Here is a 288,358-nt window from a genome sequence, read left to right as displayed (position 1 = left end):
GCTTTTTGGCCCCTTGAGTGTGGCTCTTCCTAAGCCTTAGGAGTACCCTAATCCTATCTAATAAAAGAGAAAAATGGTAATTGGCGTACGACGATACCCTTTTCATTAGCTAATCAGGGCTATATGCAAATTAACTGCCAACTAAGATTGGCAGTTAACTGCCAACTAAGATTGGCAGTTAACTGCCAACAAGATGGCGGTTAATTTGCATATGTAGGCACAATGCAGGGAGGCGAAAGGGAAAGCAGGAAGAAGCCCCCTGCCACTGACAGTGATCGGAAACCCAGGGGGGAGCTAAGAGCTGGGGGGCAGGTGCCTTTGCCGCCCTGGCCAGTGATAGCAGGAAGTAGGGGTGGAGCCAGCGATGGGAGCTGGGCACGGTCGAAGCTGGCAGTCCTGGGAGCTAGGGGTCCCTTGCCTGGGCCTAAAGCGAAGCCCACGATCGCGGGGCCGCTGCAGCTGCGGGTCCCCGCTGCCCAGGCCGGACGCCTAGGCCAGAGGCATTAGGCCTGGGCAGGGGCGGAGCCTGCAACCACGGGGAGCTGGGGGTCCCCTGCCCAGGCCTGACACCTCTGCCGGAGGCCTCAGGCCTGGTCAAGGGGCCGATCCGGTGATTGGTGATCAGAGGGTGATGAGGGTAAACTCCTCTGGCCGAGGGATCAGGCCTGGGTCAGAGGCGTCAGGCTTGGGTGGGGGGTGGAGCAAGCGATCAGAGGGAGATGGGGGTCCCCTGCCCAGGCATGATTCCTGAGCCAGAGGCCTCAGGCCTGGGCGGGAGCCAGAGCCAGTGATCAGGGGGAGATGGGGGTCCCCTATCCAAGCCTGACACCTCTGGTGGAGGCGTCAGGCCTGGGCAAGGGGCCGATCAGGCGATCGGAGGGTGATGGGGGTCTACGCCTCTGGCCGAGGCATCAGGCCTGGGCTGGGGGCAGAACCAGTGATGGGGGGAAATGAGGGTCCCCTGCCCAGGCCGATCCTGCGATTGGAGGGTGATGGGGGTCAATGCCTGAGGGCTCCCAGTATGTGAGAGGGGGCAGGCTGGGCTGAGGGACACTCCCCCCCCCCCCACATACACACCCAGTGCACGAATTTCGTGCACCGGGCCCCTAGTTAAGTTAATAACAATGAACCTACCTATATAGTTTAAGTTTAAAAAATTTGGCTCTCAAAAGAAATTTCAGCCGAAACCGGTTTGGCTCAGTGGATAGAGCGTCGGCCTATGGACTGAAAGGTCCCGGGTTCGATTCCGGTCAAGGGCATGTACCTTGGTTGCAGGCATATCCCCAGGAGGAGATGTGCAGGAGGCAGCTGATCGATGTTTCTGACTCTCTATCTCTCTCCCTTCCTCTCTGTAAAAAAATCAATAAAATATATAAAAAAAAAAAAAAAAAAAGAAATTTCAGTCGTTGTACTGTTGATATTTGGCTCTGTTGACTAATGAGTTTGCCGACCACTGACCTAACCTATTAAACCACCATAGCCAAAGTGTACTACTAAGACAAATACCAAAACATCAACCAATGTATTTTTCTGGTGGGAGGAATTATAAGTGACTTTCCCTTTCTTTCTTTTTTTTGTTAATTCTCACCAGAGATTTTTAGAAAGAGTGGAAGGGACAGGGAGAGACAAAGAGAAACATTGATTTGAGAGAGTCACATTGATTGGTTGCTTCCCGCACGTCAGACCAGGACTGGGGTCAGGGATCCAGCCTGGAACCAAGGTACGTGCCCTTAACAGGAATTGAACCCAGGACCCTTCAGTCCTCGGGCCCACGCTCTATATACTGAGCCAAACCAGCCAGTGCGACTTTCCCTTTCTTCTATTGAGAATGACCTGAATTATTTTACAAGTATGAGAGGGTTTTTGTTTTTTTTAAAAATCACTATATTTCTATTTAAAAAATTAACCAATATGAAAAAGTTCAACATATTCTCAAATATTTAATATATTCCATTTTATAATTTATCCAAATAGAAAAAGTAAATAAAGGCATAGCTCACAAATTCTTGAAAGCAAAAGACATTATTGAAACATAAAAATTTAACTTACAGTAGAGATTTTTGGCAAGAACGTTCTCTCTATTTAAAAAGAAAGTGTTTTTCAAGTAACCTTTTTATTAACCAAAACTAGATAAAGTCCACCAAACCATCCATCAGGAACTTTAAAAACTTACAGAGGAACTCTTTGTACTACTTTTGGTAAATTCTATGTTGAGTCTAAATTATTTCAAAATAAAAGTGTTTTTGTTTTTTTTTGTTTTTTGTTTTTTTTAATGTATTTTTTATTTTATTTTTTTTTTATATATTTTATTGATTTTTTACAGAGAGGAAGGGAGAGAGATAGAGAGTCAGAAACATCGATGAGAGAGAAACATCGACCAGCTGCCTCCTGCACATCCCCCACTGGGGAAGTGCCCGCAACCCAGGTACATGCCCTTAACCGGAATCGAACCCGGGACCTTTCAGTCCGCAGGCCGACGCTCTATCCACTGAGCCAAACCGGTTTCGGCAGTTTTGTTTTTTTTTTAAATAAAAGTTTTTAACAGAGTAATATTAGGTCCACCTCATGATACATGATTAAGAGAGAAGTTGATATTCTCCCACAACTGAAGAAAAAAGTGGATAAACTAAACTACAAATAAGTAGCAATTAACACTATTAGAAAAAGACGTACAGCGGTATTTTTCCTTCTTTAGCTCTTGTTGCTCAGCTGTCATTTTGGTTTTCTACACACATGTAGATTAATTGTATAATTAAAACAATACGCTGGGAGGAAGAAACTTCTTTTTTTCATCCTCACCTGAATACACTATTTTTTTTAGAAAGAGAGAGAGAAACATCAATGGAATTAATCAGTTGCCTCCTGTGCAAGCCCAACCAGGGACTGAACCCACAACCTAGGTAAGTGCCCTGACATGGAATTGAACCCGTAACCTTTCTGTGTACGGGACAATGCTCCAATCAACTGAACCATCCAGCCAGAGCAAGGAATAAATGTTTAACAAGTAAAAACTCAGGTTCTGCCCTGGCTGGTGTTGCTCAGTGGTTATAGTGTTGACGGAAGAACCAAAGGGTTGAGGGTTCAATTCCTGGTCAAGGGCACATACCTGGATTGCAAGTTCACTCCCCACCCCAGTTGGGGAACATGTGGGAGGCAACCGGTCGATGTGTATCTCTCACATGGATGTTTCTCTCTCTCTTCCTCTCTCTCCCACCCCTCCAACCTCCCTTCCACTCTCTCTGAAAAGCAATAGAAAAAATATCCTCAGGTGAGGATTAACAAAAACAAAAAACAACTAAGGTTCTTTAACAAATAAACGGCATAGAAACAAAGGGGGCAAGTAGAAGGCAGAAATAATACAGATAAAAAGAAACTTAACAGACGTATCAACATAATACAAACAATTTGTTTGGATACTGATTCTAACAAACCAACTGAATAAAAAGATATTTTTGATGAAAGACATTAGAGATAAATTGAGCAAAATGTGAGAAATTTCTGTGGCTCAATTGGTTGAAGTGTCATCCCATACACCAGAAGGTGGAAAGTTCGATTCCGGGTCAGGGCACATGCCCGGGCTGCAGGTTTGATCCCATCCCAGTCAAGGCATGTGCAGGAAGGAAGCAACTGACAGATATTTCTCTCTCACATCAATGTTTCTTTCTCTCTCTCTTCCTTCCTCTCAATAAAATAAATATTGCATTTATGTATATTTTTTAAATGTCAGCTTTTAGCCCTGGCCAGGTGGCTCAGCTGGCTGGAGCATCATCCTGTACACCAAAACGTTGCAGATTCAATTCCCAATTAGGGCACATATCCAGGTTACAGGTAACAGCTGATCGATGCTTCTCTCTCTCTTTCCCCCTCTCCCTTTCTAAAATCAATAAAAACATATCCTCAGGTGAGGATTAAAAAAAAGTCAGCTTTAATTTACTTGCAAAATAATATAATGTTTGGGAAAGCAGAATGGATACATGGAGGTTTATTATAATCATCTCCATGTATATTTGAAATTTTCCATAATAACTTTTTTAAAGGAGACTATCACATTTATTTTTAGTTTATTGGAAATGTCTAGATGTATTAAATTTAAATTTTTGTCACTGAATTACTTTTCTTACCATTAGAATTATTTTATTAGTGTTGAACAAGATTCACAGCATTCAGGCACATGGCCTTGAGTCCCAGCACTGCCACTTACTAGCTACATGAGTTGAGCAAGTCATTTAAGCCTGTGAGCCTGATTTTCTCATCTGTAAAACGCAGCTGATTGATACCATCTCTTCACAGGATTATTGGAAGGATTAAGTAAAATAAAAGTGTAAAAGTGCTCTGCAGACTCTAAAATCCTGCAGAAACTTCAGCTGTTATATTACTCACCCTGAAAGTTTCACTCAGGACAGCTCTCCTCAGACATCGAATACTACTGGCTACGCTTGTGCCAGAAATCAGCATGTCTGGGTACAGGATCAAATATCCAAAATCTTCATCTATTATCCAAGTGTCAGACGTGCAGTCTCCCTCCAGGTGAATGATGTCCCCTGGCTCCACGGGTACAGAGCACCTACAAATAAAGCTAAGTATCAACACCGTTTAGGTTCCGGCATTTAAGCTTATTAAGGAGGCTTCAAAATAAACAAATATGTTGTCTGAAGAAATAAGTATTTCTAAATGTATGGATATTTTAAAAAAATTCAATACCAGGATGCAGTCTTCTGAATCAACTCTTAGTCACACCTTTTCCACCCTTGAAACACACCTGAGAATATGCATGGGTTTTCCTTTAATCCCAGAAAGGAAAGCTGCGTTAGCATCAGCCAAAGCTATCAAATCTTTAATGGTGTAACACAGAGCTCCAAGTATGGATGATGTTGTTTTAATAATTAATTATCTCCTTCTTTTTTATTATTATTATCTCATTCTTGAGATTTACATCATTTCTACATCTTCTATGAGTCTTGAGGCACGGAGCCAAATCCAATGTAGCAAGAATAAAATCATATTTATCTAGTTCATACCATCCAACTTGCAGCCTCAACAGAAAATCTAGGCAAAATTAGACCTGACTTCTCTGCATCTCCCCGTCACCCCTCGCATACCACACTTTACTTGGGTAGAGAAATATAAGGTCAAAGAATGTTCTTCTGCTGTAATTCATCTTGCTCTTTGTGAGAATATGAGGGGTTTTTTTGTTTTTTCTTTAAATATATTTTATTGATATTTTACTGAGAGGAAGGGAGAGAGATAGAGAGTTAGAAACATCGATGAGAGAGAAACATCAATCAGCTGCCTCCTGCACATCTCCTACTGGGGATGTGCCCGCAACCCAGGTACATGCCCTTGACCGGAATCGAACCTGGGACCCTTCAGTCCGCAGGCCGATGCTCTATCCACTGAGCCAAACTGGTTTTGGTGAGAATATGAGTTTTAAGCTGTGATCTTAAAACAGAAAGTACTGGGGAAAAGGATGTAATCATTTAATAAGCCCCTTTGTCATTTCAAATGACAATAAAAATCAACTTTTGGAATAAGGGACTTGACATGCTGCTGGAGTAAGGGCACAAGTTTTATGTGGAATTAGTTCAGGTTGAAAACTACCCCCTCTATCAATAATTAAATTATAGTGACATCCACACAAGCCCATGTGATGGGTTTTAAGATGGAACCTTAAGGATCCGCCAGATCAGAGCTCAAAGTCACACAGAAATTACCAGTCATTCCTAAGTATGCACAATTCTTTACAGTCTAGCGACTGGGAAGCAGTGATGATTAGATGCTTTTCGTGGTTTCCGTCTTCATTCTGCACAACACTGACTGCTAATACCAGGTACCGGTTATCCACTCCTCGGATCAGGACTGTTTTAGAAGAGGAAGCTTCCGCCTTCTGAAATCTAACGAATACACACAGTGTAGCACAAGCATGAAATAAGAAGCCAGCGATCTCCTTTATCTACAGTCCAATCTTCTAGTTTTTAGGTTTGTCTCCTCTGGAAGGCTTAGCACAATGACCATTAGCTAAAATGGTTAAAAATTAAGAGAGCAAAGACATAGCAGAATTCCTATTATATGACTTCCCAGAAGCAGTGTCATTTAAAACAGACTTATGACATGGATATTTCCAAATATAAGATCCATGATTATAAGGATTAAAGTGGTTCATACTCATCAAAAGGTTGCCAGTTCCATTCCTGATAAGGGCACATACCAGGTTTCGGGTCCAAAACCCTGTGAAGGTGTGTATGGAAGGCAACTGATGTTTCTCTCTCACATCAATGTTTCTCTCTCTCCCTTTCTCGCTCTAAAAATCAATAAAAATGTTTTTTAATATATATATATATATATTATTGATTTCAGAGAGAGAGGGAGAGAGAAACATCAGTGAGAATCACTGATCAGCTGCCTCCTGCACGCCACCTACTGGGGATGGAGCCTGCAACCTGGGCATGTGCCCTTGGCCGGAATCAAACCTGGGACCCTTCAGTCCACAGGCGAAAGCTCTGTGCACTGAGCCAAACCGGCTAGGGCAATAAAAACTTTGTTTGTTATAGAACTGTGAGCCACATAATTATATTAATCTTTAAATTGGGACAAACATAGAAATCATCTAGTCCAATCTACTATTCAATGCAGTTAATCCTTCTGTGAAATCTCTTGGGGAATCAACCAGCCCCTGCATTGTACAGAAAGCAAACTTCATACAGTAGCGCATTCCTTCATAGAGTAACTCAGAAATTTCTTCTATAACGGGCAAGTCGATATCACAATACTTTTACCCACTGATCCCAGCCGCCTGAAAACTACCCAAAATAATCTCTCCTCTAGAAAATATTAAATTCCTCTAAGTCTTTCCTGTTTGATGGCAGTAAGACTTCAACAGAGTCCAAAGTCATCATCTCTCCAACTATAACACCAAATGCTTTCACATTTCCCTGAAATTCTCTTTGTCACCACCCTAGGTTCTGTTGTTTTGGCACCTCCCCATTCACCTCACCCACAATTTCCCAAGGCAGCTGGGACGCCTTAAGGATCTCCCCAACCCCAAACGCAAAGATCCGTTACCAATAATCAGCATCAGTGTTGCTGCTGTTAAAAATAACCACCCCTGACTGTGGGTCTCCCGCTCCCCCGACCCCCGACCATATAAACCGAGATGGGGGTGCAGAGCTCTCCAACTAAACATGGAGAAAAGCATCTCGCAATTTCCTTTCATGAAGACATTTAAGCGGCTGGGACTCTCCAACTTCGGGACAGACATGAAATCAGGGGAAATAATGAGCCGCTAGACAAGGAAAGTCTCCAGGCTCTGATCCGTGTGGCCCAAAGAGGACCCCGGGAAGCAGAGCCCCCACCCCCACCCCGCCCTGGAAACGAGTGCGGCGCGGGACGCCTCTCCCGCTCCTTCCGTTCAAATCTCCCGCTTGGCTCCCGGACCCTCCCCCGCTCCGCTCACAGCTCTGCCGGCGGCTCAGCCTCCTCCCCGAAAGTCTCCTCCATCAGCAGCTCCAGGTCACCCAGCTGCTCCATCCCGGGCACGGAGACCGCAAACGGTCGCCTGGTAAAATCGGGGGAACCCGCAGCCACTGAAAAGAGAAAGCAGAGCCGGCCCGCGAGGCGCCGCGCATGCGCCGACTCGCCCGGCCCAGCGCCTCCAGCGCGCCCCCAGCGCCTCCAGCGCGCGCCCAGCGCCTCCAGCGCGGGAGGTTCCACGAGGCGCACCTGGACCGCAGAGCCCTGGGGGAAGGCGGCTTTGCTCTTTTGCCTTCGGCTTTGGAAAACAGCTGCTTCATAAATCTGGCCCAAACTATATGCGCCCGCTTCTGTCTAGACAGGCCACCCTACCCCCAGTGCACTGGAAGGTCGTGGGTTCAATTCCAGTTAGGACACATGCCCAGGTTCAGGGTTTCATCCCCCGCGGGGTGAGTGGGGAGGCAGCCAATCAATGTCTCTCTCACATCAATGTTTTTCTCTGTCTCCCTTCCTCCCTCCCTAAGATCAATGGGGGGGGAAAAAAAGACACAGAATGCAAATTTTTATTTAAAAAATACCTGCAATCCTTTTTATTGATAACATAGCTGAGATACTTATTTTATATATTTAAATTATCTTGAGATTTGATAACAATATTTAGCTACAGTGTAATTCAAAAATGAAAATATAAAAAATGGTTTTAGGAACACATGTATTTATACCTGCATGTATACTTATAAATCATATAAAGATACATATTTATTTTAAAATAAACACTTTGAAAATGAAACCAGTTCATCTAAATTTTACCAAGGTATGACAAGAAATCTTTTATGCAAAAGTAAAAATTGAAGCAGAAATAACACTTTCAAGTTAGTATTCTAATGTCTTAAAAATCACATCAATTCTACAAATCGCTATTTCTGAGGACAACACTGTAACTGTTCCCCTCCCATTTCTATCATGCTTATAATAAAACATAAAAAGTACTCTAAACACAATGGAATTCTTACATTTTAAACCATTTTAACAAAGAATAGCAATTCAAATGATTTTTACATTTCTACTTAAGTTTATATTACACTAAAACTATTTTACATGGAAGAACTAGTTGATGTATCATGACAATATTTTAGAAACAGTCTTCAACATTCACATCTATATTAGTGGATATTTCATAGTGCACTGAAATAAATTTTCTAGTATACACTAAATCATCTAACAAAACAAATCTACTAGTATAATGCTAATCTGTTTTGAGAGCAGAAATACACTGAGTTTTTAAAATATTTAAATCAGTCATAGTATCTGGTAATAACATTTCAGCAATACCTGAAAAATTCTTCACTTGTTGAGTCTCTAAATACAATGTTTGCTTTCTGAAAAAGTGAAGAGAAAAAAATTTGTCCTTTTATCCAGTGGAGCAGAATTATAAGAAGAGAAATAATAAAAATAATATTTCCATGCCGGCTTCTAAGCTACAGCTTATTATAAAACTTAAAGGTTCAGTTTTCATTATTCTACTGCAAAGCCTGTTTGTTGTAATAATAATAAACAATGTTAGAGTCTTTGAAAATCATGATTACAATGAAAAGCTTGGAACAGCATGATAAAGCTAATGACAACCTCTTGAGTCCCATTTTAAGTTAGTTCTACTTACAAATAACACTTTTAAATAACCTAACTGATTAGCCAGCATCAGTTTAGGAAATTTTTTCAACGTTCTGTGCTGTAACTTTTGGCATCAAAAGGTATAGTAAGCACTTTTGATTTGTAATGAGTAAAAAAATCAAGTACTAAAATACCAGTGGTTCCTGTGAGAGGGTAAATGTCCCTCTTCAAGTAATGTTCTCCCCCAAATTAAACTAATATTTTATTTCTCCCTCTGAGAATTTACTAAGGAGAGGAAATCATGATTTTTTCTTTAGTTGAGGTGAAAAAACTGCTTCATGAGTTCATATGTTGTAAAAGCCACTGCTTGAGAGGGAATGCAGCGAATGTAGTTCAGAGATAAGCCACGATATAATCCTCTCCGAATTCCATGGTGTCCATAGACATATTTCATAGTCTCCCGCATGGTACTGAAAGACAATAGTTAAAAGATGACACCTGTAGGCCCACTCATGAAGGGACAATTTTAAGATCCATAATAGCATTTTAAAAAGAAGCCAAAATGACATCTTTAATAGGTTTTGGAACACAAGTGCTAAAACAAGCTAAAAATTCACAATAAAACTGCAATTAATTCCAAACTTGTACAAGCCCTATGGATAGAATTGCCAGGCTCATTAATAACATATATAATTTGTTTGTCTGTGTCTATGACATTTACTGGCAACACTATTCCATAATAATATTTGAAATACTGATGTAGTCTTTTTAGTTTCTTAAATATATTTTTATGTTTTTAAATATATTTTTATTGATGTCAGAGAGGAAGGGAGAGGGAGAGAAAGAGATAGAAACATCAATGATGAGAGAGAATCACTGATTGGCTGCTTCCTGCACACCCCTTACTGGGGATCGAGCCCACAACCCGGGCGTGCACCCTTGACTGAAATCAAACCCGGATCCCTTCAGTCCGCAGGCTGATGCTCTATCCACTGAGCCAAACTGTCTGGACAATAAAGACTTTCTTGTTCAAATGGTGTTTTTTTCCTTTCAAACAAATGTTTGGGGCTCTTTGCCTTTTCTTTTTTTAAAAGGAAAATCTTTTTCTTTTTTCATAATTTTCTCTATTTGCTTTCAGAAAGGAAGGGAGAGGGAGAGAGTTAGAAACATCAATGATGAGAGATAATCATTGATCGGCTGCCTCCTGCATGCCCCACACTAGGGATCGAACCCGAAACCCGGGCATATGCCCTGACCGGGAATCAAACAGTGACCAGCTCATAGGTCAATGTTCAACCACCCAGCCACGCCGGCTGGGCTGCCTTTACTTTTCAAATCTTCAAAAAATCTTTTGGGTCAACAAAGGCCATTGAACAAACATTCTGCTCTTCCTGAGGGATAACACATCACCAATCAAATAGAACGATTCTAAATATTTATAGAAAATTCTAGAGCTGAGCTGTGCAACAATGGTAGCCACCTGACTTTAAATGTGGCAAATCCAAATTGAGATGTACTATGAATATAAAATACACTCTGGCTTTAAAACGCTTAGAATAGCCCTAGCCGACTTGGCTCAGTGGATAGAGCGGATGGAGCGTCAGCCTACAGACTGAGGGGTCCCAGGTTCGATTCCGGCCAAAGGCACATGCCTGGGTTCAGGGCTCCATCCCCAGTAGGGGGCGTGCAGGAGGCAGCCGATCAATGATTCTCTCTCATCATTGATGTTTCCGTCTCTCCTTCTCCCTTCCTCTCTGAAATCAATAAAGAAATATATTTTAAAAAAATAAAACGCTTAGAATAAAAAAGGGATATATTACCCAGCCGGTGTGGCTCAGTGGTTGAGTGTCGACCCATGCGCCATGAGGTTACTGGTCCAATTCCCAGTCAGGGCGAATGCCTGGGTTGTGGGCTCAATCCCCACTAGAGGCAGCTGATCTATATCTCACTCCTATATAGATGTTTTTCTCTCTCCAGCCCCCTTTCTCTCTCTCTAAAATCAATAAAAACATATTTTTTAATAGGGATATAAAATATTGCAATATTGAAGTTATATTTTAGATTAAAAAGAAGTATTTTTTTAATATTTTTATTGATTTTTTACAGAGAGGAAGGGAGAGGGATAGAGAGTTAGAAACATCAATGAGAGAGAAACATCGACCAGCTGCCTCCTGCACACCTCCTACTGGGGATGTACCTGCAACCAAGGTACATGCCCTTGACCGGAATCGAACCTGGGACCCTTCAGTCTGCAGGCCGACGCTCTATCCACCAAGCCAAACCGGTTTTGGCGAAATATTTTTTAATTTCATGTTTATTTTTATACAAGTTTTAATGTGGCTACCAGAAAAATTTAAATTACATACACCAATGATCCTCTCTGGTGATTAATATTTCTGTCTCTCCCTCTCCCTTCCTCTCTGAAATCAATAAAAAATATATGTATTTTTAAATCTTACAAGGTAATCAGGTTAAACTATGGGAGATAAAATGGGAGTTCTAGACTACTGGTGAGACACAATCCTACCTCACTACTTACTTTAAACATTACATTTCCTAAAGAAAAGAAACAATGACAAATGGAGAACTTACAGGCACTTTTCAAATTCTGGAAGAACAGTTCCTAATTGCATTCGCCTACGAGTTACATCAAATGGGTAGCTGAAAGAAGAATAAAGCAAAAGTTAAAAATGATTTTTAGTTTTCTGCTCAACAATTATTGAATACAAAGCCCTATATATGCTAAGAAATAATGTGCTCCTATTCTCTTATTGTTTTGTCTAATATGGGAGTCTGGATACAGGCACATAAATAAATAAGTTAACAATACAGAGGTCTCCTAGGTTAGATGGTTCTTCTCTCCCATCACAATATCAAGCTTCATTCATTCCTCAAGGCCAAACTAAATGCCACTTCCTGAAGAAGCCAACAGGGTGCTTTTCACGGCTGTAACCTGAGCTGGGGTTTCTCATCATTGGCACTACTGACACTTTGGGTCGGACACCTCACAGGGCGGGCTGCCTGTGCATTATAGGATGTTCGGTGCATCCCTGGCTTCTACACACTAGATGCCAGCAGCACTCCCCCAGCTGTGACAACCAAAAATGTCTCCAGACATTAATAAATGTTCACCGGAGTCAAAATCACCCCAGTTGAGAACCTTATTCTAAGAATAGTCACCACATCCCCTGTATAAAATAGACCAACCAAAAAAATTTCTTTAAGGACTAAAATTAACAATATAGTTAATTATATTTAGAGGACAGAGAAAATTCTATGTAAAAATTGCTTGAAACAAAATATACAAAAGTAATCTCTTTTCAAAGTAGGATTCCAGGAGATTTTTAAAATTACTTTTATTTTGCTAATATTGACTACTTATATTAGGTTCTGCGCTAAACAATTTATGTACTTTATCTCATTCCATCTTTACAACACCTGCATGAAATACGTACTGTTATCTCAGCATTAAGGTAAGAAAATTTTAACAAACTGAGTCTTTCTAGTGTTACAAAGCTGCTTTCTACTTTCCTACTCAAATATATACATAATATATACATAAGTGATATATGACAAAAAATAATCATATACTTTTATATACATTTAAGTTTATTATGAGTTATTTAAAAAACAAAAAAAAAACATGCACCAACCAAGCAGCTCAAAAAATAACAGTACCAATAGGTGAACTCCCTATGTACGTCAACAGCATCTCCAGGAATTATTTTTTAATGGGGTTTGGGGAGAGGAAAAACTTCATGAGGATAAAGGGACCAAAGCCTCAACCTGAATGATTCAGTTTCCAAGCAGGAACAGATGTGGGTAGAATAAATGGATTAGTATAACGGAGAGAATGTAAGAGGACTAAGTACAAGGAACAGAACTAGGGAAATCACGTTGAGGAAGAAAGAAAATAGCACTGTAGGCAATGTTCTGAAGAAAAAATGATAAGACATAATGAGTACACAGATATGTAAAATGTGAAAAATGATTTCAAGGTATTACTAGGACTAGAAGATCAATGTTTATCAATACAAAGAGGAAAGAAAGGAATACCTGAATGACAGAGTTGGCACTGACTGTAGAAGTCCAAGTAGAAATATCCAAGAGCTCGCCAGAGAAGTAATAGTGAGTCAATAATGGAGACTTAAACAGAACTGGTTATCTGTAGAGAAGTGACCTTGAAGCCATAAAGACAGATAAGCTAATTCTAGATATTTAAGGGGAGAGCAAAGGTCTACACCAATAGGTAGGAAGAGGAGGGCATGATAAGCAAAGAACCGAAAAAGAGAGGGCACTGTTAAAAAAAAAAACCCAAAGAACTAGAACAATTGAAAGGAGAGTAAAAAACCTGAGAAGAAGACAGATTTTAAGGATCTAAGTTGGAAGTGAATAATAAAGAAAAAAGGCAGTAAAACCAAGAAGAGAATCAAAATAGCCAGAGGTGATCATATCTCTGCAAATGAACGAGATCCCACAGCAAGGTTTCCAAAGCAAACCACACACACCTATCTTCTTCTTTACCTGCAATCTAGTGTGATCTGTTCTCACATACAAGTACACCAACTTTGCTTTCACAAAAGTAACAATTGCAAAATCCAAGAAACACTTTCCTTTTCAGTACTTGTCTTACTTTGACTTTTCTTTTTCCATTGGATCCTCTGTTTTGAGTCTGTGACACTACTACTTCCTGTTTTACAGGATACTCCTCAGTCACAGACAGCTTTTCTTCCTCCTATTCCTGAAAAGTTCCTAATTCTAAATATTCCAGCCTCTTTTATCTCATCTACACAATCTCTCTTGGTCTAGAGAAATTCGTTGAAGCCACCTTTCCAAGTACTTTATAGTAGTATCTTCATGTTTCCACTAGCACTTAAATTAACATAGAACTCCACTGTATTGTGACTGTCTCAATAACAGTATAGGCAATAACTGTGTTTTTCCTTCAGTGAACCTCCCAATGCCTCACACACAGTCTGACAAAGCAGGCCTTGGAGATTTTAGTGCAAGAGAAGTTGTGCCTTACACACACAAACACAAACACAATGGCTCAAATTTCAGAAACTTCATTTAGGTGAAATCATGAGAAAATATGAATGAAGACTATACTCAGTGTTTTTTTCTACCTTTCTTTCTTATAAATGAATGACAAGAAATTGGGTGGGTTAAAACTAATTTGGTCAATTTGGCACTAAATTATTTATAATATGCTAAAAGTGCAGGCACGTCTGAAAAGAAACGTATTAAATTAAGACATATTTTGCAAGGAATCCTGTTTTTTAATAATCTATTAGAAAAAAATGATTAACCAATGCTGAAAATCAGGATTGGGTAACTGCAATTTGACTGAATTAAGTTGATGAAGAAACTTACGATATTGTCTGTGCTATTGCTCCAGCAACACCACCACAAAGTAAGTTTATGTGAGTTTTCAAAACTAAGACATTAGGATTGTCTGATGAAGGTCTGCCAAGAAGGGTAGGAGCATGGGAAAGCCCAACACTCTTTAAGGTACCAAAAGTAAAAAATGAAACACCTGAAAAACAAAATATAAATTCACCACGATGCTTAACAGAACATGAGCTGTGAAAAGATACCATTCTTACAAAATAACCAATTAACTCAAGAAACTAACTATGCATTTCCTGTTTCCTGATATTTGGCTTACTCTAAGATTAAAAAAAAAAAAGTCTATAAAAGTAATCTGAAGACAACAAAATTACCACCTATAAAAAATTATAGCATTGATTTTCACACACTAATATATACTTCAGTTCACTGAATAAGGGCAAAGGTGAGTATACTGCCACCTTATATAGGAATAGAATTAAACTATTTTCCAAGGTTTCACATGAATAAATATTAAATTCATGATTAATAATAACAAGTAAATATGACAACTTCTATTTGTAATAACAATAATGATAACATAAAATAGAGACAAAAAATTCAGAAGTAACAAAGCGTTTTTATTTTAACTTGGTATCTAATTTTGTCTTCAAGGAAGAGTTATGACCATGAGACAAATGTTCATATTGCCTCTAAAGTCATATGAAATCTGATAAATGTTGAATTAAGTTACTGGTAATATGAAGGTGGTATTGCTGAAAATTTACATGACTTTATAATAGACCTATTAAAGTTATACATTAATAAGATCAAGAATAGAATTCAAGCATTCCTATCACCTAAGTATTAATCAAGACATCCTGATATCTCCTAAATTTTAAAAACATATTTAAAAAGATACTTGATGCCGAAACCGGTTTGGCTCAGTGGATAGAGCGTCGGCCTGCGGACTGAAAGGTCCCAGGTTCGATTCCGGTCAAGGGCATGTACCTGGGTTGCGGGCATATCCCCAGTAGCAGATGTGCAGGAGGCAGCTGATCGATGTTTCTCTCTCATCGATGTTTCTAACTCTCTATCTCTCTCCCTTCCTCTCTGTAAAAAATCAATAAAATATATTTAAAAATAATAATAATAAAAAAATAAAAAGATACTTGATGCTTAAGAATAAGCATTTACAAAAATTCTGTCCAGGATAATACCTCAATATATACATTTATTCTTTATACAAAATTCTTATGATCTTATAGTATTTTGAAATGATGATATATAATTTTGGAGTATTCCTACACTTTTATATTTGGGAAATCTATTCTAAGAACTTAATCTAAATACAGAAAAAACTCACAACAAGAAAGTTCCCAGCAAAATAAACATATGAAAAAAAAATTAGAACTACTTAAATTATGTGGAATCATATTTAGTGAAAAATGACACAATTAATAAAAACTATGTTTGCCCTAGCTGGTCTGGCTCAGTGGACAGAGCATCGGCCTGTGGACTCAAGGGTCCCAAGTTCAATTCCAGTCAAGGACCAGATGTGGGACGTGGGCTTGATCCCCAGTAGGGAGCGTGCAGGAGGCAGCCAATCAATGATTCTCTCTCATCATTGATGTTTCTATCTCTCTCTCCCTCTCCCTTCCTCTCTGAAATCAATAAATATATATTTTTTAAAAATAATTAATCAATTAAATAAAAACTATGTTTGTGAAGAGTATTCAAAAATATAAAAAATATTTGCAAAATGGGGACGAATTAAGAAATTATATATACATATATATATATATATATATATATATATATATATATGCATTAACTATGTAAGTATATATTTTAAAAACTGGAAACTAAAACAAAAACAAGCCCTAGCTGGTTTGGTTCAATGGATAGAGCGTCCGTCTGTGGACTGAAGGGTCCCAGGTTCGATTCCAGCCAAGGGCACATGCCTGGGTTGCGGGCTCCATCCCCAGTAGGGGGCGTGCAGGAGGCAGCCAATTGATGATTCTCTCTCATCATTGATATTTCTCTCTCTCCCTCTCCCTTCCTCTCTAAAATCAATAAAATATATATATATATAAAAATAAAACAAAACAAAAACAAAAAAACATAAAGACAAGAAAATATAGCAAAAAATTAAAGAGCTCTGCCTCCAGAATAATGGCAATATATGTATTCTGAGGGACTTTGTCACTGCAGAACAACTATATCCATTGCTGGGGTTGCAAAAAGAATGAGGTCTCCAAGAAGCCCCAAAACCACCACCTTCCAAAAATAAAATCTGGCCATGAGAGTGGTATAACAAGTCCATACTGAGCCAATAGCAGCAGGGCCATGGAGATGGATCCTGCCATTGGTCCTATGGAGGAAGGAATCACTGAGTCTGAAACTCAGAGATTAAGATCAAGTAATAAGCTCACTATTAAAGACCACGAAATATAGGAGAAGGCAAATAAATCTGTGTATTTATAAAGAGTAGGGAGACTTTGGCTGGTGTGGCTCAGTTGGTTGGTTGGTTGGTCATTGTCCTGTGTCCTGGTCAGGGCACATGCTGGGTTTAGTGCTCAATCCCCAGCAGGGGACAGTGCAGGAGGCAGCTGATCTATATCTCGCTCCTACATAGATGTTTCTCTCTCTCCCTCTCTCTCTCTTTCTAAAAAATCTTTAAATAAATAAATTCAGGAAGGTTGAAAAAAAGAGTAAGGGTGTAAGTGTTTAGAAAAATAAGCAAACAAAAAAAAAGAAGAAAAATAAGCAAACAAGGTAAGAAAGGAATTTAAAAAAGAAAAAGAAAAGCAACACATAGAAATCAAATAACAAGGTATAGAAACAAGTCCAAATATATCAACAATCACAATAACAATTAAGTAGACTGACAATTAAAATATCTTACAGGCTAGATTAAATAAAATATCCAGCTACAAATGATTACAAAAGAAATACCTAAAACATAAAGACATGAAAAAGTAGAAAATAAAAAGGATGAAAAAAGATATACCAGGCGAACATTAACTTGGATATGGCCAAAAAAATAATTATGAGGTGGCCCTGACAGGTTTGGCTCAGTGGATAGAGCGTCGGCCTGTGGACTGAAGGGTCTCAGATTCGATTCCAGTCAAGGGCATGTACCTTGGATGTGGGCACATCCCCAGTAGGGGGTGTGCAGGAGGCAGATGATTGATGTTTCTCTCTCATTGATGTTTCTCTCTCATTGATGTTTCTAACTCTCTATCCCTCTCCCTTCCTCTCTGTAAAAAATCAACGAAATATATTTTTTAAAAAATAATAATTATGAGGTGGGTAGGAATTTGAACAATGACTAAATGCTACTCAGAATTTTTTTTAAAGTTTCAAATGGTATGAGGTCATGCTTTTATAAAAGCATAAAGAGCTCAATACAGCTATATTGTGGATGAAATAAAGTGGATTTCCTTTAAAACAATTTGAGATGAAGATGGAGGGAGTAATTAGGAGTTAAAGTAAGACTGGTCATGAGTTGATCACTATTGAAGCTAGGTGATAGGTACATGGTGGTTCATTACACTATTGTCTACTTTTGAGTATGTTTGAAAATGTCCAAATTTTAAGTAAAAACAACTAAAAGAAACTCACTGGATGCAGCTAAAGCAGCATTTAGAAGAAAAATGCTTACATTAGGAAAGAAAACAAACCTAAAAGTTGAAAGTTAATGAGGTAAGCATCCAACTGAAGAATAAACCAGAGAAAGAAGGTGATAATTAAGGCATGAACAAAAATCAATTAAATTGACTAGAGAAGAGAACATGTAAACAAAAATGGAAAGTGGGACATAACTATAGATAGACCAGATGTGAAAAATTATGAAAAAATAAGGAAAACCCTAGCCAGGTAGCTCAGTTGGTTAGAGAAACATTCAGATACACCAAGGTTTTGAGTTAGATCCCCAATCAGGGCACATACAAGAACCAACCAATGAATGCATAAACCAGTGGAACAACAAATTGATGTTTCTCTTTCTCTCTGTCTGTTTCTCTTTCCCTTCATCTCTCTTTCTCCCTAAAAATAAATAAAATAAAAATGAAAAAGAAATTTTTTTAATCTATTTTTATTGATTTCAGAGCAGAAGAAAGGGGGAGAGCGAGATAGAAACAAAGAGAGAATCACTGTTCAGCTGCCTCCTGCATGCCCCATACTGGGGATCGAGCACTCAACCCGGGCATGTGTCCTTGCCCTGACCAGAAATTGAACCATGACCTCCTGGTTCAGAGGTCGATGCTCAACCACTGAGCCACACCAGCAGGGCAAAAAAGGAAAACCTTTTAATAAAAAATTGAAAACTAGCCCTAACCAGTTTGGCTCATTGGATAGAGAGGACTGAAAGGTCCCAAGTTTGATTCCGGTCAAGGGCACATGCCTGGTTGCAGGCTCCCTCCCCAGTAGAGGGCGTTCAAGCGGCAGCCGATCAATGAGTCTCATCATTGATGTTCTATCTCTCTCTCACTTCCTCTCTGAAATCAATAAAAATATATTTTAAAAAAATAAAAAATTTTGAAAACTAGCACAAAACAGTAAAAGTAAGGTATGAATTACCAAAAATGGCACGAAAACTGTACAACCCTATAATCATTCAAGAAACTAAGCCAGTATTTAAAAACCATCCCACAATTAAAGCTTTCAAGAAACAAGGTAATTCCAATCATTTTATACAGATTCTTCCTGAGGATGGAAAATGAAGAAATACTCTTTAACTTATTGTATGAGATCTTGAGGATATTACAAAGTAATCTCACTTATAAATATAACTGTAAAACTTAAAAAGACAGCAAATTGAATCCAACAGGATATAAAAAGATCAATGCATCACAACCAATTTGGGTTGACATTAATGTCATGAACCATATTAACCCATTAAAGCAGAAAACTATATGATCACCTCAGTAAATGCGAAAAAGGGTATCTGACAATGTTCAACACCAATTCAGCTAAAGGTTCTTATTAAAACTTCCTAAACCTAATAAGTGGTACACACTACAGTAAACATTATGCTAAATGAGAAGTATTAGAAACATTCCCTTTAAAATCAGTAATGAGCCAAAATGCCCAGGATCATGATTTTTATTCACCGCTGCATTGTAGGTCCTTAGCTAGTATAGTAGGATAAGACAAACATAAATAAACAAATTTTTTAAAAATAAGAATTAGATGAAGTAAAAAAAATAATATTATTTGCACAGGATCTGACTGTCCACACAGAAAATCCAAAACATCTACAAGTAACATGGTGGGTGGCTATAATAATATCAACAAGTGGGATAACGGCAAGTTATAAGATCATGTCAAAATTAAATCAAGCAATAAACTTAAAATGTAATTTTCTAAAAGACAAAGCTTATAAGGTGTCAATAACTAGATCTAGCAAAAATGTCCAAAAACTGTATGAAATTTCATTCAAAATCCTAACAAGAGTGCTTTTGCAACATTAAAAACTGATTTCAAAGTCTGTGGAATAACAAAATATCTACATTCCTGGGAGGAAAAAAGCATAAAGTCCTGGGACTTGTCCTACCAAATATGAAACTGCACGCTATTATTGTTTTAAGAAGTAGCACTGAAAATCACTGGGGAAAGAGGGGACTAGTTAATAAATGGTGCTGCGTCAAATGGTTACCCTAAGGAGGAAAAAAATAATCCTGACAGATTAGTGGCTTAAATATAAAATGCTAAACTTAAAAAATCATTCTTAAAAGAAAATGAAAAACCAAGATTCTGCCAAATTTGAAACTTACCTGCATATGGAGCCATTCCTAATATAGTAGGCATCAGGCCTCTGTAAAATCCAAGGAAACCGCCTTCCTTTTGAATGAAGAAACAACAGAAGTAAGATTACATTTCTTTCATTATGATAAACATCAAAGAACAAAGGCATACATTATAGTCCTGGCCTGGTAGCTCAGTTGGTTAGAGCATCATCCTGATACTGCAAGGTTGTGGCTTTGATCACCAGTCAGGGCACATACAAGAAGCAACCAATGAATGCATAAATGAGAAACAACAAATCAATGTTTTTCTTTCTCTCTCACCTCCTCTCCCTCTTTCCGTCTCTCTAAAAAAAAAATCAATAAGTAAAAATGTTGCCCTAGCTGGCTTGGCTCAGCGGATAGAGCGTCGGCCTGCGGACCGAAGGGTCCCAGGTTCGATTCCGGTCAAGGGCATCTACCTGGGTTGCGGGCACATCCCCAGTAGGGGGCGTGCAAGAGGCAGCTGAATCGATGTTTCTCATCGATGTTTCTAACTTTCTATCCCTCTCCCTCTCCCTTCCTCTCTGTAAAAAATCAATAAAATATATTTTTAAAAAAATGTTTTAAAAAGCATATATCACCCTATCCAGTTCTGCTCAGTGGATGGAGTGTAGGCCCTCAGACTGAAGGGTCCCGGGTTTAATTCTGGTTACAGGCTCCATCCCTGGACCTTGTCGGGAGCGTGTGGAAAGCAACCAGTCGTTATGTCTCTCTCACATCGATGTTTCCCTCCCCGCTCCCCCCTCTCCTTTCCACTCTCTTTAAAAATCAATGGAAAGCCCTAGTCAGTTTGGCTCAATGGATAGAGCGTCGGCCTGCGGACTGAAGGGTCCCAGGTTCAATTCCAGTCAAGGGCACATGCCTGGGTTGTGGGCTCGATCCCCAGTGGGAGTTGTGGGAGGCGGCCGATCAGTGATTTTCTCTCATAATGGATGTTTCTATCTCTCTCTCCCTCTCCCTTCCTCTCTGAAATCAATAAAAATATATTAAAAAGAAAAAAATCAATGAAAAAAAATCCTCAGGTGAGGATTAGCAGGAAAAAAAGCATACATCATAACAAAAATATTCTGGGACCCACCTTGAAACACAGATGTGTTTTCATAAATATTATTATTATCAATTATTTATAAATAATAGAATAATTATTTAGATAATATTCAAAATATTTTTCTAAATATAAAAAGACGTTATAAATGAGAAAAGTAAATATGTACCTTTGCATAAATTGTTTTGAATGCATGAATAATTCCTGTGTAAGTGTGTTCCCCTTTCACCTGGAATGCTAGGCGAACTCTAACCATGTCAAGAGGGTAAGTACAGATAACTGCTGTCATACCTGAAAAAAGTAGAAACTTAAATGTACAATAAATTTTTTGACACATATATCTCTTTCCTATCATTATATCACATCATATATGTCATATCATTTGTTGTGTTCTCAAATTATAGCAATGATGAAAGCCTAATGAAATCAAAGGTGATATTGATACAATTTTATCATAATATCATAAGCTGAAAACAAACACCAACACCATCATGTCAATGTAAAATACTCAAATATTTCTATACCACCTGGCCACCTGGCAAATAGCTGTTGCTCTTAGAAAGGGAAAGGCATTGCCCTGGCTGGTTTGGCTCAGTGGATAAAGTGTCAGCCTTCGAACTGAAGGGTTTTGAGTTGTGGGAGGCGGCCGATCAGTGATTTTCTCTCATCATGGATATTTCTATCTCTCTCTCCCTCTCTCTTCCTCTCTGAAATCAATAAAAATATATTAAAAAGAATATATATATTCCATCAAGGACACATACCCAGGTTGTGGGATCGATCCCCAATAGGGGGCGTGCAGGAGGCAGCCGATCAATGATGATCGACTGCCACCTCCTGCATGCCCCCTACTGGGAATCAATCCCACAACGTGGGCATGTGCCCTTGACCGGAATTGAACCTGGGATCCTTCAGTCCGCAGGCCAAGGCTCTATCCACTGAGCCAAACCAGCTAGGGCAATAAAAATATTTTTTTAAAAAAGAAAGGGAAAGGCATTTATAAACACAACACATAATGTTAAAGCCACAGAGAAAAAGACTAACGCATTTGGCTATGTAAAACTTCTATATAAGGGGGTTAAAAACAACTTTTAGATGAACTTTTCTTAAAAATCACAAATAAGGTCAAAAGACAAATCTAAAACTGGGATATAAAATATTAGCAATATTTCACAGAAAAGAAAACAAATGTCCTAATTCCAAAACTCATAAAAATGAATATTTAAAGAATAGAAACAACTAAGAGAAATACAAATGGTCACTAAAATTTGAAATGCTAATCAATCTTATTCATAATTAATTTCCATGTATTAAAATTTTTATAAGATCCAGTGTTGGTATGTAGGGGAAAAGGCCATTGAAAGCATTATAGAAATCAGTTTGCCAATGTCTGTCAAAATTTAAATATACATATCCTCTGATAAAGCAATTTCCCTTCTGAAAATTTATTCTACAGATATAGTCACACAAGTACAATGTGTTATTTGTAAAACAGAAACTGAAAATATCCCAAATGTTAATCAATAGGGGACTGATTAAATAAACCATGGTACATTACCTTAGAATATAACACAGTTCTAAAAACAAAAAGAAAGAAATTTGACCTCTCAAAAAAAAGAATATAACACAATTCTTTAAAAAAAAAAATAAGATCTATGTACTGATATAGAAAGGGTCTTGAGATAACTAAAAGAAAAGTTCTTATCCCATAGGGTAGGATTAGAAAAAAGCATACATAAGAAGTTATTAATACTGATTGCTTCTAGGGAGTGAAACTATTTTCATTGTATAGGAGTAGGTATTACTATAGTTGTTATAATTTTAAAAAAAGTTTTAGAAAAACAAAACAAAAACATTTTCAGAAGGAGAACTGTCAAAGAGACTGTATGTTTTTTCCTTTGTTGTAAGTTTATTCCTTACCATCTCCTAATGTAAAATGCTCTTTTTGAGTAGAAATATCAATGATTTCTTATATAATTGAATATAGAAAGTTAACAAATATATGCTGCTTAATCAATGTCACACATATCAGCTAAACCAAATTAAATTTGTTAGAAATAAAATATACCCACTCCTCTTACCTGCCATAGATCCAGCCATTAATCTGTGCACATGACCAGAAATTCCCAGCTTTGTAGTAATGAACTAGAAACCAAAAACATCAAATATTTTTAAATAAGATATTTTATTTTGTTATTTTGGTTTTTTTGTGTGTGTGGGTTTTTTTTAATATATTTTATTGATTTTTTACAGAGAGGAAGGGAGAGAGACAGAGAGCTAGAAACATCAATGAGAGAGAAATATCTATCAGCTGCCTCCTGCACATCTCCCACTGGGGCTATGCCCGCAACCCAGGCACATGCCCCCGACCAGAATCGAACCTGGGACCCCTCAGTCCGCAGGCCGACGCTCCATCCACTGAGCCAAACCGGCTTTGGCTTAAATAAGATATTTTAAAAATGCTACCCATTTCACTATTTAATAATGAAGACTTATTTCAAAAGAGTTACAGAACTAGTAAAAAGAAAATCAGTATTAAATGGGAGTGAAATGAGCACACTTATATGAAGCTGGACAGCGTTACATCACATTATGAAGAGGTCAGATATTTCCTCATAGCCTCTAATTTTGTACTTTTACAGAGCAATCTACCTTAGAATTACTGAATATACTACACATTGATGACCACAGATAAAGTGTGAATGGGAGTAGTAGGAATAAAATGCTTCTTCAGACAATGCAGTCTTAATATACTGAGGGCATCCATTCTATCTGACAGGCTAGCTTAGAATGTTGTCACATCTCTAAAGTTTACTTTCATTTTAAGATACACTGTGAGCCCTGGCAGGTGTGGCTCAGTTGTTGGAGCATTGTCCCATACACTGAAAGGTGGCAGGTTTGATTCCAGTTCAGGGCACATACCCAGGTTGTGCATTCCATTCCTGGAAGGATGCTTATGGCAAGCAACCCATCGATGTTTCTCTCTCTCCCTCTCTATCTAAAAAATAAATAAATAAAATTTTAAAATGGAGTCATTAAAAAAAAAAAGATACACTGTGAAATTTAACATACTTAACCCCTTTCTGTGTTAAGATGTCTGAATATTTAAGAGGATAAACTTTCAGTCAGCTAGAAAAAAGAAACCTGATCAATGAGTAAGACAGAAAAGGCTGTTAACTTATTAGATCATTATTTATTAACAAACTTTTACAATATGATTTTGCCATTTTAGTAAGAAAATCAGCCCTAACCAGTTTGGCTCAGTGGATAGAGCGTCGGCCTGTGGACTGAAGGGTCCCAGGTTCGATTCCGGTCAAGGGCATGTACCTTGGTTGCAGGTACATCCCCAGTAGGGCGTGTGCAGGAGGCAGCGGATCGATGTTTCTTTCTCATCGATGTATCTAACTCTCTATCCCTCTCCCTTCCTCTCTGTAAAAAATCAATAATATATATTTTTTTTAAAAAAAGAAAATCAAAAGCCACAATGTTCCTCTCCTAAAATTGAGACACAAAAAGCACATTAAAGAGCTATTAATAGTTTAAGCATTTATTATTATCTACTTGAAGGATACTTTGGCTCTTCTTCATAAGTGTGAATATAAACAATTTTCTCAAAAATGACTAATAATTCTGAAATAGATAACTTCAAAGTTATATTTAAAATTTTAAACTATCATAAGTCTTATTCCTTCAAAAAGGCATTAATTTAGCCATCTTCCAAAGTAACTTTATAGGCCAAAGCAAATGCCTTCTCAACTAAGCATGATATTTAAGGAAACAAAAGAAAACAAAACTTCACCGTTTTGTAGTGCTCGAATGCCATAAACTGGATTGCCCCATAGGGAAAGATTCGAATCATCATTGCACCATTCCCTTTATACAATCCAAGGTATCCCTCCTTTTGGGGAACAGCACGCAATGTAGAAAATACTCCTATTTTTAGAAAGATTTTTAGAAAAAAAATATTGAAACAGAAAACTATCTAAATTCAAATTTTCATGACAATCACAGATAGATTACTAATGCCATCATTCATAATATAATTTTGTTTGATGAATTACATGAATAGTAATTTCTATATAAGCTAATACTACTTAAAATGCCTCACTTGCTCAAATTACATAAATATAAAACATATAATAGCAAAAACAGCTACAAATTATAGTAAATTATATTTGTAATTATCATAAATTATATTCAACTATAGCAATCTAAAAAATATTAACAACAGAAATATATTCAAGGTCTATATACAGCAGTGCAGATGATCAACTCTATCTGGAAGGATGAAAAAAGTTTCCCAGACTGCCCAGATACATGTGTGGTTTGTTTACATAAGAATACTGCTAGCCGAAAACGGTTTGGCTCAGCGGATAGAGTTGTAGGCCTGCGGACTGAAAGGTCCCAGGTTCGATTCCGGTCAAGGGCATGTACCTGGGTTGTGGGCATATCCCCAGTAGGAGATGTGCAGGAGGCAGCTGATCGATGTTTCTCTCTCATCGATGTTTCTAACTCTCTATCTCTCTCCCTTCCTCTCTGTAAAAATCAATAAAATATATTAAAAAAAATAAAATTAAATTAAAAAAAAAAAAAAAGAATACTGCTAAATAACCCTAGGTGGTTTGGCTCAGTGGATAGATATAGCATCAGCCTGTGGACTGAAGGGTCCCAGGTTCGATTCTGGTCAAGAGCACATGCCCAGGTTGTGGGCTCGATCCCCAGTAGGGGACATGTGGGAGACAGCCAATCAATGATTCTCTCTCATCACTGATGTCTCTATCTCTCTATCCTTCTTCCTTCCTCTCTGAAATCAATAAAAATATATATTTTTTTAAAAAAATACTGCTAAATAAAAGAAACAAATAAAAAACTATTAAAGCAATTTAAATTTGGGAGCAAATTTTCATTATTAGGGCACTTTAAGAATGCTGATAAAGGCCTAAGTCCTGATCCTAAACATTGATATTTTTATTCTATTAATTTTAGGGGGGATAAGGACACGTATGTAATACCTTAATCAATAAAGAAAAATAATAATAATTATACATGCAAAAAAAGTAAAAACTAATAAAAAAGAGAAAAAAATAAGATTAATCACTAATCCCATTTGTAGTACAGACTTCCAATAAACATATCACTGAATACTTCCATTATTAAAGTATTTAAATATTTTCATTGATTTTTAGAGAGAGAGGAAGGGAGAAGAATAGAGAGATAGAAACATCAATAAGAGAGAAACATCATTGACCAGCTGCCTACTGCATGACCCCTACTGAGGACGGAGCCTGAAACCTGGGCATGTGCCATCACCGGGGAAGGAATCAGTGACCTGTTGGTTCATGTGTCCACGCTCAACCATCGAACCACACCAGCCGAGCTACATTATTAAACTATTTAAATTCAAGCTCCTTTCCAAATTTTTGAAACAAAAATTTGATCAAATATGAAAGTAAATCACTAGGCTCATTTTGAATTTTATTTATTTATTTATAATATATTTTTATTGATTTCAAAGAGGAAGGGGAGGGAGAGATAGAAACATAAATGATGAGAGAGAATCACTGATTGGCCGCCTCCTGCACGTTATCACACTGGGGATCGAGCCCACAACCCAGGCATGTGCCCCAATCAGGAATGGAACCGTAACCTCCTGGTTCATAGGTCAAACAATATTTATTTATTTTATTTTTTCCAAAAATTGCACCATGGTAAAGCAGAATTCTCACTAATATGAAGTACTGTTTGGGCTAGGGGTGGGGAACCTTTTTGTGCCAAGGGCCATTGGATATTTATAACACAATTCATAGGCCATTACAAGATTACCAACTTAAAAATTAGCCTGCTACATTTGGTCACACATTTAATTAACTCACCCTCATGCCTTGGCAGAGCCAGACCAAATGATTTCGCCAGCCTTCTGTGGCCGGAGGACCTGACGTTCCCCACCCCTGGTTTAGGCACTGGTAGTACTGCCCTCACTACACACTCACTGGACAGTAGCAAAAACCCAAGAAATGAATGGCTAACACATTTTTTAAAAGAAGCTAAAGAAGTTTTATTCAATAGCACATCTTCTGCCCGGCTGGTGTTGCTCAGTGGTTGAGCATCGACCTATGAACAAGGAGGTCTTGGTTCAATTCCCGGTCGGGGCACATGCCCAGGTTGCAGGCTTGATCCCCAGAGTGGGGCATGGAGGAGGCAGCTGATCAATGATTCTTTCTCATCATTGATGTTTTTTATCTCTATTGCCCTCTCCCTTCCTCTCTGAAATAATAACATATATATATATTTAAATAGCACATCTTGCCGTAGCTGGTTTAGCTCAGTGGATAGAGCATTGGCCTGCAGACTGAAGGGTCCAGGGTTCAATTCAGGTCAAGGGCACATGCCTGAGTTGTGGGCTCGATCCCCGGTGGGGGGCATTCAGGAGGCAGCTGGTTAATGATTCTCATCACTGATGTTTCTCTCCCTCCCTCCCTCTCCTTTCCTCTCTGGAATCAATAAAATATATTTAATAATAATAAAAATAATAAAAGCCAACAACACCATTTTTGGCTTGTATATTTTAAAGATACCTCAATCTCCCCACAAATTCTATTTCAAATTTTGCATACTTTGTAGGGTATACTGTAACCCATGGGATTCAGTCCTGTAGAGCATGAAATCTAATGTGAATATGTAATCTAATGATTACAAATCAGTAAACAAGCTAACAAAGATCAGCATGGGGAGAAGATTAAAGGAATAAAACAATCCTGCTCAGACATTCCTATGTTGGGTCATTGTAAAGCACTCCAAGATACTGAGTAAAATAATTTATCTCCTTTTCACCTTCAATTTAGATAACAAAAGAAAATAATTTCCTTCCTTTTCAGTTTTACATAATCTCTCAATAAATTCAAAGGTCTCATTCTTTCTACACATGAGCAGCACACTGTGAAAATATAGAATTCTTTGCTGGACAGATATGGTAGCAATTTTTTTCTTTCAATTTTAAGTAAAAAATTTCTATTAAAAATATTGACAAGAAAATGAGCTACAATTAATATAAGATATAAAATATCCATTCAAAAATATTTTTTAGGGAATCCTTTCCCCCTCGCTATGTGGAAGTCCCTTCTGGGCGACTCTTTCCCTCTCCCTATGTGGGAGTCTGTACTTGTTCTTCAATAAATCTCCACCTTTGCTATACAAAAAAAAAAAAAAAAAATTTTTTTTAGAAAAATCACATTTAAAAAAAACCACTGAGAAAGAATTGACCCTTGCTGGGTAGCACAGCTGGTTAGAGACTTGTTCTGATAAGCCAAGGCTGTGGGTTCAATCACAAGTTGGGGCACATACAAAAATCAAATAGTGAATGAATAAATAAGTGGAACAACAAAGATGTTTCTTTCTTTCTCTCTCTCTAAAATCAATAATAGCCCTAACTAGTTTGGCTCAGTGGATGGAGCGTCAGCCTGCGGACTGAAGGGTCCCAGGTTCGATTCCGGTCAAGGGCATATACCTTGGTTGTGGGCACATCCCCAGTGGGAGGTGTGCAGGAGGCAGCTGATTGAGGTTTCTCTCTCTTTGATGTTTCTAATTCTCTATCCCTCTTCCTTCCACTCTGTAAAAAAATCAATAAAATATATTTTTTAAAAAATCAATAATAAAAAAAAAAGTATGTGGCATCTTCAAAAAATAATAATTGATTCTTATCCACTCTGTTAACCCCTAGAGTGTGCCAAGGAGCTCGATCGCGCTCCTCCTGTCTTTCGCCGAAAGTGCCGGGAGCGCTATCGGCAATTTTTTTTTCTACTAGTATTTTATAATACAATCAGCAAACAATATATGTCAAAGATGAAAACAAATGTAGTAAAGGTTTCCTGAAGTTTTTGAATATGTAACTGCATTTACTTGCGATTCATAATTTTTTTCCTAAACTGCTGTAAAATCAGCAAAAATGCCTTGGCAATTTTATTTTTTTATTTTTAATTTTTTTAAAGTCACCACTGTTGGCAGAAATTTTTTTTAAAATATATTTTATTGATTTTTTACAGAGAGGAATGGAGAGGGATAGAGAGTTAGAAACATCGATGAGAGAGAAACATCGATCAGCTGCCTCCTGCACACCCCCTACTGGGGATGTGCCCGCAACCAAGGTACATGCCCTTGACAGGAATCGAACCTGGGACCCTTCAGTCTGCAGGCCGACGCTCTATCTGCTAAGCCAAGCCAGTTAGGGCGAGGATGTATCTTTTTGATGCATTTACCAAAAATGTCCTCCAAAAAGACTCCAAAAAATTATTACTACCATCAATGATATATTATTTTTTTAATATATTTTTACTGACTTCAGAGAGAGGAAAAAAGGAGAGATAGAAACATTCATGATGACAGAGAATCATTGACAGGCGGCCTCCTGCACACCCTCTACTGGGGATGGAGCCCGCAACCCGGGTATATGCCCTGACCAGGAATCAAACCCGGGACCCTTCAGTCCGCAGGCCAACACTTTAGCCACTGAGCCAAACCGACCAGGGCAGTGATATATTATTAGTGTCCATGTTAATTAAATGGATTTTTATGTTTGTAAAAAACAACTAAGGGCTTGATATTCTTTTAATAATGTACATTTACCCATATATACTAACTGCACTGGATTCTGCTTGCACTAAGATTTCTTTTTTTAAAAAAATATATTTTATTGATTTTTTACAGAGAGGAAGGGAGAGAGATAGAGAGTTAGAAACATCGATGAGAGAGAGAAACATCGATCAGCTGCCTCCTGCACATCTCCTACTGGGAATGTGCCCGCAACAAAGGTACATGCCCTTGACCGGAATCGAACCTGGGACCCTTCAGTCCGCAGGCTGACGCTCTATCCACTGAGCCAAACCGGTTTTGGCTTGCACTAAGATTTCTTGAAGGCATATTTAACTAAGTGTTTAAGGGAATAACCATATCTCCATCACTGATTTTACTTTTTTAATCAGGCTATGCTGTTAACATGTCTGTCAAGGATGTGACACATTAATCCCAACAAACAATAATTCAAAGATTTTGGTTTAGAGGATATCAGCACCCTAAAATGATTATAACCACTACTGCAAATGAAAAGACTAAATTGGATAAGAGCTAGCCCTTGTAAAATATGCCCCCAAACTTTAATTCCCTTTTGGATCCTCTACTGTAATTCACAAATGGAAACCAAGCCTGCAGATGGATAATGTTTTCATTCATCTTTTTCTTTAGCATCTATTAACTCACCTAAATGTTTGTAATGATGATTGTGAGCTTGTAATAACACTTTTACTCGATCCAGAGGAGCAACTGTTGTTTTAGCACAGCATCCTGCAATACCTAAAAAAAATGTAAGAGGTTAGGGAGAAATTGCATCCATTTCTTTCCAGATGGAAATCATTATGTGTTCAGCCAACATACACCCTCTGATCTTTCACGTGTTCTTCCACTGCCCAGTAGAAGTGATGTGATGTGCGGATGATTAGCCCTCGCTCTCTGTAACTTACTAAATGAACATGTCATACTTAAAATTAAGTGTGGCCCTAGCCAGTTTGGCTCAGTGGATAGAGCGCTGGCCTGTGGACTGAAGGGTCCCAGGTTCAATTCCAGTCAAGAGCACATGCCCAGGTTGCGGGCTCAATCCCCAGTAAGGGGAGTGCAGGAGGCAGCTGATCAGTGATTCTCTCTCATCACTGATGTTTCTATCTCTCTCTCCCTCTCCCTTCCTCTCTGAAGTCAATAAAAATATATTTAAATAAATAAATAAAATTAAGTTTGAAGGTGTAAATCTGTCTCCTAATAACTGGTGAACACTAGGAATCTTGCTACATGTGGTTATAGAGACACTTGAAGGTATTTACTCAACTGTAAGGCTCTATCTGAAGCAACCTCCTCTTCTTTTGTATAACTTTTACATTGAAACAAACAACTTTTACCATAAAATTCAATCATCCTTTCATACATTCAGCAATTATGTATTTGGCCCCTACCATATGCCACCGTGCAGTCATGTGGATGATAGTAACATACATACAGGACAGCCCTACTAGCTTGGAATGCTCCTAAGGAGATAATGTATAGAGACTTTTTAAAATATATATATATATATATTATTGATTTCTTACAGAGAGGAAGGAAGAGGGATAGAGAGTTAGAAACATTGATCAGCTGCCTCCTGCACACCTCCTACTGGGGATGTGTCCCCAACCAAGGTACATGCCCTTGACTGGAATCGAACCTGGGACCCTTCAGTCTGCAGTCCAACGCTCTATCCACTGAGCTAAACCAGTTAGGGCTGTATAAAGACTTTTTTGCTATGTTGTTTGTGCTGCCTTCCCCACCGCAATTCATATGTTGAAAACTAATTCCCAATGTGAGGTCATTCAGAAGTGGGGTTTTAGGAGGTGAATGGGTCCTAAAACCTAGGGGTTCTGCATGTTTATGTTTATAAAACACTAGGGACCCGGTGCACGAAATTCGTGCACTGGGTGTGTGGGGCGGGGGGGAGTGTCCCTCAGCCCAGCCTGCCCCCTCTCCCATACTGGGAGCCCTCAGGCGTTGACCCCCATCACCCTCCAATCGCAGGATCGGCCCCTTGCCCAGGCCTGACGCCTCTGTCAGAGGCGTCAGGCCTGGGCAGGGGACCCTCATTTCCCCCCATCACTGGTTCTGCCCCCAGCCCAGGCCTGACGCCTCTGCCAGAGGTGTCAGGCTTGGACAGGGTACCCCCATCTCCCCCTGATCACTGGCTCTGGCCCCCGCCCAGGCCTGAGGCCTCTGGCCCAGGAATCATGCCTGGGCAGGGGACCCCCATCTCCCTCTGATCGCTTGCTCCACCCCCCGCCCAAGCCTGACGCCTCTGACCCAGGCTTCAGGCCTGGGCAAGGGGACCATCATATCCCCCCAATCCCCGGCTCCGCCCCCCACCCAGGCCTGATGCCTCGGCCAGAGGAGTTGACCCTCATCACCCTCCGATCACCAATCACCGGATCGGCCCCTTGACCAGGCCTGAGGCCTCCGGCAGAGGTGTCAGGCCTGGGCAGGGGACCCCCAGCTCCCCGTGGTTGCAGGTTCCGCCCCTGCCCAGGCCTAACACCTCTGGCTGAGGCGTCGGCCTGGGCAGCGGGGACCCGCAGCTGCAGCGGCCCCGCGATCGTGGGCTTCGCTTTAGGCCCAGGCAAAAAACCCCTAGCTCCCGGGACTGCCAGCTTCGACCGTGCCCAGCTCCCATCGCTGGTTCCACCCCTACTTCCTGCTATCAATGGCCAGGGCGGCAAAGGCACATCCTGCCCCCCAGCTCTTAGCTCCCCCCTGGGTTTCCGATCACTGTCAGTGGCAGGGGGCTTCTTCCTGCTTTCCCTTTCGCCTCCCTGCATTGTGCCTACATATGCAAATTAACCGCCATCTTGTTGGCAGTTAACTGCCAATCTTAGTTGACAGTTAACTGCCAATCTTAGTTGGCAGTTAATTTGCATATAGCCCTGATTAGCCAATGAAAAGGGTATCATCGTACACCAATTACCATTTTTCTCTTTTATTAGATAGGATAATATGATTCAACCATTATTAGGGCACCAACAATGGGATTACTGCCCTTATAAATAAGGCCCCAGACATCCCTGGCCCCTTCCACCTTCTGAAAACACAGCAAAGAAGGTGCTGTCCAGTCTTCACCAGAACGTCAAGTTCATGATCTTAGACTTCCCAGCCTCTAGAACTATGAAAAATAAATGTTGTTGTTTATAAGACACCCAGATTATGGTATTTCTGTTAGAGCAGTTCAAATGAAATAAGACACCTTACATGTACATATGATTCTTGATTTAAATGGGTTACATCCTGATATTGTAAATCGAAAATATCAAGAGTAGAAAATGCATCTAAATTAAGGGTGAATTTTACTGTGTATAAATTATACCTTAATAAAACTTATAAAAACAAACTAATCTCCTTGCTTGCATATTTACCTTCCTACAGTGATTTTCAACAGAGAAACCAAAGTGATCCTTTTGAAATATGTCATATCATTTTTTTCTCATTGGTTAGAGTGTCAGCCAGTGGACTGAAGGATCTTGGGTTTGATTCTGGTCAAGGGCATGTACCTTGGTTGTAAGTTCCATCCCCGGCCCTGGTTAAGGTATGCAGGAGGTACCAATCCATGTGTCTCTCTCACATCAATGCTTCTCTCTGTCTCTCCCCCACCCTCCCACGCTCTCTAAAAATCAATGGAAAAAATATCCTCAGGTGAGGTTTAATAAAAACAACAGATTCTTTTGTAGTTTCAGATACTTACTGCCTCCAATTCATTTCCTCTTTTTAATAGATTTTAATTGGTAACTAACTGTAAGATACATAGAAAAAAGTGCACAAATCTTTTTTTTTTTAATTAAATCTTTATTGTTCAGATTATTACATTTGTTCCTTTTTTTTCCCCCCCATAACTCCCCTCCTCCCAGTTCCCGCCCTACCCTCCGCCCTCACTCCCCACCCACTGTCCTCATCCATAGGTGCACGATTTTTGTCCAGTCTCTTCCCACATCTCCCACACCCCTTTCCCCCCCAAGAATAGTCAGTCCATTCCCTTTCTATGTCCCTGATTCTATTATAATCAACAGTTTATTCTGTTCATCAGATTATTTATTCACTTGATTCTTAGATTCACTTGTTGATAGATGCATATTTGTTGTTCATAATTTGTATCTTTACCTTTTTCTTCCTCTTCCTCTTCTTAAAGGATACCTTTCAGCATTTCATATAATCCTGGTTTGGTGGTGATGAACTCCTTTAGCTTTTCCTTATCTGTGAAGCTCTTTATCTGACCTTCAATTCTGAATGATAGCTTTGCTGGATAAAGTAATCTTGGTTGTAGGTTCTTGGTATTCATCACTTTGAATATTTCTTGCCACTCCCTTCTGGCCTGCAAAGTTTCTGTTGAGAAATCAGCTGACAGTCGTATGGGTATTCCCTTGTAGGTAACTGAGTTTCTTTCTCTTGCTGTTTTTAAGATTCTCTCTTTATCTTTTGCTCTTGGCATTTTAATTATGATGTGTCTTGGTGTGGTCCTCTTTGGATTCCTTTTGTTTGGGGTTCTCCGCGCTTCTTGGACCTGTAAGTCCATTTCTTTCACCAGGTGGGGGAAGTTTTCTGTCATTATTTCTTCAAATAGGTTTTCAATATCTTGCTCTCTCTCATCTTCTGGCACCCCTATAATTCTGATGTTGGTACGCTTGAAGCTGTCCCAGAGGCTCCTTACACTATCCTCGCATTTTTGGATTCTTTTTTCATTTTGCTTTTCCGGTTGGATGTTTTTTGCTTCCTCGCATTTCAAATCATTGACTTGATTCTTGCGCTCCTCTGGTCTGCTGTCGGGCGTCTGTATAATATTCGTTATTTCAGTCTGTGTGTGCTTAATTTCTAGTTGGTTCCCCAATATAAGATCGAGGGTCTTATTAGTTTTCGTGTAGATCTCATTAAGTTTATCGGCAGCTTCTAAACAGTTCTTGAGAGACCTTAAAAGTGTGGTTCTGAACTCTATTTCTTCCATTGACAATTTTGTCCTGTTTCTTTGTCTCCGCATTTTGTTATGCTTCCTTGGTGCACCCCCTAGTGGTCTTTGTTCGCAGTCTTATAGATAAATCTTTGTTGTAGCTAATTCCAGGGAGGGTTTGACCTCCAGGCCAAGTGGCTATGAGATTCAGCTGTGTCAGCGGTGAGAGAACTTCTGTCCTCTAGGGAGGTGCTAATCTAGCCTTTGCCTGAGGCTATCCGGCAAATGCCTCTGTGCAGGGCTTGGGAAGGGCGGGTCGAACAGGATCAACAGGGTGGGCCGGAGAGAGCAGTTATGGCGGCTCTCAGTCCTGTCCCAAGGGGCTCTGCCTCTCTGAGTCCCAGCACCCGCTGCAAAGCTCGGAGAGAAAGCTGCACTGGCTCTGACCGAAGCCAGACAGTCCCGCTTCTCCCGCCTGAGTCTGGGTCCCTAAAGACTCGCCCGGATCTGGAGCTCAGAGTCTGCGACTCCCTCCCGATTGAAAACAACAACTGCGCCCTCCGCCGCCAGCCCGCTCCGCGCACTCCGCACCTCAGAATTTGACTTCAGCACTGCGCCTCCTCTGAGTGTCCTTATGCGTTTCTCTTTCCTCCTAGTTGTAGGACTTCCACTCAGCCAGCGCCCCTGTGGTTCTGGGTGATGTCCCTTCCGTTTTTTGGTTTCACTTTTGAAGTAGTTGTTCAAAGCAGCAAACTCCGGCGTTAACCTATGCCGCCATCTTCGTGCACAAATCTTAATTATGCCACTTAACGAATGGTGAATTCAATCATGTAAGGACCACCCAAACCAAGTTTCAAATCATGAAACTTTACCAGACTCCCAGAATTCCTTTCTGCACACCCATAATCCCTATTTGTCCCTTCTTCTCAGAAATAACCAATCAGCTTTCTGGCTTCTAACAACATGGACTTAGTTTTGATTGTTTTTAAACTTTATACAAATAAAACCACACAGTATGGCTTGCTTTGTGTCTGGCTTCTTCTGTTCAATATTATGATTGTGAGATTCATCCACATTGTTGCATGTGAGAGGAATTTATTCATTTTCAGTGCTGCATAATATTCATCATATGATTATACCATATTTTGGTAATCCTATATAATAAAACCCTAATATACAAACAGGTCAAATGGCAGAACTACCGGTCGCTATTATGCACACTGACCACCAGGGGCAAAGGCTGAACGCAGTAGCTGCCCCCTGGTGGTCAGTGCGCTCCCACAGGGGGAGCGCCACTCAACCAGAAGCCAGGCCCATGGCTGGCAAGCGCAGCAATGGTGGCAGGAGCCTCTCCCACCTCCACTGCAGGCAGGCAGTAAGGAGCAAGGGGTCCCGGACTGCAAGAGCCCCGGACTGTGTGAGGCCTGCAGGCATCAGGCCTAAGCCAGCAGGAGGACACCCCCCAAGGGGTCCCAGACTGCAAGAGGGCACAGGCCGGGCTGAGGGACACACACATACTGCACAAATTCTGTGCACTGGGCCTCTAGTGTGTTATAACATTGAGGGACATTTGGATTGCTTCTAGGTTTGGGCTACCATGAATGTCATAGATATGAACAGAAATATATATGTTGAAATATACCTAGGAGTGGAACTGCTGGATCATATGACATACAAATGCTCAGCTTCATAGGTAACTGCCCAACTACTTCTCCAAACTGGTTGTACCAAGAGCATAGAAGAGTCCTGGCTACGCCCTAGCTGGTTTGGCTCAGTGGATACAGTGTCAGCCTGCGGACCCAAGGGTCCCGTGTTTGATTCCGATCAAGGGCACATGCCTGGGCTGCGGTAGGGGGCATGCAGGCAGCAGCCGATCAATGATTCCCTCTCATTTTTGATGTTTCTAGTTCTCTCTCCCTCTCCCTTCTTCTCTGAAATCAATAAAAATATATTTAACTGGCTAGTGTGGCTCAATTGGTTGAGCATTGTCCCATACACCAAAAATATATTTAAAAAACTATATGTGTGTGTGTGTGCGTGTGTGTGTGTGTGTATAATATATATATATATATATATATATATATATATATATATATATATATATATATATATATATGAAGGGTCCTGGTTGCTATCCTCACCTACACATACCATGATTCTATATCAAAGTCTAATCAAATCACAAAATGTAACATGTCCAAAACTGAATTACTCATCTCCCTGCTACAACTATCATGAAAATCGCTACAACCATCATGAAAGTTGCTCCAACCACAGTCTTCCATTTCAGCAAATGAGCACAACCTTTCAGCTGCTCAAACCAAATGAGGCACTCTTGACTTATCTTCCTTACCCCATTTCTAATCTGTTAGAAAATCCTATTTGTTCTATTTATATGCAGATTATCACAACTTTTCACCACCTCTCCTGTTACTGACCTGATCCAAGCCACTACCCATCATCTGAATTACTGCAATAACCTACAAACTAGTCTCCTTGCTTCCATATTTACCCTCCTACAGTGATTCTCAACAGAGAAGCCGAAGTGATCCTTTTGAAATGTGTCATGTCATGTCCCTTCGCTGCTCAAGATTTGCAATGCCAGCATGTTTCCAAAGTCTGGGTGTAGCCACGGGTTCTCCAACTGCATGTGAGAGCAACCTGGAGAGACTGACAGCTCAGGTTAGCATAATACCTGCAGCGGCCACTCGCCTTTCCTAGATATTATCTCCTAGATATTAAAACAACAACAACAACAAAAACGCCTACAATGCCCCCAACTTCATTCCAAGTGGAAGTCAGAATCTTTACAATGGAATGCAAGGCCCTTCCGTTTCTGCCTCCCTTTCCTGTCTCTAACCTCCTTCCCCCATCAGCACCACTGCTGATCTTTGAACAGAGGAGGCCCTTTCCCACTTTGACGCCCTTGCGCTCGCTTTTCTCTCCTCCTGACATGCTCCTCCTTAGCCATCAACTAGCTAAACTCTCTCCCTTCTTCAAGTCTGCTCGAGTGTCACCCCCCAAAGGAGACTGGCTTCGACCATCTTATTTAATGTGCACCCACTTAGCCTCTCCACGCCCTTGCCCCATTCTCCTTTTCACTTCCTCCCATTGCATTCAGCACCTTCTAACATACTATACAACTTATTTTTTCCATTCTGCTTATTGTCTTTCTCCTCAACCAATGCAAACTCCAGGATTCTGCTTTGCTCCCTGATGTACAATGAGCATGTAGCAGGCACACAGCAGGCACTCAAAAATGTTCCTTTTGTAAATAAATGAATGCCCCTTTCCAGCAGCAGAATAAATTCTTAAAATTACTGCAGCAGGCAGATAGCATCTTCCTATAAGTCCTCCTAATTTGAATTTTTTTTTAATTCTTAGCCTTAACAAGTAAGTGATGACAACCCACAGCGTCAGTTAAGAAAGGGTAAGGACTGGAACACCTCTCTGTGGGAAGGCAGAGGAAACTCCTCCGAGACAACAGGAACCTCCTGCCCCCGCAGTCACACCAACAGTGGGGCTGCACCAGCCACCTGCCAAGTAGCGGTGGCAGAGTTGACCAGAATCCCTGGCACCAGTTTTGCATAATTTCCCAAGTCATGTTTAAACGGCTCTTTGTTTTCTTTCAAGCAAACAGCAAAATTCAATCCTACACGCAGCCACCTGTGGTACTTACACGAGAAGGCAGTGCCCTGCATGTTTCACTGAGATCCTGGGGTCTCTGTGAGAGACTCCCCGCTTCTCCCTAAGAACGGGTGCCTGGCTCTGCCCTTCCGGACCCTTGCTGCCCGGGACCCTGCGGTCACTAGTCAGGTGATTATTAGAAAAAGGTGACAGCATCTGGCAGGGCATGGGAGCTGCCATTGTCCAAGGCTGTCGCCGCGGGCGCGGGCCCTCGGCCTGCCCCTGCCACCCCGAGAGGCCGGGTCCTCCCGCGGACACCCACCTCCGGCCAGGAAGGAGCGCAGCCAGTAGAAGTCTCGGCGGGCGGTGGGCGCTGCGGCTCCTGCCGCCTGCGGTATCGCGGCAGGCGGGTCGGCCGCAGCCAGGGCCGCCGCCTCCGCCGCCATCGGGCCCGGGGCCGCGTCGGGAGCTTTAGTCGCCAATTTACAATCCCAGGGCCAGAGCCACGGCCATCGCCGGCACTGACAGGGCTCCGACCGCCTCGAGGGCGGGGCGGAACAACACCCAGCGGCGCCGGGGGCGCGGGCTGATGACGTGCCCAGGGAGGGGGCGGGGCCTCTGCCGGAAGCGGAGTTGCCTTGACTTGCAGCTTCCTCCTCTGCTCAGACGGCAGACGAGGAGCGTGGCGGGGCCGGGCACCTCCGTCCAACCCAGAACTTTCTCCCCGTCCTTTGAACTGTGTTGACCATTGATCTGTACCCGCCCCGCGGGCTGTGCTCTGACTTCCCTAAGGTGAACCCTGTCCAGCGCCGGCCTTCGCTTCTTGCCTCTTTCTAGGAACCGCTGACGTTGCGCCATCTCCCGCCAAGTCGGCTCCGCCTCTCAGAGCTCATTAAACCTCAACTTCCACCCTGTCTAACCTCCTAAGCCAGGGGTGGGCAACCCCTGGCACCCGTGCCAAACATGGCAGGATGCCAGTAACGTTTGCTGGTACGCAAAACCCTCTCTTATAATCTTCCATTTACAATTTTTTTCTTAATATCGACTTTTTTATTTTTCAGATAAATTCAGTGTAGGTGCATCTTAGATAAATAAATAATTTTACATAACAAGTTATCTTAAAGACCATAGACATGGATTGACGAGAGAGGGGAAGAGCAATTTCTATGCCTTCCTAGATCCGACCAGTGTTTTGGTTTCATCCACATATGCTTGTGAATCTTTGTTCTCAGTGATGAATTTTGTTAAGTCTTGTAATAGGAGTAGCCTGACGGATGAAAATAGTAGCTCGTGCATATCTCTGAAGGTCACAAAATATAAACCTGATGTAAAATCTCTGTCATCGGTGATGCAGCAGCAAAAGTCCCACTGATAATATCACACGGAGTCATAAAGTTTTCTGTCGGACTATCAGTGTACATGTATACGTTTAAAAATAAATGTATTTTTCATCATCATATACTGTGTTTTTGTCGCTCGAATGAATTTTATTCTTTCTTCAAGGCTCTTCACATACGTACACCTTAAGAGATATCAAGTAGCTATAACATGTTCTCAAAAAATTAGAATACTGTAAGCAATAAAAAATAAATAAATTTAGGATTGGCACGCAGAAGAATTTTGAGTCAGAGATTTTGCTGGTTTTGTCACACACTCACAAAAGGGTTGCCCACCCCTGCCCTAAGCATTCACTCCACCCTACCACCTTTTCCGAAGAAATGTTGCTGAGGCAGAGTATTCTTTCTTCGGAGCCGTACAAATTACACCAATATTATCGCCTTTCTGAATCCGTGCCTTCTGCTTAGCTCTTAACTCCCACGGAGCTCTCCTCCCCACCAATCCCAAATCTCTGCCCTGAACTCTTAGAAAGTCCCAGTTTCTGCTCCATGGCCCACTGTGTTTTTTGTTGTTGTTGTTGTTTTTTAATATATTTTTATTGATTTCAGAGAGGAAGGAAGAGAGAGAGATAGAAACATCAATGATGAGAGAGAATCATCGATCCGCTGCCTCCCGCACGCCCCACACTGGGGATCGAGCCCGCAACCCGGGCATGTGCCCTGACCGGGAATCGAACTGCGAGCTCCCAGTTCCTAGGTCGACGCTCCACCACTAAGCCACACCAGCCGGGCTGTGTTTTTGTTTGTTTGTTTTAAATAGATTTTATTGATTTTTTTACAGAGAGGAAGGGAGAGACATAGAGAGTTAGAAACATTGATGAGAGAGAAACATCGATCAGCCGCCTCCTGCACACCCCCTACTGGGGATGTGCCGGCAACCAAGGCACATGCCCTTGACTGGAATTGAACCTGGGACCCTTCAGTCCGAAGGCCAATGCTCTAGCCACTGAGCCAAACCGGTTAGGACTCACTGTGGTTTTTTTGGGGGTTTTTTTTCAGTCATTTAAAGCTTGATTTTATAAAACACAAAAAGACATTAACAGTTCTGTATCAGCGGAATTGAAACAGGAGAAACAGCGACAGATTTGTAAGTGTAAATTATATACATTAAAGTCAAGTAATTGAGGGTTTTCAATATAGAAACTATACAAATGAAATAAATGGCAAAAGGACCTGCTAGGAAGACTGTGACTGTGGCTGATCAGTTACTTTAGAACTAAACAAAGATTCTGATATTCGGACTTCTTTTGCTGTTCCATAGTCACCTAGACTCGGAGTCAGGCAACTTGACTGAAAGTTCTGATTTAGGAAGGCATTTCACTGAATAGCAAAAGTTTCCCATCTCCAGTTTCCACCTTCAAAGGAGGTGACATTCCAGTGCTGACCAGATCTGCTGGTTCCCTTCCATGAACAGTGTCAACTCTATGGAAATCATGTCAACCCCATGGAAAGTCAAACAGGCACAAACAAATGGACAACATGCACAGTGCAGTGAAGTACAAGGCTGTTTCCCCACCTCAAAAGTATCAGTGAAACAAAACAAGAACTACAGTTGACTTGGCCTCGGGACACACGTGTGGGATTCCATTCCACCCCGGGTCCTTCAGTCGTTGGCGGGGATCTTGTAGGCCACCACGCTGTTCACCTTGTGGATGGTCGTCGTGAAGGAGCGCGGGCGGACCTGCTCAGAACTGGCAATGAACTGCGGTCCGGACTCTTGCCACTTCTCAGGCACAACCAAGTCTTTGTCTGTGTAGATCAGCAGGTCAAATGAACAGGAAGCCTCCAGCAGCGGCAGGAAGGTCACCGTGGCGGTGATCTATCTGATCACCGAGCGGATCTCGTCCTGGGTGGCTTTCTGAGACTTCTCCCTGGGTGCACTGTCATCTCTGGCCGTCTTGTCGCACTCGATGTCAAACTGCCACCTCTCCAGGACCTTCCCGTCTTCAATATTCGAGATGACCACCACCAGCTTCTGCACAGAGCACTTGCACAGCCGATCTTTCAGCTGCTCCACCACGATGCTCAGGTACTTCGTGAGCACGGGGTCCCTGGTGACCAGCAAGGCGAGCCCGTACTTCTGCACGCGAGTGAAGGTTTCGGACGGATGAATGCCGCGCTGACACAAAATGCTATTGATGCCAAATGAGAAAAACTCGGCCACGATGCCCGCGCTGCCGCGCAGGGTGATGCCCTGCTCCCGGGACAGCTGCCGCGCCATGGCCAGCGCCCCCCCCCCCCCCCCCGCCCCGCACCAGGCCCCGCGGAGCCCCAACAGCTCCCGCCACTCGGTTCAAATGTCTCACTGTGTTTTTTTAACCACCCCGTTGGGCACTGTTCTCTTACTGTAAGCATCTCATCGGTTCCACCCTGGTCAAAATTCATTTCTAGTCTTTGTGACCAAAGTTGTTCTGACCTTTTATCGTCTCATAAATTGCTATTTATTATTTTCCTCAATACTTATTGCTCCAGCCTTCCTAATTACTGGGCACTTGTCTCCTCTTCCTCTTTCGATGGATATGCCTCTGCAAGGCGTTTCTAGCCACATCTCATCGCTAATGATGAGTCCAGTCTTCAAGTTTATTTCCTCCCAGATTCCCAATTTTAAATTCCTACCCGGAAAATACAGACCCATATAATAATGTGATTATTTCTAGTTTACATGTCTAACGTAAAGAATCAAAAGCTCCCCAAAGCGGAGATGGTTGTACAATATTGTGAATGTAATTAATACTACTGAGCTGCATATTTAAAAATGACTAAATTGTAAATTTTATATGAAGTATATTTTATCACAATAAAAAAAATACAAAGAAAAAGCTCCCTAAGGTTTTTTATGTTACAACAAAAGAGAAGTGTCTAGATTTCTATATTACGTAACTGCCCCAGTTTCTAGTGCTAATGTGTCTTTTTCCCCTGTCTTATAGGCTGTACTGGTATACCTCCCCTCCTCCATTTCCATTCCCAGTGAGATACACCTTACAAATGTAATTAACCACTTAATGGCCCCAACTCCAAACTCAATCCAAGATCAAGAATGAAAAGTTGATACAGATAATAATTGACAGGTCCAGTAATTTATTTATTTATTTTTAAATATATCTTTATTGATTTCAGAGAGGAAGGGCGAGGGATAGAAATATAGAAACATCAATGATGAGAGAGAATCATTGTTCGGCTGCCTCCTGCTTGCCCCTACTGGGGATCAAGCCGGAAACCCAGGCATGTGCCAAACCGCTTAGGGCTCCTTCATTTTCTTGATCAAGTCCCTCGATCCTGTCTACCTTAATTTCAACCAAACCATCCATCATCATTTTTTGTCACCAGATTTAAATGCCATGCCCGATTTATGACGTTTCTGAAATTCCAAATCTTCCTTATCACCAACCTCATCTCGAGTGACAAAACCTTCCCTATTCCCTGGGAAACGATGCTTTTTAATCTTTTTCTCTGGCGCTGAAGCACCCAATGTGTTCTTTATTTGCGCTATGTCATTCTTTTTTTTTTTTTTTTTAAATATATTTTATTGATTTTTTACAGAGAGGAAGGGAGGGAGATAGAGAGTTAGAAACATCGATGAGAGAGAAACATCGATCAGCTGCCTCCTGCACATCTCCTACTGGGGATGTGCCTGCAACCCAGGTACATGCCCTTGACCGGAATCGGACCTGGGACCCTTCAGTCCGCAAGCCGACGCTCTATCCACTGAGCCAAACCGGTTTCGGCGCGCTATGTCATTCTTTATTTCTGTTTTCATAGTTATATCTTTTCTCAGGCTGTTGAGCATCTTTAACATCATTATTCTGAATTCTATTTCAGATAAATTTCTTATCTCCATTTCATTTATCTCTTCTCCTGGTGAATTCTCTTGTTCTTTCATTTGTGGGTTGTTTCTTTGTCTCCTCACTTTGCTGCCTGTTTGGGTTTGTGACTATGTATGAGTTGGATCTGCTATGCCTCTCAGTCTCCAGTGCAGGACAGTGTTAAGTGCTGTCTCTGCCTAGAGGCTAATTGTTGTTCTCAGTCTCCTAAATGGCAAGGTGTTTTCCACTAGAGTGAGTCAACTATCTTCCCCCCAGACAGTGTCCCATGTACAGCAAATGTCTGCAGGAGAAAGATGATCTCTGCAGCCTGAGGGAATGGCTCAGCACAGGAAACCCTCGTGTCTGCCTTCTGAGCTCCCACCCCAGAGGCCCTGATCCTGGCTTCTGCTCACACAGCTCCGGTCCACTCTGCCCTCCCTCTGCTGGAGCACAAGGTGGGTGGCTCCACAGGCAATTTTGTGCATTGGCCCTTTAAGAGGGTGCCTGAACTTCCAGCCTTCTCTCCTCGGCAGCCAGCAATCCCCTGCTTTTTACAACCAGATGCTGTGTGGGTGCCCTTCTCATTTCTGGTGCTCTCTGCTGGGGGGGGGGGGTGTCCCGCTTGGGGATTAGCCCCCAGGGTTCTCAGTGGCAGCCCCACAGCTGAGAAATCTCTCCGGCACTTCAGTGTCTGTCTGTGGGAGCCCAGCCAGCCCTTTCTCGCCTCCACCCCTCCTTCCAGTCTCCATGTGTTCTCCACTTTCGGTCCTCAGTTATCAGGGTTCTCTCCAGAGAGTCTCCCATTGACTATTCAGAACGTTTTTCTGTATTTCAGCTATAATTTCAGTTTGGTCCTGGGGGCATGTCCGTGTGGCCATTTTTTTTAAAATATATTTTATTGATTTTTTACAGAGAGGAAGGAAGAGAGAGAGTTAGAAACATCAATGAGAGAGAAACATCCATCAGCTGCCTCTTGCACATCTCCCACTGGGGATGTGCCCGCAACCCAGGTACATGCCCTTGACCAGAAAAGAACCTGGGACCCCTCAGTCCGAAGGCCGACGCTCTATCCACTGAGCCAAACCGGTTTCGGCAGTGTGGCCATTTTTAATCTCTCACTAATCTCATAGTTTTAAATACTATCTATATGTTGATGACTCCCAATTTCCAGCCCTTCCCACCCACTTCCCAACGGTATTTATTCATATTTTCTTTTTTTTTTTTTAAATATATTTTATTGATTTTTTACAGAGAGGAAGGGAGAGAGATAGAGAGTTAGAAACATCGATGAGAGAGAAACATCGATCAGCCGCCTCCTGCACACCCCCTACTGGGGATGTGCCCGCAAGCCAGGTACATGCCCTTGACCAGAATCGAACCTGGGATCTTTCAGTCCGCAGGCCGACGCTCTATCCACTGAGCCAAACCGGTTTCGGCTATTCGTATTTTCAATATCTCCATGTGTATATCTAAATGGCATCTTTTATATCCAAAACTCAATTTCTCATCTTCCTTTGCAAACATGCTACTCCAGCAGCCTTTTTTTAAATTTTATTTTGATTTCAGAGAGGAAGGCAGGGGGAGAAAGAGGTAGAAACATCAATGATGAGAGAGAATCATTGATCAGCGGCCTCCTGCATGCCCCCCACTGGGGATGGAGCCTGCAACCCAGTCATGTGCCCTTGACTGGAATCGAACCAGCGACCCTTCTATCCATAGACCAACACTCTATCCACTGAGCCAAATTGGCTAGGGCAATGATAGCATTTCTTTCTTTCTTTCTTTCTTTCTTTCTTTCTTTCTTTCTCTCTTTTTTCTTTTAAATAAAATTGAATTTATTTAAGGAAAAGGAGATGGAAGGTGGGGATATCCAATGGGAAGGGCTACACTGAGAAAAGGGGGCCTTGGAAACAGGTGCAGGGGGTGAGCCCAGGATGAGCAGCCGCTGTCCATGCTCCCCTGGTTTCAAGTCTCGTGGGGTCCCTTAGAGGTTAGGGGATATGCTCCTGTGGGGGACTGGCATAGGGGTGCTCCTTGGAGGGAGAGCATGCACTGGGTCTTTTGTCCTGAGTGTATTTATCTCCTTCTTGCAGGTGGGAATGAATCTTAGGGAAGGTCTCAGGGGAGGATCTTAATGGAATACTCATCAGCTTTCAGAGTTGTGATCTCCACTGATTGGCCTGTGCCAGGGCCGGGGGTCATTAGTCAATATAGCTGGTCCTGAGGTAGCCAAGGCGTCACTTGTCTGGTTTTGCTGCTTTTCTGGGCCTAGAGCTGAAATACCACTGAGGCCTAAATGTTATCTTTAGGGAGGGAAAGGTTAGGGGGTCTAAACCGCCTGACCAGCGATATGGGAGATCCAGGGTCCAAGCAGTATGACCAGTGATATGGCAGGGAGGACAGGTTGCCCTGGGGGCGAGGTTCTTGTTTTCCCAGTTTTGCCCCTTGGTAGGCACCTGGAGCTTTCTGCCCTGGTGAGTTTCTGTACCTGGCCCATCGTCCTTGCTCTGGGGTCTAACATTCCCACCTCAAGGACTTTTTGCCACTGAATTCTTTCAGAGAAAAGGGATCCAGGGTCTCTTCTGTAGCTGCTACCTGCTGAAAGGGGGTGACGTTTTCCTTCAGAGCCAAAAGATCCTTGCTCTCTGTCAGAGGGCGGATGAGGCCTGTGCACTGAAGGAGGTTGTGATGGGGTCCAGAGGTGGTATTTCCTACATACAAGTAGGACTTGAAATAGGGGATATTCAGACTGAGCTTCAGTTGATTTTTCTCTTTCTCTCTCCTCCTTCCTCTCCCTGGGACGTGTCTGCCAGTTGATGCCTTCACTGCCCTGTTGTCCACAGTAGGGGCATAAGCCGCCCACTGCTTAAGTTGTCGATGGGCGTCCTAAACAGTGACCACAGTTTTCCAAAAAGATGGCCGTCGTCCTCTCACAACAGCCTTTCTTCACTTCATTACATAGTAACACCATTCTCAGTTCATCAATTTTGATTAATTTCCTAGTCTTCCTGCTTTCTTTTGCCTCCTACTGTCTATTCTCAATACAGCAGCCAAAGCAATCCTTTAAAAACTAAAACAGATCTCGTCACACCTTATCCCAAAAACCCTCAATGGCTTTACATATCACTTACAGAAATTCTTACAGTGGTTTACTGGTTTCCTTATCATATCTCTGACCTCAAATCCTAGGACTCCCTTGAGTCACACTGACTTCTCTGTCCCTCATAAATACCAGGCATTCTCCCCTCCAGGTCTGTGCACATGCTGTTCTTTATGCCTGTATGGCTTTTCCCCTAGATAGTTCATGTAACTTCCTCATTCTCTCCTCTCCTTTAAGTATTTAAACAAATATTACCTTTTGGGGGAAGGCCTTTCCTGGCTATAATATTTAAAATTACCACCCACTTCAGCATCATTCCTGCCAAAACTCACTATCTTTATTTTCTGTTTTAGTTTTTTTTAAAATATGTTTTTATTGATTTCAGAGAGGAAGGGAGAGGGAGAGAGAGATAGAAACATTAATGATGAGAGAGAATCATTGATAAGCTGCCTCCTGCACACCCCTACTGGGGATTGAGCCTGCAATCCAAGCATGTGCCCTTGACCGGAATCAAACCCGCCACCCTTCAGTCCACAAACCAACACTCTATCCACTGAGCCAAGCCGGCTAGGGCTAGTTTTGTTTTGTTTTTTTAAACATATTTTTTATTGATTTCAGAGAGGAAGGGAGAGGGAGAGAGATAGAAACATCAATGATGAGAGAGAATCACTGATTGGCTGCCTTCTGCACAACCCCTATTGGGGATCAAGCCCACAACCCAGGCATATGCCCGCAGCCGGAATCAAACCCGGGACCCTTCAGTCCACAGGCCAACACTTTATCCAGTGAGCCAAATCGGCTAGAGCTGTTTTAGTTTTATTTTATTATTATTTTTATATTATATATAAAAAATTTTTTATTATGTACACACACACACACACACACACACACACACACTAGAATATAAGCTCCATGTATGTAGGGATTATTTGTTTTGTGCATTGAATGTCATTTGACACTAAATAGATAATAAATGATGGTGGATTTACTTAAAGACTAATCCTGTCTATTTCTGTCTTCATTTTTCAGATTTCTAGCAACTACTAAAGAGACTTAAAAAGTGGGGGGTGGGGGAGAAAATACCCTCTCTCAAAGAATGTACTATTTTATGGAACATATATGACTCTAATAATAAAATAAATATAATCTTTATATACAAAACCCTAATATGCAAATAGACTGAATGGGGGAATAACCGAACAACTGGTTGCTATGACATGTGCTGAACACCAGTGGGTGCATGTGGAACATGGCAGGCGTCAGCAGAAGGTGGCAGAGTGCGGAACATGGCAGGCATCAGCTGTGGTGAGATAGTGGAGCAGTTGAGTACGGGCGCCAGTCGCTGTCATCGGGGCGAGCCTCTGATGGTTACTGAAAATTCTTTGCTCCCACGCGTCCAGTCCCACCGGACACTTGCACCTGCTGCTGGCACCAGAACCACCACTTGCACCTGCTGCTGGCACCTGGCACTGGCCCCGATCGCTCAGCACCGTCAGCGGATGTGGGTGGCGGCTGCCAGTCCCTGATTGCCCCTCAGGGCTTCTCCACCTCCTCCTGCTCCTAAGGGGCAATCAGGGCCCTGCAGCCACTGCTCACACCCACTGCTGGCGCCTGGAGCCAGTCCTGATCACTCAGCGCTGTCAGCGGGTGTGAGCAGGGCCGGCACCATCAGAGCATGGGAGCAGCGGTGGCAGGAGCGGGGCTGCTGGCAGACAGGGGGCTGGGGGCCGTGGCAGGAGGGGCCAGGCAGGGACACAGAGGATGGGCTGAGACCTGCCCTTGTGCCCACCACAGCCTCGTGGCCCACAGTTCCTTTCAAGTTGCACAAATTCATGCACTGGACTCCTAGTACAAAATAAAACTAGGGATACAGAAGAAAGATCGACCATATTTATCAGTAATCAGGGAAAGAGGTAACTGAACTGTCCTATAACATAGCTAAACCTGAGTGAAGGCAAACACATGCACACACAGGGAAATTCAACATGTCCAAAGATCCCAAACATAGTCAAGTTTGCTTATCTTAAGATGCTTGAGCCCCTCCCCTCTTCATGACTCCCCAACACTTGTATGGCAGACCAGACCATTGACCAATAACATTAGAAAAGAAGGGCAAGGTTATATGAACAGTTTTCATCTTGGTTAATCTTGGGCTAAAGAGTTTAGACTTAATTCAGTGGATAATAAGAAGCTGGTGACAGCTATGCTTTAAAAAACTAATCTGGGAGAAATGAATAGGACGATTGGAAAGGCAAACACAGGCAGCTTTGACAGCAAGGGAGCCAATAATGAAGCTTTTGCAATAATCCAGGTAGGAGGGCTGATGGGAACATAAAAACATAGTGATAAAAAAGGAAATAGATTGCCTGGCCAGTATGGTTCAGTGGTTGAGCATCAACCTATGAACCAGGAGGTCATGGTTTAATTGCTGGGCAAGGCACATATCCGGGTTGCAGGCTCGATCCCCAGTAGAGGGCATGCAGGAGGCAGCTGAACAATGATTCTCTCTCATTGATGTTTCTATCTCTCCCTTTCCCTTACTCTCTGAAATCAAAAAAATATATATTTTTTAAAAAAAGCCCTAACTGGTTTGGGTCAGTGGATAGAGTGTCGGCCTGCAGACCGAAGGGTCCCAGGTTCGATTCCGATCAAGGGCATGTACCTTGGTTGCGGGCACATCCCCAGTAGGGGGTGCGCGGGAGGCAGCTGATCAATGTTTCTCTCTCATTAATGTTTCTAACTCTATCTCTCTCCCTTCCTCTGTGTAAAAAATCAATAAAATATATTAAATAAAAAAGAGAATGGGGAAACTTCACTTTTTATTGTATACTCTTTTTTATTTTTTGCTCATTCTTTTTTATGCTTTGATTTTTTTCCTATTTATTTATTTTTTTTTGGTATAGTAAAGGTGGAAATTTATTGAAGAACAAGTACAGACTCCCACATGGGGAGGGGGAAAGAGTCTCCTTTATTTATTTATTTATTTACTTACTTACCATTTTTTATGGTTTGATTTTTTAAAGCATATTTTGGTTACATATATTTTTAAGCTTCAAATATTTATAATCAGTATAAATTCCAACACAATACACCAACATGATTTTGTGCATTTGGAAGGGAAATATTTCCTGGTTAGGTGGAGAGTTGTGCAGATGGTTTCTAGAAGACCTTCATTCTAAGCAGCTTTATAGTGAAACATCTCATTTTGAAGTCTGGACTTCCTTTCTTCAGTTTGTTTTAATCTACATTCACTGAGTACAACTTGCATTGATCATTGGGACCCAGCTTTTTCCAGGGATCTGTCCCAACAGACATCTGGATTGGACAATGCCAGGCCCAAGACATACAGTGCTGTCCCAGCACCTCCACTCCAGTAAATACAAAGAGGGGCATCAAGTTGGGTGCTTGGCCTAGGATCTGGCAGAGCATGCTGTGGCAGAGGACCTGGAAGCAGAGAAAACAAAACCACATGGCCGGGCGCAGGTAGTCAGGGCACCGAGGATGAGCAGACTGGTTATATTTTTGACTGTAGGTAATTACGTCTTAAGAAATTGCATGCACTAGCCCAGTGGTCGGCAAACCGCGGCTCGCGAGCCACGTGCAGCTCTTTGGCCCCTTGAGTGTGGCTCTTCCACAAAATACAAGGTGCGGGCGCACACGGTACAGTGCGATTGAAACTTCGTGGCCCATGCACAGAAGTCGGTTTTCGGCCTGGGCGAGTCTATTTTGTAGAAGTGGCGTTAGGCCGAAACCGGTTTGGCTCAGTGGATAGAGCGTCAGCCTGCGGACTGAAAGGTACCAGGTTCGATTCCATGTACCTGGGTTGCGGGCACATCCCAGTAGGAGATGTGCAGGAGGCAGCTGATCGATGTTTCTCTCTCATCAATGTTTCTAACTCTCTATCTCTCTCCCTTCCTCTCTGTAAAAAATCAATAAAATATATTTAAAAAAAAAAAGAAGTGGCGTTAGAAGAAGTGTGGTGTTGGTCAGTCAGAGGAGGGGAGACCCAGCACAGTGGGGGTGGGGTGGGGGGAGGAACATTGTTTTTTTTTTTTTTAATTGTTTTATTGCTTAAAGTATTACAAAGAGTATTACATACGTCTCCTTTTTTTCCCCGCCCTTGACAATCCCCTGGCCTCCCCTATTCCCCAGTGTCTTATGTCCATTGGTTGTGCTTATATGCATGCATACAAGTCCTTCGGTTGATCTCTTACCCCCGCCCCGTCCTGCCCCCCAACCCTTCCCGGCCTTCCCGCTGTAGTTTGACAGTCTGTTTGAGGCAGCTCTGCCTCTGTATCTATTTTTGTTCATAAGTTTATAATGGTCTTTATTATCCATAAATGAGTGAGATCATGTGGTATTTTTCCTTCATTGACTGGCTTATTTCACTTAGCATAATGCTCTGCAGTTTCATCCATGCTTTTGCAAATGGTAAGAGTTCCTTCTTTTTTACAGCAGCATAGTATTCCATCGTGTAGAGAGGTACATTGTTTTGATGTAAGTTCGCTGAGTTCGACCCCTTCCAACTCTCCCATCCACGCTCCTCTATATGAAACAAGTATACAAGACGAGTGTGAATGGGAGAGTTGGAAGGGGTCGACCTCAGCGAAGGTACCTCAATCAGACTGAGGACGTTTTTAGCAAAGGCCAGCTTAGGAGTACCCTAATTAAGTTGATAACTATGTACCTACCTATATAGTTCAAGTTTTAAAAATTTGGCTCTCAAAAGAAATTTCAATCGTGTACTGTTGATATTTGGCTCTGTTGACTAATGAGTTTGCCGACCACTGCACTAGCCAGTTTGTCTCAGTGGATAGAGCGTCGGCCTGCGAACTGAAAGGTCCCAGGTTCAATTCCGGTCAAGTGCACATGCTGGGGTTGTGGGCTTCATCCCCAGTGTAGGACCTGCAGGAGGCAGCCGATCCATGATTCTCTCTCATAATGGATGTTTCGATCTCTCTCTCCCCCTTCCTTCCTCTCTGATAAGAAAAGAAATTGCATGAGCCCTGGCCGGGCAGCTCAATTGGTTAGAATGTCATCCCACTATGCCATGGTTTCAGCTTGGATGCTTGGTAAGAATCAATCAATGAATGTGCAAGTAAATGGAACAACAACAAAACGATGTTTCTCTTTCCCTATCTCTCTCCCTCTCTAAAAATTAATAAATTTTAAAATAAAGTGCATGATGTGATGTAATTCTTACTATTTTTGACTCTAGAAGTAATATTAGGTATTCTTACATTGTGACATCAGATTTCCATGACTAGTGTGCAATAGGCAGGTGGGAAGTGTATGAACATGAGGTAAAGGTTGATCAAGAAAGCAGGAATTTGCCCTTGCTGGTTTGGCTCAGTGGATAGAGCATTGGTCTGCTGTCCGAAGGGTCCCAGGTTTGATTCCAGTCAAGGGCACATGCCTGGGTTGTGGGCTCGGTCCAAAGTGCAGGAGGCAGACAATCAATGATTCCCTCTCATCATTGATGTTTCTATCTCTCTCTTCCTCTCCCTTCCTCTCTGAAATAAATTAAAAAATACTAAAAAAAAAAAAAAAAAAAAAAAAAAAAAAAAAAGAAAGCAGGGATTTTAGAAAATTGCTTCATGTTTCTCTTTTATTTTGGCTTTAGTCATCTGGTATTTTAAAAATGAAAACTGGCCCTGACCGGTTTGGCTCAGTGGATAGAGCGTCGGCCTGCGGACTGAAGGGTCCCAGGTTCGATTCCAGTCAAGGGCATGTACCTTGGTTGCGGGCACATCCCCAGTGGGGGGTGTGCAGGAGGCAGCTGATCGATGTTTCTCTCTCATCGATGTTCCTAACTCTCTATCCCTCTCTATAAAAAATCAATAAAATATATTTAAAAAAAAAAAATGAAAACTGGCCGAAACCGGTTTGCCTGAATGGATAGAGCACCGGCCTGTGGACTGAGAGGTCCAGGTTCGATTCCGGTCAAGGGCATGTACCTGGGTTGCGGGCACATCCCCAGTGGGAGATGTGCAGGAGGCAGCTGATCGATGTTTCTCTCTCATCGATGTTTCTAACTCTCTCTCTCCCTTCCTCTCTGTAAAAAAATCAATAAAATATAAAAAAAAATTAAAAAATGAAAACTGGCATTTTCTGGTCAAGTCTTTTTATAGCTCATCAAATTTGTACATTAAGTTTCTAACAACAGAGTCTAGTAAGAAAGAGAAGCATTGCCCAACTAGCGGGGCTCAGTGCTTGAGTGTCGAACTAAGAAGGTTAAGGTTGGATTCCTGGTCAGGGCACATGCCCAGGGCTGCGGGCTCGATCCCCAGTGTGGGACGTGCAGGAGACAGCTGATCAATGATTCTTTCTCTTCACTGATGTTTCTATTTCTCTCTTTCTCCCTCTCCCTTCCACTCTGAAACCAATAAAAATATGTTTTGTTTTTTTAAAAAATATGTTTTAAAAAAGAAGAAGAAGAAGAAATAAAGAAGTAGAGCCCTCGCCAGTTTGGGTCAGTGGATAGAGCATTGGCCTGTGGACTGGAGGGTCCCAGGTTCAATTCTGGTCAAGGGCACATGCCTTGGTTGTGGGCTTGATCCCCAGTGGGGGGCAGATGGAACCAAAAAAGACCCCTAATAGCACAGCAATCTTGAGAAAGAACAAAGTTGGAAGGATCACAGTACTGGATATCAAACTATACTACAAAGTCATTGTAATCAAAACAGCCGGGTACTGGCACAAGAACAGGAATATAGCTTAATGGAACAGAACAGAACAGAGACCCCAGAAATTGACCCAAGCCAATTAATATTTGACAAAAGAGACAAGATCAGACAATGGAGTTAAGGCAGTCTCTTTAATAAATGATGTTGTGGGGAAAAATGAAACTAGACCACCAACTTCTCCCATACACAAGGATAAACTCAAATGGATAAAAGACTTAAATATAAGTTGCAAAGCCATAAAAAAAATCCTAGAAGAAAACATAGGCAGTGGAATCTCAGACATATCATGTAGCAGAATTTTCGGTGGTACATTTCCTATGGCAAGAGAAACAAAAGAAAAAACAAACAAATGGGACTCCATCAAACTAAAAAGCTCTGCACAGCAAAAGAAACCTCAACAAAATGAAAATGGTACCCACTGTATGGGAGAACATATTCGCCAATGATTCATCTGATAAGGGGTTAATTTACAAAATATATAAAAAACTCATGCAACAAAACATCAAGAAGACAAACAATCCAATTAAAAAATGGGCAAAGGACCTGAATAGACAGTTCTCCAAAGAGGACATACAAATGGACAAGAGATATATGAAAAAATACTTAATGTCACTAATCATCGGAGAGATGCAAATTAAAACATCAATGAAGCATCACCTTACACCTGCCAGAATGGCTTCCATCAATAAAGCAACGAACAAGTACTGGTGAGAACATGAGGAAAAGGGAACCCTAGTACACTGCTGGTTGGGAATGCAGACTGGTGCAGTCACTGTAGAAAACAGTACTGAGTTTCCTAAAAAAATTAAATATATGCCCAGGTGGTATAGCTCAGTAGTTGAGTGTCAACCTATGAAACAGGAGGTTGAGATTCCATTCCCAGTCAGGGGCATGTTTGATCCCTGCCCCACTTGGGGCCTGTGTTGGAGGCAACTAGTTGATGTTCTCTCTCAAAAGGATATCTCTTACTCTTGTTCTCCCTCCCTTCCACTCTCTAAAAATCAATGGAAAAAATACCCTCTAGTGAGGATTAAGAAAGCAAAAAAGTTGTGGTACATGTACACAGTGGAATTTTACATGGTAATAAAAAAGAAGACTCTCTTACCCTTTGCAACAGCATGAATGGACCTACAGATTATTATTCTTTTTTAACAGTTTTATTTTGATTTCAGAGAGGAAGGGAGAGGGAGAGACAGAAATATCAATGAGAGAGAATCATTGATCAGCAGCCGCCAGCACGCCCCACACCAGGGATCAAACCAGCAACCCAGGCATATGCCTGGACCAGCAATCGAAGCCTGACCTCCTAGTTCACAGGTCTATGCTCAACCACTGAGCCACACTGCTGGCCAGGCTAGAACTGGAAATTATTATACTAAGCGAAATAAATAAGCCAGTCAGAAAAAGACAAATATCACATGATTTCACTTCATGTGGAATCTAATGAACAAAATAGGTCCAGAGCCCTTGCCAGTTTTGCTCAGTGGTTAGAGTGTCAGCACGCCCATGGACTGAAGGGTCGTGGGTTGGATTCTGGGTCAAGGGCATTTACCTCGGTTGTATGCTGGATCCCTGGCCAAGGTCAGGGTGCCTGAAGAGGTAACCAATGGATGTGTCTCCCTCACATAGATGCTTCTCTCTTTCTCACCCACCTCCCTCCCTTCCATTCTCTCTAAATATCAATGGAAAAATATCCTCAGGTGAGGATTAAAAACAAAAAAAAAAAGGCCCAGACGCATGGAAAGGACTAGCACAGCGGTTCTCAACCTGTGGGTCGCGACCCCTTTGGGGGGTTGAACTACCCTTTCACAGGGGTCGCCTAAGACCATCGGAAAACACATATATAATTACATATTGTTTTTGTGATTAATCACTATGCTTTAATTATGTTCAATTTGTAACAATGAAAATACATCCTGCATATCAGATATTTACATTACGATTCCTAACAGTAGCAACATTACAGTTATGAAGTAGCAACGAAAATAATGTTATGGTTGGGGGTCACCACCACATGAGGAACTGTATTAAAGGGTCGCGTCATTAGGAAGGTTGAGAACCACTGGACTAGCAGCTCTCAGAGGGGGTGGTTGGGGATGGAAGAGATTAACCAAAGAATTTATATGCATATATGCATAGCCCATGGACAGAGACAATAGTGTGGTGAAGGCTTGGAGTAGGGCGGGGGTCTGGGTGGAGGAAGAAAAATGGGGCACGTCTGTAATACTGTGAACAATAAAAAAAAACTTGCCATGTAGATGGAAAAAAATAAATTGTAACAAAACCTGTTTTCTTGGAAACAGTTTTTACAACTTTGCACCTAGGGATGACTTTGTTCCTTTATAAAAACAGCTTCCCAATAAAAAACCAATTAGCCCAAGCAAAAAAAAAAAAAAAAAGCTTCTACTGCTACAATTATCACAATTAAAAATAAGCATAAACAAACAAACAAATATATGAGCAGAAATCCAACTCAAACCAACTCAAACCACAAATCCTGATATTCTGAGGCTCTGGGACTAAAGTCAAAAGAAGTGGTTTCCAACAACATTGACAAGAATCAAGATGATTTGGGGAGTGGAGAAAAGCAGAACTGAAGGGAAGTGGGGAGGTGATGTATCTTGAAGTGAGGCCATCAGCCACTTTCTCCAGGAAAATCTCTGAGGCAGCATCCGTGGTATATGCTAACTTGTCTCCTCTTGTTCCCTCACTCAGACTCATCAATCTCTGTAGATATCATCCACTTACTTCAGAATTAACTAAGACTTCAGGAGATGAGCAGGTGCCGGAAGCTGGTCCATCCTTGCTGCTTGACACAGTCGCTGAAGGGAAGAAACATCTGCACAGCGTATGTTCCAAGAGACCTGGCGTATATGGCGTACTGTTCTTAATATGTTTGCTCCCCTTCTTGGCACTATGTGTTTCAACCAAAGTCACCTCTCAGAGAAAGGTTGTTTCCCCAACTAGGGATTTTTCCCTGAAGTTAGGGAGGGAATAAAACCCCTTAACTAAGTGCCAGGTGGATAGTTAATCACTTTAACTACGAACAATCACGCTTAAGCTATATAATCTTTACTCCCTGGAATGGAGATAAGAAACACCCTAACCTTTGGAATAGAAATTGATAGGATTAAAATCAACTGGTATAAATACAGATGTAATAAGACAATAAAACACAGAACCTGGCTGGAGATCCTGGCTAGAGAACCTGGCTAGGCTGCTGATCAATTGAACGCTGTCTCTGTGTCATTCCTTCTTCGCTGACTCCGTCCACACCTTTGGGAACCCCTGGACCTGCTGGGGTTGGACCCCAACAAGTGGGGTGTAAGTTCAGTATCCTAGCTTCAAGCAAATATCCCTAAATGTCAAACTTCTAAGTGTCAGAGCTGGGGTTTGAATGCAGGCACTATGGCTCTTCAGCCTGTTTTGCAGGTGGGTTTCAGAGGACCCTCCCAACCTTGCCTTGGGTCTGTGCAGAGAACTCTGTGAAGTTCTACTCAGAAGACAGGGTGGCTCCTGGAGTGAAGGCCCAGCCGGAACCTAGGTCTGTCTGGACAGGAGGAAGGCCGGGTAGGGGAACACAGTGTAGGCACCTGGGGAGCAGCCCTCCAATAGTTCTAATTTTAATTTTTGTTCTTCAGTTTCTAATCTGTAAATGAGCAATCCTTCCCCCAGATACGGTGTGAATATCAAATAAGACCATTTAGGCGTAGTACCTACCACTGTGCTCAGCACATAGTAGGTACTATATTTCTCTCACTGCCGTAGTAAGTGCACCCCTAGCCCTCCCCTTTAGGGAGCTTATACTATAGAGCAGGGGTGGGAAACATCTTGCCCAAGGGCCATTTAAGGCTTGATAAATCATTTGGTCTGGCCCAGTCAAGGCATTGGGAGTGAGTTAGTTAAACATTTGACCAAATATAGCAGGCTAATTTAAAAAAATATATTTTTTAATTTATTTCAGAGAGAAAGGGAGAGGAGAGATAGAAACATCAATGATGAGAGAGAATCATTTATTGGCTGCCTCCTGCACGTCCCCTACTGGGGATTGAGCCTATAACCTGGGCATGTGCCTTGGACCAGAATTCAACCTGGGACCCTTCAGTCTGCAGGTGACGCTCTATCCACCGAGAGAACCACCTAGGTTATTTTTTTAAGCTGATAATGTTGTATGGCCGTGAATGATGTTATAAATATCCAAATGGCCCTTGGCAGAAAAAAGGTTCCCCACCCCTGCAGAGGAAGAGACAGATTTTAAGTAAATAATCACAGAAAGTCATGTAAAATCGAAACTGGGATAAGTGCTTCTGAGAGGAGGCTTAGTGCATGAAGATATAAGACCATAAAACAGGCATTTGACCTAAGCTAGAAGGTTAGAGAAGGCTTCCTTAAGGGAGTGACGCTTGAACTCGGAGGTGAAGGAGGACTAGGGCATAACTGAGGAAAGGAGGAAGAAAAAGCATCCCAGGAAAAGGAAACAAAGTGAGGGAGTTGAGTGTCTTCAAGGTTTGATCACAACCTAGAATGCATGACCACACTCAGATTCAAGGTTCACAATTCAAAGGCCTTCCAGGGATCAGGCAGGTCACTTCCATTGACAAATGTATAAGACAACAGGGGGAGCTATAGACTGGAGATCTATAGAGGCTCTTGCTTGCCTAAAATGAATCTTGTCTGCAAATAAAGTGTACTGGTTTACAATGTAGAATTACTGGTTTGCAAGTAGAGAAGGAAGCCACTGTGGCTAGTGGGAAGAACTAGGTTTGTGATTAAGACAGAGAAATAGGTCAGGTCTTATAGCCAATGGTAGCTATAAGGAGTTTTGTCATTTGCCTAAAAGCTACATGAAGCCAACGTGTTAAGCTGTGGTTGTCATGGTCAGGTATACGTTTCAAAAAGGTCATTCTGGCCCTGACCGGTTTGGCTCAGTGGATAGAGCGTCAGCCTGTGGACTCAAGGGTCTCAGGTTCGATTCCAGTCAAGGGCATGTACCTTGGTTGCGGGCACATCCCCGGTGGGGAGTGTGCAGGAGGCAGCTGATCGATGTTTCTCTCTCATCAATGTTTCTCACTCTCTATCCCTCTCCCTTCCTCTCTGTAAGAAATCAATAAAAATATATGTTTAAAAAAAAAAAAAAAAAAAAAAAAGGTCATTCTGGACCAGCCGGTGTGGCTCAGTGGTTGAGTGTCAACCTATGAACCAAGAGGTCACAGTTCCATTCCTAGGGGTCAGAACACATACCTGGGTTGTGGACTCGATCTCCAGTGAGGGGTGGAGGGTGGGAGGCAGCCAATTGATGATTCTCTCTCATCACTGATATTTCTATCTCTTCCTCTTATATCCTCTCTGAAATCAATTTATAAAATATATTTTTAAAACATGATCATTCTGCCCTGGCCGGTCTGGCTCAGTGGATGGAGCGTCGGCCTGTGAACTGGGGGTTCCGGGTTCGATTCCAGCTGGGGGCACATGCCTTGGTTGCAGGCTTGATCCCCAATGGGGGGTGTGCGGGGGGCGGTCGATCGATGATTCTCTCTCATCATTGATGTTTCCATCTCTCTCTCCTTCTCCCTTCCTCTCTGAAATCAATAAAGAAATATATATTTTTTTTTAATAAAAGAAACATTCAAATCTGTGAAGAATTTTTGTGAGTTTATTTGAGCTAAACTGTTGACAAGGGCCGAGAAGCAGAATCTCAACAGACTGAGATAATGCTCCAGAGAATGGCGGTTTTGCACCTTATTCTGTGGTAGGCAGTTAGACAGACATGAGCAGATCAAGGGCCTTGGGCCAGGGACACAAGGTCATCAGGGTGGACAGCCCCAGGGGCCAAGTAATGGACAATCAATTGTAGGGTGGAACCTTGCCCCTGGGGTGACTTTTCCTCCCTACCTAAAGGCTGGTCACGAGGTTTAAATCCCCTGATCTTTCCTCCCCAGAGATAACATCTATGCCTCAATTGCATTTCTGCTCCAGGCCCCATGAGCAACAAAACCAGCCAGGGGTGACCTCAGGACCAGCTGCACTGAATAATGACCCCCTGCCCTGGTGCCGGCCAATCAAACAGTGCAGACCACAACCCTGAAAGGACACACCTGGAAGATTGCTGAATTTTCTCTTAAGGTCTCCCCCTGGGACCTCCCCTGAAATCTCCACCCTTAGGACAGAGGACCCTGACTCACCCTCCAGGAGCATGCCCACGCCTTTTCCTCCCCCTCCCTGCCACTTCTCTGCCCCAGGCACCTTACCATTAGCTTCCTCATTCCCAAACTCCAAGGGCCCTTCCTTTACCTCCAAAACTTGTTTCCTAAGCCCATTTTTTCTAGGAATTATTTTTTCTACCTCTGTGATTTTACCAAACAAATGTGCTCTGATAGTTTGGGTCTTGGCTGTGAATTCTTTCCTAGCCAGAACTCAAGCACTGAGGTTGCTGAACCCAGTTTTGGTCTGACCCCACCAATTAGACAACTGGTGCCATTCCCACCACCTACAACAGTTCTATATATTCCAATCAAAAGAGAAGATGTAGCCCTGGCTGGTTTTGCTCAGTGGGTAGAGCATGGCCTGCAGACTCAAGGGTCCTGGGTTCAATTCTGGTCAAGGACACATGCCCAGGTTGTGGGCTCCGTCCCCAGTATGGGTGTGCAGGATGCAAGCCATCAATGACTCTCTCTCATCATTGATGTTTCTATCTCTCTCTTCCTTTCCCTACCTCTCTGAAATCAATAAAAATATATTTAAAAAAAGAGAGAGAGAGAGAGAAGATATAGCCCTAGCTGGTTTCACTCTGTGGATAGAGCGCCGGCCTACAGACTGAAGGGTCCCAGGTTCGATTCAGGTCAAGGGCACATGCCAGGGTTGTGGGTTTGATCTCCAGTGGGGGGTGTGCAGGAGGCAGTGGATCAATGATTCTCATCATTGGTGTTTCTTTCTCTCTCCCTCTCCCTTCCTCTCTAAAATCAATAAAAATATTTTTTTTAAAAAAGAGGAGATGTACTAGTAAGTGGGCTACATGAAATTTACTGTTGATGGATTAGAGAGGCGTAGAAAGCAAAGTGGTGAAACCTCTGAGATTGTATAAAAAGTGAGATGATAGACACACATCTTTTACATAGGTGGGTACAGGATAGTTAAGAGTCAACAACTGGCCGAAGCCGGTTTGGCTCAGTGGATAGAGCGTCAGCCTGTGGACTGAAAGGTCCCAGGTTCGATTCCGGTCAAGGGCATGTACCTGGGTTGCGGGCACATCCCCAGTGGGAGATGTGCAGGAGGCAGCTGATCGATGTTTCTAGCTCTCTATCTCTCTCCCTTCCTCTCTGTAAAAAATCAATAAAATATATTTAAAAAAAAAAAAAAAAAAGAGTCAACAACTGACATGATAAAACAGTGAGAGAATTTATGGTCTCTTCTGGGTCCCGGTTATGCCCTGTGGGGTCTGGAAAAAGGGAAGTTACCCTGACATTCCAAAGGAATGTTATTGTAGATGCAAAAGACAATACGCAGGCTTAGTTAAGGTAAAGATTGACCTTTGTCAGGGAAGATACTGGCCTAGGACATGACTACCCACCATAATCTGCTTTCAGTTAAAGTTTTAATCTCAGACCATCCTTTGTGGTTACTTTAGGTCTCTTGAGTTTGCAAGGCCACCATGCAGGCCTTCCCTGAGCTAGTCAGGTTATTAGGTGCCCCCTTTTTGTCCACAAAGGGATAAAATGGATGGAATTTGGTAATGGATTCCACAAGAGGGCTGAGGCTCTGGCTTGTGTGGCTCAGTTGGTTGAGCATCCTCCCATGCACAGAAAGGTTGCAGGTTCCATTGGTTCAATTCCAGTTGGGGCACATGTCCAGGTTTCCGGCTCCATTCCCTCACCCCCCCTAGAGGGCATGCAGGAGGAAGTGGATGGTGCTATCTTTCTTTCTTCCCCTCTCCCTCCCTCTCTTTCTAAAAATCAATAAAAATTTTAAATAGCTTTAAATGAATTTTCAGTGGGGAGGAAGAAAATGTCCAGAAATAATTGTCAGTTGTTTTTAAAGTGCCTACTAGGTGGAGGTTACCATGTCTGACAGAAAAAGAAGCTTCGGAGTAGAGGAGGTCCCAGCATGTCTCAGGTGCAAACGAAAGGAACAAAGCCCACGGCTTGGGAGGTTAGAGATAACAGGCTGGAGTTTACGGAGCAAAACCTTCAGGGCTGGAGATTCAGCTTCGAATCCTTAGCTGGATCAGGAGGAGGCCTCAGGTGCTCGAGGTGCCAAGAGGGTTCTGAAGGAGGGGGTAACCAGAGAGAGAAGGTGGGGAAGGTATTTCAGTTGGACCTATAGGTGAGGAACTAGGGTGGCCTACAGGTGTCACAGAATTCCAGGGAAGAGGCATTTTAAGATGAAGTAGCCCTAGCCAGTTTTGCTCAGTGGATACTGCAGACTGAAGGATCCCGGGTTGGATTCTGGTGAAGGGCACATGCCCAGGTTTCAGTGATTTTCCCTCATCATTGATATTTCGATCTCTTCCTCTCCCTTCCTCTCTGGAATCAATAAAAATATATTGGGGTGGGGGGTGGGGAGATAAAGTGGAGGGGGAAGAAGAATGAAGCTGTGTTAGAAATGAAACCTCAAGTGAGTGGGTCAGTGAACTCAGGGTAACTAGATGTTATGGGAACGTGAAATAGCAAGAAATAGAATGTGTTATGGAGATAAATAGGGCTAAAGTTAGACGGGAGAGCAAAGTCAAGCAAAGGAGGTGACTTCTAAACAGCAGAGAAGGAGCTAATGAAATTGAGACTGAAGATGCTAGAACAGAAATCTCATGAATGAAGTAAAAACTGCTCAAATAAAAAAAAACCTGCTTAAATAAAATAGCAGGAAGACTATGGGCTCAAAGGCACACATTAATGGGCAGCCATATAGCAGGGAAGAAACTTAAGAAGGAAATAGTACTGCTGAAGAAGGGAGGGAAAAGTAACTAAGAAATCTATTGCTGGAGGGTTTCTCTTGATAGCCTGGGGCTATGGGCAGCTTTGGAGGTGAGCAACATAAAGACTTAGGACAGGTTCCAAGGTGGGAAGAAGCTAAAAAATTCCCAAAGTAAGGATTGCTGAGAAGTAATAAGGACCTCAGGCAATCAAAGCAAGCAAGCAAACAAACACCTCTGGTCTATTAAGGTCTTAAGATTTTTTTTTAAGACTTTTAAAAAATGGACTCCAGAGGGAAGAGAGAGAGAGAGAGAGAGAGAGAGAGAGAGAGAGAGAGAGAGAGAGAGAGAGACCTGCTGCCTCCCACAGGCACCCCAACTGAAACCTCTTGGTGCACTGGCAGATGTGATGTTCCCACCCATTGAGCCACACCGGCCAGCACTAGGTCTTAAGCTTTTGAAGCTGGCTAAGGCGCCAACAGAATCCTGCTGCTTGTGAGCAGTTGAGAAAATGGGTAATGCAGATGTGGAGGCCAAATGGGGGTGCTTCCAGGTTGAGTTTGGGAGAGGAGGGTTTGAATGGCTAGGTTGGAAAGGTTACCACTGAAATTGTTAGACAACCTTACAGTGCAACCTTTCAATGCAAGGGACAACGCCCAAGCAACTGAGCCACACCGGCCAGGGCAGAGAGATCATATTCTTTAGGAAAGAAATACTGTGTGTGTGTGTGTGTGTGTGTGTGTGTGTGTGTGCGTGTGTTTGAGGGGAATATATATACTTTTTTCCTAGGGCACTGCCCAATGTAATTAATAAGCAGGGCAGCTAAGATGAAATTAGAGTTATGTCCTCAGGAAATTAGAGAAGCTCAGTTCCAATACCCATGGTATGTGTATTTCACATCTCTTTTCTAGAGAGATGATTGGGAATAAGACAGAAATTTTTACTTTGTTATTAAGAAGAATGGGGTAAGGTAAGGATAGTGGGAAATTTCTTAAACATTTATTCTTTGATATTGAAGACTGGAACTAATTACACTTTCCCTGCTTCTCCTTGGGTAGACACCTCATTGTATTATTTAGTTTTCCATGACTTGTTCCAACTTTTTGTTTCTATTATAAATATCAGGCCCCTTTTCTAACAGGTTCAGATGGATCTGCTATTACTAGGCACTATGTTTAAGGCTCGGATATCAAGGTGGCATTCGATACCTTTTGATATCATCTACACACTGATGACTCCCAAATTTGTTTTCCCAAGCTATATTTCTATTCCAAATTGTTCTAAAATCGGGACAATTTAAGCAATCTATCTTTTTTTTTTTTTTTTAGTGGTCATTTAGACATTTTTTATTATTGTGAAATAGTTGTGTTGCCACAGCACAATCCCACCTTCAGGGCCTTTGCCCTGCTCTCTCTCTCTCTTTTTTTTTTTTTTTTTTTTTGAGGGAAAGCAGAGTTTTATTAGAGAAGGTAAGGTAACAAAGCTCTCTGCATCAGAGTGGGTTGCCCTGCCCTTGCTCTTTTCTATGCTTAAAAAACGCCCAGCTTCTTCCTTATCTCTTTCAGATCAACTCAATGAGCTGATTGCTCTATTTAAAATTGCAACCCTCCCTAGTGCTCCTAGCCGGCTTTCCAATTCCCCCTCCCTCTTACTGTGGTCATCTGACACACTGTACATATTCTGCATATTTGCCTTTATCCCCCCTTCTCCCCCGCCCCCCCCCCCCCCAACACACACACACTCCCGTTCCATGACCCAGTGCATGCTCCACAAGTGAAGAATTTCATTTTGCTCCCAGCTGTTCCCTCTGAGTTTAGAACAGTGCCTGGCCCATAGCACAGGCTCAACCCACACTTACAGAATGAAGGGAATGAGTGCTACAATGACAGCTTTCCAAGTCTTTGTGTGCTTTTCCCATTTCAATACTTTGAAAAATGAATCCTTTAAATGAACTGACAAAAGCCAGGATATTGCAACTCCATGACAGTCCTTTCCCTTTTGTTCTTTATGAAAATCAAGTTTTAACTCAAACTCTCCCAACATTCTTTTTATCTAGGTCCAAAGAGATTGTTTCTGACAAGTTGTTCACAATTAGGCTTTGGGAAACATGGGCTGTGAAGAGTCCATTTTGGCGGGTGAGATTAATTTCAAATGCTACATTTCTGAATTTTCCAACCCAGATCTGACGGTGGCATTGGAAACATAGTAGTGCAGTCACTTATTTGTTCTGCTTGCAAACCTGGAATGTGTGTTCTTCCTGGATAACAGGCGAATTTTACTTAGCACTGTCGGCCTAGTTCCTAGCTCAAGAATACATCTGAATGAACCCATCAGTGAGAAAGTTTGAACATGTAGGATCTTTCTCATTAGAACAGTCTGGTTATGCTTATTAGAGGAAGTATAACAAAGAATAAAAATTATGTGCAGGATGGGGGTAAAATGAAGTGGAAGACAATGATAGAATGACTTTCTCAAACATTTTAACCAGCTAGGGCAATAGTTGGATATTTTTTTTAAAAATTTTTTAATTGATTTCAGAGAGGAAAGGAGAGGGAGAGAGAGATGGAAACATCAATGATGAAAGAGAATCATTGATCAACTGCCTCCTGTATGCCCCCTACTGGAGATCAAGCCTGAAACCCTGCCCACAATTGAACCTGGGACCCTTCAGTCTACAGGCCAACTCTATCCACTGAGCCAAACCAGCTAGGCCTTCAGTTGAAGTTTGACTTCTTCTTAAGTCAATGACAAGAAGAATGATAGTTCCGGGAACATAATTTTCCTTAGCACTGTGACACCCATTAAAGGTCGGACTCCCTTGTCTGTGTAATGACTGACTGCTGGAAGCAGCAACAGCCACCAAACATTCTGGAAGAAATTCAGATGCCCCAATCTTAGTTTTGGCATACTGCCACTGGCCATCTCTCCTAATGCTGAAAACTTACTTCGTGCCCTGGCTGGTTTGGCTCAGTGGATAGAGCGTGGGTCTGTGGACTGAAGGGTCCTAGGTTTGATTCCAGTCAAGGGCATATGCCTGGGTTGCGGGCTTGATCCCCAGTGGGGGGCGTGCAGGAGGCAGCTGGTCAATGATTCTCTCTTATCATTGATGTTTCTCTCTCTCTCTCTCTCTCTCTCTCTCTCTCTCTCTCTCTCTCCCTCTCTCTTCCTCTCTGAAATCAATAAAAATATATATTTAAAAAAACACCTTACTTCTTTCTGGAGCTTACTTCCATCATCCATAAGTAAGACCACCGTCAAGGGACAGGGCTAAATAACTAACAAAAATCTTATGACGACCTTTGCAGACTTTAAGCAGAGTCAAGAGGACACAACCCTCTTCTGGCGTCTGTCTTTGGTGTTGAGGGCAGTTTTCCAATGCTGGCGACCCAGATATTGCTCCATAGTGTCATTTCTGACCTGGCACCCCCTTAGGTGTCTACACACATTCAATTTAGAGACCCTAAAACTTTTCTCTCAGCTCGAGAGCACCTCGAAAAAAAGATGACTAGACACCTTTCTCCCTCTCCAATACTCTGCTTTGACCTCAAAAAAAAAAAAAAAAGAGAGAGAGAGGAGGGTGAAGGGAGGGCGTAGGGGAGGGGGAGGGTCGAGGGGGTAGTCCAACTCCAGTTTGGGGAAATCCAGCTCGCGTTTTGTCTCTCGCTCAGCGGTGCAGGGTCCAGCGAAGGCAGAGCCCCAGCTCCACTCTCTGAGGTCTGTCCTGGGGAGACTGCAGCTCCGGGGGGCTGACCTGGCCGGGAGGGACCGCTCCGGTACCGCATGGTGCTTGCAGCCGCTGGCCTCTCTGCTCACGGGTCTGCCCCCCCGGACGCGCCCCTGCCTCGCCCCAGCCATGCATCGCTACCTGCCTCTCCACTGTGGACCGCTGGGAAGCAGCCGGCCGCCCCGGGCGCTGGAGCCCTGACCGTGCCCAGAGCCGGTAGGTGTCCGTCCCGGGCCCGCCCGCGCCCTGGCGCCCGCCGGGGACCCGGGCTCCAAAGTCGGGGCGAGCGCGAGCTGGAAAGTTTGCTTGGAGCTGGCGGGGCTCGCGCTGCCCGGGGAGCCTGAGCGGCCAGTGCGAGCTGGGACCCCTGCACAGGGCAGGGGCGCCGGGACCCGCACGCCCAGGCCGGAGGGGGGTGGAGGCGGCGCTCTCCTCCACTGGACGGGGGCCCGGGCGCCCGGGCGCCGAGTCCGCGGGTCTCGGGGGCCGCAGGGTGGGCAGGCTCCCAGCGGCGACCCCCCACCCCGGACCTCTCGGGGAGCTTTTGTTGGGGGTGGGGAACAATGCCCCCGCCGGCGGTCGCGGCCGTCAGCCCGGGGCCCGGCTGCGGGGCGCAATGGGGCTGGCGCGGGCAGCGGAGGCGCCTCGGGCTCCGACCCCTCACTCGGCTGGGACCCGGCAGGGGTGGGGAGCGCAGTGTGGCCTGGAGGGATCCCTGCGTTGCTGGGGATGGAGGCGCCTCTAGGGAGAGTCGGAGGTGGGGACGCCTCGGGGGAAGGGGAGGGAAGGGTCGGGAGGCTCTGGGGGGAGCCCGCGGTGCCTGGCGGCCGAGCGCGCCTCTAAGTTTGCTGCCTCCCCGGCTGATACCGGGGACAGACGCGCCGGGAAGCCGTGTGGGAGCTCGCCTCCCGAAGCTTTTCGGGAGGAAACTTTGGTCAGGGGTGACCCGGAGCTCCCCGGGTCCGGGAGGAAGGGGACGGGCAATTGAATGGGTGTTTGGTCAAAATGGCTTTTCACAAACTCTTGTGAGGGCCACCCGGTCGCCAAACGCACTGGCGCTGCCGTCACTGCAGCCCCGTTGGAGCGCTATCCCGGGACGGGCCCCGCGGGGTGGGACGCGCGCGGCACTGGGGCCGGGACCAGCCCCGCGACACGTGGGGGCCGGTGCGGGTGGCAGGGCCGCCACGCCTGGTGGGGTCCAGGCTGAGACCCGGCTAGTTCTCCCTCTGCCCTCTCCCTTTTCCCTCCCGTCCCTTTCCCCTCTCCCTCTCTCTCGCCCCTCTCCCTCTCCCCTTTCCCTCTCTCTCTCCTCTCTCCCCCCTCTCCCTCCCTTCCTCCTCTTCCCTCCTCCCCTCCCCTCCGTCTCTCACCCACCCTCCCAACCCATTTAGCTCCTAGAGAGGCGGTGTGCGGTCCATATATTCCTACCACGTGAGCGGGGAGCCCCAATTGGGCATTCCTGTCCCAGTAAAAATGAATGTATCACCGAGAGAACAGATAGCGCTTGATCCAGGAGTGCCCCCCCCCGCCCGCCCCAATTCAACTCGTCCCCCTCCCAAATTAACCATCTTGCATCCGCCACTCTTGTGCCTCTCCCCGGCCTCCCTGTCGGCGCAAAATGATCTGCATAACCCACTGGAGTAATGGTCCGTTTGTGAAGCCACGTTTGAAAAGTGCCTCCAGACCTTGAGTGGGGGCGAGAGGAGGTGCACTCGCCGGTGTCCGCGGGGTGCGCAGCGCAGCGGCCCGCGCGCGGATGGGTGGCCGGGCGGCGCTGTGGGGCGGCCACCGCGGGTCCGCCGGGAACCAAAATGTGCTCCCCCCCTCCCCCCACCCCCTCCCTACAATCTCAAGTGGAATAAAAACGTTGCCTCCCTTAGGCCTCAGGATGTTAAAAGGAATATGGAAATGGCTCTTGTTAACCAGTTTGGGTCAGAGTTATTGAGGGCATACTAGGAATTTATGGCTACAATTAAACAAGGGGGGGGGGTACTTGCAGATAGGTGTGTAAATTAGGAGATATTTGGAGCTTAGTCGGTATTACTTATACTTCGGTCACATCATTTTGGGTGCGTATCCTGATTGTATTGGCGCTGGCCACACAGGTGAAAAACCAAGTCCCTTCCCTCCCCAATTAAAGAGATTTTAATAAGGCGGTTTGTCAGCCTCTGACAGTGTCTAATGCCCTGTTCTGGTCTCAGTGAATCTTCAGAGCCAAGTTTTAGGGGTGAGTTCTCATACAGTGTCCCTTTTGCTCTGAGAAGGTCAGTGGCTCAGCCTTCCGGCCCTGGGTCCACCATTCACCATTTTAATAGGAGCTAAGCAGCGCCTCCAGCTCTGGTCCGCCCGAATGGATGGCTAGGAGGTTTGGATCATCGTGGTCTCTGCCCTTTGTCCCTTTTCTCTTCCTGCTCCAATCTTCTTTATCTGGTTTGTCTCTCCCCTCCCCCACCCCCTGCTTCGCTTCTTTATCTTTCTCTCTCTGTATGTTTAAATTTCTCTGTTCCTCCTGTTTTTCTGCCTTTAGTCTTTAATGTTTTGATCCCAAGTGGTCTGCTTAATATTCTAGTTTCATTCCTATACATTTCTTTCCCTTTCTCCGTCTTCTGGCCTTTTAAAGGAAGCGTTCCCTTTTTAGACATTTTCTTAGGCTTTTCCCTCTCCGTCCCAACGTGTTTGATGCCTTTCTTATTTTCAGAAGGGTCATTCCATCTCCATTTTCACTTCTCTCCCTTCCTTTTTCTGTGGCCCTTTTTGGCCCTTTTTCTTGCTCCCTGCAGGCCAGCAGGGTTGTTTTACATATGGAAGGAGCCTTTGACTGAATCTGCTGGTATTCTAGTGCGTTTCCTTGAAACAGCCTTTCCCGGTGCGAGGCTCTCACACTTCCTGTGGTAGAAACTATCTAGGAACGGCAAGCAGCCCGCCCACCTCCTCTTCCCTTATGTAGAACTTACTGGAGGAAACGAAGCCAGGTGATACCTTTTAAAAATAAATGTTTTGAGTCTGGTCTTTCTCAGTCAAGTGCAGTAGTAGCCTTTCGGTTCCCAGTTGCTGAATGGAGTGATGATGAAATCAGCATTACTTTTGCAACTTGCTATATATATGCAAATACTCGCCACTCATTGGGCCAGTGCTGCTGGTGAGAAGGAGTGCCGTATAATTTTACATTGACATGCGGGCTGGATGATTCCATCAGGTCAGCAGCCACTTCCTGCCCGGGGGAATTTGTTAGATCCAGAAGGAGGGAGGAATATAGGTGAGAGAGGACTTTTTGACATGGTGCTGTCATCTTGTCCTTTACAGACAACTGATTCAGTTTAGGAAGTCAGCCTTTCCTTTTTCTAGGCAAGGTGATTAGTTCAATAATGGTAAGAGAAAAAAAAGCCTCTGTTAAGAGTAAGACTGTGACTACTTAGTAAGCTCAAATGACATGGAGGCAAAAATCAGATCCTGTTGATCAATTGGGTTGTGAATACTAGAGGTCACCGGTTTGGTTCTGGGTCAGGGCATGTGCCTGGATTTGGGGCTCCATCCCCAGTAGGGGGCGTGTGGGAGGCAGCCTACCTACCGACATTTCTCTCGATTTTTCTATCCCTCTCCCTGGGGGGAAAAAATCAACAAAAACACATTTTTTAAAAATTAAAAATTTGTGTGAATAATGAGCAGATCCTTATACAGGCCAGTTTTTCATCTTCACCCTGGGGCCTGTTCTTGCCACTTCTCCAGCCTGCCCTTAACCTTACTTTCTCTATGCTAGCATGGTGTTTCTTCATGTTTCAAAGTGTGTTGGCCTCATCTCTTGGCCTATAATGTTTGGATCTCATACATTCCAGTCTCCTATTTCACAATGATATTTTAGGGAAAAGAATTTTTAATTGTGGGTTAGGGGTCTTGGTGCCCTCTGGTGAAAGATTGGTTAAAAAAGTAATCCCACAATTTTTTTTTGGGGGGGGGGGGGGCAGGTGTTGTCTCATTTTGTTTTCTCTTCCAGAAAAATAAGAACTCAGAGGATAGTGTCAATTAATTGCATATGGTTTCCCCTGATGGGATACTGTATATGTTTAATAACAGGGACACCATTCTCTTATTTTCTGCATCCATCATATTATCCTGTAGCACTCAGACTCTTGAATTCTCAGATAGATTAAAACTGATTTTGAGAAATAATTGAAATGTCAGTTTTCATTAGAAATGAAAAATGGAATTAGTATACAATTGTAAATGTATTTTTCTATTACTTAAATACTCTACAATGAATAAAAGCACCCCCCCCCCCAAAAGGGAACAATTAGTAATGTTTACAAATTATTAAAGAAAATACATTTAAGGGGATATGTAGGGGAAATTCCATATTTAAATATGGACCTATTTTATGAATGAACTACATTTTTCCCCCTCACAAATTTCAGAAAAAGCCCCCAAAAGCTTGCTGCCTTTTCTCCTAGAGTTCAGCTCTGGGAATAACTTGGCTTATTACTAAAGGAGGTTATGTTTCATTAGTGGAGCTGAGGGTGATAAAGGTGGAATCTTATTTTGTGTGTGATTGTCTGTTTCTTTGGCTGGGTGGTACCCAGTGATTTCCCCCCTGCAGTTGGATTTTTCAGGGGGTCTTTGGCCTCTTTCACCATCTCCTAAAAAGGCTCTTACCATTTAAAGAGGCCACATCTTCCCAATCCATTTGCTTATACCTTTTCCATTTCCTTGTCTGGCTTTTTCAGGAGATAAGGTTTGAATGGTAAACATTATCTTAATTACAAGTCTGAATTTCTAAAGCACTTCAATTTAAAAATAAAAGAATATGTAAGAGACGGATTGATTTATAAACGACTCTTAAAAGCAGATCCCAGGACACCCTCTGGCATATCCAGATTACTTGCTTTCATGTATGAATTTTAATTTTCATGGATGCTTACAATGCCTGGATTATATGTTCCTAATACATTTTTAGCAATATGTTCTTGATACAAGAGATAAAGCTAATATTGATATTGTTGAATTTCTAGAGAAGGGAATGGATTGCTTTTCATTATCTGAAAAAACAAAACAAAAGATTGCTGACTTTTTGGAGATTGATTGCAAGTGGAATGGCTTTTGTTTTCTAAAGCTGTTGGTACAAGAAAGATCACGCATTTCTCCGATAACATTTGGAGAAAATATCTGATAGTTTTTCACAGCCAAGAATTAGTGCAGGAAGGAAAAAAATTATTATTTTTAAACATTTTTATTGATTTTAGAGAGCAAAGGAGAGGGAGAGAGAGACAGAAACATCAATGATGAGAGAGAATCTTCAATGAGCTGCCTCCTGCACAGCCCGTACTAGGGATAGAGCCTGCAACCCCGGCATGTACCCTTGATTGGAATCGAATCTGGGACCCTTCAGTCCTCAGGCCGACACTCTATCCACTGAGCCAAACTGGCCAGGGCAAAATTTTTTTTTAAATTTTTTTAAAGAAAAAGGATAAAACACTAAGCTTAGTTGCCAAGAACTCAAATGAAGCATTCTCTGGCCTGGTGTTTGTATTTGGCACAGATTTACCAAAATGTTATTTTTCTTGTGGTTAATGTTATCATTACTGTCTATTTAAAAAGTCTTTTAACAGGCAAAATGCTTTGTCTCTGTTGTGCTCTGTGATTATACAGTGTGTGGTCTACAGTATTAGGTGGGAAACAGAAGAACTAGATTTTGCTTTGCAGGGTATGTCAGATTGGGTTAAACTGGTTCAATAATAATAATAATTACCATTAAGCCTATTTTTTCTTTAATTTTCATTTGCGTTATGAACACTTTTTTTTTTTCACTTCCCATGCATTAAATACCTATTATTTGCCAGCCCTGTGCTAAGCCTTTAGACATAACATCTTATTATATTCTCATAATTACCAATGAGGCTGGCACTATGATGCTTCCTATGTTATTACACATAAGGTACTGAGGTTGTAGAGAGACCAAGGAATTGGTTAGAATCACATGGCCAGTAATGTTTCTGAGCTGGAAGCTGAAGCCAGGTCTGCATCTTTCCAAAGGGCCTACCTTCCCCCGCTTCCCTCTTCCACCTCTTACCCTGCCTTCCCCTTCTATCTCAGATATCACAAGGATGAAACTAGCACCACCAGGCTTTCCCTGTAGGAGCCCATTGATACCTCAAAACAACTCCATTTCAGATGCAGAAACTTTGACTCAGTTAAGTGGTTTGCTGAAAAACATAGCTGGTGATTACAGGTTCAAATCTAGGGTTTTTGTGACAAGGTCTCTAGGCACTAAACCAACCAGTGCATCCCAGGATTACCTGGGTCAGCACAACAAAAACAAAAGCAAAATTTGAGAATGATAGAGGGCTGTCAGATAATAACATTAAAAAAAACCCCAACAACAAGTAATAACATTTTAAAATAAATGAGCCTATCTCAGACACTTTCATAAAAGGACTTTGGTTACGTTTTTTAGAAAGGACTTTTTTTTTTTTTTTTTTTTTTAGAAAGGACATTTCTTTGTTTTGTTTTTTTTTAATATATTTTATTGATTTTTTTACAGAGAGGAAGGGAGAGAGATAGAGAGCTAGAAACATCGATGAGAGAGAAACATCGACCAGCTGCCTCCTGCACATCTCCCACTGGGGATGTGCCCGCAACCAAGGTACATGCCCTTGACCGGAATCGAACCCGGGACCCTCCAGTCCGCAGGCCGACGCTCTATCCACTGAGCCAAACTGGTTTTGGCTAGAAAGGACATTTCAATGAGAAAACAGGAAGGCATAATTTCAGTTGGAAAGTTGATTAAAATGAATAAATTCAACTTTATGAAAAACTTTATATTGTCTCATTTTCTTTCTCTCATTTTGCCACAGACTGATCACTTGGTTGCAGACCAGTGTTTGGTAACCATTCTCCTACACCATGCTTTCTCACAAATCCAACAACCTAGCAACTGTTAGAGAAGTAGCGCCCAGTGTGTTGTCAGAGTGTTGATTCTGTGATCTTTGGAGAGTCTACTGATGTATTTTGTATGGTGAGCTTCATTCTCATTCATATCTTGGTCTTATTTTGGGTCAGGGCAGGCAACTTGAGGAGAGGAAAAGGCAATTGATGATGATGGCCCTTGGTCAGCCCCTTTCCTTTTCTCCTCTTTTCTTGCTTATCTAGCTGCCCTCTTATTCTTTGATATTTGAATTGTCTCATTTTCTCCTTATTTCCAATTTCCTTGCCTAAGCATTCATCAAGAGACATTTGGGACGCTGGCTAGAAGGAATTTTAGAACCAACAGTCTTTGGATTAAGTCGGGTGAAAGAGAAAAGAGGCTTGTCATTTCTGGGTGTGGGCAGTGCCTACCAGAGAGCCTTCCTTATACATCGTAGGTACTCAACAGTTACTTGTTGGACCAGTGAGTCTTATTTGTAACCTAATCTGTTAATATTAACTTCTAAGATTTTATATTACTTTGTGTGCATGTGAAAAGCTCAAAATTTGTTAGTTGAAATGTGGTATTAATATTTCTGTATCTCTAAGGAGTAGCGTATCTTGGATTATATAAACCTCTTCCTCTGGCTTTAGGCCAGCTTTGCTGTCAAACCGATGATACCTCAGCCTGTGTGGTGATGAGCTGAGGAAAGAGATTAAGAAATATTTTTGTTGTTGTTGTTAATCCTCACCTGAAGATATTTTTCCATTGATTTTTAGAGAGAGTGGAAAGGAGAGGTAGAGAGAGAAACCTCAGTGTGAGAGAGACACATTGATTGGTTGCCTGCCACACGCACCCCCATCAGGGCCGGAGTTGAGCCTGCAACTGAGGTACATGCTTTTGACCGGACTTGAAACCGTGAACCTTCAGTCCACAGGCTGACACTCTATCCACTGAGTGAAACCAGCTAGGGCAAGAAATACTTTTTTTATAGCAAAGGTGGAAATTTATTGAAGAATAAGTACATACTCTCCATAGGGAGTGGGGAAAAGGGTCCCACAGAACTGACTCCCATGTAGGGAGGGGGAAGAGTCCTCAGAAATACTTTTTTTAAATACCGTATCTAAATTTGTGAAGATTGGGATTTGAGCTTTCAACTCCATGTAACAACAATAGTGTGGTTTCTGATCTAAAGAAACCCCCATGCTTACCTCATTCAAAGAAATTCATCAACTTCATCAATTGTCACAGTAAATAAAGTAGCTTTATTGTGAATTTAGAATTTAAAGAATGTTTTAGTGATTTTTCTGTTTACTATATCTTTTGCAGTAAAAATTCCAGTTTCCTCATTTTAATTAATAATTGGTAGTAAATGTTGTGTTTCAAATGGGAGAATGCACTGGGAAAAGACTCACCTGCAATGTTTTTTTGTTATTTCAGACCACACTTGGTGCGAGTAAGCCCAACCATGGTGCAGCCAGATTCTTCTCAAAAGTGAGACCTTCCGAAGGACCAATGACTCTGTTCCCCGTGTCCTTTCATTTTCTCCTCCTACTCCATCACTATGTCTCGATCCCGCCACGCCAAGCCTTCCAGATTAGTCAGGAGGGAAGATCTAAACAAAAAGAAAAACAGCCAACTGAAGAAGACCCTCAGGCCAGTCAACAGAAATGTGGCATCAGGCAAGACCATGAGCCCCGGACAATTAAAGCAATTCATTCAAGAAAGGGAGGTTAAGAAAAAAACGGAACCCAAACCACCACCCATGCCAGTCAGAAGCCTGCTGACAAGAGCCAGCGCAGCACGAATGAAGTTGGAGAGGACTGAGGCTCTTTTTCGGAATCCGGAGTCCTTAACCTGCAATGGGTTTACAATGACTCTCCGAAGAACCTCCCTTAGCAGGCGACTCTCCCAACCCCCACTGGTCATAGCCAAACCCAAGAAAGTCTCACCTCCTAAGAATTTAGAAAAGCAACATAAGTGTGATCATAAGGTAACGCCCTCGGAGAATGATTCTGTACCCACACAAGACCCCCTAATCCCTCCTGATATAGAGAATCTAATGGACATACAAAATGCGTCTTTAGTTACAGATGAGAGCCAAGGGACAGCCCAGTCTTGGTGCCAAAGGGTGGAGGATTCCAAAATAAATTTTCCCACTCACAGTGGCCCTGCAGCAGGCATCCTTTCTGGGGCGCTGGAAGGGACACATGGTGGTGAAGGACTGTTCTCTAAAGAGACATTGGATGACATCAGTGATTCCCCAAGAATGTTTGCTCAGGACACTCTGTGTGCTCCTTTGCCCCTTCAAGCAGACCTTAATGTTACCTCGGAAGGAAACAGCAGCATTCAGGTAGAAGATTTGGGTTCACAAGTAGAATCTCTTAAGCTATCTGATTCTTACCCGAATCCCATCCAAAGTGAACATGATTGCTGCCCCACCTCCAGCTTTAATAAGGTTATACCTGAATTGGACCTTAGAAACTACTTGTCAATTGATGGGTCAGTGTATTCTACCTCATTTTTAAAACTCTTCTTGGCAGGTTCAGAACAAGGAGCCCTTGGTGCTGAACCAGATCCTCTGGAGGCCCTCAAGGCTACTCCAGATCAGCGGGCAGTTCCTGATAACACCCCTGTCTTAGGACAGGCCTTTAGTGCAGTCCCACATCAATGGGAAATTCCTGGTGCTAATCTGGTTCATGGAGGGGCTCTGGGTGAGACCCCAGACCCACCAGAGATCGCTGGTGCTATTTCAGTCCAAGGAGATGTCTTTGGTGCCATCCTCAATCAGGAAATCCTTGGTCCATACCAGATGGGAGCGAGTACTGCCTCAGACCCATCTGTCTTCCTTCCTGCTCCTCTGAACCCAGTTGCTACCTATAACGCTCTCCCAGAATGGCCTGATCCCCAGAGCACGGTTTCATACGGGCTTGAGATCCAAGGTACTATGCAGATTTTACCTTTGGGCTCAGGTCACACTCCTCAACCATCCTCCAACTCGGAGGTAAATTCCGAACCTCCAGTCATGGCCATACACAATGTGGAAAATGAGAAGCAAGTCCATCTATGCTTTCCACCAGCTGACACTCCGGGGTTTGCTTTAGCCCCTGAGGGAGGGCTCCACGGTGCTTCACAGACCCTTGCCCAAGACGCCCAGGCTGGTCCCAGCAAGTCGGAAGGAGGGAGCTCCCAGGTGGACACCACAGTGGTGTCTACGCCGGTGTCACTTGCCAGTACCTCCTCTTCTCCTTCCCACACAACTGTGCTGCCTACTTTGGAAAAGAAGAAACGGAAGCGATGCGGGGTCTGTGAGCCCTGCCAGCAGAAGGCCAACTGTGGTGAATGTACTTACTGCAAAAACAGAAAGAACAGCCACCAGATCTGTAAGAAGAGGAAATGTGAGGAACTGAAAAAAAAGCTGCCCGGCCTTGTGCCGAAGGTGAGGAAATACCCAAGGGCCTGGGAGACGCCTGGGAGACTTGATAGAGGGATCTGTGTGGGGATAGCTCAGTATCGGACCCTTTTCCTGGGCTGTGAAATGTTGCTTTAAGTTATCGATTAGAAACGACCTACCTGCAGTACGTCTTGTGCATTGACACATGAGCTTATTATTAGAATTTGTCTCAGAAAACCAGAACATACAGTTTTTTCATTGTAGAGTTGGATAGAGATACAGGGAAATGGTATGAAATGTGATTTTGCAAACATTTCCACTGTGCCTCATTTGGCTAAGTATGTGTCTTTTTTGGAAGTTACAGGTTTAAAAATTAAGAGTGGAACAAATACATGAACTTCTTTGTAGCCTGAGAAACCAGAGGAATTAAACTTTCTTTCTTTTTTTTTTATGATCCCCCTTTTAAAAAATTTATGATTTTTAGGCCTGGCTGGTTTGGCTCAGTGGATAGAGCGTTGGCCCGAGGACTGAAGGGTCCCGGGTTCCATGACCGGGTTGCAGGCTTGATCCCCGGTGGCGAGTGTGCAGGAGGCAGCCGATCAATGATTCTCTCTCTCATCATTGATGTTTCTATCTCTCTCCTTTCCCTTCAATAAAAATATGTTAGCCCTAACCAGTTTGGCTCAGTGGATGGAGCGTCGGCCTGCGGACTCAGGGGTCCCAGGTTCGATTCTGGTCAAGGGCATGTACCTTGGTTGCAGGCACATACCCAGCGGGAAGTGTGCAGGAGGCAGCTGATCGATGTTTCTCTCTCATCGATGTTTCTAACTCTCTATCCTTCTCCCTTCCTCTCTGTAAAGAATCAATAAAATATATTAAAAAAAAAAATATGTTAAAAATAAAAAAATAAAAAATATTTGATTTTACACAGAGAGGAGGGGCAGAGAGAGGTAGAGAAAGAAGGAGAGAGAGAGAGAGAGAGAGAGAGAGGGAGAGAGAGAAAGAGAGAGAACATGACTTTGTTGTTCTGCTCATTTATGCATTCATTGCCTCTTGTATGTGCCCTGACCAGGGAATCAAACCCGTAACCTTGGCATACTGGATGACTGAACTACCCAGCCAGGGCTTGAATTAAACTTCTTGTGAAACAATAAACTGTTTGCATTCTTTTTTTAAAATATATTTTATTGATTTTTTACAGAGAGGAAGGGAGAGGGATAGAGAGTTAGAAACATTGATGAGCAAGAAACATTGATCAGCTGCCTCCTGCATGTCCCCTACTGGGGATGTGCCTGCAGCCTAGGTACATGCCCTTGTCCAGAATCGAACCTGGGACCCTTGAGTCCCCAGGCCGACGCTCTATCCACTGATCCAAACCGGTTAAGGCTGTTTGCATTCTTGATCTTGAAACTTTGCCTCAGAGGTATAACACAATATAGCTTTCCTCTCAATTTTGACAGGTGATTTCTACCTACTCTACGTTTCTCACAGGGTTGTGGGATTAGATGGTACTTAGAAGTTGAGCCTGGCACAGATAGTGTGCTTGCAGTCCCAGCTTCTCTGGAAACTGAGGCAGGAGGCTCTCTGGAGCCCGGATGCTGGACTGTAGTGCCTGCACTAAGTGTGGCAGCAATGTGGTGACTTCTAGGAGTGGGGGACCGCCAGGTTACCTAAGGGGAGAGGTGACCTGCCCAGGGCAGAAACAAGCATGTTAAAGCTGGTGCTATTGGATGTGGAGAGAGCAGAGCGCCTGAGGAAGGGCTGCTTCGTGATTAACACATCCAACAGCGACTTGGGCTTACTCCTCACGGGTGGCAGCATACCATGACCGTCCTGTGACATTTCGCCCAACAATAACAAAAAGCAAACAACTGGTGCTGATCACCGGTGAACAGCCATGCTAGTCTGGGCAACATAGAGAGACCCTCTCTCTTTTGCCCCTCCCTGATTTAGGGAATCCTGTATCTCCTCATATTCCCTGTGATATATAGATATTGGTCCTCATGGCTACATTTCGTGAACCTAAGGTAGTAAAAGTATTGGTTGATTTAGACTTTACTTAGAGGATTATGTGGAGCTTGGTTAATACTCAAACTTGCTTTTCAGACCTTGAAAACACCCATCAATTACCGTGTTTTATGATTTTTAGCTCCCTCTTTGAAGTTAATATTTATTTTGTGTCCATTACGAATACAGTGTGGTAGACGAGATTAAAAGTTTTGAGAACTTAGGGTCTGGTTGACAAAAAGGTTGCATTTAAAAAGAAAGGATGAACACCATGACTTCCATGACAGCCCTCATTAATATTTGTGTGTAAGGAATGAGAGGGTAAGTACAGGTTAGCACTGAGCTTGCTGTTCCTTCCTCTGACAAACAGCAATACAGTGTGGACTAAGTCACCCTTTAAGGGCAGATTCCTGGGGTGGAGATAGAGTGGGCGTCCTTTTCAGAAAACTGGGGAGTCTGGCCAGGACTTGTAGAAAAGCTAGGTTGCATTTAGTGCAGGTGTGTATGTGTGATCTAATCCTATGAATGAAATTTCGGTGTCATAGGATATGTATAGTTTATTGATAGGTACTGTCAAACTGCCCCCCAAAACGGCCATATCAGGACACACTACCATCAGTGCAGTGGGTTATAAGAGCAGAAAGTCCTTCTTTTGGAGTGGCTATTAAAGGCTGGTGGCAAGCTTTATTTCATACTAGAGGCCCTGTGCACGGGTAGGGTCCCTAGGCCTTACCTGCGATCAAGTTTATTCTGTGGGGCAACCTGTGGGGCAGTTCGGGGTCCCCCGCTGATACCCACCTTGGCTGGCCTGGCGCCGCCCACTCGCTGGCCCTGGTCCCCTATCGCCCCGACACCTTCGTCACTGGTCACCTCCCTCTGCAGGGCGACTGGTGTGGCGATTGCCCCCCCGCCCCCCCCTTCCCCGGCACCCAACTTGGCTGGCTTGGGGTCTGCGGGCAGCTTCTGCATTGAGCGTCTGCCCCCTGGTGGTCAGTGCATGTCATAGCTACCGGTTCACCGTTTGTTTGGTTGATTTGTATATTAGGCTTTTATTATATAGGATTTTTACTAATTCTCTCCCTTTAGTGGAACAGAGTCTCAGTATGTTGTTACACTGTAGGCAGATTCTTTCCTTTTTAAAAATTTAATTTATTGGGGTGACATTGGTTAATAAAATTATAAATTTCAGGGGTACAATTCTAGAAGACCTCTGTGGGCAAATTCTTTTTAATTCTTTTTTTTTGAAAATTAAATCTTTATTGTTCAGATTATTACAGTTGTTCCTCTTTCCCCCCCCCCCCCCCATAGCTCCCCTCCACCGGGTTCCCACCCCACCCTCTGCCCTTACCCTCCTCCCCCCCACTGTCCTCATCCATAGGTGTATGATTTTCATAGTTCCTTGGCTTGGAGCAGCATAACTCCAGCCTTCACATGCAGTCTCCCTGGCACATACTTCTGTCCAAATGTGTCCTCTTTACTTGAGGATGACCTTAACCAATTACTCGTCAACATTGCAACTTGTCAACCTTTTCTGTTTCATTATTTTAAAAAATATATATATATATTTGAAGTTTATTTTATGTACAAAGAGATAGCATTCTGTCGTAAGGTAGTTCACTTAGTCCAGCCTAAGGAAGCCTGTGTCCTTCGGGTCCCGACGGAAACACCGGTGCCACATGTTGAGCCCGTATTTCCAGACCAGACCGAGCTGGTTTGAACAGACGCTGCAAGAACGAGAACCCTGGCCGGATTTTCTCGGGTGGCTCCAGTCGAGTTTCTGGTGACCCATCTTGCTCTCTCTGTAGCAACGAGGAAAATAGTCTATTTCATTCTTGACTTAAATTATTTATCCATAAACACTGACTTATTTGACTGAGCCATTTGGACATTTGACCAAACATATTTAAGGTGGACATTTAAGGTGTTTCTAAAGTATTTTATTTCAAATCTTACTGCAATGAATAATCTTCCTTTACTCAAGAATCTTCACAATATGAGAATCGTTCACAATGTTGCCAGTAACTTAAGGTTTTACAAACATACATCTAAAACACTTAGCAATTTCTCCAGCAGAGAGACCTCCCTTGAAAGCTCCTCTGTTGCCAGGAGACATCATTGCCAAAAATGTTCTATGTCTAATACATATAAACAAATGTGCTCTCTTTCCTAAACTTGCTACTCATCTTACATTACATGGTGCAATGGCTCACCTGTATGGTTACCCAAAATGGAAAATTCAGTCATCTTTGAGTCCCTCCACTCATTCTTCTTGATTCTCTTGTCCTACAAGATCTGAGCACTTCTACCTCTCCATTTTCTTGGTCACTACTACAGTTGAGGCCTTTATCTCTTACTGGAACAAGTTTAGTGTTGTCTTTATTATCAGCAAGTATTTATTGCACTTCTACTTTGGGGTTGTTCACTGAGTTGGGGGGGTGGGCAGCGGAGAGGGGAGATATAGTTGTGAGTGAAGCAGCTAGTAAGGAAGTCAGGATGTTGAACAGCAAGCTCTCATTAGTGCAGTTTAAGTTTTTTCTGAAATCCCGATTCTCCTACTAAAATACATGTAATACTCTTCTGTATGTGTGGGATATCTTACAAATCAAAAGAAAATAGAGCAAAACTTTTAGTGCCTTCAATTATAGATGAAGCTATTTGCAAATCATCAGGTTTATAAATTTAGATGTCAGTGTGAGGTTTACGTATATAAACTTGCTCTGGCAAGCAAGTGGACAGTATTGTAAAGTTTTGTTGGTGTGAGAAAGCACAATATTTGTTAATGGATGAATGACTTTGGCTATTGGTCATAATCTCCTAAGTGCCACACACTGCATCTGATTATATGGATACTGATTGATTTCAGAGATGAAGGTAAAGGGAGAGAGAGAGAAACATCAATGCGGGGGGAGAATCATTGATCGGCGGCCTCCTGCATGACTGCCATTGGGGATTGAGTCCACAACCCAGGCATATGCCCTGATCAGGAATAGAACCGTGACTACCTGGTTCATTGGTGAACACTCAACCATGGGGCTACATGGCTGGCCCACATATTTCATTAAAACAAACAAGAAAAACAACTTTCAGCCCTGCCAGTAGGGGGGTGCAGGAGGTAGCCGATTCATGCTTCTCTGTCATCATGGATGTTTCTATGTCTCTTTCCCTCTTCCTTCCTATCTCTGAAATCAAGAAAAACGTTTGAAAAAAAAATCTTTCAGCTCTAGCCTGTTTCACTCAGAGGGCAGAGCTTTAGCTTGTGGACTGAAGGGTCCTGGGTTCGATTCTGCCCAAGGTCAAAAGCCCGGGTTGTGGGCTTAATCCCCAGTGTGGGAGTGCAGGAGGCAGCCGATCAATGATTCTCTCTCATCATTGATGTTTCTCTCTCCCCCTCTCTCTTTCTCCCTGAAATCACTAAAAATACATTAAAAAAAATCTTTCATACTGACATAATTCAGAGTTACAGAAAAGTTACCAGAGAAATACAGAGAATTTGGTATGTCTTTCAGACCAATGATAACATGTTAACATACAACTTTGTCTCTCTCTCTCTTTTTTTTTTACTTTACCTCTTTTTATCTCCCCTGTCTCACTGTCTAAACCAGGGGTCCTCAAACTACGGCCCACGGGCCACATGCAAATAAAAACATTGTATTTGTTCCCATTTTGGTTTTTTACTTCAAAATAAGATATGTGCAGTGTGCATAGGAATTTGTTCATAGTTTTTTTTAAACTATAGTCTGGCCCTCCAACGGTCTGAGGGACAGTGAACTGGCCCCCTGTTTAAAAAGTTTGAGGACCCCTGCCCTAAAGGCATATGCCATTTAGCAAAATGTTAACTACTAATGTCAGGGAGAAGTAAAAATAGTATTTTGCTTATTTTTTGGGGTCATGAATTGCATTTTTGTCTCTCATAATAATTGAATTTCTTTTCATTGTACAACAAGGTAGTTAGATAGCCTTCCAAAAGATAGCCAAAAGATATCTAGCGATATCTTCTGGCCAAGCTTATTTCAGAAATGCAGATAATTAAAACCACTAACTTTATAACTCAGTCATCTAGGAATTTGCTCTTGGCTATGGATTCCTCGTGTGTATTTGTAACTTAGTATTTTGAGACATGTGCAATCCCCTATTTTTATTTTATTTATCTTAAAAATATTTTTATTGATTTCAGAGAGGGAGAGGGAGAAAGAGATAGAAATATCAATGATGAGAGAGAATCATTGATTGGCTGCCTCCTGCACGCCCCACACTGGGGATCAAGCCAGCAACCCAGGTATGTGCCCTTGGCTGGAATCAAACCTGGGACCCTTCAGTCCGTAGGCCGACACTGTATCCACTGAGCCAAACCGGCCAGGGCTCCCCTATTTTTAAATAGTGATAAAAGTAAAGCGGTGGGGGTGGGGGAGGTTTTTAAAGATCTAGACACTAGAGGCTTTGGCCAGCATACACTTTCACAAATAATTTTTAGTATGTAATAATGGAAGAAAACAAAACATAGTTTTTGTACTTTTGCTTTTGAGGGTGGGATATTGCATTCTGTATCTTTAGGTTGATGTTTTGGTATAATATAACACATTTAATGAACATTAATTGGATAAATGTTGGCAAAATGAAACAATCTCTCATGTTTACTCTAGTTGATTTTCCCCTAAAATATTAAAGGGTTATACTATGTATGGTTAAACAGCAGTGTAGTAAATAATACTGTAAAGTATGGTGTTTATTACCATGTTATCTTCTTAGCTAATGCAAATGACACCTGGAAAAATAGTAATACCTACTTATGGTTATGCTTGAAAAGCTGAAAGTATGATACAAACTGAACCCCTCACTGTCCACCACCTTATGGGTAATGTGATAACAGTCTAGGTCCAGATATGTTATTTCAGAGCTGGTTGACATATGTGTCTTATTTTGTCCATTTTAGTGAGAGAAGGGGTGGGGCCATCCTCTCTTGGCCACCGCTTTTCTTAGTGTTCTCAAGCAGCCGGGTCTCCTTTTGGCAGATGTTGTCTATGGCATATGGAACACATTTTTGCTACCAGCTCCTTCAATTGAGGGCAGATGTTCTATGTCCTTAAATATGCCTTTATGGAATCTCTTTGGATCACTGCTGAGACTTCAGTAGCAAACCTGACCACAGAACTGACCATAAAGGAAAAAAGAAAAAAGTCTTTGGGGTCTAGGATCCTTGCCTGTGTAAATCCCAAGATAGCCGTGCTGATCTTGACTGACGCTTACCCTGCATGTTAATGTCTGGAATCTTGTTACTAGGGTTCAAATCTTACCTTGCCATTTTGAGTATATCAGTTTATCTAGGAAATAAATGTGTGAAGCTGATGAACTAACACCTTTATTAGTGTCAGCATAATACAAGTTATATTAGTATGTAATAATGAGCACCATAGTGTGGTTCATGTTTATTTTGCTTTGGAGTTTATTTCCACGTCTCTTTTAGTTGATCTATCTCTTGGTTGTTCATTCCCAAGTAGTATTTCAAGAGTTGATGGCTTCAAAGCTTCAAAAGTCATTCTCCCCATAAAGTAGCCAGGCATTGTGGCTCTGTGATGGATATGTGGCACAATTGTTACCAGGAAGGAGAGAAAGCCAGGTCATGTCTTTTTGTGTTATTATCATCTACACTAATAAAAGAGAAACATGGTAATTGGCGTACGACCGCTACCCTTCCCATTGGCTAATCAGGGCAATATGCAAATTAACTGTCAGCCAAGATGGCGGCCGGCAGCCAGGCAGCTTGAAACTAACATGAGGCTTGCTTGCTTCAGTGACGGAGGACTCCAACGTTCCCCGCCTGCCGCTGCAGGCCTCTGAGCCTGCAGTTTCAAACATTGTAACAAATATAGACGCTAAACAAAACCCCAGAAACCAGCTTTCAGCCGGCTGGGATCTCAGAGCTGAAGTTGATACATAGTTTCGATTATAGAACCGAAACAAACCAGATACCTGCTTTCAGGAGCAGAGGCCTAAGAGCTGGAGCCTCAGAGCTAAAGCTGGCCCAGAATAAAAAAAAAAAAAAAAGAAAAGAAAAAAAGGAGCAGTTGGGAGCTTTAGTCCCAGCCTGAAAACAGCCCTCAGCCCCTCACCCAGACTGGCCAGGCACCCCAGTGGGGACCCCCACCCTGAAGGGTGTGTGACCAGCTACAAACAGCCATCATCCCCTCATCCAGGCTGGCCAGGCACCCCAGTGGGGACCCCCACCCTGATCCAGAACACCCTTCAGGGCAAACCAGCTGGCCCCCACCCGTGCACCAGGCCTCTATTCTATATAGTAAAAGGGTAATATGCCTCCCAGCACTGGGATCAGCAGAGCTGAGAGGCCTCCTGGCACCGGGATCAGCGTGACAGGGGGCAGCGCCCAAACCCCCTGATTGCCTTGCGGCTCTGTGTGTGACAGGGGACAGGGCCACAACCTCCCCATCGGCCCTGCCCTGAGTGTGACCATGGCAGTGCCCCAACCCTCTGATCAGCCCTGCTCTGTGGGTGATAGAGGGTGGCACCCCAACCCCCTGATCTGCCCTGCTCTGTGTGTGACAGGGGGCAGTGTGCCAACTCCCCTATCGGCCCTACTCTGTGAGTGACAGGGGGGAGCTCCTCAACCCCCTGATGGGCCCTGCTCTGTGCGTGACAGGGGAAGGCGCCCCAACCCCCTGATCAGCCCTGCTCTGTGCGTGACGGGGTGGGGGGGGGAGCTCCCCAACCCCCTGATCGCCCTGCGGCTCTGTGTGTGACAGGGTGCGGCGCCCCAACTCCCTGATCGGCCCTGCTCTGTGTGACAGGGTACGGAGCCCCAACCCCCCCACCCCCCACGGGCCCTGCTCTGTGTGTGACGGGATAGAGCCATAACCTCCCCATTGGCCCTGCCCTGAGTGTGACAGTGGCGGCGCCCCAACCCCCTGATTGGCCCTGCTCTGTGGGTGATAGAGGGCGGTGCCCCAACTCCCCTATTGGCCCTACTCTGTGAGTGACAGGGGGGAGCTCCCCAACCCCCTGATTAGCCCTGCTCTGTGCGTGACAGGGGGTGGCGCCCCAAATCCCCAATCGGCCCTGCTCTGAGCCCTACCAGGGGCTTCACCTAGGGATTGGGCCTGCCCTCTGCCACCCGGGAGCAGGCCTAAGCCAGCAGGGCGTTATCTCCCGAGGGGTCCCAGACTGCGAGAGGGCACAGGCAGGGCTGAGGGACCCCCCTCCCCCCCAGTGCACAAATTTTTGTGCACCGGGCCTCTAGTATATATATAAAAATCTGGGTTCCCAAGTTAGATCATTTCCTCAACACTGGAATTAGTCTTTTATTTCAAACTAAACATATCAGCATAAGCAAAATACTTAGTTAGCATTTCCCTAAGGATTTCTAAATCTTTATCACTTTTGGAAACCTAATGTTTGTGGTACAGGTATTTTTTTTAGAAAGCCAGGTCCATTTCCTGCTCCCAAAATCAGAAACTAGAGTTTAATTACATTCTTTTTGGTACACATATCTTAATGCTTTCTCAAAGATGGGGATTGAGCTGGCATAGCAGTATATTTTCTTACTAATGACTGGATACTGGCCACCTCAGATTAAGTACTTGTATTTTTAGCTACTATGGAAAAAAACAATTTAAAATTTTCTATTATTATATCACTGCTTTAGTATTGCTAAACTTTCCACATATTTTTGGTTACTTGACAAGAATTCCGAAGACAAATTTGATCCTATTTTTAATGATCCCAACACTTGTCTTTATTTTCTTTTTTTTCCTTTACAGTGATGTTCAGATTGAACAGATTGTTATTTTTTAAAAAATATGTTTTTATTGTGTGTGTGTTTTGTTTTGTTTTGTTTTAAGAGAGAGGGAGAGGAAGGGAGTGGGAGAGAGAGAAAAAGAAAAAAACAAAACCCCACATCAAAAATAGTCATCGTTTGCCGAACCGGTTTGGCTCAGTGGATAGAGTGTCAGCCTGCGGACTCAAGGGTCCCAGGTTCGATTCCGGTCAAGGGCATGTACCTTGGTTGCGGGCACGTCCCCAGTGGGGGGTGTGCAGGAGGCAGCTGATCGATCTCTCTCATCGATGTTTCTAACTCTCTGTCCCTCTCTCTTCCTCTCTGTAAGAAATCAATAAAATATATTAAAAAAAAAAAAAAAAAACCCCACATCAATGTGAGAGCGGAACATCAATTAGTTGTCTCCCGCACGTACCCTGACCAGGAATCAGACCCGAAACCTGGGCATGTGCCCTGACCAAGAATTGAATTGGCTGCATTTTGGTGCGTGGGGCAATGCTCAGCCAACTGAGCCACACTGCCCAGGGTCCAGCACTCATCTTTCCTATGATGCTTCAGCAATCCTAAAAATAGAATTACTATATCAGAGTTTTTTCATCTGGATGGGCTGCAGTGCTCCCTGATCCTATCTCCACAGAATTTATATGCAACACATTGTTTTTATTTATTTATTTATTTGTTTGTTTGTTTGTTTGTTTTTAATATATTTCTTTATTGATTTCAGAGAGGAAGGGAGAAGGAGAGAGAGATAGAAACATCAATGATGGGAGAGAATCATTGATCGGCTGCCTCCTGCACACCCGGCACTGGGGATCTAGCCCACAACCCAGACATGTGCCCTTGGTCGGAATCGAACCTGAGACCCTTCAGTCCTCAGGCTGACGCTCTATCCACTGAGCCAAGCCAGCTAGGGCAACACATTGTTTTTATATGCATTTTTTTAAAAAGATGGTTCATAGCTTATCATCTCCTGCAAATTACATGCAACATATTTTTATATGCATTTTTCTGGAGAGATGGTTTTATTGGCTTTTATTAGAATTTACAGAAATGTAAGGCACGGCTTCTACTCCCCAGTACAAAACCTAGTAAAAGAACCACACCACATTTTTTTAGACTTCGAAGGAATAAAATTGACAACTGTTCCTATAGTTAAATAACAAACTATTACTTAGAATTTGGATATTTCCTATGTGCTTATCAGTGTGAGAATAGGTCTATTGGCCACAGAGTGATAGACTGTGGTGTGCAGAAGGGATGTTCACACAGGGTCAGGCAGAGTGCCTGCCACATAGCAAGTTCTTAAACATAGTAGTTATTGTTGTATCGGTGAAGGGATTTGCATATTACTGTTACCCTTTTCCCTCCTGCCACTTGATTCATATTATTTAGAGGAAAGAAATTGAAGTCCTCAGAAGTGGCCATCAAAATGCAAAAGCATTTCTTCCTGCTGGAGAAGATGTGCTATTAATGAATTGGTTTCACTGTTCACATGTGCTAGAGAATTACAGTTGTGGTTTGCAGCCAGACGCCGATGCCACAGCTATTTCTTGTCCTTGCATAATGAGAGGGTTTTGGTGTTTCTGCTGTATTCTACACATTTACACTATGCAGCTCATTTTCATATCGTATTTCATATGCAACACCATTTTGTGGTGAGTTTTCTTTTAAAGAGCAAAAGTAGGAAGAATCAAGGCAGGAGGAAGTGGGAGGACCAGACGGGGAAGCCCAGAGTTCATCCCAGCCGTGGAATTTTGGATGGAGTTGATAGTTGAGATTTAGAGAGAAAAGCGTGTGTTATTTTCTTCTGTAGTTGCAGGAGCAAGAACTTATTTGAAAGTTAATGCAGAATTTCAGGGAGATTTATCTACTAGTCAACACAGAAATTAAATTACCTTCTTTATTCACCTGATTCCATTTTTCCAGGGACCCTCCCTGTGCACTATTAGATGTTAAACAAAAAATAAAAACAGGAACACAAAACAATAATGTTTAACTTTCCTCTTTTTATTTTTGTTTTTTGGTAATCTCCAACCAAGGATACTTTAAGAGAGAATAGAAGGGAGGGAGCAAAAGTGGGCAGGGAGTGGGTGGAGAAGAGAGGGGAGGGGAGAAGGCAAGAAACATCAATGTGAGAGTGACACATCGATTGGTTGTCTCCAGCACATGATCCACCATGGCTGGGAATCAAACCTGCAACCCAGGTACGTGCCTTTGACCTGTCCTTGACCGGGAATTGATCCCAAGACCCTTTGGTGCACAGCTTACACTGGCCAGGCCTCCTCCTCTGTCTTTTTTTAAAAAATATATTTTATTGATTTTTTACAGAGAGGAAGGGAGAGAGATAGAGAGTCAGAAACATCGATGAGAGAGAAGCATCGATCAGCTGCCTCCCGCACATCTCCTACTGGGGATGTGCCCGCAACCAAGGTACATGCCCTTGACCGGAATCGAACCTGGGGCCTTTCAGTCCACAGGCCGACACTCTACCCACTGAGCCAAACCGGTTTCGGCTTCTCTGTCTTTTTAAAATATTTTTTTAATATATGTTTTTTTTGCCCTAGCTGGTTTTGCTCAGTGGATAGTGCATCAGCCTGCGGACTGAAGGGTCCCAGGTTTGATTCCCATCAAGGGCACATACCCAGGAGGCAGCTAATCGATTATTCCCTCTCATCATTGATGTTTCTAACTCTCCCTCTCTTTTCCCCTCTGAAATAAATAAAAATAGTAAAAAATGAAAACAAGTCAATGTTTCTCTTCCTCTCTCCTTTCTTTAATATGTGTGTGTGTGTGTGTGTGTGTATGCATGTATGCTTTTATTGATTTCAGAGAGGAAGGGAGAGGGAGAGAGAGATAAATAATATCAATCATGAGAGAGAATCACTGATAGGCTGCCTCCTACACACCTCCCCACTGGGGATCGAGCCCACAATCTGGGCATGTGTCTTGACCGGGAATCAAACCAGTGACCTCCTGGTTCATAGGTCTAGGCCAGTGATGGTGAACCTATGACACGCGTGTCAGAGGTGACACGCAAACTCATTTTTTTGGTTGATTTTTCTTTGTTAAATGGCATTTAAATATATAAAATAAATATAAAAAAATATAAGTCTTTGTTTTACTATGGTTGCAAATATCAAAAAATTTCTATATGTGACACGGCACCAGAGTTAAGTTAGGGTTTTTCAAAATGCTGACACGCCGAGCTCAAAAGGTTCGCCATCACTGGTCTAGGCTCAACCACTGAGTGACACTGGCTGGACTAAAAAAAAGAATATTAATTATAAAATACACGGGGCAGACTAGCAATAGTAAGAAGCAAACTTTAATACATCATTCACAAAAGGGGAAACATTTCTAAGTAGCAGTAGCCTCTGTGATTTCATCATTTTTGACAAAAACCCATAGATGCTGTATTCTCTTTCTAAATTAATGGATCTAGATTGGCGGGAGTAGGCCTGTCAATTTCAAGTTAGTCCTAAGAATTGTTTGAAATTGGAGAGGCGGTTTATCGGTCCCATTAGTCTCAGGCATTATCTATGGTTCACCTCATTGTCAATGATTCTCACTTGGCAACAATTGAAGATCATCATTCAATTGTTCCTTAATTCTTGTTACTGAAGAGCAGTTACTTTCGCCAGCAGGATGCCAGACTGCTAGGGAGTAGGGTGCATAGTAGGTAGACCTGGCCCTTTAGAGGGAAAAAGAGCTGCTGACGATAAGCCTCAGGGAAGGAAATTGGGGAGAGGGAGGGAAGACTGTGAAAGGGGTCAACAGCCCTTACCCAGACTAGTATTACTTGATCCAATCTGTGAGGGATTTCTCTAGTGTTAGTCATCCAGGTTCCTATGTCTCACAAGAAACAAACCAAATTCACTTTAAGATCTCCGTTCGCATTGTGAAAAGTAAGCCATCTTTTCCTTATTCTTATTGACCGGAAGTTTACAATATGGTACTTGGAATATTTTTATGATTTTATCACTGTAAAACCTATAACTTCCCTCACTCCCAAAACACACACACACACACACACACACACACACACACACACACACTACACCAGAAGAGAAATATATAAGGATTTAATGGGAGAGGAGAGTGGTTAATATTGGAAGGATTTTGTGCTGCAGAGGTGTCAATTTTGAGGAAGAGTGAATTAACTTGCGATGACTTTAGAACTCTCCTCCTAGGCAGTGTCTGTATGTCTAGTTTCTTGTGGGTACAGAATTGCTTATGCTTAGGAAGAGAAATATAATTTTGAAATTATTCATAAATTTACCTCAGAGACGTCCTGACTGGTTTGGCTCAGTGGATAGAGCGTCAGCCTGCGGACTCAAGGGTCCCAGGTTCGATTCCAGTCAAGGGCATGTACCTTGGATGCAAGCACATCCCCAGTAGAGGGTGTGCAGGAGGCAGCTGATTGATGTTTCTCTCTCATTGATGTTTCTAACTTTCTTTTTTTTTTTTTTTTAAATATATTTTATTGATTTTTTACAGAGAGGAAGGGAGAGAGATAGAGAGTTAGAAACATCGATGGAAGAGAAACATCAATCAGCCGCCTCCTGCACATCTCCCACTGGGGATGTGCCCGCAACCCAGGTACATGCCCTTGACCGGAATCGAACCTGGGACCCCTCAGTCTGCAGGCCAACGCTCTATCCACTGAGCCAAACCGGTTTCGGCAATGTTTCTAACTTCCTATCCCTCACCCTTCCTCTCTGTAAAAAATCAATAAAATATATTTTTTAAATATATATATATATATATATATATATATATATATATATATTTTTAAAAATTATTAAAAAAAATTTACCTCAGAGGGAACAAAACATTTTTTTTTTTTTTACAAAAGCACACCTACTGTTACGTTGATTTAAAATACCAATCTTTTGAAAATATGAGTTATTTCTCTATCCTAAAAATAAACCATGTGGTTTGAAGACATTTCTTGGGGGGAGGGGGGGTGTTGTCGTTTTTTTTAAAAAAATTCAATTATAGTTTACATTCAATATTGTATGGTATAGTGGTTAATCATCTACTTAAAGCTCCCTCTAAAGACAGTTCTGTTAAGTTTATTTTGGGATATTTACAAATGTCCATTGCTGGCTATTGAAAATGAAGGGCAGTTGTATAGAGAGCAGCCTAGATGGTTAGAACTAGGCTCAAGTCAAGCTCTAACTTGTGGTGTAGCCGAGAGAAGTAATTACCTCTTTGGGCCTTCATTTATCTATAAAATAAAGTAGTGGTTAGGCTGCCTTTTCTGATTTTTAAAAATTTTAGTTCTATTATAAATCATTGATTTTTAAGAGAAAAGAGATCTCATTTTGTATTATTTTGAAGAATCTAATACACCTGTGTTATTCTAAAATCGAATATCAACTCATGCAATTTAATAATCATAACCCATTGTGGGGGAAACAGATCTAAGTGAAAGAATTAAGTTCTGAATAAGTAAGACTATAACACAAGGTTTCTTAGTTTCTAAGTTGTTGTACTTGCAACAGGATCTAGTTGTATGAACTTTGCCCTAAATAATAATAATAGGAGAATGGCTCTCTTAACGTCCAATCTGCTAGAATTCTCTCCCTCAGAGTTCCCTGTTACGTAAGCCCTTAGCTGAGCCTGTCAACTCTTTAACTATAGGATTTAGAACAGATGGTCACCACCAAGTGAGGTTACCCATCTATTCTGTATTCAAACACGTGCAGATCTTCATGGTGTAGTATCAGTTGGAATCTTGGAGTTAGTGTGAGCTCTGGTCACTTTCATTAACCCTCGCATTTCGCTGGGATGGATTTTGTCATAATTCAGTAATTCACTTTATGGAGCACTGCACACAGACCGTCGATGTTTGCTCAGGCCACTAAGGACAGTGTTGTATGGCTTCATGAGTATCTCAGGACTGTCCATGGGCTTTAAAAAATGAACTTCTCACCAGTGTGGATATTCAGTACACCTAACACTAGGAGCCTGGTTTGGTTTTATTTTATTTTATTGAGGCAAGCAAACATATTGATTACATAGGTAAGAGATTGATTTCAAATATGTAACTATATCTTAATATATCATAGCCACTCTAGTAAGTATTGAGTAATCAACCTGGTAAAATGTTGATGCTTTAAAAAATTTTATTTAAATATTGCAGAGCTAAAAAAAAAAAAAAAGTAAAGGGAAAAAGAAATGAGAAATGCAGGGCTGCTCTAGCCAGTTTGACTCAGTTTGACTGAAGAGTCCCGGGTTTGATTCTGGTCAAGGGCTCGTACCTTGATTGTGGGCTCAGTCCCTGGCCCTGGGTCGGGGGGCGTGGGAAAGGCAACCAATGTTAAATATTTTGACAGAAATCAGATCTCTCTCACATCCATGTTTCTCTCTTTCCCTCCCTTCCACTCTCTCTAAATAAAATGATCAATGGAAAATAATTCTCAGGTGAGGATTACAAAAAAGAAACATGCAGGGCTTGTCCTTGTATGCATTATTGGTGGGAATGTAATGGTATAGTTGCTATAGGAAATGGTTTGTGCCCTAGCCGGTTTGGCTCCGTGGATAGAGCTTCGGCCTGCAGACTAGGGTTGCGGGGCCGATCCCCAGTAGGGGTTGTGCAGAAGGCAGCTGATCAATGATTCTCTCATTGATGATGTTTCTATCTCTTGCTCCCTCTCCCTTCCTCTCTGAACTCAATTAAAAAATATTTTTAAAAAAGAAAAAGAAAATGGTTTGTCAGTTCTGGGAAAAGTTAAACAGAATTATGACCCAACAATTCCATTTCAGGTATCTGCTCAAAAGCAGGGAAATTAGGCCTCAAATAGATACTTGTACACCCATTTCATAGTGGTATTTACAATAGCCAAAAGGTAGAGACAACCCAAATGTACATCAACAGAAGAAGTGATAAATAAAATTTATATACACAATGAAATATTATTCAGCCTTAAAAAGGAATGAAAGTCTGATATATCTTACAACCTGGATCAACCTTAAAAATACCATGCTGCCCTGGCTAGAGCATTTTCCCGTGCACCAAGTTTGTGGGTTCGACTCCCCTGGGCTGCCAATTAGAACAAGAGCAACCTTTCGATGTTTCTATCTCTCTGTCTCTCCAAAATCAATAAAAACATATCCTCCGGTGAGTATTAAAAAAACAACAAAGCAAAACCCAAAACATTAAATAGCCAAACCAGCTAGGGCTTCAACTGTTTCTTAAGAAAACATCTTTTTAAAAATATATACATTTTAATTGATTTCAGAGAGGAAGGGAGAGGGAGAGAGATAGAAACATCAATGGTGAGAGAGACTCATTGATTGCCTGCCTCCTGCACACCCCCATTGGGAACCTAGCCCGCAATCCAGGCATGTGCCCTTGCCCGGAATCGAACCCGTGACACTTCCATACGCACCAGGCAGACGCTCTATCCACTGAGCTAAGCTGGCTAGGGCTTAAGAAAACATCTTGCACCAATTCTTAAATCTTGTGTTTGATCCTGTTTTTCTACCTATTTCATCGTTGCTTCATTCCCCACAGAGTTCCTTCGTGCGGTTGAGGTGGCTTTGGTGGGTGTGATTAGGTCAGGATCTGCTGGTTTTGCTCCCAGTAGGCTTGCTTCTTACATTGGTTAAATATTTTGAGGGTGATGGGTGAAGGAGAGGTGGTTTAAAATGGAAAGACAATGCATGTTGGAGTTCCCATTCCAACATAGAAAGCGTGCTTTTGTGGCAAACCGAAAGGCTGGGAATGAAGGGTGATGAAACATAAGCCTTCTTGCCCTCCCCATTTCTGGTTGTGGGAATCTGTTCCGAATCCAACTGCAAGTGGAAAACCCACCTTTGGCTGAGCAGCCAGGGAGGCCCTCCAGCCAATGCCCCAAATGTGCTGCTGAGAGTTGGGACCCGTGAGGGTGGACCTGAGGCTGGGTGGCTGTGATGGGGCTCTAACCTGCCTCTGCACTGAATGTTGGCCGTGACCTTGAGACTTGCCCGCTCACAGCAGCTGTACTGGTTCTTGCTCGATTGCCACTATTGCATGGCCAGAGCTAAACTTCTCTGGCTCTGCCATTGACAGGATCTGGCAAGTTCCAACTATGGTTCCAGCTCTCCCTGTACCTACCACCCACTGGGCATGGGGGCAGCTCAGGTGTGTATGTTGGTGGCTCCTTGTTCCACCTCTGGCTCAGGTCTCAATCCCTGGGAAGTGGGGAGCTCCCTGTCCATCTGCCTGGCCTGCAGAAGGGCTGGGGAGGGGGGTAGGTGGGGGAGGGGGGGATGCTTAGTGACAGTTGAGGGAGAGATTTCTTTCTTTTTTTGGGGGGGGGGGGAGAGATTTCTTTGGGGAAATGAAGGTCACCAGAAATGTCCAGAGCAAGAGATAAATCTTTTCTCTCCAGCCACACAGAGTGGCAAGTGTATTTTGAAAAGTCCGCCCCCGCCCCCCGCCCCCCCCCTCATCCTGTCCTTTTCCTTTTAAGTGGCTTTATTATTTTTTTTTTAATCCGTCTTTGTCATTGGACATTTATTGACAGAAATCAAATTGCTGTGTTTCTGGGCAAAGCGCCTGCTGCAAAGAGGTGTGGTTCCGGAGGAATGAGACACGCAGCCCAACAGCTGAGCCTACACTGTCCTCACATAACCTCCTGCCTTAAATATCGCCAATATTTAGCCTTGCCTTATAAAGTAAAAATGCACAATACCTTCCAGAGTTTCAGCAAGCCCAGCTGCCCCCCCCCCCCCCCCCCCCTCAGCTCAGCTATATCTCCTGTATGTTGGAGGCAGGGCCCGCCGCTTCCCCCCTCCGCCCCCTCCCCACCGCAGACCTGCCCTCAGAGCCACCCAGGGGTTACTCATCAGGGAGACTCGGCCCGCCATCGATCCGATGGCGGAGACCTGGGGGATCGGTGTGCATTGTTTTTGCCGAAGCCTCCCGTGAATTCCCTGCGACCAGATCCTCCGCAGCGAACTCCATGTCGCAGCTTGTGGCTGCCTGTGTCCTGTGGTGAGAGCAGACCCGCACAGGAGGTCCTTTGTCTGGGAAGGCTAGGCAGAGAGGATCACTTTGGAGTTGCTAAGCTCTGCATTGCCATTGGCTGCACTCTTTGTGGGGCTGTTTTTGCAAAAGGCATGCCCAGCACGTCTACAGTGCTGGCAGGCCAGGGCTGCCTTGAAACACCATGATAATAATACCAAAAAGCAGTTTGCAGAACTGCTCACTGTAGAGGCTTCCTCTGCAGAAGCAAGCAAGATGGCTACCTCGTGGGCTTCGCTGTGAAGAATGCAGAGGCTAATTAAGACAGACTTTAAGGGGAAGAAAGGGTATTTCCCTACTTCATCTTTCTGCAAGGCTTTTTTTTTTTTTTTTCCAGTGACTTTTTAAGTATACATTTTACATAAGCTCCTGAGCTTCTGCTTTAGCAAACATGTTGATGCTTTGAAAGGGTATAAGTAGTTTTATAGAGAAATGACCAAAATAATTTTGGGGGGTGGGAGTTAATTTTTTTCCCCTTAAATAGAGGCTCATTTTGCAATTTGATTTTTTTTTTTTTTTTTTTTAGGTTATAAAGGAAAACAAGAGGCCCAAGAGGGAAAAGAAGCCCAAAGTTTTAAAGGTAATCAGCTATTGATTAAATCATATCAGTTTATTTTTCCATTTCATATAGTATTTTTCTGTCACTTAGGGGTAAATTTGCAGTACAGGGGATGTGAATTTCCCCAGATTTTCAGTAAATGAATTTTCACTCCAGTAAAGTGTTTTCTCTTTTTTTTGATGTGCTGCATAATGTGCATATTAGCATCCTTTATTTTCAACTCCACACAGATCTGCAGAAGGAAAAGTTGATATGCAAAGTGTTGTGAATAAAATTTTTCTCTTTGTAGCTGCCTTGGTAGCATCTGCATTTGTGGTGTTTCACCAGAGTGTCAACTTAAGCTCTTAAGAAGAAAGACACTCTTTGAAGTTGACAGCTATGATCCATTATGGTTTTATTAGACTTTCCATTAGATACTATTTTAAAGTGTGTGATTTTTCTTTCCAAAGGAAAAGATTCTTAGAGATTTTAGTTCAACTGAAAATGTATAAGCCTTTGAGATCTTACAGCCAAATTATACTTGCTTAATCCTAAATTATCATTATATTATCTTTAATTTTGACATTTATAGAGCTGTAGGAATATGCATGTTTTCTTTATTTTCAGTAGTTTACCTAATGAGTATCTAGTAGTAAATTAATTCGGTATAAGCTAGCAATTCCTGTTATGAGCTTTGTACAGCACTTAAAAGGGTTAATTTAAAAACATAGGGCATTGCTGAAAGTTGGAGGCTAGCTTTAGTCTAGCAAAGAAGTGTTAAAGGTTCCACTTCAAGCAGTATATTGCTATTATGAATGTAAGCAACCTTTTTCATTCAAGAAGACATTAAGCAATAAAGCTGCTGGTCTTTAAAATTATATTGTGCACCTATAATGTAAAGCATTTTAACCTGATCATAGCTTTTCTTTTACAAATGAAGTTTTAGCATTCAAAGAGGAACAGCATGTTGAACTATGAGTATGGCAGATTTTCATTTCACTCGTTTCCCAGTGTACATCTTGAAAATGTTATTGGCACGGAGAACCACATCTTGCATTGCTTTCTAATTTTGTCTGATCACCTCAAGTTTCTGTTTCCTGTGTGTACACAGCTTTGCCACGTACATTTTTCATCAACCAACAAGTATTTATTTAATATTTACCATACAGTCACCTGTGTCCTAGGCATGATGAATGAATGAAATTGCTTGGCACAAATTCTCTATTGGCCTGGACAAATAGAATACTGATTATTTTCAAATTAAACCCTCTTCTGTGCGTTTTTTTTTTAAATTTTTTTACCCCTGCATATTGACCCACCCACCCCAACTATATAAGTACATAATGAAAAGCCCTACTTAGGTGTTTTGTCTTAAAATCTTCAAGGGAGAAATAGTTTTAGCCCTACTGTTAATAAATGGCTTTGAAATTGGTGGGAGGCAAGGGTGAGGCCAGAGATTAAAGGGAGAAACTATATGGACAAACTAATATAGATGAAGCTTGGTAGCTTAAGTTACCCACGTTTGCTAGGAAGTAGACTTGGGGTATGGTAGTACTATTTAATTCTGTGTTTGTTTTGTCAGTGTGTGGGTGTCCTGTCGCCTGAAATAAATTTCAGAAATAAATATACTGTGTGTTGCTTTTTTTGAATAATGGCAGTGGACTCTGACTTTTTGAAAAATAAGTGCCTTTGGGTGGTTGAATTTCATGTGCCACAACCGAACTGAATTCTCGCTCACTTTCCTCTGTAGTTATCCATTATTGTACAAGAGTAGGGAAATGCTCTAAAAGGGAAAAAAAATTTTTTCTGATGTTGGCATTTTAAAATATTTTATCTACTATTCTCCTGACACATATTTTTTGATATTTTAAGAAAACTTTCTCTGCTTCTTAGAGGAAATGCTAAAATACTTTGATATTTTAGCTTGGTTGTGTAAAATACAGTGAGAGCAAATGTAGAATATTATGAAATCCTGAAGGGAGATGTTAGCAAAACAAATTCCACATTTGGGGGAGCGGGGGGAGGGGAGGGCGGGAAGGGAGTACAACCTTCAATTTAAGTTTTTATGGATACAGACTTAATAACCAGGAGATCAATGATAGGACCTACAGGTTACAGCTGGTCTCCTTTCGGAATTCCCTTTGCCTTTGGCATTGTGCCAGAGAACAAGTCTGCTTCCTTTGACTCTGGCCTCTTAGATGTTCAAATATCCTGGGTCCTTTGTTCTTTGTTAGGGTAGATGCTGTAGGTACCTTGACCAACTTTCATCCTCATCATGTATGAGGAAGTCGTTGGATAATAAAGAGTCTGATTAAGGAAACTGGGTATAGAATTGAAGCTTGTCCTATCCAACTCTGAACCTGCTAACTCATAAACACAGACTAGTTGTGGGGCTGGAATTTCTTGGGGTGTCTCACACCTCTCCTCTTTGAACAACCTGTATTCATGACCTATATTTGTTCTACTGCAACTCAAAATTATAAATTACTGATAGGTATCTCAAATTCCTGACTAGAGAGACCCTTTTCCTCTAGCTGAAACGACCATTTCTGGGAATCAAGTCAAGTGATTGAGGGGTGGCAGGTCAGCACAAACTTCTGCCCCTCCACATGCTGTAGGACCCGGTTCCTGCTCAAGCCCTGTTGATGATCACGGCGTTGTTTTCATATATAAACGGCAGCTTGTGGGCTGTGCTATAATTTTTCCCATGACTCTTGAATAAGATAAAGGTGTGAAATAATTTCAGGCCTTGATTCTTGAAATTTGACTTGTGAGTGGCATCATTTGGAACTTCACTTGGTCAAAGCATTTATGTAAAATAACCTTTGCTTTGTGTGTTGCAGGTAGAAGGATATATTTCCTTCTTAGAGAAAGTCAGTTTTGAGGTAACATCACTTTGGTTAGGTTGTCAGTCTTTGCTCCTGGAGAAAGTCAGGTTGCATGCTCAATTGGGGGTGTTGAGGGTAATTTCATAAAGGGATTGTTTGAAAGGTGTGGGCAGGCTTATGGAACAATGACGGTTCTAAAGACATCAGAGAGCTATTGCCACTCCTGGGCCTGAAGGGGCGAGGGGTTGGGAGCAGGTAGAAGAGTTGCAGCTGAATACAGTGAGCAGAGATTTTGTTGTGGACTTGGGTAAAGGGATCTTCCTGCAGAGAAAGAGCTATAGCGTGGAGGGTATGGATAAATCCCCTGCCCTCCAGTTTCCTTTCTTTGGTTGCTCCCACTCAGAAGAGAAAAGGGAAAGGAAAGGGAGCCCACTGATGAAATACATCTTGGTCAGCCTTCCCTGGCATGTAAGGCTGGAGTGTGGGCCTGGTGTTGCAAACAGCGTGTTCAGCATCACTAATGACCAGAGGGCAGTATGGTGGGGCCAGAAATAGTACTAGAACCATGCTTATGTTAGAGAGGAAAATGGGAGACATCTGTGACACTGTCAACAATAAAATAAACTTCAAAAAAATTTTAAGCCCTAGCCAGTTTGCTTTAGAGGATAGAGCGTTGGCCTGCGAACTGGAAGGTCCCAGGTTCGATTCCAGTCAAGGGCACATGCCGGGGTTGTGGGCTCGATCCCCAGTGAGGGACTTGCAGGAGGCAGCCAATCCACCATGATTCTCTCTCATCATGGATAGTTCTGTCTCTCTCTTCCTCTTCCTTCCTCTCTGAAATCAATAAAAATATATTTTTAAAAAAATTTTCTTTTACAAAAGAAGATAACATTAGGCAAGGCTGGGTGAAATATGTAGAACTCTATGATTTTTGCAATTAAACTCTAAATGTAAAATCATTTCTAAATACTGTAAATGTGAGCATCCCTGTGAGAGGACCCCATTTGTACATTCTGTAATTAGATACTCTTTTGAAGCTGGGAAGGGACGTTTTCTAGCTATTTGATTATAAAATACCTTCAAAGTAGTATTTGGAAGACTGAGTGAACACATGTGAAGAATTATCAGTGAGTATTAAACCAGGACACAGTCTACAGATGATTTAGAAAAGAAAAAATGAAAACTAGGGGATCTTCCTGCCAGCTTCTGCACTAGCAGCCCTGCTCTTCAGTTTCCTTCCTTCCTTGATGGTGGCGATAAAAGGGAACAGGTGATGGTGGAGTGATGCGGAATGGGGAACATATAAGATGTATATTTCACTTAGAGAGGACAAACACTGGCATATTTTATATATATACTAGAGGCCTGGTGCATGAAAATACGTGCACTTGGGGGGGGTCCCCTCAGCCCAGCCTGTGCCCTCTCGTAGTCCAGGACCCCTCAGGGGATGTCCACCTGTTGGTTTAGCCCCACTCCCCAGGGGATCGGGCCTAAGCTGGCAGTCAGACATCCCTCTGTCTGACTGATAGCTTAGGCCCACACCCCGTGGGGAGCCACAGTCAGACATCCTTAGCGCTGCCAAGGAGGTGGGAGAGGCTCCCGCTGCGCTCGCAGCTCTCAGCCTGGCTTTTGGCTGAGCAGAGCTCCCCCTGTCAGCACACTGACCACCAGGGGGCAGCTCCTGCGTTGAGCATCTCCCCCCTGGTGGTCAGTGTGCATCATAGCAACCGGTCATTCCCTGTGGTTCTGCTGTTAGGATCAATTTGCATATTACTTTTTTATTATTTAGGATTTGTTAATCTTCACTCGAAGATATTTTTCCATTAATTTTAGAAAGAGTGGGAGCGATGGAGGGAGAGAGAGAAACATCAATGTGAGAAAGACACATCAATTGTTTGCCTCCCACATGTGCCAACCTGGGCTGGGGATCGAACCTGCAACCCAGGTATTTACCCTTGACCAGGAATCAAACCCGAGATCCTTTGGTACATGGCCTGGTACTTGTAACTACTGGGACACAGCGGTCAGGGCCATGCTTACATATCTTGAAATACGTTTTAAAAGGAAAATCAAATCATATATCTATCACTTTCATACATCATCCTGATTTGCATGACATGGTGACATTCAAAATATTTAGTATTACTATCATTGCACATAATAAATGCTTAATAAGTCTTCTTTTCTGAACACCATTATTATTAACATTCTTAAATATATTTTAGTACATACTAAATGCTGGGGCGAAAAAAGTTTCTGCCTTCAAGGAGACTAAATAGTGTGCTGAGGAAATGCGGGCCAATAACAAAATTAAAGACAAATGGATAAATTGCAAATTGTGGTTTGGAAGCAAAAAAAACTGCTGAGATAGGGAAAGCACCATCTAGGGACAGTTACTTGATATCTTTGAGAACTATTTCCTTCATTTCTAAAGCAGCACATACTAGTGCTGCTTTAAAATTACCCAATTAACTATAATGGAGTTACCTTATTTATTTAAAAAACCCATTGAACTGTAATATAATGGAAGATAACAGTAACTAAAGATTTTTCTCTGCACAATTATCTAAAATTTTGTTTCAGTTAGTAAAACAAATCATTGGTGAAATGATAAACTTTTCTTAACTCTGGTTACAATGTAACATTCCATGACTTAGAGCAACATGTTGCAAGTTTAAGTAATAGGCCATTATTATTTAGGGAATAAAACGGACCATTTTGATAGAGTCCTCCAGGGAACGAGGCAGTGAATCTCACACTTGTGAATATAACAGACCAGGAGGGCGGGGGAGATTGAGAGTGGGTGGTGAGAGTATCTACAAGAGGATACCAGCTTAGTGTATATACATTGGAAGAAAATAATCTCAATACAGGATATTCACATACATTTAATAATTTAGACATATGTTTCAACACATGGTCCTCATTTTCCTCATTATGTCATAAGCTGGCAAAAACTGTCAAAGCCGTGTGTTCATCCATCAGTGTTTATTCACACAGTCAAAGGCACACATGGGGCTTCTGGTTTGCATATGGGGAAATCGTAGGATAGCGTTTTGCCCAGAGATGATCAGACTGGTTTCAGGCCTGAGTTGTCACTAATCCAGCTCACACAGTCAAATCATTCATTTATCATTGGAGCATGTACATTTCCAGTGACTCAAGACTCCGTCCTGTAATTTCTAGGAATGTTCCCAACCAGAGAGAATCAGAGTGAATGAAAGCCAAGTGGGGTGAATGGGCCTGAGGAAAATTTCATTTAGGCCACAAAGAAAGTCTGTTGGATTCTTTCTAGCACAGAAAAGAACATATGTCTTGCATCTTGAGTACTTACGCTCCTCTGACACTGTGTTTGTGCTCATTGTGCTGGATTCGTACTTTTTTTCCTGTGGTCTACCTTCCTTACTGTATAACTCTTCATATTCTGACAAAACCTTACTAGTATCTTCATTCATTTTCAGATTTATAATCCATTTAATAATGCTTTTTAATTTCCAAGGTATGTCATAGAAATAATGTTTTTAAAGATTTGATGGCAAGATTTGCCTACCTATGCAAGAGAATTAAGATTACAGTATCTTCTTTAAACCCGTTCTGATGCTTTATGTGGGGTTTGTTTGCACTTTTTGTTCTTATTTTTTAAAAATATTTTACAGATTTTTTTACAGAGAGGAAGGGAGAGGGTTATAGAGTTAGAAACATCGATGAGAGAGAAACACCGATTAGCTGCCTCCTGCACACCTCCCACTAGGGATGTGCCTGCAACCAAGGTGCATGCCCTTGACCGGAATCGAACCTGGGACCTTTCAGTCCTCAGGCCGACGCTCTATCCACTGAGCCAAACCGGTTAGGGCTGTTTTTATTTTTTTAAGTTTATCATTATTGTTGAAAGTATTATAGATGTCCCCTCTTTCCCCCATTCACCCCTGCTTCCTCCCACCTGTCTGTCCCCCTGATGCTTTATAGCTTTAAATACTATCTCCTTTAGTCCTTTGTGAACTAAAAATAGGTCTTTCTTTTGTATGTGACAAATTTTAAGGGAACAGATGCTACAGTTCTATCAACTGTAGAACTGAGGCCCAATTCCCCGGATCCCCGGCTGCTGGCACCGGCTCCCCTCTGGCACCCGGGACCCAGGCTTCCCTCGCAGCCCTGGCTTCATTCGGCAGGACGTCCAGTCTAATTAGCATATTGCACTTTTATTATTATAGATATTTAAAATTTAGTGATGTCATATGAGCTTGATTAAAGTATAGGTTCTTATGATTCTAAGGAATCAGATGTTAAACTAATTTTAGGAACTTAGTTTTAAATAACTAAATTATTTTAAGTATTATGTTGTGTGAGTGTTTAATGTTAAACATAGTATACACACACATAAGATAATGGAATTGTTAGGGAGTTAAATGAATTTTATACATGTAAAGCGCTAGGACAGTAATTTCTCAATCAGTGATATTGTATTCAAAGGTGTAATATATGTTTCAAAAAATATTGAGTGTGTCTTTCAGAAAATGTGTATTTTCTTAGCAGTATATTCATAAAGACTAGAACATCATCAGTATAAAAAAGTAATGGTTAGTTTGAGTTCTAGAACTCAGTTTAAAGCATAAAGGTAGACTGGGATGAACACATTTGAAACAGGATACAAGTTACAGTGAAGTTTTATACCTTAAACATGATGTCTTCCAGATAAAATTACATAACATTCTTACTAAATTATTAACAAATTAAGTATCTGAAGCTGGTTGTTTTTTGTGTTTTTAACTGTCTTAGAAATGTTTTGTCCTTAGCAAGGTAGCTAAGTTGGTTAAGAGCATTGTCTTGATACACCAAGGTTGTGGGTTTGATCCCCTGGTAATGTCACATTTAAGTAAGAATCAACCAATGAATGCATAAATAAGTGGAAAACAAACTGATGTTTTCTCTCTTCCCCTTCCTCTCTCTAAAAAATAAAATAAAATAAAAATCAATCTATGAAAACACCATTTTTTTAAATTGATTTCAGAAAGGAAAGGAGAGGGTGAGAGAGAGATGGAAATATCAATGATGAGAGAGAATCATGATCAGCTGTCTCCTGCACAGACCCCACTGGGGATTTAGCCCGCAACCCGGGCATGTGCCCTTGACTGGAATCGAACCTGGGACCCTTCAGTCCACAGGCCGACACTATACCCACTGAGTCAAACCATCTAGGGCTGTAAAATATTTTAATTTCATATCTTGTATACTCATTCTACTTTAGAAAAGGAACATAATTCATCTAATAACCGAGTATTCCAATTCTTGAAATAATTTTAAAGTCATTTTAGATATAACTTTCCCCTGGAAAACCATATCTGAACATTTCTGAGCATTTACACTTTGATACCACAGTGCTTCTGATTACATTTCATTTTACAGTTTTAACTATGTGTCTCCTTGTGGTATCAGTAGTACCCAAAGGAAGGTGCATGGCCTTTAATGTCCACAGTTCTGGCATTATTTACTAACTGACTTAGAGATATTTAATTGAACTCTTTTTTATTTTTAATAGATTTTCATAGATTTCAGAGTGGAAGGGAGAGGGAGAGAGATATAGAAACATCAATGATGAGAGAGAATCATTAAATGCTGCATACCCCCTACTGGGGATCGAGCTGGCAACGCTGGCATGTGCCCTTGACCAGAATCAAACCCAGGACCCTTCAGTCGCCAGGCTGATGCTCTATCCACTGAGCCAAACTGGTTAGGGCTGACTGAACTTTTTATACATAAATCTATCTATTTTTATTTATCTGTAGAAGAGGAACAATAATTCACAGGGTTGTTTGGTAGATTTCATAATTTTTCATTTACTGAATTTACACCACATATAGTAAATGTTAAATTAACAATAGCTATCATTATTGTTTTTATTATGATTATTAATATGAAATAGGATTCTTTATAGAAAATTAATGTGTTTACATTTTAAGTTGTTTTCATTATAATTTTATTTTTACAAAAATATATATTTTTAAAATATATTTTATTGATTTTTTTACAGAGAGGAAGGGAGAGAGATAGAGAGTTAGAAACATCGATGAGAGAGAAACATCGATCAGCTGCCTCCTGCACACTCCCCACTGGGGATGTGCCCGCAACCAAGGCACATGCCCCTGACCGGAATCGAACCTGGGACCCCTCAGTCCGCAGGCTGACGCTCTGTCCACTGAGCCAAACCGGTTTCGGCTACAAAAATATTTTTATTGATTTTTCAAAGTGAAAGGAAGAGAGAGAGATAGAAGCATCAATTATGAGAATCATTGATCAGCCACCTCCTGCACATCCCCTACTGGGGATCGAGCCGGCAGCCTGGGCATGTGCCCTCACCGGGATCCAACCCAGATCTCCTGGTTCATAGGTCTACACTCAATCACTGAGCCAAACCAGTGGGCTGTTTTCATTTATACTTTTAACTAGATTATAAACCTTTTCAGTTTAGAACAGCATTCAACTTCGTATTCTGCATAGTGTCTTCATGTAATATCTTGTGCCTAAAACTCAATAAATGTCAGTTTAGCCCTAACTGGTTTGGCTCAGTGGATAAAGTGTCGTCCTGCAAACTGAAAGGTCCCGGGTTTGATTCTGGTCAAGGGCAAATGCCCGGGTTGTGGGCTCGATCCCCAGTTGAGGACATGCAGGAGGCAGCCGGTCAATGGTTCTCTCTCATCATTGATGTTTCTATCTCTCTCAACTCTCACTTCCTCTCTAAAAATCAATAAAAATATATATTTAAAAAAATCATTTGATTTGAAGATCAAGAAATCTAGCTAACAGCCCTGGCTAGTTTGTCCCATTGGATAGACCATCAGCCCTCGCTCAGTGGATAGAGCATGCATGGGCCCTTGGAATGTAGGGTCTCGGGTTCTGCTCTGGTCAAGGGCACCTACCTTGGTTGCAAGCTCCATTTTCGGCCTTGGTCTGTTTCTGGGAGGCAACCAATCGATCTTTCTCTCTCTCTCTCTCTCTCTCTCTCTCTCTCTCTCTCTCTCTCTCTCCCCCACACACACCCCTCCCTGACCATTCTCTATAAAAACTAATGGAAAAATATCCTGGGGTAAGTATTAAAAATATAATAATAATACATAAACAAACAAACAAATCTGGGTAACAGTAAAATTCAGGATTGAGTTAGATTCCACATTTAGCTGTTGAGGTCTTTGTTGGAGACTGTCCAGTACTTCCTGGATTGGATTCTACATTCAAAATCGGAGGAGATTAGCAGACTAAAAAAAATAAAAGTAGTTGAGTAGACTCAGAAATCAAACTGATCTGCTGCATCTAGAGCAGTTGGTTTCAGGGAAATGGAAGACAACAGGATGCCTTAATTATTAGCTCACTGAAATGAACAAATGAAAAAATGAAGCAGTGGTATTTATAGAGCCACGGGGAAACAGGGAAGTATTGCTGGCTTGAAGTAAGGGTTCTGATGAACCTTATAAAAGTCTGAGGCTATTTGTTGATTAAAATGATTAGAACCTATTTCAAATGTTAATTTCGTCATCCCGCCCGTGAAATAGAGTTTACGCCCTCACTTAAGGGGTGGTGTGAAATGGCTAGCTGCAGTTTCATCCGACATTTAACCCAGCTGTCCAGGGTTTATTTCAAACCTCTGACATTTGATCACTTCACTAAAACAACTGTGGGCTTCTGGAAAGGTGAGTTAGTTACCTGGGCCACTTTTCCTAAGATCATTTTCATTATAACACACGATACATTTATTTAAGCAGGGGACCTCAAACTATGGCCCGCGGGCCACATGCAAATACAAATATTGTATTTGTTCCCGTTTTGTTTTTTTACTTCAAAATAAGATATGTGCAGTGTGCATAGGAATTTGTTCATAGTTTTTTTTTAAACTGTAGTCCGGCCCTCCAACCGTCTGAGGGACAGTGAACTGGCCCCCTGTTTAAAAAGTTTGAGGACCCTTGATTTAAAGACTGGCAGGCCCTAGCCAGTTTGACTCAATGGATTGAGCTTCGGCCTATGAACTGAAGGGTCCTGGGTTCGATTCCAGATCAGTGCAAGTGCCGGGGGTTCCGAGCTCAATCCCCAGCAGGGGTCGTGCAGGAGGCAGCCAATCAGTGATTCTCACCATTGGTGTTTCTATCTCTCTCTCCCTCTTCCTTCCTCTCTGAAATCAATAAAAATATATTTTATTTTATTTATTTTATTTTTTTATTTTTAAATATATTTTATTGAGTTTTTAAAGAGAGGAAAGGAGAGAGATAGAGAGTTAGAAACATCGATGAGAGAGAAACATCGATCAGCTGCCTCCTGCACACTCCCCACTGGGGATGTGCCCGCAACCAAGGCACATGCCCCTGACCGGAATCGAACCTGGGACCCCTCAGTCCGCAGGCCGATGCTCTATCCACTGAGCCAAACCGGTTTCAGCAAAAATATATTTTAAAAAATAAAAATAAAGCCTGTCAGGCTAACTCTGCTCAATATAATGTCTAGTGAAAATTTTTAACTTAAAAATTAAAATTAATATCTGTGAAGATTAATTTATGTGCTGCCCAAGGTCAGAAAAACAACAACAATATAAACAATGTGTTTTCCTATTTTGACTTTTCAGCCAGAAAACAAAGCCAAATTAATTGGTCAAGCAGTGTAATATGCTCAACTCTGAAATGAGAAAGTATTTTATCTTTCTACTTAATTTTGGCGACTTCATTAAAAAATTTTTTAAAAAATCAACATAATTTTAAACAACAGAAAAGCTGTATAAGAATAGTACAAAGTATTCTCATACGCTACTCACCCACTTTACCCAAATGGAAACATTCTATCTTGTTCATCTGTCTCTCCACATAGATTTTGTCCCCCCTGAATTCTTATATAGAGTAAGTTTCAGACATGATGTCTCTTTATCCTTTTTTAAAAAAAAATATATTTTATTGACTTTTTACAGAGAGGAAGGAAGTGGGATAGAGAGTTAGAAACATCGATGAGAGAGAAGCATCGATCAGCTGCCTCCTGCACACCTCCCACTGGGCATGTGCCTGCAACCAATGTACATGCCCTTGACTGGAATCGAACCTGGGACCCTTCAGTCCCCAGGCCGACGCTCTATCCACTGAGCCAAACCAGCTAGGGCGTCTCTTTATCCTTTAATAGTAAAGTGCATATTTCTTACAAGAACCTCTTCTTCCATAACTATAGTACAATGATCAAATCAGGAAATTAACATTGATAACAATACTATTGCTATTCAATCTACTCATCAGATTTCATCAATTGTCCTTAAGTTCCTTAATTTGAGTTTATTCATTGTTTGTTTATCTTTTTTTTTTTTTTTTTTGCTTATCCATTTTTAACAAAAATGCCACAGAAACAAGTTTGTGTTCTTAGGGAATCATATCTAGAGATACATTATGTCAATGTGTTCCATTAATATGTTTTTAACATTGATCACTTCTTTAAGGTGGTATCTGTCAAGTTTCTCCAATACTGAATTATGTTTTCCTTTTGCGATTAAGTATCTTTTGTTGAGATATTTCATGTAAGTTCTGCTACTTCTCATTGATTTTCAGTATCCATTCATGATTCTTATCTGAATGAAGTACTAGGATGGACCCCATTTTAACATAAACTTTCTGTCTGTTTTGTATTTTGTTACCTTTAAGGCACTTTGATTTTCTTTTGGGCCTAAAAATGGCATGCCTTAAGTTTTAATAGATTGAATGAACAAAGCTTTTCAGTAATAATGAGAAAATGCTGTGGCTCAATTTAATGTCCTCATGCACAATGTAGTAAAATGGGTACTTTTGGTTGCGAAAGTTGTGGTAAAATGTGGGTATATCTGGGGTGTCGGAAAAAAGGCAGATAATTAGGATGATGAGGCTAATTGGGCATAGAATGCCAAGGGAATGTGACAGACTTCATTCCTTCTTTATCTTGCCTTTTCTGGCTTTAATCTTCCACACAATCCGATCTTATCAAGCACCTAATACCAAAGAAAGCAGGCCAGCTCAGAGAAATGCAGTGGAGACAAAGTAAAATAGAAGATAATCAGTAACAACGAACTCCCATTTAGGACCATGTAGCTCTGAAGAAAAGAATAAAGGATCTTTTGGATTCCCAGCCAGGGCACATGCCCCAGGTGCCGGGTTTGATGCCCAGTGCGGGGCCTGCAGGAGGCAGCCAGTCCACGATTCTCTCTCATCATTGATGTTTCTATCTCTCTCTCCCTCTCCCTCCCTTTCTGAAATCAATAAAAATATATTTTCCAAAGAAACTGTTGAATTTAATTATAAGAAAAAGAATAAAATATATTTTTTATGAACCTGATAGGTAACAAGTTACATTAAATATCCTTCAGGATAAATACAAGAAACAGAACTCACAAAATCACATCTGGGTGAGGTATATAGTTTATCAGAATGGCAGCACAAGTATACTCCAATCCTATGTACAATGAATGATCTGAGGGAAACATCAAAATTAGTTTTGTTAAGGAAGAAAATGCAAGCATAAATATGATTTAGATACAGCGGTTCTGAACCTGTGGGTCGCGACCCCTTTGGTGGTCGAACGACCCTTTTACAGGGTCACCTAAGACCATCCTGCATATCATATATTTACATTACAATTCATAACAGTCGCAACATTACAGTTATGAAGTAGCAACGAAAATAATTTTATGGTTGGGTCGCAACATAAGGAACTATATTTAAAGGGCCAGAAGGTTGATAACCATTAAATTGGAAGGAAATCCAATAGAAGTTTTAAATTACAAAGAAAAGTTTTCCATTACACACACAAAAAAAGCAACCTTGAAATTCAGAGAAGTGTATGAAGAGATGAAAGTTCTCCTAAATGCTCATTGTTTCTCCTCCCAACCTCCTTCCTCTCACAACTGAGGTATTTAGTAGTTTTGTGTATATTCTTTACAGAGTCTGTATACATACAAGTTATTCATGTTGGGGTACATGTCAGTTATTTGTTCCTTTTTATTACCGAGTAGAATTCCATTGTAAGAATATACCACACTTTGTTTATCCATTCTCTCATTGAGACATGGGGATGGTTTCCAGTTTTGGGCTATTCGGAATAAAGCTGCTATTTACATTCTTTTTCAAATTTTTATTGATTTCAGAGAGAGGAAGGGAGAGAGAGATAGAAACATCAGTGATGAGAGAGAATCACTGATTGGCTGCCTCCTGCACACCCCTCACTGGAGATGGAGCCCACAACCTAGGCATTTGCCCTGACAGAGAATTCAAGTGTGACCTCCTGGTTCATAGGTCGATGCTCAAACATAGCCATGTCAGCTGGGCATGAACATTCCTATATCTATATATATCTATATATCTATCAATATTTTACTGGCCATGTTTTCATTTCTTTTGGGAAAATAGGAGTTAAATTTCTGAGTCATGAAGTAGATGCACGTTTAATACTTTATGAGTGACACTTTTCTCAAGTGAATGTACCATCTGATGCTTTCACTGCAATTATAAGAATTTCTGTTGCTTCACATCTTCAACATTTGGTTTGGCAATGTTTTCATTGTCATTCTAGTGCTAGCTACAACCTTGTTAATTGTTACCCATCATATGGCTTTATAATAATTACCTTAATTTATTTTTGAATAATATATATAGACATAAAATAGTAATATCATGCATTATGGTGACATTTTTGAAACAACAGAATTGTCCAGGAGAATTAATTGGCTTCAAGTTTTTCATCATCCCATATAATAAAAGCATAATATACAAATCGACCAAATGGCGGAACGACCGGTCGCTATGATGCCCACTGACCATCAGGGAGCAGATGCTCAATGCAGGAGCTGCCCCCTGGTGGTCAGTGCACTCCCACAGGAGAAGCCCAGGTCAGCCAGAAGCCCGGCTCAGCGGTGGTTGCCTCTCCTGTCTCCACTGCAGGGAGGCAATAAGGAGCAGCGAGCCAGGCTCACAGCTGGCTAGCGCAGCTACGGTGGCAGGAGCCTCTCCCACCTCCACCGCAGGCGGGCGGTCATGCACGAGGGGTCTGTGAGAGGGCACAGGCGGGGCTGAGGGACCCCCATCCCCCCGCCCGCAGTGCACGAATCTCATGCATTAGGCCTCTAGTTATAATTACTAATAAGGTAAACATACTTTATTGAACACATTTATTGAAAGATGTTATATAGTCTATTCATGTCATGTAATATTGAACATCACTAACAGCATGAAAGAAGTTAAAAGTGAGATGGGGTGGGTGGTTTTTTTTTTCTTTTTTATGCTAAGCATTGGTGGGGAATTTTAGTAGTTGTATACAGTAAATAGAACTTATATTGCAGCTTTACCATTTGCCCTTAATCTTTGAATTAATGAATGATAGTATTTAGGAGGAGTTGAATTTCATGATGTTTAACAATAGGTGGGTGAGAAGAGATTAACCATAGAATTTATATGCATCACCCATGGACACAGACAATCATGTGGTAAGGGCCTGGGGCATGGGGTGTTGTGGGGGGGGCAATGCGGAAAGTGGGTGGTGGTGGTGGTGGTAAGGGTGCAGGCTAGAAGGGGTCAGTGGAGAAAAGTAGGTTACATCTGCAGTACTTTCTGCAATAAGATAAATTAAGAACAAAGATGTTTGCCCGGCCAGCATGTCTCAGTGGTTGAGCACCAACCTAAGAAATAGGAGGCCGAGTTTGATTCCAGATGCCCGGGTTGCCTACTCGATTCCCAATGTGGGGCGCACAGGAGGCAGCCAATCAATGGTTCTCATCGTTGATGTTTCTATTTCTCTGTCCCTTTCTCTTCCTCTCTGAAAGCAATAAAAATCTATTTGAAAAAATAAAAGAGATATGTAATAATCATGTACAAAAGCTTCTAGTTGGCCTGAATAACGTTCATATTTGTAATTAAGATAGTTGACATCCCATAATACTGACAGTACTTGGAAAGGAGAGCACTTAAATATCATCGGTGATGTTTATGAAATCTGGAGAATGAAAGAGGCACCTGGAAGTTTAAATGAAGGCAAACACTAAGTGATTAACTTCACAAAAGAAGGAATATAAGTGTCCAAGAACTAATTTTTAAATGGTCAGCCTCTATAATAAATTGAAAAATATACATATTATAATATTTTACTTTTCCCATATGAATTTGGCAAGGTAAAAACAAGGCTAGTAAATATGGGGGAAATGAGTTAAAATAGGATAGTCTTGGTACTCAGAAAATAATTTGGTACTATCTTTCTGGAAAGCTGTTTGGAAAGAGTGTTTTTAAATTTATGTATAGATTTTAGAGCGAGAGAGAGAGGAAGCGGGGGAGAGAGAGAAACATTGATTTGTTGTTCCACTTTTTGTGCATCCATTGGTTGCTTCTTCTATGTGCCCTGATGGGGATGAAACCCAAAACCTTGGCATATCAGGACTACACTCTAACCAACTGAGCTCACAGCCAAGGTTGGATAGGGTTTGAAAGTATGTATGTCTACTGCAATCTAAGCAAAGAAAGAGACTTAACAATGTATTTTTTGGAGTGAAAAAAAATTATAAAATTACATGGTGTAGATCTTATTTATTTTATTTTTTTTTTAATATATTTTATTGATTTTTTACAGAGAGGAAGGGAGAGAGATAGAGAGTTAGAAACATCGATGAGAGAGAAACATCGATCAGCTGCCTCCTGCACATCTCCTACTGGGGATATGCCCGCAACCCAGGTACATGCCCTTGACCGGAATCGAACCTGGGACCTTTCAGTCCGCAGGCCGACGCTCTATCCACTGAGCCAAACCGGTTTCGGCCTTATTTTTGTTTTTAAAATGCAATGCACCAGCCCTGGTTAGAGCATCAATCCCTGCACAAAGGTTAGAGGCAACTATTTCTGGTCGGTCAGGGCCTGCAGCAGAGAAAACTGATCCCTGTTTCTCACATTGATGTTTTTCCCTCTCTGTATCTCTTTCCCTTCCTCTCTGTATTTTTTTTTCATGTAATATTTATATACATAAAAGGACATGGGGTAGGGGGGAAAGGGGAACATATGTAATACTTTCAACTATAAAGATGTAATTAAAAAAGAAAAAAAGGCAAGTGGCAGACTGCTTTCTAGTTTTCCCTGAGTAGATGACTTGGAGGTTTTCCTCTTGTTTTCTCTATATGTATCTGCTGGGTTTTGATGTTTCTGTAACAGGATGCAATAAAATAAAAGAAATTCTAATTAAAATAAAAACTGCCAACCCTAACAGTATAACTAAAGAACAGAGTGAGTAAAGCACAGCGCAAGGACTGTGGTCAATAATGTGAATAACTATGCATGGTGCCGGGTGGGTCCTGGAAATCCCAGGGGAACACTTTGTAAAATATTGATTGTCTAACGACGATGCTGTAAACCTGAAACCAGTACAAAATAATTTTGACTGTGAACTGTAATTGAAAAATAATAAAATAGAGAGCAGAGTGAGCAGCACACTGAACATTGTGAAGACCAACTGCTCTATATGAAAGTTCCATTTAACCTCGAGGGAAGAAAGGGTTTTAGGGAAAGGGGAAAGGTCTCTAGACTATGATAGGTATATGGGCTGTTTGTTTTGTTTTTGCTTTTTGGGGGTATCATTTCTAATTTATAAAAATATTACAAAACTAGTGTAAAGAATTACCATATACAGTTTACCCAACATCCGTAAATGTCAACATCTTACATAACCACAGTACCACGATCAATATCAGGATATTAACATTGACACTATACTAATTACTATTGTAAGACCTAACTCAAAATTGGCCAATTTCCTCAATAATATCATCTTTTTTTTTTTTTTCTTTTTTTTGTAGAATTCAATCTAGGGTCCCTCATCCTGTTCAGTTGTCATGTCTTGCTAATTTCCAAATTACAACAGTTCCTCGGTGTTTTGAAAGTCTTTAGTGGCATTGGTACTTTTGAGCAATTCTGGTCAGATATTTTGTAGAGTCCGTCAAGTTGAGTTCGCTCCCTCATGATTAAATTTAGGATGAGAGGGAATAATCAATTGGCTGCCTTCTGCAGGCCCTCCACTGGGGATCCAGCCAACAACCCAGGCATGTGCCCTGACCAGGAATCGAACCATGACTTCCTGGTTCATAGTTTCTATGTTCAGCCACTAAACCATGCTGGTCGGGATTGATATAATAATTTTAACAAATTTATTTTGTTTTCTTTTTTATGTTCTTATTTTTAGCATTCCCAAAATATTAAACTTTATTTTTATTGAAACATTTTTAAGTTTTATTTTTCCTTAGCTTTATATTTTTTTAAGTTTTTTAAAATATATTTTATTGATTTTTTTACAGAGAGGAAGGGAGAGGGATAGAGAGTCAGAAACATCAATGAGAGAGAAACATCGATCAGCTGCCTCCTGCACACTCCCCACTGGGGATGTGCCCGCAACCAAGGTACATGCCCTTGACCAGAATTGAACCTGGGACCCTTCAGTCCGCAGGCTGATGCTGTATCCACTGAGCCAAACCGGTTTGGGTTTCCTTAGCTTTATTGATATGTAATTGATATATACTATCACTCTGTAAGAGTAGGGTGTACAATGTTGATTTTTTTTTTTTACAGCGTTGATGATTTTGATATATGTGTATATAGTGAAATGATTACCCCATATTTGTGTCCTTTTAGAATGTGACTGAATTTTTTCCCCCTTTTAGTAGCTTGTAGCCTTGGTCTCATTTATTACTAAATTTTCTCATATCTGTATTTTTCAATTTCTTGTTAAATTTAGATGGTCTTAGATGCTATTTGAATCTCTGCTACTCAAGAACTGCTAGCTAGCCCCTGGCCAGGGTCCTTTGCTTACACGTTAATCCAGCTTTCAGTCCCTCTGGTTGCTTTTTCCCAAGCTCATTTGTTTGAATCAGTTTTGCAAGTAAAGTATCAAGAGGCCTTGTAGGAATTGCTTCATTATTGATGTCCAAATGTACAACATCTGCTGCGGCTTCCTCATGCCTGGAGCCTCGCGTTCTCAAACCTCAGGCTCCTGGGTTGTCATCTCATTGGCTAACAGCATCAAAATGGGTTAAAAACAGGCCACTGGAGTCTGCCTGGCAGCTTTCCAGAGAGGTGTAGAATGGAGGTATTTTGGGGTCAGGTTTTAACTACGTAATTCATCAAAGAGAGATGAGAAAAATGCAGCGATAGCAGAAAACACTGTGTTCACAGAGTAGGAAACCATTTTTATTCATTTACTTTTTTTTTTAAATATATTTTATTGATTCTTTACAGAGAGGAAGGGAGAGAGATAGAGAGTTAGAAACATCGATGAGAGAGAAACATCGATTAGCTGCCTCTTGCACATCTCCTACTGGGGATGTGCCCGCAACCCAGGTACATGCCCTTGACCGGAATCGAACCTGGGACCTTTCAGTTCGCAGGCCGACGCTCTATCCACTGAGCCAAACCGGTTTCGGCTATTCATTTACTTTTTAAATACTATCTTTATTATATATTTTTATTGATTTCACAGAGGAAGGGAGAGGGAGAGAGCGATAGAAACATCCATAGTGAGAGAGAATCATTGATTGGCTGCCCCCTGCATGCCCCTACTCTGTATCAAGCCTGGATCCTGGGCATGTGCCCTTGACTGGAATGGAACCCAGGATCCTTCAGTCCACAGGCTGACGTTCTATCCACTGAACCAAGCCAGCCAGGGCTAGGAAACCATTTTTAGATGCTATTATGTTGATTTTTATTAAGAGCCTTACAGCTGTGTCACTCTTTCCTGTCGTCCTCAGTTGTAGGATATTAAAATTTTGTGATTTTTCTATTTTATTTTGTAACATCAATCTTTTAGGAACTGTGGAATTCAGAACTTTGTTCCTTCTTTCTGATTTCTTTTTCTTCTTCTTTCCTTCATTGGATTTATATTCCATGATATATATGATGATTAAAAGGAATTAAAAGTAATGTAGTCCGCCGAAACCGGTTTGGCTCAGTGGATAGAGCGTCGGCCTGCGGACTGAAGGGTCCCGGGTTCGATTCCGGTCAAGGGCATGTGCCTGGGTTGCGGGCATATCCCCAGTAGGGGATGTGCAGGAGGCAGCTGATCGATGTTTCTCTCTCATCGATGTTTCTAACTCTCTATCTCTCTCCCTTCCTCTCTGTAAAAAATCAATAAAATATATTAAAAAAAAAAAAAAAAGTAATGTAGTCCCAGATGTAAATTTGTCTTTTTTATAACCCTCAAAAGACACACCTAAGAAGAAGGGGGAAAGTGCAGTGCCCTTTTTTGTAAGTTTGTTATGACTTATGACTTTAATCGATTTTTAAATAATGGTTTCATTTTTATCTGGCATTTTATGTGCACCAGGAAATACATGAAACAATGACGGCAACGGTGTTTTATTTTAAATAATGTGTGAGTTGAAGCAGATGATAATCTAGTAGACACTTATTATATCTTTCTTTAATTGTAAATTTTTGTAATGGACAATTCATCTTCCCTGATTCACCCAGATGGACCTAGTATTAATAGTTGTCAGACCTTTTTTTTTTTTTTTAATATATGTATAATACAAATTCAAGAACTTCGCATAAGACTTTTTTAAAGTTCAGAATTATTTCAAGAACACTGTTAATCACCAGTCAAGTGCTTAAGAAATAGAACATTGCCAGTGCTGTAATCATCTGTGTATGTCACTGTACCACCACCTCCTCTTCCTCCCAGTCTCCAAGAGGAAATGTCCTTCCTGAAGTTGGGATAATAATTTCCTTGCTCTTCTATATAAAGTTTTACCACTTCCGTATGCATCCTTAATAATATAGGTGGTTTTTCTTTTTTTTAAAGTTTTTTTAGTTTTATTCACCCCACAGGCTTTATTTTTTATTTTTATTTTTTAAAAATATATTTTATTTTTTTTACAGAGAGGAAGGGAGGGGGATAGAGAGCTAGAAACTTCGATGAGAGAGAAACATCGACTAGCCGCCTCCTGCACCCTTCCTACTGGGGATGTGCCCGCAACCAAGGTACATGCCCTTGACCGGAATCGAACCTGGGACCTTTCAGTCTGCAGGCCAACGCTCTATCCGCTGAGCCAAACCGGTCAGGTCCCCCACAGGCTTTATTAAGATTCCACCCATTGTCCTGCTTGTCCTCTCAGTGAGAATATTTCAGGTCCAGGATCCAATTCAGGATCACCTGTTGCATTTCAGCGGTCATGTTTCTTTAGTTTTCTTCATATGCGTCAGTCTTCGTCTTTCTTTGTCCTCTGAACTTTGACATTTTGTAGAAATGGGGCTGGTTATTTTGTAGTTTGTCCCTTGGTTTGGGTTAATCTGATACTCCATTAGTCTCAGGTTATGCATAGGTGGCAGGAAAACCCCAGAAGTGACGCTGTGTTCTTCAGGTGATCCTAGCAGGTTGCAGGTGATTGTGACTCGTTCCCTTAGTGGTGATGTTATCTTTGATCACCAAGTCCTGGACATGTCCTCCAAGTTTCTAGAAGAGTACTAACTAACCCGTGGGGAGATTATTTGAAGTTTTGAGAATATCTTATTCCTTATAGTACACAGATGGCTCTTACTGAATCAAATTACCATATTGATTTTCAAACTCTATCATTCCTTCTGCATTTGTATTAGTACACATTTTACTAATTTATTTACTTCTGTCCGTATGGATCTATGGATGCTGACTTTATTCAATGGGTTATAATTCATTACTATTGTTACAGTACTTACCCTGATGCTCAGACTGTCCCTGATTTGGCCAGTGGGAGCTCCTTCAAGATGGCTCTGTGCCTGTCACTCTTTGGGCACAAGATGGTCCAGGCTTACTTTACCAGCCCCAGGTCTGGCCTCACCCCTTTTTGCTAAGAGGACCCGCAGGCCAACGCTTTATCCACCGAGACAAACCGGCTAGCCGTGGGCAAACTACGGCCCGCGGGCCGGATGCGGCCAGTTCGGCTGTTCTACCCGGCCCGGCTGTTCTATCCGGCCCGCGGAGCCGAAAGAGCGGAGGGTTCTCTTGCTCTCCCCTCCACTCCTTCACCAGCAGCAGTGTTAACATGTATTAGTTCACACAAACACTCCATCCATGCTTTTGTTCCGGCCCTCCGGTCCAGTTTAAGAACCCATTGTGGCCCTCGAGTCAAAAAGTTTGCCCGCCCCTGGGCTAGGGCCAAGTGTTGGTACCCTTTTTAATTTTTTTTATTGATTTCAAAGAGGAAGGGAGAGGGAGAGAGAGGTAGAAACATCAGTGATGAGAGGAACATCAGTCATTCATGGGCCGGCCGCCTCCTGCACGCCCCCTACTGGGATCGAGCCTGCAACTGGGCATATACCTTGACTGGGAATCGAACCATGATCTCCTGGTTCATAGATCAACACTCAATCTCTGAGTCACACCAGCCAGGCAAAATGTTGGTACTCTTGACATTGTCCCAGAGGTCCCTTAAACTATCCTCATTCTTAATTTTTATTCATTAATTTTTAATATGTTTTTATTGATTTCAGAGAGGGAGGGGGAGAAAGAGATAGAAACATCAATGATGAGAGATAATTGTTGATCTGCTGCCTCCTGCACACCCCCTACTGGGGATTGTGCCTGCAACCCAGATCGAACCCAGGATCCTTCAGTCCCAGGCTGACTCTGTCCACTGAGATAAGCTCTCCAGGGCCAGGCTCCTCATTCTTCAAAATTTATTTTTCTTTTGGCTCAATTGGGTGTTTTCCACTACCTTGTCATCCAAATCACTAATTCAATTCTCTGCTTCACCTAATCAGCTATTTATTCCAACTAATGTATTCATTTCAGTTATTTTATTCCTCATTTATGGCTGTTTATTGTTTTCTATCTTCTGGTTGAAGTTCTCACTGAGATCAATGAACATCCTTATAATCAGTGCTTTGAATTCTTACCTGATTAATTGCTTGTGTCTATTTCATTTAGTTCTTTTTCTGGGGTCTTGTCTGGCTCCATATTTCTCTGTCTCATTTGAACTCTGTGTGTGTGTGTGTGTTTTAGTATATTGATTTCAGAGAGGAAGGGAGAGGGAGAGAGAGATAGAAACATCAATGATGAGAGAGAATTATTGCTCAGCTGCCTCCTACATGTCCCCCACTGGGGATCAAGCCTGCAACCCAGGCATGTGCCCTTGACAGGACTCAAACCCGGTTCCCTCCCTTCCGCAGGCCGATGCTCTATCCACTAAGCCAAATCAGCTAGGGCTCTGTGTGTTTGTTTGAATCGCTTTTGGTGGAACAGCAACCTCTACTGGTCTTGAAGGAATGACCTGTGTAGTAGCTGTGTATCCTGGGTATTTTGACAGGTCAGCCGATGCTGGAGCATGAGTGGCCACAGGCAGAGGGGAGGGACAAGACTTAGCAGAGTCTGGACCTGTAGCTGGAGTAGTGACAGGCCACACGACTTATCAGGGTCTGGACTTATAGCCAGAGCAGGGACCGGCCACCCTGGAAGCTAGAGCTGGTTTGAGCCATAGGGATTTGCAGAGGTAAGCCACTGAAGCGGGTGTGGTCTGCAGGGAGTCCAGGGGACAAGCCATAGCTGAGTGCGAGCTGTAGCTAGAGCCCTATGAGTTGAGTTGAGGGGAATTCCTGGGCCTGGAGAAGACTGTGTGGTTCTCTCTCTCTCTCTTTCTCTCTCTCCTTCCCTCCCTCCCTCCTCTATGTAGTCGGCCCTCAGTTCTTCAGCAGTAATTGCTGTCTGTAGGTGTAAATTCCATGTGTTCTTGGGAGAAGGTGAGTTCAGAGTCTTCCTATGCTACCATCTTGGATTGAAGCCGTAATATATATAGTTTTTAAGGATAAACTTCTATGGGAGAAATTCCTAGGAGGGAGATTCCAGTGGGGGCATGTAGTTAAGACACTTTTCCTTAAAAACGTATCTTTTTTATGATTACAAAAGTAATAATGTTTAAACTAATAGAGGGGAAAAGGCAATGGAAAAGAAAAATAACCCATTTAGCAAAAAACCTACCAACACCAAACATTTATTATTATGATAAATGTCGACATCTAGAAGAAATGCCACTCTTGTGTAAATAAAACAGCATCTAAATTAAGTGATATGTTGTCCATTAGGGACACTCCTAAAGCAAGGGGAATTAAAATGCAAAGAATGGGCAAAAATATTCCAGAGAAATGTACACAAAAATAGAATGTACCTCTAGGTGTGATATTTTAAGTTTTGGTAACTATTGCCCTCTTTAAATTTCAGCTTGAACCAAGAGCAGTAAGTATCACCCCTAGATATTTTCAATCACTATTCTTTGTTAATCTGACATTTAAAATTGACTGCATTGTTTTAATTTTTAAATTGTTACTGAGCTTTTCCAGCTTTATTGAGGTATAACTGACAAATACAGGTATAAGACATTTAAGGCATGCAGTGTTGATGATTTGTTACATGTTCAGTATACAGTATTATATGTACCTTGTCAGGAATTCCCCTAATCGAACTAAACACTTCTATCACTTTATACATATATTTACCTATCTCTTTAGATAGGAACATTTAAATTCTACTCTTTTAGCAAATTTCAATTATACAGAACAGTGTTACCAACTATATTGTCACCATGGTAGACATTAGATCCTCAGACCTCATTCATCTATTTTCACTTTTGTTAATCCTCACCGGAGGATATTTTTTAAAGATTGATTTTAGGGAGAGTGGAAGGGAGGGGGAGAGACAAAGAAAGGGGGAAACATCCTTTGGTAGCCTCCCGCACAAACCTGGTTGGGGACTGAACCTGCAATAGAGGTACATGCCCTTGACCCGAATCAACCCCGAGACCCTTCAGTCTGCAGGCCAACGCTCCAACCAGCTAGGGCAGCCCTCATTCATCTTATAATTGGAAGTTTGTTTGTACCATGTTACTAACCTTTCCCTGTTTCCCCTACTCCCCTAGCCCCTGCCAATCACTTTTCTATTCTCTGACTCTTAGTTACCTTTTTAGATAGCACATATAGGTGACAACCCTGCAATTTTTATCATTCTGTGTCTGACATTTCACTTAGCATAGTACTCATCAGATTCATCCATCTTATTGCAAATGAGAACTTTTGAAAAAGTTGACTAATAGGCTGGCCCCATTCTGGGGCTGAGCCCATCCGGTTTTCCAGATGACCAAAAATAAAATAAATTAAAAAGTTGACTAATAGTCTATAACCCATTTTTCTGTGGACAGACACTTAGGTTGTTTCCTTACCTCCAACATTGAGAATAATGCTGCCATCTCATTGTGGTGATAAATCATTGTGGCTTTGATTTTCATTTTCCTGGTGATTAATAATAATTAGCACCTTTTCATGTACCTGTTGGCCCTTTGTATTGTTGAGAAGATACTCTTCTCAACCCTCCCTGCATATATACACAGAAGTCTATTTCATTTGTTCTTCAGGGTTTTATTCATGATATGTTTTAGACATTTGCCATTTCAGTACATGATATTTTAATGACTACTTACAATTCCATTATATAGAGATAGCATACTATCCTTTATTCACCCAGCCCTGTGTAATTTTGAAATATTTGCTGTTATGATGCAGCTCAAATGAGCCTTCCATAAATATTCTTTTTTTAAAAATATATTTTATTGATTTTTTTTACAGAGAGGAAGGGAAAGGGATAGAGAGTTAGAAACATCGATGAGAGAGAAACATCGATCAGCTGCCTCCTGCACACCCCAAACCGGTTAGGGCCATAAATATTCTTGTATATATTTTTTTATTATAGAAAACTCCAAATCTAAAAATATTTTAGAAATTATTACTTTTATTAAAAATGGAAAAATTAACCCTAACCGTTTTGGCTCACTGGATGGAGCCTGCGGACTGAAAGGTCCCAGGTTCGATTCCAGTCAAGGGCGTGTACCTTGGTTGCGCGCACATCCCCAGTAGGAGGCGTGCAGGAGGCAGCTGATGGATGTTTCTCTCTCATCGATGTTTCTAACTCTCTATCCCCCTCCCTTCCTCTCTGTAAAAAATCAATAAAATATATTTTTTAAAAAATGGAAAAATAAGGAGAAATTTCCATCATTGTAGTTATCTATGGAAATACTAGTAAAGGTAGGAAAAAAGGACTAAATCCATCACGGTATTGTATGTGTGTGCGTGCGGGAGAGAACTAATGAATGTGTCTCTCACGATATTTCTCTCTCTGTCTGTCTCTCCCCCTCCCTTCTACTCTCTCTAAAAATCAATGGAAAAATATCCTCGGTGAGGATTGACATGCACACAGAAGAAAAGGAGTTAGATTAAATAACAAACCACAGACCAAAGCTCTGGTTAAGAGGAAAGGTGCCACAGAGTCAGTGATGTTGGGCCTGCAGGAGGCAAGAACATGCAAGTACATCCAACATAACTTTCCTAACCAACCCTGACATTTAAAGATTCTGTTTCCAGAAGAGCCACCTCCTGAAAACAAGTATTGGAAAAATTGACATCTGGAAAGGAGGAAACTCTATTCCTTTATTCTAAAAGAATATTTGCAAATGAATACAGCAGAGTTGGAAAATCTTTCCAGATTATTCACCATGTAAGATCAGTGCTTCTTAAAAAAAAAAAGAATCATTTGTTTTTATTAATTTTAAAAAAATATTTTTTTATTGATTTTAGAGAGGAAGGAAGAGGGAGAGAGAGAAACATCAATGATGAGAGAGAATCATTGATCAGCTGCCTCCTGCACATCCCCAGTGGGAATCGAGCCCTCAACCCAGGCATGTGCCCTTGACCAGAATTGAACTTGAGACCCTTCAGTTCACAGGTCGATGCTTTATCCACTGAGCCAAACCAGCCAGGGCTTTTTATTCTTTTTTGTTTGTTTGTTTATTCATTTTTTATTTTTAAGATAAACATCCAACTTAAAAGAATGAAAGACAGAAGTACCCATGTGAGAGAAACACATCTATTGGTTGCTTCCTGCATGGGCCCTGACCAGGGCCCAGGTTGGGGACCAGCCTGAAACCAGGGTACGTGTCCTTGACTGGAATCGAACCCGGGACCCTCCGGTCTGCAGACCGACGTTCTATCCACTGCGCCAATCCACCTATGGCAATATCCAACTTTTTTTTTTTCTTTTAGAAATGATTTACTTATTTATTTTTAGTTTCTAAAACAGCAGTTCTCAACTTGTGGGTCGTGACCCCTTTGGGGGTTGAACGACCCTTTCACAGGGGTCGCCGAAAACCATTGGAAAACACATATATAATTACATATTGTTTTTGTGATTAATCACTATGCTTTAATTATGTTCAATTTGTAACAATGAAAATACATCCTGCATATCAGATATTTACATTACCATTCCTAACAGTATCAAAATTACAGTTATGAAGTAGCAACGAAAATAATTTAATGGTTGGGGGTCACCACAACATGAGGAACTGTATTAAAGGGTCGCGGCATTGGGAAGGTTGAGAACCACTGGTCTAAAGTTTTACATTTGACTTCTTTTTTTTTCTTTACATTTGACTTCTTTTTCCCCAATTGACTAGCCCTCCCCTCCCCCCACCCCCGTCCCCCCCAGCCATTCCCACCCAGGCAAGCTTCTGCTGCCTCAGTGCCTGTGTCCATGGGATATGCTAATATGCATGCATAAAAGTCCTTTGGTTGCTCTCTTTTTAAATGAAAAATTTCAGACATAAAACAAGTTGAGAGAATAAGGCAATGAGCACCACTTTACCCATGTTCTTCATCCAATAGGTGTCTTCTTTTTTTATGTGTATGGACTCATGAAAAGTTAGGTCTCTTAATAAGAGCATTCTATGCAATCGTAATACCATTATTAGAATTCCCTAATAGTAGCTAATATCTAGTCTATGCTTAGATTTGCTCTTTTGTCCCCAAAGTAAAACTCACATTTTGAGCTTAGAGGATAAGCACCAAGACCAAAGTCCAGGATGAGGAGATGCATTGCAAACAAAGTGCAATCAGTTGATATGATAAATATCTTTGCACAGATAGTAAAGGAAGGAATGCTCAGTTTTATCTGAGTAAGGCTGGGGGATGAATAAAACACTTGATTCTATCACTTGGGTGATTGTTGAGAAATACTTTGCTCTACAGATCACCTTTCTTCCAAGTTCTCCATGTTTGGGGCAAGTTGGAGAGGGACAGTTGAATGACCAAAGGTCATTCTTTGTTGAAGTTGCTACGGGAGCCCAGATGGGCTGCTTCCCGTAACCTGGGCAGAATCTAGGCTGGAGGGGTGGGGCTGATGTGGGAATACTGTTGCTGCTAGAGACATTCTGTAAAATGGGCTAGGAACTGGAGGCCCTGCTTGCAGGATTGAGAATTGTGAATTGTGCTCTGAGGATTAAGGCTTCGGTTCCCCTACCAAGCTGCTCCTTGACTCTTCATAGAATTTTTACCTTCAGACCCAAGGGAATGTTGTAGTGGTTAACAGAGATGGGGAATCTTTTTTTCTGCGAAGGGACATTTAGATATTTATAACATTGTTCGCTTAATATAATTTACTTAATATAGATTTATGTGGCCATGAAAAAAGCTCCTAGAGTTATTGAATTTCTGCTGCCTTGGCAGGGCTAAGCCAAATGATTTTGCGTGCCTTATATGGCCCTCTGGCAGGCCATTTCCCCACCCCTGATTTAGAATCTTGATTTTCTAGGGTGATGTTGGTGTTTAGACAGGTGCAGTGTGGAATTCAGCCTAAAGCAACGACATTAGCATTTTAAAAGAAACCCTTAAATAACTGCATTGTGTAATACTTGAAATTTGGTAGTGCAACTAAACAGCTGACTGTGTGATTCGATTTGATTTTAATTAATTGAAATATAAAACTAAAGTGAAATATTTGTCAATTAACTATTTGTTTTATTTTGCCATCACTATATTTTACGTGGTTATCATTGAAAACTTAGCTTGAATGGAGATTTATTGCATGTGAAATATACATTGAATTTCATAGACTTCATATTAAAAAAGTAAATATCTCAGTTACTTTTTAATATTAATTATGTGTTGAAATAATATTTTGTCACGGTGGCTTAAATAGAAATATGTGAACATTTATTTCACTTGTTTATTTTTACTTTTCACAACCATTAAAATGTGGTCTCCATAGCCTGGCTGGTGTGTCTCAGTGGTTGGGCATCGACCTATGAACCAGGAGGTTATGGTTCGATTCCCAGTCAGGGCACATGCCTGGGTTGTGGGCTCTACCTCAGTGTGGGGCCTGCAGGAGGCAGCCAACCAATGATTCTCTCTCATCATTGATATTCCTATTTCTTTCCCCCTCTCCATTCCTCTATGAAATCAGTAAAAATATATATTAAGAGAAATGTGGTCTCCATAATAGCTAGCACCTTTTCTCTCCTATGATAGCCTATGAATATTTGGATGAATGCACTGAGGAAGAAGCAGTAAGAATGGAGAATGCAAGATGAATGGGATAGGTTTTCAGGAAAACTCTGCTGAAGGTGTGTTATCGGTTCTTGTCTTCTTGAAGGAAATATTTCAACAATTTATTGGCCCCACAGCAAAAGCATCCTCAGGACAGTGAAACAAGGAAGGGCATAGAAGAAGCAACATGAGAGCCTAGGCTGGGCTGCCTCAGCTCACTGGGAAGTCAGAGGAAAGGGGTCTTGGGGACAGGTTTAGGGGGCCCAGGTTGAGTTGCAGCTGTCCATTGCTCCCTTGGTTGCAAGCCTCATGGGGTCCCTCAGAAGTTAGGGCATACGTGCCTTTGGAGGAAGGAGAGGAGGACTGGAATGGCACAGGCATGCCCACTGGAGGGAGAGAGTGCTGGGATCCTAATTGTCAGCTGTATCATTGCCAAATATGTCCTCCCATTCAGTGGGCTTCCTTTTCATTTTGTTGTGTCTCATCATTGATGTTTCTGTCTCTCTTTCCCTCTCTCTTCCTCTTTCTGAAATAAATAAACTTTTTTTTAAAAAAGGACAAAGACATGACAAGGGGAATAAAATTATTAGTTTCTACCCCTTTTGCCCTGTGTTTATACTCAGGATGCTCCTGACTACAACTAAAACTTGCTTAAACAATAAACAATGCATTTTCTGACATAAGAAATTGAGAGACAAGTGATTTCAGGTTAATAAATTCAGCAATTCGAGCTTATCAGAGTTCCATATCTGTTTTTCTGCACTTCCGGACATTTTTAAATGGAATGCTTCACGAATTTGCATGTCATCCTTGCGCAGGGGCAATGCCAATCTTATCTGTATCATTCCATTTTTTAGTATACGTGCTGCCGAAGCGAGCACTCTGGACATTTTTATTCCTTATGGTGTGTTCACATCACTAGAACTTTAAGAGTCAAAACATTACTCAATAGCATATTTCAACAAATATTTTTTATTTAAAGCCTTGGTATTTAGGGAAGGTCTTTTTGGAGGGCGAATCAATAGAATATTCATCTGCTTTATGCTGTTGTACCAAAAAGAGATTATTCTCTGAATTTGTCTGTCCTTGGGTGTGGACACTAGCTGGATTTGTTATCAGTCTCCCTGAGTAGGGTAATTTAAGCTATTTAACTCTGGGGAGCACTGCAAACCATTTATTCTTAAGTGTTCTTGGTTTAGGAAAGATAGGATTTACTAAGTGGCTGCAAACGGCTGTATCTTGAGTTTCCCTATTCTGCTAGTCCTGGAATTTTCCTAGCTTCTTACTATTCTGTAACAGTTGGAGGCTGAATTTGGTTCTTGAATGTACAAGGATCCTCAGAAGATTTATGGGTTATTAGGTGTTTTTTTTTTGTTTGTTTTTTTAAAAAATATATTTTATTGATTTTTCACAGAGAGGAAAGGAGAGAGACAGAGAGTTAGAAACATCGATGAGAGAGAGACATCGATCAGCTGCCTCCTGCACATCTCCTACTGGGGATGTGCCCGCAACCCAGGTACATGCCCTTGACCGGAATCGAACCTGGGACCTCTCAGTCCGCAGGCCGACGCTCTATCCACTGAGCCAAACCGGATTCGGCGGTTATTAGGTTTTGAGGTTAAAGCAGACTTGGGGAAGTAGTAACTAGTTAATTCTTAGACACGGCTGAGTTGTAATTGCCTAGTGAAGATGTCCAGTTGGTGGATGACAGAGTTTGAAGTGTAGGAGGCAGATTTTGTCTTACTGCGGGAGTCATCAGCAGATAGGTGTCCGTTGAAGGCAAGTATTTAGCCTCTGGGGAAGGAGCTACCAGGGAAAGATTTACCGGTTTTGTATCTCTAGGAATGTGTAAATACGTGTGTGCATATCACCATCAGCTAAGCGCTGAAGAAATACTCAGTATTCTCAGAGCTTTTGTGTTTAGAAAGTCTAGACAGAAAGAGTCGTTATTTTTTTCTTCAAGGGGAAAAATTGGAAACCCAAGGCCACGTGGACAATATGGAAGGACTGGAGCTCACAGCGTTTAGTGGTATCCTGTAGGGTCACGAATGAACTAATCATCTATGACCTCTGGATGGAGTTAGATGAGGCAAATCCCTTGAGTATTATCTTTGATCATGATGACAGAGCATTCTAGGCAAGAAGGGTTGATAATAGGATTAGTCATAGGACAAATCTGAAAGGTTTAGTATTTATAAGTGTCATTAAAAAAATCCCACAAAACTAATATATTTGCTGCCTGACTCTTTCTGATTGAAGAAGACCATCTTCAATTTGTTTTTTCTAATTGTTTTTTTTTTTTTTAATTAAAATGTGGCAATTCATACTGGGGTACTATTTAATACCAATACAATTTCACTGAATCTTAGTCTCCTAATTATATGAAACTGAGATTTTTTAGGAAAAGGGTTAGGAAAAAGGTGAAACGTATCAGGGCTATCCAGAAATAAGGAATGTTATTGTCCAAGGAACATTTGGAGAGAAAATGGACAGGGACCTATGACCACATTTCCCTACTTTCCTTAATAACTTTGTGTGAACTCAGTGCGCATATATTGAATTTGGAATGAGGTGAAGATATTTTGAATATCAATACTATGCTGCTACAAATCACAAGCAGATGAATAAAAGTAGGCCATTGGGTTCACAAAGACAATTCTGACAATCTGAGAAAAGAAACTACCATAGGAAGTTGTTCTTTCTTTTTTGGGGGGGAGGGGTTGTTGTTCTTTTAAGTTCTAAGCATCTATGGTAATCGTTCAGTAAACATTATTAAGTATTAATAACGAATTGACTTTGTTATAATGTTAATACTTACTTGTTGCTGAAATTAGAGTTAAGCATTAGGATATTGTTAGACCTCTGGTTTGAATCCTGGCTCTGAAAGTATTGATTTGACATTGACTAACCTTTCTAAAACCTTATCAGAAACTTTCTTATTAAAAAAATGGAGATATTAATACTACTAATCTCAGGAGGGAAAGCAAGAGATAATTCATATAAAGTGGCCATAATGATGTGTGGCAAGTAGTTAATGCTCAATACATAAACAATAACTAATAATATTCTTAATTGTGGATTTGAGCCTGGAATTACTAGGATTTTGTTATATGTTGAAGGACAGGTTGAAAAAAATCTACCTAATATTTATTTTTACCTTACAGTTCTTTTGTAAACATTAAGATCTAGCAGTATATGCAACTACATGATTTCATATAAGCCTCGCAGTAAACCTGTTCAGTAAGTGCTATTACCAATCCTGATTTATCTTAAGGACACTGACTCAAAGAGATTTCATAGAGCAAGGACTTGCTGTAGGCCACATGGTTGGTAAAATATGGATCTGGGCAAGTAGCCAAATTTGTCTGATTCCAGTAAAACCCACGTTCTTAAAAATATTATGAAACCATTACGGTATACAGTGATATACTGAGCACCTGAGTCGGGTTATTAAGCTCAAGCATGGGTAGGATAGTTCATGACACGACAGTGGCTTTCCTTTTAGACTCCTTGAAGGAATCGGCTCAGGAACACACCTGTGGTCAAGGGTGAGGGGTGATGTCCTGTGATAATGAAGTTCTAGGGCCCTTGAAGGGCACAGAGATTCAGCTGAAAATCTGGAGGGTCTCCACAAGAGCAGGTGAAATCAGTGGTATTTGAGGAATGATTGACTTTGGTAACCAATAACTCACACCCTTGGGAGTAGCCACTTAAGATACCTGAATGAGGAGGCAATTTGATAGAGCGGTAGCCTGAGGCAGATTTGGGGTCTGAAAGATTTTTGCCTGGGCATACTACGTGGTGTTTCATAATTCCAGAGGAAGAGGGCCAGAGACAAGGAGCCCTGTGGTAGAGAGGTCTTCCTCCTCGGTCAGCCATGCTTTCCACACAATTGGAACCAATCTCCAGTTGATGGAATTTTTGATTAATGAGGAGTGGCTACTCCCTTTAGTAACTTGTGTCCCCTCCTTTTTGCCCCACCCCCAAGATAAAAGATTTACTTTGGGGGATAAGACCCTGTGGCCAAATGAGGGTGGAGTTTTTGTTCCGGACAGGCTAGGCGGATAAAAAGAAGAGTAGTGCAGCTCTGAATCTCTAGTGGACAAGTCTGGATCTCGGGGAGGAGAAGTGGAGGTCATCCGAAATCGCTGTCATGGCTCCCGTTCAGCACAGGAGGGACAAAGACCAAAGGCCTTGTTGGCTCAAAGGTAGGACAGGTGGGAAGGAGTGCTGACCCAGTCCCTTAGACACCCCCTTCCTGCCTTTCTATGGCCTTTGAACCCCTCATGGTGGCTGTCGGCAAACTGGAGAAACAGAAGTCACAGACAAAACTAAGAAAATAGTCGGGTTACAAAGCTTGGTAGACTAAGTATCTTCTTTTTATGCCCAAAGGAAAAAGAGAACTTAACGGTTGGAATTGTGGAGTAGACAATTTCTAGGAAAATAAGGTAGCTGTTTTGCAGGTTCCTTTTGAAGGAGGAGTTCGTGTGTGTTAATTTTTTTAAAATCTTCATTGTTGAAAGCATTACGTATGTCCTCTCCCCCCTCCCATTGTGCACGCTAAATTTTTATTTTAGAATCTCTGTGGGTGGATCTCTGGTGAGTAACTGATTCATCTTTTCTTTTGTTTTAAATTTGGTTTTGTTAGCAGGTGGCTGTGGCAAGCCTTGCACACTGGTTGGTTGCAAAGCATGGGCTTTCCTCGGTGCTTATTATGGAATATGGGGGTGTAAAATATAGTATCGGGCACGATTGCATCATCCTAAAGTCAGCATTAATAGAGGCACTGGTGGTTCTACCTAATTTGTTCTCAACACACTCAATTTTGAGGTTGAGAACATTGATCGTGTGTCACTTCTGAGTAGGCATAAATAATCTGTGGGCATGAATACCTTGTGCTCTACATGCTACTTTTTGAAATTGCTTTTTACTCAAATGGGTGGATGCGGGGGGGGGGGGGACATCTTAGATATTACAATGGGGCCATAGTATATAAACCGATTATCTATAGTATTAAAATTTCATAGGGAGAAGTACTGGTGCGGGTGGGGGATGTTTTAAAGGACTCCTAGGGTGGGGGTGGGGAGGGCAAAACAATAAAAAGCAGGTGGAGAAACACTGACCTACCTGTGCTAAAGGTCATAGTCCTGTTGGACGAGGTCTGTGAACATGCTTTGGAAGGCTTTATTTCTTCTTGTGATCTGAGCACGTGCTTCCCGAGATGGGAAACCAGCACCTATGGAATGTGAGTGTTGTTGGGAGGGACTGCAATCAGATCTGCCCTGCCCAAGGGCGAAATCATCTCCTATTAAAATGCCTCTTTGCTTTATGCCTTTTGAGCTCCTACAGGAGTCGTTTGAGCATCGTGATGAGAAGAATGTAGAGAAATGAGAAAATGGAGAGGGATTGAGAACTGTTGGACCCGGATGTGAACTAAGGAGTTCAATGTTCCTGTGGGTTGAGTGGGTAGGAAGGGCCCAGAACAACCTATGTCTTTGGATGGGTCTCAAGGAGAAGACAGAGAACTAGGGGACTTTGAATTGCTGTCTTGTAAAATGTGCCCTTGGGCTCTGGGTGAGGTGGAGTGGGGTGGGGTGGTTAAGGATGGAAGTGAAAAAATGATGGGGGAGGGGGATAGAGGAGAGGAGAAGAGACAAGTGTGTGCAGCTGGCATGAGTTTGTTGTTCCCAAGGAACTTGAGGGTGTAAAACAGTCACTTTTCCATTATTAATCTTAGAGGGAGGAAGAGAGAGAGGGAGAAAGGGGAGGGGGAGAGAGAGAGAGAGACATTGATCAGCTGCCTCCCATCCACACCCTGACCAGGGATCAAATCTGCAACCTGGTTATGTGCCCTGATAGGGAGTCAACACGAGACCTCTCAGTGTACCCGACCACACTGCAACCAACTGAGCTACCCTGGCCAGGGGAGTTCTCCGATAGGCTTGAAACACTTGACTACTACTTCTTCTTCTTCTTCCTGTCCTCCTCCTCCTCCCCCCCCCCCCCCTCCTCCTCCTCCTCCTCCTTCTTCTTCAATGTATTTTTGATTTCAAAGAGGAAGGGAAAGAGAGAGAGAAAGATAGCAACATCAATGATGAGAGAGTATCATTGATCGGCTGCCTCCTGCACACCCCGCCACTGGGGACTGAGCCAGCAACCTGGGCACGTGCCTGCCCTTCACCGGAATCAAACCTGGGACCCCTCAGTCCGCAGGCTGACGCTCTATCCACTGAGCCAAACTGGCCAGGGCTTTTAAAAATATAGATTTTTATTGATTTCAGAGAGGAAGAGTTAGGGAGGGGGAGAGAGAAACATAGATTGGTTGCCTCCCACACACACCCTGGGCCAGAGATTGAACCTGCAACCCCTTCAGGCCTTGGGCCTCTGCACTGCCACTGAGAAAAACCACCCAGACTATTCCCCACTCCTGTGGACACACTGTTAGTTTACAGTCCCCCTTGATGGGCATATTTATGCCACAGAAATTGCTCAACACTACAAAACAGGGCTCCTCCCACACTTCCCAAGCTGATTGTTAAACATTTACCAGCACACCACTGAACACAGCTTCTATAAGACAAATGTTGACAGTTCTACATATCCTTCCTGACATTTTATTTTTTAATTTTTTAGAGATATATTTTTATTGATTTCAGAGAGGAAGGGAGAGAAGGAAACTTCAATGATGAGAGAGAATCTTTGATCAGCTGCCCTCAGCACGCCCCCTACTGGGGATGGAGCTGACAACCCAGGCATGTGCCCTTGACTGGAATCGAACCCGGGATCTTGAGTCTGCAGTCTTGACCCTCTGTCCACTGAGCCAACACAGCCAGGGCTCGCTTTTGATTTCTTAAAGTGGAGGTACTTTCAGGCTTAGCTTTGGGTTTGCTTACGTAGGTGAATAAGGCATAAGAACCACCTCAGAGGCCTCCTTGTTTAGTTAATGGAATAGTAGTTATGTATTAAAATTTTTATTACGGGAAAATTTCAAACAGAAGCAAAGCATATACTATGCTTACTCTTTCTGGCCTCCCTCGCCATGTGCCCTCCCCCCACCCTAGTGCCTTCCTGACGTATTTTAAACAAGTATTAGCCAGTTGACATATATGTATACTCTGCATCCCTCTTTTCCTTCTGCTCCACTTTGTAATTCGGTACTACGTAAACTGTTCTGCATGTAGCTTGTCTTCACTCAATATACCCTGGGGATCTTCCCATGGAGAGCTTAATCGGTTTTTGTGTAATGTTAAAGGAAATGTGTTAAAATATCAAAATAGAATTTAGTCAGGTCTGGGACTCAAGCACCTTCTATTTTCTCACTGCTAAGTGTGGCTTCTAACCTCTTCCTACCCACCACTTGTGTTAGTTTCTTTTTAATCTTTCTGAGTTTTCTTTATACAAATATGAATATGTATAATGTCCCTATACATTTTACACAAAAACAAACATTGCACATACAGGTTCTATATCTTTTTCAATACATACTGGACATCCTGCCTATTAGCAATGGAATTGTTTTTGTGTGTTTTTTTCTGATAGCTGCAAGGTATTATGTAGCTGTAGCACAACTGAATTCATCTACTATAGATGGGCCTTTGGATATTTTCAGTTACTTGTTAAAACATACAAAGTTGCCGAAACCGGTTTGGCAAGTGGATAGAGCGTCAGCCTGCGGACTGAAGGGTCCCGGGTTTGATTCCGGTCAAGGGCATGTACCTCGTTTGCGGGCACATCCCCAGTGGGAGATGTGCAAAAGGCAGCTGATCGATGTTTCTCTCTCATCAATGTTTCTAATTCTATATCCCTCTCTCTCTCCCTTCCTCTCTGTAAAATATAAATAAAATGTTTAAAAAAATAAAATAAAACATACAAAGTTGTCTCCCTGACCGGTGGTTCAGTTGGTTGGAGCATCATACTGTACACCAAAGATTGCAGGTTCAATTCCTAGTCAGGGCACATACCTAGGTTGTTGGTTTGATCCCTGATTGGGGTGTGTATGGGAGGCAACAGATTGATATTTCTCTCATCGATGTCTTATCGATGTTCCTCTGCGGTGAGGATTTACCTAACATACTAATATATGCAAACCTGTTATTATGTACAGGTACAATTAGAATACATTCTCCAAATTGAAGTTGCTGTATCAAAGAATAAGCTGCATTTTTAATTTTCAGAATTATTGCCAGACTGCACCATTTTCAGTCCAACCAGCTTTATATGAGACTGTAATCCCCACAGGTTCCCCAAGGGCCTAGGTGGTCAAACTTTTTCATATTTGCTGTTCTGATAAGTAAAAAATAGCTTAGTTTCATTTTAATTTGCATTTTTCTTGAAGTTGAGCACCTTTTCAGTTGTTACCTCAGGGTGGTAGTGAGGATTGAGTGAGTGTTATACACAGCTAACATTCTTTGAATTGTTAGGTCGCAAAACCTCATCTTTGTCACGTTATCTAATCGCCATCACAATCTATACAATCCCTTATGAAATGAAAATAAGTCATTTCCCTGGGTGACATAATTCCTCAGGATTGCTCTTCTCTTCCCCATCTTAGGGTTCAAGATTAACCAGTGATAGCAATTAAGCTGCTTTCTTTTCAACACTCGTACTTAAAAAATAAATGTTTAGACATTTTTTTAGATGTATTTTAAAATAAGACGATGCTACGTATATATTTTCAAACACAAGCAAATTTTTATTTTGAAAGTGACCGAAGTAGACGAAGTGAGCGTGGAGGAAGTGAGCCAGCTGGGCTGCGTGGGTTTAGGAATAATTTACAGAGGCAAAAGAAGGGCGCTTGGAAAGCAGAGATCCCTAGAGGGAGAGGCGGCCTCCTTGGGTCTGGGTACTCGGTCCTAAGGGTTTGTTGAATATTTTTAAAATTGCTTTTTCATTCCACGCTCATTCACTTTTTTTGTTTTTGGCAACAGCTTTACTAAGACATTTCACATGCCGTACTAGTCATGTTTTGCCCGTTCATTTTTGACATGGCCTGAATTTGGACATCCCTCCCCCCCCCCCCCCGCCCCCTCCAAACCAGTAGTGGTAAATCTGTTTACTCGGGCTACTCAGTTTCACTGTGAATGGCAGGTTTCACTATGAACACACAGTTTCACTATGAGCAGCAAGAGCAACCGTTTTCTTAGGGCACATGCTCACACACACTATTAACATTTAATAGCATGTGTTTGCAAGAGTTTCGGGGGTGATTTCTGAGGATACAGAAGAGAAAAACTTACTAGCCCCTAGTGAAATGTAACATGTTACATTGTTTTCTTAAAGTCCAAGTTTAGTAGTTGCCAGTGTATAGAGCTGCCGTGGGCAAACTGGCCCGCGGGCCGGATTCGGCCCTTTTGAAATGAATAAAACTATTGAAAAAAAAGACCGGACCCTTTTATGTAATGATGTTTACTTTGAATTTATATTAGTTCACACAAACACTCCATCCATGCTTTTTTCCGGCCCTCTGGTCCAGTTTAAGAACCCATTGTGGCCCTCGAGTCAAAAAGTTTGCCCACCCCTGGGATAGAGCATGTTTCCTTGTCATTAGACTTGTGATGCTCAGTGTTTTTAAAAAGCCATATGAGATATAATTACATAATAAAGGTCAGTTATGTGTAATTACACTCATTAATTAATGGGGATTGTTGTGCTTTTGACACGAATCTTATTTTAAAAAATATGGCTTTATTGATTTTAGAGAGAGGAAGGGAAAAGGAGAGAAAATTCAATGTGAGAAACATTGATTGATTGCCTCCTTCATGGCCCCTACTGGGGATGGAGCCCCAAGCCTGGTCATGTGCCCTGGCCAGGAATCAAACGCTCAACCAAATGAGCGACACTGGCCAGAGCTGGCACATACACCTTTTTAAGGACCTCAAGATCTTCTCTGTAGAGGAATGTATCCATCAAAGTTTCAGTGTGTTTGGATATTTGTGTTAATAAAATTTGAAACAGCAAGTAAAAAATAAATAGCCCCCCCCTTTTCCTTTCCATTTCTTCGTAGTAAGTGCTGTTAGTATTGTAGCTTTATCCTACCAGCTTTTTTGTAGCGCTAGACAAATATTTGTGTGTTCGAATTAAAAGGCATGATAACATCACATCTGTGGCTTATGTATTGGGGTTAATGTATTATGGATATCTTGCCATGCAATGACTACATTGAAATATAGAGCGATGTCTTTACATTATTATGTCACAATGTGGATGTAGTAACAGGTTGCTCACACTTTCTTGAGTAGAAATGTTATGTGACATTATTATTTGCTTACATACATTTCTATCTTTTTGTTTCTTGCCACTTGGATGGATGAAAAGTGTTTATTGGCATTTGCTTGACTTCTTACATTTAAGTAGGTTTTGAGTCTTTGAATTTCAACTGGAGTGAATATGTCCATTCTGTACGCACTATTATTATATTGAATCATTGTCCTTATTAATTCTTTGGAGCCCCTTTACATGACGAATAAGAACTCTTGCCCTAACTGGTTTACTGTAACACTGTCAGTCTGCGGACTGAAGGGTCACAGGTTTGATTCCAGTCAAGGGCACTTACCTCGTTTGCAGGCCCAGTTGCAATAGATTTCCAACACTACGTCGAATAAGAATTGGTAAAGTTGGACATCCCTGTCTTGCTCTTGTTCTCAGTGAAATGGTTTTAGTTTTTGCCCCATTGACTATCGTGTCGGCTGTAGGTTTGTCATATATGTCCTTTATTATTTTGTGGTATGATCCCTCTACTAGTATTCCCACTTTGCTGAGAGTTTTTATCAAAACTAAGTGTTGGAATTTGTTGGAATGTTTTTTCTGCATCTATTGATATGATCATGTGAGTTAGTCTTTCAATTTATGTGATGTGTCACGTTTATTGATTTGTGAATATTGTACCAGCCTTGCATCCTTAGAGTAAATCCCCCTTGGTCATGTTGTATGATCTTTTAAAAAATATATATATATAGTTTTCTTGATTTCAGAGAAGGAAGAGAGGGAGAGATAGAAACATCAAAGATGAGAGAGAATCATGCTCAGTTGCTTCCTGCAGACCCCCTGCTGTGGATTAAGCATGTGCCCTGACCGGAATTGAACCCTGACCTCCTGGTTCAGAGGTTGACACTGAACCACTGAGACACACTAGCCAGGCATGATCTTTTTAATATATTGCTGGACCCGATTTGCTAATATTTGTTGAGGATTTTAGCATCTTGTTCATCATGGATATTGGCCTGTAAATCTCTTTCTTTGTAGTCTTTATCTGGTTTTGGAATTAGGATAATGCTGGCCTCATAAAAATGAGCTTAGAAGTGTTCCTTCCTCTTGGATATTTTGGAATAGTTTGAGAAGGATAGGTGTTAATTCTTTGGAATGTTTGGTAAAACTCCCCTGTGAAGCTGTTTGGACCAGGGCTTTGGTTTGCTGCGAGTTTCTTTTTTATTATTATTACTGCTTCAATTTCATCAGTTGTTATGGGTCTGTTCTTCCTAATTAAGTTTTGGAAGATTATACTTTTCTAGGAATTTGTTATTTTGTCCAGGTTGGCCAGCTTGTTGGCATATAGCTTATCATAGTGTTTTTACAATCCTTTATATTTCTGTGGTGTCAGTTGTTATCTCACCATTTTTATTTCTAGTTTTATTTAGTCTCTATGTCATACAAAAAGCAACCAATAATGCGTAAATAAGTGGAATAACAAATCAATGTTTCGCTCAATCTGTCAAATCAATAAATAAAAAAAGAAATTAGATATATTTTTTTCTACTAAGATTGATTAGTGTTGTTTTATACAGTTGGATAATGCTTACATATTTTATGTTCTGGATATAACTATATTGCAATTCTGAATTCTGGTCAGTTTTTAATAAATGCTACTGATTTCTCTGTGGAATCAGTTGTATCATCTTTATCCAACAAGAAATCTCCTAATTTTTTATATTCATTTTTTTTTGTCTCCTTGGCATTGAGTATTACGTCCAGTGCCATGTTTAAATGTTAGTAGTATAGAAGTTATCTTTCTCTTTGCTCCTCCCATCAGTGTTTTAAATATTTCATACATTGGCTTTTAGTATATTCAATAGGTTGTGCAATCATCATCATGTCCATTCTTTTAAAAAAATACTTTTTTTTATTGATTTCAGAGAGGAAGGAAGAGGAAGAGAGAGAGATAGAAACAGCAATGATAAGAGACAATCATTGATTGGCTGCCTTCTGCACACCCCACACTGGGGATGAAGCCCGCATCCCGGGCATGACCCCAGACTACGAATTGAACCGTGATCTCATGGTGCATAGGTCAATGCTCAACCACTGAGACATGTCGGCCAGTCCGAATATGATTTCTTAATGGGTATAAGGTTTCTCTTCTGATGATGAAAATATTCTAGAATTAGATAAGAGTCAGTTTTTGACAGCATTGTGAATGTACTAAAAACCACAGTAATATACAATTTTAAATGGTAACATTGAATTTTACTTTATTAGAATTTGATCTCAGTATAAATTTTTAAAAGGAATTGTATCACTACCCACTCACCAGAATGACCAAATTAAAAGACAGTAAATACTAATTGTTAATGAGAATGTAGAAGAATTGGAGCTCTCATAATCATTGGCTGAAAGTGTATTGATAACCACCTTAGAAAAAGTTTTGCCCTATGTACTAAAGTTGAAGATATACAGACATATTCACACACTCTAGCACCCAGCATTTTCACTCCACACAATGCATATAATAAAACTATAGGAGTATACTTGTAATAGTCAAAAACTAGAAATAACTTAAATGGCCATCTACAGTTGAAAGATCAATATAATGAGTTACTATACAAAACCATGAATTACAAGTGTTCTTAACAAGTTGTGAAGTTCCAATGGCTCATAGTGAGATATTTAAATGGATGAATCTCACAAATATAATTTTGAGTGAAAGGCAGTCAGTTATGTAGTTTGATAATAAGCAAAAGAAATCTATGATGTCAAAGCAATGGTTTGCCTTTGGCACTTGAGTGATGATTCGAAGGAAATTTCTTGATTGGATTCTTGGCATATAGGTGTTCTTTCAGGAAAATTCAACATTATATACTTAGGATTTATACATTTTCTACTTCAGTGCACTTTGCATTAAAATAACAGAAGTTGCCCCATGAAATGGTACCAATTTATAATTATTTAACAGGCAAGAGAGTATAATAGTTTCTACTTTTTTTTCCTTTCTCTCTACACACCTCTTACTGGTATTTTATGACTTCTCTGAACATGTAAAAGTGAAAATAATATTCTCTGGGGCTTCACATTTATTTTCTCTTTAATTGTTAAGTTCCAATGGCTCTTATTCAGATATTTAAGTGGATAATATGAATATTTGCTGTGTTTGTTTTACAGGCAGATTTTAAAAACAAAGCAGTAAATGGCCCCAAGTCAGTATCCATGGACTACAATGGATGTGGTCATGGGGAAGAAAAAAGATTGGAATTGAACCCACATCCCCCTGAAAATGTAACTGAAAATGAAGAAAGTGTGACAGGTATTGAAGTGGAGAAGTGGACACAGAGTAAGAAATCACATTTAACAGATCAAGTCAAAGGAGAGGTTAAGGCAATTGTGACAGAAGGTGAAAAACTGGGAAGCTCTGAAGATGACACAAAAAAAGTCCTACCTGACCCTCAAAATTTGTTTGCACAAACGGTAAAAAATGGCATTAAAAATGTACACTACTTACCAACGGAAACAGATGTGTCTTTTAAAAAATTCAACATTGAAGAATTTGGCAAGGTGTCCGAAAACAATTCCTGTAAACCCCTGATAGACACTGCAAACCAGAACAATGCCATGAGCTCCATTGCTGCTAATGCAAGCAGCGATCATCTTATGGGGAGAAGCAATGTTTTAGTCTTCCAGAAGCCTGGCTCTGAGTCTTTTCCTGATCCTGCAGACTTCAACTGCATGAGTCCTACGAGTACACGTACTGAAAGTGATCAACCAAAATCTCTAGAAAATATACCAACTTCAGAACCAATACACGGATCTCCAGTTCAACAAAATCTTCTATCCCTAGTGACAGATAGGACATTGACGCAGGAGCAAGTGGATGTTATAGAAGCTTTGGCTCAGCTTTCAAAACCCCCTGCAGAAAATTCCTCACCATCAACGTCTGAGAAGGATGAAGAAAACGAGCAGATGTCAGCTAGTTTGTTTAATAACTGTAGAGCTTCAATCCCTTCTGTAACTAAAGGCCTCAAAGAACCGTGTTTGCAGAGGGAGCCTCCAAGCCTTCACCATTGCCCATCGGTAGAAAAGCAAAGTTCGTGCCACACCGTGGTGTTCAATGGCCAGAGTCACATTTCCATGTCACATAACAGTGCAGCTACTAACCAAGTATCCCCGAAGCCACAGGAATATTCAAAAGCAAAAAATTCCACATCTCTTTTTACACCAAATTCTAGTTCATCTGAAATCGACACCAATAAAAATGCTGTTCATAATAGCAGTATTCTTGACAGTTGTTCAGAAAATTTGCATGAGTTGCCATCAACAAGTGGTGAATCGGGGTCCTGCAACCAGTTCCTGGACAGCAGCAAAAAGTTAGACTCATCATGTCACGATACAGTTCATAGTCAAATAGAGGAAGATGTTGCTAACCAGTTAACACAGCTTGCATCAGTAATTGAATTCAGTTATACCAAACCAGAGGAAACAAATGTTGAAAGTACATCAACAAACCTTGTGTATAATGTGCAAAAACACAGTCAGGAGAAGAACACAATAAAACCGAAACCACGTTCCAGTTTAAAAAATAACCATGGCTCATCAACAAAGCAAAAGAACAAAACCCGGAAAAAGACAAAATCTGCTCCATCCAGAGAACGGCGGAAAAAGAAGCCTGCAGTCACAAGTTGTCAAGAAAATGATCAGAAAAGGCAGGAAAAGTTGTCATATGAGTATAATAAGTTACATGACATTTGGATCGCGTCTAAGTTTCAAAGATTTGGTCAAATTGGTCCACGTGATTTTCCTATTCGGTTGGGAAAAATTCCTCCTGTAACCCACGTACGGACAACACTTACTCAAGCAAGTTTAGCATTAAAACACAAGAAATTATTTCCTCCACTGGCTCAGATAAAATTTGAGCGAAATTCTGGATCAGCACAGGAAGAAATGATGAATGTTGATCCGCTGCATTCTCACTCCATATTCCATTTACAAACAGAATCCAATGGGCAGGCGTTTACAGAAGAAGTTTCTAATTCTCAGGTACAGCCCATCGTGCATGTCAGTCAGGAAGCTCATCCTGTACTCCAGTCCTCCTCTCCCACCAATCAGTGTGCTAATGTGATGGCTGACCATGACCACACACAGTTCCAGCAGGATGTGGAAGACCAACTCATGCGTCAGACGCTGCCAGCATTGCCTAGTGTCTCTCATGAGACCCCTTCATCGGACCCAGGACAAGTGCTCAGGAATGTAAATGTAGAACGTTCAGGTGGAATCACAGTGGTTTCTACCACAAATGAAGACGTGTTTTTATCTAGTGTTGGAGCATCCGAAGTTTCCCCAATAGAAAACGCACATAATTTTCATAATTATGCCATGAACTTTTTAACGAATTCTACAAGAAACCTGGTGTCCACAACGAAAGATTCTGAATTGCCAAGCTGCAACTGCCTTGGTAAGTGCATGTGTATGGTGTGTGTGTTTCTCCTTTTACCTGCATTAATTGCCTCCAGTCATGACCAAATCAAGTTTTGTTTGTTGTATTTTATATGTGGCATTTTGGCCCTAATCATATTCTAGTGAAGGTGGACTACATAATTCTATACTACACATTTTTCTGTCAGACCTTTAATGATGCTGCTCAGGTGAATTGGAAATTCAACTCATAATCAGGAAACTTTCTCAAATGGAAAATTAGCTGATTTCATTCCAGGCTAAATGTCTCAAATTGTTTATTCTGTATATTATAAGAATGAATTTTTTTATGCTTTATTACAGTTTGTTCCTATATTTAAAAAAATGCCTGGCCGGCATGGCTCAGTGGTTGAACACAAAAGGATTTCAAAGCTATAAGCTTTTGCTTAAAATATTTTTTTTTATTGTGAGATATAATACGCATACAGAGAATATCAAATATATGTACAAACTAACAAATGACCTTAAAATTTTCTGTAATTGCTACCTCGAGTCAAGAACTTTTTTAGTGCCTAGTGCTTTTATGCTCTGCTATATAATTCATAATACTGACTAGTTGAAGAATTTGCAAACCTTTTGGAGTTTTAAAATTGAATTGTTCACCCTGGCCATTGTGGCTCAGTTGGTTTGATGTCTTCTGGTGCGCCCAAAGGTTGCTGGTTTGAATACCAGTGAAGGTACTTGCCCAGGTTATGGCCTTGATCACCAGTAGGGGGTGTGTAGGAGACAGTCAATCAATATCTTGCTATCACATAGATGTTTCTCTTTCTCTCTAAAAAATCAATTTTAAAATCTTTAAAAAATATTACAGTAGCCCTAACCAGTTTGGCTCAGTGGATGGAGCATCGGCCTGCGGACTCAAGGGTCCTGGGTTAGATTCTGGTCAAGGGCATGTACCTTGGTTGCGGGCACATCCCCCCTGTGGGGGGTGTGCAGGAGACAGCTGATCGATGCTTCTCTCTCATTGATGTTTCTAACTCTCTATCCCTCTCCCTTCCTCTCTGTAAAAAATCAATAAAATATATATTTTTAAAAAATATTACAGTACTGAAGGACTAAGCTAGAATTCAGAGACAGGCAATCCAAACTCCAGTCTATGTTTGTAATATTCACCATCTGTTGCTTAAAAATCTGAAGTCAAATAATATAAGTGGTTTTCTAAATATCATGACAAATGGAAAAAAGATCTGTAAAATTTATATACCTGAGATAGTGTAATGATACCATTTGCATTAGCTTTAATAGGATGATTGTCTAGTTTCAAGACTCTTTCCTTACACATAGTAACTAGTCACAGTGTAGGAGTTCAGACAGCGAGGCATCAAAGTTTATTGAGTATCTGCAATGATCACGGAACTGTGGTTTCCTATAATAATTCCATGTGAGGTTATTGTGCTCATTCTATAGAAATAGGAACTTAAAAGAAGAGAAACAAAAAGCAGACTCGCTCAGAAATCATCCCAAGTGGGACCATCACATTTAAGGGTAAAGGGTTTCCCTGGAGGTATTAGGTTCTAGCAAAATAAGGGCAATAACCTCTATCGAGGTCAGGGTTCCTCAAACTTATCGCTATCGGCCTTTTACAGGGAACAATTCTTTATTGTAGGGAGACATGCATTGTCGCGGTTTAGTGGCATTGCTGGCCTACACATACATACCCCTGCCCAGCTGTCACAGCCAAAAACATTGTCAAATGTTCCACCAAGGAAAATTCACCCTTCGTTAAGAACCAGTATTCTAGATAACTAGCAATAAATTGAAATCTATTCAATAGATCTTGCTGCAGAAGCCACAGAACTTAATCTCAAATTGTATTTGGTGCCCAATCAAAACAGTTCAGTGATGACATTGTGGTGTCGGTGGGTACACGCTGGCCAATAATATTTAATTCCACAGTGACTCTAACTAGGCATGATTCAAGAGACCAAGTTAGAAACACTGTTTTCTAATAAATCTGTAATTCACAAAAATTCAAATGGTACAGAATTGTGATGCAAACATCTTCTAAAAATAAAACCTGTTACTTTTTCTACATGAATTAACATAATACTGATTTTAAATTGGTTTCAAATTTTGAAAAATTTAAGACTTTTAAAACACTGTATTTTTGCAATTTGCTTTTCTACCTTAAGAATTTAGTACACCTGAAACTAATACAAAATAATAGAATGTATACTGTAATTGAAAAAATAAAAATGTTCTTTTATAATTTTTTAGATTTTTTTCAGTGATTGTAAATATTATCATATTGTTTTTAATAGCTTTATTGTTTTCCACCATATAAATATCTCCTAACTTATTTAACCTATCACTTACTTACAGATGTTAAGGTTTTCTATCTCTCGATATTACAAATAATTGTAACTAGGAACATTCTTGTGTACATTTGCATTATAAATACATAATTGTGCAATTGTAGACTAAAACAGATCCTTAGTGGTGAAATTGTTGGGCTCAAATTGTTGGATTCTGAAACTATGCTTTTAAATATATTGTTCTTGGATAAATTTGAATTTTGTACCTCAATTATTAATAGATTTCTTAAAAGCAAGAAATTCAGAGAATAAATATGACCCACTTCTTAAAATATATTCCCCCTCCTTACCCCCTCTGATTCTCAGAGGAAGAATGGATTAGGAACATAAAGTTAAGTTTAGGGCTCATTGCCCTACACTTTAATGGCTAAAGCTTACCAACACCTTGTCAAGATTCATTGTTCTGAATTGGAAAAAAAACACACCCCAAAACTATAAAAATAGCACTTCCTTGCCCCTACGCAGTTCTGTAAAACTTTGGGTCTAATAATCTTATTCCTTCCACAGATCGAGTTATACAAAAAGAAAAAGGCCCATATTATACGCACCTTGGGGCAGGACCAAATGTTGCCGCTGTCAGGGAAATCATGGAGACTAGGTGAGGAAATACGCTTCCCTGTTAAAATATTATTGTGGACCAGACTCGATGCAGAGAAATTACCCCTGGGAACAAACATGAGATGAATGGAACACCTTCAGGAGTATGAGATGGATGTTTCTTAGGGCCCAGGAAGAAAATCGCTTGCTGGTGTCCCTGCTCAGTCACTCATCACAGGAGGCACTGGGCACCCAACAACACACTTTAAAGCAAGGCTGTCTTCGTGAAATTCAGAAATATTCACTTTTTATATTATTGTATCATAATAGTAGAAATAGTTCAAATTACCTCTATCAACACCATTCACATTCTTTTTGTCTGTCTGGGAGCCAGGCCATTTTTAAAGAGTGATCTTTAAGGATAAGTAAACAACTGGATATAGCAAAATATCTGCCACACAAAATTAAGCTTTTAACAATAGTAAATAATGACAAGTGTTTGATTTTTGTACTTCTGTAAAGCCATACCTTATGCACATTAAGATGTTAAAAGTATATATCGCAATTATTTTCTTTTCACTGTGTTTTATACTCAGGTATGGGCAAAAAGGAAGTGCAGTAAGAATAGAAAAAGTAATATATACCGGAAAAGAAGCGAAAAGCTCTCATGGATGTCCTGTCGCTAAGTGGGTAAGTATTTTGTATTTATACATTTTTCAAAATGGGATTTTTCCACGTATAAAAATTTGTTTTCATTGATTTTAGAGAGAGAAGGGAGAGGAATAGGAAGATAGAAACATTGATGAGAGACAAACATCAGTTGGTAACCTCCTGCCATAGAGTTTACATATTTCTGGTTTTCCAATTTATTTCTCTTGTATATCTGAGATGTACAATCATGTAGTTTATCCTCCTTTCCAAATTTTATACTTCTAACTTCTTTCATATAATATACTTAGTCTACCAGACTAACCTCAATTTTATATTCCTTATTTTGTTCTCATTAGTGAGAACTTTGCAGGGGATTCTCATGATGAACGAACATTCAGGAAAGGCTTCTCTGGGAGGGGAACATCTAAACTGAGATCTGAGTGACAGAAAAGAGACCTGAATATGCAAAGAATACCCCCAAGAATGTAGGAAAGAGCATGTATAAGCAAAGAACATGTATACAGGTCAAGGAAGAGAGTACATTCCTCATTAATCTTAGAGGGCCAGTGAAGTTGAGGAGGTAACGAACAGAAGCCGGTGAGGGTATGAAGGTAGATAGAAACCAGAGCATGAATGGTTTCATAGGTCATGGTGAGGAATTAAGAGTTTTAGTTTACACACAACCGGAAGCCTGTGATGTATTTTAATTAGGGGTGTGTTATCGGACTGATTTATGCTTTTAAAAAGGGCATTCTGAGAAGATAATTGATAAAGTCTGTATTTGTTACCTGTTGCTACTTAGTGGCTGTGTGCTAATGGCCTCATTTCCTTAAAAGACATCTTAAAGTGCTTTCTCCCATTAGAGCATCTTGGTTTCCCCCACAGTGAGTCAATCAAAGGAAAACTCAGAGGAAGCACATGTCTCTTGTGACATTAGCCTTGGAAGTTGCTACACAAGTAAGCCCTATTCAATGCAGGAGGAACTATGCAAGGGCATAAATACCAAGTGGTGATCATTGGGGACATCTTGGAGACTTGACTAATATGTTATCTTCACTAAACACCAACATGTAATAATACTAAATTGTCTCTGCCGGTGCTGCCCAGTGGTTGAGCATCAACCCATGAGATGAACCAAGAGGTCATGGTTCAGTTCATGGTCAGACGGGCTTGATCCCTGGCAGGAGGCAGCTGATCAATCAATGCCTAGGTTATGGGCTCATTCCCCAGTGTAGGAGGCAACCAATGTTTCTATCTCTCCCTCTTCCTTCCTTTCTGAAATCAACAAAAATATGTTTTGGTTTTTTTTAAAAAAGTATACTACATTGCTCAGGAAAATATATCTGTCCTAGCTCTATCTGATATATCCCATACCTACTACATCTGTCCTCTTTAGCCCTGTCTTCTCTCAAGGGGAAATCCTTGATTTTCTGAATCTTTATTTACAAAATAATTCACATAATACCTTGCACATTTGCTGAATTAAACGCCAGGGTTTAATTCTCAATATTTGGCACTGATAATTTAAATATTCATTATCTATATATGTTCATTATTTCTGAGTGATTTACTTATTTGTCTATTAAGTAGCAAAGGGTAAAAATATCTTCAGGACATCAGCTAGCTTTTGTTGGAGTGAGTGATCCAAAAAAACAATGTAGCTGGGTTGGTTTGAGATTTTTAAAACATATATATTTTTATTAACTTCAGAGGGGAAGGAAGAAGGAGAGATATAAACATCAATAATGAGAGAGAATCATTGATTGACTGCCTCCTGCATGCTCCCCACTGGGGATCAAGCTTGCAACCCGGGCATGTGTCCATGACTGGAATCGAACCTGGAACCCTTTAGTCCGCAGGTTGATGCTCTATACATTGAGCCAAAGCAGCTAGGGCAGTGTTGGGATTTTAAATTATCCTTCCTGCTTTTGAAAATTTATGTAATGCAATAAGAATACTTACATTGATAGAATTTTGGTTTATAATTTTTTTTTTTTTTAAATTAAAACAAGTATGAAGCCTGCAGCCTAAAGATTTTGATAACAACTTTCTGTTAGAGTCCTCTTTTGGTGTAATTCTTCTTCAAGGGTTCTTAGGTACAAAGAAGAGTATTTAGCATTTTCCATGCAGCAGCTGCAGCAAAATTAATTTCTTATTTTCCCTTTGCATTATTCAGATTACATGGAATATTTTTATATATAGTAATATTTTGATATATAGTAATAAATATCTGGCCCTTTTCACAAAGAGAATCCAAGGATAAGGAATAAAAAAAAAAATTCGATATCTACTAATGACAATACAAAAGTTTAATTTTGATAACAAAACCAAGCGTTAATTCTACATATCTTATAATTAATGAAGTAGGTTTCAAATGAAGATGAATGTTAGAAAAATCATAATGTTAATCAAATTTCTTGCAAACTTTCCAACTTATCTTATTTAAAATACTTATTTTGCTAATTTACCCAATAAATGTTCTCTTATAAAAAATAAATAAATATTCGTATTGTTCATTGTTAGTACCTGGAGCAATGCCACGCACATAGTCAATACTTACTAAGTTTTTGTTTAGTGAATGAATGTGGAACTTAAGAATATTTTAGAATATTGAATTTTTAAAAAATTGTTATCTTGATATAGTATTGCTGTGGTATTCATTACTAGTTTTTTTTTTTTTTTTCTGAGGCATGGAAAAGTTTTGAGTATTCGAACTAATAGTCTGCGATAGTTGTTTGCCCCACACTTTTGAACTACTGATTGAAATTAAATGAAAAATTGAGTGAAAGGATTAGGTTTCTGAATAATTAAGTCCTACATATGGATGCTCTATACAGGATTTTTTTTAAAGGGGGTTTTATAAATAAAATGGAGATAAATCATTTAAAGTAAGGAATCTAGTAAATGTTCAACTAATGGATTTCATTGCCCCAAATACAGTTTCACCTTGCATAGTATCCATTTGTCATGTATTTACCATTAAACTCACTTAAACATTAATGTGGTTTTATGTAAAATCGTTCATGTCTCTGTGTAGACTTATATTTGTTAATAATTGGTTGGATTCATATACATATATATATTTTTTAATTGCACATGATTTTATTTATTTATTTTTTTAGATATATTTTTATTGATTTCAGAGAGGAAGGGAAAGGGAGAGATAGGAACATTGATCCTGAGAGAGAATCATTGACTCACTGCCTCAATCCTGGGGATTGAGTCCACAACCTGGGCATGTGCCCTTGACCAGAATTGAACCTGGGACCCTTCAGTCTGCAAGCCAATGCTCTATCCACTGAGCCAAACCCAGTAGGGCTTCTTTTATATTTTTATTGTGCTACACTTGCCTCCTTGTCTTGAAAGGACATAGGAGCAACTCTGCTTCTCTTTTTAGGGGTTACAGGCAGAAAGTCTATCAGCAAATTCTGACTGGGCAGCAAAACTTTCTGAGCCTCTCTCACATTATCCTTAATACTGTTTTCTTCCTTCCTTGGAATGTTTCTTTTCCAGGTGGTCATTAACACTCACCGAAAATTGTTAGCCTTTGGCAGACGTTTCACACTCTTCTTCTCTACTGTCACTTTGCATTTGGTCAGGGACTAGTTATATCTTCACTTAGATTTGGGTGATACAATCTTTTGGATATACTATGTTCTATTATCTCCTTACACTGGTGATGGAGAACCTATGACACGTGTGTCAGAGGTGACACGCAAACTCATTTTTTTTTGGTTGATTTTTCTTTGTTAAATGGCATTTAAATATATAAAATAAATATCAAAAATATAAGTCTTTGTTTTACTGTGGTTGCAAATATCAAAAAATTTCTACGTGTGACACGGCACCAGAGTTAAGTTAGAGTTTTTCAAAATGCTGACACGCCGAGCTCAAAAGGTTCGCCATCACTGCTTAACACTATTCTCCCCTCCCCAATTGAGCTTTGGAATGATGGTAGGACCAGGGAGGAGAATTCAAACTAGCTGTCCAGATAGCGCCTATGGCAGAGCAATTCACACTAATATTTTCCCCCCTAGATTTGTACAATAACATAACTTTCCCTTTTTTTTTTCCTTTGTTCTAAAGCTGTGCCTAATCCCCGACTTGATTGTCTTTGGTCTGTACCACGGTGCTGCTTGTATCTGTGCCCAAATTTGGAACCTCTTTATATATTAACATGTCCATGTAATAAAGGTCGCTGGGGTTCTGGTTTACTTGTGAGAAGACCATTTTATGCTTCAGTGATGAAAATTAGGGAAAAGCTAGTAAGTTGATGTGGTCAGTGATGTTAAACTGACTTTTTTCACTTTGTTTTTGTTATAAAACACTTTTCTTTACTTAAACCTATTGTCTGGTTACATACTAGTAGAACTACTTTTATGTTAGCTTAGTGGCATAGAGTTCATTTTTAAGGGAACTTTTTATTCAACTATCTATATATATGAAAGCCTAAGTGACTGCTACAACCGAACAGCCAGAATGACCAGTCGCTATGATGTGCACTGACCACCAGAGGGCAGATGCTCAACACAGGAGCTGCTCCCTGGTGGTCAGTGCACTCCCACAGCCAACCTCCGTGGTCCCTCTTCCCTGCTAGCCAGCCCCCTTGATAGGCCCCGATTGCTGGCCAGTACGATGGACCCCATTGTGCACAAATTCATGCACCAGGCCTCTAGTAATGTACATAAAGAAAACTACACAAGACATAAATGTTCAGTTGTACAAAGGGAGCACACCAATGTAATCTCCACCCAGATCAAGAAATAAATCATTACCCCCAAAGGATGAAGTTCATTTTATTATAATATATATAGGTAGCTTTAATTTACTTTAATGGGTGGGGTGTTTTTGTTTTGTTGATCACCATCATTTTGTGTTGAAAATTTAAGTCTACTTTGTCTTTGACATGATTATTGATAAACTCAACAGTGATCTCACACTTGATTTCAGAGTTGCTCCTATCTATGATTTTTTATAAATACATTTTTATTGATTTCATATATAGAGAGAGACAGAAAGATCAATGATGAGAGAGAATCATTCATCGGGTGTTCCCTGCTCACCCCACACTGGTGATCAAGCCCATGACCCTGGTATGTGCCCCTACCGAGAATTGAACCACAAGCTCCTGGTTCATAGGTCGTCGCTCAACCACTGAGCCAAACTGGCAAGAAGGGCACATCTTCCTAATCTGGACAGTGCTTTGGATATGGGTACTAATTGGTTTTTCTACATTTACATACTTATTAATTCACATTAATTTACTTAGGATATTACCTGAAACTAAATATGCATTGACTATTCATTGTTCCACAGATTTACTTTAACTGAGAAGATATTTTTTCCAATACAAGAACTGCCCCCATTCTTCATCCTCAGGTTATGCGAAGACTTATTCTTTGCTCTTCTTGTATCATTTCTGACAGAGTCCTGTCCTTCACATCGTAGGAGTTGGTTGGTACTGTCCATCCAGATACCTGCCTGGAGCTTGTCTCTTGCACTATGTATGTCCCCACTGACCCAGTCACCCTGTCCTGGAGCTTGTCTTCCAATACTGAGGACCATGAACACCAAAGTCCCAAAACTTTGGCCAGCACCAAAACAATATTTTTTAACTTATTATTTTATAGTAATTTCAGTCTTACTCAGAAGTTGCTTGAATAGTACAGAGATTTTCTGATATGCTTTATCTTTCTCTTTTCTTCCTTCTCTCTCCTTTGCTCTTCCTCCATTTTTCCTGAATACCCTAATAGCAATTTGTAAACATAATGCCTTTTACCATAAATACATTGGTGTGTTTTCAAAACAAGGACATTTCTTAACTACAATAAATTGTCTTTCATAGCTACTATTATTAAAATCTTACATAAAATTAGAACAATTATTTATCCTAATACAAGATTAATATGTAATCTTTAGGTTTTATATCCAATAACATCCAGGATCACTTGTTTACATTTATTTGTTGTCTGTCACATTAAAAAAATATACATTTTATTAATTTCATTGAGGAAGGGCAGGCGAGAGAGAGAGAGAGAGAGAGAGAGAGAGAGAGAGAGAGAGAGAGAGAGAGAGAACATCAATGATGAAAGAGAATCATTAATTGGCTGCTTCCTACATGCCCTGCACTGGGGATCAAGCCTCAAACTCATGCCAACACTGATGGGTTCATTGGACCTCAGGACCTGATTCCTTCCCTATAGAAAAATTATTACTGATTAATTTTACAAGTTCTCTTCTGCATAGAATAAAGAACTTTTAAACAGATTTACTGCTTTTCCAAATTGGTGCTCAAACTAGGCTCTTCTCCTTAGCGCTGCTGCAGAGGCGGGGTTCCCACCACTTGCAGCTGTCCTCACCAGTCATGAGCCCTGCTTCTGGGCTTCTGGCTGAGCTGTGCTCCCCCTGTGGTAGCCCACTGACAATCAGGGGGCAACTCCTGCATTGAGCGTCTGCCCCCTGGTGGTCAGTGTGTGTCATAGTGACCAGTCGTTTTGCTGTTCCGTGAATTTGCACATTACCCTTTTATTATATAAGATTTTATTTTTAAAATATATTTTATTGATTTTTTTACAGAGAGGAAGGGAGGGGGGGATAGAGTTAGAAACATAGATGAGCCGAACCGGTTTGGCTCAGTGGATAGAGCGTCGGCCTGCAGACTCAGGGGTCCTGGGTTCGATTCCGGTCAAGGGCATGTACCTTGGTTGCGGGCACATCCCCACTGGGGGGCGTGCAGGAGGCAGACGATCGATCTCTCTCATCGATGTTTCTGGCTCTCTATCCCTCTCCCTTCTTCTCTGTAAAAAAAATCAATAAAATAAAATTAAAAAGAAACATAGATGAGAGAGAAACATTGATCATGCCCTTGACCGGAATCAAACCTGGGACCCTTCAGTCCGCAGGCCAGCGCTCTATCCACTGAACCTTACCGGTTAGTGCTATCATGTAAGATTTTAAAGATCAAGTGAAAAATCCCAGATGCAGGTTTTAAACATGGATCAGAATGTGGAAATATTAAGAGCGATAGCAATACAATGGATTTTTAAATAGATTGTAATCAGAAAGTGAAGTTATTACTTTTACATGTATTCACATTGTTTTGAAGATCTCCAGAGCTTTTTTCTTGCAAACATGAAACTCGATACCTATTGAATAACTCCTCGTTTCCCATTACCCCAGCTCCTGATAATTACCATTACAATTTTCATTTCTATTTCATTGACTACTTTAGATAAATCATATAGGTGGAATCATATAGTATTTGTCTTTTTGCAACTGACCTATTTCTCTGATTCTGAGTATCATTTCCTAAAGTTTCATCCACGTTTTTGCATTTGAAATGATTTCCTTTTTAAGTATGAATAATATCCCAGTTTGTGTATATACAAATTTTGTTTTTGTTTATCCATTCATTTATTAATGGACATTTGGGCTTCTTCCACTGTGAATATGGATATGGAATCATCTGTTCAAGACCCTGCTATATTAATTCTTTTGTATATATACCAAGGACTCTATTTGTGGGTTGTTCTTTTTGCAACTTCCACAATTTCTATAGTGGTTTGCTCCATTTTATAAACCCACCAACATATGTAGTGCTTTTAAAACATTTTTACTTTGCTAATAATCTTAATTATATTTTCTTAAGCTCATCATCTGTTTGGATATTCTATTCTTTTCTGCCTATTTAATGGTGTTTCTATTACTCGTTTGCAGAAGTTCTTTATTTTGGATGAGAATATTTTATCAATTATATATATAACATAAATATTTCTCTCACTGTATTGCTTGCTGGCCTTATCTTTTGCCTGTTAATGTTCTCAATGAAGATATGTTCTTAATTTAAAAATAATCTAGCTTAACTTTTCCCTTTATAACAATTAAATTTGGTGTTTTATTTTTAATGTTTTACCTGCTCCCAGGTCATGAAGATATTTTCTTTTAAAAACTTCTTGCTTTGTCTTTCATTTTTTAGATCTACAATATAACTCAAGTTACATGTGTGAAGTAAGGGTCAAGATTCATTTTCTTCTATATGGATTTCTACACAGTACTGTTCATTGAAAAGACTTTTTGCATTGTCCCATTTGTCCTAAGTCAGGTGATCATTTTTATACTGATCTCCTGAACTCACTATTCTATTCCATTAATCTCTTTATCTGCCATTGTACTAATTTGAAACTAACTCAATTACCATAGTTTTCCAATAGATCTCACTTTCTCTGCCGTTTCTTGGCTCTTATTGTTCCTTTGCATTTTTATAGAAACAAGTTTGTCAATTTTCACCTAAACCAAAACCAGCTCATAGGATTTTGATTGGGATTGCATCAAATCAAAAAATCAATTTGGGAAAATTGACATTAATAGTGACTAATCCATCAACATGGTATCTCTTTATTTATGTCATCTTTAATGTATTTACAGTTGTGAGAGCTCTTTTGCTCAGTTTTGACTGCTCTGAAAAAACACGAGGCTGGATAGATTGTACAGAACAGAAATTTATTTATCCTAGTGATGGGCTTTGGAAGTCTGAGATTAGGGAGCCTGCATGGTCGGTTGAGGACTCTCTTCTCTTTGTGTCTTCACATGATTGAAGGAGCTCAGAGCTCCATGGGGTCTCTTATACACCAATCCCATTCATGCAGGCTTTCTGTCTATGACCGAATCGCCTTCCAAAGGCCCCTCCTCCTAGGACAATCACATTGATATTTAGGGTTTAATCTGTGAATTTTGGATAGACCCTACTATCCATGTCATAGTAAGACTTAAGCGATTTATTGGACCCACATCTGAATTTTGAGAATCATGCTTTATTTTCTGTTGCTCATTGAAGGAAATTTGTAAAAAAAAAAGTCTGATAGAGCCAAATGCCATGAATAAATAACGTTTTAGCATTTTCCATACGAAGAAAGGATCAATAGAACTTTGTTGTAGTCTTGACAACTTGAAAGTTATCTGGTAGCATTTTGTTTGACACCGTATATATAATTTTGTACTTTTTGAAACAAATGTATTCTTATTTGGCTATACAGGACATATAAACATAAAAAACATTTTAATATAAATTATAGGGTTTAGGGGGAAGGTTCTAAAGCCAGCTCTCCTCAAAGGATGCCATGGTAGCAACGATTGTTAACCATCTGGAGACAGAAAAATGTGATTGTGTAAATAATATCTTAATACCCTATGGGTATAATATAATGTAAGTTAAGTGGATAAATACTCAAAATGATTGTTGTGTTTTACATTCACCATGGCAGCTGGACACTCTAATCTTAGGATAAAATAGGTGTGATAAACCCTCATGACAATGTGGAGAAAAATCACAGGAACATTGCTTTCTATGTTCATTATTCTATTTAGTCAACCATCCGCTCAAGGAAAAGATCCATAACTTTCTTCAGATGCTAAATTTGATGACTCAAGTTTATTGTTAATGTTAGCAATCCGTGGTTATTTTCCTCTAGCTAGATTTGTCCTGTTGTGACATTTGTGTAAGAGAAGTTAGTTCGGCTCTTCCCCACAGCATCCTCTGGTACCTCTTTTGCATACCTGTATCAACAGTGACAAAAACAGAGTGCTTGGGTCTACTTTTACAAATAATAACCACGTGCCGCAGATTTCTATTCTGTGAGTTATTTGGAGAAAGCTAGGATGACAACTGAAGGTCCTATGGGCGTCAACTCTTTGTGAAACAGTAATTTTGAAAGATAAAATGCACTACAGAGCTTTAAACGCAATAGTCGTTGTGTTTAACTTTTTGTTTCTTGAGTTCCGTCAATGAATACATTCTGCTCTTGCAGGTTTTAAGAAGAAGCAGCGAAGAAGAGAAGGTTCTTTGCTTGGTTCGGCAGCGTACAGGCCACCACTGTCCTACAGCAGTGACAGTGGTGCTGATCCTGGTATGGGATGGCATTCCCCTTCCCATGGCAGACCGATTGTATACGGAGCTTACCCAAAACCTGAGGACGTACAATGGGCATCCCACAGACCGAAGATGCACGCTCAATGAAAAGTAATCATATCTATTTTGTACTGTCTTGACATTCAGGCTTCTATTATATAATGTTAAATTGTTAATTAATTACCAACTATATATATGGGACAACAAGATTTTAGCTATTGTGTAACTGAAAATAGTGACCATTTCTTTAGAGAAAGACATAATTTTCATAGGGAGTTAAGACCATTTTAGGATATCCTGCCTTAGAATATTCTTTTACTGATTCTTTCTTGGATATGTCATCCCACTCACCTCAAGTATCTGGAGCAGACTGGTTTTTCCATAAAGGAAAAGCTTCCTCTGCAGGGAACTGTACCACTTTGCATTTCCTCCAGCAATGTGAGAGAGTATCTGTTTTTTTAATCTTCAACCTTATTTGTGTCTCAATTTTGAATGGTATGTAAGAATATTTTTCTATCTCTCAAGATATAGAGTAATTCACCCATGTTTTCTTTTAGAATTTTTTTTTAAAATATATTTTATTGATTTTTTACAGAGAGGAAGGGAGAGGGATAGAGAGCTAGAAACTTCGATGAGAGAGAAACATCGACTAGCCGCCTCCTGCACCCCTCCTACTGGGGATGTGCCCGCAACCAAGGTACATGCCCTTGACCGGAATCGAACCTGGGACCCTTCAGTCAGCAGGCTGACGCTCTATCCACAGAGCCAAACCGGTTTGGCAGAATTTTTTGAAATCATAAATGATGAGAGAGAATCATTGATCGGCTACCTCCTACACAACACACACAAGGGATCAAGTGACCTCCTGGTTCATAGGTCAACGCTCAACCATTGAGCCCTACTGGCTGGCCCATAATATATTTTAATATTTGGTAGGGTTAGCTTGCCACTCTTAGTGTTTTTCAAGACTTCTTATTCTTTTTTTTTCCCTTTGTGCTTTTAAACAAACTTCATAATCAACTTTGTAGTATTAAGGTAAATCTAATTATATTTTTAATGAGACTGCATTAAATTATAATAAATGGACATCATTATGATAATAAATCTTGCTATCCCATAAATGGTCTTGTTATTTTCAAGTTTCCTTGTGTATCCTTCAGGAGAGTTTTATGTAGTTTTCCTCAAATAGGTCTCTTTTTAAGAAGAAATGTCATTATACAAAATATAATAAAAATATCATTCCTTCTAATTCCCACACAAGATTAATTAGTATACTTCCCAGAGCGTTCATTTATGCTTATATTTTCACTTCATTATATTTTTCTTTTCAATGGCCACAAGTTTGTGTACGTCTTTTTTGTTGTTGTTAATCCTCACCTGAGGGTATTTTACCATTGGATTTGTTTTTTTTAGAGAGAGGGAAAGACAGAGAGAAACACTGATGTGAGAGAAACACATCTACTGGTTGCCTCCAGCATGTGCCCTAATCAGGGTGTAGGCTAGAGAGGACCCTGCAACCAAGGTACGTGCCCTTGACTGTAATCGAACCCAGGACTCTTTGGTGCAGACCAATGCTCTATCCACTGAGTGAAACCAGCTAGGGCTATACATAAGTTTTAATGTCTGCTAATTATTTTATATGGATACACAATAATTTTTTATTTGAAGACACTGCTTTAAACGATACAGTTATATTGTCTTATTCAATCTTTTCAAGAATCCAATAGTTATATTTCACCCAATGTAGATCTAGCATTTCTTCAGTAATTATTTTTATAGAAAATATGTAAGAATGCTTAAATGAACGCTTACCTAGATTACATCATTGTTACTGGTTTGTTATATTTGCATTTATACTCTTAGGCACATAGACACACATATTTATATATATATATATATATATATATATATATATATATATATATATATATATACATACATATTTTTATTACTGATTTTTAAATATTTTCTTCTGTATTATTTGTGAAATACTTTCACACTTAAGACTTCTTCCCCTAAAGAATACTTTATAAGTTACTTGTGTCTTGGTGCATGGATTTGTGTAAATTGAAAGGAAATTAATTAATATTTTAATATCACTATTCAACCTTTCTCTGTAGTAGAAGTATCAACCAAATTCTCAATCAACAATGACAGATCGAAACACACACGTGCGATTGGCACCAGCAAGGGCTTTATATGTATCACTCATGTGCGAGTCAAACTTAGCCATATATATATATATATATATATATATATATATATATATATATATAATCCTAAAGCATTCTTTTGCATAAACCCCGTACAATAATCAAAATCAGAAAATGTAACTTTGATTTAAACAATTAGTTAAAATGATCTAGTCTACAGTCCATATTCAAATATCTGTTTCCCAATAATAACCTTTATCTTAATTTTTCCCCAACCCAGATTGGGTGGATTGCGTTGTTTTTTATCTTTTGGTCACTTAATCCTTTAATCTCACTTCATTATGTTACATGATATTGACATTTTTTAAAGGACTGGGTTAATTTTGTACAGTGTTGCTCAGTTTTGGCTTGTCTGATTGTTTTTGCCTGATTCAATTCAGTTCAGGAATTAATGGCATATGATACTCAATCCATAAAATTAGGACTTATGAGTCCATTTATTCCATTTCAGAGATGTTAACTGTTTAAGGTATTCTTTGGAAGCTCTAAGTGACTTCACATACAATATATATGATTGTTTTCAGGCCTCAAAGAATTATATCAATGTGTTTTATAGATGGAGGAAGTAATGTCCAAAGTGGTCATGAAATGCTGAAGTTTTCATTTCTGATAGGGATCAGATCTGGGATTTAAATCCAGGGCCTTTATATTCCATTCTCAGACCATCTTCAAATCCAACAGGTTATGAGTGTTTTAGCTCTGTTGAGTTTATTAGAGTTTATTTAGATTTGCAGTCTTGAGCATTTTATTTAAAATTTTATTCAATATTTAAAAATCCTATATAATAAAAGTCTAATTTGAAAATCAATTGAACAGTGGAACAACCGGTCGCTATGATGCATACTGACCACCATGGGGCAGGAGGTCAACACAGGAGCTCGCCCCCTGGCAGTCAGTGCACTCCCACAGGGGGAGTGCTGCTCGTCCAGAAGTCGGGCTCATGGCTGATGAGCACAGCGGCCAGTGGCCAGTAGCGGGAGCCTCTCCTGCATCTGCGGTTATGCTAAGGACCCCTCGGGGAATGTCCAACTGCCAGCTTAGATCCGCTTCCCCAACGGGTCCCTGCCTGCAAACTATATATTCACATATATAGTTCACATTGTGTTATTAAGAGTAGTTAGAATAATAATAAAATATATATTAAAATCAGTTTATTAGCCATGTGTACTTTTAACGTTACATGAACCTATCTGAAGTATTGTCCTGCTTTATCAGTTCATTGCCTTGCAATTACCATCTTACAGTCGTACCTGTACATGTCAAGGAATTGATCCTGAGACTTGTGGAGCTTCATTCTCTTTTGGCTGTTCGTGGAGTATGTACTTTAATGGCTGCAAATTTGGTAGAAGCCCAAGCCCTAGAAGATTTAGAATTGATCCAAGTTCTCCCTTACATGTAAGTGTCCTTTTAACTTTTGAATTACACACTGAATATATATATATATATATATATATATATATATACACACATATATATGTGTATATATATATATATGTGTGTATATATATATATATGTATATATTTCTTTTAAATGTTTTTCACGAGTAAAAATTTTAAGTATTAAAAGTAGTGACAAAACAGTAAAAATATGTACACTTATGGAAATACATCATAATTATAAATAAAGGAGGTAAATCTATCAAGCCAAATTCCAATTGTCCCTGGCTCCCTCCTCCTTCTCCCCTAACCCCGGAGATAACTATTATTAAAAGAACATCTAGCATTTTATACCCAGCCAAAGTAGGAAGCCGTTTCACAGACTCAGAAAGTTTACTACCCACAGACCTACTATGAAAGAATTACTAAAGGACGTATTCCAGAAAGAAGATATGTGAGACCGGAAGCAATCTGTCCGGGACACGAGGCCATGGTGAGCAAAGAAATTACTCAACCTTATTGTTAAGTTTAAATAAGTTGAGTACTTACATTTTTACATTAAAAATAACAAGCTATAAGTATAATTCCATTCTCTTAACAACTCAAGTGTGCATAGTCAGTGGGAGGGGTGGGGCACCTATAACAACTAAGTGTGGTGATGTTTTATGCTTTGTTTGGAGTGGGAATGGTTTAGATACTGATTAACTCTAAGATCAGTGTTTTTCAAACTTTGAGCTCTAAGAGTAAAAAAAAATTTATATCACAAACCACTATACAGATATATACAAGTAAACAATTAAAACAAAACTATTAGAAAAAAAAAACTTAACTTTATTATATGTAACAATGAAAATATTTTAAAAATTAAAACTTAATATCCAACATGATTCTTTCTAAGTATCTCTACGATGCAGTAAGATTTTTGAAAAGTTTCATTTATTTTTTGAATGCTAGTTGTGACCTACTAGACTGATTTAATGGCCCACTAATTAATTGTATCCACAGCTTGGAAAACACTGCTCTAGATATCAGTAAAACGTATTTGCATGTTTAACTTTTTTTTTTCGATGAATAAAAATAGAATTTATAGCTTTGAATTATTTGGGGTGGGTGTATTAAACAGCAAACCATCCATAAATTAGCAATGGGAATTTACCCAAAATCATTACGATACGGATAAATGGAAAAGAAAATAGCAGGAATTAATCCTATTATATCTATAATACAACGATTATAACATCTTTCAAAAAGGCTTAGTATTTGCGTGCAGGTTGAGCAACAGGTCACAGTTTGATTCCCAGTCAGGGCACATGCCCTGGTAACGCGCTCAATCCCCAGCTTTGGGCGTGCGGGAGGCAGCCGATCAATAATTCTCTCTCTTCATTGATGTTTCTATCTCTCTCTCCTTCTCACTTCCTCTCTGAAATCAGACAAGCTTGGAATTGAATGAATAATGATCTCTTGAAAGAGATCATTTATTTAGCATTTTCTATATTTCCCATCTATTGCAATGAAACAAGGAAAAGATTCATGAGATAGAACTATTATTTGCAAATAAAGTCCCATAGAAGTCTAACAAAAAGTGTGTTAGACATTTGGGGAGAAAACTATTAAAAAATAAGTAAAGGGCATATAAAATACCTGATAATGGAAAGCTGCTCTGTTGTGTCGAAGATCTGACACTTAATAATGTGATATCAGTTGTCCCTTAAAATTAACCAATTGAATTTTCTTTCCAAATATATGATGAAACTTAGCATGTAAATATATTAATAATATAAACATGACTCAAATTTCTATTCCATCACAATAATACTGTTTTATAATTAATAAATGTGAGGTCAGTTTTTGCTTATGGTTATTATTGATAATTAGTAACATTTATATAATCCTTATAATACAAGATGACATAGTGCTCATTCCAGGAACTGAGTGAAGGCCAGTATGAATCTCAGCAGGCAAAGGGAGAGTGAGGTGCATATAGTGTTCTTGGAAGCCACTTCCAAGATTTTGGAAGATCATTGAAAGGTTTTAAGAAAGATAGTGATATAATTATTACACTTGTAATTTAAAGAATTCTCTATGGCTACCCTTTGAATAATGCATTGCAGTTGACCAAGAGTAGGTTCAACAAAATGAGCAAGTAGCTTTTATTATGATTGTGACAGAGGAAATGGTGAGCAATGGTTGGACTGGTGAGATTTTTTTTTTTAAATTAAATCTTTATTGTTCAGATTATTACATTTGTTCCTTTTTTTTCCCCCCCCATAACTCCCCTCCTCCCAGTTCCCACCCCACCCTCCGCCCTCACTCCCCACCCACTGTCCTCATCCATAGGTGCACGATTTTTGTCCAGTCTCTTCCCACATCTCCCACACCCCTTTCCCCCCCAAGAATAGTCAGTCCATTCCCTTTCTATGTCCCTGATTCTATTATAATCACCAGTTCATTCTGTTCATCAGATTATTTATTCACTTGATTCTTAGATTCACTTGTTGATAGATGCATATTTGTTGTTCATAATTTGTATCTTTACCTTTTTCTTCCTCTTCCTCTTCTTAAAGGATACCTTTCAGCATTTCATATAATCCTGGTTTGGTGGTGATGAACTCCTTTAGCTTTTCCTTATCTGTGAAGCTCTTTATCTGACCTTCAATTCTGAATGATAGCTTTGCTGGATAAAGTAATCTTGGTTGTAGGTTCTTGGTATTCATCACTTTGAATATTTCTTGCCACTCCCTTCTGGCCTGCAAAGTTTCTGTTGAGAAATCAGCTGACAGTCGTATGGGTATTCCCTTGTAGGTAACTGAGTTTCTTTCTCTTGCTGTTTTTAAGATTCTCTCTTTATCTTTTGCTCTTGGCATTTTAATTATGATGTGTCTTGGTGTGGTCCTCTTTGGATTCCTTTTGTTTGGGGTTCTCCGAGCTTCTTGGACCTGTAAGTCCATTTCTTTCACCAGGTGGGGGAAGTTTTCTGTCATTATTTCTTCAAATAGGTTTTCAATATCTTGCTCTCTCTCATCTTCTGGCACCCCTATAATTCTGATGTTGGTACGCTTGAAGCTGTCCCAGAGGCTCCTTACACTATCCTCGCATTTTTGGATTCTTTTTTCATTTTGCTTTTCCGGTTGGATGTTTTTTGCTTCCTCGCATTTCAAATCATTGACTTGATTCTTGCGCTCCTCTGGTCTGCTGTCGGGCGTCTGTATAATATTCGTTATTTCAGTCCGTGTGTGCTTAATTTCTAGTTGGTTCCCCAATATAAGATCGAGGGTCTTATTAGTTTTCGTGTAGATCTCATTAAGTTTATCGGCAGCTTCTAAACAGTTCTTGAGAGACCTTAAAAGTGTGGTTCTGAACTCTATTTCTTCCATTGACAATTTTGTCCTGTTTCTTTGTCTCCACATTTTGTTATGCTTCCTTGGTGCACCCCCTAGTGGTCTTTGTTCGCAGTCTTATAGATAAATCTTGATTGTTGTAGCTAATTCCAGGGAGGGTTTGACCTCCAGGCCAAGTGGCTATGAGAATCAGCTGTGTCAGCAGTGAGAGAACTTCTGTCCTCTAGGGAGGTGCTAATCTAGCCTTTGCCTGAGGCTATCCGGCAAATGCCTCTGTGCAGGGCTTGGGCGGGGCGGGTCGCACAGGATCAACAGGGTGGGCCGGAGAGAGCAGTTATGGCGGCTCTCAGTCCTGTCCCCAGGGGCTCTGCCTCTCTGAGTCCCAGCACCCGCTGCAAAGCTCGGAGAAAAAGCTGCACTGGCTCTGACCGAAGCCAGACAGTCCCGCTTCTCCCGTTTGAGTCTGGGTCCCTAAAGACTCGCCCGGATCTGGTGCTCAGAGTCTGCGACTCCCTCCCGATTGAAAACAACAACCGCGCCCTCCGCCTCCAGCCCTCTCCGCGCACTCCGCACCTCAGAATTTGACTTCAGCACTGCGCCTCCTCTGAGTGTCCGTATGCGTTTCTCTTTCCTCCTAGTTGTAGGACTTCCACTCAGCCAGCGTTCCTGTGGTTCTGGGTGATGTCCCTTCCGTTTTTTGGTTTCACTTTTGAAGTAGTTGTTCAAAGCAGCAAACTCTGGCGTTAACCTATGCCGCCATCTTGGTTCTCTTGGTGAGATTTTTAAAATTAGAGGGTGACCCTGGCCGGTTTGGCTCAGTGGATAGAGCGAAGGCCTGCAGATTAAAGGGTCCCAATTCGATTCTGGTTAGGGGCACATGCCCAGACTATGGGCTCTATCCCCAGTGGGGGGCATGCAGGAGGCAACCAATCAATGATTCTTCTCATAATTTATCTTTCGACTCTCTCTCTCCCTCTCCCTTCCTCTCTGAAATCAATAAAAATAAAATTAGATGGTGGTTCTATTTCTTCACCAAAGGGTATGCCAACCTAGTGCCAGGTTGGTAGAGGACTCAGTCATCGCCTATTCTGGTGGTGACATGTCATGGATGTGGATAGGATGGTTCTTGAGATCAGATATAGGGTGAGAAGAATAGAGGGATGTTGGCTTGAGCCCCAACAGGTAAAGATCTGATTTAAGAGAAATCTTTATATCTGAAACACATTTATTCTAATAAAGCAATTAGAAAGTCAGGGTTTTTTTGACTCCTTTCCTCCTCCCACAACCATTTCCACTCAATAAATGAAATGACACGTTTGACTTGTGACACTATATTGTTAATAATATTTTACTGGCAATAAAACACCCTACCCAATATTTCAAGTGTTAAAACAATAAAAATCTTTTTAAATAGGTATCCTATATAATAAAAGGCTAATATGCAAATCGACCAGTCACTATGGCGCGCACTGACCACCAGGGGACAGACGCTCAATATAGGAGTTGCCTCCTGGTGGTCAGTGCACTCCTACAGGGGGGGCTCCACTCAGCCAGAAGCTGGGCTTATGGCTGTTGGCTGGTGAGCGCAGTGGCCGTGGCAGGAGCTCTCGCCTCTGAAGCAGCGCTAAGGACCCCCCTTCGGTGGATGTCCGCCAAGGGGTCCTGGACTGCGAGAGGGTGCAGGCCAGGCTGAGGGGTTCCCCCCTCCACTACAGTGCACAAATGTCGTGCACTGGGCCTCTAGTTTAAATAATTCTAAAGTTTTCCCCAAATAAAGAAAATAATTAATGCGTGTATATAGACAGGAAGTGTTTTCAAGTAGGATCCTTACTTTCCAGATTCTATCCAATAAGCTAGCTACATTAAGTAACAGATAATTAAGAGACAGATGAATGGAACAGGGTACTCTAGATATAGGCCTTATTTATTTATTTTCCAATGGAAGCATCAACACAATTTGTTAGGAAATCAAAAGGGTTATCCCTGATTTGTTACAGTTGCCAAGATTGAGACATGTTAGACACACTCAAGAATTAAAGTTCTTATGTCGACATTACTGGTATTAAAGTAGCTAGTATCATTAAATAATATAGCATATGGGTTTCATTTTTAGCGACATGAGCACATTTGTAACTAACCTCTAATATTTAGATTTCTAATTAGCTTATAACATAGAATTTTAGTTTGAAAAGACTGAATGCAAGCATAACAATCACTAATTGTATACGTTCTTAATAAATAATCCATATTATTTTCTATTGTAGCTCTTTCATCAGTGTAAGTATGAATTGTATGATATGCATCACCCTCCATATCATTTTCATAATCTTAAACTCACCTTACATGATATTGTGAAATAACCTTTATGGACGGTATTTTCCTATAGGAAAAAAACCTTGAAGATAATTTACAGAGTTTGGCCACACAATTAGCTCCAATTTATAGACAGTATGCTCCGGTTGCTTACCAGAACCAGGTATGTGCGGGGACCTTATATAGTACATTTAAACATGGTTGAAATTTCTATGTAAATAAAATTACTGTTAATAGAAAACCTTTCCAATTTGATCTTTTTTATTGAATAGCTTTCACATTATCTAGGATTTTTAAAAAGTATTATTATGGCAATTGAATTAAAACATCATAGAATTATGATTTGTTCTCCATATGAAACTTAGAAAGCAGGAATGTGTGATTGGTTCAACACATGAAAATTAATCAATGTGCTATACCATATTAATAGAACAAAGAAAATCATGCGAAGTAAAGTCAGTGAGTAATCCAAGTCTTATATGATAAAAACATTCAACAAACTAACAGTAGAAGGGAATTGCCTCAACCTGGTGAATGACATCTATGAAAAACTCAGAGCTAACAGAATCCTATATAATAAAAGGGTAATATGCAAATTGACCCTAACAGCAGAAAGACTGGGAATGACTGGTCACTATGACACGCACTGACCACCAGGGGGCAGATGCTCGATGCAGGAGCTGTCCCCTGGTGGTAAGTGCACTGCCACAGGGGGAGCTCTGCTCAGCCACAAGCCAGCCTGATGTCTGCCAGCACAGCAGTGATGGTGGGAGCCTCTCCCGCCTCCTCAGCAACACTAAGGATGTCTGACTGCAGCTTAGGTCTGCTTCCCTGCTGGTAAGTAGACATCCCCCGAGGGCTGCTGGGCTGCCAGAGGGATGTCTGTCTGCCAGCTTGGGCCCAATCACCCAGGAAGCGGGCCTAAGCCAGCAGGTGAACATCCTCCTAGGGGTCCCAGACTGCAAGAGGGCATAGGCCGGGCTGATGCGCCACCTCCCCCCCCCCCCCCCCCCCTACACACACACACCTACACAAATTTTTTGTGCACTGGTTCTCTAGTTAATGATAAAAGACAAAAAACTTTCTGCCCAATATCTGGGACAAGATAAAAATGTCAAGTGTCACCACTTGAGTGGAGTGAAACATGTTGGAGGTTCTAAGCAAGTAAAAGAAATCCAAACTAAAAACAAAGGGATAAAACAATGTCTAATTACCAGTGATATGATATGGTATCCAGAAAATAGTGAAGCATACACACACACACAGAATTAGAAATAAGTGTTAACATAACAAACCCGCACCTGAAACCCTTATGTTCATGTTCATGTTGACCAATGTCACCCCAATCAATTTTATTAATTAGTTAATTAATTAAAAATAACCAAATTTAAACAAAAGAACTAATAAGTGACTGCAGCAAGGTTTCTGCATACAAGATCAATATGCAAATTCATTGCATTTGTATGCTCTAGCAATAGACAATTGAAAAATATAACTAAGAGAAAGTAGACCATCAGAATTTTTAAATGTTGTGCTTCAAAGGACATTAACAAGAAAACAGGGTGAGGGGAGATGGTGAGATGTTGCAGAAGGGGTACAAACAGCTATATGATACATAAAATCAGGGGAACTCATGCACATATGAATCAACCAATACTATATTACATACTTAAAATTGTTAAGAGATCTTCAATGTTACCTCTCCAAACACAAAATCATTTTAATTATGTGAAGGGATTGGAATGTTATCTAAACTTATGGTGGCAGTCATTTTGCAATACATGCATGTATCTCATCATCACATTGTGCACCTTAAACTTACAGGTTACATGTCAGAAATATGTCAGTTAAAACAGCGGAGCAGGGGGTGAGTTTAAACAAAGACAACCACAGAATGGAAGAAAATATTTAGAAATCTTGTACCAGAACAGAAAATAAGTGTAAATATTTTATTATTTTAAAGACGCATCAGTCCATATTTTTTAAATCTTTATTTCATTTGTATTATGCATAACATGCTCTCTCTCTTCAATTTCAGCTTTTCGTTTACTTTTATTAATGTACTTTCTATACTTTTTCATGAATGTATGTATATTTAATTTTATACACATTGAAAATTGCATACATGATTAAGGCACTCTATTTTTCTTTCTACGTAGCATGACTTGGCTACTTCAATAAACAATAAGTGGGCATTCGTGTAGTCAACGTGCCTTCAGTCATAGCAATTGCCATTTTACCCACGTATCCTCAACCTCTTTTTCCTGAAAGTCACTAGACGACACATTCAGTACAGCAGTACTGTCGCTTAGGACAGCTCTGAAATTACAAACTGTAGTTAATTTAAGAACTTTGTCAGGAAGTGATTTTTACTCTTTACTGAAATTGATTCTTTCTGTCTGTTATACTGTGTCGTACTTCTTTTGTTTTTTAGGTACAATTTGAACATATTGCCCGAGAGTGTCGGCTTGGCAACAAAGAAGGCCGTCCTTTCTCTGGGGTCACTGCCTGCGTAGACTTCTGTACCCATGCCCACAGGGACATACACAACATGAATAACGGGAGCACGGTGGTATGGACCTTGCTCCCTTTTGATTCTAAAACCTCCCTTGCTGTACGCTTAGGCTAAGGCCTTATATACGACTTGTGACATCATTTTGTATGCTCTGTTGCACAATATAGGAATCAATAGTTTTAATTTAAGTTCTTATTGAAGTACTGTACCTCCAAAAGAGTTGCAGAATTAGCCTTCAACATACATTTTGTTGGAACTCTTGAGTTATATATTTAATGGAGGTGTGCTTGCTAGGAGGTAGGAGTTTTCTAATATTCAAACCAACGATTCTGTGCTACCAATCTAGTAGTTAGAAAGTTAGGCAACTCAAATTTTTTTTTTTTTTTGTAAGAATGCACATTTGAAAAATATGTTATCATTGATTTTAGAGAATGGAAGGGAGAATAAACAGAGAAATAGCGATTGGCTGGCTTCTGCACAATCCTTACTGGGCATGTGCCTTGATCAAACTGGCCACCTCTCAATGAATGGAATGACGCTCAGCTGAGTAACACTAGCCATGGCCTTAATGTTTGCTTTTTTTCTTTCTTTCTTTTTCTTTTTTCCTTTTTTTTTTTTTTTTTTTTTTTGCCATCTGTACTTGTGTGTGTGTGTGTGTGTGTTTTGAGGGAACTGTGCCAAATTTCTTATCTTTTTAATGCATATAGATTGTTAATGCCAGTGTGTATAAAGTTGCATGAATATTCAAAAATCAAGAGATACTGCCTTGGGTTGTGTGGCTCGGATGGTTGGGCCACATCCGGTGCACCAGGAGGTTGCTGGTTCTATTCCATTTCAACGCACATGCCCAGGTTGCGTGATTAATCCCTGGACAGGAGGCAGCTTATTGATGTTGTGCTCTCACTAGATGTTTCTCTCCCCATCTCCCTTCCTCTCTCTCAGAAATCAATAAACCAGTCTGCTTTCCAACAATTGATAAGTTCATAGAACTTAATGATGTTGGGTCACTTAATATATAAGCCATTTATCCAAAATTAAAATACCAGTAGTAACCAATTGAACATAAAATTTGAATACAGATCCCTTGCATTATGGCAACGAGATGGTAGGAATAACTATGATGAATGTGCAGGACCTACATTTTCCATTTTTCCTTCCTATCAGGTTTGTACCTTAACACGAGAAGATAACCGCTCATTTGGTATCGTTCCTCAAGATGAGCAGCTGCATGTTCTACCCCTTTATAAATTATCAGACACAGATGAGTTTGGCTCAAGGGAAGGAATGGAAGCTAAGATCAGATCTGGGGCCATTGATGTCCTCACACCGTGTCGCAAAAAAAGAACATGTTTTACTCAGCCAATTCCTCGTTGTGGGAAGAAAAGAGCAGCGATGATGACAGAAGTCTTCACGCGTAAGATAAAGGCTGTGGAGAAGAAACTCATTCCTCGAATCAAGCGGAAGAATAACTCGACAATGCACGACAGTAAGGCTTCATCCCTGTCGCATTTAGGTGAGGCCTTGGACCGTGCTCGTTTTCAGTGTTTAAGTTTCCTCTGCACTGTATTCTTCCTCTCCTTTATCTTTGCTACTCTTGGGAATGGGCATTTATGTCAGATATCAGTCCATTACGTTAGCTAATTGTTTTATCTCTTTTTTAAAAAACATTTTCTTATTGATTTCAGAGAGTTAGGAAGATGGAGAGAGAGAGAGATAGAAACATCAATGTCTTGAGAGTATAGTTGATCTGCTGCTTCCTGCACACCCCCTATTGGGGATGGAGCCGACAACCCAGGCACATGCGCCTGACCAGAATGGAACCCGGGACCCTTTAGTCCCCAGGCTAACGCTGTATCCACTGAGCCAAACCAGTTAGGGCTCAGTTGTTTTTAATATAACTTCATTAGAGTTCAAACTATCTATATGACACCAAATATATTCTACATACTTACCCACACCAAAAATCAACAAAAAAATGCCCCATCTCTATTTTTTTCAAAAACATGTTCTTTTGTGTTTTGTTTTGTTTTTAATTCTCATCCAAGGATTAGAGAGAGAAGGTAGGGGAAGAGAGATTGAGATGAAACATCTATCATGCCCTGACCAGAGATCAAAACCGGCCACCTAGGTATGCGCCCAGACCGGGAATCAAACCCAAAACCGTTTGGTGTACAGGAAGATGCTCCAGCCAACTGAGCCACCCAGAAAGGGCAACGTGTTCTTTTTTTGTTCCCCATCTATTTTGAAGCCCTCATCCTCCTTTTTGGCATACATGAAATGGCATTACTTCCTCCAAATCTTCCTTGATCAATTTAATTATCGTACTCCACTAGTTTTACTGAGCACCACTCGGAAGCATCTTAGGTCTTGGAAATGTAGCCATGGCAATGGGGACAGATAGTGCTGTAAAAGAATTACATTTAAATACATCACAAAGATTCACTAAGAGTAAGGCATTTCTGTGAAGTCCTAAAGGAAATGAGAATCTGCAGTGCTTTTATTTGGAGAAATAGCATTCCAGGCAGAAGAAATGGCAAAGGCAGGAAGCTGGAATTTCCCTTGAATACCTAATGCTAGCATGGAGGCCATTGTGGTTGGAGCAAGTATGCAATGCAAACAGTTGGAGAGATCAAATTGGAGAGGTAAGAGGGAATCCAAGCATCTCAGGTTTTGTAGATTGCTGTAAAGACTTTGGTCTTTATTGTGAATGAGAAGAAGTTTACTGGAGATTTCAGTATAGAAAAGGGATATGATGTCGCTCAAACCTAACATTCTGGTTACTAGGTTAAAACGAGACTAAAGTGGGGCAGCGAATAGAAAAGTAGGGTCATCCTAAATGCCCATCCTAACAATTCAGGAGCGAGACCAGAGTGGCTAAAGAGGACATAAGGAAATATCTAATTCCAGATATGGTTTGAAGCTTAAATCAACAGGATTTCTGATTAAATTTGGCATGTGTCCCCCAAAAAGTGTCACGGTTTACCCTGATGTTATTGGCCTGAAGAAACTGGAAGTGTTTAGAAACCAACCAACATGTAACGAGGAATGGGGAGAGGAGAACAGAACTGGAAAGGTAAACAGGAAGACCAGAAGCTCACTTCTGTCCGACTCTCGAGCCTCAGTGATGGAGTATGAACCAGGAGGTTACTGTTCGATTCCCAGTTCCGGCATATGCCTGGGTTTCGGCCTGAATCCCCAGCAGGGGCTGTGCTGGAGGCTGCTGACCAATGATTTTCTCTCATCATTGATGTTTCTATCTCTTTCCCTCCCTCTCTGAAATCAATCAATCAATCTTTCTCTCTCTCCCTCTCTCTCTCTCTCTCTCTCTCTCTCTATATATATATATATATATATATATATATATATATATATATATATATACATATATATACATATATATTTTTTTAAAGTACTCTTTAATAACAACAACTATAAAAAGCATTTTGTACTTATCTTCACATTTGGTGTCCTTTTCTCCGTTTAGGGAATAAAACTGAGACCTTGCAACCTGAAATAAAAAGTGAAACTGAGCCCTAGCTGGTTTGGCTCAGTGGATAGAGTATCGGCCTGCGGACTGAAGGGTCCCGGTTTGATTCGGGTCAAGGCCACATTACTGGGTTTCGGGCTCAATCCCCCGTAGGGAGCGTGCAGGAGGCAGCCGCTCAATATTTTTCCCTCATTGATGTTTCTATCTCTCTCTCCCTCTCCCTTCCTCTCTGAAATCAATTAAAAAAAAAAAAAAAAGGTGAAACTGAACCCAATTTTATCTTCAAAGGTTCGGACCACATTCAAATGTACTCACTGATCCCGTCCATTCCTCACCCAGTGAAAGAGGCACATTTATCCCAAGACTTCTCGGCCGCCAACACTGCTTCGACCTCAACATCTTTTAAGAACGATGCCTTGGTTTCGTGCGTGTTTCCAGAAAGAAGTAGCGATCCCGACTGCACGATGCCTTCTGGGAGACAGAGTGATGCTCATGCTGCTGCTGGGGAATGCGATGGAATCGCACAGCCTGGTGAAGTGAGTCCTCTTCCCACTTTGCCTACTCCCATGGCCGATTCCCTGGTTGGTTCTGAGCCTCCCGCGGGTCCATCTGAGCAGATCCCTTCTAATGAGCCAAACCAGCAGCCCCCACTCATCACCTCTGCTCCTGAACTTGCTTCCTCTCTGATGGAAGATGAGCAGCATTCGGAAGCAGATGAGCCTCCATCAGATGACCCCCTGTCAGATGACCCCCTGTCACCCACTGAGGCGAAATTGCCCCACATTGAAGAGTATTGGTCAGATAGTGAGCACATCTTTTTGGATGCCAGTGTTGGTGGGGTGGCCATAGCACCTGCTCATGGCTCTGTGTTAATTGAGTGTGCCCGGCGAGAGCTTCATGCTACAACTCCCGTCCAACACCCGAACAGGAACCATCCTACACGTCTCTCTCTTGTCTTCTACCAGCACAAAAACCTAAATAGGCCCCACCACGGCTTTGAAATAAACAAGATTAAGTACGAGGCTAAAGAACCTAAGAATAAGAAAATTAAGGTCTCAGAGCAGAGCGATCAGGCAGCTAATGAGGGTCCTGAGCTGTCCCCTGAAGCTAATGAATTGAACCAAATTCCTTCTCGCCAGGCATTAACATTAACCCATGACAATGTTGTCACCGTGGCCCCTTATGCTCTCACACACGTTGCAGGGCCCTATAACCATTGGGTATGAAGGCTGTTCTCCCCTTTTTAATGCCTTTGCTAGTGCTGTGTATTTTTCCAAGGTGCTGTTAAAGGAAAGTCATATTGTTGTTTACTAGATAGATCTTCATCTCACCCATGTGAAGGCTGAAGTAAAACAAGCAAATGCAGTAGGGTGGGTATTTCTTAACTGTGACTATATATTTTGACAATTGATAGAAGGTGCACATTTTAAGCAAAAATAAAAAGTTTTATAGTTTTAAATACATAAAGAAATGTTTTGGTTAGGTGTTAACCTTGAGAGAATCACTCAGTTTGGTGCTTTAAATAAGTCTGTTTACTATGAAATGAGTAATTTTTAGAGGCTTTTAACTGATAATGTGCTATGATGTAAAATCAAGATACACAGTGTTAACTCTACACAGCTCCTGGTGCTTAACCACATCGACACAGTTCATTATAAGCTGAATTATTATTTCATGGTGCCATTGTTTCAACATCTTCCAATCATTGCTAGAAAATAGGCATATTCCTTTGAAATAAACCAATGAAAAGTTTTCTCTCTTAAGGTGTCTCTCCTGTATAAAATAATTCATTATTATTGGTAATGGTTGGACGCTGTTCATAAATTGTAAATATATATTTTAAAAGCACTTTCTATTTTTAAAATTAACTTGAAATAGTATAGTATAAGAATCCAATTGTCTATTGTTTGTGCATATTTGCCTACAAGAGAAATCATTCTTGCTGTGTAGAGTTCCATCTTATTAACTGCAATATGTATTCATACATGTGTATGGTTTGTGTTTTTTAATGTGTTCTTTCTCATTCAAATATTAGCTACTTATATAAAATCAATCATGCAAAAATTGTTAATGATCTCAAATTGGAATTTGAAAGATTATCACCAACATTGATTAATATTTTCTTGGGAACTAAGTAAGTGTGAACGCTTATTGAGCAACATTGACCCCAATTTACTTTCACTGTAACTTTCTCAATATAATCCATCAAAAGGTGTTTCCGAAAGGAGATTTGACATAACAGGATTCAGAAGAGTCAAATGCTTCTAAAGTTTCAAGGTAATAAAATACAAAAATAAAGTAGTGAGAACCCTAACCATCCCAAATTGCCTTATTCTGAAAGTCATTCCAGTAGAGACTAAAATTTTAGTAGAAATATTTTGAAAACAAATTCCTTATTATTGCACATGCAAAACAAATAGTAGGAATGATATAAATAAGTTATTCCAAAGTAGTTTAAACACATTAGTTTTGGGGAAAATGATAACTCTTCTGAGGTAATTGCCTATGATCTAGGTAACAGGAAAATAGGCATTCTGTTTAGTTTTTAGTCCTCCTATTATTTCTTCTATTACATTTTCCGGTTCATAGCAAAACAAAAGAGATTGCCCAAAGCAAATTTTAGATCAAGAAGAAATTTCAATGAAATACTTGATTCTGTTAAAATGCAGAGGTGCTATAACATTCAAAGTCTCAGATTCCTCGGGAGTATGGAAAACCTAACGGTGCTTCTCCCCTGGAAATGCCACAGGAAGCCCATAACCGCTAACACTCACAATTCTGGTGCAAAAGCAAACAATTCCAGTAAGCTCTCTAAATAAAATTAATCATAAATTATTAAAATAATATATGGTGCAAAGTATCCGTTTCAAGCTTTTGACTAATCAAAGTAAAGGAATATGAAGGGATTGTAAATAGCAAAATGTCATTGATAGACTGTCTTGTACAAGTAGATTTCTGCTTTTGAATAGGTAAAATAGGGTAATTCATCAACTTGTTTTAGTATGTTGTGTGCCTTAGATTTCTGTTGTAAAACATGTATATTTTTGTGAGCCTCTGGTTTCTTATACATTTAAGTATATAAATAAGTGATTGTTTATTGTTTCAGCTGCTTAAATAAGATATTTACTAGTAGTAGACCATCAGGAATATACCCTTGTAATATTTTATTTTAGGCCTTTGCTCTCACTTCAAGTTATTTTCTCACCAGATTTAATGGATAAAACTTAAAGATCCTTTATCCATCCACCCATCTACCCATTCAACACTTATTGAATGTCTGCAAAATTTAAGTAATAGCTTTTGTTTTCTTTGAGTCACTACCCATGACAGTAAACTTGAAGAATTAAAATCCTAGAAGATACTCTAACACACATTTTTCCAAAAAAAAAAAAAAAGTAAGCACATTTCCTTCAAAACAGACCATTGTGATATCTGTACAGCAATCCAGATCAGTGGCACTAAGTGAAAGTAAGTTTCCTTAACAATAGAAACTTGAGGCACGTGTGTTGATTTAAGGGAGTATTGAGATTTTTGAAATTAGTTGCAGTTTACCAAAACAAGTACATGAAAATATCCAGTCTTAGCTAAAAATGTCTCCATTCAGTTATAATTAACACCTGCTGAACCCCATGATGGGAACCACACATGATTCCTGCGTTATTGAACTCTTTCATAAGTTTGCCATCCCATTGTATGCCCTGTAATTTTTTAAAAGCTCATGCTTAAATGTTCTGCAGCATTGTAATTGTATACTGGCCACACTGCTGTTAGAATGCTCTTTTTCATGAAGCAAGGAAATAAATTTATTTGAAATGACATTTTCACTCAGAAAACTGGTTATCTAATATTTCTATACTTCAATTATATTTTACTGTAATGGATCACTTTTGTTTTACCCTTTTTTTTCTTTTTTTGGGGGGGGGGGGAGAATCAATCTTCTGCCTTTGGGTTTTCAAACTTCTGCCTTTGTTCATGGTGTGATAATTGAATTCATTGATGCATGCCTCCCAAGTTAGCCCAACCTGTTCATAATATGTTACAAACTTAACTATGATGGGAGAATAACTCCTGTCTAGTGTAGAATCCTACAAAATATGCTGTCCTTCAAATCCTATTTCTAATGCCTCGTAGGCTATCATTGAAAACATTTTTTTCTTGTTAGCTTCATCTACATCCTCTTTCCAATTCATCCACAAAGTACCAAATATATCATGATGTAGACCTGTTTGAAATATATCAGCGATTTTCCACCATTGAACTACAAGAATTAAATTATACCTTTTTGTGGTGTGTTTTGTTTTTGTTTTTGTCAGATTGGCGAAAGATAATATATTTTTTGATGTGCTGCAGAATTTTAGTAATTAGTTTATTTGTGCCATAAGATAAAAAAGGTTGGAAATCGCTGAAATATGTTGTTATTATTATTATTATTATTATTATTATTGAAAGTGGAGCCTAACAGAATGTATAGCTGTAGGTTAATTTTTGCAACATATTAGCAAAGTGTTTGCATCTTAAATAACCTTCCAACATCTTTATGAAATCTGCATGTGGATGAAATAATTTCATTTGTTAAATATGGAATTTTACTATATTAGAACCATAAGCAATTTGCTTAAGACATAACCCCAATGCATACTTAATTGAATGCATACACTTGTAAATGAGATATTGACTTAATTCATATCAAGTATCCTACTTTCTAATGTTATTACTTCATAGATTCCTGCCCATTATCATTTATTTCACAATAGCATGTATGGAAAATAGCCTCAAACTATTTAAGTTTAGTCTTTTTAATACATATTGAAATCTTTTATCTGGGACAATGTTTTGACATTGCATGACAACTTCCACCGATAGCAGGCACAGCATTTCTTTTGAATATGACAAAGTAGCTGTATGTGACCTTTAATATATAGCTACTTTCTATTTCACAACTTTTTTGATGCATGGGAATCTTTTTGTCTAGTTTTAGTACAATGGTGAGTTTTTATACTTTGTAAGAATTAATGGCAAGAATTGTGACATAAGCTAATATAATAGTGGCACCTCACAGCCCTGGAAGACACCTTAGAAGTGATAGAATTCAATCACTGGAGCCCAGAGAGCAGATTTTAATGTCAGTGTGAAATTATTTTTGTAATTATAATTTAATGAATCAAATGAAGGTTAGGATGATTGTATGAAAATAAACATGATTTGATCGCCCATACGGTATTTTATCAATGGGAATTAACCTTATTTTTGTACAAGTTAAAAATAAAATGGCTTTGGGTTGGTTTTTTTCTGAGAGGTTCAGGGATAGAAGTGATATTGGGTCAAGATTTCTCTGCCTTCAGAGTCTCTTGGACCTTGATGGGAAATTTAGCTGACTTTTACCTATTAAGCTATCCTGTTAACACATCTTATAAAGTGTGGCAATAGTCTTGTCTGCTATTTCAATAAATATCAAGTACTTAACACAGTACAGGCTTTTATTCCCCCTGGAACAAGTGTTAGGCATTTATAAGAAGTTAAAAGATTGAATGGTTTAAATAATTGGGGGAAGTATATATTTCTATTGTATATACTATTTAACCATAGTTGTACATACACTCTAAGTATATGTCTTGCCTAGTTGGCCCCACAATTAAGTCCCAGCATAGGTTATTTTAATGTGGCTGTCTGCATATTAGAATACTGTCTTATTGTCCACAGCTACTAAACTTGCCCATAAGTGTATTGTACTTGTAACTTCAACGTCCATAGTATGGCACCCTTAACCAAGTGATAAAAATCAGTGCTCTGATTCCTAAGAGTCTGGATTTATCTAAATCAAATTATGCTCCATGTTGAGCTTTCGTCTAATAGGTTTAGGAAATGATGCCATCCATTGCTCTGGCATGCAATTCAGAAAGAATCAGTATGAACTTTATCAGAAGCTGAATATCTGTGTTTTCTTATCATGTAATGAGATTAACTGACATCTTTTGCTTTTCTCTTGTGTATAAAATAGGGACTAATTTCCTCTGTTAATTTGGGACATGGTGAAAATGGCTTGTATCCAGGACCTCACCCTTTTTGTCCACATTGAACTCTACAAACTTTAATTCTCGGCATTCTAGTATCTGAATGAGGTTTTCTTAGTCCCTGCTTCTTATGTGTACCCAATCAAATACCATTGTTTGTTTCAAAAGGCATGTGTCTTATTCCTTCAGGTAATCCAAAGGTGTTACTTACTTTCCCCTAATTTTCACTGCCTTGAGGGTCCCGCAATATGTTTCTCTTGTGGTAGTCTGCAGGTTTAGTATTTCTAGCTTTAAACGTCCAACACATTTTTCCTTAGTTGGCTTTCCTCCCTTCCCATCCTTACTGTGATATCTGTGATCCTGCCTGGGTCACAAGTTTCCCTCCAGTTTGTTCAGCCATTTGTCCCCTCAAGTAAAGCAAAGCAAAACTTAGTCTAAGGTAGGAACGTGATCAGATGTTAAACATATTAGCTGATTCTAACCCATCCCTGTTTCAGTGCAACTTTGGAAACTCTGGTTGTTCTAAAAAGATAAATTTCTGCCCCTATCTGCTGTTATGAAAGGCATTCTTTTTTTTTCCCCCCAACAGCTGTCTGAAACATTTGCATTTTGAGAGATAACGCTATTAGAAAGTAATTTGGTTTCTTCTCCAGTCGGCTGGATATAAACTTACAATCTGACCATAAACTCTGCCTGTTATTTTATTCTCTCACTTAACAATATAACAGTGTCAATAAGTGCACTTTAATTCTTTTTACACTTTTTATTCTTCCCTCTGATTTTCCCCTTTCTCTGTCCTGCATTCCCCAAGTTCCCTACACAAATACGCGTGGTTCATTTAAGAATAGCAGTGATCTTGCTCACTTGTCTTCCTGTCTTTTAAAATCATGTTTCTGGAATTCTTTATGTAATTGTACGAAAAGGAATCAAGAGCTTTTACTCGTTCTTTTAAGGGAAAATTCAGTTTTTAGGATTAGATATGATCACAAGACCACAGATTAGCATTGAGTGGTCTCTACCCCACCAATGTTTGACTCCAGACTCATTTATTAGTGTTTGATAAAAAGTTGTGCAAGCCCTGCTTGGTTTGGCTCAGTGGATAGAGTGTCGGCCTGCGGAATGAAGGGTTTGATTCTGGTCAAGCGCACACGCCCAGGTTGCAGCCTTGATCCCCAGTAGGTGGTGTGCAGGAGGCAGCCAATGATTCTCTCATCATTGATGTTTCTATCTCTCCCTTCCTCTCTGAAATCAATAAAAATACATTTTTAAAAGAGTTGTGCAAGAAGTTATATATTCTACCACTACTTCTATATGGCTTTCCTGTTTTTGTATAATGCATCATACTAATGGTCTGACTGGTGACTTTCTTAGTAACAGATCTGATCTATAGAAGACAATATTTTTTTTTTTTGCATGTTTTCCTCCTATACCTCAGCCCAATTTACTTCTTTGGAATTTGGTTGCTGGCAACAATAGAACCTATTCTATAATCTGGGTGAGAAAAGTTAAAAAGAGAACTGAAAGTAATTACTTTATTTAAAAAATTTTTTACTCCTTGAATTTGTTCAGGTAACATTGGTTAATAATTGAAGAGCTCTTAAACATGGGGAAAGTCAGTCATCAGAAGCTCTTTCAAGTTCCATGGAAGAAGTTAAGGGGCAGAAATGAGGGAGAATTGTGTTCCTATCAGCAACAGGCAAATTTACTCTCGGTGCTCAACACCAAGAAATGCTTTTAATGTTTCTTCTCCCCACTCCATACCAGTTTTCTCTGAAAAAATAAATCGCTCAAAATGAGGAACCAGCCCTAGCCGGTTATCTCAGTGGGTAGAGCATCGGCCTGTGTACTGAAGGGTTCTGGGTTGATTCCTTGTCAGGGCATCTGCCTGGGTTGCAGGCTCAGTTCCCAGTGGGTGGGGGGTCTTGCAGAACGCAGACAGTCAATGATTCTCAGCATTGATGTTTCTCTCTCTCCCTCCCTGAAATCGATGAAAATATATAACGGAAAATGAGGAACCATTTTGAAATCAAACATGATAGTAAGAAAAATTGTAATTAATATTGTGCTTTATATATAATGTTGTAGGATATCAAACTGCTTTATTATGTACTACTTTCTCTCCAGCACTGGGGATTGGACAGATAATGTTTCCAACTTACTAAAAGAAAACCTCGGAAAACTAGAAATTTCAACATCATTCACAGAGGGTTGTGATTTTTTATTTTATTTTATTTATTTTAAAAAATATATTTTTATTGATTTCAGAGATGAAGGAAGAGGAGAGAGATAGAAACATCAATGATGAGAGAGAATCATTGATCGGCTGCCTCCTGCATGCCCCCTACTGGGGCTTGAGCCCACAACCCGGTCACGTGTCCCTGATCGGAACCGAACCCGGGACCCTTCAGTTCACAGGCTAACACTCTATCCACTGAGCCAAACCAGCCAGGGCCGTGTGATTATCCTTTTTAGTTATTATTAATTGGCCTAAAGAGGTGAGCTAATATTTTTGGGAACTTTATCTTCGTCTCCACTTTGTCTTTAACTACCTGAAAATGCTTTTTTCAAAGCAGTGTTAGATGTCCATGGAGAATTTAAACAGGAGCCATCATTTTCTTCTAATTTCTTCAGTTTGGCCTGTCTTCTGTGGTAATACAGCATCAACTGTTTCTGCTCCTCGTTGTTAATATTAGGTCCTTGGGCTGGAGCTCCTTATTCCCTTCGCTGAATCTTGACTGCAATTTTGTGTGTGTGTGTGTGTGTTGTGTGCGTTTTCATTTCTGCCCATGTAGTCTGAAATCTTATTCTTCTTGACTCCTTGACAGCCCTCTACAGTTGTGCTTCTGACTCCTCAATGACCTTGCATCCTTCCTCAGTTCCCAACATCTTCCTTAGTTTCAAATCCCATCCAGATGGGATAGTGGGGCGCAGACTCATGGGACAAACAAGCATCACTGCCCCCTCTCAGCTGCCCAACAGTCTTTCACCATCCCCATGGTAGCACAGATGCTGTCTTCCTTTTGTTAATTAGATATTATTGTTTTGGCTTCTTGTAGTCTTATTTAAAACTTGGCTTCATTTTTTTTTTTTTTTTTTTTTGGAGCATGCCGTTTCTTCATCCAATAACGTTTAGTGCACCTCCCCTAGGTATACACTTTTTATCCCATTCATCCCTTAATTTCAATTCTTCAGTCTGGGGATCAGTCAGTCCTTGCATATTAGGAGGAAGAAATACTCCATGTTTTGCTCAGTCTTCCGTTTGTGAACAGATGTGCCGCACCTGGATGCACACATTGTAGACCAGGGTCACCTGCACAGAGCCCCTCCAGCTCCTTGCTCCTTTCACGCAGCAGAACCATGGTGGCCCGTGGGAGTCTGAGGGGACATCTCCATTATTTATTTAGCCAGCTATTTTCTTGTGCATACTTAAGGCCTCCCCAAATTCCCAAGACTTATGCATTAGGCCTTAGAATAAGTTTTGTTGTTCCCTGTAAAAACACTCTCATAAAGAAAGACCTTGTACTACAACATAGAGGGAAACCTAAGTAATAATTGTTTTAAAAACATTTTTTAAAAGGCTAAAGTCAACAACTCACAAAGTTGAATGTGTTCGTTATATTGAAGTGCAGGTCTCTTTTTCCCCCCATTTTTTTAAAAAATGTTTTTATTTGTTTCAGAAAGAGGAAGTGAGCGGGAGAGAGTAATAGGAACAATCATGAGAGATAATCAGTGATGGGCTGCCTCCTTCACGTCCCCCACTGGGAATCTAGCCTGCACCCGGTCCTGTGCCCTGACCTGGAATAGAAGTGTGACCTCTTGGTTCATGGGTCTACGCTCAACCTCTGCGCACACTGGCCGGGCCAAATGCATTTTTCTTGAAGGAATTTGCTAGACTCTTCTAGTTCTTAGGCCTCATGGTAAAATTGTAAGTTTGGCCCTAGCTGGTTTGGCTCAGTGGGTAGAGCGTCGGCCTACAGACTGAAGGGTCCCGGGTTGTGGGCTCTATCCTCAGAGAGGGGGGCATGTAGGAGGCAGCTGGTCAATGATTCTCTCTCATTGATGTTTTTAACTCTCCCTCTCCCTTCCTCTCTGAAATCAATAAAAATATATTTGAAATAAAATTAAATTTTCAAAAATGTAAGTTTGGCATCTCTAAGAGATAGTACTATCTCCCACTTATTTGAATTTGTTTTGTTTTGTTTTGTTACCCTTTGTTTCAAGCTATATACAATCTCTCAGTCAATGGTTAAACAATCCTTGCCCAGAGAGTTAAGTAAAATTAGATGTATTTGTAAAAATTTTGGTAAGCTCTTTATAGATACAAACAGGTAAGATATTTTTGCTATTTCATCAGTCATTATATGTTACTAATGGACAAAACAGGCCAAATTGTCCTAAATAGTCAAATTCCACTTTTGGTGACTCAGTTCAGTAACTGCCTATCTCAACAAATGCCTGTTTGCGATATTATAAGGTGGCTGACTACATGTGATTTACAAAAACAGCTCTTCAAAAACAAAAAATTATTTTTTATTGGGGTGTATGTCATTTTTATTTTATTTTATTTTTTTTACTTTTTAGGAAATTACAATGTGATAGGTGCTTCAAGAGAAATATTTTTTTAGAAATGATTTTATAGTAAAAATAAAGGGTAGCTTTTGCATTGTGACATGGGTGGATGGTCATCTTTGGGTAACTAAGGAATCATAAAGTGTTTCCAAAAGAGAAACATAATAAAACTACTCAAAAGAGAGAAATGCATTAATTTCTAGTTTCTTCATTTAGTCTTATGCTATATGGTGACCTCCCAGTAGATTGATGTGCATATCAATAACTTGGTTTCAAGGAATAGACTGAGTGCTTAACGTTAGTGGAAGTAAAATATTTACAGGTCTTTCACCATGGTGAAATAGAGTATTGCTGAATTCCCAAGAGAGAAATATCAATTTCTCAAGTTAATATTCCTGCCTGTAGATGACTTTTTCTCTTTGGAGTGTATTTACTATTTATTTTGTACCTTTAATTTTTTTTTTTTCCTTTGGGGGACTTATTTTTACCTCTTGCTGCCCTACTGTATTAAATATCCTATACAATGAAATAGTAAGAAAAAGATTTTAAAACTCTAAAATATCCTTTTTGTTGTTGTTGATCTTAACATATGGGGGAAGCAGTTTAAAGAAAAAGCACTTCATGTAGAAGGGAAAAATATAATCTTAATGATTTCAATTCAGGATCAAAATGTAGTGCTCTGCATACAAGGGAACATTTACTAGCAGTACTTGAAGACTTGTGAGTTGATATTGCATGTTACTTGAAAGATCGAATTAAGCTAAGTTTTGGTGCACAGCAGTTGTACATGATTTCATGTTTATGTAGCAAAAGGCATTGAAATGTACTAGTATTGAAACATACATGTAAAGATAGTTGTGGAAATTGTCTATTATATTTTCCTTGTGTCTCATTTATTTAGAGCATAAATTTTCTTTTTTTAAATTGTTCTAAAAGGCTAAATGAATACTGTAATTGAAATTATATTTTAAATCTTTGTCATGAGTTTTTTTTATAAAAAAGCTATTGCAAATTGTATCATTCCTGATTATACGGAACTTTGTGGGTGATTTTAAATAAATTTTATACTTCTATTTTGCACCTGGTAGTCTAATTTTTCTTTCCTCAACAAAAGAATATTTTTAAAATTTTAATATCCAATCAAATATCCACATATTTTTAATGACAAGGGACTATAAGAATTTTATATTTGAAGATGACCAAATGTATGGATTGTGTTCACAAAATCAAGATGGCTATGTATATGGAATCCTGATTATGTCCCAGAAACCTTGCATTTTATTTAATTCTTACAGTGATGATATTAAGTAAGGGCTCTTCGCAACCCCATTTTAGAACATAGATCAGTTCTAAATCTTAAGTTAGATGCACACCCCTACTGATTGGCAGAGCTGATAATTAACTTGGGTCTGGACTCACTCGCCTTCCCTTGGGTTTATCATTATTTTAATAAACTTAATCCTGAACACAGTATGCTAAAGTATTCATTAAAAATCTGAAGCAAAAAAAAAAAAATACATTGACAATAGGTTATTAGTGATATTACATTAACTATCGCAGAATAATAAGTTTAAATTCATCTAATTTGAAACCTGCCTCCCCTATTGTAGCATCCTGGTAGACCTCTTCATTCTATAACAGGAACAACTTTATCCCCTTGCCCTACCTCCCCCCAGGTTTAGGTTGGCAGCTACAGACTACATTTTCCACCTCTTTCCTGACTGGTTACAAGGAAGACATGACTTAGGTTGACCATACATACATGGGCATCACACTAGGGCATGGCAAAACAGCGAAACTAAAGGAACTTGGTCTTTTCCATGAGAAAAAAACATCCACCACCTAAGACAACTATCATATATTTTTAATAATCTCCTGGCCAAATAGCCAGTTCCTTCAATGTTCCTCTGGTGACATGGTTTTTGGACCCTTTACCTTCTTAATGCTCTTTTTTTAATGTCATGGATCATGACATTCCCCTGATTAAAACATTCCAATGACTTCTCACTGTACTTAATATGAAACCAAACTACTTACTTAGTCTGCAAAGCTTTTGGGGACCTGGCTTCTGCCAACCTATCCACTCTGTTGACCATGCTCCAGCTACCCTAAGCTTCTGTAGTTGCTTGAACAGGCCAAACCCTTGTCTGACCCAAAGCCGTTTGTACCTGCCCCCTGGTCCTACCTTTCGAACCTCATATGGCTAGCTCCTTACTATAGTTCTCGTATCAGCTCAAACATCGTATCATCTGGGGGGTGGGGTACCAAATTACTTTATTTGAAGGAATGTTACAAATGAAAGATGTGAGTGGATGATTTGGTACAAGTTATAGCAAAGGTAAACATAGCTCCAACATGCAGGTATTGCTTTGGTGACCAGGAAGTCAACCCCGTGGCTATGGGAAGGCTTAGCCCTCAGCACTGTCTCCCAGGGTGTGCTTGTCAAAAAGATACTCTACTGTGCCAGTTTCAGGGGGCCCCAACCAGCACAAGTAGATTATATGGTCACCCAATTCTTTGATGGGTTTCACCTGCTCATTCAGGTAGTGAGTCTCAGTGAAGTCACACAAATGAGGGTCATTTTTGTCAGTGGCCACTTGGTGCCAGTCCAGTAGTGACTGATTCACACCTTTTCCCAAGTCTAATGCACGCTCCATTGCATTCAGCCCATTCTCCCAGTTGTCATGGTCTGGCTTCTTGATATCCTGAAGGAAGATTCGGCCACCTCGTTGGGTCTGCAGCTTCATCAGTTTCTCAGCATGTTCCCTCTCCTCATGAGGTTGGCGAAGAAAATATTTGGCCAAGTTCTTCAAAGCCACATCATCACGGTCAAAGTAGTAAGACATGGACAGGCAGATATAGGAGACGTAGAGCTCCAAGTTGATCAGGCCTCTGAGTCCTGGTGGCGGTTCTGACCCACCTGCGAGGCGGACCTGGTCACCGTCATGGTGGGTGCTAAGGAGAGGCGGCTGGGCAGCACTGGAGTGATGGCGGGCCCTTGGGACTGGCGGAGGGCTCTGTGAGGAGGTTGGCAGGAGGCTAGATCTGGGCAGCTGGCAGGGATGGGTCAGCGCCAGGTTCCTTCAAGCACTGTTAAAGCATGAAACCATAGTGACTTTCCATGAAGACTGTCTCAAATGTCATGTCACTTTTAATACCTACAGACCGTTCAAGCACATTAATGTCCCATGATTTTATCACTCCTATTGAGCATTTTTATTGTGTCCAGCTTTTTACTATGATGAAGACTAAAATGCTGACTTAGCCCTAACTGGTTTGGCTCAGTGGATAGAGTGTCGGCCTGCGGACTGAAGGGTCCCAGGTTCAATTCCGGTCAAGGGCATGTACCTTGGTTGCAGGCACATCCCCAGGAGGGAGTGTGCAAGAGGCAGCTGATTGATGTTTCTCTCTCATCGATGTTTCTAACTCTCTCTATCTCTCTCCCTTCCTCTCTGTAAAAAATCAATAAAATATATTTAAAAAAAAATAAATAAAATAAAATGCTGACTTAAAGGAAATAAATCTTACTTTTAAAAAATTTAATAATTGCCCTGTCCGGTTTGGCTCAGTGGATAGAGCTTTGGCCTGCCCGGGTTGGAGGCTCCATCCCCAGTAGGGGGCATGCAAGAGGCAACTGATCCATGATTCTCTTTCATCATTGTTGTTTCTATCTCTCTCTTTCTCTCCCCTCTTCTCTCTGAATTCAATAAAAATATATAAAACAAAAATAAAATTAAAAAGAAAAAAATTTAATATTTAAGACATGTCATTTGGTACAAAATTCAAAAAGTACAGCCTGGCTGGTGTCGCTCAGTGATTCTCAATCCACAAACCCAGAGATCATAGTTCAATTCTAGATCAGGGCACATTACCAGGTTGTAGGACTGATCCCCAGTAAGGGGCGTTCAGGAGGCAACAGATCAATGATTCTCTATTGAAAGTATTACTTATGTCTCTTTTTCCCACCCCCACCTCCCTCATTCACCACCCTATTGTCTGTGTCCATGCATACAAGTTCTTTGGTTTAAATCTCCCACCCCTGCCTTCTCTCTGAGATTTGACAGTCTGTTCCATGCTTCTATGTCTCTGGATATATTTTGTTCAACAGTGTATTTTGTTCATTAGATTCCACATATAAGTGAGATCATATGATACTTGTCTTCCTCTGACTAGCATAATACTCTCCAGGTCCCTCCATGCTGTATCAAAGGGTAAGAGATCCTTTTTTATACCTGCATAGTATTCCATGGAGAAAATGTACCACAGCTTTTTTTCTTTTAATATATTTTATTGATTTTTAACAGAGAGGAAGGGAGAGGGATAGAGAGTTAGAAACATCGATGAGAGAGAAACATCGACCAGCTGCCTCCTGCACACCTCCTACTGGGGATGTGCCCACAACCAAGGTACGTGCCCTTGACCGGAATCGAGCCTAGAACCTTTCAGTCCACAGGCCGACGCTCTATCCACTGAACCAAACCAGTTTGGCTGTACCACAGCTTTTTTATCCAATCATCTACTGATGGGCACTTGGGCTGTTTCCAGATCTTAGCTATTGTAAATTGTGATGCTATGAACATAGGGGTGCATACATTCTTTCTGATTGGTGTATCTGGTCTCTTAGAATATATTCCTAGAAGTGGGATCACTGGGTCAAATGGCAGTTCTATATTTAATTTTTTGCGGAAACTCCATACTGTTTTATATAATGGCTGTACCAGTCTGCATTACCACCAGTGGTGTACTAAGACCCACTTTATTCCACATCCTCTCCAGCACTTGTTATTTGTTGATTTGTTAATGGTAGCCATTCTGACAGGTGTGAGGTGATACCTCATTGTAGTTTCAATTTGCATCTCTCTGATGATTAGTGACTTTGAGCATTTTTTCATATGTCTCTAGGCCATCTGTATGTCCACTTTGCAGAAGGGTTGCAGGTTTGATTCCCGTTCAAGGGCATGTACCTGTGTTGCAGGCTTGATCCTTGGCCCCATCGGGGCACACGTGGGGGCAACCAATCAATCTGTCTCTCTTATGTCAATCTTTCTCTCTCTTTCCCCTCTCCCTCCTTCCCTTCCACTCTTTCTAAGAATCAATGGGAAAAATATACTCCAGTGAGGATTAACAAAAATAAATACATAAATAAATAGAATTCATTTTCATAATTGAGCTACCAGCTGCTAAAGTGTGAATACATTTTTTGGGACTATATATATATATATATATATATATATATATATATTAACATTCTTTAAAAAATACTATCAAACCAAATCTAGTAGCATATAAAAATGATTACATATTGCTAGTGGCCCAGTGCACGGATTCATGCACATTGAAAAGAAATTAATCAGAATAAAGATTTATGCGGTAATTACATTACTGCAAAAAAGTACATCAAAATAGTATATATAATGTAGTATTATAAAATTAAAACACATGTGCAATTGGCTCCAGGAAGAGCTTTATATGTATCATGCATGCGCGAGTCAACGTTTATTTTTAAATTGCCAGTGTGCATCATATATACCAGCTGGTCGGCCGGACAGACGGTTGGTCACTTAGCCTTTTATATATAGAGATTACTAAGTGGGATTTATCTCAGGAATGCAAGGATGAATAAACACGCAAAACTCAATCAATGTAAAATTCCATTTCAATAAAATGAAGGAAAAATCCACATGACAATTTTAAATGATAAAAACATTTTGGCAAGCCCTAGCCAGTTTGGCTCAGTGAATAAAGTGTTGGCCTGCGGACTAAAGGGTCCCGGGTTTGATTCCGGTCAAGGGCATGTACCTTGGTTGCAGACACAACCCCAGTAAGGGGTGTGCAGGAGGCAGCTGATCGATGCTTCTCTCTCATCGATGTTTCTAACTCTCTATCCCTCTCCATTCCTCTCTGTAAAAAATCAATAAAATATATATTTTTTTAAAAACACACACACAAAAACAATTTGGCAATACCCAAACCCTTTCATGATGAAAACAGTCAATCAACTAGGAATATAAGAGAAAAATCCACAGTTAAAATCATACTTAATGGTGAAAGACTGAAGCTTTTTCCCTTTAAAATCAACAATAAAACAAGGATGTCTGAACTCACCACTCCTATTCAACATTAGACTGGAAGTGCTAGCTACAGCAATTAGAAAAAAAGAACTAAAAAGCATTCATATTGAAAAGAAAGAAGTAAAACTATCTCAATTCACAGATGATATATTTTATACATAGAAAATCCTAAAGAATTAGAGCTAATTATCTAATTCAACAAAGTTGCAAAAATATCAACAGAATAAAATCAATTGTATTCCTTTACACTAGTAATAATTAACCCAGAAATGATATTAAGAAAACAGTCCCAGGGAGGCAGGTAAGAAAGCAACCAAAGGACTGTATGCATGCATATAAGCCAGTGATGGCGAACCTTTTGAGCTCGGCGTGTCAGCATTTTGAAAAACCCTAACTTAATTCTGGTGCCATGTCACACAGAAATTTTTTGATATCTGCAACCATAGTAAAACAAAGACTTATATGTTTGATATTTATTTTATATATTTAAGTGCCATATATTTATTTTATATATTTAAATGCCAAGAAAAATCAACCAAAAAAATGAGTTCGCGTGTCACCTCTGACACGCGTGTCAGAGGTTCGCCATCACTGATATAAGCATAACCTATGGACACAGACAGTAGTGGGGGTGAGGGCATGTGTGTGGGGGGGAGGATGGCTGAGGAGAGGTCAATGGGGGGAAAAGGAGACATGTAATATTTTAAACAATAAAGAATTAAAAAAAGAAAAGAAAACTGTTCCATTTACAATACCATCAAAATGAATAAAATAGTGCCCTGGCTGATGTGACTCAGTTGGTTGAATGCGCCAGCTTGATTCATGGTCAAGGCACATGACCAGGTTTCTAGCTCAATCCCTGGTAAAAGCAGGCAACCAGTTGATGTTTCACTTTCACATTAATGTTTCTTTCTCTCTCCCTTTTTTACCTTCCCCTCTCTCTAAAATCAATTTCAAAAACCTTATTTTAAAAAAGAATAAAGTAGTTGGAAAATAAGTTTAACCAGTGCGGTACAAAATTTGAACTCTAAAATCTATAAAACATGTTCAAAGAAATGAAAGAAGAACGAAATAAATGGAAGAAATCTCACATTCATGGAATGGATACTTAATATTGTTAAGATGGCAATACTCCCCACATTGATCTACAGATTCAAAACAATCCCCACTAAAATTCCCACTGCCATTTTTGCAGAACTGGACAATCTGATCCTAAAATTCATATAGGATTGCAAGAAACCCTGAAAAGCCAAAACAATCTTGGCAGGGAAAAGTTGGAAGTCTTTCACTTCTCAAGGCTTTTACATAGCCACAGAAATTATAGAGTGTGGTGCTGTTGTAAGGACAGACATACATCAATGGAAGAGAATTTAGAGTCCAGAAATAAACCTATTTATATGTGGGCAATTGATTTTTGACAGAGATGCTAAAACCATCAAATTGGGAAAGATGAGACTTTTCAACAAATTGTTCTGGGACAACTGGATATCCACATGCAAAAGTGTGACTTGGCCTCAACTCACGCGATATACAAAAATTAATCTTAAATGGATAAGTGAGTCCAGTTGGTGTGGCTCAGTGGATTGAGTGTTTTCCCATGGACCACGAGGTCCTGGGTTAGATTCCCATTCAGGGTAGATGCCCAGGTTGTGGGTTTGATCCCCAGTATGGGCTGTGCAGGAGGCAGCCAATCCATGATTTCCCCTAATCATTGATGTTTCTCTCTCTCTCCCTCTCCCTTCCTGTCTGGAATATGTGTGTGTGTGTGTGTGTGTGTGTATTTTTTATATACATAAAAGCGTAAGCGACCATCTGTAGCTATGATGTGCATTTGACCACCAGGGGGCAGACGCTCCAGCGAGTAGGTTGGCTTGCTGCTGGGGTCCTGCTGATGGCTGATGGGGACTGGGGGAGCCCTGGAGCCTCTGGCGGTCCCAGTCACGCACCAGTGGGTCCCTCGGCCTGGACTGTGCCCTCTCCCAATCTGGGATCCCCCTCGGGGTATGCCCGCAGGCCAGGCCAAGGGACCCCGCCAGTGCATGAACCCCTGCACCAGGCCTCTAGTGTGTGTGTGTGTGTGTGTATTTTTTTAAATGGACGTGATGATGGTCGCACAGACAGTAGAGAGCAATCAAAGGACTGTATGCATATGAATATACTAAAAACCAGTGAACTGTACAATATGAAATATTTAAACAGTGAATTACATGTTAAGTGAATTTTATCTCAAATTATTAAAAGCTAGGGAGATGCCACAGGATACACCATTCTTCCAAGTACTTGAACTAGAAAAGAAAAAGGGGGCGGGGAGGAGAGAAAACCACAAAATGGCGGCGGGATCACGTGACTTCCCCGCCCTCAAACACCCCCCCCCTTACCCACCTCTCCCCCTCCCCCCTTCCCCCTCCCCATCCTTTGGAAAGCCTGTCCCACAGAGCTCGGTCCTGGACGCAGGTGGGCCATTATTGCTCATTGTTAGCGAAGCCGAGGTAACCTTCGTAGGCGCGCTCCGGTTCCAGCCGCGTAGGGGAGTGAGCGGGAGCGCGCACGCGCTCTGGTTCCAACCGCGTGTGGAGAGAGTGGGAGCGCGCACGCGCACTGCGTGCCGTCGGCGCCGCCCGGCGGAGAGATGGGTAGGAGGGAGAGGCGTGGAGGAAGAGGGGGAGTTGGCGCATGCGCTAGAGGCTGACGGGTTTGAAATGGCTTCGGTGTTAACCGGGACCCGATTCAGGTGAAGGTCTGGTCCTCTCGTGGGAAGCGGTGCCGGCGAAGCCCGGGTTCTCAGTCCCATCGGCCCGCGGAAGGGCCGGGAGCGCCCGTTTTGGTCGCACGGCGCCCGCAGGCTGACGACGGTAGGGTTCTCGTGAGGCTGGGGCGGGAGGGACGCGGTCCCTTTTGTGCGGGTCGGAGCAGGCCCCGCGCGGCCGGCCCTTCCCCCACCCAGGCTTTTCCCCGTGGCCCCGGAGAGGCCCCCCTGCGCCCCTCCGCCTCGGTCTGGTCCACGGGATGGCCGGCCTCCATCCCTCGCGCTCGAGCCGTGGCGGTTTTAGCGCCTGGTCTGGGGGCCGGGGCGTTGGGACCCCTCGGGGCGCCGTGGTTGGGGGGAGATGAAGCCTTTCTTCGGGCGGCCCAGGGATGCGGGGGACCGGGGCTCTCTGTTCCTCCGCGGGTCCTTCGCCCGTCTCCCGGGACGCAGGGTTCCGCCTTCCCTGGTCTGAAGCCCGCGGGGAGCTGGAGCCGGGGAGGAAGATGGATGGCAGAGCTCTGGCTCCTGCGAGTCGCGGGAGGAGGCGGAGAGGGTGCGCGGGCTGCGATCTGCGCCTTTTCTGGCTTGTATTTTTTGGGGGGGGGGCGGGGGGATCTTCGCGATGCTTCTGTAAAGGGCATCCGTTATTTCAACTGTCCTTTCCCTCGAGGGAGGGGAGAGAACAGGGTTCCCTAATTTACCTATTGGAGAAAGCGTGGAGATGTTCGTTATTTAAATTCTATTCTTGGATACTTTTCCTCGGTGCCTTCCCAATTTCCGTTATTGGTATCACCCCTTTGAACCCCCGACTCCTTGGCCAAAGGAAGCATGCAGGCTCTACTGTATTTATTTCCTTTGAACATAAAGCTGTGCGCTTCTTGCTGGTAAGGACCGGGGAGAGAGCGGCAGATGGCCTTGTGTTTCAATGTGACAGTTTGTAGCCGCAGCAAGAAGCGCCTTTCTTGTAAGTCTGCCCCTGATGCCATGGGTCGAGGTTGGATACTTTTGATGAACTACCTTGATGTGAACATTTTTTTTTTTTTTTTTGCCGCATATCGGACCTGCACCTGCCCCTTGTTGTTTGTGCGTGGAACCGTGAGGATGCCCTTGACAAAGTCAACATTTTTTGTGTGATCCTTGTCGTTTGGTTGAACTTGAAAATGTGGATCCTTTCTTAACAGATCGCTGCTATCGAAGGCAAGCGGGCGAAGGTTTCCCCCCGGCTCTCGTCATGGCTCAGTTTGGAGGACAGAAGAATCCGCCATGGGCCACTCAGTTCACAGCCACTGCGGTGTCTCAGCCAGGTCAGCCTCCTGCACACAGGCGCTGGGAACGCGGGCGGGGGTGAGAAGGGGTGGGCAGCATGGTGTAACTGAGTCAGGCCCCGCATAACACTGCAATGTGTGTGCAAATGAGGTCTCTTTTAATTTTGTCTGTGAAGTTCTTAAAAAATTCATGCGGTTAACTCGCAAAAACACACACACACACACACACACAAAAACTCACACACCAGAAACCTGTTTCACACATCAGTTTGGAAGTTTTATAGTTTTAAAAACTTTAAGTTGATTGACCTAATTGCTTTAGTTATGTCAGAGGTTAGCAGCCACTCATTCATTAGAGGTTACCAGAATCATTTGGCATGTTAAGGTGTCAGAAGCATGCAGGCTCAGAAGTACTCAGAAGTCATACAGTTAACCTTTGAACAAGGGGGATGGTTAGGAGTATGGAACCATCCTAGGAAATTTACTGTTTCCTGTACTACTTTTGACTCCCCCAAAACTTAAACTTTACTAATAGTAGTAGCCTGCTGTTACTGATAACACCAACAGTTGATCAACACATTTTGTATTTACGTGTATTACATATAATACTTCTTGCATTAAAGTAAGCTAGAGAAAAGAAAATGTTATTGAGAGTATAAGAAGTATAAGAGAAAATACACTTACAGTATTGTACATATTTATTGAAAAAAATCCATGTATAAGTGGCTGCAGTGTGCTGAGGGTTCAACTTTAGTTCTTTTTAATAGTTTTGTTATTTTTTTTATTTATTGTCTAAAATTTTACAGATGTCTCCTTTTGACCAGTTTGACACCCCCCCCCCGCCCCCGCCAGCCATTCCTACCGGGCAAGCTCCCACTGCCCCAGTGTCTGTGTCCATTGGTTATGCTAATATACATACATATAAGTCCTTTGGTTGCTCTCTAACCCCCCCAACTGTACTTTTTTAAAAAGTATATGTTTTTATTGATTTTTAGAGAGAGGGATAGAGAGAGAAATATCAGTGAGAGAGAGGAACATCATTGATTGGCTGCCTCCTGCACGCCTCCTACTGGAAACCCTGTACTTGAAAATAAATGAAAAATTCATACTTTATGAATACATGACTGGTTTTTAGTTGTTTGAATTGAAAGTAAAAAAACCAACTTGAAAGAATTTAGCAAGCAAAAAAAATGTATAAAAGGAGCAAATGAATATTTACATGTTCAAAATAATGTCATTGAAAATTTTGTTTCAATAAGGTTCTTCCTGTTGCTCTTAGGAAGAATTTTTTTACTATTTCTTGACTTGTGGTTTGAATTTTAAATAAGATTCTACATAATGAAAACTTGAGTTTCTTTGAGTATCCAGAAAAGTTGCAGCTTATTCTGTTAATTTGAATATATTTTTATTTATGATATATCTGATAATTAAATCAGGTCAGTCAGCTTAACATTTGAAAAACTATAAAACTTCCAAGCTGCTTGTTCTTTGCTGCATTTTACTTAAAAATATTTATTTTGTAATTTGAGGACAATTACAGAGACACTGATCTTCTAATTTGGGTATTCTAAAATTTGATAGACATGGCTAGTTATGTGGGTGACCTTTCTCCTTAAAGGAATGGGTACTTTAAGGGTTTTTATTTTAATTACCCTTGATTTGAGGGGAATAAATGATCAATAGTTACTTCTGTGGGCAACTGAAAATAATATGAAATATAGTTATAAATTATATTTCAGATTCAAGTATTTCTCCTCTATGTTAGATAATAGTATTGACTTAGTTTTCATGAAATAGGACCTATTAGCAACTACTGTGTGTCCAGAAGCAAGTACTGTGTACTGATATTTTGGTAAACTGAGCATGTTTTTACCTTACTTTTTCTACATGTGATTTGTTTTAAATTCATATCTGTATTATTTAAGTATAGTAGCTGTTATGGTGGAATTCTACTGTCTGTAGTTCTTAACATTTGTATTGTAATTACCTAAACGTATATTATTGTCTTTTATTTTTATTTTAAGACTGAACAAAGGAGACACCAAAGGGTTCATATGTAAATAATGGGATTTGTGTAAGCATACCTTGTATTTGTGCTGTAGGAAATTATTTATGGATTTTTTTTGTCCCCCTCCCACCCCCTCCAGCCTGCCCCATTGTCTGTGTTCATGGGCCATGCATATATGCATACAAGGTCCTTGGTTGATTCCACCCCGCCATTCCACCTCCACCCCACCTACGGAGTTTCCACATTCTGTTCCATGCTTTCGTGTCTCTGTTTCCACTCCGTTCATCAGTTTATTTTGTACCTTAGATTCCACATACGAGTGAGATCATGTGATATTTGTCTTTCTCTGACTGACTTATTTCACTTAGCATGATACTCTCCAGGTCCCTCTATGCTATCTAAAAGGATAAGAGATTCTTCTTTTTTACTACCACACAGTATTCCATAATATAATAAGAATTTGTCCATTTCATCCACATTGTCCAGCTTGTTGGCATATAGTAGTTCATAGTATTTCCTTACAATTCTTTGTATTTCTGTGGTGTCAGTGGTTACTTCTCCACTTTCATTTCTGATTTTATTTATTTGAGTCCTCTCTCTTTGTTTCTTGATAAGTCTGGCTAACAGTTCATCAATTTTTTTTATCCTTTCAAAAAACAAGGTCTTGGTTTCATTGATTTTTTTTTGGTATTGTTTTTTTAGCCCCTATCATTTATTTCTGCTCTAATCTTTATTTCCTTCCTTCTACATACTCTGGGCTTTTCTTGTTGTTCTCTTTCTAGTTCTTTAAGTTGTAGGGTTACATAGTTTATTGTTGCTTTTTCTTGTGTGTTTTTTTGAGGTAGGCCTGTAGTGCTATGAACTTCCCTCTCAGAACTGCTTTTGCTGTGTCCCAGAGATTTTGGGTTGTTGTGTTTTCATTTGTTTCCATGAAGTTTTTTATTTCTTTCTTGATTTCATTGGTAACCCATTTATTGTTTCACAATGGAATGAAATTAGAAATCAACTGCAGTAAAAACAACCAAAAACATTCAAACACATGGAGGCTCTTTTGGGTTTAAATAGTCTGTTTATTCAGTATATAATAGCTACTAGTATGTAATAACATGAACATTTCAGTCATGTGAAACTGATTTTACATTTTAGAAAATAATGTGTTTTACATTTGTCCTTGAACATTTAACAAAACAGCTCTTAAATTTACATATTTACCTAGTAGCCTGTGGTCATTTAGGGCTCATTTCATAAGTTTGTAGAAGTATTGATATATAATGATAAGCATATTTGTTTCAGGTGGGTCATGAGACCTTCAACAATCATACTGAATCAGATAAATGAACAGACTTTCCAATATGGATAATTGGAAAAGTTCTCTTGCTGAAAAGTGTTTAGCCACTTATATAGACAGAAAGATTAAATCAGAGGTTAATAACTTTGTGCTTTGCAAATTACAGAATTATCTTGAGAATTTGATTATAATAAGAAGACTAAAGAAAGCTATATACAAATATGCAAGGATAATTTCTCAGATATACACAAGAGTGAGGCCAGAACACCTAGAAAAGCTGTAGGAAAAAAATAGACTTTCTGGCTCTGAGCCCTTTTTCTGTGGCAATTATCAGTACTTTTCAAAGTTGTGGAAATTGGTACCAGCAGAGTGCAACAGAGCAGATCTAAGGTCAGAGCTCAGGTGGGTGAAGGAGGTGCTTATAATTTTAAATAATAATAACATTTCCTAGAATCTTTCCCTGTTTTGTGTTTACATGAGAATTTTGCTTCTGTTATCCTAGAACAGTGGTTCTTAACCTTTTTTGAAAGTCTGATGAAAACGAATTTCTGATCTGAAATTTTGCATGCAAGTTCAGAAGGTTAACAGGATACACTAGTTAGAATCTGTGCTTTAGATTTCAGTACCTTTTTCTCTATTTTCATTGCAATTAACCTCATTTTGAATGGACATTGGTGTTAAGATGTTCCTCACTTCTTTCTGTTTAAATACATTTAGTTAGTCCTGGTTTCTTCTTTCTGCCCATCTATGATATCTGACTTACCTTAAATGTAAAAGAGGAAAGATTAATGGGGTAGTCTGCCAATGTTGCTCAGTGGTTGAGCATCAATCTTTGAATCAGGAGGCCATGGTTCAATTCCCGGATGTGGGCTCTATCCCCACTTTGGAGTGTGCAAGAGGTTGCTGACCAATGATTCTCATTATGGATGTTTCTATCTTTCTCTTTGTCTCCCTTCCTCTCTTTGAGATCAATAAAATATATGTATTTTTATTTTTTTAAAATATATTTTATTGATTTTTTACGGAGAGGAACGGAGAGGGATAGAAAGAAACATTGATGAGAGAGAAACATCGATCAGCTGCCTCCTGCACACGCCCCACTGGGGATGTGCCCACAACCAAGGTACATGCCCTTGAATGGAATCGAACCTGGGACCCTTGAGTCTGCAGGCCAACGCTCTATCCACTGAGCCAAACCAGTTAGGGCAAAATATATGTATTTTTAAAGATTAATATGGTAAGGATTTAATACTATGTATATAGGATATTTAGAAGGTTTCCCCCCCACCTTAGGATCTCCTTTTTTTCCCCTCCTTTTTAAATTGTGAACAGTGTGTTTGTAGGGAATAATTTGTAATTTCCCGGAATCCCAAACATGATTTCTGGGACTTGCTTGTTTTCTGTTTTTGCCTTCATTTTTGGTTTGTTTCATTTTTATTTATTTATTTTTTATTTTTTAATATTTATATTGATTTCAGAGAGGAAGGGAGAAAGTGAGAGATAGAAACATCAATGAGAGAGAATCATTGATTGGCTGCCTCCTGCACACCCCCTACTGGGGATCGAGCCCACAACCTGGGCATGTGCCCTGGCCAGGAATTGAACCAGTGACCTCCTGGTTCATAGGCCAACACTCAACCACTGAGCCATGCCATCCGGGCTTGTTTTATTTTTAAGTAAAATTACTCTGTACACTTTTTTTTTTTTTAAATATATTTTATTGATTTTTTACAGAGAGGAAGGGAGAGAGATAGAGAGTTAGAAACATCGATGAGAGAGAAACATTGATCAGCTGCCTCCTGCACATCTCCCACTGGGGATATGCCCGCAACCCAGGTACATGCCCTTGACCGGAATCGAACCTGGGACCCTTCAGTCCACAGGCCGACGCTCTATCCACTGAGCCAAACCGGTTTCGGCTGTACACTTTTTTTTAAAATTAAATCTTTATTGTTCAGATTATTACAATTGTTCCTTTTTTTTCCCCCCATAGCTCCCCTCCACCCGGTTCCCACCTCCCCCTCCGCCCTCACCCCCCCCCCCCACTGTCCTCATCCATAGGTGCACAATTTTTGTCCACTCTCTTCCCGCATCCCCCACACCCCTTTACCCCACAAGAATAGTCAGTCCACTCCCTTTCAATGCCCCTGATTGATTCTATTATCATCATCAGTTTATTCTGTTCATCAGATTATTTATTCACTTGATTTTTACATTCACTTGTTGATAGATGTGTATTTGTTGTTCATAATTTGTATCTTTACCTTTTTCTTCTTCCTCTTCTTAAAGGATACCTTTCAGCATTTCATATAATACTGGTTTGGTGGTGATGAACTCCTTTAGCTTTTCCTTATCTGTGAAGCTCTTTATCTGACCTTCAATTCTGAATGATAGCTTTGCTGGATAAAGTAATCTTGGTTGTAGGTTCTTGGCATTCATCACTTTGAATATTTCTTGCCACTCCCTTCTGGCCTGCAAAGTTTCTGTTGAGAAATCAGCTGACAGTTGTATTGGTATTCCCTTGTAGGTAACTGGGTTTCTTTCTCTTGCTGTTTTTAAGATTCTCTCTTTGTCTTTTGCTTTTGGCATTTTAATTATGATGTGTCTTGGTGTGGTCCTCTTTGGATTCCTTTTGTTTGGGGTTCTCTGCGCTTCCTGGACTTGTAAGTCTATTTCTTTCACCAGGTAGGGGAAGTTTTCTGTCATTATTTCTTCAAATAGTTTTTCAATATCTTGCTCTCTCTCTTCTTCTGTCACCCCTATAATTCGGATGTTGGTACGCTTGTCCCAGAGGCTCTTTACACTATCTTCGTATTTTTCGATTCTTTTTTCATTTTGCTTTTCCGGTTGACTGTTTTTTGCTTCTTCATATTTCAAATCTTTGACTTGATTCTTGCGATCTTCTAGTCCAGGGGTGGGCAAACTTTTTGACTCGAGGGCCACAATGGGTTCTTAAACTGGACCGGAGGGCCGGAACAAAAGCATGGATGGAGTGTTTGTGTGAACTAATATAAATTCAAAGTAAACATCATTACATAAAAGGGTACGGTCCTTTTTTTTTTTAAATTAGTTTTATTCATTTCAAACGGGCCGGATCCGACCCGCGGGCCGTAGTTTGCCCACGAGTGTTCTAGTCTGCTGTTGGAACTCTGCATAATATCCTTTATTTCAGTCAGTGTATGCTTAATTTCTAGTTGGTCCTTCATCATAACCTCAAGGGTCTGACTAGATTTCTTGAGGGTCTCACTAAATTTATCGGCGGTTTCTAGAAAATTCTTGAAAAACCTTATAAGTGTGGTTTTGAACTCTATATCCAGTCGTTTGCTTTCCTCCATTTCTGTCATTTGTGACCTGTTTCTTTGTCTCCGCATTTTTTATTCTTCCCTGCATTGGTAGAGTGACTTTGTGTGCTAGGTGTCCTATAGGGCCCAGTGGCTCAGCCTCCCCAATTACCTGAGGTGGACACTCTTGATGCACCCCTTTGTGGGCTTTGTGCACAGTCTTGTTGTAGTTAAGCCTTGATTGTTGTAGGTATCATTGGGAGGAATTGATCTTCAGGCCAATTGGCTGTGAGAATCAGCTGTGTCTGCAGTGGGAGAACTTCTGTGCTGAAGACACCCTTCTGGGGCAAGACTTCCTTCAGTGGGGCTTTGGTGCTCACTGAGTCTGCCCCCTGAGTGTGTCCCTCATGGATTTGAGGAGTTGTAATTGGATGGTCCCACTCTGACCACTGGGTACACTGGCTCTTGGATCTAAGGAGGTGCTAATTTAGCTTTTGCCTGAGGCTACCCAGCAGGAGCTACGGAGAGATCTGCAGATTCCCCTTCCTTGTTTGGGGTTTGGAGGTGCCCAAATGAGGCCCAGCTGTGAAGCAATGCAAGCTGCTGTGGGGCCTTGGGCCTTCTCTTGGAAGTTCTGTGTCTGTCTGGCCCAGCTGCAGTTTGTTAGGTAATTTTCAGATTGCAAAGGGCCAGGGCATTCATATGCAAAAGCCTCTGCCACAGCTTGGGTGGGGCGGGGTCTCAGGGAATCAACAGGGTGGAGCAAGCAGCTATGGCTGATCCTCAGCCCTGCCCTAAGGGGCCCCGAATCTCGGTAATCGCTGCAAGCACCTTTGAGAGAAAGCCACCCTCAAGTTCCGAGTTCTGCCTGCTGCCAGACGGCCCAGTTTCTCCCTATATGAATCTGGGTCCCCAGAGACTCACCCAGAACTGGAGTTCAGAGCCGTTGGGGGCTTGTGACTCCCTCCTGATTCAAAAAGACAGCCCTGTCCTCAGTCGCCAGCCCATGCCGCATGTGCCTCCAAACCTCTGCACTTTACTCCTGCACCTCCTCTGAGTCTCAGTGTGCTTTTCTCTTTCCTTCTAGTTGTAGAATTTCCACTCAGCCAGCCTTCCTGTGGTTCTGGATGATGTCCATTTTGTCTTTTCGTTGTATTTTTTTTTTCCATTTTTAAACAGCTTTATTGAGATATATTTCATATACCAAACAATTCACCAGTGTAATTCGATGACTTTTAGTATATATATTTTTTTAATTGCTTGAAGTATTACAAAGGGTATTACATATGTATCCATTTTATCCCCCCGCCCTAGACAGTCCCCTAGCCTCCCCTATCATCCAGTGTCTTATGTCCATTGGTTATGCTTATATGCATGCATACAAGTCCTTTAGTTGATCTCTTACCCCCCTACCTCCTGCCCCCCAACCCTCCCCGGCCTTCCCGCTGCAGTTTGACAATCTGTTTGAGGCAGCTCTGCCTCTGTATCTATTATTGTTCAAAAGTTTATAATGGTCTCTATTGTTCATGAATGAGTGATATCATGTGGTATTTTTCCTTTATTGACTGGCTTATTTCACTTAGCATAATGCTCTCCAGTTCCATCCATGACGTTGCAAATGGTAAGAGTTCCTTCCTTTTTACAGCAGCATAGTATTCCATCGTGTAGATGTACCACAGTTTTCTAATCCATTCATCTACTGATGGGCACTTAGGCTGTTTCCAGATCTTAGCTATGGTGAATTGTGCTGCTATGAACATAGGGGTGCATATATCCTTTCTGATTGGTGTTTCTGGTTTCTTGGGATATATTCCTAGAAGTGGGATCACAGGGTCAAATGGGAGTTCCATTTTCAGTTTTTTAAGGAAACTCCATACTGTCTTCCATAGTGGCTGCACCAGTCTGCATTCCCACCAGCAGTGCACAAGTGTTCCTTTTTCTCCACATCCTCTCCAGCACTTGTCGTTTGTTGATTTGTTGATGATAGCCAGTCTGACAGGTGTGAGATGGTACCTCATTGCTGTTTTGATTTGCATCTCTCGGATGATTAGTGACTTTGAGCATGTTTTCATATGTCTCTTGGCTTTCTGAATGTCCTCTTTTGAAAGGTGTCTATTTAGGTCCTTTGCCCATTTTTTGATTGGATTGTTTATCTTCCTTTTGTTAAGTTGTATGAGTTCCCTATAAATTTTGGAGATTAGGCCCTTATCAGATATGTCATTGGCAAATATGTTTTCCCACACAGTGGGTTTTCTCGTTGTTTTGTTGATGGTTTCTTTTGCTGTGCAGAAGCTTTTTATTTTGATGTAGTCCCATTTGTTCATTTTTTCTTTAGTTTCAAGTGCCCTAGGAGCTGTATCAGTGAAGAAATTGCTTCGGCATATGTCTGAGATTTTGTTGCCTTTGGATTCTTCTAGAATTTTTATGGTTTCCTGTCGTACATTTAAGTCCTTTATCCATTTTGAGTTTATTTTTGTGTATGGTGTAAGTTGGTGGTCTAGTTTCATTTTCTTGCATATATCTGTCCAATTTTCCCAACACCATTTATTGAAGAGACTATCTTGGCTCCATTGTATGTTCTTGCCTCCTTTGTCAAATATTAATTGAGCATATTGGTTCGGGCCGATTTCTGGGCTCTCTATTCTATTCCATTGATCTATATGCCTATTCTTGTGCCAGTACCAGGCAGTTTTGAGAACAGTGGCTTTGTAATACAACTTGATATCTGGTATTGAGATCCCACCTACTTTGTTCTTTTTCAGGATTGCTGCAGCTATTCGGGGTCTTCTTTTATTCCAGATGAATTTTTGGGAAGTTCGTTCTAGATCTCTGAAGTATGCTGTTTTTATTTTAATGGGAAGTGCGTTGAATTTATAGATTGCTTTGGGTAGTATGGACATTTTAATGATGTTGATTCTACCAATCCATGAACACGGTATGTTCTTCCATCTGTTTATGTCTTCCTCTATGTCTTTTTTCAACGTCCTGTAGTTTTCTGAGTAGAGGTCTTTTACCTCTTTAGCTAAGTTTATTCCTAGGTAGCTTAATTTTTTTGGTGCAATGGTAAACGGGATTGTTTTTATAATCTCTCTTTCTGAAAGTTCACTATTGGTGTATAGAAATGCCTCAGATTTCTTGGGGTTAATTTTGTATCCTGCTACATTGCCAAATTCATGTATTAAGTCTAGTAGCTTTTTGATGGAATCTCTAGGGTTTTGTATGTATAATATCATGTCGTCTGCAAATAAGGACAGTTTTACTTCCTCTTTTCCAATTTGGATGCCTTTTATTTCTTCTTCTTGCCGAATTGCAATGGCTAACACTTCCAGTACTATGTTGAACAGGAGTGGTGAGAGGGGGCATCCCTGTCTTGTTCCTGTTCTTAGGGGAAATGGTGTTAGTTTTTGTCCGTTGAGTATGATGTTGGCTGTGGGCCTGTCATATATGGCTTTTATTATGTTGAGGTATGACCCTTCTACTCCCACCTTGCTGAGAGTTTTTATCAAAAATGGGTGTTGAATTTTGTCAAATGCTTTTTCTGCATCAATTGATATGACCATGTGGTTTTCTCTTTCAATTTGTTTATGTGATGTATCACGTTTATTGATTTGCGGATATTGTACCATCCTTGCATCCCTGGGATAAATCCTACTTGGTCATGGTGTATGATCTTTCTGATGTACTGCTGGATCCGATTTGCTAAGATTTTGTTGAGGATTTTGGCATCTATGTTCATGAGGGATTTTCGTTGTGTTTTTGAAGTGGTTGTGGGAGGCAGCAATTTCCGGTGTTTATCTATGCCGCCATCTTGGTTTCTCTCTCTACTCTGTACTCTTAAACATCTGATTGATGGTGAATATCACACTCCTAAAGATTTTCTGGTATATTGTATAGTAGGTACTTTAGTTAGTTCATTAGTGTTCTCTATTCTGTTCCTATAAAGAATAATGTTATTCTTCCTATAGGATTATTAGCTAATAGCTGCAGAGCAGCAATTTTTTAAGGTATTCTTGATGCAAGCAAGATGGAAAAGGGAGTGTTCCATGAGCAAATACTTCTTTTATGGTAATGTCTTTGAGATTTATAATTTTTGGTGGCATATTAAAAGTTCTAAGAAATTCTGAAGTAAAAATATGTGCTTAATTTACTGTTGGTTTGTTTTTTAACATTTTAACATGTTTTTATTTTATCATATATATTTTTAAAATATATTTTATTGATTTTTTACGGAGAGGAAGGGAGAGGGGTAGAGAGTTAGAAGCATCAATGAGAGAGAAACATCCATCAGCTGCCTCCTGCACACCCCCTACTGGGGATGTGCCCGCAACCAACGTGCATGCCCTTGACCGGAATTGAACCTGGGACCTTTCAGTCCGCACGCCAACGCTCTGTCCACTGAGCCAAACCAGTCAGGGCAACATGTTTTTATTGATTTCAGAGAGGAAGGGAGAGGGAAAGACATAGAAACATCAATGTTGAGAGAGAATTATTGATTGGCTGCTCCTTGCACGCCCCTCACTGGGGATCAAACCCCACAATCCCAGGCATGTGCCCTTGACCGGAATCAAACCCGGGACCCTTCAGTACACAGGCCAACACCCTATCCACCAAGCCAAACCAGCCAGGGCCACCGTTTTCATTTTCTTTTCTTTTTTTTTTAATATATCTTTTTATTGATTTCAGAGAGGAAGGGAGAGGGAGAGAGAGATAGAAACATCAATGATGTGAGGGAATCATTGATCAACTGCCTCCTGTACGCCCCCTACTGGGGATCAAGCCCACAACCTGGGCATGTGCCGTTGGCCAGAATCGAACCTGGGACCCTTCAGTCTGCGGGCCAATGCTCTATCCACTGAGCCAAACTGGCCAGGGCAGGGCCACTGTTTCTTATATTTTTTAAAACTTGGACCCCTTTTTGTCAAACTTTAATGTCTTGGCAAGCTAGTTATTGTTTCAGAAGATACAGTTTGGTGAAGTGCAGTGCTAGACTGTAATTTTTAATAGATTGCTTTTTTGCATTTAATGGAATTGCATAAAAGCATCAAGAAAAATCTTTTTTGTGTTCTCTTCAGCTTTTAGCCCTGTCTAAGCATCCGTTAAACATTAAGTACCTAAACCTGTCATTATGAGCCCTCCACCCAATTATTTGACTTATGTAAATATTCATTTTTAGTCACTATGTGGTTAATTTTAGCTCTCATTGCTCAGTACAGTAGTGCACTATAATTAAAAATGTGCTTTTAAAGTGTTGCTTTTGTCTGTTTTCAGTTTTACATTTTTTTTAATGCAAAGTAAAGGTAAGTGAATATTCTGTCCAATAGGAAGTCTTATGGATGGATCACTTTCAGCAACATTGCCCTTAGTAAATTATTATCGTCTGCTTCAAGATAAAACAGGAATTTTATTGTAAAATAACTTTTTTTTGCTCTTCCTAAAATACTTCCCCCCTCTCTCCTCCAAGCAATATGGTTTTTCTTTTTAAAAAAATACTTTTTGTGAATACTTTTAGCCTCTTGGTTTAGGTAAGGTTGGTTAGGTTCATTCTGTAGTTTAATTTTGTAGATGAATGTTTTCTTATATCTGTCATTACGTGAACATTTAATATAATATCATTGGGATCTGTTATGGTACATTAATCAGTTAAATTCAACAAGCATTACTAAAAATTTTTCTCTGTGTTTTTATTCAACCATGGCAGACCATAATGCATAACTGTCATGGAAAATTCCTGGAAAGGACCCAAATAATCTTGATCCCTTCCCCCCACCCCTTTTAATCTCATTTTAGCTGCATTGGGTGTTCAGCAGCCATCACTCCTTGGAGCATCTCCTACCATTTATACACAGCAAACTGCACTGGCGGCAGCAGGCCTTACCACGCAAACCCCAGCAAACTATCAGTTAACTCAAACTGCAGCGTTGCAGCAACAAGCCGCAGCTGCAGCAGCTGCATTGCAACAGGTGAATCTCTAATAGGTTTTGATATGTGACATAGAAAACTATCAAATCTGTGTAACAAGGGTAGGCACCTTCACTTTTTAAAAAATGAACAGTTGTGGGTTCTTATTATGCTTTGTTTTTTCTGGAGATAAAAATTACATATGCCTAGGACATTGGAGTATAGTTGCATAGACAAACTCTTAAATTGGGCAGTTCAGAGATCTTAATTATTTGAACAAAATTCAGTTCTTGTTGGATCCCAGAGTATAATCACTATTTTGTTTATTTTGGATGACATTGAGCTGTTCCAGAAAATTTTAGTATAATTCTGCTTATATATTTATATGCTTGTATTTATATTGCTTTTTGATAATGAATAAAACTAATATGCATATTTTTCTTTAAAAAATCTTTTTCCCTCAGCAATATTCACAACCTCAGCAGGCCTTGTATAGTGTGCAACAACAGGTTAGTTTACATCTTTCATGTTAAAAACTGATTTTTTAAAAGTGTTTTTTTCAAATTTAATTCATATACAATTTATTTCCTGTCAGCTACCTTAATGTGTGATTTGAATTCTTTTGGGGTATGTAAAAAAGGAATGTCTTCAAGGAAAAGAAAGATAGGAGAGAGGTCCTGAAAACCCAAATCTTTAACTAGCAGCCAGTGTTTGCCACAGGTTTCTAAGAAAGCATGCAGAGAGTAATCTAGAAAGAATCACTCTGTTTCTGAGTCCCCAATACTCCTGTCTGGAGCCTCTAGTCCTACTGTGCTGTACTAGGTTACATGTGAAAATGAAAATTTTTCCCCCATATGAAACCTAAACCCTAGATAGACACTGGCTTTCAGCCTTTATTTTTTAAAACAACACAACCTCTCCTTTTCTTCCCAATGATATTGTATACTGAAATCCAATACACAAAATAATAAAATGGAGCTGTTGAAAATGGGAGGAAACCTACTCTTGTAGTTCCCACCCTACTCCCAATTTGAAAACTCCCGACTAAAAGCAAGTTTCTTTGGTCCCTTTTCCCTAGACTTATACTCTAATTGTGTTTCTCAAGGTCTCATATCTGTGATGTAGGAAGAGCTAAGAAAGAAGCTTGTCAAGGAAAAGCATTTTCCCTGCAGAAATCTAGATATGTTCTAGACTAAGCACCCATTCTAGACTTTTCCAGGGTTAAGAGGTAGTCTTCATTCCTTTTCAGTGCGTTTAAAAAGCTTCAGGAAAGAATAAGAGGATACAAGAGAGGGGGACCAAAAACTTGGATCCAAAGACACTGTGGAGAAACAGGCTTCTCAGTCTGTAAGCTCTCATTGCTAGATCCATGCCCCAATTTTATCCTTGGCTTAAGTCCTTTGGGGTTTCAGGAGCATTGCATTTTCTCTGAAGATTACAATATACCACAAATAATTGCTTTAAACTTCCAAAAGTTGACAAGAGCTTGATGTTAAAGCTGGCTGTCTTGTTTTCAAAACACCCTTAGACTTATTTCAGTACTGTTAATGAAATATATTACTAAAGATTACGTGTTAGGTTGAACCATATGAAAATACCAATACACGAAATTATTTTGACTGAAAAAAAGGCATTACTGTCCGGCTGGTGTGGCTCAGTGGTTGAGCATTGACCCATCAAACTAGGTGGTCACAGTTCGATTCCTGGTCGGGGCACATTCTAGTACATGCCTAGGTTGCGGGCTCGAACCCCAGTAGGGGGTGTGCAGGAGGCAGCTGATCAATGATTCCCTCATCGTTGATGTTTCTATCTCTACTTTCCTCTCTGAAATCAATAAAAATATTTTTTTTAAAAAGGCATTACTTTTTTTTTTATAAAATTTTTTTATTCTGTCCAGATGAATGAATTTAAAACCAAGTTTTCTTAACTTAGAAGCCTATAGCTGAGATATCTGGACCTCTAATAAAGCCAGCAAGGTTACTGTTTTACTTTGAGGCTTTCCTGAAAGCTCTTCCAGTCAGCTGAAGTGCTTCATCTTCAACAAAGAACTGCTTCAGAGACTGGTGGAGAGGATTATGACAGTCACTTTGGAGTACATATTTCTAATGACATTGCTTAACACATTGTATGTGGGAAATGTATTTGTACGTTTTACGTATTTATACGTTCTACCAGTGTAGTAGAGTACGGGACACGTATTAATACGTTTTTTATAGACTAGCGGTAGAATGTGGGTAACGTATAAATACATAAACTAAAGTTATCGTAATTTTACTGAACGTTGCCATTTGCGCAAAAAATTAGCAAAAATGGCCCGCGCCACCGTAAGCACACGATAAAAACTACCCGCAAACAATGTGTTAAATAATTTTAGGATTATACCACTGGACTGAGTAGGGATTTCTAGAACTAATGGAGAAGCTGATGGGTTCATAAAAGCACCAACCCAAGATCAAACAGAACAAGAATTAGATGAGCTCTAGCCAGTTTGGTTCAGTGGATAGAGCATCGGCCTGTGGACTGGCGGGTCCCGGGTTCGATTCCGGTCAAGAGCACATGCCTGGGTAGCTGGCTCGTTCCCCAGTAGGGGACGTGCAGGAGGCAGCCAATTAATGATTCATCATATGATGTTTCTATCTATCTCCCTTCCTCTCTGAAATCAATAAAAACACTAAACAGAAAAAGAATTTGATGGGACCGAATGAACTGATGAATAAACAAAATTTTTATAGCCTTTTTGTTTGAAACCTCTAAGTTTTTATTTATAGATATAAGGAACTTTTTTCTCTCTTAAACTATCTTTAACTACAACAATTTAATAGATTACACCTTTATAAACAGAAATGAACATTTATCTTTTCTCCCTATCTGATCCCTAAAAAATTAAAAAAACTCTTACTATTTTTTTAATCCTCACCCAAGGATATATTTTTATCGATTTTTAGAGCAAGTGAGAGAGAGAGAAACATTGATCTGAGAAACATCTATTCATTGCCTCCTGTACGGGTCCCAACCAGGTATTGGACCTGAATCCCAAGCATTTGCCTTAACCAGGAATAGAACCTGCAACCATTTTGGTGCATGGGATAACACTCCAACCAACTGAACCACTCAGCCAGGTCATTGAGTATTCTTTAAAAAACAAAACCAAGAATACCCCACAAATTTTCTTATTGAAGAACTAGAGGCCTAGTGTACAAAATTCATGTATGGGTAGGGTCCCTAGGCCTGGCCAGCAATCGGGCTCTTCCTTCCCCCAGCTGCCAGCTGGGGCCTTCCTTTGTTCCACGCTGCCCCCTGGTGGTCAGCGCATGTCATAGCGAGTGGTTGAACTCCTGGGTGGTCAAACTCTGAAGGTGACAATTTGCATATTAACCTGTTATTATATAGGATAACAGAATATCATTGATTTTTGACTTAGAGAAAAATAGTAATTTGCTAAATTTAACCTATAATACATGATGATTCCATGTAAACTGAGTGTTTTGAATTAGAACTTCATATATGAAGTTCTTTTAGCCTAGCTTAAGTCAAGTTTCTATTCCAGAGTTTTAAAATTTCCCCCTTTAGCCCTAGCCAGTTTGGCTCAGTGGATAGTGTGTTGGCCTGCCAACTGAAGGGTCCCAGGTTCGATTCCAGCCAAGGGCACATGCCTGAGTTGTGGGCTCGATCCCCAGTAGGGGGTGTGCAGGAGGCAGCCGATCAATGATTCTTTCTCATCATTGATGTTTCTATCTCTCTCCCTCTCCCTTCTTCTCTGAAATCAATGAAGAAATATAGTAAAAAAAATAATGTAATTCTTTAAAAATAAAAATTCCCCCTTTATACCAATTCCTTATACTTTTTGGTAATACTATACTTAGCTATTGCTGAAAAATTATGTCAGACTGTGTTATCTTTTATAATTCCCATGCAGTGACAAATCAGACCATCAGGAGTGCTTCTCATTTTAGGGGCATATGTATGAATGTATGAATTGGATAGCCAATGATATTTTGATACAACTAGCATATTGATGATACTGAATTGTGGGAAGAGCTCAAGAGATTTATGTCAGTGCTGTGGCCGAAGCAACGCTGTGAGCACACTCCAGCATACATGCTTCCTTGGCACACCAGGAAGTGGCAACGCCCGCCTGACAGATCTCCAAGAGCCACCTACTCTTAGCCCCGACCCTCACGCCCATTGGATAACATAGCAAGCGTGTCCCTATTGCATTGGCTGCTTACCCCTTTATATACGGCTGTACTTCCTCAATAAACTTAGATGTGTGTCTCTGAACCTGGTCTCCGGAGTCGTGAATGCAAGCGCCCCAGCCCATTGGGCTCCGTCGTCCTCACCCCCGATGGAACCCCTGTTCCATCGGGTGCCTCGAACTGGGACCCCAGCACGTTGGGACGGGTGAGTGACCCTCTGTAACGATGGGAAACCTTCCCCCCTCAGCCGAGCCCTTCAGGCTCGCGCGCTTCATGCGTTGTTACAGAGTAGGCGAGCAAAAGTAACTGAAAAGGAGCTACAAAAGCTCTGGGATGTCCTAATAGCATTTAACCCTTGGTTGCTAGAAGTCCCCATTTGGGATCCCAGTACATGGGAGAAAGCATTACAGAGGTTAAGATCAGCAGAAGTCCATGAGGGAAAGACTTTTCCGCTTTCTCTCACACCTGCTATTTTAGCAATCTTAGCCTGCCTAAGCGGGGCCCCGCCCGAGCCTGCACTTCCCACACCGGAGGCTCTCTCCGCTACCGTTGGTGCAGGCGGGGGAACAGAAAACCCTCTACCTCCCTATTCCCCTCCAGAGCCCTCTGACCCCACAGATCCCTGGGCCATTTTCGACAAGCCAAAAGTAGTTTCTCAAAGCTCAAGGAAAACTGAAACTGAGACAGAAAAAACCTCTAGTGAGGCGAAAGCAGGGGAGTCTCACCAGGAGGCTTCCTGCCAGAGTCACTCCCCCGTTCCCCTCGCAGAGCGAACAAAAAGTTTAACTGCCCAGCAGCCCCCAAGTAATCCTTTTGTGGGAGACATGGATGATAATCCATGGATGGGGATATATCAATCCATGTGTAGCCAGAGAGATAGAGCAAAGACGTCTTTAGGGCTAGAGACCCCTGGACTCTTTCCTGTGAATGTTAACCCCACAGCTGCAGCAAATGCCACCGGATCTGCAACAATATCCCCAATACCCAAATGGTTAATACAGAAAAAAAAGGAAAAGGCCATTGGCAGGGAGAGAGTTCCTTGTTAATTTTTACTTATCTGAACTATGCTGGACTCAAGGCCGCAAGCTGCTACTTAGCAAAACAAATTTTTCTGTCCTGTTTTCTTCTCTTTAACCCTTCCGATACTAAATTAGACTAATACAGTATACTTAAAATTACATAAGGAAGGAAGCACCTGCTCTTATTAATCTAAAGAATTGCTGAATATTTAACTTGCCAGCTAAGAGTTTAAAGTTCTAGTTAAATTAAATTGGGAAAAATTATAATTGTGGTAACTAAATGCCTAAAGTATATAAACTTATTTTTAAGAAAATCTTGTGCTTTCTCTGAAAAACTCGGAATTCAGAATATGTTACTCATTGGTCTGATTAAAAAAGAGACTAAATTCTATAATCACAACCGAAATTTTTATATACAAAGATCAGTTCTAATTTAATTGATATCTCTTAATAATTACAAAAAGTATATAATCCTTAAATCATATATACACATATATATTTAATGGTCCTTCAAATTAGATTTCAAAACTATAACCAAGGAATAACTTTGAGACATTTCATGGGCCCTGAAATGTTTTCAATAGTTTATTCTCTCTTCTTAAAGGATTTTTAATAAAGCCAATTTAATATACTTGAAATCACATGGAAAGCTTTATCAAATAAAAGTTAATAAGTATATATTTTAGATTTTTGCCTCTAAGAAAGGGCAAAACAAGTTATTTTGTTTAATATTTCTTAAAATACAGCAGTAGAATTTTAAGATATAATTTAAAATAACAAAAGCTCATTAATTTTTAATATTTTACAACAGCATATTATACATTTATTCCAAACAAGCTTACAAACTAATTCTTTAAATGTTTGGCAGCAATTTAATAAAGACATGAAAGGATTTAATCCCATCCACTGTGTGAAAGGCCCCCTGGGAAGGCACTTGAGCATTCTATATTAACCTCTCTTGCCCTTTTTGCCAAGTGGGTCCCTCTTCCAATTGCCCACAACTATTGCCTGAGCTCTCTGTTCATTCTGAGGTTGAAGCCTCATAGTGGCTGGTACCATGGATCTAGCTCTGGCCCAATGGCATGAGCTGGGCCCTCTGGAGAAGAAACTTGGGTTCCCCATGTTCAATGCCGGGGCCCCGCCAGCAAGCGAGGGGATCCCAAGGCAGTTACAAGGCGTGGAGGCCATAGGGACATAGGCTACCAAGGAGACAGAACTAAACCTCACATCACCCTGTTTGGCACCGGAGGATGGCTGGTTAGCCAAAGACGGGTAATATTCCTTGGGAGGAACGACCTAAGACAGGCACAGTTGCAGAGGGGCTTCAGGAGAGAACTTGGGGGCCAACAGAGATGGGGCACAGATCCTCATCCCCCCCCCAATTATGCAGGGGCTTGAACACTCGCCCCTTCTGAGGGAGGTCTCCTGCCCCCATGGATGCTTCCCAATTTCCATGCCCAGCCGAAATTGGTACCCAGAAAACAGAGACTTGGCTAACAGCAGCTACTCTATATCTAAATCCAGCCTAACACCGGGAATGCTCAGGGCCTTCTCAAGGATGCAAAATAATCCTTTCCACTAATATTTACAGTGTAAACTAAGATTGTTATTAGAGTATTAAACTTGACAGTAAAGTAGTAATCAACTTTTCAGATTAATTAAAATTGGCTCGAGAAGTATTAACCAAAATTTACATTTCATGGAAAAATTGCTTAACATGCAATGAACCTAAAGCAGTCATATTTTTGTGCAAAAAAATAAAATTTAAAGTTATCTAGACTGTATTATAAATTTTCCAAAAAGTCTCCTAATAATTAAATTTAAAAGGGATAGTGGAAAAATACCATGTAAGGAAAAATATCCTGTAACTAATTTACATCTAGAAAAAATTTTTCATTTATAATGCTAACAGCAAGACACCCATTAAAACATACGTGGTGTCAAAATAAGCCAAAGGAAATTCATTTAAGCAAAATTAAATAGAACCCCAAGTAAAGTTTCCTTTATTAACCTTTGGTCAAGAATACGTATATTTTCAGAAAACAACTCCAAGACCATGTGGATTCCTGCAACAGAGAGGAATTATCAGGAATGCTCTAGTCATGAAGACAAGAGGAAAAACAATCCAGAGATAGAGGCAGCTAGCTTGCACAAGCTATTTCCTCATTTAACCCTCTCTGGCTGCAAGCATCTCATACGGGCATGCAAAACCTGCGGCCCCCTATTGCCTTTAGGCCCCCTCCAGCCACGAGGGGTCAACCCCCGGGGGCTCCAACCCAATGCCTTATGGCAAGCAGATGTGACCCATATTTCCAGCTTCAGTAGGCTCAAATATGTACATGTAATCATTGACTCTTGCTCTGCGGCCACGTATGCTCAAGCTCACACAGGTGAAAAGACTCACCACATAATAGCAACCCTCAATGGGGCATTTTTAACATTAGGCTTCCCCTGGGAAATTAAAACAGATAATGGCCCCTGCTACACTAGTGAGGCTTATACCATACAACCTACAAGGGCAAGCCATAATAGAAAGACAAAATAAAGAGTTAAAAATCCAGCTTATTAAAGAAAAGGGGGGCAGGGGGAAGATAGACCAAAGATTAACACCTCAACAGCAACTATTACAGGCTCTCATAACCCTCAATTATTTTCATTTTGACCCCGACGGTCTTCCTCCCATTTTTAAACATTGGGGAGGTCTCAGAGACATACCAACGCCTCTCCCTTTGGTCCGGTGGAGAGATCCACTAACCGGGGCTTGGAAGGGCCCCGACCCACTCTTAACTCAAGGGAGAGGGTTTGCTTGTATTTTTCCAGAAGGTGAGAAAAATCACACGTGGATTCCTGCCCGTAACATCAAACCCTGCACCACCAGCGATGAGCCATAGATCACCATCACCATCACCCCCGGTAGAGGAAAGGGAGGGCCTGACCATAGAGGACAACCAGCCCCGGCGGCGGAGACGACCAAGACACCGACGGGCCCACAACATTACCTGGGGAGACATCAAGAATCTACAGGACCAAGCTGCACGCATGGCACCAGAAGGCAATCCGTCAGCAGGAACATTATTCCTATTAATGTGTGCCATCATAACAGCGAACTCTCAGGCGCGAGCACAACATGTATGGGCAGCCATACCTCATCCAGGGGTGCTCATGCCTGTCAGTGCCGACAGCCTACAATTCCCCTCCGTCCGAGTGTCTAACTGCTCTGTGGGCTTACCCTGTGACGGAGCCGAACCGGTCTCATCGCCATGGAACGGGATGGTATGGGCTAATATCAGTAGCCCTAACCTCCTTAAGTGGACTCTAGATAATGGGACTACCCTGGGACAAGGGTGGATATACCTAGCACCTTATGAAACTGGGGACTTTTACTGTACTAATCACTTCTGTACAGAGGGGGTTATGCTGGGACTTAATGCAGCCTTTCCCTTGGCCTTATCGAGCTGGACCAGGGTCTCCACCAGCCTCTCCATAGTACCCCTCTGCCCTTACCTTTTCCTCTCGGAGGAGTCGCCCCCCGTACTCCTCCCTTCCATGAGCATCCCTTGGGTAGAATGCCTCCGCGCCTCCCAACCTGACATGCAGACGGACACCCTGGGAATTTGGGGAAAATGGTTAAGAAAGGGAATGACACCATTTGCACTAAGAGACCCCATACGAAGGTTGCGCTCCCAGTTCGGGCGGTGGGATTTATGCGGGCCCAATGCATGTATTGATCAAAGAGCCTTCACTGGCCTAAAAGGGGCCCGCCTGTATAACGGCACCTGGAAAAAGCCGGCAAGTAGATGGGAGAACAACATCGCAATCAACCCCAATGCCACTCATAGTTTTAGTTACTGGCCCTGTGTGAGACCCCCCTTCTTTTTCTTACAAAGCAATTGTAGCGCTTTTACTTGTACCCAGCAATCTTGTGTACTATCTAATTGCTGGAATCCAAACAATGCCTACGCTCTAGCCATGCGCACCCCCTCGCTACTCTGGGTTCCAGTAGAATTCAGCGACTGGGACGGGCCGGCTGAACTAATAATCCATAAAGAATTCCAGAAAATAGAAAAAAGGGCTGTAGGACTAGTGATACTAATAATCTCTGCCATACTAGCCGCTATAGCAGGTATGGCCACAGGAATCACTTCCCTAGCCCAGGAGGGATTGACAGTGCAGAGTTTAAACTCCCTATCAGAGGTCACGGCCCAAGCCTTTGTTACACAAGCAACAATAAACCAATAGATATGGGGAGCATTACTCAATTTACAACAACAAATAGATTTAATCCAAGAAGACCTCGATACTTTATGGCAAATATCACACACCTAATGTGTATAAGATATGCTGTCATCTGTGTAATGCCCATTCCAGTGAGGAATGTCTCCTGGGAGTGCAAAAAATTAGCAAATCTTCTTAAAGGTCCTTTCAGCCAGGCATTCTTAAACAGCACCTATCAGCTCCAGCAAGGAATCCTAAGAATCAACAATACCTGAATGAAACCCATTGAGTTTAGTTTCTTAAGTGATGCCCTCAGCCCTCTAACCTCCTGGTTAAATCCTGCTAACATATTCGTATGGGCCATCCTAGCAGCAGGAGGCCTCCTTGCATTCTGCTTGTTTCGTTGCTTTTACTCCATGATCCAAAGAATAGATGCACAGCAAGCTATGATTATCCACATCCAGCAGGTGCTTATTAAAAGGGAAGGGGGAGATGTGGGAAGAGCTCAAGAGGTTTATCTCAGTGCTGTGGCTGAAGCAACGCTGTGAGTACACTCCAGCATACATGCTTCCTTGGCACACCAGGAAGTGGCAACGCCCGCCTGACAGATCTCCAAGAGCCACCTACTCTTAGCCCCGACCCTCACGCCCATTGGATAACATAGCAAGTGTGTCCCTATTGCATTGGCTGCTTACCCCTTTATATACGGCTGTACTTCCTCAATAAACTTAGATGTGTGTCTCTGAACCTGGTCTCCAGAGTCGTGCATGCAAGTGCCCCAGCGCGTTGGACTCTTGTCGTCCTCACCACCGAGCGAACCCCTGTTGCACTGAATAATTTCTGTAACATGGTAATTAACACATGACATAACTAGAAATCTTCCCCAATAGGGACTTAGGGAGGTTTTCTGTGGGTGTTATTCTTATAAAATAAAAAAAGATGAATTTCTTACTTTTTTGAATGAGTGAGTTATATCAGATCTGCAGTTGTTGGAAGTATCTGTAGGAAACTTTATACCTAATGACCTGTTACTTTTTACATATTTCTCAATTAGAAGTAGCCATATAATAGGAATTTTTTCTTAAATGAAGAAAGCATATATGAGACAATTTTGATTGACCCTTTTCTTTTTTCTTTCCTGTTTTTGTGTTTTCTTTTTTCAGTTGCAGCAACCTCAGCAGACCCTTTTAACACAGGTTAGTTTGACTTTCTTTTGGATATCTGAATGAAGAATAGAGCAAAGTTTTTCTAACGGGGTTGAAAAAAGAATATTTTTTGGATTCACATACTAGGTTAGCACTATGCTAAATAAAAATGAAAAGTATGTTTTTTTATATAGCTTTTGATTGCAGATTGAGTTGTGATCTAGTTTGAATAAATACTAGTATAAGGTCTTATTTTAAACTTAATACTGATACTGGCATTTGTATTTTCTTTGTACAAATATTTTTAGGAAATTTTTGTACACATTACATATCTTTTTAAGGTTGACCTTAAAGGTGAAGTAACTATTTACATTATCAACCTAGTTTTTAGTAACATTAAAACGTTTTCGGCAAAGCCATTGTTGAACGAGGAGGTCATGGTTGAAAAGTATGTCAAGGCACATGCTCCGATTGTGGGTTCTACCCCTGTAGGGGGCATGCAAGAGGCAGCTGATCAATGATTCTCTCTCATCGATGTTTCTATCTTCTCTGAAATCAATTTTTAAAAAAATTAAGGTTTTGAACTTTGGATAACTTTATGCTTTATGGGTCACTGAAAATCTCTTGCATTTCATTTTTCTTTTTTATAACCCTTATAAAGTGTAAAAACTATCCTTGGCTTGTATGCTGTACAAAAATAACCTGTGTCCTGTGCTGAATATCGTTCCATGGGCCATAGTTCATTGACCCCTGGTATGTACTTAGAGTGAAATACTGTGCAACTGTTCAAAAGAAAGCAGAATCTCTAATATTTATTGCACCCATGGTTAGGGAAATGAGCAGCTGAGGAATAGGAGTAGGAGAGGAGCTCTTTACTGTATAACCTTTTATACCTTTTTAGTCTTGAACCTGTTAGTTGTTTTTTTTAAAGTACACTTAAAATGGGCAATCAACCTCAAACTTTGTTGTTATTATTAAAGAAATAAAATCTAACATGTTTCATATTTTCAATCTCTAATAGTAGAATTTCCAAATTAAGTAGAAAAGCTGTAAAATTTTGTCTTTTCGTAGAATAACATTTCCCAAAGTCTGCCCATAAACCATTAGTGTGTTAGAATGTTAAAGAAATTTCATAAGAAAATAATTTTGTGATCGTAGTTTAAGAAATGCTGAGTTCTTTTACTGTACGAATATAGGACTTTGCTTTTTATTTATTTATTTATTTATTTTTAATATATTTCTTTATTGATTTCAGAGAGGAAGGGAGAAGGAGAGATAGAAACATCAATGATGAGAGAGAATCATTAATTGGATGCCTCCTGCACACCCCCCCCCACTGGGGATCAAGCCTGCAACCCAGGCATATGCCCTTGGCCGGAATCGAACCTGGGACCCTTCAATCCTCAGGCTGACACTCTATCCACTGAGCCAAGTGGGCCAGGGCTGCTTTTTTAAAAAATTTTTTAAACTTGGAAACTATCTTTATTGAGTAGGTGTAAAACAAATCCCATGATTTGACTTGAAGAATCAGATGATTGCTCCTTTATTTTGATATTCTATTTCTATGCAGACATTTTAATCAATGTGTTGTTAGTCATGCTTGATTGTGCTGGAAAAGACCAATGCAAGTGTTAACATTTTTATTTTTTCCTGGTTTTATTAAGATGTAATTTACATATAACATTGTATTCGTTTAAAGGTTATATATATATAGTAAAATGATTATTACCAAAGTAAATTTGATTAAATAATTACTTTCACATAGTTATACATTTTTTTTCTTTTGATGAGAACTTAAGATCTCTCTTAGCAAGTTTCAAATATACAATAGTTTTATTAACTATAGTCATCATGCTGTACATTATATCCCCAGAACTTATTTATCTTGTAACTGGAATATTGTACTTTTTGACCACCTTCGCCTATTTCCCCTACACTCGTCTGGCAGCCACCATTTGCTTCTGATTCTTTGAGATCTTTGTGTGTGTTTATTAATTTCACATGAGTGAGATTATGCTGCAACAGCACAGTGAGCCTGAGAGGGAGCGGTGAAGGATTAAGAAAAGACAGACAAGAGAAGAAAGCTGGGGCTGGGTGGGACACTGCCTTCTCTGATGGAGAGACAGTGCCACAGCCTGCAAGCCGAGTCTTTATTTTATAGCCAGACTAGTGGCCCGGTGCACAATTCATGCACGGGGGAGGTGGGTGTCCTCAGCCCGGCCTGCACCCTCTCCAATCTGGGACCCCTCAGGGGATGTCCAACTGCTGGTTTAGGCCCCTGTGGGATTGGGCCTAAACTGGCAGTCAGACATCCCTCTCGCAATCTGGGACCGCTGGCTCCTAACCACTCACCTGCCTGCCTGCCTGATCGCCCCTAACCACTCTGCTTGCTAGCCCACTTGCCCCCATCTGCTCCCCGCCCTGCCGGCCTGATTGTCCCCAATTAGGCCCCCCAACAGCCTGCTCACCCCCAACTGCCCCCCCTGCCAGCCTGATAGCCCCCTCCTGCCCGCCCCCCTGCCGGCCTGCTCGCCCCCAACTGCCTCTGCCTTGGCCCTGCCACCATGGCTTTGTCCAGAAGGTCTGCTGGTCTAATTAGCATATTGCCCTTTTATTAGTATAGATTCCACGAGGCAAAGTAAGGGCGTGGTCAAGATGTTTACAAAGTTCTTGTGGGTTTCGAATCTTACTCAATTACATGCACCTGATCAAGCTTTGTTTACTTGCTGTACCTCCTGCAGTTTATATCACTTAGCCACGTGGGACCACAGGTTCGGACCATAACCTGTCCAAGCATTGTAGCCTCTCTCCACATGAGATCATACATATTGGCCTTTCTATGACTTAATTCACTTATATAGGACTTTCCTGAGTCTTTATGATGCCACTATGGATTTTGAATTTTTAAGAGAAAACTAAAATAAGCACTTTGAAAATATATATGTGTGTGTGTGTGTGTATTTAATTGATTTCAGAGAAGGAGAGAGAGAGGAACATCAATGATGCAAGAGAATCATTTATTGGCTGCCTCCTATATGCTCCCCATTGGGTATCAAGCTTGCAAACCCGACAACGCTCAACCACTGAGCCATACCAGCCAGGTTAAGCACTGCTCTTTAAACTCATTGTACTACAGTATCTTTTTCCTCAAATGACCTATTTTTTAAACTTGATTCTTATCTTCAAGGTGTACAGGTGTATTTTTCTAACTTCAAATAAATTATTTTTAGCATTTTGAGTTATTTTTAATTTCTAGACTATTTTTTATTGTTTTAGATTTTTAAAATCGATTTTTAGAGACTTTGTAGACTATTTCAAATCACTACCTTAATTTGATTTTGATTTTGTTTTATAGCCAGCTGTTGCACTGCCTACAAGTCTTAGCCTGTCTACGCCTCAGCCTGCAGCACAGATAACTGTATCATATCCAACACCAAGATCCAGTCAGCAACAAACCCAACCTCAGAAACAGCGTGTTTTTACAGGAGTAGTCACAAAACTACACGATACATTTGGGTTTGTGGATGAAGATGTATTCTTTCAGCTTAGGTAAACTTTGTTAGGTGTTGGCAGATGCCTTTTTGTGTTTAACATTATATATATCGATAGTACCTGCTTAATTGTGCAAAGGATTGTGGTTTAGCTATAATTTTATGTTTTAATCATTCAGCTTGTCATACTTGTACCCATGACCTTTTTTAATGGAGAATGTGACTGAAGTTATAATTTGGTTATTAAATGAACTAGTAATGTGAATTTTTTATAAACATTTTGTAGGAGTGAGTTATTTCTAATTTTTCATGTTTAGAAATACAATGAAATTAGGGTTTGAAATATTTACATGCCTTTTAAAATTTATCTTCTGTTTGACATATCTAGTGATGTATAAACTAAAAACATTCTTTTTTTTTTTTTTAAATATATTTTTATTGATTTTTTACAGAGAGGAAGGGAGAGAGATAGAGAGCTAGAAACATCGATGAGAGAGAAACATTGATCAGCTGCCTCCTGCACATCTCCTACTGGGGATGTGCCCGCAACCCAGGTACATGCCCTTGACCGGAATCGAACCTGGGACCTTTCAGTCCACAGGCCGACGCTCTATCCACTGAGCCAAACCGGTTTCGGCTAAAAACATTCTTTTTATAAAATTTTTAAAAATTGATTTTAGAGAGGAAAGGAAAGCGAAAGAAAGAAACCAATTGTTGTTCCACTTATTTATGCATTCATTGGTTGATTCTTGTATATGCCCTGACTGCTGATCGAACACACAACCTCAGCATATCAGGATGATGCTACCTAGCCAGGGTACTAAAAACATTTTAAAATTAAAATATTAATAGGATTGAGTGGTAAACTAACATATCCAAAATAGTATTTTGTTAGTGAATTTCCTTAGCTATTTCAAATATATTTCTAATGACCTTACTATATGATTTTTTTGAAAGTGGGTCTCCTATTTTTCCATTTTATATGCCTTTCTCTCATCTTTCCAAAGCCCAAAGCAAATTTTACATGCCTTTCTCTTATCTCTCCAAAGCCCAAAGTTATGAGGTTTACCTACATACTAAAAACGTTTTTTTTAAACACATATTTTTATTGATTTCAGAGAGGAAGGGAGAGGGAGCAAAATAGAAATATCAGTGATGAGAGAGAATCATTGATAGACTACCTCCTGCACGCCCCACACTGGGGATCGAACCTGCAACCTGGGCATGTGTCCTGACTGGGAATCGAACTGAACTGATTCATAGGTTGATGAGCTCAACCATTGAACTACACTGGCTGGTTGTTTTATTTTTTTTGTTGACGATATTGGGGTTAGATACACTTTACTTTTTTCCCCCTTTTCTTTTTCTTTCCTTGCTTTTGAAATAATGTACTTTAAAATACCAAATTTGTAAATCTCTTTGGGAGAAAACTCTTTTAAATGTGCTTTTACTTTTTTTTTTTCCAGTGCTGTCAAAGGGAAAACCCCTCAAGTGGGTGACAGAGTTTTGGTTGAAGCTACATATAATCCTAATATGCCATTTAAATGGAATGCACAAAGAATTCAAACACTACCAAATCAGGTATATGAAATATTGAGTTAGCTATTGTAGAAACTTGGTCACTGAGTTTTCTGATTTATAAAGATTTTTCTTTCATATTTTAAAAGTTTATTTGTTTATTTTTGTTAAGAATCAGTCCCAAACCCAACCTTTACTGAAGACTCCTCCTGCTGTACTTCAGCCAATTGCACCACAGACAACATTTGGTGTACAGGCTCAGCCCCAGCCTCAGTCACTGCTACAGGCACAGATTTCAGCAGCTTCTATTACACCACTGTTGCAGACTCAACCGCAGCCTTTATTACAGCAGCCACAGCAGAAAGGTATTATATGCAATGTATCTTTGTTTTTTATGTTTCAGACTAATACATAATTGTTAAAATAGTAAGAGTATACTTCTAATTACGAAAAAGCAGGGACTTCCAAAATACTTGAAAGTTAAGTATTCTGTGTAGACCACTTCTTTATTTTTTTTAATCCTCACCCAAGTATATGTTTTGTTTTTTTAATATATTTTTATTGATTTCAGAGAGGGAGCGAGAGATAGAAACATTAGTGATGAGAGAGAATCATAGATTGGCTGCCTCCTGCATTCCCTACACTGGGGATTGAGCCCACAACCCAGGCATGTGTCCTGACCAGGAATCACACAGTGACCTCCTGGTTTGTAGGACTGCGCTCAACAACTGAGCCACACCAACGGACCCAGGGATATATTTTTATTAATTTTTGAGAGAGAAAGAGAGAGAGAGAGATAGAGAGAGGAGGGAGAGAAAGAGAAACAGAAACATCAACTCTTCCCCTCCTGGGCCAGGGATTGAACGAGCAACCTTTTTGGTCTACGGGACAAGGCTGCAAGCAACTGAGCTACCCGGTCAGGGCTAAGCCACTTGTACTTTTATAGCTATTTGGAAACTTTTTTGTTTGATTGTTCTTATCGAAAGACGTGCTCTTTGCTAACTTAAACTGAGTCCTCTGTCCCCATTTTGGTATCTTATCTGTAACTGAAGTAAATGTTTTTGAGACTTATTTCTTATAAATATAACATTTTATGTACATGTAGGGTCTGGTGATAGCACTTTAAGTTCCTCATTGAACCATAGTGCATCAAAAAAATGAGCTGTGTTTTAAATTTTCCTTTGCATATTGATTATTTGAAACTCTGGGATTTTTAAACAATGTTTAAAATTATAGCCTTGGGTTAATAGAAGCCTGTTTAATTGGTATTTTTAAAAAATGTAATGGCAGCACTTTCTCTTTCATTGTAAATTATGATACACTTAAAGTGATGAAACGGTATAACATTATTAGTGAACACCCGTGTAAATCACTAATGGGACAAAAAAATACAACATTGCTAGTTAACTTTTTTTTTTAATATATTTTATTGATTTTTTTACAGAGAGGAAGGGAGAGGGATAGAGAGTTAGAAACATCGATGAGAGAGAAACATCGATCAGCTGCCTCCTGCACACCCCCCACTGAGGATGTGCATGCAACCTAGGTACATGCCCTTGACCGGAATCGAACCTGGGACCTTTCAGTCCACAGGCTGACGCTCTATCCACTGAGCCAAACCGGTCAGGGCTAGTTAACTCTTTTTTAATAGTTTTACCCTCTAAGTATATATCCTCAGAATACAATTTAGTTTTGTTTTTTACATAATTTGTGATTCTATTTATATAATCTTTTGTGTACAAATTTTTTTGTTCAATATTATGTTTTTAAAGTTTTTCATACTATTCTGTGTGGCTCTAATGCAGGGGTGGGCAAACTTTTTGACTCGAGGGCCACAATGGGTTCTTAAACTGGACCAGAGGGCCGGAACAAAAGCATGGATGGAGAGTGTTTGTGTGAACTAATATAAATTCAAAGTAAACATCATTACATAAAAGGGCACGGTCTTTTTTTTTTTTTTTTCTTTTAGTTTTATTCATTTCAAATGAGCCGAATCCGGCCCGCGGGCCGTAGTTTGCCCATGGCTGCTCTAATGTCTTCATTTTCCTTATTGCATAATATTCCATAGTATGAATAATATACAGTTGGTCTGTTCTTTGGTAAACATTTGTTGTTTCTAGTTTTTGGTTTCTGAAGCTGCTGCTGTGAATGCATACATGTGTGAGGCAATGTGCACAGGTTTCCATAGAACGTATATTTTCTGGTGAAATTGCTGGGTCTGAGGGTTTGTGTATGTTAAACTTAGTAGGTAATGCCAGGCTGTTTCCCAGACTACTTGGTTCTTCACTGTATCTGATCTTTAGTCCTATAATTTCTTATTTTTTCCCTCTCATCTTTTTTTCCTTAGAGGATTTGTTTTCAGTTGTGAATAGGACTTGAATACCATTTTCCCCCCTGTCACTCTCTCAAGAAGAGATATGGCTTCTGTGGAAGGGCTCAAGAAAGCAGTGTTTCTGGTGGTGATGTATCTCTTGAGTTTGGTAGGTGCTTGAGAGGAGCAATAAGAGCAGTAGAAGAGCCCTAACTGCTTTGGCTCAGTGGATAGAGCATCGGCCTGCAGACTCAAGGGTCCCAGGTTCGATTCCAGTTAAGGTCATGTACCTGGGTTGTGGGCACATCCCCAGTGGGGAGTGTGCAGGAGGCAGCTGATCGATGTTTCTCTTTCATCGATGTTTCTAATTCTCTATCCCTCTCTTCCTCTCTGTAAAAAATCAATAAAATATTTAAAAAAAAAAAAAGAGCAGTAGAAGAGAGAGAAGGGATCAGTGGACTGTGCTAGGGTTCACTTGGCAGAATGGTAGGGAAATATGCATTGGCAAGGGATTCCTTCAATAATACCAGCCCATTGATCTTTAGCTGATATAGTATTACTTAACATAAGCAATATTCATAAGTTAGCTGGTTATTTTTCTCTCCCAAATGTTCATGAAAAATTTTCATGTATATAAAAATGTTGAAAGAACAGTATAATGATTACTTGTAATACTTTCAACGATGAACAGTTCACATTTTATCGAAGTGTTTTGTCTGCATAAATTAACACATACACATGATATTAGCTTAAATGTTTGAAGTAATTACCAGACATTATGACATTTCACTCCCATATATTTAAATATGTCCTTCCTAAAAGAGAGTTTTCCTGTATTACCACAATCTATTATCACATCTAAGAGAAAGCATTTATTTTTTTATTTTTTTATTTTTAAAATATATTTTATTGATTTTTTACAGAGAGGAAGGGAGAGAGATAGAGAGTTAGAAACATCGATGAGAGAGAAACATCGATCAGCCGCCTCCTGCACATCTCCTACTGGGGATGTGCCCGCAACCCAGATACATGCCCTTGGCTGGAATCGAACCTGGGACCTTTCAGTCCGCAGGCCGACGCTCTATCCACTGAGCCAAACCGGTTTCGGCAGAGAAAGCATTTAAATACCCTGTTTATATTCAGATCTCTTCAGTTGTCTCCCAAATGTCCTTTTTAAAAAATATATATTTTTTTTTATTTCAAAGAGGAAGGTATAGAGAGAGAAGAGATAGAAACATCAATGATGAGAGAGAATCATTGATCGGCTGCCTCTACACGCTCCCTACTGGGGATCAAGCCCGCAACCCGGGCATGTGCTGTTGACTGGAATCGAACCCAGGATCCTTCAGTCCGAAGGGCAATGCTCTATCCACTGAGCCAAACCAGCCAGGGCCCAAATGTCTTCTAAGGTTGTTTTTTTGTTTCCTAAACAGAAAGCCAAGTTTCATGCATTATATTTGGTTATGTTTCTTTAGTGTTTTTTATTTTAGAATAGCTACTTTCTCTTTTATTTTATTACCTTGGTTTTTTTAAGAAATTAGGCCAGTTGATTTGTAAATTCTTTTGGAATGTTATATTCTGGATTTGTCTTGATTCCTTGTGGTATTTTTACCTTATTCCTCTATCCACCACCATATAAACTATAAACTCTAGGTTAAGTCTAAAGGCATTTGGCAAGAACATTTGGCAATGTTTTGTACTTTATATTGCATCATATTAAGAGGCACATGGTGTCAGATACTTCCACTATTATCGATGCTACATTTGATTACATGATCAAAGTGGTGGCCATGAACCTTTGTATTATAAGAGGTGTTTTTTCTCTGTGTAGATAATCTCTGGATGATACTTTGACACCCTGTGAATATCTTATTGTATAGCAGTCTTTGGTTTAATGTCAGCAGATCAAGGGTTGGCAAACTATATCCCTTGGATTTGGTCCACAGCCTGGTTTAGTGTTGTCCCTGAACTAAAAATGGTTTTTGCATTGTTAAAGGGTTGTAAAAAAATTACCCAAATATACAAAACGGTCTCCACCATTCATGGGTCAGAGAGCCTAAAATATTAGCCAACGTTTTCTGTCTATAAAATTTAACCAGGTAATGTTTTTGAACTTCGTTTAAGTAAAAATGTTTGTTTGTTTGTTTTCTGTATCTTTTAAAGCTGGCTTATTGCAGCCTCCTGTTCGTATAGTTTCACAGCCACAACCAGCACGAAGGTTAGATCCACCATCCAGATTTTCAGGAAGGAATGACAGAGGGGATCAAGTGCCTAACAGAAAAGATGATCGAAGGTATGTTTTTAAATATATATTTTTTATTGATTACAGAGAGGAAGGGAGAGGGAAAGAGAGATAGAAATATCAATGATGAGAATCATTGATCAGCTGCCTCCTGCACACCCCCTACTGGGGATCTAGCCTGCAATCTGGGCGTGTGCTCTGACCGGGAATGAACCATGATTTCCTGGTTCTTAGGTCAGTTCTCAACCACTGAGCCACATCGACAGGGCTGAAGGTATGTTTTTAGATGGGGATGATGGTTGCATAATGTGATGCACTTAATGCCACTAAAAAACTTACTGAAATGATTAAGTTTATGTTGTATATATTTTACCACATTTCATAAAAATTATTTTAAAAAGTATACTGTAGAATCTTATATTAACTTATTTCATGAAGGAATTCTTAGATAATGCTAAAAAGATTATTAATTTTAGAAAATTTTGTTGTTGTTTTTTAAGTCGTGAAAGGGAGAGAGATAGACGCAGATCCAGAGAAAGATCTCCTCAGAGAAAACGTTCCCGGGAGAGATCTCCTCGAAGAGAGAGAGAACGATCGCCTCGGAGAGTTCGCCGTGTTGTCCCACGTTACACAGTTCAGTTTTCAAAGTTTTCTTTAGATTGGTAAGTCATTTTCCCCACTTCTTATGAAATTATTAGTTTTGTAATTTTGTGTAGCTTAGTAGAATGTGTTATATACAGATATATTTTTCTCTCAACTTCCATTTCTTTATACTTAATAATTTTAATTTATACAAGAGGAGAAATGCCATTTGAAGTAGGAGTTTAGTTCTTTGCCAGGATTACATTATTTTCATACACTCATTAGAGATAGCAGCTATTGAAAAAGGCAGCCACTCTGTGATGAAGTTATTCGTTAGAGTCATTAAAGATCCAACTTTATTGATAACTTTATTAAGTTTATGCATAGTCCATTGTGTCTGATAAATAATACAGGAATGGATTAAATATTTCAAGTTAGCTGTGGTAATACAGTATAATAAAAATATACACACATGTCTATATGTTTAAAAAAAAACATTTTTCAGTCTTTGGAATCAGAAATAATGGGCAAGTTACTAAGAATTTTTGAAGCCCTGCTGGGTTGCTCAGTTGGTTAGAGCATCGTCCCAATACACCAAGGTTGTGGGTTCAATCTCTGGTTAGGTCATATACAAGAATCAACTAGTGAATGCGTAATAAGTGGCACAAGAAAATTGATATTTCTTTCTCTCTCTCTCTCTCTCTCATAAATCAATTTAAAACAAAGAATTTTTGAACTTCACATGCAAAGAGGAAATTATATCAACTAGCAAGAATTGTGAGTTCATGTACCCAAAGCAACAGTGTGTGTCATTTGTAGATACTCAGTAATGGCTGCAAAGTTGTAATTCATAAAAAGGGAAATTGGTAAATGACTAATTTACTCTAAGGGAAAGGAAGAATTATCTGGAGGCCCTGGGACTGGCAGTTATGTATAAGAAGAAATAACAGATAGAAAAAAACAAATTGACAGTAAGATTAAAAATAAATCATTACAAGCAGCATTTAAAGCAGTTTCACATAGGAACAAATAACTGCATTTCAGTGTCCTAAGAGAGTATTACTGCATTTCAACAAAGTGTTATAATTAATATTCATAATATTGGGCTATCAAACATTAAAATTTCTCTATATTCAGTTCTAGATTGAGTAAACCAGTGTATTTTATTTATGCTACTCATTGCCAAAATTTTTTGCTTGGTGACTTTGCTTAATTGTTATGTAGTTGGTTTTCATTTACTCTTGCTTGTGATCAAGTCAGCAACTATTTTTTTTTTAACTTTTTAATTAAATATTTTTTTATTGATTTGAGAGAGGGGAAGGGAGAGGGATAGAGAGATAGAAGCATTGATGAGAGAGAAACATCGATCGGCCACCTTCTGCATGCCTCCTACTGGGGTCAAGCCCCCAATCCTGGCATGTGCCCTGATCTGGAATCAAACCCAGGACCTACCTCTTGATTCCTGGGTCAACACTCAACCACTGAGCGACACCAGCCGGGTGCAACTACTCTTTTTTCTTTTTCTTTTTCTTTTTTTTTTTTTAATATATTTTATTGATTTTTCCCAGAGAGGAAGGGAGAGAGATAGTCAGAAACATCGATGAGAGAGAAACATCGATCAGCTGCCTCCTGCATATCTGCTACCGGGGATGTGCCCGCAACCCAGGTACATGCCCTTGACCGGAATCGAACCTGGGACCCTTCAGTCCGCAGGCCGACGCTCTATCCACTGAGCCAAACCGGTTTCAGCAACTACTCTTAATTTATACTAGTTTTCTTGTTATCCCTGTTTACTTGTATACTTAAAATATGTAGTCTATATAGTTGAGAAAAAGTTTTTGGAACCAAAACTATCTCCAGTCCCAAAGATATTAAATAGAGCAGCTCTACTTTTTTTCAAATCCTCCCCCAAGGAGCAAGGATATTTTTATGTTGATTTTTTTTCTTTTTTAGAGAGAGAAAGAAATATCCGTGTGACAGAGACCCATCAATTGGTTGCCTCCCACATGCGCGCTGACCGGGGTTGGGGGTCAGACCTGCAACCCAATGTGCCTTTGACGGGGAATCAAACCTGAGACCCTCCTGAGCCACGCTGGCCGGGGCAAGGAGCTCTACTTTAAACTCATCTTTTCCCAGCTTAGAATGCTATTCTAGAGAGTTGATACCTAGGATGTAAATTTAACAGTTATTTATCTCCTTTCAAGTTAGACATTCAGAGTTTCACTTCACCACTTTGAAGTAAATTCCCATAATATCAAATGAAACCATTACAAATATAAATGATTTTTAACATTCTCATACCTCTTCTTATAACTATTGGAAATCCTGATTTTCTTATAGTAATATGATTATAAGAGAAATGCCAAGAAATGATTTATTTGTATTTTTTATCTCTTGTTTTATAGATTTTACTCCTATGGGGTAGGATACAACATCAAAAATTCTAGTGATGGGAAACTAGGAAGCTATTACACATACTTTCTGTTTGCAGCACTTCTTTCAAAACAACAAAAACAAAACTCACATATCTGTTTTATACATTTTTACAATAGAATTTTATCCAAATAAAGTATAATTATATCAGTAATCATAACTAACAAGTTTATAATTCTATACTTTTTATTTTTAGGCTTCAAATAAAAAGACATACCTATATTTTAGTTCACATTTTATACCCTTGTTTTAATTGTCCTTTAAAAGACAGTATAGTTATCTTTTCACCTTACAAATTGCATTTTCCACTTTTCATTATGCTTTTAACAGAAATCTCTTGGCTTTTTATCAGATTGATTTACCTTTTAGTTTCTCTCCCTTAAAAGCTTTGCTTCTTAGGAAAAAGGAAATGAACCTTAAAAAAAATCAGTATGCCAGGTTTAAAAGGCCAGAATCTTACCCTCTCTTTACATAATGAGCAATCAGGTACGGATCTTAATCATTAATACTGAGAGGTATGGAAGTGTGGATAATCCAAAAAAGATTTGGATTTTGCTTTCACGTGAATTTTATTTAATTTTGAATGTAAATATTCTTGACCTAGGATCTTACTATAGAATAAAAGTTGTATTTCTACGCTGTATAAAACTGATTGAGGAGCACTTATACTAATTTGGTACCACTCTTATCCCTTCTTTCTGTCATTCTATATGAACCATAACTTTCTCAAAAGTACAGTTTCAACTGAGACAGAACTGCTTTTGTTCAGATCTTCTCTGGAGCTGGGGTTGAAGTTATTTCAAAGGGTCTTCTCTAATGAATTTTAAGCTACATACAAAAAGTAAAGAAATAAAGGTAACATTTAGATATGTTATTTATTCAAAGCTGTAAGTAAACAATTTGAAAATGAGATTATCATATGCTTTTTTGCACATCTATAGCTCATTAGTAATTGACCATTTGCAGCTGGCTTTTAGCCATGTCAGGTTAGATGTGCAACACATTCACTCTTCAGAATTGAGTGAATGTTTGCACACTCTTTGATATTAAGGCTTTTTATTCACTACGTATGTCTTTTTTTCAGTCCTAGTTGTGACATGATGGAACTAAGGCGCCGTTATCAGAATTTATATATACCTAGTGACTTTTTTGATGCTCAGTTTACATGGGTGGATGCTTTCCCTTTGTCAAGACCATTTCAGCTGGGAAATTACTGCAATTTCTATGTAATGCACAGAGAAGTAGAGTCCTTAGAAAAAAATGTGGCCATTCTTGATCCACCAGATGCCGATCACTTATACAGTGCTAAGGTTTGTATTTTGTGATACATAGCTAAAATTTATGAGCAGTTACTCATATTAAGAGTGTGTGTGGAATTAATTTTCAGAAAGTGGTTATTAGGTGTAAGACCTTGAATTCCTACGTTTTCTTGTCTGCTATTCTGTTTTGTTTGTTTGTTTTAAGTAATTTAATTTAACCTCTCTTTACCTTACTTCTTAAACTGTAAAATTATGGTTATTTTTTAACACTTTGAACCACATAAAAATGTGAAGATGAAGTTGATGTAATGAGATTTTTGGAATGTTCTATGACTTTGACTAGACCAGATAAAACATAATGGTGGGTGAATGTATTATATGTTAGTCTGCAGGGTAACTTTTAGTATATTGCTATGATCAGTAGTTTTCTGATGTTTTAAAACATCAAAAAGCATCCCTTGAAATGTTAAAACTGTATAGTTATAAGGTATCTATTTTTTTTTAAATATATTATTATTGACTTCAAAGAGGAAGGGAGAGGTAGAGAGAGGTGGAAACATCAGTGATGAGTATCACTGATGGGCTGCCTTTTGCACACCCCCGGCAGGGGACCGAGCCCACAACCTGCGCATGTTTCCTGACCGGGAATCGATCTGTGACCTCCTGGTTCATAGGTCAATACTCACCCACTGAGTCACAGCTTCTGGGTGCTGTAGCATTTTACTTTACGTTTTTATTAAAAAATTTGGGTATCTAATATGTAAGGATAATACGTAGTGCTTCTTATGTTTTTTACATAGACTTTTGACAGGATTGAATTATTTGACTATAATAGGTAATGCTGATGGCCAGCCCTAGTATGGAAGATTTGTATCATAAGTCCTGTGCTCTAGCTGAAGACCCACAAGAACTTCGAGATGGATTTCAACATCCTGCTAGACTTGTTAAGGTAAAATGAAACATAACTTTAGATGTATATTTGCTTTGCTTGGTTCTAAATGTGTGTGTGTATGTGTGTGTGTGTGTGTACTATATATACAATTTAAAACACTATTTAATCTTGTTGAGTTTAATAATAATTTTAATATTAAGGCATTCAGACTGTAGTGATGTTGATGTTTTTCTCACTGCAGATTATGGCTATATCGTATTCATTATGTCACTACCTCCTCTGTGATTTTGATGTTGTATATTTGTAGTATAGATAAATCTTAATGATAATGATTTAGTGTATCTTTGGGTGCTCTTAAAGTGTGAATTATAGCTTTTTTCTTTAAAAGAACTCTTTATCTGAAGAAATGTTTTAGAAGGATGAGTTATGATGTGTAAATCCTATTCCATTGCTGAAATGCAGTGTGGAACACGATGAACTGAACTCTTCCTTGACTGACAGATACCAGAGGTAGTAAAAATGATATTGGAAAGGTTTGTACCTTTCCTTTTCAAGTATTTCATGTGTAATTTTATAAGTTGCATAATATATGTAAATGATTCTTTGTTTTGAATTAGTTTTTAGTGGGCATGAAAGGCAAGGATGAAGCCATGGCCATTGGAGGCCACTGGTCTCCTTCGTTGGATGGACCAGACCCAGAAAAAGATCCCTCTGTGTTGATTAAGACTGCTATTCGTTGTTGTAAGGCTCTGACAGGCATTGACCTAAGTGTGTGCACACAATGGTAAGTACCAATTCATTTTTTGATTAGAAATGTTTTTCTAATAGTTTATGTAGATGATCTTGTCTATCAGCCTACACTCCCTCCCCTTATTTTAGCAACCTTGATCATGCAGGTAACCTCAAAGGAAAAATCCCCATTTGTAGCAAAAGTTTATTTGGTGCCAAAAATGTTGGGGCGGGGGGGGGGGGCGAGATTTAAGAACTAATCAAAATAAACTGAAAATTTAAATGCTTTGTTATGCTGTACTTCGGAAGTTTCATTGTATGTTGAAAATATTTTTCATTTCATGCATAGCTGGAGAAGATCGTCAAGAGAGAACTTCATTTCATTATAATTCTTTTGTTATAAGATGATGTAGTTGCTGATTATTTTTGTTCAGCCATATTTTCTCTTGAGGCTTATTTGTCTTGTGTATTTTAGTATATTTCTTGTGACTTAATTGAGAATTTTTTTTTTTAGCACATGAATTCTGAACAGCTATCCAGCTTCTTCAGGTATTCCCTAAAATATGCGTAGCTCTGTAATCAAACATGAAAATGTGTTGGGGAATATATTCTTCTTTTAACTATAAATATTGTGCAAATGTACCAAAAGAGGAACTATGGCTTCTATAATTTTTTTTTTTCTTTAGACCAACCGCAAGTTCTTGCAGCAAAATTTCTTTACTTGATGTGCTACAAGTGAACTAGGGTCTTTAAAATGTATTTTAGAATTTTTTTCCAACATGCTTCTTCCCTTGCAACAGGTACCGTTTTGCAGAGATTCGCTACCATCGCCCTGAGGAGACCCACAAGGGGCGTACAGTTCCAGCTCATGTGGAGACAGTGGTTTTATTTTTCCCGGATGTTTGGCATTGCCTTCCCACCCGCTCAGAGTGGGAAACCCTCTCCCGAGGATACAAGCAGCAGCTGGTGGAGAAGCTTCAGGGTGAACGCAAGGAGGCTGATGGAGAACAGGCACTGAACGCTAATCCCTTTTTCTATTTCCGCTTCTCACAGGCACAGGAACACAGGCACAAAGCACACCACACACTACATAACAAACACACATGGAGGAACATAACTGGTAACAGCGACTGGTAATCCAGCTTTCAGCAGTATAGTTGTATGTTCTTTCCTCTTTAAAAAATTTGTCTGTTATGCTAACTGTAAGAGTTCTGAGACCTCAAAGGAAATAAGTTGTGCTTAAATTGCACAGAATTTTGTTTTTATCATAGGTCTAATTGCTGGAATCTGGGACCAGTTGTTGAGCAAGATTCAGTATTAAGCCATTTTAAACATTTTGCCATTTTCTAAAATTTAAAAAATTTTCTCTTTCACGGTCATCAGTTCTAATCATGGATATTTGAAATTGGACAACCACAAGTCTGAGAGATTTGAAATTTCAGGCTATGTGGCATCATCTTTGGTACATTTGAAAGGTCTGGCTAAATCAACCTTGACTTTGGGTGGTTTGAAAATTGGGGCAAGATCACACACTGTGTGGTTAGTGGAGACCGGCAGTGTTTGTGCATCCTTGATATCCTTTGTGTTATAATTTATCACCCTTTTGTGTTTCACAGATCTGGCTTTGATTGGCTGATGAGTGTCTTTGTGATCAATTAAAAGTGGTAGAATGTATGTACGTGGATTTGCCTAAATAACTTTAGGAGAAGACAATCTGAAACATTTGTGACCTTGCACAGATCAGCAACAGACTTTTAAAAATAAATTACCTTTATTTTAAGGTTTCAGAATAATAATTAGGTTCTTAACTTTGTATATCAGGATGAAGAAGAGAAGGATGATGGTGAAGCTAAAGAAATTTCTACTCCTACCCATTGGTCTAAACTTGACCCAAAGACAATGAAGGTAACTTTGAAAGAGTTAGTTGCTTTTGCAGTTTGTTATTTAACACATAAAAACTGATTAATTCTCTTCTCAGCAAAAATAAAAGTGTTTCTTCTTTGTCATGAAACTAGCTTTTTAACCCACATTGCTTTTTGTTGTTGTTGTTGTTAATGCTTCCCTGAAGATATCTTTCCACTGATTTAGAGAGTGGAAGGGAGGGGGGGAGAGACACATTGATTGGTGTCTCCCACATGCGCCCCAACTGGCGCCAGCAATCTACCAGTTACATTCATAAGAATGTTTGTTATTCTTGCACTACTTCAAGTTGTCATCAACATCAGGCTTCACATAGAGTCCTATAGATAAGAAAATATAGGCAAATAGATTAAGCCTGAATCCTAGGACTTTTTGTCAAACCAATGGCTTTGCTATTAAGTTTCTTAAAAAAAAAAAAAAAAAAAATATATATATATATATATATATATATATATATATATATATATAAAATCCATCTAATAAAAGAGAAACATGCAAATTGACCATACCTCTGCTATACCCACCAGCCATGCCCACAAAGCCAATCAGGAGTGAATATGCAAATTAACCCAACTAAGATGCCAGCGGCTCCAGGGCCACAGAGCTGGAGCGAGCAGGAGGCTTAGGTTGCCCCCGGCAATGGAGGAAGCCAAGCTTCCCACCTGCCCTGCCGGTCCTGAGCTCCGTTCAAGGCTACAAAGTTTTAATTATAGAAGATAAATAAATCCCAGATACCTGCTTCCAGCCCGCGGCTGTGGCCAGCCTGAAAACAGCCCTCATCCCCTCACCCAGGCTGGTCAAACCCCCATGGGGTGAGGGTCTCCACTGGGGGCTTGACCAGCCTGCAAACAGCCATCAGCCCCTCACCCAGGCTAGCCAGGCACCCCAGTGGGGACCCCCACCCTGATCCAGGACAGCCTTCAGGGCAAACCAGCCGGCCCCCACCCATGCACCAGGCCTCTATCCTATATAATAAAAGGGCAATATGAAAATTGACCCTAACAGCAGAATGACTAGTCACTATGACACAAACTGATCACCATGGGGCAGATGCTCAATGCAAGAGCTGACCCCTGGTAGTCAGTGCATTTCCACAGGGGGAGCTCTGCTCAGCCACAAGCCAGGCTGACGGCTACCAGCACAGCGGTGATGGCGGGAGCCTCTCCTGCCTTCTCAGCAGCGCTAAGGATGTCCGACTGAAGCTTAGGCCTGCTCCCCATTGGCAAGTGGACATCCCCCGAGGGCTCCTGGGCTGCCAGAGGGATGTCTGACTGCCAGCTTCGGCCCTGTCCCCCGGGGAGCAGGCCTAAGCCAGCAAATGGACATCCCCTGAGGTGTCCCAGACTGCGAGAGTGCACAGGCCGGGCTGAGGGACCTCCCCGAATGCACAAATTTTTGTCCACCAGGCCTCTAGTATATATATATTATGAGAGAGAATCATTGATTGGCTGCCTCCTACATGCCTCACACTGGGGATTGAGCCCACAACCTGGGCATGTGCCCTGACCCATAATCAAACCGTGACCTCCTGGTTCATAGGTTGACATTCAACCAGTGAGCCACAGTGGCTGGGCTTAAGTTTCTTATTTTAAAACTTACATTTATTTTCATTATAAATGTAATGCATGCTTGTTTTAAAAATTGATGCATACATGAAAAATAGAAGGAAAAAAATTATTTGAGCCTATCATTCAAATATAACCACTCTTAAAATTTTGTTGTATTTTATGGCATTCTTTTTTTCTGGGTATCAGCTTGTGATTGATTGGTTGTTTCTAATCATGTTATATAAAAACTTGCTATCTCATCCTTTTCTTTTTTTAATATATTTTATTGATTTTTTACAGAGAGGAAGGGAGAGAGATAGAGAGTTAGAAACATCGATGAGAGAGAAACATCGGTCAGCTGCCTCCTGCACATCTACTGGGGATGTGCCCGCAACCCCAGTACATGCCCTTGACCGGAATCGAACCTGGGACCTTTCAGTCCGCAAGCCGACGCTCTGGGTTTACAAAGGGCCTGTGTAGAAGGCAGAATCGGTGTTTGAGTCTTTTTATCCAGTTTTCAAGATAATGAATTAGGTTCCCTGTCATCTTCAGATGGTTATGTGTTTGTTTGTCTTTAATATAATTATGAATTTATGAATTTAATCGTATTTGAATGGGTTTCAAGTCTGTATTTCTTATTTTTTTAATCTTTATTCTTGAGAGTTCTTACTCTTTTATTTTTTATTCGGCTCATCCTTTTCAATTAATATTAGTGTTTCCCATGTAATTAATTTTAAATGTATGCTGTTTTATCTAGCTGATCTACTGTTTTTTCTTAAGTATTACACTTTTATTGGATATTTAGATCCTTGACTCTTTTGGAGGAAGAGACTGAAAAGGAATGTATAAAGTTGGTTCTTTTTATCTGTGTAGGTTATTTCTTTAGAGTGAATTCCCAGAAATTAGAATTGCTGGGTCAGAGACATTAACTATTTTTAAGCATCTTAATGTATGTTGTACGTTATTTTTCAAAAATGTTCTAATCAGTTTGCATTTTTACAAACCTTTTATGAGCTGTATAAGTATCCCTTTCACTAAAGTTTTAAAAAATCAGACTAGGTGATAATCACACAATTTATTCTCTATTTCAATATCTTATTTTCTTTTCCTGTATTTTTATACTCTGTACATTTAGGTAAATGATCTTCGAAAAGAATTAGAAAGTCGAACCCTTAGCTCCAAAGGGTTAAAATCCCAGTTAATAGCCCGATTGACAAAGCAACTTAAAGTAGAAGAGCAAAAAGAAGAACAAAAAGAATTAGAGAAATCTGAAAAAGAAGATGAAGAGGAGGATGATAGGAAATCTGAAGATGATAAAGAGGTATATACTAAATCACTTAAAATATACTTGTTACCTTTCTCCACTTTGGTCTGACTTCCTACCCTATGTTGTTTCACTGTTTGGATGCATTCTTGGCTCCATTTGGGTTTCATTGTTGGTAACTGAGCAGCTCATCTTCCCTGGTCATTGTAGCTCTCCTGGCCTGCTTGCCTCCATTCCTTTTGTAGACTTCTACTTTGCCTGATGGAATTGCTTTAGAATTGAACTGTTCAAGACAGGAAGATTTCAAGTGAAAATGGTGATATTATAATTGTTTTTTTTTATTTTCACGTGTTCATCTTATCTATTTGATTTCCTGGTGGTATAGTTTTTTAATTCAAATACAGTCTTCTTTCAGTATCCCAGGAGGATTGGTTCCACGACCCCCATGGATACCAAAATCTGAGGATGCTCAAGTCTCTTATATAAAATGACAGTATTTGCATACAACCTGTATTTGCAGTAGGGTATGCCTATACATCACTTCATTTGAGTGAATTCAGCATAGTCTTGGCATATGGAAATTTTCAGTGTTGCTTTTTAGAAGTCTGGGATTTTTTTTTCACTCTACTCCTCCCCCAAATATTTTGATTCACTGTTAAATATAGGGATGCGAAATCTGGGTTTACAAAGGGCCTGTGTAGAAGGCAGAATCGGTGTTTGAGTCTTTTTATCCAGTTTTCAAGATGATGAATTAGGTTCCCTGTCATCTTCAGATGGTTATGTGTTTGTTTGTCTTTAATGTAATTATGAATTTATGGATTTAATCATATTTGAATGGGTTTCAAGTGTGTATTTCTTATTTTTTTAATCTTTATTCTTGAGAGTTCTTATTCTTTTATTTTTTTATTCTTTATTGATGGAAGTATTAATATGTCTTCTTCCCCCCCACCCCCACCCCCCCATTGACCTCTCCCCGGCCATTCCCACCCCCCAGCACATGCCCTCACTCCCCTAATGTCTGTGTCCATTGGTTATGTTTATATGCATGAATACATGTCCTTTGGTTGATCTCTTACCTCCCCCCCACCACCCTCACCTTCCGTCTGAGGTTTGACGATCTGTTTGATGCTTCTCTGTCTCTGTAACTATTTTTGTTCATCAGTTTATGTTGTTCATTATATTCCACAAATGAGGACGATCATGTGATATTTATCTTTCTCTGATTGGCTTATTTCGCTTAGCATAATGCTCACCAGAGAGTTCTTATTCTTATTGAAGCTCACATTGTCCCTTTTTTTTGCCAGTGGATGGGAATATGTTCAGACACACAATACTAATTGTACCACCATCAATATTCTTGCCAAAGTTAGTTTGAAAATATTTTTGCATTTTCCTATTTTCTTACTGTTTTTATGTTGTGCTAAAAATACATTGCTCTAGCCAAAACCGGTTTGGCTCAGTGGATAGAGCGTTGGCCTGAGGACTGAGGGGTCCCAGGTTCGATTCCGGTTGAAGGCATGTGCCTTGGTTGCGGGCACATCCCCGGTGGGGGCTGTGCAGGAGGCAGCTGATCGATGTTTCTCTCTCATTGATGTTTCTGGCTCTCTGTCTCTCTCCCTTCCTCTCTGTGGAAAATCAATAAAATATATTTTATATTAAAAAAAATACATTGCTCTAGCATGCAGCATTACATACCATACTGTCTTTTAATACTAATTTAATCTTGGTTCTTCAAGTAAATATCTGATGCTCACCACGAGTCCATTTATCATGGTCTCTGAAGTTCATCTCTTAGATTCCTCAGAGCTCATGGTACTATTATTTAAGTCCTTGTATGTTGATAACAGTTAGACTATACCCTTTCTGCTTGAAAATCAGTTTTGCTGAATATTAATTATTTTTAATTAAAAAATAATTTTTAAAAATATATCTTTATTGATTTCAGAGAGGAAGGGAGAGGAGAAAGATAGAAACATCAATGATGAGAGAGTCATAGATTGGCTGCCTCCTGCACAACCCCCTACTGGGGACTGAGCCCACAACCCAGGCATGTGCCCTTGACTGGAATCAAACCTGGGACCCTTCATTCCGCAGGCTGATGCTCTATCCACTGAGCCAAACCAGCTATGTATGAGTATAAAATCTTTGGCTCACATTTATTTTCCTTGATATACTTTTTGAGAAAGTTTTGCTTTCAAAAAGTAATGATTGCTTTCTGATGCAATCACTTGCTATTTTTCCTAGATGTACAAATTTTTCATTTAATTAGAAATACAGTTAGATATTGGTCATTCTGGGTTAATCTATTCAGATGCATGGTGTGCTCTTTTTTTAAAAATACTATGTTTTTATTGATTTCAGAGAGGAAGGCAGAGGGGGAGAGAGATAGAAACATCAATGATTAGAGGGAGTCACCGATTGGCTGCCTCCTGCATGTCCTCTCCTGGGGATTGAGCCTGCAACCCCGGGCATGTGCCCTTGACCGGAATCGAACCTGGGACCCTTCAGTCCACAGGTCACCGCTCTATCCACTGAGCCAAACCAGCGAGGGCATGGTGTGCTCTTTTAATATGTAATTTCTGACTTTCCAGGAAAGTTTCTCTTTAACAAACTTTTTTGTGATAAAATATACATAAATAAAAATTATCTTATACCATTTTTTAGTGTATAGTTCAGTGGCATTAAGTGCAACCGTCACCACTCTATATTTCCAGAAACTTAATCATTATCCCAAACAATATTAACTCTCCAACCTCTCTCCCCCAATCCCTTAGAACAGTGGTTCTCAACCTTCCTAATGCCGCGACCCTTTAATACAGTTCCTCATGTTGTGGTGACCCCAAACCATAAAATTATTTTCGTTGCTACTTCATAACTGTAATTTTGCTACTGTTATGAATCATAATGTAAATATCTGATATGTAGGATGTATTTTCATTGTTACAAATTGAACATAATTAAAGCATAGTGATTAATCACAAAAATAATATGTAATTATAGATGTGTTTTCCGATGGTTAGGCCACCCCTGTGAAAGGGTTGTTCGACCCCCAAGGGGGTCGCGACCCACAGGTTGAGAACTGCTGCCTTAGAACCTCTGTTGTGCTTTCTATTACTATGAATTTGCCTGTATTAGATACTTCATGTAAGTAGAATTGTTTAGTAGACGTCCTTTTGTGTCTGACTTTTCTCAGCATAATGTTTTCAATGTTGTAGCATGTATCAGAACTTCATTTCTTTTTTTTTTCCCCCCGCCCCTTGTCCCCATTTCTTTTGTAAGGCTGAATAATGTTGCATGGTCTGTATATACTAGTATACCACATTTTGTTTATTATTCATCTGTTTATGGGTATTGGGGATTGTTTTCATCTCTCAGCTATTGTGAATAATACTGCTGTGAAAAAGTAAGTTCCTTTTTCTGTTATCTTAAGGCATTATTTCTTGAATTTATTTGCTTTTATGTTTCTTCTGGTTTTATTCTTAAATTTCTGAAACTTTTTTTCTAATTGTTTCTTTAATGCTAGCACCTTATTTTTTAATTTTAAAATTCTTGTTGTTCTTTCATGCCTTGTTAATCGTTTCTTAATGTCTTTTTGGCCTGCTTTCATTGCCTGTAGGGATCTAATTCTGCTCCTTTAAAAAAAAAATAGTAACTTTGTATGGAATAGACCTTCGGTTGCACCTATTTTTTTTTTTTAATATATTTTATTGACTTTTTACAGAGAGGAAAGGAGAGAGATAGACAGTTAGAAACATCGATGAGAGAGAAACATTGATCAGCTGCCTCCTGCACACTCCCCACTGGGGATGTGCCTGCAACCCAGGTACATGCCCTTGACCGGAATCGAACCTGGGACCTTTCAGTCTGCAGGCCGACACTCTATCCACTGAGCCAAAAACCGGTTTTGGCCCATTGCACTTATTTATGTGAATTTAGTTTACTTAAAATTTGAATAGAAGGAGGTTGCTTCAGATAGCTTTTCTTACTTCACGGAGCTCTATGTTCTGTTGTTTTCTTATTCTGTCAAGCAATACGATGGCTTCCTTTCTGAGATTTCTCTATTGCCCTGTCAGTTTTTCTTTTTTTCTTTAAGATTTTTAAAATTGATTTACAGAGAGGAAGGGTGGGGTAGGGATGGAGGGAGGGAGAGAGAGAGACATAAACATCAATGGTCAAGCGAAACATCAATCAGCTGTCTCCTGCATGCCCCTTAACTGGGATGGAGCCTGAAACCGTGCATGTGCCCAAACTGGGAATCAAACCAACAACCTTTTGGTGCACAGGACAAGGCCCCACTAACTGAGCCACACCGGACCTTCTCTTCCCAGGTCTCTATTTTCCCTCTCTGGCTCAGTATTGATTCTACTCCCAGAAGTTTCTCCTCAGTGTGAGGCCCTGTGCTGGAAGAGTTTTGTAGGTTTATAGGGCTAGAATGTTCTAGACCCTTTCTGATTTTAACTCACTATTATTGGAAGTAGAACTTTGCCTAATTTGAGCTGCTGTTCTTAATTGACCTACTTCGGTTTCCAGTTGAATGCCTGTTGACTATTGTTTTTTCTTTCCCTTTGGAGTACTTAGTGTTTTCCTGTCCTTAGATCCTTCAGGACAACTCCATTACTTCCTTCTGCCTTCCCCATACACGGACACCAGGAACAGATCTGGTTCTTGGGGCTTTTTTTTTTCACCCTCTTGTACATTGGGATTAATGGAGATACTTTGTTACCTTGTTTTGTTATGAATGTGCATGGATTTTGGTTTTGGTATCTAGATTATTTGGTATCTCTTTTTTGTTGTTGTTGTCAATCCATATTCAAGGATTTTTTTCCATTGATTTTTAGAGAGAGTGGAAGGGAGGGGGAGAGACACAGAGAGAGGAACATTGATGTGAGAGACACACATTGATTGGTTGCTTCCCACACCGCATGCCTCCCCACCTGGACCAGGGATCGAGCCTGCAACTCTTCAGTCCAGGCAGGGGCCAGCACTCTATCCTGGGCAACCCAGCTAGGGCTCTATCTCTTTTTAATTGTGCGGATTCAGGAAGATCCAGAAGCCGTGCTACCACCAGTATTTCCCCAAAATCCCCTGATTTACTGTATGTAACATTAACATAGGTATTTCCCCCCTTCTTCACAGGTAATTTCTTATGCTGGGAAATACAAAGAAAGAGCCATAAAAACAGCTAAGACTTAGTAAATTTGAATTTTTCTCCATTCTCAGCCCTTAGGGTTGGAGTAATCATCAGAAGTAGTCAGGGAATTTTTTCTTTACATGGTATACATTTGATTACAGTTGACTCTTGAACAATGCTGGGTCTAGGGGCACCAACTCCTGCTCAGTCAAAAATCTGTGTTCAGCCCTAACAGGTTTGGCTCAGTGGATAGAGCATCGGCCTGCGGACTCAAGGGTCCCGATTCTGGTCATGGGCATGTACCTTGGCTGCGGGCACATTCCCAGTGGGGAGTGTGCAGGAGGCAGCTGATCGATGATTCTCTCTCATCGATGTTTCTAACTCTCTATCCTTCTCCCTTCCTCTCTGTAAAAAAATCAATAAAACATTAAAAAAAAAAAAAATCTGTGTTCAGAGTCCTGGCTGTAGCTCAGTTAGTTAGAGGGTTGTCCTAGTAGCCAAGGTTGTGGGTTCATTCTCCCATCAAGGCACATAAAAGAAGCAGCCAATGAATACATGAATAAACGGAACAGCAAATCGATGTTTTTTCTCTCCCTTTTTCCCTCTCTCCCCTTCCTTCTCTCCCGCCCTTCCTCTCTCAAAATCGATTTTAAAAAATCTTTATACAACTTTTGACTCCCTAAAAGCTTGCTGCCCTTGATATATTTTGGGGATTAGTTCCAGGAACCACTGTGGATACCAAAATCCATGGGTACTCAAGTCTTCTAAATAAAATGTCTTAGATCAGTGCATACAGTTGGCCCTCCACATCCTCAGACTCCCAGCCAGGGATAAAAACATTATAGGTATTGAAAAAAATTAACAAATGAGTGGACCTATGCAATTCATATCATATTGTTCAAGGGTCAACTGTATGTACATATTGTACACGGAAATTTAACCTTTACTTAAAATTTCAAATACTTAGGAAGAAGAAAGAAAACGTCAAGAGGAAATGGAACGCCAGCGTCGGGAAAGAAGATATATTTTGCCTGATGAACCAGCCATTATTGTACATCCAAATTGGGCTGCAAAAAGTGGCAAGTTTGATTGTAGCATCATGTCTCTGAGCGTACTTTTGGACTACAGATTAGAAGATAATAAAGAACATTCATTTGAGGTACTGATTTAAGTTTGAATTGGTATCCAAATGAGAGCCACACAATTTGATTGGGTAATATATCTTAAATTTTAAGGTCCTTTTTTATTCTGTTTTTTGGGGTTTTTTTTCTTGCAATTTGTTATTTTGGGGGAGAAATAAAACCAGGTGATTTTTCACAGACCCACTTTTGCTGATTGCATTCCTATGGCATATTTTAAATGTTTGTTCTGGCCTTTGTACTTCCTGTAAATTGATGATCTTAAGTCAGGTTCAATTTCTTTTTTTCCTAAGACTACTTCATAAGGTAGCGGTAGGTTTCCTCAGGATATCAGAGGTACGTGATACATAATATCTAATTGCCTCTTTTGGAAATGAGGCAATGCTTTATTACTTACTCTAGAATTGTAATACTAATTAATGGCATTGAAAATTTAATTTGTGATTGATTGAGGTGTAAGTTACACTAATTGAGGTTCATCTTTTTAAAGTGAATCTATTTCTTTGTACCATTATTTTAGAGCAGCTTTACAACATACAGCTTATCATTTTTTAAAACAATTGAAGATGTTTATCCCTAAGCAAATGATGGTTTTATTCTTTGAATAAAACAATATAAAGTATCTGAAAATATTAAATTTTTAATAGCCTGTAAAAATAATAATCATGTTCAATTATTGTGTCTTACCAACATATTTCACCTTGTTTTAGTTTATATATTGTATTGGAAAAATCAGTCATACTTATATGACCCAAAAAGTCATTGTCCACCAAATGGTTAGATGAAAATGAAGTAAAATGCTTAGACTAGAGACATTTGCAAACACATATAGATTACTGAGGTAGTTAGAAAACATGAAATGCATGCATATTGGTCTTAAAATAAAATGTTACAGATATTTAAATGTTTATAATTTTTGATATATTAATAATTCCAGTAAGCTAATATCCTTAAATGTTATCTATCTGATATTTTTGTCACCAGTTGCCATAAATTTAACTCATAGTAGTATTCGCCATGTAGTAGTCATTCAAGAAATAAGGGAAAAAATATTTGATAATACCTACTGCTTATAAAGTGTGTACTGTAGCCCCCTTCTGCACTGTAAGCTCCCCGAGGCGCTCCCTGCCACGCCACACCCTGCCCCACGCTGTCCCATACTCTGGCTCACGCTTTGGTTCCCACCTGGCCTCTGGCCCACGGCATCAGGCCCTCGCTTTCCAGGTCTGGCCCACAGCCCTCCTCTTCTATTTTTCAAGTCCCTTGTGGGCAAGGATGTGGTCATGGAACTCAAAAATGACCTGATGCCGAAACCAGTTTGGCTCGGTAGATAGAGCGTCGGCTTGCAGACTGAAAGGTCCCAGGTTCGATTCCGGTCAAGGGCATGTACCTGGGTTGCGGGCACATCCCCAGTAGGAGATGTGCAGGAGGCAGCTGATCAATGTTCCTCTCTCATCGATGTTTCTAACTCTCTATCTCTTTCCCTTCCTCTCTGTAAAAAATCAATAAAATATATTTAAAAAAAAATGACCTGAGCATCTGTGAGATCCTCCATTCTGTGGATCAGTATCTCAACATCAAACTAACCGACATCAGTGTCACAGACCTTGAGAAATACCCTCACATATTATCGGTGAAGAACTGCTTCATCCGAGGCTCAGTGGTCCGCTATGTGCAATTGCCCGCACATGAGGTGGACATGCAGTTACTACAGAATGTAGCGAGGAAGGAGACCCTGCAGCAGAAACAGTGATGACTCCTCCTCTACTCCCCTTTCCTCTTCCATTGGTGATCCTTGACCTGGTGTCCCAGCCCAGGACCCCTCCTTCATACTTAAGATGTTTATTGTTTTTCAATAGTGAAGGTGCTTTTTTTGAAAAAAGGGATGAGGGATGTGAGGGCGATCTGGCTGCGACATCTGTCACCCCATTGATCGCCAGGGTTGATTCGGCTGATCTGGCTGGCTAGGCGGGTGTCCCCCTCCTCCCTCACCGATCCATGTGCGTCCCTCCCGAAGCTGCGCGCTCGGTAGAAGAGGACGACCTTCCCCCCCCACCCCCCCGGAGAAGACCAGTCTTCGGTCAAGGGTATACGAGTAGCTGCGCTCCCCTGCTAGAACCTCCAAACAAGCTCTCAAGGTCTAAAAAAGGGATGAGTAGGTGAGAAGACTAATTAGTGGGTAGCAGCTATCCTCAGTGAGAAGGGGAAGATAAGTTGTCTGGGGAACTGCAGTGTTCCTGGTCCCCAGCACATGCCTTTCTTGCTCCTTCCCCAGAGATGGTGGGAGAATCTCCTAGATTTCCTGGGCAGCATGTGACTCATTTGGGGGAATGGAAGGAATCTGTCCTGCATTGCATCGGGAATAAAATTTATGGTGCCAAAGTAAATAAAGTGTGTACTGTATATCTAATGCTGTTAGAGACTCCCAAATTAATGCTACTTTGGTGGAAACAAAGTGATTTGTGAAACAGCCCTTTGCTAACAAAATGGTCCTTTCTTTTTCCTTCCCACCTAACATATCCCCCTGGTTAGTTTCCTTTTAACCTATTATTAGAATGAAGAAGTCATTTTGATATATTAATTTAAAAGAAATTATTCTATAACTAAGAAAAACCATATATCATTAAAATTATAAATAGCTGATTTAATATTAATGGTAGATGTATGTCTTTCAATGCTTGTAGATGAAAAGATATGCACAATTAATTCTGCTCTTCTAGTTATTGTTCTGTACTAATCTAGCACATTTTAATACTGCTTTTTATCTCTATGTAGTAGAAAACTTTAAGGAAAAGATATGCCTCTTGCTATTTACTTAACCAAAGGGAGATTTTTGTTTAATGGTTAAGAGAAAGTAGAATTTTAAACATCTTTAATGGTCATTTTACTAATAATAGAGTTCTTTTTATTAAAAATGTATAATGACTGAGCATGATTTAAATATAAGATCAATTACAATTTTAATACATTGTATTATCCTTTATGATCAGGAAAATAGATTAAACTGTTTTACCGAATATACTGAATATATTGCCAAAGATTACATATTTATTTAGCATTTCAAATTAATTTGTTGAAAGCAATTAACTTTAGATATATTTACATAAGAAATTTAGTATATAATTTTAGGTTCCCGAGGATGCTAAAGTTCATTACCCATGTGTTCTCAAATAATAATGCATGCTTCCTACTCAGAATTTTGAATTGGTTTCCCCTACCTGGAATGCTCTTCTAGTGTCTATCTATGTATGGCATTCCCCTATCACCTTCAAGTCACTTTTTTTTAGAATGTCCGCTGATCAGAGAGGCCTTCTCTCATTATAGTCTTGTTACTCTCTGCTTTTATCTTGCTTGTTTCCTTATAATTTGATGTTGATTTGATTATTCTGCACTTTCTCTTACTGTGTTGTTAGCTCATGTGAGTTGGGATTTTTATCTGCTTTCTTAAAAAATAAAATGTTGCCCTGGCTGGTTTGGCTTCGTGGATAGAGCGTCGGCCTGTGGACTGAAGGGTCCCAGGTTCGATTCCCGTCAAGGGCATGTACCTTGGTTGTAGGCACATCCCCAATAGGGAGTGTGCGGGAGTCAGCTGATTAATGTTTCTCTCTCATTGATGTTTCTAATTTCTTTTTCTTTTTTTTAATAAAATCTTTATTGTTCAGATTATTACATTTGTTCCTCTCTTTTTTTCCCCCATAACTCCCCTCCTCCCAGTTCCCGCCCCACCCTCCGCCCTCACTCCCCACCCACTGTCCTCATCCATAGGTGCACGATTTTTGTCCAGTCTCTTCCCACATCTCCCACACCCCTTTCCCCCCCAAGAATAGTCAGTCCATTCCCTTTCTATGTCCCTGATTCTATTATAATCACCAGTTCATTCTGTTCATCAGATTATTTATTCACTTGATTCTTAGATTCACTTGTTGATAGATGCATATTTGTTGTTCATAATTTGTATCTTTACCTTTTTCTTCCTCTTCCTCTTCTTAAAGGATACCTTTCAGCATTTCATATAATCCTGGTTTGGTGGTGATGAACTCCTTTAGCTTTTCCTTATCTGTGAAGCTCTTTATCTGACCTTCAATTCTGAATGATAGCTTTGCTGGATAAAGTAATCTTGGTTGTAGGTTCTTGGTATTCATCACTTTGAATATTTCTTGCCACTCCCTTCTGGCCTGCAAAGTTTCTGTTGAGAAATCAGCTGACAGTCGTATGGGTATTCCCTTGTAGGTAACTGAGTTTCTTTCTCTTGCTGTTTTTAAGATTCTCTCTTTATCTTTTGCTCTTGGCATTTTAATTATGATGTGTCTTGGTGTGGTCCTCTTTGGATTCCTTTTGTTTGGGGTTCTCCGCGCTTCTTGGACCTGTAAGTCCATTTCTTTCACCAGGTGGGGGAAGTTTTCTGTCATTATTTCTTCAAATAGGTTTTCAATATCTTGCTCTCTCTCATCTTCTGGCACCCCTATAATTCTGATGTTGGTACGCTTGAAGCTGTCCCAGAGGCTCCTTACACTATCCTCGCATTTTTGGATTCTTTTTTCATTTTGCTTTTCCGGTTGGATGTTTTTTGCTTCCTCGCATTTCAAATCATTGACTTGATTCTTGCGCTCCTCTGGTCTGCTGTCGGGCGTCTGTATAATATTCGTTATTTCAGTCCGTGTATGCTTAATTTTTGGTTGGTTCCCCAATATAAGATCGAGGGTCTTATTAGTTTTCGTGTAGATCTCATTAAGTTTATCGGCAGCTTCTAAACAGTTCTTGAGAGACCTTAAAAGTGTGGTTCTGAACTCTATATCTTCCTTTGACAATTTTGTCCTGTTTCTTTGTCTCCGCATTTTGTTATGCTTCCTTGGTGCACCCCCTAGTGGTCTTTGTTCGCAGTCTTATAGTTAAATCTTGATTGTTGTAGCTAATTCCAGGGAGGGTTTGACCTCCAGGCCAAGTGGCTATGAGAATCAGCTGTGTCAGCAGTGAGAGAACTTCTGTCCTCTAGGGCGGTGCTAATCTAGCCTTTGCCTGAGGCTATCCGGCAAATGCCTCTGTGCAGGGCTTGGGCGGGGCGGGTCGCACAGGATCAACAGGGTTGGCCGGAGAGAGCAGTTATGGCGGCTCTCAGTCCTGTCCCCAGGGGCTCTGCCTCTCTGAGTCCCAGCACCCGCTGCAAAGCTCGGAGAGAAAGCTGCACTTGCTCTGACCGAAGCCAGACAGTCCCGCTTCTCCCGTTTGAGTCTGGGTCCCTAAAGACTCGCCCGGATCTGGTGCTCAGAGTCTGCGACTCCCTCCCGATTGAAAACAACAACCGCGCCCTCCGCCGCCAGCCCGCTCCGCGCACTCCGCACCTCAGAATTTGACTTCAGCACTGTGCCTCCTCTGAGTGTCCGTGTGCGTTTCTCTTTCCTCCTAGTTGTAGGACTTCCACTCAGCCAGCGTTCCTGTGGTTCTGGGTGATGTCCCTTCCGTTTTTTGGTTTCACTTTTGAAGTAGTTGTTCAAAGCAGCAAACTCTGGCGTTAACCTATGCCGCCATCTTGGTTCTCCCGATGTTTCTAATTTCTAACTCTCTATCCCTCTCTCTTCCTCTCTGTAAAAAAATCAATAAAATATATTTTAAAAAATAAACAAATCGCTGAAACCGGTTTGGCTCAGTGGATAGAGCGTCGGCCTTGCGGACTGAAAGGTCCCAGGTTCGATTCCGGTCAGGGGCATGTACCTGGTTTGCGGGCACATCTCTAGTAGGAGATGTGCAGGAGGCAGCTGATCGATGTTTCTCTCATCGATGTTTCTAACTCTCTATCTCTCTCCCTTCCTCTCTGTAAAAGATCAATAAAATATATTTTTAAAAAATAAAAAAATAAATAAATAAACAAATAAAATGTTTTTATTGATTTTTATAAAGAGAGGAAGGGAGAGGGATAGAGAGATAGAAATATTAATGAGAGAGAAACATCATCCAGTGGCTGCCCCCTGTAAACCAATACTGGAGATTGAGCTCAAAACCTGGGCATGTGCCCTGACTGGGAATTGAACCGGTGACCTCTTGGTTCATAGGTTGATACTCAACCACTGAGCCACACTGGCCATGCGTATCTACTTTCTTCACACTATATCCCCAGTGCCTGGAACAGTTCCTGGTACACAGTAGGCATTTCATTAAAAAAACAAAACAAAAAAACTTGGGTAAATGAATACAGTACATTTATCATGAAGATTAATTGTATAAGGTAGTAGAGATTCTTTTTTTTCTACTCCTGATTTTCTATAGCATACATTTGTTTTTTATTTGTTTTTTATTTTTTTATTTTTATTATTATTATTTTTTAATATATTTTATTGATTTTTAACAGAGAGGAAGGGAGAGAGATAGAGAGTTAGAAACATCGATGAGAGAGAAACATCGATCAGCCGCCTCCCGCACACCTCCCACTGGGGATGTGCCCGCAACCCAGGTACATGCCCTTGACCGGAATGGAACCTGGGACCTTTCAGTCCGCAGGCCGACACTCTATCCACTGAGCCAAACCGTTTTCGGCCATTTGTTTTTTAAAAATAATATTTGACCAAAAGGATACTAAACAGTATTTATATCTTCAGAAGAATTTTTGAGGATTTTGAGGCTTCTCAACATCATTGACATCAATTATTATAACTGTTTTTAGTGCACATTAATTGTTAGATATTGCAAGTTATTTGACAAATTACTGACTGTACTGGATTTTTTTCAATATTTCTATTAAAGTTGTCTGGATTACTGTTGGTATCTTTTTATAGGTTTCATTATTTGCAGAACTTTTCAATGAAATGCTTCAAAGAGATTTTGGTGTCAGAATATACAAATCATTATTATCTCTTCCTGAGAAAGAGGACAAAAAAGAAAAGGAAAAGAAAAGCAAAAGAGATGAGAGAAAAGATAAAAAAGAAGAAAGAGATGATGAAATTGATGAGCCAAAACCCAAACTAAGAAAATTGGGGGATGATAAAGACAAGAAAGAAGATAGAGATGAAAAGAAGGTCTGTAATAATTTCTCTGACCACCAAACCTAATTTAGAAGTTTTCCAATTAATCTCTAGAATATAACAAATAATGATGAATTTCATCAGAATAGTAAAACATAAAGGCAAAACAAACTGTTTTAGTGTATTCGAAATTTAAGTCTTTGACTTAAGCCTATATAAACATCTGTAACTAGTTTTATAGTTTATTCTTTTTGTTTAAGCCAGACAGCATGATATGATTTACATATATTGTGAATGGCAGTTAATTCTTAAAGTGTATTATTGTAATAAATATATAATGTGATTCTACCTCAAGTAAGTTTAGTGGATTTAATTGTTTTGTTTGTTCTAAGTCGATATTTGGCAAGATGTTTTGCTTATTAATTTTAAGGTATTTTAAATTACAGAAAGAAGATAAAAGAAAAGATGATTCTAAAGATGATGATGAAACTGAAGAAGATAATCAAGATGAATATGATCCAATGGAAGCAGAAGAAGCTGAGGATGAAGAAGACGGTAGGATTCAAATTTATTTCTAAAGAGCGTATATACAGCCCTGGATGCTTTGGCTCAGTGGATAGAGCGTCGGCCTGCGGACTGAAGGGTCCCAGGTTCGATTTCAGTCAAGGGCACATGCCCAGGTTGCGGGCTAGATCCCCAGAAGGGGGCAGGCAGGAGGCAGACGATCAGTGATTCTCAGATCAGTGATTCTCTCTTATCATTGATTTTTCTATCTCTCCCTTCCTCTCTGAAATCAATAAAAATATATTATTTTTTAAAAAGAAAATATACTTATATGTAGCCCATAGATACAAACAATAGTGCGGTGAAGGTGTGGAGTGGGATAGCGCCTGAATGGAGGCAGGCCAACATGTGGGACAATGGGAGACATTGTGATACTGTCAACAATAAAAATTCATTTCTTCTTAGTATAAAAAATATATTTGTTGTTTAGTAACTTTATCTTTGAAGTCTATAATTTTAATATTTATTAGAATACAAACTATTCTTTAGTGAAAAAATCTTTATATTAAGTAATTTTATTTTTAGGTGAGAGACTTAAATATATTTAAAAAAAGAAAACTGATTTTTGCATTTTTATTTTATATATATACTAGGGGCCCGGTGCACGAAATTCGTGCACTGGGTGTGTGTGTGGGGGGGGGGGAGTGTCCCTCAGCCCAGCCTGCCCCCTCTCACATACTGGGAGCCCTCAGGCGTTGACCCCCATCACCCTCCAATCGCAGGATCGGCCCCTTGCCCAGGCCTGACGCCTCCACCAGAGGCGTCAGGCTTGGACAGGGGACCCCCATCTCCCCCTGATCACTGGCTCTGTCCCCCGCCCAGGCCTGAGACCTCTGGCCCAGGAATCATGCCTGGGCAGGGGACCCCCATCTCCCTCAGATCGCTTGCTCCACCCCCCGCCCAAGCCTGACGCCTCTGACCCAGGCTTCAGGCCTGGGCAAGGGGACCATCATATCCCCCCAATCCCCAGCTCAGCCCCCTGCCCAGGCCTGATGCCTCGGCCAAAGGAGTTGACCCTCATCACCCTCCGATCACCAATCACCGGATCGGCCCCTTGACCAGGCCTGAGGCCTCCGGCAGAGGTGTCAGGCCTGGGCAGGGGACCCCCAGGTCCCCGCGGTTGCAGGCTCCGCCCCTGCCCAGGCCTAACGCCTCTGGCCTAGGCGTCCGGCCCGGGCAGCGGGGACCCACAGCTGCAGCGGCCCCGCGATCGTGGGCTCCGCTTTAGGCCCAGGCAAGGGGCCCCTAGCTCCTGGGACTGCCAGCTTCAACTGTGCCCAGCTCCCATCGCTGGCTCCACCCCTACTTCCTGCTATCACTGTCCAGGGTGGAAAAGGCGCCTGATTCTCCGATCATGGCTGGGGAGCAGGGCAAAGGCGGCCCCAAGGCCGCCTTTGCCCTGCCCCCCAGCTCTTAGCTCCCCCCGGGGTTTCCGATCCCTGTCAGTGGCAGGGGGCTTCTTCCTGCTTTCCCTTTTGCCTCCCTGCATTGTGCCTACATATGCAAATTAACCGCCATCTTGTTGGCAGTTAACTGCCAATCTTAGTTGGCAGTTAATTTGCATATAGCCCTGATTAGCCAATGAAAAGGGTATCGTCGTACGCCAATTACCATTTTTCTCTTTTATTAGATAGGATTTTTTTATTGATTTCAAAGAGGAATGGAGAAGGAGAGAGAGAGAGAAACATCAGTGATGAGAGAGAATCATCAATCAGCTGCCTCCTGCACATCCCCTACTGGGGACCGAGCCCACAACCCAGGCATGTGCCTTTGACCGGAATCAAACCTGGGACCCTTCAGTCCACAGGCTGACGCTCTATCCACTGAGCCAAACTGGCTAGGGCTGATTTTTGCATTTTTCAAATATTATGAAGACTATTATACATCCAAGTTTTTTTTTTTTTGCTGTTTTTTTTTTTTTTTTTTTTTTACCTAATTGTTTATTAGGTAAAAATTTTGCAAACATATATTAGTGTTAACAGTGGAGCTGGAGAGTATTGCACCTTCTCTAAGCTGCACAGCAAGAACCACCAATAGTAGTGCTTGCGGACAGCTTGGTGACCCATTGGGTGTCAGGATGTCTGATAGCTTTATGGAATGGATCAATGAAGGTAACCCCAACGAATCTGTGCATTGAACTTCACCAAACCAGTTAGAATTCAAAACTCTCAGAGCCCCACAGTGCCACCCAGCTTCTTCCTCAGAAGCAGACTGAAGGCTTCCAGCAAGTTTTAGCTGGTTACTACCATGATATGATGGACAGTCTTGCCCTAGGTTGCACCCTTAGGACTTGAGCGTTTGTGGCCACCACTATGCTCATGAATCTAATCTATGACATGACCTTGCGTGGCCTTGTATCCCAGCTTTATGAGGCCAGGTGGAGAACAGAGAGCTGGCAGTACCGCCAGCAGTGCACCCTGAGAAGAAAGCGCATTATATCAGACTGCTTCTTCCTGGATGTACTTGTAAGTGCCCTTCTTGGCTTACCTGATGGCTGCAGCCAGGTTGAAAGATATCGCCCAAGTTTTAAATCAAACTTTTACCAATAGGAATGATATTCAAAATACTTTACAATAGATTACCTAACCAGTCATAGATGCCAGCCATAAAGTACCTGTAAAGCTCCACTGTCAATTTTCTAGGTTTTTAAATAACAGTTTGAGATTGCCAATATATACCACAAAACTCACTCATTTTAAGTATGCAATTTTACTTTTTAAAAAATAGATTTTTAATGATTTCAGAGAGGAAGGGAGAGGGAGGGACGAAGAGAGAGAGAGAGAAACATCAGTGATGAGAGGGCTGCCTCCTGCATGCCCCACACTGGGGATCAAGCCTGCAACCAGGCATGGCATGTGCCCTGACGGGGAATCGAACTGTGACCTCATAGTTCATAGATCAGTACTCAACCACTGTGCCATACAAGCCGGGATCCTTTTAGCTTTTATTTTTTTAATTTAAATTATTTATTGTTGAAAGTATTACTCCTTTTATCTTTTAGAAAATATACTTGGCTCTGTGTTTTGTTCAAATTTGTTATTTTCAGTTTTGCGTATAAAATTCAGGTTTTTTAAAATTGTGCCATCCAGATATTTATAGAATTAGTTTCTTTTATCTGATTAAATAAAACCAGTCTTTTCTTTGCACTAGTCAGTTTATAAGATTCTTTTATTTTTAATTGTTTCTTACAAAATCCAAACTATTTTTATTTATGTGTTTCTTTGCTAAAATGTCTTTTCTTTCTTTCTTTTTTTTTTAATTTATTGGAGTGACATTGGTTGATAAGATATAGTTTTCAGGGGTATAATTCTATAATGCATCCCATTTGCTAATGTGTCATTTGAAAACTGATTAGTAATAGAAAAGTATTCTTTGTCTCTGTTGTAGTTGAAATCTGTATTGAGTTTGTTGCTACTCTTGTATTTATTTTACAGATCGGGATGAGGAAGAAATAAACAAACGAGATGACAAAAGAGATATCAACAGGTATTGCAAGGAGAGACCCTCTAAAGATAAGGTATTTATTGTTTACTGTGTTCTTTATAATATGATAATTCCATTTCTTACATAATCCAGGCTTATTATTAAACACTAGAGGCCCGATGCACGAAAATTTGTGCACTGGGCGGGGAGAGTCCCCCTCAGCCCTCTCACAGTCCAGGACCCTTCGGGGGGTGTCCACCTGCCAGTTTAGGCTTGCTTCCCGGGGGATCAGGCCTAAACTGGCAGTCAGACATCCCTCTGGCAACCTGGGAGCCCTCAGGGGATGTCTGACTGCGGCTAAGGCTACGGAGGAGGCGGGAGAGGCTCCTGCCGTCGCCACACCACTGCACTCACAGCCATCAGCCCGGCTTGTGGCTGAGCGGAGCTCCCCCTGTAGGATAACATAGTTATGAAGTTTATTGGTCCTTGTATATCTATATATTACCACTCAGAGCAAAATTCTGCTATTTTTATATTTGTGGTTATGTCAGATAACCAGTATATCTTATTCCTTTCTCCCATACACATAAACCAGATATCAACTTATTTGAGCTAAGATGAGGTAAAGGTGTTTTCCAATTTTTATTATTATATGGACATAGTCTCAATTTCTCACTTTTCAGGGGTAAAAATTATATGCTATGTCTTCTATATTCTCTTTAGGAAAAAGAAAAGACTCAGATGATCACAGTTAACAGGGATCTGTTAATGGCATTTGTTTATTTTGATCAAAGTCATTGTGGTTACCTTCTTGAAAAGGATTTGGAAGAAATACTTTATACTCTTGGACTACATCTTTCTCGGGCTCAGGTAATCTTGTGAATATTTAATATGAGCATTTTTAAGTAACTTTTTTTATCTCTTAGATTTTTTAAGTATAAAAGCAATATAGTATATATGTATTAAATATAGTAGTACAGCCAAAACTGGTTTGGCTCAGTGGATAGAGCGTTGGCCTGCGGACTGAAAGGTCCTGGGTTCGATTCCGGTCAAGGGCATGTACCTGGGTTGCGGGCACATCCTCAGTAGGAGATGTGCAGGAGGCAGCTGATCGATGTTTCTCTCTCATCGATGTTTCTAACTCTCTATCTCTCTCCCTTCCTTTCTGTAAAAAATCAATAAAAAATATATTAAAAAAAAAAAGTATAGTAGTACAGTCAAGCAGTTATGAAATGTATAAAAAAGTTAAATGTCGCCCTAGCCGGTTTGGCTCAGTGGAAAGGGCGTCAGCCTGCAGACTGAAAGTTACCGGGTTTGATTCCGGTCAAGGGCACATACCTGGGTTACAGGCTTGATCCCTAGTAGGGGATGTGCAGGAGGCAGCCAGTCAATAATTTTCTCTCGTCCTTGATATTTCTCTCTCTCCCTCTCCCTTCCTCTCTGAAATCAATAAAAATATGTTTTTAAAAAGTTCAATGTCCCCTCTCCTAATTCCCATCCAATATGTATGAAATCATTTGATACATATTGATAGACAACTTTTTTTCCATTTAACAACCTATCATGGGCATTCTACCATGAAACTAGAGACCCACTTTATTCTTTTTATGACTGTTTAACATTACATGATATTGATGTGCATAATTGCCTTTAACTAGTCACAGTTGCTGGCTGGCTTTTAATTTTTTAGAATTGCAATCTAAGAGGGAAGGAGGGGGTGGGTAAGAGATCAACCAAAGGACTTGTATGACGTGCACTGACCACCAGGGGCAGATGCTCAATCCAGGAGCTGCTGAGGAACAGCAACTTTGCAGAGTACCCTCTTGCACTCTGGGACCCCTCAAGGGATATCGGGCAGCTGGTTTTGGCCCGATCCCTGCAGGCCAGGCCAAGGGACCCCACCTGCTGGAGGGACCCCGCTCACTCTGCAGGCGCCCTTTGAGCCCTGGCACGGCCCCAGGTGTCGCCAGCTGGGGAGGGACTACGAGAGGTTGGCTCCAGGGAGTATCCAGCCTGTCTTGCCCAATCCCACCCCACCTGCCACCTTCTAATTAATTTACTTTCAATGTGCACAAATCCATGCACCGGGCCTCTAGTCTATACATAAAAGCCTAAGCAACCGGCCAACTGTTCGACCAGTCAACCGGTAGCTATGATGCGCACTGACCACCAGGGGGCAGACGCTTAACGCAGGAGCTGCTGAGCTGTGGTGACTTGGCAGCTGTGGTTCTCGGGTGACGCACCCGAAATCAGGGCAGGAAGCCCGATTCCAGGGTGCATCACCTGAGAACCACCCTCTCGCAGTCCAGGACTCCTTGGGGGATGTCAGAGAGCCGGTTTCAGCCCAATCCCCACAGGCCATGCCGAGGGACCCCACTGGTGCACAAATACATGCACTGGGTCTCTAGTACTAGTACTATAATAACTGTCTTTGTACATATAATTTATGTTGGTTTTTCTTTCAGCATTAGACTTTTGTTTTTAACAAAAATTTTTCAGCCTTGTGGACTAAAGGGTCCTGGGTTTGATTCTGGTCAAGGACATGTATACCTTGGTTGCAGGCTCGATCCTCAGCTTTGGTTGGGGTGTGTGCAGGAGGCAACCAATCAATGTGTCTCTTTCACATTGATGTTTCTCTCTCTCTCTCTCTCTCTCTCTGTCTCTCCCCCTGTCTTCCACTCTGTCTAAAAATCAATGGAAAAATATCCTCAGGTGAGGATTAACAAAAATAATAATAGTGTAAAAAAGGTTTTTCAAATTATAATTGGGATTTTAAGTTTTTATGGAAGATTGTTCAAAGATTAAGTGCTCTCATTGGGAGTGAGTACCTGAGAAAACGCAGTTTTTGTTCAAGGGGAGTAAAAAAATTATTTTCATCTTTGTAACTTTTTTACTTATATAACAGGTAAAGAAGCTTCTTAATAAAGTAGTACTCCGTGAATCTTGCTTTTATCGGAAATTAACAGATACCTCAAAAGATGAAGAAAACCATGAGGAATGTGAAGCACTGCAAGAAGATATGCTAGGTTTGCGAGTATTATTTTAAAATTGTGCCACTATATAAGTATTATTAGTTAAAGAAAAAGTAAAATATGGTACCTTTTATATTATAGGAAACAGGTTATTACTTCCAACACCAACAGTAAAACAGGAATCAAAGGATGTGGAAGAAAATGTTGGCCTTATTGTTTACAATGGTGCAATGGTAGATGTAGGAAGCCTGTTGCAAAAATTGGAAAAGAGTGAAAAAGTAAGAGCTGAAGTAGAGCAGAAGCTACAGTTACTAGAAGAAAAAACAGGTAAGAACAGCATTGGATGTGTCAGTACTTCTAACACCCTATTGGTCTATACTCAGGGTGCCCCCAAAAAATGTATACACACTTAAACAGCTGGTAGCTCAACTTTGAACATGAAAGGTAGTTTAATAAATACTGCCTTTATAATTATTCAGAGTGTGTGTATATATTTTGGGGGGAACCTATATTTGTGTAGATACATACATACCTTTACATATTATATATCATATATTTTAGTCTAGGCCACATAATTTAACTTTACTTTTGACCATTTTGGTTAAATGTAAGAAATTGCTTAGCTATATGAGACTTAATTTTAGATCTTCATGTGTATGCTCAGGTTTTTGTTAGTTTTTTGCTGTTTCTTAAAAATATATTTTTATTGATTTCAGAGAGGAAGGGAGAGAGAGAGATAGAAACATCAATGATGAGAGAGAGTCATCATTGGCTCTCCTGCATGTACCACCTTGAGGATCAAGCCTGCAACCTGGGCATGTACCCTGACCGGGAATTGAACCTTGACCTCCTGGTTCATAGGTTGATGCTCAACCATTGAGCCATACTGACCAGGCATATTCTTGAGTTTTTTTTATTGTTCTGTTACATCCTTTTCATCCTTTTTTTTTTTTTTTTAAAGATCTGATTTTTTAAAAATACATTTTTATTGATATCAGAGAGGAAGGGAGAGGGGGAGAGAAAGATAGAAACATCAGTGATGAGAGAGAATCATTGATTGGATGCCTCCTGCACTCCCCCTACTGAGGATCGAGCCTGCAACCTGGGCATGTGCCCTTGACCAGAATCCAACCCTGCACCCTTCAGTCCACAGGCCAACGCTATATCCCCTGAGCCAAACCGACTAGGGCAACCCAAGGATATTTTTCCATTGATTTTTAGAAAGTGGAAGGGAGGAGGAGAGACAGAAACATTGATGTGAGAGAGACACATCAATTGGTTGTCTCCTGTACATGCCCCGACCAGGGCCGGGAACCTGCAGCCAAGGTACATGCCCTTGACAGGAATCGAACCCAGGACCCTTCAGTCTGAAGGCCGATGCTCTGTCCACTGAGCCAAATGGGCTAGGGTTTCATCCTCCTGTTTTTGACTAGTTTCTGCTACTTTGTCTAATCTATGCAATCATCTAAAAATGGAACCTGGCCCTGACCAGTTTTGCTCAGTGGATAGAGCATCGGCCTGCCGACTGAAGGGTCCCAGATTCAATTCCAGTCAAGGGCATGTACCTTGGTTGCGGGCACATCCCCAGTAGGGAGTGTGCAGGAAGCAGCTGAATCGTTGTTTTTCTCTCATCGATATTTCTAGCTCTCTACCCCTCTTCATCTCCTTTCCTCTGTAGAAAATATATTTTTTAAAAAAATAAAACAATAGAGGCCTAACCGGTTTGGCTCAGTGGATAGAGCATCAGCCTGCAGACTCAAGGGTCCCAGGTTAGATTCTGGTCAAGGGCATGTACCTTGGTTGCGGACACGTCCCCAGTGCGGGGTGTGCAGGAGGCAGCTGATTGATGTTTCTCTCTCATCGGTGTTTCTAACTCTCTATCCCTCTCCCCTCCTCTATGTAAAAAAATCAATAAAATATATTTTAAAAAAGGAAAGAAAAACATCTGATCTTTAAAAAAAAAAGGAACCTGGATTTTAGAAGTAATACTTATATAAAACTTAAGTTAGTATTGCAGTTTGCTTTGTAATTTTTGAAATAGACATTTGTGGGTTATTTTAAGGAATTGCATATGCATTTTTTAATAGATGAAGATGAAAAAACCATATTAAATTTGGAGAATTCCAACAAAAGCCTCTCTGGTGAACTCAGAGAAGTTAAAAAGGACCTTAGTCAATTACAAGATAACTTAAAGATTTCAGAAAATATGAATTTGCAATTTGAAAACCAACTGAATAAGACAATCAGAAACTTATCCACAGTAATGGATGAAATCCACACTGTTCTCAACAAGGTTAGTAGTTTGTACTTTCAATGTTTTCATAATTTATTCCAGTTTTTTAATCTATTTCGCACTATTTCTTGGTGGTTTTTCTAGGAGCAAATAATGGTAGCGTTCTGCCCTTCATCAGATTGTTCAAAAGCAATTCCCTAAATATCAGATTTTTCTAGAATCTACTCAGGATGTCAACATGGTTTATTTCCTATAGCAAATGTTATTTGTATTCCTCAGTGAAATTGAATTTGAGGAAGATAAAACCACTCTTTTTAAAACCCATTTACTTTGGGGCAGAGTTGAGAAGCTCTTTGGCACTCTCAAAATTAATTTACTAGTACTCTTTTGTTACTAGGGAAAAAATCCAGTAATTCAATGCCATTGTAAACTAACTTCAATAATAGAGATCTACAATCTTTTTTCTCTTTCAGAGCAAGAAGAAAAAAAGCTATAGTGCAAGGAATTCACTACTGTTATTCCTTAGGACTTCTCATTTCTCAGGGCTCAGATGGCTTTCTCAAATACTAGAAGCCATTCTGCATAGAATTTAAAGATTTGAACATAGTTGCCCCACAGGGTCAATTTTCCATAGATATTAAAGTGGAGTATCTCTGTTTACTAATGTTTATTATTTGTTATAGTTACATTTAAGAGACTCTAATAAAATATACTTTTTCCTTGTCTGTTATTTTATATAGGATAATGTGAAGAGTGAAGATAAAGAACAGAAATCCAAGGAAAATGGTGCAAGTGTATGATAATACATGTAGTGACGAAGGAATGGTGTTAAATAATGTAATATAAAAAATCATGATACAAGAATGTTTGGAAGTGATGCATGTTTGATTTTAGTAGTATAAATATCTGTTAGTACAAACGATGTATAAAGTTTTATGAATGTGAGAGTCTGCTTTTGAAAATTGCTTGTAATTCCTGGCATTCAAATTATTAAACACTCCTTGAGTGAAATAATTTTGCATTGCAAAATGTTTTAGGATCAACTTTGTTATAGTTTGAACACCAATAAACTTCATCAGTTTAATTGACAGTAGAATTTAATTACCAAATGTCTTTTATTAAAATACCTAGGGGAAAAAAGAGAGGAGAGAGAGAGGAAAAAAACAACCTAGAAAATTGCGGTAATTTTATTTATAGAATTTTTTAAAAGTTTTAGTATTTTAAAATTTTAGTATAAATCATAAAATAGCATGCTGCTTAAGTTTTGCAAGTTTTTGACCCAGACTTTTTTACTTGTCATAAAAAGATATTCCTCTAATATCTGTCTCTGATAACATTCATTAAAAATTCAATTTATCCATCAGAGTACATAAAAAACTAAGAAGCAATTGACAGTTGATATTATCTGTGGAAGGCTTTACATAGAATTAACAGTTCTGATGTTAATGTTACTGCTTTCAGTGAATTGTTTGACTTTTTACGAAGAGCACCCATATTATAATTTTGAGGGTTTTTTACAGTATATATCAAGTGTACAGTTTAGTACCAAGCCAGTAGATGTCACTATGATGTCTTAAGTTAAGCCTTGTTTAATTAAAAATAATATTTTTTATTAGTCTGTGTACTTCCTTCAGAATTGAGTGGATACATAAGAGTTGATTAGCTGTTGAGTGGAAAAAGTAGGAAATGTGTTATACTGTTAAACAGTGTTTCTAATCAGGTGGTGAATTTATCCCCAGAGGACATTTAGCAGTGTCTGAAGACATTTCTACTTGTCACAGCTGGGTGAGTGCTTACTAGCATCTAGGTAGGTGCTGGAGGCCAAGGATGTTGCTAAACATTCTACATTGCATAGGATAACCCATACTCCAAAGAATTATATGTAACCCAGAATGTCAGTAGTACCCATGTTGAAAAGCTCTGATTTAAAGTAATATATGGTTAAGTGATATGTCTTTTAAGTTGCTGTTTCTGGTCTTATGGTTTGTTGAACTCTGAAGTCAGATTACAGATTGATCCATAATTGTACAGTTATTTTCCCCATCTTTAGAGTAAGATGAAACATTACAGGGTGGTTGGAAAGTTGTTTCTTAAGGGAAAGTCTTAGAGATAAACTTTTAACTAAAAGACAGCCAAGAAGGTGGTTCTTTAATAGAGAATGTTTTTAAATGAGAAAAATAATTATAAAGTTCACCTCTCAGACTTACTTTTCCCAGAGATAGTTAAATCATAATAATACTGGAAGCATGGAGAAAAATAGATAAATCTTTCCATTATATCATTTCTTTTTTTAAAATATATTTTATTGATTTTTTACAGAGAGGAAGGGAGACGGATAGAGAGTTAGAAACATGGATGGGAGAGAAACATCGATCAGCTGCCTCCTGCACACACCCCCACACACACACACTGGGGATGTGCCCACAACCAAGGTACGTGCCCTTGACCAGAATCGAACCCGGGACCCTTCAGTCCGAAGGCTGACGCTCTATCCACTGAGCCAAACCAGTTAGGGCTATTATATCATTTCTTGAAGGTAAATTTCTAAGCTAGGGAAAAAAGTTACATATAGAAAATTTGGTTTTAAAGAAAATGAGGGAAAGAGCACCTGTGTTTGCCCTTTTTTTCCTCCAGACGCTGTTTATTTTCTTTTGTCAACCTTCTTTCCATTCTGTGGAAAAACAGTTTAAGACCACTCATTGGTTGTTCCTACCCATTCAGTGGCAATGGCGCTGCAGATCAGTCTTCAGTGGCAGGCCGAGTGCTGCAGTCTTTTTATTTATTTTTTATTTTTTTAATATATTTATTTCACAGAGGAAGGCAGAAAGAGAAAAAGATAGAAATGTCGCCGAAACCGGTTTGGCTCAGTGGCTAGAGCGTCGGCCTGCGGACTGAAAGGTCCCAGGTTCGATTCCGGTCAAGGGCATGTACCTGGGTTGCAGGAGGCAGTTGATCGATGTTTCTCTCTCATCGTTGTTTCTAGCTCTCTATCTCTCTCCCTTCCTCTCTGTAAAAAATCAATAAAATATATTTTTAAAAAAAGAAATGTCAATGATGAGAATCCTTGATCAGCTGCCTCCTGCATGCCCACATTGGGGATCAAGCCTGCAACCCAGGCATGTGCCCTGACCTGGAATTGAACCGTGACCTCTTGATTCATAGGTTGACGCTCAACCACTAAGCCACACCAGCCGGATGTGAATGCTTCAGTCTTCAAAAGGAAACTGCTGAATAGGCACAGAGGGCACCTGCACACCTTCAGAGCAGCCTGCAACCCCAGGCTCAGAAGCAGTGAACTCCGGAGCTGGAGCATGCCGTTCACCCTAAAACTTCTCCTTGGTCTGTTTTACACTTTCACACGATTCTGAGCCCTAGCCGGTTTGGTTCAGTGGATAGAGCATTGGCCTGCCTACCAAAGGGTCCCAGGTTTGATTCCGGTCAGGGGCACTTAACTCGGTTGCAGGCTCCTCCCTGGCCCCGGCCCCGGTTAGGGTGCGTGCAGGAGACAACTAATAGATGTGTGTCTCTCACATTGATATTTCTCTCTATCCCTCTCTCTTCCACTCTCTAAAATCAGTGGAAAAATTTCTTGGGTGAGGACTTAAAAAATTTTTTTTAATTGTTTTGAATATTCAGAAGTAAAAATGCAGGCTATTCTCTAACTGCTGGTCATTATCTCATTTGACATTAACCAAGTCAAAAAATGTATTATATTAACGTGATACATGATAAGATTTAAGACTTTATTTATGTACACATTTCACTCCTCTCAAAATTTTCAGTTATATCCAACATATATTTTTAAATATTTTACCTGTTCTGATCCCCTAACCACAACCTATTACTACTTAGAATTAGAGATGACTAATCATTGGCTTATGAACTCTTGTCCAACTTGCTTAAGTTTGCCCCTTTAAGATGATTTGAGGTGCTCTCGCTTTTCAGCCTAACAGTCCTAAAACCTTAATCATAAAGTTTTGTAGCTTGAATGAATAAATAGTTTGACTGGTGAAGAAAATAAGAATCTTAATCCATTATAAAATCCAAAACTTATCCTCTGAAGTGGCAAAGGAGTGCTGGTTCTTGGGTGTTAGTTTTCCAAATAGAAGAAAGAACTTCCTGCTTCTATTTCTGTTGTGCAGTTGATGAGCCATCACAAGAGACAATGGAACTGCTTGGATTACTAGAAATAATCCCAACATATTTTGAAGAAGCAAAGATTGGGCCTAATCCTCTGAAAATAGTCAACAAGGCAAAAGCATTAAATAAAAATTTTTAATATGATCCAAGTAATGTGACAGGGTATTTCAGGATATTTGTAATATTACATTCCATAAAGAAGATTCTAGAAATGACCAAGGGGGGAAGTTCAGAGTCATAATTAACCACTCAGTGACACTCAATAGACTTGAAAACTCTCAGGAGTGATTTTGGTATTAAACTAATAACATCTGATTTTGGATGACACCAAATTTTATAGGCTTATAAAATATTTTTATATAATTAACCTCAATGTACATTAACAATTTGAACAAATTGTGTTTCAAAGAAGTTCCAAAATCATGGATGTTGTGTGTGTTTTTTTAGCACTATCATTCATATGTTTTAGCAGAGTGAAGCCTAAATAATGTATATGTTAATAGTAATTCTTTGGGAAACTGTCTCAGTGTAGGTGGAAAACAAAAGAAACATGTGAAGACCCTGAGCAGGACAGGCTGGAATAGGTGGGACAGGTTAGCTGATTGACACCTTTTCATATCTGCCTTCTCTGTACCCAGAGAACTCACAGTAACTGCATGTGTTACAATATAACTGAGCCTCACCCCCTACGCAGTGCAAGACGTGCAGAGACCATTCATTCCATCAATTGTGTGCCCTTGGGCACTCTCATTCTGAAGAGTGGCCAGGATATGTAATTGTACCTTTGCTAAGGGTCAAAGCTTTGCTGACTTTTGCCAAAGGTGGACTCGGGAGGAATGACACTTGAAGTTGGGCTTTTATGTTTTTGACAAATCGTAATGTTTATTTCACCACCAGTAGAGACTTACAAACTTGGACAAAGGATCATAGACCATGATAATCCCAAAAGTCAGCTCTTAGGCACCTTCCCTGTGCTTCAGTTGAGGGACAAATCTCAAGTGTCTCTCTCCTGTGGGGCACAGTCTTAGCCGAGATCTAAGGAAGGAATAGCAGGGATTTCTGCCACTGTGACAGCATAATTGTGTTGTGCCTTAATACAAAGGTGGTCACTTTTTTCTGGTAAGAAAAGCAGTATTTATGTAAAAACCAAAAAAAAAAAAAAGTTCAGAAACAACTTACTGCTAAAGGAATTTGGAATATGTTAAACATGGATGAGTTTGTTTATTAGAACATGTACAAAAGTTATAGCCCTGACCGGTTTGGCTCAGTGGATGGAGCGTCGGCCTGCGGACTGAAGGGTCCCGGGTTCGATTCCGATCAAGGGCATGTACCTTGGTTGCGGGCACATCCCCAGTGGGGGGCGTGCAGGAGGCGGCTGGTCGATGTTTCTCTCTCATCGATGTTTCTATCTCTCTCTCTCCCTTCCTCTCTGTAAAAAAATCAATAAAATATATTAAAAAAAAAATCTCCAGACTTCAGTAGCTGGGGAAGGAATAACTAAAAAAAAAAGTTATAGATGTATTAGGGAGTCTATCCATGGATATCTATGTCCACAGGGCATTAAAATTTTTCGTGAAAACAGGTAGTGCTACTTATATATGCCTAGGTGGAATTGACAGTTTCAGCATATCTTCAGTGGTTGGCTTTGTGAGTTCTTTCTGAGCCAGGTAATAACTGAACCTTGTGTGGCTACTTAGAGCCTGAATTGGATTCCCTTAACTATTTAGATCTCCGCTTACTAGAGTTCCTAAAAAATACTACCGTGATGAGTGTATATTCTTTTTTTCTAAATTCTTTATTGTTGAAAGTATTACATATTTCTCCTTTTTCCCCATTGACCTCTCCCTGGCTGCTCCTGCTCCTCACCACATGCCCTCGCCCCCCCTACTGTCTGTGTCCATTAGTTATGCTTATATGCATGCATACAAGTCCTTTGGTTGATCTCTTTCCCCTTCCCTTTGGTTCATCTCTTACCTGCCCCCCTTCCCTGCCTTTCCTCTGAGGTTTGAGGGTCTGTTAGATGCTTCTCTGTCCCTGGGATCTTTTTTTTCCATCAGTTTATGTTCGTTATATTCCACAAATTATAGATTCTTTTTTAGGGTTTGATGTGATACTAAAGGGCCTTCATAGCACTCAGACAGTCATATACATAGTGTAGAAGGAACATTCCTTCCTTCCTTCCTTCCTTCCTTCCTTCCTTCCTTCCTTCCTTCCTTCCTTCCTTCCTTCCTTCCTTCCTCCCTCCCTCCCTCCCTCCCTCCCTTCCTTCCTTCCTTCCCTCCCCAGAATGCTTTCATCATACCTTTGCAAGTTCTCAAGTTAACCCTGGCATTGTGGATCTGAGATGACTTGGGTGGGTTTTGTTGACAGGCTGTGTAGATTTTCTCCTAATGATGTGAAGTCAAAGTAGGTACAAAAAGCATGTATTGATTTTAGGCAAAGAATTGAAGTGAACACAGTAAGGAGGCACCTTAAAGGCTCCTCTATAGGACATGTAGTGTGCAGCACATTTTCTGGTTTAACTGCAATGCAGTTGCCATGCCTGTGGGTTCCAGGAAAGAAATTTGTTCCACTAAAATTTTGTATTCAGATTGTTTTGAAGTTAATTAAAATTAATACCTAAGGCCCAGCCAGCATGGCTCAGTGGTTGAACATCGACCAATGAACCAGGAGGTCATGGTTCGATTCCTAGTCAGGGCACATGCCTGGGTTGCAGGCTCAATCCCCATTGTGGGATGCGCAAGAGGCAGCCAATCAACGACTCTCTCATCATTGATGATTTTCTCTGTCTCCCTCAATAAAAATTACCCTCTCTGCCCTAGCCAGTTTGGCTCAGTGAATAGAGTGTCGGCCTGTGGACCAAAGGGTCCTGGGTTTGATTCCAGTCAAGGGCACGTACCTTGGTTGCAGGCTCCTCCTGGCCCGGGACCTGGTCAGGGCTTGTGCAGGAGGCAGCCAATCAATGTGTTTCTCTCACATCAATGTTTCTCTCTTTCTTTCCCTCTCATCTACTCTCCCTAAAATATCAATGGAAAAATATCCTCTGGCAAGGATTAACAAAGATTAAAAGAAAAATTACCCTCTCTAAAATCAATTAAAATATATTTTAAAAAATACCTAAGAATTTCTTTACAAATTGTTTTTGTTAAGTGAACCTTAGTGGAATGATAAACATTTTTCAGGAATTATTCAAACATTTCACTGCCTTATCTACACTAATAAAAGAGAAACATGGTGCTGAAACCGGTTTGGCTCAGTGGATAGAGCGTCCACCTGCGGACTGAAAGGTCCCAGGTTCGATTCCGGTCAAGGGCATGTACCTGGGTTGCGGGCACATCCCCAGTAGGAGATGTGCAGGAGGCGGCTGATCGATGTTTCTCTCCCATCGATGTTTCTAACTCTCTATCTCTCTCTCCCTTCCTCTCTGTAAAAAATCAATAAAAAATATATTTAAAAAAAAAAAAGAGAGAGAAACATGGTAATTGGAGTATGACCGCTACCCTTTTCATTGGCTAATCAGTGAGATATGCAAATTTACTGTCAGCCAAGATGGCGGCCGGCAGCCAGGCAGCTTGAAACTAACATGAGGCTTGCTTGCCTCAGTGATGGAGGATCGTTGGAGGAAACCAACGTTCCCCGCCTGCAACTGCAGGCCTCTGAGCCGGCAGTTTAAGAAACATTGTAACAAATACCGCCGGACTTCAGCCAGCAGATTCGCAACATTGTAAGCAAAGGCCAGAAACCTACTTTCAGCACGCGGAGGCCTAAGAGCTGGAGCCAAGCCTCAAGGTAAAGCTGGCCCAGAATAAAAAAAAAAGAAAAGAAAAAAAGGAGCGGTAGGAACTTCAGTCACTCCCAGCCTGAAAACAGCCCTCAGCCCCTCACCCAGACTGGCCAGGCACCCCAGTGGGGACCCCCACCCTGATCCAGGACACCCTTCAGGGCAAACCAGCCGGCCCCACCCATGCACCAGGCCTCTACCCTATATAGTAAAAGGGTAATATGCCTCCCGGCACCGGGATCAGCGTGACAGGGGGCAGCGCCCAAACCCCCTGATCGCCCTGCTCTGTGTGTGACGGGGCGGGGCCCCAACCCCCTGAGCAGCCCTGCTCTGTGCCTGATAGGGGGGAGCTCCCCAACCCCCCCCCCCCCACGGGCCCTGCTCTGTGTGTGATGGGGTAGAGCCATAACCTCCCCATCGGCCCTGCCCTGAGTGTGAGAGTGGCGGCGCCCCAACTCCCCAATCGGCCCTGCTCTGAGCCCGACCAGGGGCTGCACCTAGGGATTGGGCCTGCCCTCTGCCACCCAGGAGCAGGCCTAAGCCAGCAGGTCGTTATCTCCTGAGGGGTCCCAGACTGCGAGAGGGCACAGGCTGGGCTGAGGGACCCCCCCCTCCCCCCTCGAGTGCACAAATTTTTGTGCACCGGGCCTCTAGTTTATTCATAAAGTGGGTGATATTTAGAACAATTTATTATCTAAACTGGGAACCTTTTGAGAGAAGAGGAAGGTGCTGAAAATAATTATATGTAGACACCAAGTATAAATCAGGATTGCCTAAGGCAAACTGATTCTTGCCTACTTACATATTATTCACCTATGAGTAATACTGACCCTCTTTTGGTGTTCACTGGTTTAAAAACAAACCACAGCCTCAGGTTTGTACACGAATGAAGATTAAGTCCCAAAGTACTTTTGACTGTAAATTACATAGTTTTTATTACGTGTATAGAGGACATACGATGTCAGATAGTCACCGAGCCAGCTCCTTATTTCAGCCCCATTAATGATGGAGTCTGAATGTGATCATTAGGCCTAACCTAAGGCAGTGGTTCTTTTTTTTTTTTAATATATTTTATTGATTTATTACACAGAGGAAGGGAGAGGGATAGTTAGAAACATCGATCAGCTGCCTCCTGCACACCTCCCACTGGGGATGTGCCCGCAACCAAGGTACATGCCCTTGACCGGAATCGAACCTGGGACCCTTCAGTCCGCAGACCGACACTCTATCCACTGGGCCAAACCTGTTAGGGCTTTTTTTTTAAATATGTTTTTATTGATTTCAGAGAGGAAGGGAGAGGAAGAGAGAGATGGAAACATCAATGATGAGAGAGAATCACTGACCGGCTGACTCCTGCACGCCCGCCCCCCACTGGGGACCGAGCCCACAACCCAGGTATGTGCCCCTGACCGGAATCGAACCTGGGACCCCTCAGTCCACAGGCCAAGGCTCTATCCACTGAGCAAAACCGGCCAGGGTGAGGCAGTGATTCTTAAACTAGCATGCATCAGAATCACCTGGAAGGCTCGTTAAACTACTGATGGGATCTAGAATTTTTGATTGAGAAGATCTGGGATAGAGCCCAAGAATTTGCATTTCTAACAAGTGCCAGGTACTGACAGCAGCTGCTGTTCTAGATTAACTAGAGAACTTCCGAACTAACGTATACACACACAGCAGATAATTCTCTACTTGATATGTGATTAAAAACATTGGATAAGCTATATTTGTTGAATTAACGAATGCAAGTCTAGAAACCTGCAGGATAGCACTTTGAAAAGCTACTTGAAGATAGTTTGTTAAGGGAAAGGTCATAACTGCTCAAGCAACTGAATTAAGCTCAGGAAAATTAATTACTGTACCTATATAGGTTTCTTTTCACTTCTCACCTTCAAGCTGAAAAGTGGCTAATTCCTTTGTGAGGTATCAAATTCTGAACAATCTGCCCAACTGTGTGGCTCAGTGGTTGAGCGTCAACCCAGGAACCAAGAAGTCACCAGTTCTGGTCAGGGCATATGCTCAGGTTTCAGGCTCTATCCCCAGTAGAGTGTGCAGAATGCAGCCAATCGGTGATTCTCATCATTGATGTTCCTCTCCCTCTCCCTCCCTCTCTGAAATCAATAAAAATATAATTTTTTAAAATTCTGAACAACCGAATACGGAGTGTCTATGTGTGGTCAGCATGGTCTCTACTGTCTATTGGGTGAAGCTGAATAGGATGCTCAGATATAATGTGAAGGTTAAGTGCTTCCTGTGAGGGGGGGGCTATCAGCTGGCTTGGGCAGGAACATAGAGTAGGTTGCTAAGCTGAGAGGGGGGGAAAAATTGAGATGGTCAGCAGGGGAAGAAGTAAATAGACAACAAAGCCTTTTTGACAATGAGATCTCAAGAAAATGACAAGGCCAGGATTAGGCAGATATCAGAAGCAATAAGGGAGCATCTCTTGAAAATACGTGAGCAAAGGCTATCATTTCAATTCCAGATTCTCTGTGTCTCCGGCCAGAGGTTAGTCATCTGCCTGAATCTTAAAGGACTAATCTTCAAGGCAGTGACTTCATCCTCTGAGGCCTTAACCAGTGAGCCTTGTGTTTTCTCCGTGAGGCAGGAGAGGGGGTTTCCATGACTAGTTAGGCCCTCATGGAGAAATTGCTTTGAATGGGCAAGGCGGTGGGTGAGAGAAACTAAACTGGGCTTAGATACACTTCCAAACTGTTGCTCCATTGCGTTCCAGAACTAGAGTATGTTGGTGGTCAATGGGACTGGTGGGGTGTGGAGTCATCCTATGTTGCCCCCCCAGGCCGTACCCAGGGGTGGACAGTAATGCAGATGACTGTGTGCAGGCTGACTTCACTGTCCAAAGGTCTCATCTAGTGGGTGGAGAGCATAAATAGGGGGTGAGGAGATGGTAATCTTCGAGGCTGTGTCAGTCTTACTGAAATCAGGCAGATTATCATCTTAATTGCAGGGGAGTTGATCGGTTTGAATTAGAACTCAGCCAGTGGTAGGGCCATGCAGACAGAGGCCAGCCCCCAAAGAGAGGATTTTGCAGACTGTCAGGACCCCAACCACAGTGGCAGGAGTCCGAAGCAGACCCCAAATTCAGCAAATAACTTGGGCATAGAGGCTTATCTATATGATTTTGATTGAAGACAAGAGCCCTGGGAAAGTGGTGGCATTTGGGTTTATACCACATATAGGACACTGAAAGTAATACAATCTAGCCATTGGTGTGATAAACACCCTAAAATGTCAGGCTGCTTGGATTGTTAGCTCAAAAACCTGGTGTGGCTAAATCTGCAGTTTTATCTTTTTAAATATATTGTATTGATTTTTTACAGAGAGGAAGGGAGAGTGGGAGAGAGTTAGAAACATAGATGAGAAACATCGATCAGCTGCCTCCTGCACACCCCCTACTGGGGATGTGCCCGCAACCAAGGTACATGCCCTTGACCGGAATCGAACCTGAGACCCTTGAATCCGCAGGCCGACGCTCTATCCACTGAGCCAAACCAGTTAGGGCTAAATCTGCAGTTTTAGAGAGAACCTGCTACTTACAGCAGTGCAGGGCTGAAATGCGGGGTTAACCACAGGTGTTTTTAAGAGATTTATTAATCCAAAATATCTAGGCATTCTAATATATTTAATACTAGAGGCCCGGTGCACAAAAATTTGTGCACTGGGGCGGGGGGGTCCCTCAGCCCAGCCTGTGCCCTCTCACAGTCTGGGACCCCTCGGGGGATGACCACCTGCTGGCTTAGGCCTGCTCCCCTGGGGACTGGGACTAAGATGGCAATCAGACATCCCTCTGGCAGCCCAGCAGCCCTCGGGGGATGTCCACTTGCCAGCGGGGAGCAGACCTAAGCTGCAGTCGGACATCCTTAGCATTGCTGAGAAGGCAGGAGAGGCTCCCACCACCACCGCTGTACTGGCAGCCATCAGCTTGGCTTGTAGCTGAGCAGAGCTCCCCCATGTGGGAGCTCACTGACCACCAGAGGGCAGCTCCTGCATTGAGCATCTGCCCCCTGGTGGTCAGTGTGTGTCATAGTGACCAGTCATTCCCAGTCTTTCTGCTGTTATGGTCAGTTTGCATATTACCCTATTACTATATAGGATAGAGGCCTGGTGCACGGGTGGGGACCGGCTGGTTTGCCTTGAAGGGTGTCCCGGATCAGGGTGGGGGTCCCACTGGGGTGCCTGGCCAGCCTGGGTGAGGGGCTGATGGCTGTTTGCAGCTGGTCATACGCCCTTCAGGGTGGGGGTCCCCACTGGGGTGCCTGGCCAGTCTGGGTGAGGGGCTGAGGGCTGTTTTCAGGCTGGCCGGGACTGAAGCTCCCAGCCTCTCCTTTTTTTTTTTTTTTCTTTCTGGGATTTATTTACCTTCTATAATTGAAACATTGTTGCTTTCGGAGCTCAGAGCCGGGCCGCGGCAGGTGGGGAACCTTGGCTTCCTTCATCACTGGAGCAAGCAAGCCTCCTGCTTGCTTCAGCTGCGTGGCTGCCGGCCGCCATCTTTGCTGGCAGTTAATTTGCATATCGCCCTGATTAGCCAATGGGGAGTGTAACGGAGGTACGGCTAATTACCCTTTTGTCTTTTATTAGATAGGAGGATGTTTTGTTAGAGCCAGCCTAATTTCAAATTGCATGAAATCAAATTCAGAGGAAATCAAGATTTGGAATAAAGTAAGAACTCTGCCATTCAAATGCTAAGCCTTGAGCTCTGCTGTTAATTTTCCTCTTTTAGAACCTGGACTTGTTTAGTGTTTGGTTGCCTGGCCCCCTCCCAGCAGTCTGCAGATAAAGGTCACTTTAGGAAACTGACACCCAGAGGTGCAAACTGTGGTCATCCACAAGCTTTCCCGGGCATTCAGCATTGCTCCAGAGGGAAGGCATCGACCAGAGCCAGTGGTTCTCAACCTGTGGGTGGCAACCCCTTTGGCGGTCAAACGACCCTTTCACAGGGGTCGCCTAAGACCATCCTTCATATCAGGTATTTACATTACGATTCATAACAGTAGCAACATTACAGTTACGAAGTAGCAACGAAAATAATGTTATGGTTGGGTCGCAACATGAACTGTATTTAAAGGGCCAGAAGGTTGAGAACCACTGGACCAGACCCTCAAACCTCAGAGGGAAGGCAGGGGACCGTGGTGGGTAGGGGGAGAGATCAACCAAAGGACTTGTATGTATGCATATAAGCATAACCAATGGACACAGACAGTAGGGGGGTGAGAGCACGAGCGGGGACACATATGTAATACCTTAATCAAGAAAGAAAAAAAATTAAAAGGGGAAAAAAGATCATTTAGGTGAGACTAAAGGAACAACTTTAAAGAACTGCTCTACTCTTTGGGACTGCTTCCAACTGCAATTATAAGCCCGTGCTTTTCTTTTTCTTTACCCCTTCCTCCCTTTTTCCCTCCACCCCCCCCCCCCCAACCCTGCCCCATCATCGGATAAAACTTGAATCAATTCCAGGAGATGGATTTTGCTGCCTGTGTAAAATGTTCTGCTTCTAATCAAATGGACATTGCAGGAGTATATAAAAATAGTTCTGTTCTCAAATCAACAAACAAGTGTTGGAAAGGATGTGGAGAAAAAGGAACCCTTCTGCACTGCAGGTAGGAATGCAGACTGGTGCAGCCACTGTGGAGAACAGTATGGAGCTACCTCAAAAAACTAAAAATGGAACTCCCATTTGACCCTGTGATCCCACTACTAGGAATATATCCCAAGAAACCAGAAACACCAATCAGAAAGGATATGTGCACCCCTATGTTCATAGCAGCACAATTCACCATAGCTAAGATCTGGAAACAGCCTAAGTGCCCATCTGCAGATGAGTTGATTAGAAAACTGTGGTACATCTACACAATGGAATACTATGCTGCAGTAAAAAAAAAAAAGGAACTCTTGCCTTTTGCAACAGCATGGATGGAAATGGAGAGCATTATGCTAAGTGAAATAAGCCAGTCAGAGAAAGATAAATATCACATGATCTCACTCATTTGTGGACTATAGAGAACAACATAGACTGATGAAAAGGGACAGACCCAAAGACTGAAAAACAGCGATCAGGCTATCAATCCCCAGAAGGAAAGTAGGGGAGGGCGGGGGTAAGGGGAAGAGATCAACAGAAGGACCTGTATACATGTATATAAGCCAAACCAATGGACATGGACAACAGGGGGATGGGATCGTGAGTGTGTGGTGCCGGGGGTGGGGGGGGGGTGGGGGGGGGAGGGGTTAGGGGTTAATGGGGGGGATGAGCACACATTTGTAATACCTTAACTAATAATAATTTTAAAAAAATAGTTCTGTTCTCCACACAAATGAATTCATTTAAGCAGTGCACAGTTTCGATTTCTTACTACCTTTTGGAGGGTAGAGCATTAGGGAATTTAAAGGTACCATCATTGCATGAAAACTGCTGAATAAGGAAACCTCGGTGGTAAACAACTGGCTGAACCGCCTGGGTACATCTGAGATGAGAGAGCACATTCTTTATTGTGCCTGAAACCTGTTTCCTATACAAGGGCGGTCCACGCCTTGCTTACAGAGGAACAATAATGTAGCCTTGAACACACAGCACAGCTCTGCTGCTTGCTCTTCATTTGCAACTGTATCCTTAGACAAGACTGCTTCTTAGGGACTCCAAGAAAAGGATTAAAAGATTCTGATAGCTGAAAAAAACAAAAAAGAGAGTGCTTGTCTTTTCTGTGGGAGATCCTACGCTGTTGTGAATCTGTATTAATTAAGAAATTTTGGCCGAAGGTGGTTTGGCTCAGTGGATGGGGCGTCGGCCTGCGGACTGGGGGGTCCCGGGTTCGATTCCGGTCGGGGGCGTGTGCCTGGGTTGCGGGCATATCCCCAGTGGGAGATGTGCAGGAGGCAGCTGATCGATGTTTCTCTCTCATCGATGTTTCTAGCTCTCTATCTCTCTCCCTTCCTCTCTGTAAGGAATCAGTGAAATATATTAAAAAAAAAAAAAAAAAAAGAAATTTTGTTCATGTAAAGTGCATGAACCTGTCAGAACTTCCTTCTAATAACAAAAATCATTGTGGACATTGCTTGGGTAACTAAATTTTGGCTTATCGAATTTTTCCCTTCATATTTTCTAAGTTGATATTTTAAAACACCTATTCTTTACTAACATTATACTTTAAAAATATTGTGAAGTCTAGGTTAGATATCTCAGTCACCTTTTAAATATTTGGCTCTTGGACACCCTGGCCAGGTAGTTCAGTTGGTGAAGGCATCATCCAGATACACCAAGGTTTCAGGTTCAATTCCTGGTCAGGGCACATGCAAGAGTCACCCAATGAATGCATAAATAAGTGGAACAACAAATCCATTTTTTTTCTCTTTCTCCCCCTTTCTCTCAGATAAATAAATAAATAAATAAATAAATAAATAAATAAATAAATAAATAAATAAATATTAATACATATTTGAACCTTGGTGTTTACAGTGTCTTGAGAGCAGATGGCTTTCCAATTCACGTTTTAGAATCCACGTGCCTGGATCTCTTGCACCATCACAATTGTGATGTGGTTAAGGGGGAACCTCTCTGAGGTTTGTCCTAGGTTCTCAGTATGGGGATTAATTTAGCCTCAGAATGGAACTTTTCCCAAAGACTTTTTAAAATGAGCATTTACTTGTATTTTCATAGCCTTTGCCCTAAAAATTCTCTGAGCTGCAAAGTCAGGTGCGGATTTCACCTTTGATTACATGCACATGTGGTCCAACAATAAATGATATTGTACTGCTGCTCTTCGCAGTTCAGGTAAAGGAAATTCAGAAAGTGCCAGGAACCAATTTAAATGTGATCTCCAACACTGATTGTAGAATTCAAAACTTTGAAAACTTTTTCACATCTAAAGAGACAAAATATGAGGGATTTGCATGGTCTGGTTCATGATCATTCTAAAATTTCTAATTCCAGGTAACCCAAAGACAAATTAGTTGGGATTAGTTTGCTATGACAAATTCTTTGCATATCAGAATCAAGGTTCATATCAGATTTTGGAAAATTTGATAGAGCACTTAGTAGTCTTTCCTTCAGCAAAAAAAAGGAAAAAAGAAAAATTTGGTCATGTTATTTTCCCCATTCTAAAGGTAAGGAAATGCAGCCAAAAAAATAGTTACTCCATCGTGGTGCCCAAATAAATGGTAAAGTTTCAATATTTCACATCCTTGGGCCTCAATAAAACCTCAGAGCCACTTCCTAGTTGAACCTGTCTTTTTATAAGAGTGCATTTCTGAATGCAGCTCACTGTTTATCTCAGCCTTTTTATCTTCCTTCAGGCAGGGAAAGAGCAGAATCTCCTCATATAGTATAAAGAATAAATATTTAATGGCCACTCATTTTCTTTCTTAGCTAGATGGACCGGTTGAAAGCCAGTTCCTGGCCACACAAAGACTGCTTGCCATTTCTGACTACAACATAAATATTTAATGAAAACCTACTTTAACCCTTTCTCCCTTAAGGCATAGAGTACACTCGTAACCTTGGGCTACACTTACGCCATTTTCCAAATCCATCTGTTATTTGTCCCAGAACTTTGCACTCAGCAGGCATTCACCTGGCTGTGAAATGTTTCCAGGTGAATATTTAACCTTTGTGCTACTGTTTTCAGAAGAGAACCAACCAACCACCCACCACCAGGAGAACTGGAATTTGAAATAAAATGAGAATTCTGTTCTATTCTAAAGCTAATCCTTTCGGCCACAGTTGTTTCTGTAATGTCTTCGTCCTGTTAACTCTTCGTTGTGTGGGGTCTCCAGCAGTCTGCAGGTCACCGCGAAAAACGGAAGCTTGCCCTGGTCAGCGTAGCTCAGTTGGAGTGTTTTCCACCAGGAAAAGCTGGCAGGTTCCAATGGACTCAAGACACTTGGCGGGGGGGGGGGGGGGGGGGGGGGGAGGCGGGGGGAGGCCAGGGGAAGGTCAATGGAGAAAAAAAGGAGACATATGTATTCAATTCCCAGTCAGGGCACATACCTAGGTTTTGGATTTAACCCCTGGTCAGGACATATATGGGAGGCAACTGATCAATGTTTCTCTCTCTCTCAAATCAATATAAAAGAAAAAATTTAACCCAGATGGTGTTGCTCAGTGGTTGAGCATTGACCTATGAACCAGAAGGTAATGGTTTGATTCCCAGTCAGGTCACATGCCCGGGTTGCAAGGGAGCCAGTCAATGATTCTCTCTCATCATTGATGTTTCTATCTCTCCCTCTCCCTTCCTCTCTGAAATCGATAAAAATATATTTTTTAAATTTAAAAACAAAAAGCCCAGCCAATGTGGCTCAGTGGTTGAGTATCAACCCATGAACCAAACGGTTCCTCTCTAGAATAAATAAAACCATATTTTTAAATAGTATTAAAAAAAAAAACCTGCCCTAGCTGGTTTGGCTCAGATAGAGCGTCAGCCTGTGGATTGAAGGATCCTGGGTTCAATTCCAGTTAGGGGCACATGCCCAGATTGTGGGCTTGATCCCCAGTGGGGGGCGTGCAAGAGGCAGCCAATCAGTGATTCTCTTGCTGGGGTCCAACCCCAGCAGGTCCAGGGGTCCCCAAAGGTGTGGACGGAGTTGGCGAAGAAAGAATGACACAGAGACAGCGTTCAGTTGATCAGCAGCCTAGCCAGGATCTCCAGCCAAGTTCTGTTCAGGATCTCCAGCGAAGTTCTGGTTAGGATCTCCAGCCAGGTTCTGTGTCCCTGTTCTCTTGCTAGGTTCTCCAGCCAGGTTCTGTCCAGGTTCTCCAGCCAGGTTCAGTCACCAGGTTCTAGTCAGGTTCTCTTGCCATGTTCTATCCAGGTTCTGTTGCCAGGTTCTCTCGCTAGGTTCTGTCTCTAGGTTCTGTGGCCAGTTTCTGTCCAGGATCTTTTGCCATGTTCTCTCCAGCGAAGTTCGTCTGTCTCTAGGTTCTGTGTCTAGGTTCTGTGTCCTGTTGTCTTGTTACATCTGTATTTATACCAGTTGATTCCAATCCTATCAATCTCTATTCCAAAGGTTAGGGCATTTCTTATCTCCAATCCAGGGAGTAAAGATTATGTAGCTTAAGCATGATTGTTCGTAGTTAAAGTGATTAATTACCCGCCTGGCACTTAGTTAAAGGGTTTTATTCCCTCCCTAACTTCAGGGGAAAATCCCTACCTGGGGAAACAACCTTTCTCAGAGAGGTGACCTTGGTTAAAACACATAATGCCAAGAAGGTGAGCAAACATACTAAGAACAGTATGCCATATATGCCAGGTCCCTTGAAACAGCAAGGATGGACCGGCTCCCGGCATTCTCTCTTATCATTGATGTTTCATTCTCTCCCTATTCTTTCCTCCCTGAAATCAATAAAAATATTTAAAACAAACAAACAAACGTGAAGGGAGGGTAAAAAAGCTGCAATGCACACGCCTCTTGCCCTCCTTGGCATTCACATTGCTTCAGCAGTACCCTTGCTTTAAATTATTAAGGATTTGTCTTAAATATTCTTTAACAAATAGCAGACCAATTCTTATTTCCTGAGCCAACCTTCTTCTGCTTGAATAGCTCAAAAGGTTTTGAAGAAAGTCATCATTTGATTCCATGGATTATGAAGTCACACAAACACTTCTCTTATGATTATTGAGAGAATGGGTAGTTATTCTGTTGATTATATACAGATACAGGAACCATGTCAGGCACCAAGGCATGTGCCCTGGGACAACTGGAAAAAGTAAAAGGTTGAAATGTCATGGTTATACTTATACTTATAAGAAATAGGAACCTCCTAGAGATGATGTATGGGGCTTACTCAGTGCAAACAGGAAAGGATTGATTGACCTGGCATATGAGAACAGGCTATGTAACTTTTGATTTGTTTTGTTTTATTAATCCTCAAATGAGGGTATTTTTTCCACTGCTTTTCAGAGAGAGTGAAAGAAGGAAGGAGGAGAGAAACAGAGGAGAGAGACATTGATGTGAGAGAGACACTGGCTGCCTCCCCACTCTCCCTGATGAGGGGCCAGGGGTGAACCTTTGGCCCAGGTGCCCTTGACCAGGAATGGACACTTCAGTGCGCAGCACTGAGCGGCACCGGCCAGGGCCTGTTTCATTACTTACAAAGTTATAAGAACCCAATTTTCAGCTTTATTCCGCACTAACAAAGAAAAAGCTAATTCAAGCCAGCTGTGATTTAATGGCGCTTGCATGAATAGTAAGTAAAACTCTTTATTAAACTTCTTTTTTTCCCCAATATATTTTATTGATTTTTTACAGAGAAGAAGGGAGAGGGATAGAGAGTTAGAAACATTGATGAGAGAGATCGATCAGCTGCCTCCTGCACGCCCCCCACTGGGGATGTGCCCGCAACCGAGGTGCCCTTGACCGGAATCGAACCTGGGACCCTTGAGTCCCCAGGCCAACGCTCTATCCACTGAGCCAAACCAGTTCTGCTTTATTAAACTTCTTAAAGTAACAGTTGAAAGTCTATGCTGCAGGGTCAGGGCCACTCCTGTCTTGCACTGTTCCCAGCAGTAACTACTTCAATGCCATCTTCCCAGCTCACAATGCTTCCCACCTGTAAAGGGACTGTGCATTATTAACTTTTAACTTTAATACTTTGAGCAAATGTATATTCTTTCAGGTCACGACAACGGTTCTCATACCCTTACTACATACCTTCAAAACAACACTCTCAAATGAAAATGGTTTTACATACAAATTTTAATTGAGAGAATGATGGAGGGACTGTAAAACAGAACAGATAAAGCTTGGGGTAAGGAAACATGCTAGAACTCTGGAATTTTGCATAAACAAGGTATAGTTTACAAAATGGTTGTAAGAATCTAATACACAGTATAATGGATAATCTTATTTCAGTATTATTTTACCCCTATTCTATCCCAAGTCTTACCCTAAATCATGCTTCACTTAGTCACCTTTTAAAGTGACATGATAGCCCTAACTGGTTTGGCTCAGAGTGTTGGCCCTCGGACTGAAGGGTCCTGGCTTCGATTCCAGTTAAGGGCATGTACCTTCGTTGCGGGATCGATCCCCAATAGGGGGCGTGCAGGAGGCAGCTGATGAATGTTTCTCTCTCATCAATGTTTTTAATTCTCTAACCCTCTCCCTTCCTCTCTGTAAAAATCAGTAAAAAACATATTTTTTTAAAAAGTTACATGATACAGCTTTTCCTCATCCTCCCAATTTATGGGGAGAACCCTGAGGGGATGAACCAGACTGTGGGGGTCTACCTCGGATCACGCAGACACTTAGGGGACTGTTGGCCTGCCAAACCTTGGAACACTCGCTGAAGGCCCCACCCAGCTTCATAAAGAAGGGAAAACATTTGGATTGCTTTTCTTAGTTCTCATGATAGATACCAAATAAAAACAAGATGTCTCGGATTCTCTTCATAATGAACTGGAATTCAGGAAAATTTACTTAAAATTCTTTAAGAGCTTGTCCTATTTTTGGAAAAACAGGTTATGGTAGATGCAGTTTAAGAATGATGTAGCTGTGATGAACTGATCAGAAACTGATGTGTAGCTGCTTTGGCAATAACGTCAGCCATCTCTCTCTGTTCTTGCTCAGTGCCCGACATGGTTTCTGGCATAAACTTCTTTGGGGGCATCTACATTGCTGTTAGGTGACTTGAGTTAGGCACTTTGATACATAAAGTCCTTTGTGGTTTCCCCTTTTCATTTGCAAATGTTTAGCATAGAGCTTTAAGAATGGAGATGTTGACCGAACCGGTGAACCAGTTTGGCTCAGTGGATAGAGTGTTGGCCCGTGGACTGAAGGGTCACAGGTTCAATTCCGCTGCCCTGGGCCAGGCGTGTGCAAATCGATCACATTGATGTTTCTGTCTCTCCTCCTCTTTTTCACTCTCTCTAAAAATCAATGGAAAAAATATCAGGAGAGGATTAACAAAACAAAAAAAGGACTGGCCACGGGTGAAGCAATATGCTTGTAGAGAACCAGTTTCTGTCCAGGAGGTGGAACGGGCTAAACTAAGCCATTCGTATGATCTCTAACCTCGCTTCTTACTTAAGGAGGGGCCTTAGAGGTGAAATGAGTGGAAGTGCTGCTGTGGTAGCAATAGGCAGAGGGCTTTGCATCAGTTCTCTCGAATCCTAAAAGCAGAAGGGAGATGTATTCCTAGAGAAAGCAAAGGAAATAACAGATTTATGAAAGGGCATTTGAGATGCCCAGAGGGTGTGACTCAGTTGAGCCTCCTTTCAAGCACCAGGAGGTCACGGTCAGAGCACATGCCCTTGATCCCAGCAGGGAGCATGCAGGAGGCACCCAATGGATGTTTCTCTTTCCCTCTCCTTTCCTCTCTAAAGCAAATGAATAAAAACTCTTAAAAATATATATGTATATATGTATATGTATATATATATTATGATTCCATTTTTCTAAAATTATTTCTTTCTATTTATTTAACCAGAAAAATGATCACCTTGCTAAAGATGATCATTTCTGGGTGGAGCATTTCAAGTGAATGTTTTTCTTTTGTATGGTCTTTAAATTTTTAATTATGAGATATATTATTTTTTCAAAAACAATACAGGCATTTTTATTTATTTTATTTTTTAAATATATTTTATTGATTTTTCTTACAGAGAGGAAGGGAAAGGGATAGAAAGTTAAAAACATCAACCAGCTGCCTCCTGCACACCCCCTACTGGGGATGTGCCCAACAACCAAGGTACATGCCCTTAACCAGAATCAAACCTGGGACCCTTCAGTCCGCAGGCTGATGCTCTATCCACCGAGCCAAACCGCTTAAGGCAAGGCATTTTTAAAAGAAATATCTTTATTTATTTTTGGATCCCGGATTGGATTCTAGTCAAGGGCATGCACCTTGGTTGCAGGCTCCTTCCTGGCCCAAACCCTGGTTGGGGCAAGTGCAGGAGGCAACCTATCGATGTGTTTCTCTCACATGAATATTGTTCTTTGTCTTTCCCTCTCTCTTCCTTTCTCTCTAAAAATCAATGGGACAATACCCCCGGGTGAGAATTAAGAAATATATATGGCCCTAACCGGTTTGGCTCAGTGGATAGAGCATCGGCCTGCGGACTGAAGGGTCCCGAGTTCGATTCCGATCAAGGGCATGTACCTTGGTTGTGGGCACATTCCCAGTGAGAGGTGTGCAGGAGGCAGCTGATCGATGCTTCTCTCTCTTTTTTTTTTTTTTAAACAGAATATGATTATATTTAATGCACAAGTTTGATACAACCAAAAGATGCTTCTCTTTTATTGATGTTTCTAACTCTCTATCCCTCTCCCTTCCTCTCTGTAAAAAATCAATAAAATATATTTTTTTAAAAAAGAAATATATATGTATTCAAATATATAAACAAAATTTTAGGCACATTCGAAAAGATACATTGACAAAAAAATCATGACATTATGAATAAATGTATTGAATGCCATTGAATTGTTTACTTTGTAATGAATAATTTTGGTTTATTTAGAACACGCAATTTATAGTATGTGACTGGAACTTCAATTTAAAAAATGAGATTCTTTTGAATAACAAACTGAGCGCTCTCAATAAAAAAGTTTTATTTACTGTGAAATGATCCACCAAAGAGTTTGAGTAATAAGCTCTGCTCATCCTAAATATTCCAATATGCACTAAAATTTTTTATTTACAATAAATTGTTAGGCACTCTGGTATAAAATAAGGTGACCTATAAATGCACCTTTCCCCTCAGGCAAAAAAATATTTTCACTTTTTAAGAAATGTGTTTTGAGAACTCACTGGCTCTAGGAGAGATCTCTGGTTTCCTAAGAAATGCAGAATTCTGAAGTGGAGGGCCTGCTGTCTGGTTCTCTTCCACTGAATTTTAAGGAAACGTGTTAGTACACATGGCTCTAATAACGCTGTGCCAGGAACATCTGTGGGAACCTGAGGGCAGTCCTGGAGAGGGATGTTTAATTTGTAGGGCCTGTTGGCTCTTTACCCCCAAGCCTTAGGTCCCCTTCTGGTAAATGAAGTGAGTTCTTTGACACTGTTTTCCTAAGGAGCCTGGAGAGCTCTAGGGATTGGTGGGAAGGGTGCCTCGCTTATTAAGCTCTGGTTTGAATCTAACCCAGGTTAACCTTATGACCCTGAATTGTTTGTGTGAAATGAGGTGGTGATCTCAGTCTTGCCTGAAGGAAGCGCTTTTCACATGGAAATTGGCACTAATTGGTCTCCCTGTTGACAGGCTCGTCTGAGGGGCTCTGTGATGAATGGGCGATGAGAACAGAAACTTAGATTACCCCACTCCGCTCAGCCTGTTGGCTGGAGGACACACCGGGCAGCTCCCCGTCCTCTCTGCAGCAACATCCAACATGCAGTCTAAAGCAGCTGGGCTGGGCCAGGAGGCCTACCATCTGTGCACTAAGAATACTTTTCATACGTCTGGCCCTTCTCTGTAAGGCAGTCTGGACGCTGATAGGAAACTTTTTCCAAAAAGGATCAGAGAGGAGATATTTTAGGCTTTGCAGACCACACAGTCTCTGCTGCAACCACTCGGTTCTGCTGACAAAAGCAGCCACAGAGACTACATACAATCTCCGGTAGGGGGGTGCAGGAGGCAGTCCATCAATGATTCTCTCTCATCATTGATGTTTCTATCTCTCTCTCCTTCTCCCTTCCTCTCTGAAATCAATAAAAATATATTTTAAAAAAGCCAAAAACATTTAAAATGTTAATGTTTTTGTGACTTATTGGCAAGTACATTTTATAAGCCCTCTGCTAACCAGATATACCTTATAAGTAAGAGGTGATGACTCAAGGTTCGTAATCATTTTTACTAAAGAGTAGAAAACAAAATCACCAACTTATCTAATACACTATACACACACCCTCACACACATATATAGTTTGTTTCATTATTTTTTAATCCTCATCCAAGAATATTTTTTCATTGATTTTTAGAGAGAGTGGAAGGGGAGGTGAGGAGAGAGAGAGCGAAAAAAGAGAGGCACACATGGATGTGAGAGAGACACATCGATTGGTTGCCTCCCACACTGGCCCTGACGCAGGATCGAATTGGCAACCTAGGTATGTGTCCTGACCAGGAATCAAACCTGCAATCTTTTGGTGTATGAGATGATGCTCCAACCAACTGAGCCCCCTGCCTCCTGGCCAGGGCACACACTGATATTTTTTTACCCCTCCCCACCATACCTCCACCTTTAATGGAGGGTGGGAGGGAAGGTGGAGGTATTTTAAAAGCATATTCATTGGGGGGATAAGGACACATATGTAATATCTTAAACAATAAAGAAAAAAGTAAAAGTGAAAAATAAGAGGGAAAAAGCATTTCTTCATAAATCATATTTCATGTATTCCTTTGTTTTTTCAATTTTGATTCAGTCAATAAATATTTGATTCATTGACTGAATTAAATATTCAGTCAATGTTCATGTTTGTTTGTTTTTTTATATTTTTAAAAATTGATTTCAAAAAGGAAGGGAGAGGGAGAGAGATAGAAACATCAATGATGAAAGAGAATTATCAGGTGGCTGGCTGCCTTCTGCATGCCCCACACTAGAGATCAACCCAGGCATGTGCCCCGACTGTGACTTCCTAGTTCATAGGTCGACACTCAACCACTGAGCCACACCAGCTGGGCAATGTTCACGTTTTTAATAAATTGTTTTACATTTGGTTTGTTCAAATTGGGATCCACATAAGGTCCACATTTCTTTATATACTTTCCAACAAGTATTTTTATTATTAGTTAAGCCACGATTCAGGATCCTAGCCTGGGAAGTACCCAGGTCCCCCTTCACCCCCCTGGGAGAAGGATGGAGGACAGAGGACAGGTGGGGTGCAGCCATTTCCAGTCTCCCCAAGAAACGTGCCTTCTGCCTGGCAGTCATCCTAGGCCAAACCCAGGATATGGGGCAAAGGGACTTGTACACATGCTGGTACCATTGGCACATGGAGACATCGCCCCCTTTAGCAGTCACTGCCTTCTCACAGCGATGGAAGTCCAGGTAGTTCTGCCAACAGTTCCTGGTCTGGTTCGGTTGGGAGAGTGGCTGTCAAAGGGGTGGCCTGGTAGATCTTGATTCTGGTCTGGATGTCTTCTGCCCTGTTGCTGACGCCTCAAGACGCCCCTAAAGCCGCTCGCAGGCCCACGCTTCCCATGGCAGGGATGGACATGCCTCTGGGTCTCTGTGAACTGAAGGAATGCTCTCCTCCCCTGCTTTGTTTTCTTGTCATGAATTTGCTATGAAGGCTCTGAGGTGTTGGAAAACACTAGCTTGTAAGCTGTTTGACTAATGGAAATGCTTCCTTTATCTTCGAATCTTTTTCTTTGTTACTCAAAGGGTTGTATCGCAAATCAGCGAGCTGGACAAGACGCCTAATGAGCCAATTAGTTAGGAGCCATCTTTATTGTGCGCAGGTTCAGAGCAGATTACCTCTGGCAAATTCTGAACCCCACATACAGGAAGTTTCCCGTATTTATACTTTTTGAGCCTCTTTGTTTGCAGGTTTCACAAAGAACTCTGTGTGGGTTATTGGTTACAGACAGTTGTAACCTTGAATACATAATGAGTTAGTACTGGGAATTATCAGTATTAGTCTATTTTAGTCTACTACATTGGGTGGCTAGCTTGCAAAGTCAGACAGATAAGTTTATCTTTTTCTATTATTTGAACTAAAAACAAAGTCATTTTATAGAATAACAAACTGTCTTAAAGTGACAGAGTTTATAATGATAGAGTTTACAGGACTAGGGACTATCTAACAACAGCAGAGAGTTCCAAACAGCAGTTTTATACAAGAAGGAGGTTACTATGCTTCAAAAGCAGTACCCGAGGCCCAGTAAGTATTTATTATTGTTGTATTATAGTTACCTCTACAAAGTCTCATATTTTATCTGGATCCTCTGTAGAAGCATAGAAAAACGGAATGAACTACGTCGGGTTAGTACTTAACCAGGGGTGTTGGTACCAACTTGAAGGGCTAGCCCTCCTCTGGGAGCCGTTCTTTTGCTTTTGAGCCGCGCTGTGGGCGGCATCCTAGAGCGCACATATGGATGACTAAGAGGCAAACCTGCATTCCTGCTGTTAAGAAGCTACAACAACTGGTTACAGGTAGATTGTGAGAAGAGGGAAGGGGACAGTTTCCCGATCCATGAGAATTTCAGTGTGTGAGGGAGGTGCCTGAGAATGTCTTCCCTCTGGAGAAAGCAGCGGAGAGATTGTAGCTGGAAGGCAGGGCCTTGCTGGAAGCAGAGTTCCTGTGAGATCTCGGCTCCTGGAGCTGGGCCAACTCACTTTTAAAAATCGGATTTGCATGTAAATAGTGGGACAGGAGGCCCAGCTTTACACCCTTGGCTGTAATAAAACTGACGAGCAGTGGTTTCTCCTTTAAAATCCTGACACTGGTCCTGGCATCTTGCCTCAGGCCTCCGCACTTGATTCTCTTTTGGCGGTGGGTGGGGGGTCTCCTAGGGAAGAGTCAACCCGATTTTCCATGTTTCAAATAATAAGAATGTTGCTGACTTGCCTGGCTCCAGGGCACTTAGCTGCACACCTTCTTGACAGGCTGGCGCTCCCGCTTTCCTTCAGGAAGTGAATTTTTCCAGCTGTGAGAGCTGCCCTCTGACCCGAGTTTAATGGGGAAGTGAGCGGAGGAGTCTCTTCATTCTGGCTGGAAAGCTTATTGGCTCTGATGGTCCCAGGGCAGGAGAGCCAGCTGCCTTAACGTCTTTCAAACCAAAAGTTATTGAGGCCTTTTTGTACTATACAATTTTTGGGAAGTATAGAGAAACTCGAAGAAATAAAAATTGCTTGTAATCCCACAATCTAGAAATAATTTGTTACTATCCTTATCCCAGTTTCTTACTTCCCAAACAAAAATGGGAGTGTGGGATGTTTTAAATGTTGTTTTTTTTAAAACATGTTTTTATTGATTTTAAAGAGAGAAGGGAGAGGAAGAGAGAGAAACACTAATCAACCACTGGCATGTGCCCAGACCAGGAATCAAACCTGCCACCTTGCTACTTTCCCGTGTATGGAACGATGCCCTAACCAACTAAGCCACACCAGCCAGCGCTAGGCTTTGCAATAATCTTGAATAAAGTCTTCCTAGCCATTTCAACAAATGTCAGAATAATTTTTCTTTAACATTTCTCACATCAGAACCATGGGATTTCTCGTTTTCCTAGCCTTTTAGTATTCCAGGCTAAGAACCTTTTTTTCTCCAATACTACTTTCTTTGCTGGCCTCTTGCCATTGGAAAGGTAAAGTGAATTGTTTAAAGGCAAACCAGAATCGGCTGTGGGGTAGCTATTCTCGGGCTCTGGTTTTGCATCTCTCAGTACCTCATTGGGTTCAATGACTGTTTAGAATAGGTGCGGTTTCTGCTCTCTGTCTTTGGGTGTGAACGTGGAGCTGTAGAATCCTGAACCTGGAAGGGACCCTAAGACATCCTTCAGGTCAGCTGAGTATTTTTACTCTCATTTTCCAGAGGAAGCTACTGTGGTCCAGAGTCTTAGCGAAGGTAAAGCAGCTAGAATAAAGAAAGTAATGGTGTTTTTTAAAAATGGCATTAAATGCCCCCACCTCCTTTTCTCTGCCCTTTGAGTCAACACAGTTGCTTAGCAAAACTTCACATTTTCCTTTGAGAAATAGAAACAAAAGTCTCCAAGGCTCCCCCCCCACCCCCTCTTTTTCTGGTAAAGGGAAGAATGGTGCTGTAGAAGTGGAAATTATCATAATAAAGAGACTCCAAATAGGAAATGCTTTCTAAATCTGCCTGAAGTGTCAAGGCTTGATTTTTCTGAGTTAAAAGCCTAGGAACTTCAGCCCCACGAACCTGGTGTGGAGAAAACTTCGAGGTGGTTAATCCAAATGGGACCCTCAGGATAACAGGTATGTTGTAAACAGACTCCAGAGAAGTCACTGAATTCCAGACGCCCGGATGTGTGAGGCCTTGAGACTTTGCCCTGTGCCAGGAGCCGGTCCATCCTTGCTGTTTCAAGGGACCTGGCATATATGGCATACTTTTCTTAATATGTTTGCTCACCTTCTTGGCGCTGTGTTTTAACCAAAGTCACCTCTCCGAGAAAGGTTGAATCCCCAGGTAGGGATTTTCCCCTGAAGTTAGGGAGGGAATAAAACCCCTCAACTAAGTGCCAGGCGGGTAATTAATCCCTTTAACTACGAACAATCATGCTTAAACTACATAATCTTTTCTCCCTGGAATGGAGATAAGAAACGCCCTAACCTTTGTAATAGAGATTGATAGGACTGAATCAACTGGTATAAATACAGTTGTAACAAGACAGAAAGACTCAGAACTTAGAACAGAATCAAGAAGACAGAACCTACACGGAGCCTGGAGACAGAAGAACTTTGCTGGAGAGAGCATGCCGGAGGATCCTGGAGAGGGACTGGCCTCGGAGCCTAGAGACAGAGCCTAGCGGGAGAACATGGCAAGGGATCCTGGACTGAACCTGACTACAGAGATTGGCAGGAGAACCTGACTGGAACCTGGACACTGAACCTGACTGGAGAGCCTGGACAGAACCTGGCTGGAGAACCTAGCGAGGGAACATGGCTACAGAACCTCGCTGGAGATCCGAAGCAGAGCCTCTCTGGAGATCAAGACCAGAACTTGGCTGGAGATCCTGGCTAGGCTGCTGATCAACTGAACGCTGTCTCCATGTCATTCCTTCTTCGCCGACTCCGTCCACACCTTTGGGGACCCCTGGACCTGCTGGGGCTGGACCCCGGCAGCCCTGGGCATTAACTGTTGGACACCCAGGTTTTCCTTGTGATTTACCCTCAAACTAGAAATGTGTTTGTGTGTAGTGAGACCAGGCTAGTGAGAAAGCAGCAAGAGCACGGTTATCCTCGATCAAGCACGAGCTGAATTAGTTTTGATTTAGGTGGAATGAATTGATGGCCCAGACACTGGGCTACGTGCGGGGTCACAGAGATGAGTCAGGCAAGGGCCTGGCCCTCCAGAAATCTCAGGTTGTCTGATGAGACCAGTAACTAAATATTATAGCCCTTAACACAGGTGTTAACCATGTGCTCCAAGAACAGATGGAATCTTGCTGGATGTGTCACAGGTGTTATGAGCGGGGCTTTGCGGGGTGGCACCTGGTAGAAGGAGGAAAAGGCCTTCCAGACAGAGGGAAGAGTGTGAGCAAAGGCATCTTCTTGGGAAGGTGTGTGATTGTGCGTTGCTGCAGCATAGACTCTTGGCTGGGTTAAAGAAGGAGGGCATGGATGGAAACGGAGGTGAAGCTAGAAAGACAGGCTGGAGTCAGGGTGTGAAGAGCTTTGAATGCTCTGCTTGGGACACACATCAGGCAGATGTGGGCATCAAACGCTCTAGTTCACCTTCTCTCGCAATTATACCGCAGTAGGTATGAATTTGTTCTCTGTCAGGTCCAGGTTTCTAAATAAAATCAAATCAAACTCAATCCAGCCGGTATGGCTCAGTGGTTGAGCGCCAACCTGTGAACCTGGAGATTGCAGTTTCCATTCCCAGTCAGGGCACATGCCCTGGTTGGGGGCTCAATCCCCAGTAGGGGGCGTGCAGGAGGCAGCTGATCAATCACTCTCTCTCATCATTGATGTTTCTATTTCTCGCTCCCTCTCCTTTCCTCTCTGAAATCAATACAAATATTTTTTGAAAAATCAAACTCCAGGTTCCAGTTGCCAGAGTTGACCAAAGATTGAATCTTGACCATGTTTTGGGGAGTCTACTCCTTGGAGTTGTCAACAACAACAAGCTTGGGGTTGTGCACGGTATGCAGAAGGTGCCTGGCCTTTTCCTGGGAAGCTCATTATAGTTACGTTGGCATATACTGCCACACAGGACTGATGTCGAGGGCTGCTCCTCCACCTCCACTGACTACCAAGCTCCGAAGCGCTGTGCTGGTGTAAGGACCATGCTGCTTCAGAGACCCTTTCACTGTGTTCTCAAGGCTGACCCCTTGGCCTGGCCTCCACAAGCATCAGCAAGTATTCCTCCATAAGGGCTACTCTTGGGAAAGGGGCCTCCTACTAGTGCCACTCCTCTGTTCAACGAAAGGCACTAGCTTCCCATTCCCTCCGCTTTAGGGCAAGCCATGTTCATCTTCCTCAACAGTCCCAAGCCAAAAGCTCTGTGTCCTGTCCCAGGAAAGGCCACTGTACTTTCGAAGTCAACAGCAAGTTGGATGAGCTAAATGCATCTTCACAAAAATGTGATCATGGGAGAGGCATTGTATGTGCCTTAACAGTTACTGTGGAGACATGGTCTTTCCTAAAGTGGGTTTATCTGGGCAGGGATTTCAGGCTTGATAAGGTGGACAAGAGAAGGATCCTCTGGAAATAGGAGAGGAGAAAAGTGAAGTAAATTGTTAGCAATTATTTACTCCTGACGGAATAAAATTAACAGTCTTCAAAATTTCCATTTGTTATCTTAACTGGTTTGGTTCAGTGGATAGAGTGTTGGCCTGCAGAGTGAAAGGTCCCAGGTTCGATTCCGGCCAAGGGCATGTACCTTGATTGTGGGCACATCCCCAGTGGGGCGTGTGCAGGAGGCAGCTGATCGATGTTTCTAACTCTCTATCTCTCTCCTTTCCTCTCTGTAAAAAGTCAATAAAATATATTTTTAAAAAATTCCATTTGTCAAAATGACCAGAGATAATCTTTTAATGTCCTGATATAAATTTCTGGAAGTATTTTTTGAAAAAGTATTTATATATGGTAATTAATACACAGTGAAAAAAAGCTTCCCTTACCCTGTTCCCTGTTCCTCTCTCTAGAGCTAATCATTGTTATCACCAACTTTAAAAAAAAAAGTTTGATTCTAGAGAGAGAGAGAGGAAAGGAGAGGGAGAGAGAGAAACATCCTTGGCTGCCTCCTGCAGGGCTCCCACTGGGGATTGAGCCTGGACACCCCCCCGCCCCCAACCAGGAATTAAACCAGGAACCTCTCCGTGCCTGGGACGAAGCTTAACTGAGCCTTACCGGCCAGGGCATCAGCAGCTTGTAATGTATTTCCTGGAGATTTCCCAGATACACATGCATATATGTGCCCATTTTTTCTTTTTTAACAGTAGCTGGTCTAGCGTACACTAGACCTACTATTCTATTTACTTTTTACTAAAATTTATTTGGGATATTGCCTTAGATAAGCATATAAAGTTCTATCCATCTTTTTAAAAATATGTTTTTATTGATTTTAGAGAGACAGGAAGGGAGAGGGAGAGAGAGATAGAAACACTGATGAGAAAGAAACATCATCAATCGGCTGCCTCCTGCATGCCCCTAACTGGGAATCCAGCTGCAACCCAGTCATGTGCCCTGACAGGGAATCGAACCGGTGACATCCTGGGTTGATGCTCAACCACTGAACCACACTGGCCGGGCTCTATGCATCTTTTTAATGACTGCTTAGCATGCAGCTTAGATTTGTATATAGTGTTAGAGTTACGTTGTCCTTTCTCAGGCATAGAGTCCACTGAAAATGTAAAATTTAAAAAATCCCTCTATCCTGAGAATTTTTAGTTAATTTTGACTACTCTGTGCCTTTTAAGTGGAGAATGAATGTTTGTGGTCTGGTCTGCAGGAGCCACAAGATGGAAGGCTCTTGAGAAGTTCCATTTGTCTAGTTTTGCTATATGATACAGGCAGAGTTGGAAGCTATAGTTTTCTTTCTTTCTTTCTTTCTTTCTTTCTTTCTTTCTTTCTTTCTTTCTTTCTTTCTTTCTTTCTTTCTTTCTTCCTTCCTTCCTTCCTTCCTTCCTTCCTTCCTTCCTTCCTTTCTTTCTCTCTTTCTTTTTTTCTTTTTGTTAATCCTCACTTGAGAGTATTTTTCCATTTATTTTTAGAGAGAGTGGAAGAGAGGCAGAGAGATACAGAGAGAGAAACATCAAACATTGATGTGAGAGAAACACATTGATTGGTTGCCTCCCGCACACACCCCAACTCAGGACGGGGGATAGAGTCTGCAGCGGAGGTACGTGTCCTTGACTGGAATCAAACCCAGGACCCTTCAGTCCTTTGGCCCGTGCTCTATCCACTGAGATAAACTGACTAGGGTTGCTCTTTCTTTTCTTTTTTAAGTTGTGCATTTTTAAAATATGTATATTTTATTGATTTTTTTTTTACAGAGAGGAAGAGAGAGAGTTAGAAACATTAATGAGAGACACATTGATCAGCTGCTTCCTGCACACCTCCTACCCGGGATATGCCTTGATGGGGATCGAACCTGGGACCTTTCAGTCCGCAGGCTGACGCTCTATCCACTGAGCCAAACCAGTTAGGGCTAAGTTGTACATTTTTAAATTGATTTGAAAGAGAGAGAGAGAGAGAGAGAGAGAGAGAGAGAGAGAGAGAGACAGCGATTTGTTGTCCTTTCACCTATTTATGCATTCATTAGTTGCTTCTTTATATGTGCCCTGACCAGAGATCAAACCCACAACCTCGATGTGTCAGGATAATGCTCTAACCAACTGAGCTACCCGGCCAGGGCCTGTAGTTTTAACATTTAAGATATGTCCCTAACCGGTTTGGCTCAGGGGATAGCGCGTCGGCCTGAGGACCAAAGGGTCCCGGGTTCGATTCCAGTCAAGGGCATGTACCTTGGTTGCAGGCACATCCCCAATAGGGGGTGTGCAGGAGGCAGCTGATCGGTGTTTCTAACTCTCTATCCCTCTGCCTTCCTCTCTGTAAAAAATCAATAAAATATATTTTTTAAAAAAGATATGTTCCATTTTATAGGAGTTTGAGAATTGTGGGGGTTGAGTAGCTGATCCTTTGGGAAAACTAACGCTGTACAGTTTAAAATTTTTCTCTTTACATTCTTTCTCCCTTCTTTGTTAATTGGACTAGCGTAAATAAAATAAGGGACATTTCGCACCTCTGAAATCTCTATCTCATGATATCAGGCCGTGAGATTTCACATCTGGGTCTACCTTGGGGCATCCTTGCAGCCACAGGCCCTGCTAATAAGGGCCTGGTTGAGCATTTCCAGTTCAAATTCTTGGAAGAGAGAATGCAGCTCAGGACAAA

At 40.8% G+C, this 288,358-nt stretch overlaps 5 protein-coding genes, 1 long non-coding RNA gene, 4 other non-coding genes and 4 pseudogenes across 20 annotated transcripts in view; 6 read left to right on the top strand and 8 right to left on the bottom strand.

Moving 5' to 3' along the window:
• The window catches only part of DNA2 (DNA replication helicase/nuclease 2), a 38,840-nt gene extending 31,242 nt beyond the window's left edge, over window positions 1–7,598 (bottom strand). The window contains exons 1-3 of the mRNA XM_059662541.1: window positions 7,451–7,598; window positions 5,712–5,891; window positions 4,381–4,564 (exon numbers count right to left, since the gene is read on the bottom strand). Coding sequence (XP_059518524.1) covers window positions 4,381–4,564; window positions 5,712–5,891; window positions 7,451–7,524 — 438 coding nt within the window. The 5' untranslated portion in view covers window positions 7,525–7,598. The remainder of the gene's footprint in view (window positions 1–4,380; window positions 4,565–5,711; window positions 5,892–7,450) is intronic.
• Window positions 7,599–8,027: 429 nt separating this feature from the next.
• SLC25A16 (solute carrier family 25 member 16) lies at window positions 8,028–38,933 on the bottom strand. 4 transcript variants are annotated; one of them, XM_059662531.1, is made up of 9 exons: window positions 38,682–38,932; window positions 30,493–30,585; window positions 25,043–25,176; window positions 23,325–23,388; window positions 21,413–21,534; window positions 20,187–20,253; window positions 14,452–14,614; window positions 11,671–11,739; window positions 8,028–9,548 (listed from the first exon to the last, which is right to left on the bottom strand). In XM_059662531.1, exons 1-9 carry the CDS (start codon window positions 38,803–38,805, stop codon window positions 9,392–9,394), a joined length of 993 nt encoding a protein of 330 aa, XP_059518514.1. In that variant the 5' UTR covers window positions 38,806–38,932; the 3' UTR covers window positions 8,028–9,391. The 4 variants fall into 4 exon arrangements, with proteins under 4 accessions (XP_059518514.1, XP_059518515.1, XP_059518516.1 ...); XM_059662532.1 differs by lacking the exon at window positions 30,493–30,585; XM_059662533.1 differs by lacking the exons at window positions 21,413–21,534; window positions 23,325–23,388 and having other exon boundaries at window positions 38,682–38,933.
• On the top strand, window positions 37,335–37,457 carry LOC132215033 (small nucleolar RNA SNORA44). Its single transcript, XR_009448402.1, has one exon. It is a non-coding gene; the product is annotated as a small nucleolar RNA SNORA44 (small nucleolar RNA).
• Window positions 38,934–40,756: 1,823 nt separating the features above from the next.
• LOC132214898 (mitotic spindle assembly checkpoint protein MAD2A-like) lies at window positions 40,757–41,987 on the bottom strand (annotated as a pseudogene).
• Window positions 41,988–49,730: 7,743 nt separating this feature from the next.
• LOC132214528 (cytochrome c oxidase subunit NDUFA4-like) lies at window positions 49,731–50,088 on the bottom strand (annotated as a pseudogene).
• A 24,226-nt stretch (window positions 50,089–74,314) lies between these two features.
• Window positions 74,315–179,102, top strand: TET1 (tet methylcytosine dioxygenase 1). 5 transcript variants are annotated; one of them, XM_059662536.1, is made up of 12 exons: window positions 74,315–76,308; window positions 95,599–95,652; window positions 138,149–140,432; window positions 143,275–143,365; window positions 143,901–143,994; window positions 153,759–153,970; window positions 157,317–157,467; window positions 157,856–157,942; window positions 163,174–163,263; window positions 165,535–165,672; window positions 166,780–167,128; window positions 169,442–179,102. In XM_059662536.1, exons 1-12 carry the CDS (start codon window positions 74,434–74,436, stop codon window positions 170,326–170,328), a joined length of 6,312 nt encoding a protein of 2,103 aa, XP_059518519.1. In that variant the 5' UTR covers window positions 74,315–74,433; the 3' UTR covers window positions 170,329–179,102. The 5 variants fall into 5 exon arrangements, with proteins under 5 accessions (XP_059518519.1, XP_059518518.1, XP_059518520.1 ...); XM_059662535.1 differs by having other exon boundaries at window positions 169,391–179,102; XM_059662539.1 differs by lacking the exon at window positions 74,315–76,308 and adding an exon at window positions 94,909–95,042 and having other exon boundaries at window positions 169,391–179,102.
• Window positions 77,991–78,118, top strand: LOC132215053 (small nucleolar RNA SNORA11). The gene has a single exon (XR_009448418.1). It is a non-coding gene; the product is annotated as a small nucleolar RNA SNORA11 (small nucleolar RNA).
• LOC132214527 (small ribosomal subunit protein uS14-like) lies at window positions 79,889–80,059 on the bottom strand. Its single transcript, XM_059661907.1, has one exon. The coding sequence runs from the start codon at window positions 80,057–80,059 to the stop codon at window positions 79,889–79,891; it is 171 nt and encodes a 56-aa protein (XP_059517890.1).
• LOC132215094 (U6 spliceosomal RNA) lies at window positions 125,551–125,658 on the bottom strand. Its single transcript, XR_009448448.1, has one exon. It is a non-coding gene; the product is annotated as a U6 spliceosomal RNA (small nuclear RNA).
• A 2,843-nt stretch (window positions 179,103–181,945) lies between the features above and the next one.
• On the bottom strand, window positions 181,946–182,758 carry LOC132214526 (ferritin heavy chain-like; annotated as a pseudogene).
• Window positions 182,759–188,392: 5,634 nt separating this feature from the next.
• CCAR1 (cell division cycle and apoptosis regulator 1) lies at window positions 188,393–257,032 on the top strand. 4 transcript variants are annotated; one of them, XM_059662526.1, is made up of 27 exons: window positions 188,395–188,605; window positions 189,681–189,803; window positions 202,129–202,301; window positions 202,704–202,748; window positions 206,506–206,640; window positions 210,275–210,727; window positions 212,833–212,865; window positions 216,170–216,363; window positions 217,772–217,886; window positions 217,996–218,188; window positions 222,298–222,427; window positions 222,877–223,038; window positions 226,476–226,701; window positions 227,486–227,599; window positions 228,160–228,326; window positions 229,072–229,282; window positions 230,093–230,176; window positions 232,874–233,059; window positions 239,101–239,292; window positions 246,040–246,279; window positions 246,672–246,780; window positions 250,224–250,306; window positions 250,936–251,082; window positions 253,118–253,238; window positions 253,326–253,511; window positions 255,272–255,477; window positions 256,158–257,032. In XM_059662526.1, exons 2-27 carry the CDS (start codon window positions 189,731–189,733, stop codon window positions 256,215–256,217), a joined length of 4,038 nt encoding a protein of 1,345 aa, XP_059518509.1. In that variant the 5' UTR covers window positions 188,395–188,605; window positions 189,681–189,730; the 3' UTR covers window positions 256,218–257,032. The 4 variants fall into 4 exon arrangements, with proteins under 4 accessions (XP_059518511.1, XP_059518509.1, XP_059518510.1 ...); XM_059662527.1 differs by lacking the exon at window positions 206,506–206,640; XM_059662529.1 differs by lacking the exons at window positions 206,506–206,640; window positions 210,275–210,727 and having other exon boundaries at window positions 188,397–188,605.
• On the top strand, window positions 196,830–200,997 carry LOC132214897 (uncharacterized). The gene is made up of 2 exons (XR_009448370.1): window positions 196,830–197,482; window positions 200,081–200,997. It is a non-coding gene; the product is annotated as an uncharacterized LOC132214897 (long non-coding RNA).
• On the top strand, window positions 227,964–228,028 carry LOC132215052 (small nucleolar RNA SNORD98). The gene has a single exon (XR_009448417.1). It is a non-coding gene; the product is annotated as a small nucleolar RNA SNORD98 (small nucleolar RNA).
• Window positions 248,765–249,396, bottom strand: LOC132214602 (large ribosomal subunit protein eL15-like; annotated as a pseudogene).
• Window positions 257,033–288,358: the final 31,326 nt, after the last annotated feature.

This window comes from Myotis daubentonii, chromosome 13 (genome assembly GCF_963259705.1).
Source record: "Myotis daubentonii chromosome 13, mMyoDau2.1, whole genome shotgun sequence".
Lineage (NCBI taxonomy): Eukaryota > Metazoa > Chordata > Mammalia > Chiroptera > Vespertilionidae > Myotis > Myotis daubentonii.
The sequence above is the reverse complement of the archived record's forward strand: the minus strand, read 5'-3'. Positions and strand labels throughout refer to the sequence as shown.

Excerpts from the sequence above, each read along its gene's own strand:
- SLC25A16 (XM_059662531.1), bottom strand. The coding sequence starts at position 38,805 with ATGGCGGCGGAGGCGGCGGCCCTGGCTGCGGCCGACCCGCCTGCCGCG. Across the intron at positions 21,535-23,324 it reads AATGGCTGGATCTATGGCAG|GTATGACAGCAGTTATCTGT; the intron begins GTAAGAGGAGTG and ends TACTTTTTTCAG. Across the intron at positions 20,254-21,412 it reads TCAAAACAATTTATGCAAAG|GAAGGCGGTTTCCTTGGATT; the intron begins GTACATATTTAC and ends TTCATTCAAAAG.
- TET1 (XM_059662535.1), top strand. The coding sequence starts at position 74,434 with ATGTCTCGATCCCGCCACGCCAAGCCTTCCAGATTAGTCAGGAGGGAA. Across the intron at positions 143,995-153,758 it reads GATGTCCTGTCGCTAAGTGG|GTTTTAAGAAGAAGCAGCGA; the intron begins GTAAGTATTTTG and ends CTGCTCTTGCAG. Across the intron at positions 153,971-157,316 it reads AGATGCACGCTCAATGAAAA|TCGTACCTGTACATGTCAAG; the intron begins GTAATCATATCT and ends ACCATCTTACAG.
- LOC132214527 (XM_059661907.1), bottom strand. The coding sequence starts at position 80,059 with ATGGGTCACCAGAAACTCGACTGGAGCCACCCGAGAAAATCCGGCCAG.
- CCAR1 (XM_059662526.1), top strand. The coding sequence starts at position 189,731 with ATGGCTCAGTTTGGAGGACAGAAGAATCCGCCATGGGCCACTCAGTTC. Across the intron at positions 233,060-239,100 it reads AATCTGAAGATGATAAAGAG|GAAGAAGAAAGAAAACGTCA; the intron begins GTATATACTAAA and ends TCAAATACTTAG. Across the intron at positions 246,280-246,671 it reads AAGATAGAGATGAAAAGAAG|AAAGAAGATAAAAGAAAAGA; the intron begins GTCTGTAATAAT and ends TTTAAATTACAG.